This window comes from Hypomesus nipponensis, chromosome 18 (genome assembly GCF_054491055.1).
Source record: "Hypomesus nipponensis isolate SF chromosome 18, ASM5449105v1, whole genome shotgun sequence".
NCBI classification, from domain to species: domain Eukaryota; kingdom Metazoa; phylum Chordata; class Actinopteri; order Osmeriformes; family Osmeridae; genus Hypomesus; species Hypomesus nipponensis.
The window spans coordinates 13650113-13890000 of NC_140378.1; the positions used below are offsets into that span (position 1 = coordinate 13650113).

Sequence of the window (239888 nt, forward strand, 5' to 3'; positions counted from 1 at the left end):
CATCAAAGATTTACACCCTGAGTTAACGGGACGAACCAGAGTAGACAGAGTCATTGATTTATTTTCTGTTCTTCTGCAATACTCATTGTGCCATGTGGTCTTTGATGATTTAATTGTTCCCACATCCAATAAATTCCTTTCTTCTTGCTGAATTATATTGTCGATTTTAAAACATATCCTCTCTCCTTGGCATATTGGGAAGTAATAAATTCCCTTGAGAGTATTGGACTTTACTTTCGGAATAATACATTTGATATCCATAAGACACAAAACGCACAACATTCACAATGGTCACAATAACTTAACATTTAAAGAAATTAATTGAAAAATATAGATGGGCTATTTGCTCAATATGATTAATTCAAAATGAGACAAAGTTTGATATAAGTCAAATGAACCTTAACTATTTCATAGTTACAAGAGACATTTGACATTTTCAAAGAATGACTATAAAAAGGAGCCCCATAAATTATTTCTGGATGTGTTGAGACCACTTCAAAGCATAACATTTCTGGCAGGTTAGACTAGAGATCATCCAGACAGTGCTACACAAGCTAAATACGAAATAGCTTTTATGTTGAGACCATAGATATAAATCTCTATGGCAGTGTCCCAGTTGCAACTTTCTACATTATCAATTAACAATACAACACCTGCAGCAGATTTTTCCTAGCAAGCCTGTTTACCATGACACTTTCCAAACAAACATAAACTAGAACTCCTTTCAGTTCACAATTTATTAGTTTGTGTGTGTGACAGATGATAAGGAACCATGAAACATTTATTTAATCTCCAGACAATGGTAGTTAAAAACTAAAATTCTTAATCTGTTCCACCTATCCAACTGGTATACAAAATTGTGCTAATATGTGGTAATGTGTAGAAATGTAATAACCTACGACCATGTAAAATAACATCAAGTAGGTAAAGCTAATAGTGTATCTTGATATGATTAAACACTAAGGATATTCATACAGTTTGGATAAGTATGATTTTAGCAAAGAAAAAAGGGGAGCATCTATTCAACATGCTAATGTAGTCCTTTGAATCAGACACAACTAATAATATCCTATTAATAGTGTGTCCAGAAGACCATCGTGGGGGTCCAGCTCTGTCAGGCTGGCCAAGCTGCAAAGCATGCATAGTAGTGGCAACTGTAGCATGGTCCTGATTAGCTATGGTTGTAATGGAGAGGCCTATGCATTCCCCCCACTAGCATGGGGGAGGGATGATTGATGAAGGCGCAGGGCTTGGGAAATGATGGTAGGGAGTATGGAGGGCTTTACAAGCTTGAGAGGGTGTTCTACTGTTTTGCTATGTCCCCTTTCTTTAGGATGATCTGTCGTTGCCACGGTGCCAACTTGGTCTCGTCGTAACCTAGGGTCCGTATTCGCTCAAGCTCTGTCTTCTCCTCAGATTCCTTGGCCATTTTCGCTTGCTCCTGTTCTTTTCTGAATGCACAAATATGAAAGAAGCACAAGAAAACAAGAATCATTCAATTTGTATTGAAAGGTAACTGAACACATGGCTTTCCTTATCAGTATTGAATATTTCATTAACAGAACCACCTTAACAAGGTACCACCAATGAGTTGATGTTTCACCTGACATAAGAAGCCTAAAATGGCTGACCAAAAAATTGGAAACCTTGTTCCCAAATTAACATAATTTAATTCAAAATCAAGAAACATGTAATGCCTTTTAGTAAAAAGAATAAACAGTGTTTTGATAGTGTATTCACTTTACAAAGTAAAAAATATATAGAAATACAAAATATAACATGTTTCTCACCTCTTTTGTTCCCTGCCCGACCCGGAGAAGGTAAGCGCAGAAAGAAATTTAGATAATTGTGGATTAATACATGATATTCTACACAAAGCAGATGGGAATAAGTCATACGTCAGGTTCATTTGCTGCAGTCAAAAAAGGAAAAAAAGATATACGTTGACAAAGAAGGTAGCTGTGAATATAAACATACAGCTCAGATTAGAACACAAATATAAGAACAGTAGGCATGGCAGAGGGGAGAAAAAATAAAGCACAACAGCATGAGGTGAAATGAGAGAAAGTGGGGAACAGACACTGTGAGAGGCTGAGGATGGGATGGCTGGCACCGCCTCTCACTCACTTCTCATCATCAAGTTTCTTCTTCATGATGTCCCTCCGCCATGCAGGCATGGATGCCAGTCGGGCCGCCTCCTCATCAACCTGCGGGTGGTGAAAGAGACAGGTACCAATACATCAGTCACCAGCCCATTTAATATGATCCCAATATCATGGCTAAATGTTCAACACCGTCAACACTACATTGTCACACATAGCACCTTACCATCCCCTAAGTTCCAGACATTTAACTCAGGTAATAATAATTTAGGCACACAGTCAAATAATTAATCAATATCTTCATCTACTTTTTAGCCGAGCATTCTCAATTATCTCTTCGTCACACCAGTCATATAGTTTCACATATGACTTTCACATTCACACAGATAAATGAATGACAGAAACATAACTAACTGTCCAGACTTGGACCACAGATGGAATGTTGTATGATTTAGTACATCATCCATGTATAAAAACGACTCCTTAAACACAGTGTCAGGCCATCCCAGACAGGACACACACACACCTGCAACTGGATCCTCTCCTCTCTCTAAGGTTGTAATCAGAGGTGGGTCCAAAAGAGAGAGGGGAGCCATCTTGGATGTCTTATCTTTGCTTCACAGCAGATACATTACCCCCTTCCCAATTCCACCCAGAAAACCATTTCACTAGTCAATAGTATACAGGTAACGTTATCTACACATTGCATGTTTAATGATTCCCCTGGGAATTATAGAGTTGGATGAAAGCAAATCAAAGTGGCAAAAGATATAAAAACAGTCACCAGGAAAGTAAGTCTAAGACATATTTTATAATAGTGATAAAAATAAATGATATCTATTGTTGTTAAATTGTTTATACACAGTTGTTTATCGATCTGTTAGACAACTTTGTGCAGGCCATATTCAGTATATTCTATTGAAAATAAAGCATAAGTTGAATTGCTACTCAAAAAATCCATGTATTTTATGCTATCTGTCATTTGTTAGTTCACTGTCTCTACTATAATTGCACTGTGTCCGTAAACAAGAATAGCATATTTATTCTGAAGAAACTAACATTTCCCTTAAAATGAATACCCACTATTTACATTTGAGTGGTTGGGTCAAGTATTGTTTTCTGGAATGACCAATATCTTTAAGTGTTGACTCTAACCTGTGCTGACGTCTATGTATAGGACAATCTGCCGCCCAAATCTGAATGATAAGCCAAAAGTAGATCAGGATTCAGAGCAACCTTCTTATAGCTCCAGTAAGCCAGCACTAGCATGACAGCTGGCCACACTAAGAGGGTTATTTGGTGTATTCTGGATGTTAGTGAGAGACACTATGAGAAAATGTGTCTGTTCTGTCATGACTGTTGTGGTGGTGGATTACGGTAGAAACATTCATTAAGATGTTGTAATTTAAAAGTGAGGAGGATATAATTTTGTGGAAGTAAACATTTATCTTTAACAAACCCAAGTATTTGCAAGAGTCTGACTTATTAGATTACTACAACGGTTAACACATCTGTTAATTGTGGAGATGTTACCATCGACCTGCGTAAAGAATGTCCCAAACCTTTATTGTTGAACAGATAATCTAAGAAATGCATAAAAACTTCCAGAAACACACTTTGAGATGAAAAAGTTTGATGATAAACAAAAAAAGCATTACTAATAAATCATATATTGTGTTATGTTATGATACAAAAAAGTATATAAATACAACTTCTGAACTATATGGCAGTGGTTCTCAAAGTGGGGCCCTAGGGGTCCACCAACCATAGCCAGGGGGTCCGTGAAATAATTTGCCATAAATTATAAAATGTTACTGTATCATTAAAAAGTGAAAACATATAATAATCTACAGATGGGGACCATTTGCACCAATAAAACAAGACTATAGTGTCCTTTTAAGAGCAAAAAGGTATGCTGAATGGGTGTCACAATTATGGGGGGGTCCTTGGAAAATGTTCTCCCCTGGCCCCAAAAGGTTTGAGAACCCCTGCTATATGGAACACTCAGCAACAAGTCAGTTAACGTTCTGATGGTGTAAATTCAAATTGGATTTGTTGTTGAAAAATCACAATTACAAAGGCATACTGACTTGCACATGACACACTCCACTTAAATCATTACATCTCCGGAAACTAGTCTCAAAGCTAAATATTCTATTTTGATAAGATCACAGAATGTAGAAAGAGCGTGTTAGTCACTAGATAACCTAAAACAGTAGAACCTAATACTGAGGACCTACTTTGTTGCTCGAGGTCATGCAAGTAGCAAATAATGTGTGTTTGTCATATATCAGTCGTAAAATGATGAAATGCATGGCTATCAGGGATTACTGTTATAGTCATATACGATTCATATGTACCTTTACATAATGCAATGTTTTTATGATTTCAGCTTCAATGTACTCAATACAGAAAGACCATGTTGTGTCTAGGGAAAATATACATCAGACAAGAACACCTCAAATGACCTTATCCTTTAAGAAAAACAATGAACTAATATAATACATTAATAGATTCTCACAAGATGCATACATTACCTTTCAAGAAATATCTCCTTATTCTGACACGGAAATGTCCAATATCCACTTTTAAGATATTTTATACTGGCATAATGAATAGAAACATGACTAAGTGAAAGTATATATCTTTATTTAAAAAATACCCTGGCCCAGTTTTTTTTTTGATTGAGAGGTTTTGTTTTGTTTTGTTATTTCCCAATCCAGTGCCTATAATAATAGACATAACCTCATATAATAAATTAAATTCCATCACAACATGGAAATTACAAACCGAAGGCCTAGCGGCCTGTTGCAATGTTCATGGGAACAATCCAATTCCATCTCATGTACGAGTCATCCACTAGTCTGCATTTACTGAGGTGATCTGACAGTCATCTATCTGAGAACATACCAGATACACTTGGTTTACTGATCACATCTCAGTACTCACCACCTTTGGTCCAAAAAAATAACACCAAGATTAAGCTTACCTCCTCTGCATAACCTATTAAGGAAACTGGTTTCCCTAACCTTCAGTGCTTCCATGTCTGCTTAATCCAGTCATAAGCAACATGCTTTGACCCTTTCCCATACGGTATTTGTTAACCATCCACCAATGGTGGTCAGATATCAAAAAGCTCTGCTTCCTTTTCCTTCCAGAAGGCAAAGCTGCGGTCGATGTACCTGATGATCTCTTCGTTACTAAACTCTTTTAGCTCATAGATCAGTTTGATAGAGTCCTCGTTAGGTTCTTCCCTGGGTGCAGGTTTATGCACACATGTCTCTTCGGTGACCTTCACTGTGACAGGTGGACTGACTTCCACCGGTGTCTGGACAGCACTCTGTGTTGAGTCATGGGGTGTAATGACCTGTCCTGTTGAGTTTTGTACACTTTCCTGTGCAGAATGTTGCAGTGTGTCTTTTGTAACAATATCCTGCATTGCACTTTCCCTTTCAGACTGCAAAGGCTTCAGTGGCTCTTCCATCGGATCAGTGGTTTTAAGGTTATCCTGAGCATTTTCTGGCAAGCTGTCCTTCAAAGTGCTGCTCTGTTCAATGCGCTCAACACTTTCCTGCATAGGGTCCTGAGGTGGTGACACGGGAGGTTCTGGTTGAGGTGGAGGAGGGGCAGGGTGTGTGGGTGGTGGAGGGGGTGGAGGATGTGAAGGAGGGGGAGGTGGTTCACGATCTGCAGGTAGTGCTGATGGAGGCTCAGGGGTTGGTTTTATAGGTAAGTCAGGAGACATTGAGAATAGGGAGGCTGTCATCATTCCACCTCCATCAACTGAGTCTCCAAAGTACTTCAGCTTAATGTCTTCAAACCCGTCTGCCCAGTCCCTCTTTCCTCGTTCAATTTCCTCCATGACCTCCCGATGGAACTGGCGAATAACTTCCCATTTATGACTGCCAAGACGGTCAAACATTTCATAGCACAACAAGTGCCGGAACTTGCGCTCACTTCTAGAAATGTTCATCTCAAGGAGCTGGAAATAGCCCAGCATGAAGAGGTCCAAGGTCAAGCTCTCGTAACTGACGGGAGCCCCGTTAATGTGAGGCAGGAAGTGCTCCGGCCAGTAGATCATCTGGGCGCGGCTGAGGCGCCGGATCTGACGAGTCGGCACCTGACTCATGATATTTCTCCAGTGGCCAATCAGATTCCCCACCACCTGTTTTGACTTCATGAAGAGGAGGAGCATGTCATCCTGACTCTGCATGTCTCCTTCCATCTCCGCACTGAATTGGTTAAATTCTTCAAGTCCCACTCCCAGGTGACTTCCTCGTCTACCAATGTACTTCGGCCTGTAAGACTCTGAGAGGGTATACTTACGCCAATGCTCCAGGAACAAAAACACAATCCTCTCCTTCCTCATCTCAATGCATTCCTGGACATAACTTAGGTCTGTCTGCACTTCCAAGCTCCTGGTGAGCTGCTCATGATTTAAAATGGGGTCTGCAGATAATACCTGGCTGAATTCATCTGGCTGAGGGATTATTTCACATGTGTGCGTAAGGTGTGCATGAGATGGCGTAATCAGAGGTTCCTCCACCAGAGGTAAGGGGGACTCTTGCACTGGAGTCAAGATTTCATTGGCAGACGACTGGAGGGCTGTTGGGGAGAATTGGTACTCATCCTCCTGAATAGGTTCAGGGTGGTAGCTAGATTCACTTAGTACAGGGAGAGATCTCTTGCGCATGTATACCCTGTTTGCTTTGTCATCAGCAAACTGAGACTGAGTCTGGATTTCATAGTTGGCTTTGAGGTTCTTAACCGAGACACCACATTGCTTGATCTCTTTCTCCACTTCCTCCCTGGTGGAGAAGGACTGAGATCGCCCCATAACTCCCGATGTAACAGGCCCTGCTGGGATTGTCTGTCCAGTCTTCATGCTTTTCGTTTCTGCTGAGGAATACCCAGGGGATATCATATCCAAGATGTCTATTTCTTTGCCTCCGAGGGTGGCAAGGAGGATAGCCATGCTCTTGAGCAGGGTGGATATCTTGCTGCACCAGGCAGGTAGATCCTCTGCCTGCCCATGGACTTGCTTGGGGTTCACTGAGAAGTGCTCCTGGTTGAGAGCAGCAGACACAGGAAGGAGCTGCTGAAGCTCTCGCTCCAGCTCTTCCAGCTCCTTCTCCACCTCTGTGACTTTGTGCATAACCTGCAAGTTCTCAATTTGTTTCTCAATACGGATGAGGTCATCTTCAGTCATCAGCTCTCCAAAAGGGCCCAGGATGGCATTGTGGACGTGAGAGTAGTGCCACTCTTGTGGCTGGTAGTGTCCACTGGCAGCAAACTAGATCAGAGGTCAAGGGAGACCAAAACACAACAGAAAAGGAGGGAAGGGAGGATTCCTTCAACTTGCAGTTCCTGGTTGTACACACACAATGTATGTGCAATGTTTCCTTGGTACACAGGATTTACATGGATTTAGTGGTGCAATGGCACTGCCTCATCACAAGCTTCAAAACACTTTGATTAGGTGACTCTTTATGAAAGCAGTGTGGAAAATCACCATTAACAGCTTGTTGAATATTACTGGGTGAGGTTTATGTTTATGTGCTCTTAACTCATGGCTGGGTGTTTACCGTAAACTTGTTATTCATTGTTATTAATAGACCAAAAGTCTATTAAAAAGAAAAGCATTAAGCCTAGATGAAACACAGTCTAAGTGTAGTCATGGACAACACATTATCCAAACATTCTTACTAAATCTACCCTTATCACTAACAATGTTTACCTTCAAGTGAAAGTTGATTTATTTCACTATGTCACTTTTTGAATGTAAACCCTACGATAATGGTGACAAATAAAATCAAAGCTATGTCTATTTAAGTATTTTATTAACAAATATGTGAGATGTACTTTATGTTTTTTTTTACAGGCCTTGACTTTTGGATTTTATAAGGAACTTGGTCATTATTTTAAATGGACACCCCAAAAATGCATCTACAGAAACAGAGATGACATGGACTGTGAACACTGAATTGTAGTGTAATGGGCCTAGTATCACACCACTGAATCAGCATGTAAACACTTAGAGTTGCAGAGCTCCATCACCAAGCCCTAGCCCACACTATCAAATGATTAGACTGGTCTTCTTTGCTCAAGGGCTAGTGCTGGGATGAGCACTGTAGCTTGTAAGTATCAGCTTCACAACACTCTCCAGAGCCTGAGTTCACCACACAAGTCAAATCCAAACACACAAAAACATGCACACACAATTCAGAACCGTGGAACAGTTCAAAAGGTAAGTAATCAGATAAGGGGCTACATTAAGTACCTGTAGTGTACACTCAGAGATATGGTTTCTCTACTTCATCGTACCTTTATCAACAACAGCAAGGAGTGGAAATTCACAATCCAGCTCCACACAGCGTACAACATGCTGAGCGGATACAGAATAGTGTATTTTGAGGTTTGATTCATCCAAATTAATCAGTTGCAAAGATTAGATACCAAATTTACGGTAAATTGCAGGTTAATCAGGGATAAGAAAACCATGGTGGACTACAGACTGAATTTGAGCAATACCTAAAATGAATGTCAACAGTGCAGGGAGGGCCCCAACAGCAGAATTTCCTCATGACATTTGCGACTAATATGCATGAACTACTTCCTTAATATTTTTTTTAAGTACACTGTAGTCTTTCAAGTTTTCAATAAGCATTCAAACAAACCACACACAAACACACACACAAGCAAATACAAATTTCAGCCATCCTCTTCATGCTGTAAATTGCCAGATCAGATTTTGGGTGCCAGATCAAATGTTCTCAGGATGCAAAAGCAGCAGCATAAACCGGAGAGCTGAATCCATATCTCACACATCCCCCTCGGCCACACCTACCTTGCGCTTGTGTTCTTCCTCCTCTTGCATCTTGACCTGCAGTTTGCGCACCATCACCTGCCTCTTCCACTCAGGGATTGCTCTCCCCTGTTCATCGTGGGTAGGCACCAGCGCTTCCACATCCACTAGGCTGGTCTTCCGGGGCTGGCCCAGTCCTGCCTCTGCCCCACCGCTTGTCCCATTCAGGACTGCTGACGACGGCAGCTGCTCGTAGCTCATGGAGCTGGAGAGGGTCCTGGGCATGCCAGGGCCCACTGGGCTGGGAGTTTTAGGTGGGGTCGTTATGTCGGTGGTGGATGGAGGGGGTGATGACGGCTTGGTGGAAGGGCTGGCCGTGCGGGTCTCTGGTGGGGATGGAGTGCTACCACCCTGTATGACAGGGAACAAGAGGAAAGAAGATGGGATGTGAAGAAGATGTTAGAGCTGTGGTTTGCCTACTGTCGGTTTAATGTCAAATTGTTTTGCATGAAAACAAACACTAACACTAACACTAACACTTCCAACAAGAACAAGAGCAATGAAAATGGGTTTTTGGTAGAGACAAAGAATAACAACTAAGTAATAAATGCTGTATTTTGAATTTTGATACAATTTTAAATCATATCAAGAGCGATTAAAACAAACCACACATCCTCAGAGTTCATCATTCAGGAGTTGTCTTTAACACTAGCCAGGCTGGAGGTCCTTGTCTAATGAAACGATTGGTTCATCAAGTTTGTTTGATTCTTCTCATGTCAATTAAAAGGACAACGCCTACGCTAACAAAACAGCACTGGTATGAAATGCTTATTAATTTTCAGTTTGTTGAGTGGCAGTTTTGGTCTGACTCAGTGTTATGCAATCAGCCATGAAGGCAAACTGTGCTGCAAGGAGAACAATGGCTGGTGTCAGGTCCTCCGGTTAGCCCTCACTTAGTCCCCACAGTGACAGAGTGCACATTCAACAGCATCTATGCCTCGATCAAGTGACATGTTGATTCAGTCGACATTTCCCCTCCTATGAGTCATCAAGAATAAATGGCTATATTGTCATCTGTTAAAATGGTTGTGGTCATGTTCCCCTGGACAATGGAACACTTTAAAACATATGTATTCAAAGCATGTTTATAATGAGTAATGTAATAGCAGATGTTCCAGATGAGTGTAAAGGTCCTATACCTGTAAGTTTTTCTGGGGGAGAGGTGCTTGCTGACGATTCAGCTGAATGACTGAACAACCATTGTTCATGAATCTGATCTGCTTATGAAGGATATTGGCTACTGACTGCTTCTTATGCAACAAAGATATAAAACTAAATGGAGTCTGTGAATGAACTAGTCAAAGGAGGTATTGTTTCTCAATTAACCAATGAAGGGAACAGTTGTCAAGCCAATCAAAGTATGTTTAAACAGAGTAGCACATCAATTTTAACAGTTTCAGTTCACATAAAGAATCACTTAACCACAAAACTTTCAAAACATGATTTTATCCAGATACCACACTGACAGAAAATGCTTCAAGTATAATGATAAATCTACATCAAGTCAGACTCCTAAATTCCTTTGAATTCTACATTCAACCTACAGTTCAGCTAGTTAGGAAATAGAATGCATGTTATTCCAGGTTTAACACACCTAACACTGGCTGCTTGTTCTGAAGATGTCCAGACACCAAGCTTTAGCTTAAGCAATGTGTGATCCGAAAGAATGAAAAACCTTTAACCAAGCTGGCACAATGTCTTCAGAAGTTGTGCCATCTTGGTTAAAACTATCCAATCTTTTCAGATCTACAGTCTATTTCAGAGTAAACATCCTTCAATACACAATTACCATAAAACTTCAGGAAGTTGGAAGAGGCTAGAAAAGGTGACCTACGTTGTTCCCAGGAGGACCGCTGTTGGAGAAGACAGTGGTGTATCCTTTAGTGTGAGGTGTGGGCTTCAAGCTCTTTCCTGCTTTTATCTCGGCCAGCAGTTCCGAGTTGTCTCCAGTGGGGGACATCATGTTGAAGGACTTTGTGCCTGGGGACAAAAAGTTGAAAGGGAAAAGTGAGACTATGGGGAGAGAGAGATAAAGAGAGAGAGAGAAGGGTGGTGGTGGTGGTGGTGGGGTGGCGAGTGACATTGGGCTACTGGCAGAAGCTTCAGTGTTGAATATTTCATCTTCTGTGTCAGACAACAATACTGACCTCAAGCCTGTATGAAAAGAGAGGCAAGGGAGATGGAACTAATATAGCGTATTGGATATTCCTGTATGTTGAGTAAAATGACATCCTCAATCAAAGAGGCTCTACATCTTTTAAGGTAACTAATGTGAACTGTTTCATATATAAAATATTTCCCCACTGTAAACCAGGCAATGTTCTGTAAAGATGACAAAAATAAAATATATATGAGATATATTATCCTGATAAAAAATTCCAGGATGCTGAGAACGTAGTGCATGTACAGTTGTCTACACACCATTGAACTAAAGCAAACACAACAAGATGCACAGACTATGAAGCTCTTCCAACATATTATGGAGGCTAACTGTATATAATAAACTCCAGATTGGGACTTACAAACTAATCTTTCTTTTACCCAAATCCTAATCTACTTATATGGAATACAGCTTGTAAAGCAGGTTACTTTAATTGCAAACTTCATTGTTAATACTGAAACAAGAGCACTTTGTTTGAAAATTGTGAAGACAGCTGAAAACAAAGGACAGTCCCCATGCGGGAAGAGTTCATCCTGCGCTGCCAAAACAAGACTGGTCTATTGCAGATAATGCAAAAATAGAGCATATTTTAACATTTTAAAATCTACTTCCAAGCCTGAAAAACCTTAACATTTAATTCCACAAAACACATTTAATTAATTAATTAGCATTTTGCTACAAAGCCATAAAAACACAAAATACATACACACATATATACAAATAATCTGCTCATTATACCCTTACTGAACAAAACTAATCATATCCAAATGTATAACCCAATAAATAAAATGATCAATGGATACATCACTTACTTTTTGGATATAATAGTCCTCAGAATTTCACTACCCAGTTTCCTATAAATCATTCATTTCTAACAGGAGATGCAAAAAACCTGTCGCACTCCGAAGCAAAGGCAACAGGCTGACCGTACACAAAGCTTTACCGCCTTCACCCACCCCTTTCTTAACCCCCTCCCTTCTCTCTCTCTGTTCCCTTCTGCACTATACCTCTACCCTCTCTCTGCCATCTCTCTCTTCAGCCAGAGAAAAAGAAAGCAGCTTTCTATATAGGTCCCATCACAGTTGGAGGAAATCGAAAGGAATCAGTGGTAATTGGTGCTGACAAGAAGCTGCGGCCAAACTGGGACTGGATTTAAGATCCACACACTCCTTTACTTCCCCACCCCGGCAACTTACCTCAACAAACACCTCCACCACCAGCAAACACACACACACACACACACATATATATATATATATATATATATATATATATATATATATATATATATAGTCAGTGAGGATAATAGGCTAATGAGTATAGTGTCCTAACCACACACAGACACACAAACAGTGCTTGATCATTGACTCCTCTGAGATGAAGGCACAGACAGATTAATGTAAACGGAATGGAAGGCGTCTGCCCCTATTGGAAGTGACTTGGAGAAGTTAACTTTCAGCCAGAAATTTGTAAGAGAATGTGTATTAAAATCTTGATAATGTACAACATATCCTTATAAATAGTTATACCTTCACAAGACCTACCATCATCCATTTTGTTCAGACAAATCCTCATCGCAGTGTTCCTTCTCTTGTACAGCAGTTTAAAGTAGGAAATTACATCCAGAATTGTACTGGGCAGTTTCATACAGCGGAGTGAAAGATGCAGTAATGGTGTGTGTAACTGCATGTGTGTGTGTGTGTGAGTGTGTGTGGAGTTATGTTTGGACAAAGGGTGTAAACTTTGAACAGAAATGCTATATGAAAGGTGGAACACAAGGAGGAGTGTATTTGGCAAATAACCGTCCACAATGGACCACAAAATAACTAGGTTTAGGATAGATAAACGTTGTCAGGACACAGCAGACAGCATCGGTTACCATCGCTACAATGTTACAGAACATTAACATGAAATAGGTATGTATGGACGAGGTTTAGACTACGTCCACCGAAAATGACAACCCAAATTTTAACCTAAAAGATTCGGAGCTTTAGAGAAAACATTCGGGGCTTAGCCCCCCCCCCCCCCCCCCACCCATGGTCTAGAACAAAGATGATTCTCATTCTTTCGTGGATTAGGTAGATTAGGTGGTTGTAACAATCTATTTTGTTCCAATGAATAGACCACCTGTCTTCTTGACACACCCTAAATACTAGGGTGATAAATATATACCCTTTATCCATTTATCACCCATTTTCCTTTATCTATTCATTTCTGGAGTAGGAAACAAGGTGGTTAGCCTCAGACAAATGCCCTTAGTTGCCAGACTAATTAAACAATCATTGTTACAATCTGTCATCACTATACTTCAATTTAAATGTTGTACACTTCTGTATGAGACGGGTCATATAAGGGGAAGACAAGCGAGAGGTTATTGTTGGTTCAACATGAGGTCTTTAACCCCTACTTACTCTTTATTGGTCTAAGGGCTCCAGCCCCTGAGTGGGAAGGAGATGGAAGAGTCCTGCCTTTGAAGGGCAGCAAGAGTCAATGGGTGAGCAGAGAGAAAGAGGAACAAAAAGGGCAAACAGACAGACATGTGTTGCAAGACAACGACAGGTGTAGAGGATGAAAAAGAATGAGCAGAGTGAGAGAAATGACAGAAAAGGGGGACTGGGGAAGGTGCAACATGAGGACAAGTCACTTCGTTTTGCAGGAGAGGAACAGGTGGAAATGTGTTTGTTAAGGATAAATTAGTATCAAGTTGAGGATTTTTTTGTAATAATGTGTTTAGAATTCAGACCTGATGATAAGTTGAGGCTATGGCAAACCGAATAAAACTGACTGTTCATTTGTTTATTTTCTAACTGTGCTGGAAAATGGGTAGCAGGGAACAGCATCCATGAGAGCCACATAGTGAAGTAGGGTTAAGGAATTAATTAAGGAAATGGCAGAACTCTAAACCCGTTCTCAAGGTAACGGTAGCCCCATGGCATGAATTTGTAATCAGTTATTTAGAACAGTTGGAACAGACTCGTCTCATCTTTACCCAATGAAAAAACTATTATTGAGAACAACTGTAATTTTTATTGCAGTAAGGGGTGTGGCAAACTCAATGCAAAGTGTGATCCAATGGAAATCTTTTGGTGTTTTTTGGCGCTGTAACAAGAACATATTTAGCAATGTAGAATATATCAGGAGAGGGGGATCCAGTGATGGTGCACTTACTTCCTGATGAAGATGACAGTCGTCGCTGATTGGCGTTGTTGTTTGTGGAAGAGTAGTGATGTGTGGTCATTTCCGAGGGTAGTGGAGGGGGAGGAGGGGGTGCTGGGGTTGGATTGCTAGCAGGAAGTGGTGGTGGGGGAGGAGGAGGAGGAGGGACCAACTCCTCTGCAGTACCATTTTCAGGGCTGGGGGCTGGGCTTTCTGCGGGTTCCTCCAATAATAAAGAACCCTATTTTGTTGAGATAAAATTTGAATGATTTCTGCCCTATAGAAAGTATAGTCAAAATACAATACCACAAAAATGTAAAAATAAAAAAAAATCTAAATATAACATGTAAGTATTTTGTATTAATATTATAAATTGTACTGTATAGGTTTCATTTTTATTTTATTATATTTTACAACATATTTATTTAAGTTTATCAATACAGCAAGAACTATAATCAATTCAACAATATCTTTGCATGTGTGCAAAGTCAAAATTGCTCTTACATGGTAATTCTAAAGATGATCACGTTACTGAATTAATGGTGCATACAGCCTGCCTGCAGAGGCATGGCAGCTGAAACTCTAGCAGAGCTTGACTTGGCCCTGATCATTGCACTATGGGTGACAGATGTCTGTTGACAGTCTAATGACAGTCAAATTAGATACTTCCCTTAACTCACACAGACATAATGCCCCATTGGTTATAATGCAGTTAATATGTTCTAATCTGTGTATCTCTGGGGTATTGGGAGGGGGGGAGCCATCTGTTGCTTAGCATGATAGCCCCCCTCCCATATCACCGCCCCCTGTTCCCTCCCCTTGAATGACACACTCCACAAGCGTGCAATGACACAGCTGGTGGGAAATTAATGGACCGTGACATTTAACCCCAAGTCCCCTCCCTTTTTTTTTTGAAGCGTGCTAGTTATTGACACCCCCTCTCTTCAGTCAACCCCCCTTAACATCTGAGTGGAACTGGGTGGAGGAGGGGCAGGGTGGTGTCCAGAAGGGGTCCTATGCGGCACGCGCCCTGCTGACGTTGATTAGCCCGGCTACATGTGGAACCATCTGCCAGGGCTCCTCTGGGACGGGTCGACATCCCGCAGAGGTCCTGATTGGCTCAATGAAGATTACACCAATAGTGGCCTTTAACACCCCACTGCCGATACTCATGAGATTACATGACCAATTCCCTAGAGACAACCACTGACAGACTGACAGCATTTCAGTATAGGTATGTGTCTCTGTGTTCACATTTTGTGGACACAAAAGTTTGAATACCATTTTATTCATAAGAACATATATTTTAAAATGTATTTATAGTTGTATCAGATATTTCTGAAACAATTCACTTTTGGAGGTGAACATTTTCGCACTGTAGAAATTGTAATATAGTGTATCTTTAAACTGAATAAAATACTTTGAGAAGAATACATGTTTATTTACATACAGCCAAGTTAAGGATTTTCTGTCATTGTAGGAGTTCCTGGTTAGCTCCTGCTTTGTGTTTGTAATTGTACCAAGCTACCTTTATTGTGTTTCCTGGTAAGTTTGCACAACAGGGAGGGGTCTACAGTGCCAATGGAAATGAAGGCGCACTCACATAAAGCAGCAAACAAAAGATCAAGGGCACTGGTGGTTATGTAACCTACTAAGAGAGACTGGTAAACACTGCCGTCTACGGTGGCCTAATAGTTAATGCACCACACCCAGGACAAACCAAAGACAAGCGTGTTAGGCTTTGAGTTTTCTAGAAGTCATTTATTATGAACTAGTCTGATCACTACAGGGGGTGGTCATCTTTGTGCCAATTCACCCTTGGGGGCATGGCAACCAACTTAGTTATCAAATGCTTGTCTCCTAATGCTGGACTGCAGGTACAATATGTCCTGTCCCTGTGTGAATAACATTAATAAGTAAAACTGGGAGAAAAAAGATCATAGAATTTGTAGGATCTGATTTCTATTTGTAAGAACTCTGGTCCCTAAAGTAATTGTGTGAATCTTCTAAGAACTAAGATGTGCTGATGCTCACCTCCTCATTGGGTGCCATGCTTCTACTCCCACGGTGTTCCGTGGTGTCACTACCAAGGGCTTTATAGTAGTCCCCAGTGCTGGGCTGTTTGCTGAAGCTTCTGGACTTCCTGTTTGAATCAACCCGGCGCAGTTTGTCTGGGTTCTCACCTGGGATCAGCTGCTGGGTTGAAGACACAAAGAATTACCATTTGGCATGTTTAAATAATTAGATAGGTGGCCAAGTTTGTGGTTTATTGCACGATGATAAACTACAAAAGAGAAAAACTTCTAGGTAAAAAAGGGGTTTCGTAAAGTGTGTAGCTATTCTCAATACTTTTTATTTTAGATGAGAATAGGGAAACAAAGGAATATCACAGTGAAGGGTGCAAAATGAAAACAAAAAAATCCAAAATATATGCACTAAAGATTTTACTAAACCAATCTTTTGGCAGTTACAAAATAGCCTGATCAACCCACCCATGTGATCTGAGCAGAAGCAGCTTTATTTTCACTAACACAGGAACAAAAAGGCTTTTCTTTGTCTACGCTGAAACACAGCATTAATATTGCATCAAAGCCGCTAGGGTCACAGAGCACAAAGTAAGAATTCACATGCAGGTTCTTGTTCGTGGTAAAAGAGACCCTTGCAACCTCACTGCGGGGTCACAGGTTAGTAACATAGCCCCTTTATTCCAACACTGTCACTTTCCTGCTCTGACTACCATGACAGCCACCTGCTGACTAAGCAGAGGATAAAGCCTGTATAATGGAGTACGTGTTCATCAGCCATACAGTTCATACATTTACCAAGTTTCCACAGAGGTTTTCTAGATATAATGAGCCTATAAAATTTCCATTTTTCCTGTGGACAAAGGAAGAGTTCAGTCATTCAGGTTAATTTCCCTAATGCAAAGGTATTATTTACATCGACATGAAAAACCTAATGTCAGATGAGTAAACCAGGTTTTCAATGTATTTTGATATTTTTTATGTTATGGTGTTGTTGGCTATTACACCTCTAACAGCACTTTGTCTATATTTGTCTTTTGCATGTCAAACATTTCATGAAACACATTGCTTGAGCATTGGTAGAGCTAGGTTTGTGGTGGTCATTTTTTGTAATTGTATTTTTTTTACTTTTTACAAACCATTACTCACCACATAAAATACATTTTTGGTAATAAGTAAATAAAGTAAAAAGTCATGACAATTCATGACAAAGTAGATAAAAAGTCAAATCTTCTCAAGAAAATACACTGAAAAAAGTTGTTTGGCATCTTCAATTCAAACACTTGTTTGCCTTTCAAATCTAAACTGGCAGGACCTGCAAATGTAATTATTTACATCCAAGTCCTTTTCTGTTCCTCTCATGGGACAAAGACAAAAGCTTGAGACATCTAGGCATTTGTACCCCCTTCACTAGTATAAATAACTGGCATGTAGTCTATTGCTACTGTGACCTCTTGCCTTTTGCATTGTTATGCTTTATGGTTCGTCTGCCAACATGGTCCCAAGGCACCCATTGAAGCACTGTTTGGTGCATTGGACAACAATATATGGTTTGGATTCATTCTCTAGAGAAGTGGGCGCTAAAATCGGCAGATGGCTATTTTACCAATCTAATCATCTAAACCCCCTCAAACACATTCACACTTATTCATAACCTTCCTCAAACTTTCTCAATCCCACCACACAGATCTAGCTATCTCCCTGTTTAACTTGGGTTTTAAAGTAGTATCAAAGTAACACATTGTAAATTTGCGTATGTGTAAGCTAGATGATTAGAGATTCAAAAAGCCTGAAGCAATTGATTTAAATATACCAGCTTTGAATACACCAGGTCTGAGGTTTGGACTGGATACAGAAAAAACTGGCTTTGATACTCAGATCAACTGAAGTTAAAGTATATGCCACAGAACCATCCAAATGTCAGACACAAGCACTACATTCAAGAAAACCATGAATGGAATGAAGCAACATCACTGAATCCAAGCCACCATCGACCAAACCTGTCCAGTATATCTAGTGTGGCACGATCTACCAGAGGGATCCCATCAACACCTCGGTAGCTCCAAAACAGCCCCATAGACATCCAACTCTTTCACAGTTGCAACTTACCGTCAAAGTTCCCCTTACACAGTCCTCCTGTGTCTTGACAGATCCTCACCAAGAGCCCAGTAGTGCACAGAGAGAGTAACCGTCATCAGATCCCTACGTCCCTGAGCTACTGTGTCACTCTACCTGGCCTCTCACTTTACCCACAGGCTTCATCAATAAAGCACACCTATTGCACTGCAGCAGTGGTGACATCACTGCCAACCAGTTGACCAATCATAGTCCAGTTGAACTAATTTAGGTGCTGTTTATGCAAAGTGCTAAGCAAAGGAGTGAAGCTCTGCCTCACAATGGCTGTCCACACTAAAATCTCTCAGGCTTACGGATTAGAATATTCCTGGTTACTGTTTTGAAATCCTACTGTATAAATGAAGGAGTAAAGGGCTATACTAGTGTTACATGTTGGATTATTTCTGATGATAAGAAATCTACCACAATACAGTAAATGGTAGACCAAAGTTATTTGAATGGCTAGATACAAAAGACATCACCTGCTACAAAACAAACACAGACAAATGAGGTGGGGCAGTAATTCATGCAAACCTGAGAAGTGGACCACCTGTTATGAAGTGCTGCAGAAAGGCACCTTTCAATATTAATACACTTTGATGAAATGCATTTGAATAGCATTTTTAATTTATATTCAACTGTAACCCAGGTATTAAGTTATTCTTGTTATTAATTAAAAAATAACTCAGACTGCAAAAATGACAAGAGCACACATAGACAATATAACCAGTAACCATAATGTATCAACAGACTCAACAGATTGGATATTTTGGTAGATCAGATCAGCAATTTCCAAGGATAAAGTTACTTTGCTTTGCAGTTACTATAGCGCTCATGGAAGATTACTTTTCCCTACAGCTAAAGGACACACCGTTCTTTTTTCTTACGCTTTCTCCTCTCCTCCTTCAAACGCAATTAAGAGGATCTTAGTGTGCATTGTGCAGGGTTGAGGGGGCAGGGATGCGCTAAATTGTTAATGAAGGTGAACCCTGGGATCGTCACCTTGGTGCTGTGACAGGGGCAGGGGCACGAATTAAAATATCCTTTTCTTCCCCTCAAGACACAAGAAACACATATACATTGAATTCATATTGAACTACATTGTGGAAACGAAGTCCAAGTGCAAAGAATGTTGCACGTGAAAATTGTTAACAAAATACACAGCATGATATCCAGTATATGGCCATATAGACTGTTATTGAAACTATTTCAGTGAACATACGCTTATGGGGTCCGCCAACAATATGCATCTAGTAACTTAATCTTGTAATGGTTTTAGGGAATTTACTACATACTACAGTATATGACTGGACTGGAAAAATGTGGACATTAAGTTTCTTTTCAATTTGAGTTGAGTCAGCTTTTGAAGATGTGGCCAAAGCAATTAGTGGAATTAACATTGGGCCCATCAACAACATTAATGAGAGGAGCCAATAGGGAGACCTGTCTTGATAATGAGGATCCTCGTTAGCCTGTTTAGCACAATAACAACATTGTTTGGACAGTATGCTGTGGGGACAGAAAACATTGTTACACTGAGGGACTAGCCAAACTTATTAACGACGCAACAGGGAGCATGGTCCACAACTTGACCAAAACACCCTTATTCCCTAATATGTTTGGATCCCAGTTTGCTAGGAATCTCTTTTTAAGTCTCAAAGTTATGTATCTCCAAAAGGTATCTTCATTGTTGCAAGTTTATGAGACAATCAAACTGTACCATGGGGACGACTGTTTTAGTGCCATCCACATCTTGAGGGTCTAGTTATTCACATAATGTCTAGTTAATTGCCAAACAATTAAGATAATACTAAGACAGAAGACCAGTGTCAAATCCTGACCCTAATCCTTCTCTATTGGGTCCCAATCCAAACACATCATCCTCAGGGCTATTTCAAGATTGTACTGAGTTGGATAGGGATAGATGAGTAAACGTGCCACTGATATCCCACCCTCTGTGAAGGCATGACCATCTGTTCTTGCTAATTCCCAAAACTAAAGCAACATCAGAACAGCTGTGGCACTGAATAATTCACTAAAATTGACAATATCGGTTCTGTAAGAGCATAGTGGACTAAGATAGAGGTCATAGAGGTCATAAAAAGAGTAGGAAATTGGTTATACTGTTTGGAAATGAATGTGAGGCACAGAGCTGTTGGAGTATAGAAATAGTGTGTGACTAATTTAATCAAAACTGCTTGAGGAGAAACTGGGGAAGCCTTACCTCCTTAGCAGCGTCACTCTCCACGTGCCTCAGGTTGCTCTTCACTTTCAGGTAGATGTCAGCGGAAACCTGCTCCTCAGGTGGCTGGGGGGCTGGGTAGCCAGGTGGGGGAGGCAGGATTGGGTGGTCGTCGGGAGGAGGTGGAGGAGGGAAGGATGGAGGGGGAGGAAGCTGTGCCTGGGTGGAGCTAGTCTGTTGCTCCTTTTTAGGAGTGTCTGGGTTTAGCATGTCCATGTAGGTCTGCATATCTGTGATGGCCGATTCTGACTGTCCTGTGACAACAGCATTGTTCTGTTAGGTTATACTATGGACATGTCAGTTATAAGTTGTAATATGTAAACACTCAAGTACGCTGCAAGTACACTTTTTAAATTTGTTTTACACATTGGTCAAGTAAAACTCTAAATGACAGAAAAAAAAACTGTTACTCATTTGGTGATTCAAATTTTCTGTGAAACAACATTTTTTACATATCCTGAATGCTATTGTTCAGTTGGAAATCTGTTTACGTAAGTGTGTACCACGTGTTGACAAATAAACAAGTTCTAACCTAACAGCATTAAGGATATGTAACATGTTTGTTGTGGAATCCAGTGATCTACCACTAGAGAGCAGCACTAGAATGACATGCTATTGTAGTCTTACACAAAGGAATGCAAACTGTTTTATGGAATTTGTTCCATTTCATTGAGTGTGGGGAAGTTCCCACCATTGTTTCTGAGACTGAAGCTTTTCATCACAGAGGTGACGAACAGCGTATACACACGCAAAGTTCAATTTACACATCTCAATTTATTCATATACATTATATATATCTACATGATTTATCTATATGATAATACCCAAACAGTGTATTCTGAGCATTAGGGTAGATTTAGCTAATGAGTAGATCTTGATAAAAGCCTTGTTTGGATGCATGTCCACTGACCTGCAGGGGGTTGTGAGGGGGGCGAGCCACTCCTCTTCTCGCCTGTGCTGGACTGGCTGGAGTTGGCCGAGTCGTAGTTGGACAGAGTGCTAGAGGGTGAGCCGATGTCAAAGTGTGCGGGTTGGACTGAGGGGGGCATGGTGTTATTGGGAGAGGAAAGCCCAGAGTCTGGCTGCTTGTTGTACTCCAGGTCGGCTGAGGGGTCCCTTGACAATACACGATGCTCCACACTCTGTGAGAGCACAAGTAACATTTCTATTAGAAACTGTTCTAGCAGACCATGGAGGACTCTAACCAAACCTGCTCCATCTGATTCAAAAGAACTATTGATATGTTCTACCAAATGTACCAAAAATATCTTCTGAGGGACAACCACAATTTAGATATCAAGGAATCATTAGGAGGATTATGTGAGGTAAATGACACTCATTTGTAAGGATAATTTACATAAAACACTTTCAGTGTAGTTAAATTAGGTTTAAATATAAGGAACTGACTTGACATGAAATGGTACTGATAAATTGACAAAGGGCTGACCCAGAGACTGTAACATGGAAACCCCTTTGAACTATTTGTCTCATTATCTCATGCCTCATCTCATTCCTACAACGGACCAGTTGCATTATGGGCTTCATTACTGAGTTCTTAATTACAGAGCTCACAGCTGATCAACAATCCCTGGGCCTCCTAGCTTCTACAGCAGACCCGTAGTAAATGTACACACTTCTCCCTGGGCAAGGGACCAGAGGGAGGGGAAACTTGTTTCCCACACACCCTGGGGAGTCTCAGTGGAGCTGTTATTATTTCTCAGACACTCATGGGCACCAAAAGGGCCCCAGTGAGAAAGGTGTCAACAACTATAATCATTAGAGGAGAGGAAGTGGTGAGATAGTCAGAAGATGTTGGCTCCCCTACCAGCCCATTGTTACTAGTATCCACATTCATAATGTGTTGTTTTATCATCGGTTTCATGAGCTAGTAAACGGAACATGAAAGCAGAGTGGGGGTCAGCAGTTGCAATACTACAAATACAAATCTCAATACACAATTAGTTTGGGTCTATTTAGAATGTTTGGGATTGTTCAACAGGGTTGACCTTGAAGGAGTATAGAATCAGTAGATCTCGTGTTTCTTACCATGTTCTCCACTGTACGCAGGTACTTGGCACACTGGCCATGGCCGTTGTACTCTGCTAGGTCAGCTGCTGAGAAGCCATCCTGGTCCCTGATGCCCAGGTCCACCCCGTTCACCACTAAGATCTGACAGCACTAGTGGTGTGGAGGGAGGTGACCAATGGTCAGATAAAGCAAGATGGAAAGAGACACAATTAAATGCTTCCTTGTTGCCGTAAAAGTATAGTATTTTATGTTGAAAATATCGTATACATTCCAAAGGGCCAAACCACCGCCAGCCCTCCAGCCACACAATCTGCTGGGAGCTAATACGCGGCACAAACGGACGTCTACCTCCAGTTCCCCGTTCTCAGAAGCATCGTGTAGAGGAGTCCCGCCCCAGCTGTCTGTGATGATCTCTCCCCCGTGCAGCAGCAGCCAGCTGAGCACCTTGGCATGGCCACGGCTGGCAGCAAAGTGCATGGCTGTGGCACCGTCACTGTCCCTGTCTGCCAGGCTGATCTCTGTGAAGCTCATCTATCAGAGGGACAGGATATGACATGACTAAGCCATGGACTTGCTACAGCATCACAGTTTGGGTTGGAAATCACACTTTGCCAGGTGATAGCACAATAAAATAGCAGACATATTACCACAAAAACACATAAATACTTAACTAATTAATGACTGTGTTAAAAAAGTACATTAAGTTGAATGTATTCCGTTCATGATTCAACAGCCTGTATGAGTCAATAGAGGTACAGACTCTGGTGAGACTTTTAAAATGCAATTTAGGGCCGCTATGGCTTTACATTTGGACTTGACGACACACATTATTTAAACTGGCCCTAGGACAAAAAGTTAATGATTCGTAAAGCACATTTGTTATTTGTTGTATGTGTGACCATGTCATTCGTATTTTGTGACTACTTGGAGGAATCCTTTGGTTTATAGACTACAGAACAAAGGGTTCCGCTGAGCTTACCAGCCAGACGATTACTGTGTTATGGCCCATCTGGGCTGCAGCATGTAGAGGTGTCATTCCATCATTGGCTCTTATGCTGGGCTCTGCCCCACAGTCCTTCACCAGGTACTGGACAACCTCAAGGTGCCCCTCCTGGCAGGCCAGGTACAGGGGTGTGGCACCATTCTTTGTTTGGGAGTTGACAACACTATGAGAAAGTGAAAAAAATCTAAAGCAAGCTGGAACTTGGTAAAATCCCTTATTTCTGAACATTATCAATATCTTGACCACCTATTAAAAACATCATCTTTGTTTGAGGCCTTTGATTTTTTTTTACTTTCCAAAATGCTCCAAAAAAAATTTATATTGATGAACACAGACAACAAATTCCACAGAGCCAACTTAATTCCCGTTCATTCCCAAAGACCCAAAGACTTTACCCCTCCTTTTCTGGGAAAGTCTGCCCAATGTAAATTTCCCCGTCGTCCCAGATCCTTCTAGTCACAGCAGGAGGTCAGGGAGTGAACAAGTGCTTCCCTTCTAAATCTCATAAGGCCCTGCTTTATTTGGACACTGACTGACAAGCGAGCAATGAGTCCCCTAAGAGGATTATCTCTCTAGTAGTTCCTCCTGCAGTCTATGGTTAACGAGACATCAATGATGGCCATGGGAGACTTGAGAGAAGAGGGAGGAGGGGAGTTGAAAGTGGGGGGGGGGGGAGGCAGAGGGGGGGGGGGCAGAGATGAGGCCAGCACAGCCAATATAACCACACCTTGCTTAAACTCACAGGATTACAAAGGCAAAGTTAAAACCAAAGCCAAAACCCCATCCTAGTCAATGTCCTATTAAAGCTCAATGTGGATATGCATGTTTTTTTTTACTAATAAGTTGCCAACGGTTTCAAAACCCAGGTACTAGAAAGCTCTTGGTTATGCTGTCTTCAACTCCAGGCTGGTACTCATCTGTCTCAACAATCAACCAATCATACTTTGTTGCCCTGAACACATGGTCTAGTGTAGGGTTTAAGCACAGAATGCAAACATTGTGCCTGTAACACCTATGTTACATTATCTTTCTGACTTCTTGAAAACATGATTAAAACAACTACGTATAGAACATCAGTATCACACATGGGAAACACGTTTTTGGTCAAAACAAGCAAGCCTTAAATATTTCAATATAGGAAGGGGACCTAATCTGCAGTTCTATCATCAGGAAGTGGGTGGACAGCTGAATCATTCATGAGTGTAACCGAAGTGGCCCGGGCTCATCTGCACACTGGGGTCTGTAAAGGGGAGCAACATATTTGTCCCTTTCCATGTTCACATTTACAACACTTAGAAACTCAAGAACACCCAAGCCAACAAAGATGCCTACAACATGAAAGTCGTATCTTCATTGTTATCAATGAGGGCTGTCTTAAACCTCTTGAATAAAAGACTTGGCACTCTCTAATAAAGAAAGTGCATTTGGAGAACAGGTGTAGATTTCACAGGGCTTTAGAAAGAACCTGTCCCTGTGCAACAGTAGAAATACAAAGTGCAACAACAGGTGATATCTCATCCTTGTAAACCAGCACAACCTCAAAACAAGCAAAGCAAGTGGGTTTTCAAATCCATCATTAATTGAGAAATTGTCCTAGCACAGGCTATTGTCTGTTATTCTCCTCCGCTCCCTCCCCTCCCCAGTCGCCACAGCAACAAAAGACCAATCTTATCTTCGTTAGTACAAAAGTAATTGATGCTGTCACACTAATGGGCATCTTGCCTGATAAAAGCTCATTACAGGTTCGATGGTTTTTCCTGTCTAAATAATTAAAATCCCTACTATGGGAAAAGTTTTTCCCATGGTACTGAGCAGCGGAGTAACTAAATTGTATGTTTGAGCACTTTAAGCATGGCCCAAAAAATAAACAGGAAGATGCCTATTCAACCATGACACTGGAAAACTGAAGGGGTCTCCTAAGGGATGGTCATTTTACACGTTTGCTGTAAATACACCTTGAGAACAGGACGTGGGAAAAGGAGTAATGCAAAAATCTAGACCCAGAAGCTTGTGATGAAAGTTCTCCATGAAACCCACCTTCTGGGTAGCATGTCTGGGAATCTTAATGGTGGGAGCAGGACGTCTATCTGTAACGTCTTTCCCCCTAACCTCATGCCACAATTAAGCCCTAGCCAAATCTTTTAATCTGTGCTAATTGATTGCATAACCCCTTTCTTTCTGTGTGTCAAACTCCCAGAATTTATAGCCATTTCAATGGTGGCTTTTTCATAGAACCTTTTGTGTACCAACACTATCGGTAAGAACACAGCACACTGTCCTGTTTACATTGGGTTGACAGGATGAGGGAACAATTCTCCTATTCTGAACCGGCCCATAAATTGGATAGGCATTGTCTAAACATGCATCTGTATAGAACTGCATCTGTCTCTTTCTGTTTTCATCATGAAAGAAAGCACATTGTAGACAGTTAAATACAGTACATGTTAATGGCACATAAATCCTCAGCACTCTTTTTACAAATGGAAGAGACACTTGACCTGACAAAGAGGGATAACATTTCAATTTGGAAATGTTTGTATTAAAATGGCCAATAAAGTTGTATACAGTTGCATAACATTTGTAACCCTTTTATGCAAGTTCAATACTTACACAACATTATTGTGAGTACAACATTGCCATCACAGCTACAAATTAAGTAAATTCACCAGAAGATGATTAATCAAAAACAGAAAAAATGGTTTATTGATTTAGATGCCTACTAATTGATTATATCTGGACTAACTTTCTACTAAAAATTGATTTGGAGGAATCAAGAGCAAGTTGAGCCAGTGTTAAGTACAGTATATAAAGTGACAAGTTGAGCCTGTGTTAAGTAAAGTATGTAAAGTGACAAGTTGAGCCAGTGTTAAGTACAGCATGAAAAGTGACAAGGCACTGGGAGCACCCACCTTTCAACTAGCTTACTTGCTTCACCTAAGACTCATTCCTAGTTGTCTGATTGTCAGATAAGAGATAACGTTTTGTCAACAGCAAATGTATATGAACCTAGTGAGCAGGACAACAGGCTATATGTAAGCTGTTTTTAATCAAGCATTAATAGATTTGCATCCTTTGAAGGTAGTTTTTTTGGTCCTTCTGATATTGTCATTTTATATTTGTCATGTTGTATAACAAACCTTGACATAAGAATAATATCTGCATACAGCTAAGGCCTTGTTTAAACGATGTAGGAAGCAAACTTCAAGAAAGCGGCCCTCAATTCAGCCATATTTATTTCCTTCATTAGCTTATCACTGGTTTGCGCTCTTGTGAGTCGCCTTGGAGACAGTGGTAAATAGCCTGGGTGAGAGGGAGAGAAGGGAGAAGTGAATGGGACAATGCTATCAGAAGCAACCATGTCTCTGAGCCTAATTAAACTTTCAGTAGCTACGCACCTGTCTAGCATGTACCAAGGCAACAGAGGAGCTCCTGCTTGCACATGGCCCAAGGCTAGTTCTTTGACTGGCGCTTTAACCACACAGGTCATCGAACCCAGAGACTGCTGGCAAGCACTTTCCGTAATTAATCTTTAAGGTGGTGTCATAGACCTGTTAGTTATCTATATTGCTTTATGACCCCAATACATTCATATATTTGCTGCTACTTGAAAACATTCATTCTGAATATCCTCAGTTATTTTCTATTTGATCCCTTTACAACCATGGTTGTCAACATTATAGGTCAAATGAAATCTCTGGAATATCTTATGGCTCACCTACACACATTCTAAATGCTATGTTACCATCGTCTACTTTTCTCCCTTCATGTGGAAGTTATTTTTGTAAGCTGAATGATTTTACTATTAGAACAGAGATTTACAGGTTATGAAAGTATCAGACTTGATCACTTTCCTTCATAAATCTTCCTTTACAAGTTGCAATATATCATGTAGTGCTATGATTAGTTGTTGTGGTGATATATTTTCACTCTGAAACTCAAAAATGTTAGTTGACCTCTTTGTTCAGCCTATTCGGTGTTGTTAATGCCCTGGCCTATGTCCATAACAATCATAGGGGCCATATGGCTCAGTGTTATCTCAATGAGGTGCAGGGCCTCTGGCACAGCAGTGATTAGCGCTGACATTCATCTCCTGGTATAAGAACACACACACACAAGGATGACCTCTGGGTGTTTTCCTTCCGGAATCGGCTTAAAAAGTTTTAAATGCATAGTCAAGTTGTTAAACTCAAATTGGCAACTGTACATCAGAATCTGCCTCTTTTAGTCTTTGATGTTTATCAAAGGAAATACATTTATCAAAACTGATTTAGCTCCACACTGTATTCCATAATGGATCTAGCACAGGTGAATGCTGTTGGTGTTAAAACTGGTTCATAACAATGCTGTCTGTGTATAGTGTATCCGTTTTATCCTTGGTCGTTTGCTTACTTTGGGCTGTGTCCCAATAGTAGTCTTAAGGAGGGGAGGTCTCCCTTGGCAGCAGCATAGTGGACAGGGAGGGCCCCAGTGTCCGTGGCAACCCCGGGGTCTGCCTCCCCACTCTTCAGTAGCCAATCAGTGATCTCGTGGTGGCTGAAACGGGATGCAAGATGGAGAACAGTGGCTCCAGAACTGTCCCTATCCTGTAAAGGGAAAAGATAAGACAAATATTAGGGAGATGTGATGAGGCACATACATGGGAAAATGATAAAGGATGAATCCACAGTCACTATTCAACCGCATTAGAACCAACTAAATACATTTAAGTTCACGTAGCAAGCACATACAGAATATAAGATATCTGATTCGAAAAGCACAGTGGAAACCCTAAACAGACCATCCACTGTGACAATCTTATTCATCTAGATACGATTCAATGTGAGCAAATGTCCTTCTGTCAAAGGCATGAAGGGTTCTTTGTTGTGTTGTGCAAAGCATCCCAGCCAATCAACCCAGAGGTTAATGATGAAGATAAGTGATCGTAATGGAGGCTCTTATTACTTCTTAGACCTGTACACTAAGACATGATGCAGTGGTAACCTCCAATATCAACCTCCAATATTAATGAGCAAATGTGTCACTGATGACATCAATAAGACCAGCATTAAGAGGTTACTCATCCCTACTCTCTATTCTTTCTCCCAAGGCCTGAACGGGATCACTTTCTCCTGCTTTGATACAATTTCACAAAGGTAAAGGGGGGTGAGAAAGTAAGAAAGAGCAACAGAGGGGGTGGGAGGATACACTTTCTGTATTTACAAAATGTTCAATCAAAACTTCAAAAGATAATGTGTTGTCAGTACAACTTCTGGAATAGACAAATCCTATTGGAGCATAAAGGTTTTACCAATTTAACGACAAAGAACATATTTTTTTACATTTATTCATTTAGCAGATGCTTTTTTTTTTTTTACCATGCTTTGACTCAAATTATGTATTATCCCTGTCCTAAGGTGATGTCCCTCAGTCCCAAATATGTTGTTAAGCAGCCACCCCTATTGCATACACAAACATAATTTCAACACCAATGTGCTTGACAAAAAGCTAAAACAGACTTGTCATTAGTGCTACTTGTGCAGCCATTAATCAATAAGAACACCGAATAGAAACGTTTTAACGTTTCAATCCCACATCAGCTAATAATATAATCATCTCCATATGTTAAATGTTTAGACCAGACTCTCACATGTTTTCACTGTCATGATGCTACATCTTTTGCTAAAACATGACAACGCACTATATTCTACTTTTCACTGAAATACAGTATTGTTTGACTCCTATAAACTTTCATTTCTCCAGTTCTTAACTTGATCATCCTAACATTTTGTGTAGCAATGAAAGATCTACGTTTATTATTGCAATGTAACCAAGTCAAGGGGCAAAAACATTGCATGGATAAAAGAATGTATTAACAAATGTTGCACCAACGCAAGAGTTTTCAGTGGACTATGATTCTCTTTTATCCTTTCCTTGGCTTGCTCTGCAGAAAGGACTTGTTTGATACCTGAGGAGTAGTACCTCTCAAACCCTGTGAAGATCCAAGACAATCCTGCTATCAAATGACAAGATTCTGAAAAAACTGTTGTAAGTACTGATAACCTTTGGCTTTTTACAAAGTGACTATCAAAATGATGAATATAATTGAAACTTTGCCCTAAAGAACTATAGTTCCTTCACTTTAATGATGTATCCTAAACTTACAATTTAAACCAATGCGTGTCAAAATGCAAGTTTAATATTGCATAAGCTTATGCATAATTTGCCTCATTAAAATAATGTTCGCTTAGTTACAGAGGACTGCAAAGAACTATGAACATACAAGACTGTTTGGCTGTTCTCACTTCATCAAACCATAATGTATTTTTAGGTAAAACTGAATATTTCGGGGTTTCGATGACAGTTTGGCAGACTTCAGATTCAAGACTGACATGAGCAATACAATTCACTGCATGGCGCTCTCAACCTGCCACATAGGTTTATGAACGATCAAGGTGAAAGCTCCAACTCAAAATACTTTTTCATCTAAGTCTTGGCACGTGATAAGCCGACTGGAGGCTACATTACGAACTTAAAACACTCGTAATAACATTCACGTGTTATGTTCAATTTTTGAGGGCGATATAGCCTATAGACAAATTTACCTGTTTCTAACCAGTGGTAGAACAAGCCTTGGGCCTATTAGCCAAGTACATAGATGCAATGTAGCCTTGTTCAAAACGATAGTTTGTTGTGGGTCTAAAGGTCATTGGATTTTAGGCCACTACAGTGACCACAAACCTGCTGACATAAAAATAACATTGGCCAACAGTTTCTAGATTTGCAGCGTAATATCGGACTCACCACGGCACAGCATCCACCTTGTGTTAAAAGCCACTGCAGGCAGGCCAAGTTACCAGTGGCAGCAGCGTCGTGTGCGGGGCTTGCTCCATTATTTGCCAAGCTGTTCCCCGGTAGACCAGCTTCTTCAACCAGGTACCTTACGCATGTCAGTTTCCCAGCCCGGGCAGCATGATGTACGGGTGAGGCACCCAGAAGGTCCTTTACATCACCATTCAGTACATTTTCCGCTAATTGCACTTTCAGAGTTTGTACATCCCCCTGCCTTGCAGCGAGAAGTGTCCGCTCCACCACCATGACTTGGCTACGAGTCGGCAACTCCTTGAAAATATTTAATACCACACCATATAGATGAGTTCACGGTATATCAGTCCAGTGTTGACTTGAACTAGAAATATCCGTCTCTTCTACGTCGATCTTCGTTTGATTGAGATTTGTAGCATGTCATAGCAAAAAAAATACTTTAAAATACTTTTTGAGGACAACAATAACCTAGTTATTTAGAGGAGACGGCCGAGTTTCCGACCATGCATATTCAGTCATTTCACTGCACAAATATAAAAATGGGTTCTACATAAACTATCAACTAAGCTTTCTTTCAAGACATTCTTAGGCTTTTTGAGAAAAGATGGTGCTGTTGTTACTGTTTTCAAATTCTGTACAGCGCCACACCTGACTACATCAACGCCACGTTTCTTTACCCCATACGCATCCAATTGTTTAATAGACATACATCCTCTGGTTAAGAATTTCTTCTTTATTCTCAGATAGTTCAACTGTGTTACAATTATTAGCTGTTAGACAATATATCTCCAAAAAAGTATTCCTGGCAATAGTCCTGGATCCTTTATTCACGGTCCCCGCAGATGGCGACATGGGACTCACTGCTCGTTAAATAATCCATCAGTGGGAGGATCACTTAGGCGATTTGGTCCCTTCCAATCGGCTCAGTTAAAGGGGCAGTACGCCATCATTTTACCAGGTTTGTATCCAATGAATTGCACATCCTGTTGAGAGACACACTATGCTGTATGTGCATATAGGTTACATTCAGTTTGGTAATTCAGTGGTCCAGATCTGGCCTATTTTTATATTTGTGCGTGTACAGACAATAATATATTTGACTGTCTCCAAATGTAAATACAAGTTGTGATAAATTGCAATACGTTTCATTACCAAATGGTGGCAGCATAATGTTACAGGCTGCGTAACATGAGGGTGAATCTGGGACATTTTTTGCATGCATTTTCTCATCGGAGCATCCGGACTGACCAGTGCCCTGACCCTTTCTGTGACACCACACTCACGTTTTGTGATTTCAGTCACATAACATCCATGCTAAACCCGGGGTCAAAATTATGTGGACTAGACATTGTCATAGCAGGGAAGAAAACGCTCTGGAGTTAGGTGTGCCACATAATGTGCAGATTACCCGGCCTACTGAGTGAGTCCCATTGTCGGTCATACGAATCTCTCAGTAAAGTTTAGAAATGTTGAATTTGATTCTACAGGCTAAATAGGCTAGCCTAACCTATTTCAAAATAGGTTCTGCGTTTCTTATCACTTTTAACTTTTTTTTAAAGGTCCATTTCATTGTCTGATATTGACTAAATCTACTTCTGTACAGCTTTCTAGGCTACTTTTTATTTGAGCATTTCATGTAGGCTACCCTGTCTGAGTTTATAAGTCAGGAGTGAGTCAGGAATACGTCAGAAAGGTGTTAATTGAACACTTGGTAGGTTAAGTGTTTATATTGCCAAGGTCCATCTCATGAGTAGCCTAGACCTAAACGAGTAAAATCAAACTCGTAGCTGTGGGCTATGTTTTAGGTTATGTGGACAAATTGTTCATCATTTAATCACCCTGCCCCTCTTTGTTTAGAAGGGAACATCAGTCGCATAGTAATAACCAAGCTTGATAACAAGGTCCCATTATCTGCTTTAGGCTATCACTTTCTGCTTGAGTGCTTTCAGCTGGGTGTTCCCTTGAGAATTGTCTCGTGCCTGACGCGTGCTTGACTGAGCAATCTGTTGCTAGCCCAACTGCCACGGATAGCTCGCGCAGAAGTTGCACAAGGGACTAATTAATTAGGATTCCTCCGTAAGGAGGAAACCTATTGTTATTGGTGGTTTTATTATTTGTAATTCTTGTACCATGGGAGTCAATGGCAGCCCCTAGACCCCATCGACAACTTTTTGTGAAATTTGGCACACTCATTAAGGACAGTTTCTTCTATACCTACACCAAGTTTCATGTCTCCCATTAGACCACTCTAGCGCCACCAATGGGTCAAAGTTGGACTTGTGTTTACACACGCAACTTTTGAACCGTATGACTAATTTTCAAAAATGAGGTACCATTGGATTCCCTGGATCAAGCCGAGTTCAACGCACACCATGGCGTTAATTTCCGGTTATATAGATTTCCCGCCATTTCCGGTTTTATCAAAAACCTTTGAAAGCCTACTCCTCCTACAATTTTTGTCATATATTCTTCAAAATCACCAGAGATGATCTTCAAACCAAGCCTCACAAAAGTTATCAAAGGAATTTTGATCCTCATAACCGTCTGTCCGGTACAGCCAATCAAATTCATCAGAAAAGCCGCCAAACAGGATGTGAAGTCATGTCTCAGCAAATCTTTGAGATATCAACACTAAACTTGGTAGATCGGAGGAAGACACTACAACATATTACCATGTGCAAAGGCAAATTCATATCTCTAAAAATGATTGATATAAATCAAATTGAACTTATTGCTAACGCTAAAATAATGCTTTGCACATCAGCCAGTCAAAAACTGATACTCTGATTCAATCACAAGTTCATATGAAGACTCTTGAGAATGTTCATAACACAAATCTGTGAAAAAGTTGACTGTAAGATGAAAGGTCGATTTTTGGTGAATATTTGAAACATGCTTGCTTGGCTAATTTCTAGGCAAATTTCCAATGAATGTCTCCCCTGCTCCTCCCCGCGCGTGCTCCAAAATCTCACACACACTCAGCCTTCCCTTGACACACGCGCGGCCAAGACGCACACGCAACATTTCAGGAGAGTGTGGGCTGACCAAGCCCCCACTCATTCCTTGGTCTTTAGCAAAGGCCCATGTGGCTCTTGATGGTATTGCATTTCCGATTTTGTATGCAATGGTAAAAAGGTCTCAAATCCTGAAACATTGATAGTATAGACCAAGAGTAAATACCACACCTCAAATGGCCCACCATTACCCATAGGTGGCGCTATAGGCCACGCCCAAAAGCACAAAGATACAAGGCTTTCTGGAATGGATAGGTTCACCAAGCCCCCTCCCTTCACGTATTGGCTTGAAAAAAGGCCCATGTGGATCTTGATGGTATTGCATTTCCGATTTTGTATGCAATGGTAAAAAGGTCTCAAAATCCTGAAACATAGATAGTATAGGCAAAGAAACAGTTTAACAAAAAGCCCATGTGGATCTTGTTGGTATTGCTTTTCCGATTTTGTATACAATGGTAAAAAGTTATAAAAATCCTGAAACATTGATAGTATAGACCAAGAGTAACTACCACACCACAAATGGCCCACTATTACCCATAGGTCTTCCCTTGACACACGCGCGGGCTTGGCAAGACGCACACGCAACATTTCAGGAGAGTGTGGGCTTACCAAGCCCCCACTCATTCCTTGGTCTTTTGCAAAGGCCTTGTGGATCTTGATGGTATTGCATTTCAGATTTTGTTTGCCATGGTAAAAAGTTCTCCAAATCCTGAAACATTGATAGTAAAGGCCAACAGTAACAACAACACTTTAACAAAAGCCCATGTGGATATTGTTGGTATATTTTTCCGATTTTGTATGCAATGGTAAAAAGTTAAAAACATCCTGAAACATTGATAGTATAGGCCAAGAGTAACTACCACACCACAAATGGCCCACCATTACCAATAGGTGTCGCTACAGGCCACGCCTTAAAGCACAAAGCACTTCACTTCTTGTGAAGATTAAAGCACTTCACTTCTTGGCTTGAAATAAAGGCCCTTGTGGATCTTGATGTTATTGCATTTCAGATTTGGTATCCCATTGGAAATTCTGCAGCATTGATTTTTCTATACAGTTACAATTTGTCAAGAATATACATTTTTCAATGGTTCGCAATGCTTTACATGTAAGCCAGTCAAACAAGTTCATATGAAGACTCTTGAGAATGTTTAGTACACAAATCTGAGAAAAAGTTGACTCTAAGATGAAAGGTCGATTTTTGGTGAATCTTTGAAACATGCATGCTTGGCTAATTTCTAGGGAAATTTACAATGAAATGTGTCCCCTGCTCCTCCCCGCGCATGCTCCAAATTCTCACACACTCATTCTTCCCTTGACACGCGCGGGCTTGGCAAGACATACACGCAACATATCAGGACTGTGTGGGCTGACCAAGCCCCAACTCATTCCTTGAATATCAGCATAGGCCCTTGAGGACCTTGGTGTCATTGCATTTCCTACTTTGTATGCAATAGTAAAAAGGTCTCCAAATCCTGACACATTGACAGTACAGGCCAAGAGTAACTACCACACTTTACCCAAAGCCCATGTGGATCCTGTTGGTATTGCACTTTCGATTTTATATGCAGTGGTAAAAAGTTTTTTAAATCCTGAAACATTAATAGTATAGGCCAAGAGTAACTACCACACCACAAATGGCCCACCATTACCCATAGGTGGCGCTACAGGCCACGCCTTAATGCATAAAGATACAAGGCTTTCTGGAATGGATAAGCTCACCAAGCCCCCTTCCTTCACTTACTGGCTTGAAATAAAGGCCCTTGTGGATCTTGATGGTATTGCATTTCAGATTTGGTATGCCATTGGTAATTCTGCAGCATACATTCTTCTATACAGTTACAATTTGTCAAGAATAAACATTGTTCAATGGTTTGCAGTGTTTGGAGGAATCCGCCATTACTGCTTGCAGTTATATTTTTCTTTATCTTTTGAATATCTCGTATTTTAAATGTTGAAACCAATGCACCAATATGTTTTCACAAACCTTTCTAGGTATATTTATTACCGTAGCCTATTTGTAAAACAGCATGACACTTTTATTAAATTGATTTAGATTTATTATTCCCAAAACGTCAGCAACATGTTTTTGTCCATGTAGGCCGTCTGTTCTAGCCACAGACATGATTATTTTGTATTAGTCTACATATTTTGTGGTCGGTAGTTTTTCTCAAAATATTCTGTTGGTAAGACTGCCTTTTGTCTTTATCAAACAAGGCCGAAGCACTTTCAATCAAACTTTATATACCATAAGCCATTATCTTTGGGGCTTTTCCCAGGTCTATTATGCACGCCCTCTTTACTTCCAGCTATTTTAAAATCCCCATTGTATTGAGGGGGGTCTTTCAACGGTTTTTCTTGTTCAACTTAAACGCTAGACGAGCCTGGCCTGGGAAAGGGATATTTCGCTGCACGCGTCCAACGTGTGACAGTTATTCAAATTTCTTGCAATGATGTTCAGAGCATGGGAGGACCAAAGCGCTATTGTTAGCGCCATCTGTTACTGAGCGGGGAAATTCAAATCAGGACAAGGGCTTGGTCTAGCCTACTTATTAGTGGTGTACTAAAATTGGGCTATATTATCTGAGTTTCCCACACAGGAAAACCCTTTTTCCCCCCCCAAGTAAATTCAAGTTTACTTGAATAAAAAGGTGACGTTTAGCAGAGGCTATTTTATCAGTTCCATGGTATAGCATGGTTAAACCCAAAATGTGAAAATTTGTATATAAAACACATTCACTTGGTAACCTACACTCCATTATGGTAACAAAAATATATATATATATATATATATATATATATATATATATATATATATATATATATATATATATATAAACCAAAAACAGTAGACTAGCATACAGCCTTAATAGTTAAGAGCTATCCAAAAGTCAATGTGTTCTGGATTCTCTGGCTAACTTTGCCAGATCTATGCACAAATCATAGCCAACATTTCTGAGTTATTATTATTAAAGTGTGTATGGAACAATATTTTGGATGAAGGCTTGCCTACTCTTTTGAAATTCCTGTACTTATGGCCGTGCCTCCACATTTCTGCGCCCATCTGTCCAACGGCTCTGCAGGTTGGCGCGTGCCATTAATTACCCATGGATGAGCGAGCAGGGACGCGTGCGGTAACTGTAGACAATGAAAACCCGTTTAACTAAACTAATTTTAACAAAATTAGGTGCTAAATAAAATTGGGCTTGGGATATTTCATGTAATTGTATCTTGTTTAATTTTTGAAAACCCCATTAATCCATAACTCTGGCTTTCACATAGGCTATAATAAAATAATACAGATTGCTAATTTTACATAGCCTAACGATTTTTCAAGGAGGCTACGCCTAATGATCTTGTTAGCCATTTTTCTTTGATTTGGTCAAATTTAATAAGCCTATTGAACAGTTTTTGTAGCCTATACCACATTTAACGTAATTGTTGCTCCATAATTGACACATTCAGGTTCCCATATCGTATTGATAAATAATCAGACCAGACACATCAGAATCTTTATTAGGCTTTCTCGGTATATTCTGTTAAATAATGACGTGACACAGAATAATTCGTTTATTTGTTCTTGCTCATACACGCAAACACACACAGACACACGCAGCCATAACAGTGAATAAATCATACCCTTGGCCTTATGTGAATTGAGTTACATTTAGACCTCTGGTTAGCCTATTTGTCTAAGGTGTTTAGGACAGTGGTTGGATCAGGCAAGTTATGCTCTAACGTGAGTGAAGTGGTATTACATGTTATTGTACAGTGTTGTTTCTTAAAAGTTATCAATGTTCTTGATCTAAAAAATGCTGTAGACCTAGCTTTACACACTTAAACAAAACAAGCCTAAAATAAGATAAACCTTGTATGCAATAGTGGAATAGTGGAATCTATCCAATCTATCTATGCAATTTAGATCCACATGAAATGTCACGTGATACATTGACATGTTAAATTCCTTTCTCACTTTAATATAAGACAAAACAGTCAATATTGTCATATTTCAATGGTCTAGACCTAGCCTGCTCTTGATACAGCACTTTTAATTGACCCCCAACTTACAACACTGGCAGCTCTCCCACGGCGATGCAGTCATCCGTGAATTGTTGGTGAGAAGTTTCATGGTCAAACTTTCTCACACTTCTAGGCCTACAGTTTCTGAATCTCATTAGTTGCAGGCATGCAAACCTATTTAATGAACATTCATTGAGACAAGATATAGGCTAATTAGGCTAGTCTACGAAGAGTATGCAGCTAAATATGATTATGATACTGAAGTTTAGATCATTTAGTGCAGGCTATAAACTGTACATGAGCATAAAATGCCGGTAAATCAAGTTGCAAACAATAGTATCAGTTTACAATATGTTTTTTAATGCCCGTGTCATTAACACTACATAGGTGTAAAGGTTTATTATCGCACCCTCATAAATAGTAGCCTTTAAATTCTGAACTCACAGCCTAACACCCGTTCTATCTACCAATAACACACTCGTAGGCTACAAGGAAATCAACATATAGCCCATGTCTTACGGTTCAAATATGAAGTATATCAAGTTGAAATCGGTAGGATGGGCCTACAGCAGAACACCTATAGCAAACAAGTAAAATATTGGGAGATGTAACATACCAAACAAGCTGATCATTTCGATTTGCAGCAATGGAACAGCAGCGTAGATGGTGTCAGTCAGTGGAAGGCTGAGGCATGGAATCAGATGAAACGCCCTTTTGGTACAAGACGCTTCAGCTCAAAGCGTGCCCTCCGATTTGTGGGCGGGGGCGTATGGTCAACGCCTTCAATCAGAAGCTTGGAGACTGCAACGTTTGCAGGCACATACACAAACGAAAACATCGAAAACGCACAGCAAGTAAATATACCTTTATGTTTAGAGGCTAATAAAAAAAGGATATCACTTCCACAAAAAGGCTTCCGTGCTAATATGTTATTCTCTCTCTTGCTATTTTTTCCCCAATAATTAGGTCATAGCTGATTAAATCATTTTGTAACCACCAAAAAGTAACAATCTATAGCTCCTGAAAGCAGAAGGAGTCATACCAAATTGCAAATAGTGTGTACAAAATGTACCTGCTCCGTTTGGTGGGAAATGTCATGGTCTTGACTGCTACCAGCCTCTCTATAATTTATTGGTACTGGATGGCCATCTGCCCTTTTGTTCTTCTGGCTCGTGCCGTTCTCGTGCGTCCCATATATCCAAGGGTTGCACAATGGAGACCCTCAATGCCCACGATAGATTGAACATTCAAAAAACGCGCCAATGCTTTAGAGCAGTGCTCTAAACATGCCCACCGAGTCTATGATGTGAAAGAAGGTAGGCTATGTTGTCCTACACACTGAAGTAGCCTTCATTTCTTTTGATTATGGTAAAGGTCTTGTAATTCAAGTTTTGTTATTTTGTTCAAAGCAGACAAAAATGTCTGTTGAAATAAATGGCATAAATGGCGGTAAAATAGGCCAGAGGTGCTTGTTATGACAACCTTAATCTTATTGGACTATTGCGATTGGCGGAATATCTTCCTCGTGTGACGCTGCTATGCCACAACTCTTCACGTGCTTTGAACAAAAACTTGACACCAGATGTGAGGGCTACCTTGTGGCTTGGGTTTAAGCTTGGGTATTTAGGGTAGCTTTTTGCTTATTGCAAAGTCGTAGACCTAAAATCTGTTCGAGATGAGGGCTTGATGCTTTACATTATTTAGACGATTTATAGAAGCGACGCCATATAGTTGGACACGATTTGTTGACTGCGTGGAGCATTTGCAGACAAAGCAATTAACAGATAATGCTTTTGCAAAATACCACCTCCTTCGAATGCATATTGTGTTTAGAGATTCAGTTTCTGGCCTTAAATAATGTACATTTTAAGTAGGCTTTAGAAGTCCAATGTTTAGGCCTAAACGTGGCTATAGCATATAGTGACATAAATTACAGCAACCTGCGTTTCTGGGAAAGCGTTTATTCCCATTTGCCATTATATCTAAGATCTCTCAGAAACAAAGCACAAGAACGTCAGACAAAATTGTCAAAGGAGGGTCATCTGTTAAGTTACTTTCGATGTCTTTACGAACTATAGCCACCTTTGGTTGGATATATAATGAATCTGGTCCAAACAATCTCCAGATAGCCTACCATGTGTATGGTACAAAAGGCAAAGCGAAGCTTTTCAGCTCAAAACGGTTTAATTAAATGATCACAATGGATGTTTCAATATCTATTTAACGTATAGGCTATATATACACACATTGTAAATCGTTTGTTTATTATTGTTCTTTATATTAATTGGACTTTAATTGCCAGGTGAAATACTGCATCCACTAGACGCCCAACTTAATAACTGACGTCATGTTGACTCCTTTGTTGAAGAGGTTGGAAATGTTACAGCCCTGTTGTTTATCTTCGGTGTGTTTGAGTGGCAGATGTTTGACGAATTTGCGTTGTTTGTGGCTTGGGAAGCTATTTCTGGTTACTGCTTTTTTTTGTTGCTTCAAGCTAACACACTCCTAAAGGCAATGATATTAAACACAGATGGTAGCCTACACCATTTCTGAAACCAAACCCAATCCTAATCATGGTTTATTATTTTCAAACTCTTTAATAATTAAACCTTCTCATGTCCATTCCAGTACCTCTAAATTAACTAATAACAGTTAGGCTACAATATTGAATTTGAAGAGGTAGGAGATACTTACAAGCACAGTAAATAACAGCAAAGGACAATACAAAGCAACAATAAAATAACCACAAGGAAGAAACTAGCAAGCCAATGACTTGACAAAACCTCTTACAATATGATACTTTTGATCACTTTCTTGAACATTTAGACTAAACCTCAGAAAGAAGGGGGCACTCTAGGGTAAGTGGATATGGCTAAAGATCAGCTGAAGGTTGTATTGCCAAACAAAATCAACATCCACTTACCCGTGGAGGGTCCCGTTCAGACGCCTCATATAGTGCTGGAAGTGGGCCGGTACTCACCGGTACACCTCTAAATTTTGCTCTCGTACAAGCACCTTTTCTTGCGTACCGGCACCTTTTCTTGCATGCCGGTACGCTAGATTCAAAAAGTTATCTAGACAACGTCAACTGATGCCTGAGTAAAACAGACTTTTCACTGCTGCTTTCAAAACTAGAAACCAAACGACATTTGTTTGTAAGTAATTATGTTAGCCTGGCTTCAGAGAAGGCACTAAAAGAACGCGTGTGCAAGAGCCAGACACGTCAACAAAAGTCCAAGTCCAAACATCGGATAGGCTAATCATGAGCTTCAAACTTGTTTAAATAAATATATACATTTATGTATGGCTGCGGGAACTAGGAGTGCTGAGGGTGCTGCAGCACCCCCTGACAGCACGAGAATAAAACATTATATTACTTTAAAATCCACCACCGCGGATTAGCCCAGCAGTATAGCGGACTGGCCATCGGGAACACCGGGAGAAGAATAACGATGGAAAACGAGGATATCAAACGTAAGGGTGGGGCTGAAAAATAGAGAGCAAAAAAGACATCACTTTCACTAGACAAGGTTTTACCAATTAAAAACAGCCATTTTTATTTTACACAAGGCTCAAAAAACTATTTTGCGCTCAAATAAAGGCCAAAAAAGTTGGCCTTAAAGTAGCCTACCGAACTCCCGAAGTAGCATCACATCAAACACAGACTATGCATGCATTAGCAGGCAGCTGTGGTGGCGTAGCTATAGGGGGGCCGGTTCTGGTGGGCTGGTCTGGATAAAAGTCCAGGGCCTATTACGCCCAGTCCGTCCCTGCCGCCCCGCAACATTGAGCCACCCCCCTGATGAAATATGTTCCCGAAACTATGCATTTATGTTGTTAATAAATAGGCTAACAATACATTGTTGTCAAGCAATCCAAGTTTTAGTTTAGTTTTTCACTGTAGAAATCTCAAATGTTATATAATGATTTGCCAATGCAAGAGAACACCGGCGCCTTTTTTTCTCCACTTCAAGCATATCAAATGTACTGCTGAACTCTATTACCACTGTCACTACAGCATTTATTGTACAGCTATTCGTAGTTACAAATCGGTTAAAGTAGGCTACACTTAAGGTAAAGTTTTTTCCCATTTTTAAGACAGTCTGTTTAAGTCTAACTATTTAAGCGACTTTAGACTAGCCAACCTTGACACTGCCATATAACTGATTCACTAATACTTGCCATATAACTGATTCACTAATACTGCTCTCAGTAGCCTTTGTCATGTCACTGATTGTCACAGCTGGTAGAACCATGCAGAGAAAACAAGTAAAATACTGTGAAGAATGATTTGGTGTAGTCTAATTGGGATAAACTGTCATCTGAAAGAGCCTGCATGTTTATACCTACAGATTTATAGTGTCTTTGGTCATAAAATCAAGGAAATTTTATGAATCCTTTGCCTTATCTTCAACTGTAGACACAACAAATATCTGCTTTGCAATGTGTAATTAAAGTACATGGGATATCATTTCATATTCTGACAAATGTTTGTCCATGTAACTCAAGACTTTGATTATTAATTCTACCACGTGATCTCTATGATTTAGAAGCTTGTGAAATAGCTGTAACAATCCAGTACCATAATTATGACATACATTTAAAAACTCTCTCATGTCTCAAACATACATACATTTAGTACAGTAAAGATGTATATAGCATACGTGCTATGTTAAGTATAGTTAACTGATGCCTGCTTCACTAACCGTGTTTGAGTATAGGTGCACGATACTGTAAGTGATCCGTGTAAATACAAAATCAGACCCATTAAATATGAATGGCACAACCTCTCGAGCACATAGTCGGGAATGATGCCATATCAATTATGTACTAATGCAGACTCCTTAATACTTGATCTAATCACACCATCACTCTTTCTTTACACTAGCACGTTGATATCCGCAACTTACCGCCCCTACCAGCTGACAACATGCACATACACTGCATTGTGTCACATACACTCATTGACTAGCTACACCTACCTGTCACCACTTATGACTATTTGAAGGGTGTTTTATCATTTTCATTTGGTCCCCGAAATAGGAATCGTGTTTTCCTCTTACTTTTTAAAGCATTTGAACATCGCATTTTGTACTTGTCATTACATCTTGCTGCTCCATGCTATGTCTGATGTCTCATCTCAGGATCAAGTGATCCAATCTCAAGACTACATTTTATGAAACTCTGGGGTGTTTGTATAATCCTTAATGTGCTCTTGTCTTGATAAAACGCATTATAATGTATTTAAACACTTTCAATTGTATTGGCTAATAAAATCTAGGAGTTATACAATGTATTTCACAACTAAATCTCTCGAGGTGGAAAGATGGCAAAACAAAATGTAATTAGGAAAATAATGGAGATTTTTAGTGTGTATCAATTTGGCTTGGCATCAAGCTATCTAGATCTACTATTGGGTAGGATGATCACAGGTGTTGTTGTGCTCGGGCAACGTTTGAGCAACAGTTTGAGCTCTTGTCATTCCAAAGACAATTTAGTTTAGATAGTCACTTCATTTGTATTGTTAACAGCATCTATTCATTGTTATAAACTTTAAAGGCAAGTTGACAAAACTATGGAAGTAAAATCCTCAATATAAGGCGTCAACAAATTGAAGCTCGACGTTTGGCTTTACGCTTCATTAAAGCTATGACCCCATCTGCCTAGAAATATTGGCTCGTGTCGGTCTCATGCCGTTCAGGAGTTCAGTAAGGGGGTAGGCTGCATTGACCCTTAAGCCATTGACGATGCAATATTATACTAGGCATAGGCCTACTGGAGGCATTGAAGCAATGTTTTTGAGAGAAAATAAAGAACTAGAATAATCCCAAAATGTAGACTTACCAGGCCTGTCCCCTGCGTGTTTTGTAGGCCACCTTGTACAATCAAGAAAATATATGATGCATAGCATTATAACACGTAATTTATCAATTAACATTACGTATTGTAAGACTGAATATAACATGAATGTTTCTGGCTACATGACAGCAAGTAGAACTCATGTAGACCTAGTTATGTAAAAGCAGCATGTCCCTGTACAATCATGCCTGAATCTCTAAATATCTATATATTTCAACAAAGGATCACTGTCCATTGAGAAGGGCACAGATGGGACACCCACGCCGAAATGTGGACAAAGAAGGTTCTAACCGTAAGTCCTGTACAATTCTGGTCGGATCTCGAAGAGCCCATCCCTTAGTGGCAGTTAATTGGGGCCCCATGGGCCGACAGGACGCGTGCAAAAACGCTTATCCATGTCGAGTGAGCCTTGTTTCACAAAGAAACTAGCCACAGAATCCACCTGGTCAACGCTATCTTCAATACACAGTAACTCTATTTAAATTTAAAAGTATACATTGTTATAAACTATGCTAAAACAACTTCACACTAGACATTTTCATTCCTTAAACAAAGCCATGCATCGCATCAAGTAGCTTCAATATATCGGACAAAAGATGTATGGAGCGTATTTATTTCATGGCGCGGTTAACAGGTCATGTAAACAAGGTTAGGCTATATCCTTTTTAAAGTGCATGAGCTGTAACTGCATAGCGTCACAGCATCACCATAAAACAACCTTAAACATTGGCATTGTCAGTGTTGTTGTCTTAAAATACACCCCTTCCCCCACTCGGCTTCTGCATATGGAAAAGCCCAACGACGCCAAATCGTTTTTTAAAAGTTGGCCAGCAACACGATGGAGCACAAATCAAGACCAAGGCATGCATTGGTTGGTTAGGGGGTTGGCGGGACATCGAACAAATGCGCGTGCAAAGCTCCGCTGCGAGACCCAGTGGCTGGGCTCACCAGACTACCATCTGTTGATCAGTCGTGGCGCGTGCCGAGCGCGAGTAACCAGCATCTGACGATTCAAAAACAGACAAATAAAACATTTATCGATATCTGTATGTATTTTAAAAAGACATGTACGGGAGTGCAAAATGTAACAGAATATTATTTTGATAGCCGTTGTATGAGACGCAAAAATAAAATCTAATATTTGAACACAATTGGCTTAGCGTCTATAATGACCAATTCTATTTGGGTATAGCCTTCATCCAGTTACAATATAGCCTATGTATGTTCTTTTAACATAATTCCTTGTTTAGTTTAAGCTACACCATAAAGGCTATGGCAAAATGATGAGCCCCCTATTCTTGTCTGACGCTCTTTTCCCCAAAATCAAGAGTCAGTTCCACAAGTAAAGGTCTTGGACGGATAGTGCGTTGAAAACATGTTGATGAGGACTTGCAAGCAGATGTCAATCCATACATAGCGTGGCTTGGGTATCTGTTTGTTAGATGTCCATAGACCTCAGAAAACCATTCACCCCAGTTTACCCATGTATTGGTCCTTGATCAGGATTTGGGTAGTCTAAACAAATATCGAACACAATGAAACGTAGTCTACGTCTCACAATAATAACAATATTATAGTAACTATAACACTTGTCTAGGAATGTAAGGCAGAATACAAGGTCTCATAAAAAACGACATTGTGGATTTTGAAGGAAACAAGTGTGAACGGAAATAGACCTAACGAATGAAAATAAAGCAATGTATTTAGCCACACCGTTGCTTATGTGTAATAGACCTACATATACAGTTTGATTCCTTTTATAATAGGTAGGGTATTCTTTATAGCTGCTGAACCTTTCAGATAAGAGTGAAGCGTTACGCATAGGTTTGAATAAAAAGCCATAGCCCCTGTATTAACAAAGGTTGGCTACTCTAAAAATCCTGGCGGGGAAAAAGCTTGCAACACACAAAAAGTAAAACCAGTGAAATACCAGTGGTGTCTGGTTTATCTCTACACCATGGACCAGATGGTCTAAGGAGCGCCGGTTTGCTGTCCCAAAGGCATACCCCTCCTGCGTTGATATGCGCACAATAGTTGATAGTCCCTCCCCTCTGACGCCCCGGACTCACATAAATAGCTAAATCTCCGGCTGCTGGGCACACTTCAGCTCACAGCCTCGCAAAGAGAACATCTCTGAGAGACAGTACATCACAACGAAAACAACATGACACCAAGCGTCGCGTCTGAGACAAACGAGTCTCTCCCCTCAAGGTCCACCGTGGCACAGAGGAAAGAAGCAAACGAACTGAGAAAGGTAAGCGGAAAATGGAGGCCTATAGATTCCCCATCAATAGCCGGTACTTTCTCTCATCAAATTTCGAAAATTTCCCAGTTACTAATGTTCACTTTGTCTTTTTCCCTAGACTCTCAAGCCCATGTTGGAAAAGAAAAGACGAGCACGCATCAACGACAGCCTTGGACATTTGAAGACCCTTATCCTGCCTCTTGTTGGCAAAGACAACGCTCGTTACTCGAAACTCGAGAAAGCAGATATTCTCGAGATGACCGTACGATTCCTCACAGATCTTCCTTCAACTCCAGTCAAAAGTGAGTTTCATTTCTGAAACTATGTACTACGTATTAATTACTGCATAGTTTCCTAAATGGTAATGTTATGATAAAAAATATTAACTCAACTTTTTTTCAGGTTCAACAGATAGTTTCAAAGAAGGGTATAAAGCATGTCTCCAGCGAGTCTCCGCTTTGCTCCCTAAAACGAACCTGGACAAAGACGCCTGCCAGCGAGTGAATGAGTTCATTCAGCAGTCCATGTCTACGTCTGCCACCCCAGCCTGTCAGAACTGTTGCGCCCAGAGTTCCAAAGCTTTTCCCCAGATTCAACAGAGACTCCGGAGCCTCAAAGCCAACCTGAACTCCAGAGTTGAGAACCACTCACACAGCAGCGGTTCTCTTCCCAACCGACCACAGCCAGTGCCACAAGCTGTAAATGCTAACATGTGGAGACCTTGGTAGATCAGACGTTGTTTGTTTACTTTAATGTGTATTATTTATTACTAAGAAAATGAATGCAGCTAATACTTAGCCTTAGAGATTAACATGAAAACATTGAGTGATATTGGGAATTTAGCATTTAGCTAACAATGTATACTCAATGAAAAGCCAAAAGAGCAGAGATCTGATGAGAAAAGGAACGCTGAGAACTTTGTTAAATGCAATCCTCTTTGGGGTTTCAAAGATATTGGTTGTAGACAACACATTTGTAAACCCCAAGGGTTATTTTGTTTGAGGTTTGCACTATTGACTTGAAGTATTTTGGTCTGTGCAAAAGACTGTCTGTAAACACTATGTGTTGTAGTTGGCATATTATTTTAAAACAAGAAAACAATTGTACTTCAAATGTTTAGTGTTTGACTACTGTCTGAATAAAAAAACATTTCTGAAAAACAGTTGGGCATCTTGTCTTTTAAATGTTTTTGAATTGGGTAAAATAGTTCAAATAAACACATTTCATTAGATGATACGTGTGCCCATTTAGTCTGGTCGAACGCATGCTGAAAGCAGAGGGTTTTCCGCGCAGCTTTGGGCGCCATAGGACAGTTGTGAACATTGAACCTCTCTTCTTCGCGCCCTTTTTTGTATATTATAATAAAAACAATTTAAAAAGGCTTTGTATATAGGAAAACAACATGGTCTTATAAATTTCAAACATTAATTAAGCACATGCATCCAAATAAATGCCATTCAGATTGGTGCAGTTATGTTAGCTACTGCTCGCAAATGTACATCCCAGTAAATCATACAAGCCTAAATTTCAAACATTACACATTTCAAAATCTTTTTAATTTGCCATGCAAAAGGAGTTGCATGTGTGTTATCCAGTGAATCCACACACATTGTAGGCCTACGCTACACGCTGCTGTTTGAAGAGAGAAGACACTCATATCGAGAGGAGTAGACACCATTTCACTTGTTTAACACTGGACAAACAATTGTGTATCAAGCTATCCTTCCACATGAGTACGGCTGTTTTAAAATGAAAAGCTAAAGGTTTTATTTGTATATCTATGCTGAAGTAGCCTATCCTAAAGCCTAGTGTAAATCATTGTAAATCATATTGAAGGTGTCATTACCTTAAATAGAAACACAGTGCAAATGTGCTTTCATATTCATATTTCTTTGCTATTTATCAATGACATAGGTTTGAAAACATAACTGACACTGACTGACCATGGAAATAGCTAACGTAACACACACAGATCCTCGTCTGGTCAATCGTGGAGTTTATCTGAACCTCCCCCATCTCCAACGCGTATAACTTTTAAATCCCACGTATAGGAATATTCTTAGACAATGCCTCCCTGTCCACCCAGCATGCACAGATGGGTTACCCACGCCAAATTCATGAAGAAGACAAAGGGTGACTAACCGTAAGCAGTGGAATGAATAGTTCAGAATTCTCAGAACGTCATGTTAATTGAAGCCTCCTGCTGGGGTGAGAGGGGCGCGTGCAGGAAGTGCGCGTATCAATTTCAGTGCATCGCTTTGTAACACTACAAGCGTTGCTTTGACAGCATACACTCCCCAAAGAATTACATCGATGGTTATCTCAAGGCTCATAATTCAAAATGTTGTTCTGCGATTGTCGTGAGACGATGAATACATTCAGTAGGCTATGCATCCCACCATCACATTTGTTGAACAATCTAGCGCCAGGCTTTTTTATCTATCGTTTTGTAAATAATTATCGATATTAGGATAAGTCTATCATCTTCCTGTCCATATTGGCCTATTATGCTCGTGTAAATTACGTAAATCAGATGTTTGTAGCCTACAATATCTCAGCAATGTCTCAGGGTCTTGAAAGCAGACTGGTCCTGCACAAACATTTAAATAAGATGCATTGCATGTGTGGCTTGGACGCTATTAAGTACGTAAGAGTCACGCTAAAGAAAAAAGACGTCTGGAATATGGCATCTATAGAAAAGGGGGATGGAACTATTTTAACCTCCCCCTTCTTAATTATAAACTGACTACATTGAGCACATCGATGGCTGAGGGATGCAGATGGGCTACCCACGCCAAAGTTGTATGGAAATCTTGTGTCGTAGACATACACTAAATGGAATGAAACGAGAACAAGTAAGGAGGGGGGATTCGTCCTATGGTGGGACTTGGAGAGGGAAGCACTGGAAGGTGGGTTTGAGAGCGGAAAGGGAGGGGTGCGGGGGGGTTATGGGTCGGTAACAGAAGTCCATCTGCTCCCTGTGGCGCGTGCTACACGCGTGGTTCCCATGAGGGACAGTTTTCGGTCGTTAATGCTTAGCACAATGATTGTTAGTAAAACATAAAAACGGTATGTCTCATATAGGCTACACGCAGTACCTTCAGAATTGTACCCATATTACAAAATGGTAAATAATACTCTAGAACGTGCGTCGATAACATGTAGATAACTCAAATTAATAATAAGCTTATATAAATGACGTTGAAACTCATAGAAATGCACAAACATTTAGACATTGTGCTTATTCGTAAACCAAGGTGCTAGCCAACCCCAGATCCTCTTCGTATTGGTCGAGAGTCCAGAGATACTTGCTCCGCCCCCAGTTGGCTACAGGTGAAGACCACGCCACTCCTTCACCATCACTCTAATGAGAAAGATTGTAGGACGTCACAAAAGACCATACTATTGTTTTGTTTTTTTATTTGAAGGCAGATGTCATTTGAAAGTAGCTTGGCTTGGGTTTAGGGTTTTTGTATATGTAATTAGGAATCATAAACTATGTAGGCCTATGTCCGCTTCAGAATATCTAACACTTCCCTCGGTCCCCACACCAATGCTGAAAAAGTGCTGTATTTGATGGTATAACTTTGATGATATATCTACTGGTAAATAAACTATAACAAAACATTCTACCAATGGGATTACGATATAGTTTACATTTTAATAGGATATTATCACTATCCAATAAATCCAACACAGTTGCTCCTAGATGGCTTTCTGCGCAACGTCAGCACAGAGTCCCGCGTAAAACAAGGGGACAGTTAAGCAACATTATATTGACATATTTTGTGCAGCCAAGCTCCAAATAGAGATTATTTCAGCAGTGTTTGTGCATAAGACTGTACCCAAACGCAACAACAACAACAAAAGGACGGATATGCATCTGATTTGTATGCACGCTGATTTTCCTTTGTAACACGTGGCGTCTCTGAGATAGGTATGTAGTTAAATCGGACCAGGATCGCTGGCCACTCGAACATATCTTAAAAGCATCGTTTTTCTGTTTGAATTCTACCCTCCAAATATACAAAAAAACTGTAATAGAAAATATGGGAGAATGCGTAATTACGCATAGAGTCCAGCCCTTCCACAACAACGAAACCTTTAAATGGCATGTGAATATCATAATATTATTGTGTATTCAAGTTTAATAGTGCATTATGTGTAATTCTAACGAAAACCAAGTTATAAGGACACTGTATTCTATATGAAATTGGGAACACTTTCGACAAAATAAACCTGCCCACAAAATGCAGGCATCAAAGGCACGCTTTGTTGTTACGCTCGGATAAAACGAGGACACAGATGGTTATGTTAGCAATGTATACACGTTTGTGTCGTTTTGAAAGCAATGGTCCTCAGTTCAAATTGTACACGGTAGCTTGGGGGCGTGCCAGTGACGCATTAAAAGGACGCTCTAGACCAGCATATATAGCTCTACTCGCTGCCTCTGGGTGCATATCCTCTCCAAGATTCTACTACGCATCTCCCTCTCTTCACATTTAATCTAAAAATGATCTCTGGACAGATCCAACCATTTGTTCCAAGGCTGACTGTTGCCCGGAGAAAGGAGGCGCTGGAACTGAGAAAGGTAAAAAAAAAGAGATTATTAGGCTACATAGGTTGCGCAAACACTTTACATTTCATCTGAATTTGTAATGTTATTTTTTGTGGTTGTATTCTAAACAGATTTAATTCTTCTTTTCAGACTATGAAACCGTTAATGGAAAAGAGAAGGCGCGCACGGATCAACCAGAGCCTCAATCAACTGAAAACTCTCATACTTCCTTTAACCGGCAAAGATGTAAGTTCCAAACAACCACTAAACAACCAATATAGGCTACATTAGAAGAGCAAATCTAAAATATTACAGAAACTGGATTAATTGTGTAGATAAATAAATTAATATGTGCTTTTTTTCTGTCCAGAAATCTCGACACTCAAAGCTTGAAAAAGCTGATATCCTTGAGATGACCGTCGGATTCCTCAGTGATATGCCCGCTCAAACCAAACGTGAGTTTTCTTTCTTGGTTTATTTCCTGAATTTTTTTTTGTTGAGTATTTTTCATTCGCCAACATTTATAAAAAAACTAACATGTGTTCAATTTCGATCCACAGGTTCAACTGACAATTACAAAGAAGGGTATAAAGCATGTCTCCAGCGCGTATCCGCTTTACTCTCCAAAACGAACCTGGACAAAGACGCCTGCCAGCGGGTGAACGAGTTTATTCAGCAGTCCATGTCTACGTCTGTCACCCCAGCATGTCAGAACTGTTGCGCCCAGAACTCCAGAGCTGTCTCCCAGATTCAACAGAGAACCATGAACCTCAAAGCCAATCTTAGTTCCAGAGTTGAGAACCACTCACACATCAGAGGTCCCCTTGCCAACCGACCACAACCTGTGCCACAAGCTGTCAATGCTAACATGTGGAGGCCTTGGTAGAGTGTAGCCGGTCCCTTCCCTAACAAGTCAATGTGAACCGTAAGATATAGCCTACACATGTTAGAAAACGTCCCGTGTACTGTTCTTCATCATATACATAGGGAGAATCGTTGTATTATCTTGATGAACAGTTAGGATTCGTCGTTAAATCACGATAGTTGTTGAGTATTGTATACTTAAGTTATTACGCACTCGTATTCGTTGTCCTTTAAAATGACAAGTTTGAAGACGTATTTCTCGAGATCTGCATGTATGTAATTTTGTTATATTTAATCCTGATTTGGGGTTAGATGATTAAGGGCCATTGAAAAAACGCCCACGTAAAACCCAAAGGGTTGTATTTTTGTTAAGAATTTGCACTGAAGACTTCAGTATTTCTGGGTTCGTGCAGATGAACGACATGTAAGCACGTTGTGTTATTATTCTACCTTTAAACGTGAGTATCTCTATTTTAGGGATGTATTTATTTAACTTATTAAATTGTTAAGGATGTTGGTAATACAATGTAATAAATATATGATTCATTTGTAAATCGTTTCGTATCCTACATGTATTCAGTTTCACAGATGTTTATTGAGTCTATTCAGGCGGCATCCAAGACGCGCAAATTCAGAATGTATACAGTCATGCATGCGCAATGATGTGAAAACGTTGTATCCACATATGGTCTTCCCCAAGCATACAAATGCTACCTTATATGGTAATCAAAAATGTTTTTGGAGGGATAATATTTCAATTTGAAGAATAAGAGACTAAAAATTGTAAAATCGTAAGTTTTCCAGTCAGAATGTTGTGGTCAAATGCGCCTCTGTTGGTGTCAGAACCTCGACGCAGCCAAGCCCACACATTGCATGGTCTCTACTGCCCTCTCACGGAAAATGTTGGTGTTGTCCTTGATCATACGGATCCTTATAAGGATCAAATATATTTGTGATAGTTTTCAGTAGGGATGGGAAGATTCACCGATTCGCATCGGTGCATCGGCATAAAAGTTCACGATGCGATGGCCCGGATCAAAAAAGTGTGCACCGGATACAATGTGGGATGAAATCGCGATGCATCGTTTCTAACATCTTTGCATCGGTATAATCCGATGTATTTATATAGAATGATGTGTATGCGAACACCTTTAGTATTTAGAAATTTGACTAATGATTTGTGACCAATAATTTTATAATTAGTTAGTTTCTTAAGCACGCTCTTATCTCCACTGCTGTCAGTGGCCGATTATCGTGAAGTCTCTCGGCAAAGTTTCGCGCGAGTTGGAGGCGTGTTCGGGCGAGTGTTATCATGGCGGAGGAAGAGTTACACGTTACTACAAATTGCAATAAATCCAAGGTTTGGCAACACTTCGGATTTTACAAGTAAGATGGGCAATTTGACAAGACCCATGCAATTGGCAAGATATATCGTACTGCTATAAAGTACACAGGCAGCACGGCTAATTTAGGTAGTCACCTGAAGAGGCTACATGGTATTTGTGTGGAGACGTCTACCTCCCCCTCAGATTCAACTGGCTACAGTCAGTGGCTAGCTCCACCGACAAAACAAATCCCTGTTGTGTACGACAAAGTAAGACGACAGATAGCTGAGTCATTGAGAAAATGTTTAGGGAAAAAGTAGGACGCATGAGTTCATTTTAATGTGTTGTATTATGACAGTGTTTACAGCAGCTTGTGACTGCCTGTAATAGTTTACCCTTTTTTACATTCAGAGAACACATACAACAGGAAAGAAGGACTGGTTTAAGGCAAGGTCCAGGCCTGATGTTATTTTATCTATTGTCAGAGACTTTTAATATGTGAAATAAAACTTTCACTTGTTTAGTTAATTGATGATTTGCAGTCTGACAAAGAAATAAATCATAGCATAAATGTAAATCAATATGTACCATATTAAATTGCATGGCATCATATTCCCTTTGCATCGCATCTCATTGAATCGCATCGTGTCGAATCGCACTGCATCGCAATAGGGGTGAATCGTATCGTATCGCATTAGTAGTTGCTTTTATGTATCTTTAATGTATCGGATCGTTGGCAGTGCATCGAGATGTGTATCGCATCGTCCTCAGTGATGGAGATGCACATCCCTAGTGTTCAGGTTCTACTTACAGGTCCTAAATTCTTCATTGATCCAATAACTGAACTGCTATTTAGCTGAAAATGAGAATGAAATAAACGCAGTCAAAAGTTACCATACGAGCTTGGTCCACACAAAACGACATCCACCAACAATCTGAATCTGAAATAGCATTCGCGCGCCACCTCATCTTCAGTAGCTATACCGGTCTGGCTACCAGAGCCGCAGCCTGAATGACAGTAGAAGTCTAGAGTAGCCTATTAGTCTACTCACGCAGTCTCGGGCAGAGACGAGTCTTAGATATTGGGCCACAAAGCAAGTCATGTCAGCAACAAAATCGCAAGAGGCATCACCTGGCCTTCAATTATGCAGGTAATCTAACAGTTTTATGCATTTTTCAGTGTATCTAATGCACAAGAACAGATACAACACGATGCGTTTTGAGACCGATCCAATAATCCATTGCTTCAGCTCGAAATAATGCTCACTCTCAGTCGCAGTTATACATACGGAAGACGACTCATCCTGCTATTGTAATTATTTTGCCTAGTTTTTTTCCCTTATTTCAAATAGCGTACGAAATAAAACTGCATATTAACTGAAAATTGTGCACGTCACCATTTCGTAGGCTAGGCTGACTTCAGCAATGATGCTTGAGTGTAGACCGGTTGACGATAGCCTACACTACAGTATTTCACTGCTAACAAGGACAGTGTAAGGTCGTATATCGACCTTAGCATTACTGAGTCTACACCACAACAATAACACACAGTAGCCTACAGGTTTGAAATATCTTCCATGCCTGTTTTTAACGTCAACTGCACGCAGAAAGACTAGTTATATTTTACATTAGCCAACAAGATCTCTTAATATGTCACACAAATTAGTCAAGGAATAAAACATTGTCATAAAAAAACAAACAAACAATCGATTACTCAAAAACAGCATTAACGTGTGTTTATCGTCACAAATATATTATGCACGGGTTTGCCTTTGCTTCTTATTACAATGTAGCCCGACAATGTAGCCTTCTAGCAACTTCCGTAGCCGCAAGCTACTGCACTCAAGATCCCCCTAAAGGTAGAAAGAAGTCTTGCACTTCTTCGCACTAAAGCAAGTTTAAATGCTCTGTAGAGCAGGGGTCTCCAACCATGTTCCTAGGTTTTGTAATTATACTGACTCAACTCGTCTACCATGTTATTAGAAGTAGATGTGCTAGAGTAGGATTGGAGCGAAAATCTACAGGAAGGCAGCTCTCTAGGTACCCGGTTTAGACCTCTGTACTGGAGCAATATAAATGAAGAGAACATCAGAATTCAGAGAACAAGTCATCAAATATAAAATGAAACAATGATCGTATGTGGTATTGTGAAAGGGGTGGAGGTGGGATAAAGTGCTTGTGTGTTTGCACCTGTATTTTTCGTGGATGCCTCAGTCACCAGATAAGGACCACAAGGAACAGATGATGTATTTACATTACTTCAACCTCTAACCCAGTTAGCCCCCTTATGCATCCGCTGCTGCCTTTCACATCTGAAAATCTTTCAACCTACAATGTGGCACTTTTATGGAAAATATTGGATTTTTAAAGGATTGTTTCTGAAGCAAGTGAAGAGTGTATATCCACTCAGGTAACAGTAGTCCTTTGTAGACAGACATGATATTATAATAACCCGTTCAGTGTCAAAAGTAAGGGTTTGCATGCTGTATTTGTCTATGTCAATATCTGTACATTTTGAACTTGACATCTTGTTGGTTGAGCATTTATGCAAAATATTTGATTCAATGACACTTTTAGGAAGTTTAGAGTTTAGAACTTTTGTCAAAGGATTTTGGTGGGTTTGAAATCTCTGTTAGGCTTTCTATTTGTAGCTCATCGTCAATCATTCAATTGGTTTTTAGCACTCTTGCTGAGTTAATGGTTCTTAACTAAAATGGAGACATTAAACCAATGCATTTGCCTTTACGTCTGAACAACACATTTCCACAGAAATTCAATATACAGAACAGAGACACAAAGTGTACCAAATAGAAAGTCAATTCTAGACTTAAAGAGGATTGTCATAGACTACTGGCTGAACCTCTGATTCTAAGCCTTATCAGGTAGTCATATCCTATAGTCTTTAGTTGTTATCAGGATGATCACTCAGTCATGCTTTAAAGACAAAGGATGTTGCTGGGCCTGTTACTCTGGTTATGATTAAGTGTGGAGTGTGTGTGTATGTATAAATGTCTGTCTCAGAGAGGCAAGAGCATTTTCAAACCCATTTATTCAAGCCTTCCTAAACTCACAGAGATTGCGCCTATATTCAGAATTGTACTCTCTTCATCATCACTAATCTTTACTATGAATATTTAAGATACAGCAGGTGACATTATGAAATACATTCCAATATGAGAAACAGCACCCCCAAATCTTGTCTGAACTCCTGCACTTTCTCCAGCTTGAGTTTGATTTGACAGTGGTTTCACAAAATAATGTCAAGAAGGAAATGCAGGTGAGGAACAGGATTGCTGGAACACAATTGGCTGAAAAGTAGCTACAAAATTATAAATTGGCATTCCACCGGCACTGAGCTGTCTGTGTTGTTAAACAACTCTCAGACGGCCTCTTTAGCATACATGTGTAAAGGGGACAAACCTTTTCTATATTAACATATGAATCTTACCTTTTTTTACTTTTAATTCAGATCCCTTACCCCACTATATTTAATACTATTACATGCTGTAAATATATGGGGACATACAGTGGTCTACATTGTGTTTGGGACAAATACTTGACTTTCCTCCATACTCAAGTTTTAGATTTGTAATAAAACATTTACAAGTGGTTAAAGTGCAGGCGGCACATTATTTAAGGACAATTGGGGCTCAACTTTTTCTCCAGGGCTTAAAGGATACCTCGTACAGCGCAGGCAGTGATTCCCAACCTGTGGGCTAAAGCTCAATAGTATGAGGTGCCGTTTAGGAAATATTTCAGACTGTCCTTACACAAACACATATGAAACACAATATACATTCACTTATGAAACGTTCCAACACATTCATACTACTGAAAACTCACATCCACATATGTGAGATGCTCTCATCAGACACGTACCACACAAAAACCTTTGTAGTGAGGGGTCACCAACAAAGAGTAGTAAAACAAAACCGTCAGCAAGTCAAACCCACACACACAACAGCAGACCATAATTTCTGCTCAAACACAGACCCATACAATACTTTACCAGAACAAAAGACACTATCAACATTACAGGTAACAATTTATACATTTTTAGACACCCCGGCTTGTTGTTTTTACTTCTTTTTGGGGGATCCAAGTCTTTATTAGGGGGATCAACCCCCCTGTAATTTGAACCCTTTTAAAGTGTACATTCTCAAGTTTTATTAAAGGTTGTTTTCATACATATTGGTTTCAACATGTAGAAATTAACCCCCCTTTCAGGGCACAATAATGGTTAGGACACAGCAATAATATGTAAATTCATATAGGCACGTATAGTACATTGTTGCATATCCTTGGTATGCAATGACTGCTTGAAGTCTGTGACCCACATCACCAGGTGCTAAGTATCTTCTCTGGTGAGGCTCTGTTAGGGCTTTTCTGTAGTCATCTTCAGCTCCTGCTTTTTTTTGTTTGTTTTTTTTTTGGGGGGGGGAGTCTCTTTCTTCAGCATATAAAAGGTATGCACAATTGGGCTATGGAGTGCACTGTATATTATGCAAACTACTTCAACAAATAGCTCAATTGTCCTCTATTTCCACGCATGAGGATAGAGGAGTGCTCATGTGATGTACAGTGTGTCCCCAAGGGTTGTAAAGTCATGAAGTGATCTATCAATGACAAGAAAGCCGAGAGAGCAATCGTTGTAGAGACAGCTGATGCTTTTCACTCTCGATTTTGGGTTAGTTGATAAAGGAAATGCAGATTCACAACAGGGGAAATGGGATCATAACTCAATAGGTAGTACACACATCCTCTCACAGACACTCACTCCCACTGTGGGAAGTTCAGGAGATGGTGACACCTAAAATACACAGATGCTCTCTGTAGCTCTTTTGTACCCTATGCTACTGAAATGAACATGAAGGGTGTTTGTCCAATGTGTTTATCCTTTTTTTGTTGCAAAGCATTGACTCTGGAAGCCACCCGCCACTCAGAGTCTTGGATTGTATCCTGCCAGCCCAAGATGGCATCAAAACACATTTATATTTATTTCTCGTAATCTGCTCATCCAAACTACTCACTTAACACTGCACGTCCTTGGGCCCTGAGCAACACTGAGCAATGCACCTGCTGGATTTCGATTTTTTAGGTTATTGAGCCACAGACCCACAGAAATTCCTGCCTTTGTAGTTACATACACGAAGTAAAGAGTGTAGCCAAGAACCTGTTAGATTTCACTGGATCTTTGTGTATGGGCGTGTGTGTGCACGTGTGTGTGTGTGCACGTGCGTGTGTCCGTCAGGGTGTCAGCTGTTGGAGCTGATCACTTAATCAAACAACATCCCATTAGTCCTGTGGGGTGTATGATGTAGATGGGCTTTAAGGGGGACTATCCTTCAGTGAGACCTGACAACAGGAAGATGAACTGTCTCATTGTCTGTGTGGATTTAACCTAGCAAGAGACAGAACCCCGAGCTGGATGTTCCGGATAAGAAGGTTTATAATGATTAATAGCTGAGAAAGCCTAACCAATGCTATTAGTACCCAAAAGTGTTTAGGTTTGTGTCAGAGCGTGTATCTCTGTGGTGTCAAGTATCTGTGGCGGTACTAGGTTGGTCTGTAATTCTGACTTTAAACTAAAGTAGACCCTTCAAATATCCTCAGAGCTTTTTAAAGTTTAACTGTATATAGCAGTAGCATTTAGTTACCATTAGCTAAATGCTAATGGTTATAGTTCCAATGGACTGGGGTCAAGACAAGTGTACTTCTTTATAATCCTAACTAAGTATGTACCTGTAAGTACTAGTGTCAATGTTAAGTATGTACCTGAAGTACTAGTGCTAATGCTAAGTGCGTGTCTGTTGGATAGGCTCATGCGCCCGGATGATGCCAACATTGTGGGCAACGTCCATGGTGGCACCATCCTAAAAATGATTGAAGAGGCCGGCTGTATCATTGGCACACGCCACTGCAACACCCAGCCAGGAGTAAGTATGTGTGTGTAGGCCTACTTTTTATGTTGAGTTGCTTTGACATTGTGTATGCAAGCTGGGATGTTGTGTTTGGCAGATTTTAAGTTGAAGGTTGCAGATGTCAGGGCTGTCAGAGAACAGTGTTGCTGACTGGCAGGGATTTATGAAGAACTTTGTTGTAAACAATTTAACAGAAATTATGTACTTTTCCAGTGACTTAAAAGTTGGTTAGAGAATCTTGAAATGTTGAAAATATTTGAATATTATCAAGGAAAATATTGGAACCATTGTATTGTCACTGTGTGTGTGTGTGTTGCATTGTATTCTTCCTCCTTATCTTTAGCCCCATTTTGATGTATATCCTATTACTTTCCAGAACATTCTGATTATGTTACAGTGATGGCAAAATGTTGCATTATGGTACTCTGCATACTGTATGCATTGTTTTTAGCAGAGTACTTTGTGAAAAGAGTCTTCTCAAAAGAAGTGTCATAGAAAACATCTCCCAACTTTTTGAAACCATTTTGGTTGGGTCCACCATAGTGGTCACCTGGTGAGAGAGTGACATCAAATAGTGCTTATAAATACAGTAGATAATTTCAGTGGTAGCCAAAGAATAGTCTGTGTTTTTACCAGACACAGTGCAACAGCCTTAATCAGCTAATCCTAATTAGCGAACCCTCTTTAGGCTAATTATCTAAAGGGATCTGTTAAATAACATAGTTGCATTGTAATCAGATCATTATTACGTTTTTGAGTAGGGTGAACATTTCAATCTATTTGCTGCCTTCCGTTGTTAGGATCGCTGTGTTGCTGCTCTGGCCAGGGTGGAGCGCACAGACTTCCTGTACCCCATGTTCATCGGTGAGGTGGCTCATGTCAGCGCTGAGATCACCTACGCCTCTGAACACTCTGTGGAGGTGCAGGTCAACGTCATGTCTGAGAATATCCTCACAGGTAAGAGCTGAGATACTCTACTTACTACAGTGTCAGTATATTGACATAATGGTTGTATTTACAAAGGTATGTGTAGCCAAACAGCGGGAATTGATGTTGGTGCTGAATGTTTTTTACATTCAGAAAACCTTTCTTGGGATTTTTTCAGCTAGCCTGATCTAAGAAGGTGGTCTTCCAGTCCTGACTGTTTTCAATACTAACTCCTCAAGTGCCTCTCTGTTGGCCTTGAAATGGTTAATAAATGACTTCATGGTGTTATACCTTTAGAAAGTCACAAGGGGGCAGTGTACTACCAGCAACACAATCATTCATGCAGTTGGTGATTGTCAATATGCAGTATTTCTACCAGTAATTTTCAACACCCTAATGTAATAAAGTATATATGTTTACATTCTCCAAATTGTTTTAAAACATAATTATTGTGTGCAAACTTAGTTCATGAAAGTGTGTTCCTTCATGCACACGCCTGCTCTTTCCCTGTCCACCAAAAAGAAACAACATCAAAATGGCCTGACCCAACATGATCCTCTGACCCTGAAATGTCATCTGACAAAACAATGCAGACAATCCATCTGACGTGCATTTTCATCATACCTGTCTGGAGTCAGCACTGATATGATCTGTGACCAGATACACATGCTGAGGTACTATAAGGGCACAAGCCATTGGCTTCACATTGTACATGTAGTATACATACAACGCACATGCTACACATGCGAGAGCTGGGACTATTTAAAGGTAAATATGTAAAGCGGAGTTATGTAAAGAGAGTTAGTGAATATTCCTTTAATCACAGAGGGATTAGGGACATACCTTTACATTCACCTCACACCCTGCCTTGTCTTGTTCGACCGGTCCAATGTCAGTGTGCCAACACACATCAGGACCAATGACAACTCGGGAGTCTGTGAATGAATGAGAGACCAAAAGAGAGAAAAGACAGAATAAGCAAAGAGAGATGGGAAGGGAGGGCGTATTGGAGGGAGGGAGGGAGGAGGAGGGGGGGGGGGTGAGAAGACAAAAGAGGTATACCCCAGGCGGTCGTTGCCACAGCAACAGGGTTTATTCGTTCGGTGGTGTGTCAAGAGCAGGTTGGGAGACGCGGGGGCAGAGCAATGAGATGACAGGTGGAGAGGAGCTAGCTGATGCTCCACACAGGCACATTTAAGGTCCATCCAAATTGGAGAGGCACACCACCAAAAGGGGGTTGGGACCTGGCAACCAGGTCACCGTATCAAAAATAAAGCTCTCACTGAAACAGGTGTCAGTGTTGATGTGTTTGCGCATGTGTGAGCTGCATGCAAAAACCTCGCATTACTGTGAAAGTGTCTCCGCGAAGGTATATGTGTGTGTGTGTGTTTGTGTCTTTTTGCATGTGTGTTTGTGTGTGAATGTGTGTTGTGTGTGTAGACATTTGTAAGTGTGTTTTTGCACTCATCGCAGTGTGTATATGTGTGTGAACGTGTGTGTGTGTGCTGTGTCAGTATTTGCCCCTTTAAAGACTCCTGCGGGGCCTAGGGGAAGAGAAGATAACGGGAGCAGACATTATTTGCTTCTGTCATGTCTACTTAGCATCAGGCATCACAAACATTGACCCAGTCAGCCACAAACACTGAGTGTATATACCTGCACATCCAGCCCTTCTACATCCAAGGCTCTTATTGGGCACATATTCCAAACAGATAGCTCTGTTTATACTCAATTCCCTTAACTTATGTCACAAGAACACTTTTGGTGTTATATGTAGCTTACACATACATAATAATAAACACGTCGTCAGGGGTTTGATCATTGTGCAAATTAATCGAAAACAAACCTTCATGCTATATTTCCTGGGTGGAGGGACGGCAGCAGGGCATTGGAATGGAGGTCATGGATGTGTGTGTGTATGTGTGTTTCTTATATGTGTGTTTATTTATTTGTCTGTTTATGCATTTACATGTATATGTGTGTGTATGTGCATGGGGCACTGGGGCTGTTGGCAATCACATGACCAGGCGTTGAGGTTCCACAGAGCCAGTCAGGCCTCATCTCGTCAGTGTGGTCTCAGTCACGCTCCCCCAGGGGAACTCGAGTTACTGTGTGCACGGGCCGTGATGATTGTTCCCGCTGGGTGGACCGTCCAGACCCACACACACACACACACAGATAGCTGGATATAAATGTGGAATTCACATAATATGCATAGAAATCCACACACAGACAGTATCACATACACACATACACAGACAGGCACACATTGGACCTACAGAGGCACAGACACATACGTGCCCTCATTTACACACATACAGAGATTCCTCCCACAGACACACGCAGCATGTACAGCTGACTGCAGTGCATTGTGGGCCAAAGTTTCAATGAGCTTGGCAGTGCTTGTAGCTCACACATCGCACATGCTTCAGCAGGGGATGGAGTGTGGACAGGGAACATAAACATGTGGTATAGGTGACATACAGTACATTTTTCTTTTTCTGTGGAAAACCAGAGATGCCTGCACATCTTGGTATGTGCTAAGTTTTCATAGTAAAACATACTGCACGGAGATCAAAAAGACTGAACCATGCACCAGAACCTGATCTGGCCTTTACCTGATTATAGAGAGGACGAAATAACACTGATGCAGTATTCACATCCCGACATCTGTAGCTCCAACAGTTTAACCAGAACAAACTCTGACCCCAGTCATCGTACAACAGGATTTTCTAGTCCGGAATGTCTGGCCTTTCAAAGGACCGTCTTTTTTTTTCAATGAACTGTTCTAGAAGCACGAGCTCCATTCTGTTCCGTCTATTTATATGCTATCCTCTGTGTCTGGTTGGCCTGCAGAGAGGATGCTGTATCAAGGCTAGCTTGGCTTACCTCTGTGGAAAATCTGTGGCTTTAATTATGGGATCAAGTTCTAAACTAGCCCTGCTGTACTGTCTTTGTACTGGGAACATGTTGTTCTGAAGGACGAGTGGAACATTAAGTATTTTAAGTGGCCCAGAGACAGAGAGATACTGAATATATACACACACGTATATAGAGAAACAGAGCTGAGGAGTCTGTCTCCTGGGAGTTTGGAGCGTTTAAAGTCAATGGGAAGAGAAGCTGTCCCTCTGAGAATGGCCTCTGGAGAGTAGTAGAGGGACTTGGAACATTGGGACCGGGGAAGTGGTGGGACTCTTGTTTTCACTGTGGCAGATTTGTCCTCATGGAGCCCACTGATGTGTAGCTCCTCCAAGGATAAAATGCTCCAGACTTGATATATTTGAGGAAAAAAACATGACAACGGTATGCTCAAATCCTTTATACATACATAAATAACCTTTTTACTTCACCTTAGCAACCAACTCATTCGTATGCTACTCTAATACAATCCTACACCTCCTCCTCCCTTACAGTGAAGTCAGAAGGTCCAGAGGTTTTCTATTTATAGAGTCATGTCAGTCTTAGTAGAGCCGAGCATATGTAAATATATCCTCCATTTGTGCTGTGTGAAACTTCCTGGATGGTGGGCTAGAGCCAATGAGAAAGAGGCTGCTGTGCAAAGCTGGGTTGGCATGGCAACGCCGCCTCGTCTGCATGGCTTTGACTTGGGTGTAAAATGCTAATGTTATTCCCAAAAGCGGTCTGTCACATGCCCTCTCCCACTTGCAGGGAAGTAGTGCACTAATAGTCCATAGTCTTAGGCTACCCTCATATTTTATGCATTGTGTAAAGGTTACAGGAATATAATAAGGTTTTCTGACTTCAGCCATAAAGGATCAAGGATGCTTTGAACAGGGAATTTTCTACAATGTAAGCTACAGAAGGAATACTACATAATCTCACTGTGCAGTAGCTACAGCATGAAGCCTTCTGTACATGTTTCCATATTTATCAGAGTCCAAGGGTATCTAATAAGAACATATCGTATATACATATATACATATATACATTTACATTTAGTCATTTAGTAGACATTCTTATCCAGAGCGACGTACAGTAAGTACAGGGATATTCCCCCGAGGCACGTAGGGTGAAGTGACTTGCCCAAGGACACAACGTCATTTGGTTGGCATAGCCGGGATTCAAACTAGCAACCTTCTGATGATTACTAGCCCAATTCCCTAACCACTCAGCCATCTGACTCATATACATTAGCTAAACAATATATAAGCTAAAACTTAATGTATTTACCCTGCACATCACCTTTCTTGGCTGTATTGTTCTGTGTGATCAGATTTTACTAGTGTGACTGGAAGTCTTGCTCACACCCAATGTTGTTTTAAGGGGACAAATCCCACTGTGTGCCACAACAGAAATAGCACCTTCTCAGTTTGAATGTGGAGGCTAGAAAAAGCATTATTGCCATGACAACACCACAGCCATTTGATTCCTGCAAAGGTTTGTCTCAAGATGGGTAAGATAAACAATACTTCTTCATTGTTTTCCTCTTAGCATATGGGTTTAAGTAACAACCAATGTTTCTGAAGATTTGAAAGATTCCAGCTTCTCTTTTGAATGGAAGGGGTTAGGGTTGAGATTGTGCTTCTCTCACTCTGAGCTCATTCCACAGTCGTTTTCTTCTACAGAAAGTTTAGCTACTGTATTCAGTTTGGAAGAATTATGTTGGAAATTGTTTTATGTTCACAGGCGCCAAGAAACTGACCAACAAGGCAGCTTTATGGTATGTCCCCTTCTCCATCCAGAACCTGGAGAAGATTATTAAAGTGCCTCCAATCAAGGTAGGTGGACTGAGCGACACATTTGCATGTGACCTTTAAATACTATTTAATGGTTAAGGAATGGATGGGGGCTTAGATGGCTAGCCTCTGTCTGGAGCCCAGGTGAGCTGTGAAGGGTGGAAGTGAGCTCAATGAAGCACACATCTTCGTGAAGAGGACCGAGCCCTGGCCTCTGAACCCTGGGGACACGGCCCAAACCATCTGGTCAACAGAAAGACTAGGGGAGCAGCAGTGGGCAGTAGAATATGACAGTGTGATGGAGTGTATGTGACAACCTGCACACTGAGGCTACCACGGCTCACCTAATGGTCCTTCTTCACTGTTCATCTTAATGTGTCATGTCTGTTTGTGTTTGCGTGTGTCCTCCAGTATGCCAGTGTGGAAGAGGAGGCAGAAGGGAAGAGGCGATATGAGGCCCAGAAGATGGAGAGACTGGAGACCAAGGAGAGAAACGGAGAGTTGAGTCGTCCTGTGCCTGCCCCAGGTAACCAGCAAGAAAGTGTAAACAAAATCATCTACAATGACCGTCAGACAATGATTGCAGAAGACCCAGAATTGTATCAAGAGCACACACGCCGTGCTGGTCGATAACCACAGCAGGGAATTTGTTCTTAAGATTTGATGAAATAAGATAATGGTCATGATTGCGGATAATCTTAAACCATCTGTACTGATGAACTGCCTCAGCCACTGGTTGGTGCCACAGCGAAATAAAAGGAATGCGTTTCGGTCCTAGTCTAATTTTGTCTTTTTCAAATGATCTGCTGCAGATAGAACAACACAAGGTAGGACAATCTAATTGTGTTTGTGTGTGTGTATGTTGGAGAGGGGGTTACATAGAAGTTGGGCAAAATAATAATAACTCTTAAGAGTGGCCAGGAATACACTGGTCATACTACAACTTTCCTCTACTTCTGTGTATGCGTGTATGTGGTTACATATGTGTGTGTGTGTGTGTGTGTAATGCAGAGCCACACACTGTTGGATTCAGCCAGTCAAGCCTGATTCATCTAGTGGGACCCTCTGACTGCACACTGCTAGGATTTGTCCACGGAGGTAAGTGAATCACTATGCACAGAGATGAGCAGAGCGTGTGTGTGTGTGTGTGTGTGTGTGGGAAGCTCTGATCAGCTCATTCCTTAGTGAGTTGATTGTAAATTAACTGCATTTTAACTAAGTACACAGGATGTCCTGGACTGAAATACCACTAAGCTGTTTCATCCAGTACGGTGCTGAACACATACTATACACACATAAACACACATGCTAACAGTCATTCTACCGTGGGCTGGCTCTGTCTAAGGGGGTCCTTAAGTCCAAACTCTTTTCTATCTGCCAGGGGCCAGTCCCGCTGGCCTGCCCATACTGCTCCTTGCTGTGTCCTCCCAAGTCATCCATTCACTTCCACTCAGATCAATACTGATTCATCCTCTGGAAGTAGCCAAGTCATTAAGACTCAGCGATTAGGACACACAAGCTGAATGGGAGAACAGATAGTGGTTTTAGCAGCCAGAGAAAGACAGAGAGAGAGAGAGAGGGGGGGGGGGGAGAGAGAGGTAGAGAGAGAGGAGGGAGAGAGAGAGAGAGGGGGGGGGAGAGAGAGAGAGAGAGAGAGGGAGAGAGAGAGAGAGAGGTAGAGAGAGAGAGAGAGAGAGAGAGGGGGGAGAGAGAGAGAGAGAGAGAGAGAGAGAGAGAGAGAGAGAGAGAGAGAGAGAGAGAGAGAGAGAGAGAGAGAGAGAGAAAGGCTAGCAGGCATTGAAGCCTCCCTAGGACCTGGCTTTCAATTACTGTTTGATTATCAATCATGTGAGTTGCATCAGCTCTCTCTATTTCTCTCGCTAGCTCCTTTACATTTCTTTTCTCACACATTGCTAATGAAGCAATCAGTCAAGACAGTATGCTGTAGGGGCACATTGTCATAGAAAAAACTGACTGGAGGAAGCAGCCTATAGTATTGTCTAAATGTCAAATGGTGACCTGAAGCACATAACCATGCATGTGAAAATGGAGCTCTTTAGCTGTCCTGTCTGCTGACTAAGGTGGTGATGCTAGCTTATCAACACAGTATAATCCTGCTGTGGGCTACTCAGCTGGCCAGTGACACAGCATGCCTCACATACCATATGGATGGTACCATATGCACTCCATTTCTGATTATGTAAAATATGAAAATTAATGAATATTGTGACAATGTAAATATATGTCCGATTAAACCCTGGCACTATGGCTGTTTTCCCACATTTGTTTGAGGTGCATGTACTGCCAGTGGCTGCTATTTTTAATGGTTAGTGGCATTGGCTCTGCAGTTAGTTTAGCTATGCAACAGATATGTTTTAGTCTTCTGAGGTCAGTCTTTAGACACTTGTCATTGTCCTTTACTGAAAAACACCTAAAATAGACATCCTTCATTGAAAGCACATTTGATTCTGGGTAAGTTTAACAAGGGTCTTGTAAACATGTCATGGGGTATGTCACCTTCTTTCACCAGAAGTACCAAGGTAAACTACAAGTACTTTAGATGACTGCGGCATCAGCTTCAAACGTTTCCCTGAGTTCTAACTGATGCCAGCACATTTATCAGATCTGTGCCTCACTCTCCCGTACCTGTCTCTCTGGCCCACAGTACTGTGGAATGTTAAGAAGAAAGGGAAAAGGTAAGAAAAAAGCTGCAGGCAATTGTATCAGTATGCTAGTCAGCGTCCTGCTGGACTATCCCAGGCCTGTCTCCCTTGTGATCCGTGGGGGAGAGATGGATGATGAAAAGAAAAACCTTCAGTGGGTGGAGGAAGGAAGCAAGAAAGAAAGGGTTTGTGAGAGAGTTGGATAGACGGACAGAAAAGAATCAGCTTGGGATGACTGGAGATGTGTCTATGATCGGTGTATTGATTCCCTCCTCCTGCCTGCCAACCTCTAAGCTGGCCTCGTTACTCCACATAAAAAAACAGCTGGTAAACAAGAGCAAGATATATCAGATTCTGAGATCAACCCCTCACCTCACATCCTGGAGCCTGCCTTGCCAGCTAATGAATCATTGATGAGGTTTCATCTAACTTTTAAAACTGCAGGAATCAATCCCCTGCAAAAACTCTTGCGAAAGCAAGAGTTTTGGGGGCTTAGAGAAGTTGTACAATATTACTCTAGGGTATGGGGAATCAGTCTGGAGTTTTATCACAGCCCTTATGTCCTTGAGAGAGTAATTTCATGGGTTTTGTGGAATAGCTTTTTGACTTTCTGTACTTGTAGGAAGTAAATTAAAACTGGACATGGCTATTAAATAAGACATGTGTTTGTGTGTGAATGTGTGTGTATTGTGAGGATGTGTAAGACAAGGTGGGCGAAAAACATTCAGGAATATCGATTGTGAGGACAATTATTGATAGAAAAGAAGTTTGAGAGGGAAACAAACAGAAAGAGGGAAGGAGAGGGGACAAGATGAGACACAGATGTGATGTGTGGGACTTTTTAATGTGTTTGGCACTGAGGAATCAGTCCAATTAACAAGCAAATGGGGAACAAGCGCCATCCATTTAGAATGCATTTTGTGGCCTTCTCTCTGCCTCTCCTCCCTCACATGAGGAGGCTCATTAAGCAGCGCTGCATGAGCCCTGCTGAGGAGGATACTGCTGCTGCTGCTGTGTTTACATAACCCTCAATCAGAGCAACCAACCACGATGCTCTCTCGCTCTTTCTCTCTCTGTCTCTCTCTGTCTCTTTCAAACACACTCTAACATAAACATTGTTACAGACTGCAGTGCATTTTCCATTGCTCACGTGAGTGACAGTGAACGATAATAGCATAGCTCCTGTCCTATTCTGTTTACAGTAAGATGAAACCATACTTTCAGGGAGTTGACTGCATGCGTCAATGGGGCATACTTTACACTGACACTAATGTGCTGTAGATCACATAGTGGCTTTTGGTAGATGTCACACCTCTCCTCATTCCGTAGGGATGTGTCTGTTTTAAGGGTTATAAACGTTTTTGTGTGATATTTAATGCAGCCCTATATTGTCCATCCAGCTATTATCATTTTTAGAAACATCTCCTATCCATTTCTCTTTTCTCTACAAGATGTTGGGGTGGTTGGGTGAGATGAAAGTGTGGAGAAACGGCATGGAAGTGTCTGAATGAGAGAAGAGATCAGAGAGAAGCCAATCTCAGTCCCCCCCCACCCACCCCCTTTAGTCCCCGTGTTCTAAAGAAGCTTTCCACTGTTTCCATGGAAACAGCACTTGATTGCCACAGGCTCGGAGACCATGTCAGTCTTATTAAAACAAATAGACTAATTAATAAAGTATAAATGGTAGTCAGTGGTGGTTTAAAATGTACATCAGTATCCTCTCATGGACCTCTTGTTTTTAAATATCAACTAGATTTTTTGTATAGAAGGGTACCAGCTGCAGAAGGGTACAGTCTGAGGCCATTATCTGTAGGTAATAATTCTCCTCCCAAGTTACTGTAAACGTAGGTTGAATACAAATGAAAGTTTACTTTCCTCTAATATTCTCCTTTATGTTTACATGATGTGTGTGCGTGTGAGAGAGAGTGTGAGAGAGAGTGGGAGAGAGAGAGAGAGTGGGGGAGAGGGAGTGGGAGTGGGAGAGAGAGAGTGGGATAGAGAGAATGGGGGGGAGAGAGAGAGAGAGAGAAAGAGGAACATTTCTTGACGTGATATACGGGTGTGAGAGAGAGCCAGGTTGCCAGGCGCCAGAAGACCGACCCATCACTGAAGGTCTATCTACTCTGCACAGGGCTCAAAAGATATAAAGATGTCACTGTTCTGCATAAACCAACTGAAGGAGACAGGGATCTGTGTCCGCTAAAGCTAGTGCAGGTGACCTTTGGGAGAAGTGTGTGTGAGGGAGAGAGTGTATGTACAGATACGTCTTGACGTGTGTGTGTGTATTGTGGTATCATGAGAGGTTAGACCACAGTGCGGGGTGTAGGGCAGTGCGTCAAAACCGGACAGAGCAGGCAAACAAAGTACTCAATTTTGATTTTGCTTCTGTACTAGGTTTGCATCAGTTTTTTTTCAGTGCATCAGTCGGTTTTCAGAAACATGTTTTTTGTAGGTCCAATCAGCGAACAGAGAGAGTGGCTGAGAACGATGACGTTGATGTTGTGCGCTAGTTTGAGTTGTAGTTTAGTCATGGCGGCGAAGAAAGGTGCGATCAAAGCTATTCCGTCCGTTGTGGCAATGCTGCTGAATATCCATAAAGCCGGAGCAAGAACAATCCTTGTTGAGTTTTGTTGGTGGCCCTCCTTCCCACAGGGTTCGGGAAAAGTTTGATTTTCCAGCTACGGCAGCTAGCTCTGTTACAGTAGTGGTGAAGGAATTGGCTAAGGCAAATGCTAGCGATTGGTTATTGCAGATCAGAGTGACTCTCGGCAGATCCAATAGTTTTAAACTTCCACAGAGTACCCGCCTTTAAGGATGTTAACGCTTGAGAATGGAGCGATCCCAGACCCCCCTGTACAAATGAAATATATGAAGGTCTGGTTAGGACCAGGCTATCGGATCCTACCACTGGATTCTCAACCTTAAGTTCTTCTGGCATCAACCTCTGTTTGTGCCAGGCATGCTCTCTCTCGCTTGGTATCTGTGTCCAGCCTTTTGTCCTCTCTCCCTCCCCCGCCTGAGCTCCCGCCTCAATCAGGGGACTGAGGCATTTGCACCTGTCGGAGTGGTGCATTCTGGGAGGTGTAGTTCTCCCGTCAGCCATCTTGTGGCATGGTAGCCACTCACAGAGGGAAACATACTGCCCCTCTAACACACGCCCTCTCGTGATGCCACAGTATTTTATGGATCATTCATGACTGTTTTGAAAAGTCAGTTTTATGGATATTTCCATTTAGGTTATCAAACCTTTAAATGTGTGTGGAAGTTTTTACCCAAACACTAATGCACTGAAGCAGCCCACACACATTCACATCAAGTTAATAACAAAACCTACATTGGTTATGGATCAGTTTAGGAGAAGAATTGTCAGTGGGATTTGACACTTCATGACTTTAAAGACTGATAACATTGATCACAGGTCTTTGGCTGGTTTGACTAACAGTCCAAATCTATGAAAGTGTAACTAGTGTACTCAAGTCTCAACATAACTTTTAACCTCTCCTATACTTATGCTGGTTCTTTGTATCCTGCTAACTTTGAGTCTGTGTCTATAATTGTGACACTTTTCTCATAGCAGCCGCATGCTGGCACTGAATTTCAACTGTAACCATGACAGCGCCTACGTGCTATTTCTAGAACTGTCCGTGCACAATTACATGAAAGTGCCACAGATATGTTGTTTATGCCGGCCCCACGCCAAGTAAGGCCCTGAACAGCTGGAAAGAGTAAAACAGAGGAAAAATATACGTAAAGTGTATGGCTTACAGGACCTCTGGGCTGCTGTACAAAAATATTAACGGGAGCCGTTTCTATGGAAACACCTCATTAGGAGGCAGTTTGAGCCGTTTGATTATACCGTTCATGATTAAAGCTCTTGCTGGGTAGAGAGAGAAAGAACGTGTGTGGGAGAGAGGGAGTGATGCGGCTTGGGAGAGAGAGAAAGACAGAAAAATACAGGGATTGAGAGAGAGAGAGAGAGAGAGAGAGAGAGAGAGAGAGAGAGAGAGAGAGAGAGAGAGAGAGAGAGAGAGAGAGAGAGACAAAGAGAGAGAGAGAGAGAGAGAGAGAGAGAGAGAGAGAGAGAGAGAGAGAGAGAGAGAGAGAGAGAGAGAGAGAGAGAGAGAGAGAGTGCGAGGACAGAAAAAAGAACATTTTATTTACCAGCAGAGGGCTGTTTTGTGGGTTATAATTAAAGGCCTGAAGTTAGTAGTCAGGGTTGACGGAGACAAGAGCTGCCCAGAAGACTCCTTTTGTTGTTCTAATGCCTGCTCTTGGCTGAGAGCATTGTGCAAGAAGATTTGGGGTAATCGTCACAAGGAATCTAATCACGGAGATATTCTGCCCCGTGGCCAACTGGGTTCCTCTGGGATTTGGTTACTAATTGCTCTTTTTTCCATTGTGCTGTGAGCTCTCCCTCTGCAGCCGCCACCCACCCCCACCCTCTCTCCCTCTGTCCTTCTCTCCCTCGTTTCCTCTTCTCCATCCTAAGGCGTAGTGAGAGTCATAGTGCGCTATGTCACTCTTTGGATGTGCAATGTGCAGCCCGAGGCAGTTGTGGCCTTGCTTGTCCTCATTGCCATCTCATAAGGACCTACGCCAACCTTTCACATTTACAGTAAACGGGAAGGGTTTTACAGAAGGCCTTTTGCCATGTTTATTGAATTTGTGTTTTAAATGTACTATTCTCCAGGTTAAGTTTACTGTTTGCATCCCAGCTAATAAAAGTAATAAAGTACCTAAGCAGGGCAGCATTTTCACCTGACCAGTCCTGCGATAAAAGCCGCAGATTGGACTGAGAGCTGCAGAGGCAATAGTGGGTATACCCTCATCAGAGCAACCTGATAAAATGATGACGATGACCTACGTCACTTAATGTCCTGAGGAGATCCTGGGCCTGATCCCACAAGGAAATCACACAAATCTGTTGGTTGACAAATGCAAGGTCTCCACGGCAAATTCAGCATACTGTTCCTCATTAATGCTGTAGATCCCAGCTTCCCCAGCATGGTGTTGATTAGGAGTTTACTACAGTTGGTCTATCTTACTAAGGTGTGTCAGTCACTACTGGACGGCTCTCTGATATCCCAGCCCTGAACCTGTATTGTGATCAACTAAATGGTCCTGATAGCCAGATGTCTTTCCAAGTCTGAGCCAACTGTTTAGTTACACTGGTGATGGAGACTTGGAAGAACAAAACAGTGTTGGGCAATCCACTTCGTTTTTTGTTTTTTTGAATGCTTATTTTTCTCCTTGAGGCAAACTATTTTCCTCGAGAGCTGACAACAGCAGGAGGTAGTGGAGGGGAATCAATGCAATGGGAACACAGTCTCATTAGAACTCAAACTACTCTACTCTATCTCCGTGTCTACTTTGTCTGGAAACCTGCAATGAAGATATTCTATGCATCAGGCTTTATTAGGAGGTGCAGAATCAACATGTTTGTCTTAGTTTTGATCAATAATTTGGCACGGGCTAAAAACAGCCATTGGGGTCTTACTGTCATAAAAGGATCAGAGAAATCAGGATACATTTTTTCATTTCAGAAAGAGCATCACTTTTTCATCTGTAAAGACTCGACATTCCTGAAAAGTACAGTTAAACTTTCTTAACAATCACCTATCCTAGAACTAAAAGCCCTCCAGTATGTTTTGCACTTGTAAATGCAAAGATATTGAGTGCAAATTATCTTTCAACATTTTGATTAATGATTCCCAAGGGGCCTCTGGAAAGTGCCAGATCATGGGTAGGGTGGCTGCATGCACAGACACGACTTCCCATTGCTCTGAATATAGCAGACGACTTGATGCTCTTGACCCAGGGGAAATTCAGTCCGAAGTGAGATCCCATCAATTTTCACGTAACACATTGTGGGGGGGGACGATGACAAAGCTGTGCTTTGGAAAACGCTTCTCAACAGGCGTTTGGGGTTTAGTGAATAACTTCCCCACCCACACACTGACAACTGCGCCAACTGTAGCCTCCTCTCAGATGTACAGCTGCATCAAATCAACAGAGACACAGGGGAGAGGTGGCCAGACACCTCTTTATCCTGGACAAGACCCTGCTTTCTTCAATGCAAAAGTGACAGTTGACAATCGAATAGCCTCCCATGATGTGGTCAATCTTATTCTAGCCTGTGCATGACACAGAAAAAAACCCATCTCAAATTGGGATCCAATTGATAGTTCCTGAGATTGTACTGTGACAGTGGAACCTATTTTCCTCTCCTTATTCAAGCAACGTGTTAAGTTTCCACTAATCCATAGTGTGGCCTCCGCAGATGTAAACAGTGTCAGCGAAATCCAAACACAGTGACACTTTGGGCATTTGGAATGGAAACAAAATTCTTTGTCAACTCTCCAGGTCACAACAGACAGTACACTTACAGCTGTATCCAAGTGAAAATTGCAGGTTTTGCCTGTGTTCACCCACGGTTTCAGCTTTTCTTAAAAACAAAGCTAGCACAGATGGTGAGAGCCTTCGGAAGTCAAGACAGAATCACCAAGCACACCTATTGATTTTCTGTAAGGCAGGGGAAAAAATACTTGAACATGTAGGTCTCAGTGAATAAATGACTGAGGTGGGCCTATTATCGAAAACTCAGAAACGCATCTTTGCACATGGGTTTGATGAGAAATAGATGACCCCCCCCCCACCACCACCAACTTCTGCCAGACATTCAAGATGCCCCACCATATTGTAGAACTACAGTCCCAAGAAAGTCTCTGTTTTTCTAAATGTAGTCAAAGCCAAAATGCATGCAATCAACAGTAGGTTAGTATACTGTACCCCATAAATTTGTCATATCTCCTGATCATAATGTGTGTCACTTACTGTGCTGTTCCAACAATAGGCGTGACGATGAAGTTAATGGACGAAGTGGCTGGTATTGTGGCAGCTCGACACTGCAAGACCAACATTGTCACTGCCTCTGTGGATGCCATCAACTTCCATCGCAAGATAAAAAAAGGTATATATTCCTACTCAATTACTGCACATATGGTTACCATTCAGTTGTAACCATCTGTAATTTTAGACCCATCCTTATCTTCTCCTGTACTGATGGAGTTTCTAAACCCTAAACCATCTCTCAGAATATCAGCAGAAAGAGGCCCAGCTGCAAGTTCACATTTGCTTGTTAAAGTTTTTGTAAAGACAATGTTGGTTGGTGCTGGTATCCAGTTTTTAGGCTGCAATACAGTCAATAAAATAGACTCAAGGAGGGTTTTATTCAACAGATTTCTCAGTTTGTACAAACAGTGCTAACAGATATTAGCATTAGCTGTGCCAATTAGGTAATTAGCTAACTGCTGCTGCTACTGGCTACAGGAGGAGTGATGTACCTGCCACTTTTATTAGGTTATTTAACTAGTCTACAATAAGCTGAGACGCTAATGAATCCCAGTTCATGAATAGTCCATTACCTGATAATGTGGAAAACCCAACAGGCTATAAATATGGCCTCAGACAGCTAAATATTACACCGGTGAATTAGCTGCAGCTAAGTGGCATCACATTATAGATAATGAAGATCAGCCAACTTATTGGAGCAGTATCATGTCTGGGAAGGTATGTGGTCTTTTCCCCTATTTTCCACAAGAGCCAAGTTTTTTTCATGACACTAGTACCTTTAGTTTTTCTCCAGTTCTATTGCATTTATTTCTATTATGTGATTAGTGGATGCTTATCTTACTGCTGTCAGTGGCAATGGTTCTAAAACAATCATGACAAGAATAGTGCAATAGACCTCTGGTAGGGGCCATTATAATCCAATCTTTGAAAAAGCTCTGTTATAATAATGCTACAGGATTTCATTTAGCAAATTATTATTAGTTGGCATCAGAGTTGTAATTATTTACTAACTAACCACTAATACTTTTAGTTACTTTTTACACTAATAACTTTACTAACCACTAATAATTTTCTGCTGTTTATAGAATAATTATTTTACCTACCAGGTTTTTCATAGCAACTTTCAGACCACCTTAATATCTTGACAGATATGTTACTATTTGTAAAATATTTAGAAACTGTTTGACCTCAGTGTTGTAAACTGTGATTGTGTTATCATTCCTGTGTTTTAGTGGTTACTTGGGACAAGTACACCTTAACCATCGTCATTGTCCCATGCTGGCTTATATGGAAAAAGCCTTCCTATGTTTCTTCAATGGTTTTAGGGTTCTTACAGAAATATTGATATTAGAGTCTATATGTTTAATAAAAGTAGTACGCTCTCTCACCTAGATACAATAAATCCCTGCTTTCTTGTTGAAGTGTTGACTCCCAGAGAAGGTTTGGATTCCTATTTTCACAGGATAAGGGGAAAATAGTACTTTTATAGAGAATCTTTGTGAGGGCTGTGTTAATGTGATACGTTCCAGATATCAAGTGTTGTATTTAACTGACAGTAGTGTTATGGTTTGTCTCGGGCTATGGTGAGTGTCTTGAGTAGTGAAATTACTTCTCTCTGCCAGTAGAATTTTAAAATGCTGCACAAGAAGTTCACCCATATTTAAAATATATATACCATATACTGTAAAGATTGTATAGGATTCATGTAATATAAAACAAAACACGCAGTGTTTAACATCAATTTGTATGTAGTATGAAACATTGACAAACTTCCATAAATATGGAGAATTTCTTTTTTGTGAATACAAAAAGTATAGAAACATATTAGATTCTTGTAATTATTTTTTGTTTTATTTCCATATTTTGTTTAGTGCCTCAACAATGGATTTACGCTATGTCCTTCATTTGTGTAGTCAAACAATAGTGCTTTTTGGCTATCTTCAGCAATAATGAGTGCCAATGCACACAAACAGACAGAGGCTCAGATGAGCACACAATTAGCTGGCAGATACTGTGGGTATGTCTCTTCACAGAATCAGTTTTAGAATCTGTGGAGCTGACACAGATGGTAGCCCATTTAAGTCTAATAAGTTTAAAAGATGATGGTGGTCCCACTTTGTCTTTAGAAAGACCGTATAAGCAGAGTAGTTCACCAAATACATAGTGTGGTGACACAGTCATTTGTGGAGTTGGAGTAAATCATATGTTGTGCACACCCTTAGCCTAATACATTTTCTGGTCCAGTTTCTTGGCCCCAGTTTTTTCTTACTTAATACACACAATGTGTTTACAATTAATCTATTTTACCATTAGTCTACTATGATGTCACCAGAGCCACATAAGTAACACTCAAACACACCTCAAGACTCTAGTAGTTCCATCAGAAAAGTCAGTTGGGTAGTGCAAATTCCTTGGGAACGCATCTCAAGCTAGGATGCAAGTAAATAAAAAAGCTTGTTTAGTCAGTGTAGGTAAAGTCTGGTGTCATCTGGATATGATGTGATTCATCTGGTGCTCCACAGAGCCACAGAGGGGCTGCCCATTTGAGAGACACAAGTTCAATTGTTGTTCCTGTACCTCATCCATCACCCTGATGACAGAGCCACAAGGAGGGAGAGTGAATGAAACCTAAAGAGGCTTTGGAGGTCTCATGTCTGAGGAGATTGAGAGTTTTTATTACTTCTGAGGTGTTCCTGGGCTGAAAGGAAGAACAATGAGGAAGTGAATGTGGCTTGAATTTGAATTGTTTAGAACATGGGACAAAGATCTCTGGTGAGTATTTAAACTTACAAGCAGTAAAAAAAATTGCAAGGCAATGGCACCTGTTGTTTCCATTGAAACCAGGCAGAATTGCAATGTAAAGGACATAAACTGAACGAAGAAATAGAAACCCGATGTCGTCAATAATACCAGTGTGACTGCGCAGTTAACTGAAATATCCATACTGTACACATTCATTCAGTCCTCTGACAATACAATTACAACCATCCAATTTTAAAGTCCTACTTTCAAATCAGGACCTATTCAGGCCTTAGTAATACGTTGGAAGGGATACAATGCTGATTTGACTTCTGCAGTAGTTCTCTTGCCAAATGTGAGCTGTGTCTTTACTGACTACAGTCTTTTTTCTACTTCAGGTATCTTGGTAACAGTGCAGGCATGCTGTCATATATGATCTGTTTCATCTTGCTGATGTGCAATGGAAAAATAAAAGAGCTAAAATTGTGCCCAAGTTCCGGTGTGTTTAGATCAAAGTGAGAAGATTTGAGCTCAAAAGTGGGAGTGTGGAACACTCAGTTTCCTGGCATGGCTCTATCCTAAATGAGCAGTTGGTTTTGGACTTGGATGCCAAATACTCATTATGAGCCATTCAACAATGTGGTGCAAAATTACTTACTTTGAGCATTAAAGTTTATGATCCAGTTTTCAGTTAATTATCCCAATGACAGCAGAGTCGTAGGACACAGCCCATGAATAAGTCTACATTTTGCGTTAAGGAAAGCCATATGCCAGAAAGGACCGAAGAAGATATACATTATCATTTTGTTTTCTGTCTGTGCCTGAGGAAGTGCTGCTTCAAGCGCTTTGTAGTTAAAAACTCTGCTGGCAAAGGTAAACGTGAACATAGAAGGAAAACAAGTTTTTAATTACTCCCTGGTTGGAACATATAAAGAACTGAATTGTTCCCTGCTTCAAGACAAAGACTTTGCCTCTTTTCATGGTCTTTTGCCTGCAGAGGCAGAGTCTTAGAAACTGTGATGCAAGACCTTAGATGGCTTTGAAATCAGCATGAGACTTATGAGACTTCCAGTCATGTAATTGTAGCTGTACTGTGACTGTGTGTATACCTAAGTGTCCATGTATCCAATAGAGGAAGAACTATCCAGGACTCATAACTTATGCAGAGTATATTCTATTATATTTTCCCCAACACATGCCACTTACCCTAATAGAACACATTTTACTTCACAGATGTACTGTACTATGTTTAATACAGCTACTTTAGGACACAATAATTCACTTTTGTATGGGATGTTGATACCGTCAACATATTTGATTACTTTCATATTTTATGGTTTAGTGTTGTGATAATAAGAGATCACTACATGAAAGGTTTTTGTAATGAAATTGTTGTTTTTGTTTTCTTGTCCAAAGGCTGTGTGGTGACTGTGTCTGGTCAGATGACGTTCACCAGCAACAAGTCCATGGAGATTGAGGTATTTGTGGATGCTGATCCTCTGATCGAGACAGAGGAGGGGAAGTATCGCGCTGTCACAGCCTTCTTCACTTACATCTCCCTGGACAAGGAGGGCAAGCCTTTACCCGTTCCCCCACTCAAGGTACGTCACCATGCCACTTAAATGTTGCTCCTGCTTGCAAAACTAGTTATCTCAGGCCTTCTGCATTGTCAACTCTTGAAACAGCCCTTCATAAACCTGCTTTCTACTTGACGATACACACTTACTGACACTCTCTCCACCTCTCTCCACATTTGTGTTCTTCCTAGTGTCTGTTGCCTCTATAGCACCAAACTGCTAGTTTAGCAGAGTTAATGATTTCACCAGTACCCCTTCATTTTGGAAAGACCTCCATTTTGGAGAAAGATATCCAGTTAAGACACTCCTAAAACAGCACAGACACTGTGCCCCATGCTGCAGCTCTGTATTTGAACCTCTAACAGCAGCATTATCCCTATTTCCATTTCAGACAAACCTTGCTTATGTAACCATTGTTTTTAGTCTCTGCATTGTTCACTTCAGTTTCTCTTTCCAACACTGATTACAAGTGCTTGGTTTTTAAGGGAAAGTGAATGAAGGTTGTGGGAATTTTTTGCATTTCTCTCTCTGCCAAGTTGAGAAATGCTTGCGAAAAAATATATAAAATATAAAAACACCTTTTAGAAATGTCTGTGTTTAATAATGAATGTTTCACTATAAATAGAAACTCAAATGGGGCTAAGACTGCCGGTACTGGAATGTTGTGTACCATGGTAGAGAAGAAAGAATCATGCATGTGTGTGTTTTTGTGTTTTTCCGGGCATGCATGAATGGGTTTGTGTCAGTGTGTATCTCTCTATGTGTATTTACACATGTATGTGTGTGTGCGTGTGGAATAATACTCAATCAAGGCTATTTAGGGCTTGACTATGTACTATGGGGTTGAGGAGAGCATGGAGTGTGTAAAGGAGGGAGAGCCCATACACACCATTGATCTGTACATTTCTATTCATAGCAGTTAGTCCCTCAGAGCCATGTAAGCAGGCGTCAAATGCAGGATAAAAAGTGTAACGTGTCACTCCAATCAGCACTGATTAAAATAGGTGCTTACATTTGGTTTTGGTTTGGAAAAAGTGTCTCATCCAAGCTTCGATTTGCACATGAAAATTCCCATGAAATATATCAGCTATTGGCATAAAATGGACATATAGATAGAAGAGATAAGTCAAATTTCGGAAAGCTTATTGTCTTAGGAGGCTGTTTGTGTTTGAGTGTTTGCATTTTCCTGTGATCACTGAGCCATGTACAATTTTTTAAGTAGGAAGACTGAACATTCATCACAATAATATCAAGTTTTCAAAATAGGATTTGCTAGGGGTTTCTGTACTATAAAAATAGCATTAAAAGTGCATGCACAAATTTAAAAATCCCCTCCGTAATGGTTCTTGTCATATTGTGACCAATTACACTCATGTTCTTCCCTAAAAATAGCCTATCGACAGGACTGTGCCTTCTATTTTTTGACCTCAGGTGCTTTTTTTTCTCTCTCAAGTGAAAAATCTCATCTATTTTTAGACGTTCCCGTTTTAGCTCAGCGAAGGGGTGTGTGTGTGTGTGGGGGGGGGGGGGGACAGCACAGGCGATAGAAGAAGGGGGGATTGAGGATGGGCTGGCAGTGACTGCAATGTACTGTGGATGCAGCAGAGGAGGGGGGATGGGCGGGACAATCGGCCTCTTAGAAGCAGTACCCTTGAACATGATCATGGCGATCATGTATATGCAAGGATGACTGTGCCAGGAAAGACTGAAAATATCTGAAAAGTTCTCTGTGTGAGTCTTGCCTGTCTCCACCTTAATGTGTATCATCTTGCAATGCCAGAAGTATGTGGCATTGCATTAGCTTTTGATGAGTGAAGAAGGAATACTTAGATGAGGAAGAGACAGGAAGAAATAAAATGTAAAGTAAGAGCAAGAAAGGTAACTGATGGATTTTTATCCTTAAGCAGCCCCTCTACCTGTCAACTTTTCTCATTTTCATCTCAATCCCTTTCTCCATCCATCCCTGTGTCTCTCTTCTCCCTCCCTCCATCCCTCCCTTTTGCTTTAGAGCTGGCAGAGACTCAGCTGGACCCCTTTGAAATGAAAACAAGCTGGGTTGTCATGGCAACCCCCAGTAGTCCACATGAAGCGTGTGTTTATTTTTAGATGCCTCCCATTGAAGATGATCAGCAATGGGTTAATGTGCTCGTGTTTGGGTTGGAGCTGTGCCTGTTATTCTCTCAGTAACTAAGTCCACTGAATTTAAGATAACAAGTACATGTATTTCTCTTAATTTCATGGGCTAACATAAAATGCACGGTTTATTCCCATTTATGTGATAGTGGATTTATCAGTAAGTCTTAAAACATTATTTTATCTTAATTTTACATCAAGAATAATTATCAGATTTATTTGGGCTGGCTGGAGTTGTTTGACAACAAACCCTTTGCACTTTGGCAAATGTCATGCTTTCTCACACAAGCATACATTGACTAACTCAATTGACCAAACACACGCACTCAGAGACACATCGAGGACATCGTCCAACCTGCAGATGGCTATCATTTTTCCCTTACCGGTTATTTACTGCTTAGTGCCACTGTTGAGAAGGTGGCATTTGGCACTGTCACTGATGCCTGTGCCCACTCCAATAACAGGTCATGCCAACGTAGCGGAGCCCCTCTGGCATTTCTGTGGCTCCCTCTGAGCAGACCCTCCCCACACGCTGTGTCACTGGGCCAATATTATGCCATTCTACCCACTACCCTTTCTGTCTCCAGTGTGCTCTCATCTTCTCTCTGACACACAGGAGAACAGCCAGGGGTTTCTCCTTAACATTTTCCCCAGCGGACCAGACCACAATAACTGAAAGACAAACTCATTATCTTAACAGTTTAATAATTTTACATTGAATAGTCTAATAACAATGCCACCCAACTCTTTCACTCTGTTCTCTGTCTCACTCTCTGTCTCTCTCTCTCTGTGTCTCTCTCTGTCTCTCTCTCTCTCTCTCTGAGTGCGTACTGTATCCTTGAGTAACCTCATAATAATGTACTGTAGCATTATGAAGAGCCTGTGGAGTCCCACTCTGGGCCATTGTAATAGCCCAATGACTAGAGGCCTATAGAGCCATTATGAATTCAACAAGGCCATTTTGTGTCTGACACTTGAAGCTATGACTGTGCTCTTCATTACATTGAAATGCATCTGGAGGAACATAAAGGCTACATCTCACTTGTCAAGTGATTTTATCAAACCTTATGTAAGAACTTCTTCAGACAAAATTGGGGAGTGGTTACATGATGACTTTGAAACCTGTAGGCTTGTCTTTGTGAGTCGTGTTTGCCATAACAGTTTTCAGTGCTTATTGAACAGAGCATATTGATCAGCTTTGGTCATTTGGAGGGAGAGATGGGAAAGGTCCTTCAGTATTCCAGCGCTGGTAAAATGGATGTGCATGACTGAAGCTACATACAGAAGTAGCATGGGTGCAATGAGGCTATTTGAGACTTCATATCCACTCAGCAGCTGCAGTATGTGAGCTGAGTGAAATTGACAAACTAACCTACAGTGCTCAAATAGTACAACATGGAATATTTCTATTTCTATACTAGATCATAATCTACTGGGTACTAGGAACATTTTCTTCTGGCAGTAGCACAAAAAGAGCCTCAGTGAATCCACTTTCATAGTTGAGGCCCAGATAAATGACTATTTCCCATGTCGCAAACAGTTACATCTATATGTGCCAGGATCACCGCTTGGAGATGAGAAACACGAGAAAGAGGTTTCCATGGAACAAAGGGGTTACCGTGGAAATAGCAATGACGTACAGACACCAAAAGGACATTTAGCCAACAGTGGCGTGTCTCATTTAGTTTACAAAGAAAACGTATGCACACACACAAACCACAACGGTCATGTGCCTACATCCACAGCCCCATAAACATAGATATAAACAGATCCACAAACACACACAGACATTTGATTATGGTCTACTCCATTTGGTCCATTCCTATGATTATCATTTACTAAGTAATAAGATAACAGTGGAGAGACACATTACACACAGTTTGGACTTTCATTTGTCATCAGCAGTAGTCAGATGTATATTTTAATTGGCTGTCCCATCAGACAAAGATGCCATATTATTACTGTAACGAGCACAGCTCAAAGAAGTGTGTATGTAATTAAGGATCGGAAACCCCCTGAGAGGCTCAAGAGAGAGAAGGAGGAAGTGAGTTATAGGTACCTTTCTGTGCACTCCAACAAAAATAATTCTGAAGTGTTGAGGAAAGTGTCATTCCAGGGTGGAGTGTGTTTGTGTGTTGGCGTGTGGTGCTAACTGTACAGTACCTGGGAGAGAGAGTTAGCTGTGTGTGAAAGAGTTATTGAGTGTGCAATAAATGTATGTGTGAAAAAAATTAGAAGGTTATAGTCTTAGGTCAAAGATCCGGTTGATATTATTTTGTCTATGAAGATTCTCCTCAATTTAAAATTGAATTATTTGATATTCTATCAAAAATTGCAATTTTATTATGCAAAAATGTATCCTGTATTGCTTTGAATCACTACCGAATCAGTTTGGCTGTGTTTTCTCTGAGTATGTAGCCTCTGCCCTTTGATTAACTCAGTTTGTTCAAGACAAGAACTGTTTGTTATCCTCTGCTCCTCTCCACTCAAAACACACACACACACACACATCTGCCACAGGACAGCTAGTCAACCAGAACAGCGTTCCTTCAAAGTGTCATACAATGGAAGGAAAATCAGATGAGACAATGACAAATATTCATTTCTGCTCTAAACCAGCCAAATGGTTGAAACTGGAGAGGCATGTACCCATTTAGCAGACCATTACATTGGTATCCCTTTTCTATATGGATTCCACTATACCTGTGTATCTTATTTGAGGACTTGTACTTTTTATGTGGTCAAGTTGTTTTTGTGTTTTTGTTTGAAAGACTATGACGTCAACAGTTCCTGTTTTCAACATCTCTCCACTTGTTCAGACCCTTTCAACCACTTAAAATGCTTTTATCATTGAAGCCTGGGATTGCACACAGTCATTGTTGCTAATTTTTCCACTGCTTACTGTTTACTTATTAGGGAACAAAAAACTTAGATGTAGTCAAAGGTCCTTAGTCCATGAAAGAATGTGAACAGTGTAATAACATTATTGGTTGACTGGTGAGATGAGGACAAGAACCAAATACACAGCAACATAATGGAAAATTATGTACAGTAAGACATTAGGCTACATTTTTTCAACGTCAGTGGACAGTTGATGAAGCTACAATGATGGATTCAATCTTGAATAGAATCAAATACAAAATCCCCTTACTGGTTGTAAATTGTTAAAGATAAAAGCATGAATAACATAGCACTACGATTGAAGAACTATCAAGTTTACGTAAGTGATAATGCCAGATGCGTCGTCCATTATTTTATGATGAGGCTTTGACTGCATCCATGTTGATATGATAACTTATTTAGACACAGGCTCACAATCCACTTTATTCCACCTGGACTTCCCTGCACACATATTCTATGCATGCATAGTCATGTACCTCATATTCCATATACCATATATGGTATGATAGTTTATATGGTATGATAGTCTATCATTTTCAATCATCTGTCAAGGGTATAACTTCTCTGTTTGACATAGATAAAACATGTGTCATGCTTGTGACAACTCAGCTCTGTCCGTAAAGGTAAGCCCAGTCACCACTGGGCCCTTGAATAGCATACTGTATGTCCAATATAAAAATAAGCTCCCTATACTGCACACATTGATCAGGACCGTTGTTGTTGATAAAACAACACATCTGGAAACATACTCAGTTAATAATCTGCACTGTAGTTCTACAGATGAATAATTTTCCATGTGTGAGAGAGAGACACTGTAGTGCCAATGTAAGTAATAAAGCAGGTGTCAGGCACTACCATAAAAGTGTGTGTTGACATTGACACTCCAACAACGTTATTGTGTAAGTCATGAGGTTGCCAGGCAGTTTAATTAACACTGTGCTGGCAGTAAAAAGTTATCCCTCAACACTGCCAAGCAGAGCTGTAGACAGAGGTGGGAGACAACCGTATAAGAAATCATTGTGACATGGTTTGTGTGTGTGTGTGTGTGTGCAAATATTTGTAGCTGACAATTACGCTTAAGACATTTGCCAATGGTTTGATGAATGTGAGTTGTGCTAGGAATAGAAAACCATTCAATTAAAAAGTAGTAGTCTTTACAGGGAAATGTGTGGAAAGTTCAAATTTGGGTTAATTGAAAGATGAATCCCTTAGGGTGTACATAGTGATATGGATTGTGTACCCTTTTCTCTTTGCAGCTTGAAGGGGAAGAAGAGCAGAAGAGGTTTGAGGAAGGGAAAGAACGGTATCTTCAGAACAAGACAAAGAGACTGGCAGGCATAGAGAGAAAACAATGACATCACTCTCCACCACAACAGAAACCCAGGAACACAGAAGCACCATGCCATTCGGTTCCTGTCTTAAATAGCAAACCAAGAGAAAAACATGTGACTTGGAAAAAAAGATGAGCTGCTTCTTTTAACTTTTGTTTCAGTGCGTGCAACACACCAAAGTGTCTATACTGTAACTGTATATGAAGGGAAAGTATGAAGTATTATTTTATCCACTAAATATTTATTTTTTAAGAAGGCTAGACATGCATACATATGTGTAAAACGTTCTGTATGTGTGTCTGAAGATAACAAATAAATATATGTGAGTAAAACAATATTCTACAAACAATCATTTCTTGCCTTATGACCTTGGTGTGTTCTCTGATGTCATTGTCTTAGGCCTGCTTTGGTGAAGAGTGCCACCACTATGCATCTGTTCTGAATTTTGTTATTCACAGAGATGTCAGCCCTGGGCGGCATGGTTCTGACTCAACAGTCATCTCTCTCCTCCTCCCCTCTCTCTGTCTGCACCCTTCTCAATCACCCTGTCATTGCCTACTCTGTGTCTGTATTGCATTCTTTACATAGGTTTCAGATGTTTTACTTTCTTCCTTCACCTCTTTATTCCCTTTTTGCATTCTCTATATATGTTGATTGATATAGTACAGGGATTATCCAGTGGCCTGATGAGTTTTTATTTATTCAAGATAACAAGTGTGGCGTTTAACATGTCCCTAGCTAAATTAATAGGAATAAACATAACATAACATCAAAATATTCAAAGCACTGATTTTCTCACCTATTCCTTTATGACACATTGACATCATCTCATGACAATGGTCTATACAAAAATGGCTGGAGAACCCACAAGGTTTATGTGGAGGAGTTGTTTTACTTCAGTAACCATAATGAAAATAGGGGGCTCTGAGATACTCTTGACATAAATAGCTAGTAAGTGAGGGTAAATTATACTTGTGACTGTATATACCAGTTTTTAAATTAAACCCAAATGAATTGTGAATGATCAGTAAATGATGGATAATGACAGAGCTGGAAATGAGCAAGGGGTATTATTTAGCATCTGAGCAATCACTTTCAAATGTGCTAAATGTATTTATCAATGTTACACAGACCTGAGTTTCCCCATTTCACCACACAGAACATATAGTTTTTTTTTTTTTTCTCTAATTAAAATAGAATTATCTCAAGCTACAGCAGTGGGGGAGCTAATTCTATTTTTATCCTCAGCAAAGTCCAGGCATCTCATGGGGAAAGGATAGGGGAGGGGGAGGGGGAAGAATGAAGGGCGACTGAGAAAGGAGTATGAAGAGGAAAGATACAATCTACAGTATGTCTGATAGGAAAGTGGATGGTGGGAAATGTCTTTGGACGTACAAAAAATAGATAAACTGACAGCAACCATTATGTTGCGATAACAGTTATTTTCAATGTTTCATTATAAATAACAGTTAAACAGGAAGAACTAAGCCAAGCTGGACCTGTTTCACAGATTGCTCTTAGATAGAAAAGTATATAACCTGTCTACAACACTATCAATAACACAACAAATCTCAAAGATCATTCAACACTTACATATAGCTTCCAGTGAGAATTGCAGCACTGAGCTGCAACCCAGTGTCGTGACAAACAAGGCCATTTGAAAGACGGATGATGCACACTGTCAGGGAGAACCCCATTAGGGCTCCTGGAAAAGGAATAAATGATCCAGCCAGGAAAGGACAAAAATCTCATGTTTCATTTTCAACCAATATGTTTTGCATTCCCCAACCCTTATGTGTTAATACAGCAAGTTACAATCACTAGGCATTCGATAACAGCGAGGACAGTATTCTTCCATTGAGGACAGGGCCTACAGAAATATATACAAGCTCCCTTCCCTGGAAGGACAGAAAATATCAAACCTAAACACAAATCTGTCCACATTCTGTAGAGAATAAAGCTTGGCTTCACTATTTATGCTTCATAGGCATGGTCGAGCTGTGAAAACAGACATTCAGTGGTAAGTATTCAGTAGTAGTGAACGTCTGCTTCATACAGGAAGTGGGGGCAGCCCTGAGCCAGCAGAGCCGGTGGGCGGGGATGCCTTCTGTTGCTCTTTACTTCCAGGTCACCAAGCACCATACAGGAACAGAACGGTTATTTCTCATCCTCCCATTACTTCCCCATGCAATCCAATACACTGTGGTTTGTGTTCCATGGATGACTACTGAAATATCTTCACACTATGGTCTAATCCCTCTCATCTCTTTATTTGACCAAAGACCATCCATAGTCTGTCCTTTGTTAGCTGCTTGCCTGAGAAGTAAGTCTGTACTGTTTTCACTTAGTCCAGGAGAGAGACTACATTCATAATGACATTAAAGCAGTGTGTTTAGTTCAGCAGACTGGGTTTTACAGTGCTATACGGTATAATGGTATAATACTATTGACAACAGTCACACCACGCTACCCCTCCCCTGCCCTTCCCTCACCCAAACAAACTCCCATACTCACACTGGCTGATAGATTGCACAGATAGAACAGTTTAGGCTTTCAAAAACCTTCTGTCAGAACTACAGCAGCACATAATGGTAACATAATGGTGCACATAAAAGGTCAACATAATGGTGATGTTAGAGGGATGTTTTTAGAAAACATATTTCTTTATACTGACATGACATCAAGTGATTAGGTAGGTAAAGGTGTGTATAAATATTATTCATTATGAATATTGCCACGTGTCTCTCTTTTCCTAGTCTTGTACAGCATATTGCATACTGTATATATTAGCTTTTTATCACTGGGAACATTTTAAGTCCCAAAGGGAAAACTCATTCATGCAGAGTTATCCAGGAAATGAGTCTAAGGTGTTACGTAACAAGCACCCTACAATAACGTGAATGAAAATGGTAGGAAAGGCGCATGGATAAAAGACAGAAACACAGAAGCAGAAAATTATTGAGTTTTAATAAAGACGCGCCTCTGAGCACTTTGACAACGCCTTTCCCGTCGGTGACCATATAAGAAGGCATTAACAATGTAAGAGCCCTTGTTGTAAAATGACAACGTCACCTTGCTCTTTAATTGCTAATTTCTTTTTTTGAAAGACCAAATGTTCCCAATAGCATTGCAAGGCAAGACAATAAGGACCATTGGTTATGTAAATGTGGTCGTTCAAAAAAAATCGTATTTGGAAATGTGTTTTATGGAAAGCTAAAGGTGATGTTGACATTTTAAATCGGGTCTTGCAGGGCTAAGCAGATATGCAAATTCCAGTCATGATTAGTGATTGGGTATGGAAGCATATAACATACCATGTGTAAATTATTAGTTCACCAAACAAAATAATGTAATCTGCGGCTTATACATGCAAAGGTTGTAGGCCTACATAGTTATAATAAAACCAACATAGTCGTAGGCCTAATTGTTTTCTTGTCGATAGGCCTATATTGAATTGTTGATGACAGTGGCTTTACAAATTAAACAAAGTAAAAGAGGAAACCCCTCCTCGGAAAGAGATTGGCTGAAACAGGATTACTGAAGTAATTGTCTGGAAAGTGCTGTGCCGTTCCAAAAAAATCAAATTGACATTCCACTGGCACTGAGCTGTTGATATACACAACCCTAGCCTCATTAGTTTACGCGCCATGTTGATAGGGGAGCAAATAAGTTCCCAAAAAATATACCTATAGGCTACCTTTAATATTGGGATTTTCTCCAACTGCCATTGGTAACCACCTCCATAGTGGGCGCGCATGAGTGCACGACGCATTCATGCCTCACTCACATTTCCCCTCGTAGCAGGACGTCTTCAGTGATGTAGGGAATATTGGCGTTGAATTAGCTTGTTTGGTAATGTTTCACTCTACAATACTCCGTGCGTGACATGTCTTTTAAAGAGATGGCATTTTGTTAATGGGGAGAACGGATCGACAATTAGCCATTTCATCTTCACACGAGACAAAGGAGGCGCGCGCTATAATGGCCAAGTACAGCTGTGGTGACAGGGTTACTGCTAGTAGACTCACCGTTCATTTTCGAAGTCACACCATGGAATTGAGGTTGACATCGCGCATAGCGTTCCTCAATTTGGAATGTAAAGACTGAACTTTTGTGGACTAAGAAGCACAGTTTTTACGAGGGTAATTTGTATTTTTTGGAACAAGCAATCGATCTAAGCACGTTTAAGGAGGTAGTGAGGTAGGACTACTTCATTTTAATTATTCTATTTACCATTACTATATCTCACGACCCCATTATTGGATGCACACCAGATACATTTAACCAAAAACGTGCATCGTGATAGTGTTTCGCTTTTAACCACGGTTTTATGCTATACTGTTACGTTTATCCCGAATTAGAAAATACAATTTGTGGGAAGTTGAGTCAACGACTCAGTTTGCCACTGGTTAATCTACGTTCTAAATAATGTCAAACCCAATAATGTCAAACCAGTTGTATATCTTTTTTTAAATGGAAAACGGATGTCAGTAAGCTTCAAATTTTAGCGCTGCGGTTGGGCAAATAGGTTAAATCAATGTTTGATGAACGAGACGGGAAGGTTCCAAAAAGTCCTTGATTACTGAGTATTGTAAGTAGCTGGATGTATAGTTTGATTGTACAAATTCCTTAGGCTACATTGCCCATGTTAAAATTCCCACATAATGCAGATAAGTGCAGGTCTACGGTTTTACTCATTGTCAACCATATGAAATAGACCTCCAAACTTAAAGCAACCATTTGCAGTCATATTTATTTAAATCAACCTGTTGCAGTTTAAAATAGGTACATGATTAGGTGAGTCATACTCAGGACCCAACTTGTAATCATTTGCAGTTTATTACACATTAATTAGCCTAACTGCACAGCCTACTGTATTGAATGGTAGTCTTTCCTTGGCACATACAAGGGAAAATTTAGAAGACTGGAATGAATAGGCTTCTGAACAACGATATGAGACAACGACTTAATATAATAAACTGATGCATGACTAATGTTAAGTGTGTGATTTAGGTTTGAGGATTTCATTATTTAGTCTAACAGCCAGATGATACAATGACTGGACCAAGTAATTTATTATAGCAACTGGAGATGAAAGGTGCTGCAGATCATTTTGCATCAGAGGTATCATCTCGGGGTGGTCGTTTATCACCGGCTGATCATAATTCACATGGGATGCATCAGGTGAATGAGAATTTGGCTTCTGAAGGACTACCTCATCTCTCACTGTGTGAAAGTGCTTTCACAACATCTGCCTGCTTCATGTGGATGACTACGTGCCACACAAATGTAGTTCCTAACCTGTCTCTGGCTCTCCATTCTGGAGACAAGCTTTTTTTCTCAATGACATGTTACTATTCTCGCTATTCTAAAAGATAGATTAGTTAAGGCCGAGAATAGAATCCACTTTGCTGCTGTTCAGCTAGTCACTCATGTGAACAATGAGCGTGTCAGGTATCTGTCGGTAACAGATCTTGCTGATGGTACAAGCCAAGAGGCCTGTTTGCTGTAAAGGACTCTCAGTAGACAGTAATTTGATAGCACTGTGTGGTTAATGACATGAGTGGAATACAGAATGGAAGTGTGAGGTGATCGAAGCATACGATGATTTGTCCACTTTTCAAAATGTGTGGTGATACATTATGTTGCATTCATTTTTTGGAAAGGAGAATTGAGTCACTGTAATGTTTCAGTTAGATTGAAATCTGACATACATGGTACAGAGTAGACAATGGTTAGGAATAGCGGTTTCAGCAACCACCGAAAAACCACCAAAGATGCATTCTGTCAGGTGTAAGTACTCGTGGTCATGATCTGATCATGAATGATCGGATCATGGGATGCATGCTTTTAGTTCAAATTAATATTCCAGCATGCACTTTATATCGGTAAGGTTTAATCATGGAGTAGGTAAACATTTACATTCTGGAGTCTTGTTGTGCTGTCTTTAGTTGTACAGGAGGACAGTACAACACCGGGTATTTTCATAGCTTGAGAGATCTCTTGAACATACTGTGACCCATGGAGCAGTGTTGGAACATGATTTCTGATTCCTCACATTCTCAGCAGTATAATAGAAATAGATTAATGTTAGCTGATAGCTGCTCCATAACTGTGCAGTGTACTGTATTCCTACCGTAGAAGTATGCTTGTGGGACTTATACGATGGACATCAGTGGCTCCCCTGTAGCTGTTTACACATCATCACCGCCACATTTTGGAACCCCTCTCAAAGCAATTTACTGCACACTCAGGTACACTATTTGGGACCCCCTTTGGAGAAGCGAATAGCTAGACTTAATAAGTGTCCACAGGGGTCAATGCAATGTGCTTGTCAATTTTTGTTGCGAGGGGGCCAAACGGGGGGTGGCACATGGCCTCAGCTGCGGGGGGGTGCAGACTGTGCCTAGAGCTGGTGGATAGAAGCTGCGCTTTGCGCGTTTCTTTCTCCCACAGATTTAGAGAGACCTGCACTATCAGGCAAAGTCCTCACTGTATTGTGTTGATTGGGGGGAATACACAGAGGTTGTATGTGGTTCCTGCTAAGCTTCCCAAACCGATGGTGCAGATATAGGTCAACATCACACATCCACACAGGCAAACACATTCACACACACTTCCTCTGTTCTGTTTCTCTGAACACACTGACCGACATTTTGCTAATAAGAGAGACAGGAGTGATTGAAAGATCTCCGTGTATTTGACTTTTTAAACAAGGTTTCTTTTAGATGTCACATCTCATTTAGTATAATTTAACAGTTATATTTTCAAGGATACGTCTGTCTGCCTGTTTTCTGCCTATTTAAAAGTCTGTGTGTCGATTTCTCTTCCTGTCCTCCAGTCCCATAACCTGTCTTTCCGTATGTTTGTCCAGGCCATATGTCTCTCAGTCTGTTCATCCTGATTTCTGTAATAGTTCTTGATGAAGTGATGCACTGTGTAGTCTCATTCTTTACTAAGCGTTGCTGACAGATTTGCAAAGCAATAAATTACTCATTCAAAGAGTAGGAGGACGTGACTAAATTTAGGTTTCTTATGCAACACTCCATCTAAGGCCTTCATTTAAATTCTTATGGTAGGCTTTCACTTTGTCACTTACAATGCTGGCATTGCATTTGTTTGTTTAATAAAAGAAGCAACCTGTAGGTCAGTACTGAGCATGTTTTACATGACAGATACATCTCATCATTCTGTGTGAAATTTGACTGTCATACAGTGTTAATTTATCCAGTGGCTCACCGGATGAATGTGTGTAGTACATAGGCTAAGGCCTTAGTGTGGTGGCCTGGGTTCAAATCTTGAATGGGCCCTTTGCTGTCACCCCATCAGTATTGCTGTCACTATGAAAATAATAAGACCTTTGGAGGCAGAAATGCCACACAAAAAAAGATGCACTGATGATCCTCACTAAAACATCTTGATCATATAGGCTAGACATAGAATATTTTGCATTTCTTTGCTGTTTATTTTACTTTGTGAAAATAAATATGATGCCATTGTATCCTGTGCAGTTGTTAGGCCTAATGCATGTGATGAAAGTGGGCCATGTATACAGCAACAGGAAGTTGAGAAAATATCGATGAAGCCAGATTGTTATGAGATGATTTATGTGTGAGTTTGTGGACTTTGGCATGGGGGCTTTTGGCCTGAAGACTTGGACTAGCTCTGTGCTGCTTTGGAAATGTCAAAGGTCAAGTATGGATCCAAGAACAATCTGAAAGTATGAAAAAGAGAGTACAGAACAGATTAGAAAGCAAATGAATCCAGTTAAAGACACTAGGTTACCAAATTTACAGCAAAGTGACACTGATCTATGCTTGACAAATCATTTTGGTTTGTTCACAACTGTATGGATGAATGATTATTAGAAGAATGCTAATTGTTTTAAAATACAGAGTTGTTGTGTAAACATGTTGTGAAGGAGCTGCAACCAGAATAGTTTAACAAATTGGGTAGACATCATTATGCCATGGATTCTATTTCCAATGAACCAAAATGCAAACTTTTCATTGTTCTCATTAGGTGACACTGCTTGTCACTTAAATCAAGTTATCCCTGTCCTAAACCTCACAATGCTTTCCATAAAAACACAGCAAATCCCTATAAGCTGGCCCTCTGTCTGTGCCTGAGTTTCATGTTCTAAATTGATATCCACTGCGCTGTCTGAAATACAGGCTGAAATTCAGGGGCATCACTAAAATTCATTATACTGAAAGCAGTTCCTCAAGTTTATCTCACTAGTAAATGTTGTTTTCTAAGTCTGTGTTTTTGTTCACCAACATTGGTCATGCTGTACTGCATTTGGTAGATTTGTATTGTAATGTTTTTTGCCTGGACCCCAGGAAGAATAGTCTCCACTACCCCGTAGACTTTAGACTCTAGAATCCATTAGTCTACACTGTAGACTAATGGAGATCCTTAATAAACATAAACATAGTCCTGATCATACTTTACTGTGAATAATATATGGTATGCTAGTTATTTGTAAGCTTATCTTATTTTAGTAACTTTACTGAATGTGTACCATCAGTCATTCATTTCTACCCTTCTGAAGCCACATAGCCATCACTGTGAGAATTTAAATCATCTTATTTTACACCAATGTTGAGGATTTATGCCCTATTCAAATTACATTCCCAAATAATACTTTCTGTTTTCCCTTGCTTAAACGTAAATATGGCAGTTGTTTTCCAAACAAACGCTCATTATTTGAGAAAATTAGATGTAATTTGGGCTCCTCTCCTGTGATCCACTTTCTTCCTGCCGGGTCAGTTGAATCTCCTGAGTTTATGGTGATTCCAGATGCGATTTCAGTGAGAGAAATAGAGAGGAGAGGGGGCCGGATGATGGCTGTCTATCTTAGAATAATAAAGCTAGTGAAAGAGGCACTGATCCATTCTGATAGGAAGACCTGAATAGGCAATGAGCTGAAACGACTGGGATAGAACACATGCTCACCATTTGGGCTAAAGGGTAAGCCGCAAAGCTAAGCATTGAGTCTGGTATGTAGTGTTGCTAGTAGGGATGCCACAATTCTCATAATAAACCGTTTGGTACAACATCCTCGGTTCAATACGTGCTTGTGAATAGCGTATTACTATGTTTTAATTGTGCTTTTTATGTATCTCAGCTCTGTTTGTGTGTGTCTACCAATGTTACAAAATGCAAGTCATTATTGTCTCTCTGAAAAGTCACAAGGACTTTCTATGACAACACGGAAGTACAATTACAATTATTTTAATGCTGCTCAAAAAACCCCCCAGAGATTTCTGAAGTAGCAGAAAGTCGCCAGATGTGTTGCTAAGGAAGACAAAAAAATACAAAAATTAATCAAATATAGCGACAAAGTTGCTAAATTGGCAACACTGGTGTCTACGTGCTGAGGAATCGCCTCCCGTGAGTCCAATCATTAGGTATGCACTAAGACGTTTCTGTTGTTGCTTTTAAGTAAAAGGGAGAAAGAGTAGTGCATAAAAAAACCCTCACCTCTTACTGTTCCTGTCGCCTAAGCATAGAATAACAAAAAGCACCCTGATGTGCCAAGCCATCAAGCCAAACCAAACCGAAAACCGTGGTTAAAAAACCGAGGCATGTTTTTTAACTGTGGGCTACCTGTATTGTTGCATCCCTAGTTGCTAGTAAACAGTTTGACCAGAGTATGGCCAGGTTAGATTAACACTGCTCTGTAACCTCTTTGTACCACCATGGATCTTAGAGTAGAGTCTGGTTAGTTGACAGAGAAGCCTGGAGAGAGTTGGTCATGTTTGAGAGGCGAGAGCGATGACGTGTCACTGTCATTTCAAGTGTCCCTCCTCGGGGGTGTGGCCCAAAGCACATCTCTCTTCGGACAACCAAACAGACAGGAAATTGAAGTGACAACAGGCTCCAGCTGTGCCAAGCATTTTACACTTCATCATGGGAGAGAACAAGCATTATAGTATTGTGTTGTCTCTTGACAGTGCTACAGTGTGCTACTGTTTCAAGGCCGTACATGACAAATTGAGAGCAGATTTTCTAACTGTATTGGTTTCCAATAGTGCTAAAAGATGATATTTACAAACAATAATACATCAAATGATTCTCCTCAGACATATTGCTATGATTTTTCTACTGTGCCAATTATTGTACCACTTTTCTCTCTCTCTTTCTTTCTCTGTATTTTGTCTCTCCTCTCCCGTTTCCTCCACTCCAGGCTTCTACGTGCACTGGCTCAGCTCAGCGACTCTTCCTGTATTTGCCCCCTTCTTCCTTTCCCCTTTTCTCCCCCCCCTCCTGTCAACACCATGCCGTCCTCCCACTGCGCCCATCCAAAGGAGAACGCCCATCTCCCTGTGTAGGATGCCGGCCTCGTCCTACGCCTTGTATCCCCTCCTGCCCGCCTCCACCACCACCTCCTCCTCGGTTCTACCTTCTCCTCTCGCCGATTACGCAGCGGCCGCCGGCGCCGTCGCCACGCTCCACCATGAAGGATGAGGTGACGATGAAGGATGACATCATCAGCACCAATGCGCTGGCTTGGCTGGTCTGCTCGGGCGTGTCCATCTTGGCCAACACCTGGGGCATCCTGAGCGTCAGCGCCAAGCAGAAGAAGTGGAAGCCCCTGGAGTTCCTCATCTGCACACTGGCCGGCACGCACATCCTGAACATGGCCATCCCGGTCACTATGTACTGTGTCATCACCCTGCGTCGGCGCCACTCCACCTATGAGTGGAACGAGGGGCTGTGCAAGGTGTTTGTGTCCACCTTCTACACCCTCACACTGGTCACCTGCTTCTCCGTCACCTCCCTGTCCTACCATCGCATGTGGATGGTGCGCTGGCCAGTCAATTACAGGTAAGAGGAAGAACTTAAGTTTATTTGGTTGCTTATGTGTGGTTTAAACTAGTCCATTAGTAGTTGCAAAGTAAATGTGGATAGAAATGTGTTGAAAGTTTTAAATCAGATATTTGTTTGACAGTAGAGTAATACTCTTCTTTCTCTTATTTCACTTTATTTTATTGAATACTTTTTGCATAGTACAAGCAATGGTACTCAGTGTTTCCCACAGATTAGAAAGCTGGGGGGGGGGGGGGGGGGTTGTTTCATGTCAGACAGGGGGGGGCTAAATAACTATTTAACTGGTCGGCTCCATGACGCCGGGTAAGTAGCTAGCTCCTGAGACTTCTCACCAAAAGAATGAAGGGGAACCTTCGATTAAGACATGTTCGTAGGTACCTAGTGAAAACTAGCCTCAACTTTCCTAGACCTTTAGCTACGCCACTAATGCTGAAGGCTCGCTGATATAGCTGTCTGTCTTACTAGAACGGCGTGTGTATGTATCGTTGCTAACTTGTGCTGACGTTGTGACTGTGTGTGTATGTGAGAAAGACGCTTGAGTAACAGAGATGGAGGGAGAGCAGGGAAAGGAAATGCAGCTGAACGAATGTGCTGCGTGTTTTAACCTAAATAGTGTTACCAATTTTTACGAAACCAATATGTGGCGGGCGGTCTTGATTCTGTGGCGCACCGCCGTGAATTAGACTGTGTGAGAAACACTGGGTACTATAATACAAAACAGCCTAAAGTTCCCAACCACCACAATATGATATCACTGGGCCGAAATGTCTGTCTCGCAGTACATACACTTTCTGGTCAAAGTTTTCCAATCTGACTTTGTCCAATCCATCCACACTTCAAATCGGATTCCCATTCCATTGACTTAAATTCAGACAGAGAGTCGGCGATGCGTTTCTTGTGAAATCTCTCTGCTCTGGGCACATCTGTCTGTGTGGTTACCTAGGTAATCCCATGTGTGAGTCGCTAGACTGTGAGAGCTTCCACAACTCCAGCTCCATCTGGCCTCCAGTACGAGTGGAAGTATTAGCATCCACATCGGCTCACACTAAACAACACAAGAACAATCAACTAGAGACTAAACTCACCTCTCCAATGTAGGGCTTTATTTATACGCTTGTGGATCTATAGCAACTGTTAAAGAAAGAGTTAAAGGTCCCATGACATGAAAACATCACTTTAGGAGGTTATTTAACATTAACATGAGTTCCCCTAGCCTGCCTTTGGTCCCCCAGTGGCTAGAAATTTCGATTGGTGTAAACCAAGCCCTGGGTATTCTTCTCCGCCTTTGAGAAAATGAGAGCTCAAACGCTCAGTTTTGAAAATCCCCCTATTGTGACGTCACAATAGGGTGTTACCTCCCCTTTCTCTGCTTTGCCCGCACAGAGAATTTGGAACCACCAAAAAATTAGCTACGACCGGGCGAGCGCGACATTGGTATTTCCTCGAGACATCATGGCTTGCAAACTACTGAAACATGGCAGTTAGCCCTGCCTCTTTCTCCCTCATAGCATTTAAAGCTACAGACACAGAAATGGCACGTCCTGAGGAAAGCTCATTGTGGGACTGCTCGTAATGACTGTAATTCTGCACCAAGGCTGAATTTTGGGAAAGAGACTTCAGATACAATATTAGGGGACCACTAAGGCCTCTATAAAAGCATCCAAAAACAGCATGTCATGGGATCTTTAAAGAACAGCTGTAGCAAAGAGTTAAAGAGCAGCTGTCTTCTTTAATGAGATGTTACTTATGAATGTTGTTTATGACTATGCAGACATACAGCATTTTGTATGCAGTTACCAGTTTAATCCCCAATAAACTTCCAACAGATCCCTGATGAGAGTTAACAAGGCCAACCTTTTAGCTTAATTAAATAATATAAACTTTTCCTGTTTGTACAATAAATGCTATATTATCTTTACCCATTTAATTATTATCTCAAGCCCTTTGTTCTGTCTAATATTGACTATATGAATATAATATTTTGCAATCAATATGCAATATGCAAGCCCAGTTAGTCAGATATTAAATTGAAAACAACATATCATGTCTTTATTATCAACATTTTTGGACAATGAACAATTGTCCTTAATTGTCATTGGTCTCATCCTTGTTCATATATTACCTTAATACAGCATGTATTCGGCTTTATATTCTCTATTGAATCTATATTCATCCGAAGTGTGTATGGCTGTTTCCTTACCATACCTTAGCATACACTAAAGGCCTGGATTATGAGTTTTGCCCTTGTATTCGAAACAAATGCTTCAACATCTGTTCTCATCAGCCACTGCTCATAGTCTCTCAGGAGCAGACTCCCTCCCCCCCCCCCCCCTTATCTGGTAATAGATTCAAGCAGCTCTGTGACGTAAATATCTCTCACCTCAGGCAAATTCAGGAAAGGCTAAGGCTCTGACTCGGAGCAACAAAGAGAGCTACTTCTCTGCACAAAGACCAAAATGCAAAAGTGGGGGACAGGGCTGTTACCACCTATTGATTGTTTCTCTAGTCCCTGCCCATGTCATCTGTGTCATTCCTTCCATGTATGTTTTTAATTCAGTGAGCTCTGTCTTATTTTCCATGGAAACAGCTGTCAAGCCAGTTTTTGCTGTCAAGCCAGTTCAGTGTATGTGAAGATGTTAACGAACGGAGGGGGAGAAGGGGGAGGGGTGGCAGGCAAGGATGGCTTAGCTTTGTTGACTTCCTAAGGAAGACAGCTTCGGTTTTCCGTCAGGGCCCTAATGGACAGTCACAAAACACATGTGAGTCTGGTTGTAGGAGGGTCTGGTAGTGGGAGGGTATTACATTTGACCATTTTGATGATCATTGGAAATACCACCACATGCTTTCATACGTACAGTCTAAGGTGATTGTATCTCTGGTTTCTAAATATATTATTGTTATGTGTGAGGAATATCATTTTTGCATTGCAATTGTTAAATTGGTGTAATTGTGAAGCATCTTGGATCAAGTAAAGCTTCTTGTCTACACACAAGTTTCTGAAAAGGAAAACAGTCCTTACGCCTATAGTATTTTTAGATGTGTGTTGTGCATGTAGAAAGCACAACACCGCCAGAGGACACAAACACATTCAGCAAATTGCTTGGCTATAACAATTACTCAAAGGTGAGAGCAACACAGATCTCCTTCACCAAAATAGACCTAAGTGACAAAGAGACCACAGGGCATGAAAGCGATCTAGACAATCTTAAAACCATTGATTTCCTCCTACTCTCGTTCCATCCATTCGAATGATATTAAGATGTTTTTGTTCAATCAGATTCCCAAATTGATTTAGACTGAATATGTTCTCGCTCAGCTCATGGTCTCTTATGTCTGTTTAACACATTCCCTCTGATGCACCATGTCAATTGTGGAGGTTCACGTTTACGGTTTTATTGTTTTCATAATTACGGCAAAATTCACAGTTGCTTTATAACTTTCAGTTTGGCACAGAAAGTCTGAAGACATTTTCTGCCCTTAGAGTCTAACCTCCTTTTTTGCAAAAGTGTGCTCTATTAATATGACGGGAATCCTCTGTCTTTATCTCTCTTGCTCCATACCTCAGGTTGAGTAACACCAAAAAACAGGCAGTCCACACAGTGATGGGCATCTGGATGGTCTCCTTCATCCTGTCTACCCTGCCTGCTGTGGGCTGGCATGACACCAACGACCGCTTCTATGCCAAGGACTGCCACTTCATTGTGACAGAGATCGGCCTGGGCTTCGGCGTGTGCTTCTTGCTGCTGATTGGCGGCAGTGTGGCCATGGGGGTCATTTGCATCGGCATAGCCCTCTTCCAAACTTTTTCCATCCAGGCAGGCCATAATGCAGACAAGAACAAGTTCAATGTGCCAACCATTGTGGTGGAGGACGCCCAAGGGAAGAGGAGGTCATCCATTGATGGCTCGGAGCCCCTCAAGACGTCGTTACAAATCACATACCTGATCAGTGGCATTGTCTTCATCTATGACTTTCTGACTGGGTTCCCCATTTTGGTAAGTTGAAGAGTTATACCTGGCTAAATCCAATGCATGTGTGTATTTTATGAGTGGCAGTTGATTTCTGAGGAAGGTTACTAAAAACCTTGTAGGTAATATTCTAGTAGATGGGCTGTTCTTTAATGTGGTCCCTTGGAAAGACAATATCAAAAACACACAAGGTACATATAAAAGTGTGCTGTGTGCTTTCAAACACACATACTATATGAAGTACTCAAGAGGCTTCCACAGAAACAGCTCATGTCAACTGCAAGAATGAAATATTTATGTATTCAGTTGTGTTCTCATGACTTTAGTTGGCACTGACAAACTAGGCTAAGGCTGTGTCTCATCCCTCAAGCGCATATGTTGAGGCCTGAGGTTCTCCTGCATGCTGCTAAGAATGTTGTGAATCTCCGTAAATGTTTATGCAGTGTACCATAAAATATCTACCCTTCTTTCTTTCCTTAGCCTCCCTCCCTCCCTTATGGTGGTGGGGGCCATGTTGTGTGCCAGCTCTCTCTGCACATTTGTGTTGGAAAGAGAGGATGGGGAATGAGGAGGAAGCTCTTGAGTCAGCAGTGGAGATAATCAGACTCAGAGCATGCTCAGTGTGCGCCACTGTCAAACAAAGGCAAGAAGGGAGGGAGAAAACGTAGTCGTCATTTTTAATTAGTGTGCTAATGTTCCCTGTAGAGGCTCCTATAAAGCTATTTTATTATTTAAATGAACTTGAATGTTTCCCATCTCATCTGGGGCTGTAAGTAGGTCAGGCTGGGAGGACCCTGTGTGCGCTTACAAGATGTGTGAATGTTGAGTGTATCTGTGTGTGTCTCTGTGTGTGTCATCTATGCTCCAGTGCCCTTCAAGAGCTCTTCCCAAACATCACAATGTGTAAAGGGTGTACTGTATGTGTGTGTGTCTCTGTGTTTGTGTGTGCACTGTGTAGCAATATACTTCTCCTCATTCTTTCATTCCTGACTATAGGAAGAATGATGTTGCCATGAAAGCACGGCTGCAGCACTGCCAGGGAAACAGCTGCTTGTAATAATCACTGTCTGCTGACATTAATGTTAATGGAAGGATGTAAAGCACACAACACTTCTTATTGGAAAGTGATATTGTTCACCTAAGGTGTTCCATGTCTAATGTCCCGTGCCATGTCCGCTCCAGGTGCTTTCATCAGAGGAACAACAGGGGACCTGTCAGTGTACTCCTCCTTGCTCTGCAATGACCTTGAATTGTGTCAGAGTGCTTGCTGTTCACACCCTTTAGAACTACTTTATGGAAAGAGTGTCGAACATTCAGACATCCAAGGCCAAGTCAGCCATGAACTAACCTGAATGCACGTTGTGGAGAACAACAGCTGCTGTTCAGATCATTTGATTAGCTGCAGTTGACTTACACTGGATCCATATTCAGAGTTGGTTATTATGGAGGACAGGTGATGCTCCAGATGCTACTGCTCTTTATTTCCACAGTCCATGACTGTATCCAGACTGAGAAATTATACATGGGAACAATATATTAACTGGTTGAGTGAACCGTTTTGCCTGGTTGATTTTAATATGTTTTAGTGGCCAAGAGCACAGCAGAAACCATGGAGCTGCAGATTTACAACCGTGCAGACAGGATGACAAACTATTACCAACAGACCCATAGTCCAATTCCCTTGTGGTTGTGTTGTGAGGTAGTGACCAAAGAGCTAGGTGCTAGTCTGGACTCCAGGAAAGACGTATCTTTAAGAGAGTGGATGGAGGCGTAGGGAGCTATTTTCCCTCTCCTCAGTATTCAGGTTGCCAGCTCCTGTCAGGTTCTCATTCATTTTTCAGTGAATCGTTTCTTGGGGTTGTCATGCAGACATGAGTCGGTGTTGAGCTCTGAGCTCACCTTGCCCAGCTGTGTGCCGACGCTTTCTGGAAGCTGGAAGGTGGTGTCACATGTTAGAGACGAGACCTCGTTCTGACCTGCTTTTGACTGAGTCATTGAATTAGATGGTGTGAGTCTGTTTACCACTACCCACCACCCATGAGACCAATCATTTGAACAGTAATGTAGTTTTTATTTTTACATTACACCGACATATGACAATAAAACCACCACTAAAATATTGTGATATTCTTGTCACCTTAAGCAGCTGTAAGAGTCAAGTGATCATTCAAATTTACCAAGCAATTAGAACAAATTATCAAACTGAGATGTTTTGGATCCATTAGAGTGGTTCCAGTTGGGTGGCATCCTCCAGGATGTCACAGTGCATTGTTGTTAGTGGTTTACTTAGGGTGTTAGATTCACAGATGGAGATCAAAGCGTGTCATTAATCCTGTGCGGTTTTAAGCAGGATTACTAAACCATGACAAACGCTCCTGTCTTGTGGCACAACAGTTGGTACAGGTGAGTTAATCCCATTTTCCATGAACTGACAGATTTGAAATGGTAACTGTTCAGTCTGAATATGAATAGAGAGGAACTCGGATACACTCTAATCTACCATAGTATTGAAGAATGTGTGTATGTGTGTGTGCTTGTGTGTTCATCTTGTGCATGTATACATGTGATTTAACCATTCATCTGAGAATCTTCAATATTTGTGCCTCTCCATTTTTAGACTACTAGAATGATCCCCGTTCAACTTTCCCATTAACTCACTGACTATACCCTGAGGGAGAATGGGTATAGGGACAGAGAGAGAGAGAGAGAGAGAGAGAGAGAGAGAGAGAGAGAGAGAGAGAGAGAGAGAGAGAGAGAGAGAGAGAGAGAGAGAGAGAGAGAGAGAGAGAGAGAGAGAGAGAGAGAGAGAGAGAGAGAGAGAGAGAGAGAGAGAGAGAGAGAGAGAGAGAGAGAGAGAGAGGCAGAGAGAGATAGAGAGAGAGAAGGTAAACCAGCGAGTAAACCTGTTGTTCATGTCCAGCTGTGATAAAATCGATAAGAGACCACTTTCTTAACTTTAACCTATTGATTTATTTCCGTGGGCTGTAGAAAATGTAATGAACACCTTATAACTCAACGGTTTGCTGTGTTGACCTTGAATGCGGCCCACCAGCATTATTCCCCATGACACTGTAGATCCATATATCATACATGGACATCTGTCCTTCCCACATACAGTTTGTGATCATACACACATTGACAGTTTAGTATCAGCCTAAATGCTTTCTGCGTAACCATAATATGTAATTTATCTGTTTGATATATGTATCTCTAGTTATTCAGTGCTTTACTGTGGGTAATTTATTTACCTACATATAGAACCCCTGACTGACTTGAGTGTGTGTGCAAAAAAAAGCATTAAAATGATAAAGGCAAATTATATTTCCAGTTTGGTAACTGAAGCAGGACAAATCTCCTGCCACTGCCTTATGACCTGTAGTAATGAGCTATTTAAATGCATGGGCAGCTATACCACATTCATCCTTTTCACTTAAGAGGATTTGCAGAGTATATTCGTAACCCTGTATGTCATTTTATTCTATAGAATGGTTCAAGGGTACAGTGGTTAATTTTTTCTTTTAGGCATTAAAAAGCCACACTTTCAATTATTCACTCGAGCTCAAACATAACAGCTATTATTACAGACTAGTGTGGTTTGAGAGGTTCATATTGGACTGTATACTGGTTGGCTCTGTAACCAGTGACACAGTGTGATTCACTACATAGGCTTTATCAGACATGTATTTAGACTGGTTGTGCATTGATTACTGATCTATGCCAACATCTATTAAGTCTCCAATAGCCATATTTGATGAAGACATCGTCCTGATCATTTCGTGATGATCCCAGGTGGTCGGACTTGGTGATTCACGGATGCCAATGTATATTACTAAATGTTATTATACTTCATGAAGTATATGAGATTCTACTTAATGACATATCCCTCATGCTGCTCTAACTGAAGTTCACAGGGGAAACCTGGAGAGATGACCTTCTGTCTAGATAATGAGTGGGATCCATCGGTTTGATTGAAGTGTCAGGGCCCAAAGTAGCAAGCACTCACACAGACATTCTAGGATACTTAAGTACTTGTGCCCAAGGTAATGGATTGAGGACATAGCACTTTATTGTTCCTGAAATTGTGTATGTAGACAAACAAACCAATTTAATGTCAATGGGGATTACAGGCGCAGCAGAGTTGGTTGTCAAATAATATATCCAGTTCAATGTTCCAGTTCAAACTGCTGGGAAGGGGGAACCACAATTATTGTCTTCTATAGGTGTTTCATGTAACTACTGTAGTACTGTAGTTTACATGTACAACACATGAACATGCATTTTTACTCCCTAGCATCAGCTGGATATTTATGTTTTGGAGATAGTTGGGAAACACTGAATTGATACCCATAAAAAAATGGCTGAAACTCATTAGAGATTTATTACAGTAATAAATGGGCTCATTAAAATAGAGTGTGTGGATATTCTGATCATGGTAATTGGAGGATGTGTATGGATGTTGGTATTAGATACCAGGGGGATGTGTGGCCCGCATGAGCATCTTTGTACATCCTAAGTTCAATAGCAGTCAGTGTAGTCTTTCAGTGTTAATCATTGATTGAAATGCGTTGTTATTAATACCATGTACGTAATGTTGAAGGAAACATGTATCAATGGGCCTCCCATGAATCATGCATTGCCAACCCTCTCCTCTTCTCCCAGGTGGTGAGTTTTGCCAGTCTGAAGTATGATCACTCCTCCAACTGGATGGTGCTGTGTGTGCTCTGGTGCTCCATCGCCCAGTCCATCCTACTGCCCATGTTCCTGTGGGCTTGTGACCGCTATCGCGCTGATGTGCGCATGGTCTGGGAGAAGTGTGTGGCCATCATGTCCAATGACGACGTGGATGAAGGTAAACGTCCAGGAAGCCATCTGGACCCTCACCCCTGACCTCACACTCATAAAGACATGAGGATGGTTTAGGTTTCAGTAAGGAGGGAGGTTACTGTATGCTTGGGAGTTTGAACATGAATTACAAATGGAAAGGGTAGTGGTCTCCAGCCTTGGTCCTAGAGAGCTGCAGGAACTTGCGGCTTGTGCTGCATCTAGAATGTTATTGATAAAGGTCTGATTTACTACAGTGACAACAATGTATGACATGGTTACACCTTTCCCTGATAGCAACTCAAATTGTAGATTACATATTTTATAGTGGAAATCACTGGATCTAGAGGGTTCTCCAGGAGCAGAGTTTGATACCTTGTTTTGGAAGGTGTCATGCTGTACATACAGTATATAGTGTGTTAGCTATTCACACAGATACTGATTTGTAAATGTATGCTTGAATTGGGGTCCTTTTATGATTGGACAATTTGTCTGACTTATCATGTGACCTATCATGTGACCTTGTAGTAGAGAAGAAAGGAAGTGGTAAAATACAGTATGAGTGTCTGTTGTTTGCACAGGATGATTATACATCCAGTTAGATCTACAATACATTATAAGCTAAACTATAAATTGGTACATCTCATACAGTAAGTGCTTTATTTTACTATGCTACTGAACTGAAGGTAGGACACAAAATAGGATATTGCAGGAAAAGCACATTCTTTCCCTGCAGCCTTTTTACTTTGTTTCACTTCAGTGCATTTAAACTGGGCAATCTTCCTCTAGAATGCCCACAACAAGAGAAGATGTTGAAATAAATAGGAAATACTTAAAAATGTTTTGAGCCAAACTGATACTGTTACAACTGAAGTAGGACAAAAAGGCATTTTAAAGATTACATGATGGTCATATTTCCTTCTAATTACAAAGTTATGTTGCTCAAGTTTCTGTATGCATTCAGTAAATATCCTAAATCTGCAGTTAACATAAAAAGTGTATTATTCCAAATTATGAATTACTTTCTCCCTCAACTAATTTAGAATATGTTCTATGTTGGAATAGTAATATAAACATATAATAATGGAGAAAAAAAGTAGTATACCATATGGTATTTTAACATAATTTACTCATCCGCTTTTAAGAATGCATATCTCCCTAATATTGAATGTAGATTTGTAAAATATATATACATAATCTTCAGAAAGTGATCCAAAATGATATAATAAACAGACATGTCCACACATTTTGGTCCCAAAATTAGGTCACATGATAATGAAATAGCCCCCATTACATGCACATGAATTTGAATAATTTGTATGGCATCAGTTAAATTTCACTCAAGCAAGTAAAGTTTTACTCAATATAATCACTATTTCAAATGTAAGCAATGAGAACCAACTGTGAGTTGAACCTTTTTGTGTTGCCTGTATAAACTCAACCTGGACCCACTCCTCCCCCTGTTCCTAACCTTCCACACCTCTTGATGCGCTCCCTTTTCAATCCATGGGTATTTTCTGCTGTTTAACATAAGCCAAAAACAACCTAAAACATGATATCATCTGTGTGATTTTTAATGTGTCCAGTTCTCTGCTTCTTTCCAGAGGGCTTGCCTTGTATAACACAGCTCAGTTGTATGTATGGGGGTTGTTTCTTGTTTCCAAAGCTACTGACTTGCATGCTAAGCTGCCTGTGCAAATAGCTAATTTCATCCTCCATCCTTCTGGCCAACATTTGCCTTAAGATCAGCATTTTACACCCATCTCCAATTGATCTCTAATTGAAGCCAATATTTTTTATCTGAACTTTACTTATCCAATCTTATGTAAAATGACTCTTGAATTATTTCCATAATGTACTCTATATGGTTCCCACTAAGCCTCAGTAGTTTTAGAGATTCATAACTTTTTGGACTCTGAATTTAGATGCTTCATTACAGTTATTTATTTATTTTGTAGTACGACTGCAATTTTGATAATATCCCAAATTTACTAGTGGACCCCAAAAAACAAAGAGAAAGATTGAATTTGTCTCTCTTATCTTCTCGTCTGTCTGTCTGTCTGTCTGTGTATTTGAGTACGTTGATCTTAATCCTGACGCGTATGCTTTTCTGCGTTTGCAGAAAACAGCCAAGATGGAGGAATTCATGCCGACTTAATATATGACAGACCATATGACTATAGCTCCGTGCCTGAAATCGTGACGGTAGACCGTATTGCCAAGTACGAATTCTCAACTTTAGAAAGGGGGGTCCCGCAAGGGTATCCATTGAGGGAACTACAGGAAGATAAAATGCAGTATTTGCAGGTATATTTTTATTGATTTTTATTTATTACCTAATAAATCTATCTACTTTCAGTGATACTTCATATACGGATGATAATGTGCATGGTGATTTGGCCTCTTAGGCATAATACGGTACAGTATCTAAGCTTGATTAATCTTGCTGGAGTACGTTAACCTTTTTTAACTATGACATTTTATATATTCAGAGATTACATTGGAAAAAGTGGCTCAAACAAACGTCTCAAACTATTATTCTGGCTGACTTATGTTATGGCAAATATGACCATCAGTAGTTTTCACCTTCATTTTAGATGTGCATTATAAATGTTTCAACGTTTACAACAATATGCAGGTCTCACATGGATTATCAACCTATTTAAATTCCAAAACATTTAGTAAATATAATAAATCTTGAACAGAATGAACATACTTTTATGTGAAGTATAATATTTTTGTTTGGTATTCTATATATTGTAATTTTGACTGAAACATTCAGGGAACCCAGGACAAATGTTAACCAGTACGCAAAAACCTATTCGATCCTTCATCCAAGCCTGTCAGTTGTAGAGCTGTGAAATGCTCCTCTTTGATCTTATATTAACCCCAAAGCTTATCTCCTAACATGCAGTTTTCCAGGGCTAATCATTTTGAACAAACTTGGAACACTCATTGAACATATTAAAAGTATGAAAGCAGAAAAATGTGTTGTCGACAATAAGTCCTGGAAGACTGAATGTGGAGACATGACAACCTAAGAATGAACATATCCTCACCAAACACTCTCCTGACTTATGATCACCCCCTGACAAACATCGTACCACTGTTTCATCTTTGTCCCATACTACTGCTTAAGAATGACCCTATTGGATTCAGTCAGTACAGCACATAAAAGAACAGCAAGATAGAATAAACATGGTATACACCACATAATAGAACATGTAGTGGTTACATAAATATTCATAGATTTTCATTTATATAAGAAAGCCCTTAGCTGGACCGTTATACTTATTGGTACATGTATTTGATACATTTTATAATGTGATGTCACATATAGGTTAGGTATTTTTGCGATCTCACATCAGACAAACTCATTAAGCTTTCTTACGTGATCTCAATGCAATTTGATCGTTGAACAGTTTTCGAAACAGAGATGTATACAGTAGCTCATTTCACTACATTGTTTCATTGCTCCATTATGAGTCACATGTGTATTGCATCTGACCTAATGTGTTTTTAGAAAGCAGGTATACTTAAGTGTCAATCCATATTTCATCATGGTGTTAACAAAAAAAATGCATTTGTGGCTACAACTTAAAGCATGCAGAAAATGCATCTATAACTAGCCAATATATAATATGATTTGTTATAGAAAGTACTGATTGTGCAAGAATAGTTCTCAAGTGGCATATCAAAAGAACCACAGCCTCAAGTTTGCCATGTTGTCTTGGATTCCCATCTTCTCCCCTCCATCTGTCATGTCTGATCCTTTTATGCTTTGCTGCCCTCTGCTGTCTGTTTTACCCTTTCACTCAACGCTACTGTATAGTCTGCTGTCTCATTTCTGCTTTTACCTAAAGCCACCACTGGGGGGCACTCTGATATCAGTATTTTACTTGATACTTCGTTGACAAATCCTGTCTCTCTTGCATAGTCCTCAGAACAATGTGGAATGTGAGTATCAATTTGGGGAATATAACCTATGCCAATAATTAATAACTTAGCTGTCATGATAGTCTTACCAAATTACAATAGATTAGTGACTGCGTTCATCTCAAAGTGAGACTGACCAGTGAATTGAAAAGTAAAGAAACATTTTCTTTTAATGTAAATATTGGATGAAAAACGTGTAATTTTGTAATGACAAACTTTGTAATTGTATTGCTTAAAATGTATATTATTTAGGTCTGATGTTGGCTTTATGTTGTAGACCTGTTTTATCATATTCTGTCATTTCATTTTAGTTGAGGGTATATAATTATAAGCCAGTCTTAACTTTTCTAAACGGATGTGTACGATCTTTGTTTTGCACCAGGTGCCCCCTACAAGAAGATACTCCCACGACGAAACCGACATGTGGACCAGCGGCCAGATCCCCTCCTACCTGCACCGCTGGGGCTCCACCGAGGACATCATGGGGAGCCCCCACTACAGCTCCAGCTTGCCGCGCCACGAGAGGCGCAGGAGCAGCCTGGTCTCCTACCACGAGGAGAGCCACCAGCACCGCAAACGCCGGCGCTCCGAGGATAGCGGGCACTCCCTCAAGCACCTCCCACGGGTGGTCACCGGCAGCGGGGAATGCTACGAGGACAACTTGAAGTGTTTCAGCCGCGATGAGGTGATAAATTTCATAGATGAGACGCCGCTGCCCAGCCCCATGAGAAGCCCGCGCCGCACCTCTAGCATCTCACTCATCCCAGACGTTTATGAGCATCACGCGGTCCTGTTTCCTCATTTCCCACTAACAGACTTTGAGCGCGAGCCGCAGGCCCTGCGCCGGTTGTCAGAGCACAGCAGGAGTGGGAGCCGAGGTGGGTCACCTGATGGGTCACCCAGGCGGGACAGAGGAGAGCTTTCTGGGGCATGTGGCACGGGAAAAAGCTGCCGCGAGCATAGGAGGGAAGGGAAGCGTCATAGTGAACTGGTCCCACCTGGACAGATCCAGCAGCCAGGGGAGCCCTCCACTCACAGGCCCAGCAGGACAGGTCATGGGGCTAGGCCTGTGGCTGGAGCTGCCTGGGGGGACCAAAAACACCTGAGTAAAGCAGAGAGTAAAGGAAGCACAAATAGCTTTTTAAGTTCACCTTCTGCATCATCCTCGGGTTATATTACATTTCACTCGGATTCCATAGGCTCCACTACCTAGGAAACATTATTATCATTATTATCAGTACTATTATTATCATTAAAGAATTATGGTACCAAGCAATTAGGGAGGTGGACAGATAAATTAAGACTAACTGTATCATGGTTATTTTGTACTGTACCACTATTCTATTTTACTATATACCACTGTATCCCTAAAATTGAACTTTTATTCTGATACTACTGACCTTGAAGCTTTTGACAGGTGGCCTACTGTGGTTTTAGTAGGTGGGGCTAGTACATGAATCAGCTGTTTTTCAGAGCACAGATCCACTTACAAATCTCTTTTAATGTAATCCATATTTCACTCATGTTTTTGCTGTTTGATGTAGTTTTCTATCTTCACAAAGGAATGAGGGAACATTGATATTTTGTTATTTTTTTGCACTTGATGACTCCAAATCTCTTATTGTAAAAGCAGTGTTTTATCTAATGGGTGAGTGTTTTAACTAATGGGTGCATGTCTTTTAATCACTCTCCATTGCGGAGACATAAACTAGATGAGAGCCAAAACTGCCATGACTCAAGATGCAGCTATGAAGGACAGAACGTATGCCCGATTTTGATCTCCATATAACAGAATATAACAGAATAAATTAAATGTAGTCTTTAACTACTCAGTTCCACAGTTACAAATAAATATAAAGTTCCATAAACACCATGAATATTACCAACATATCCAATACTGAGATGCACAGATATTATGTTTATGTTTGATACATAAAGTCTTTGTGAGGAGATTTCGAACATATCCAATACTGACTATACGGCGATTATTACAACTGTTTGTCTAATTCAAGTGCATAGCCTTAGTTTTGGGGCATTGTTGTCTATCTATGAAACCCCTTTCACACTTATAAAAAGCTAATGCCAGTGCAGGTCATGTATATATGGAAGACAAAGTTACATTGGATGTACGGCTTGGTGTTCTTTAAGTAAAGCATTAACTGGAAAATTCAAAAATGACAGAATTCATTAAACATTTGAAGACTTTCCTCACACTTACAGCCATGCACATTATAAAACATGCATCAGCCATGAACAGTAGCTTATCTCACCAATGGTGCTTGATCTGGGCAGCTGAGCACAGGTTATGTTGAGATGTACATTTAGTTGTGTGAGAGTGTTGCTAAAAGTCAACTCAAAGAGTGCTTCAATAGCCTACATGTTTGCTCTCATCCCTTATCACCACTGAGTACAGGTTGAAGACACATTGTTTATGTTGGTTTATATCAGCCTGCAACCCTCTTGCTAATTCACATAAGAACCGATGAACAGAGGAGACAAGGAAGTTTTAAATGGCTCCATGAGTTCTGAGCTCTATAGGCTACAGTGATTTAAATTGGGCACATGTTTAAAGTTGATTTTGTCACATTGAGATGAACTTGGAATTAAAAAAATGTAACGTCCAGCCTTGAGATTTTTTTGTTTCCTTTCTATGCTTGCAATAATATTGTGAGTAGGAAACACATTTGCTATAGATATAAATAGGTTAAGAGAGGGCAAATGGAAAACCATATAAAAGGCAAATTTGGTATTGGACCATGGTAACCAAGTCTTCCTCATGCTTTATGTTCCACTAACTGTGAGTTAGTGGGAACGTTTTTCCTCTAATTTACTCTATAACTGCCCACTGAATCAAAGGCTACATTGTTGCTAGACCCATAATATGAATGTATTCACACAAAGAACTTTTGCAAATAAATTAAAGTGAGGATAGTAGTCTCATAAATGCAACTTGAAACCTACCCTGCACCTTTGATAAAGCCTTATTTGATATTGTTTAGTGATAGTTCAGTCCATTAAACAATGACTTTACACGTCTTTTTTTGCCAATATATACATTCAATTAAAAAATATATATATTTAACGTATTGGTACACCTTTCATCCTACTTTTCCCTGTTCAATAGCATACCACATTGAAAATATTTTTTATATTTCCCCTGTCGGATTTTGCTACGTCATTGCCTTTTTGGCATTTAGTTTTGTGTTTACAACAAGTCTAAACAGATTCTAATTTTGTAACATATCCTTCTTTGTTCAAACTTATGACAGTCTAAATTATGAACAATGTTTGGTGTTTTTGTTGCTCAGATAATGTTTTTGTTAAAAAGATAAGAACTATTTCAAATAGAATTTGCATTGGATGACAATTCCTTAGTTAAAAGTTGTTAAAAGTGTATTTGCGTTTGTATAAAACAGGACTGATAATATTTCCCCGGCGTGTAGCCTATTAGGTTACCGTTTGAATGGGCACAACTACAGAATTTGATCAATTTGATTATGTTCACACTTTTTTGATCATTTGAAATATGATTATGTAAGGACCAGAAAAAATAAACTGATGTTTCGGGATTTGTGTCTTGAGCTCTGTTATTTAGTTTGACTTTCTCAGAGTCCTCAGTAGCAGACATACAGATGAGATGCATCATTCGTTCTCATACTAGGCAGCCAAGCAGCAGTTTTTATATGATGTAAATTTTCAGCGACCATTTACGCAGGTGTTTTAAACGGTTGAAAGCCTGACTCTGCAGATCCTATAGCCTATTGGATCGGGTTTTGTCTTTTCCGAGAATGTCCACACTTTGTCCGGAGTTACCCGCAGTCAGTGAGCCTCGACATAGCTCTTTATTCCGGTTCTAAAAGTAATTCCACGGTATGGTGTTGCAGTGCAGCGACCTGGATCACATTTAGTCATTTACATTTACATGCCATGGATCACATGGTATATACACCCTTTGAAACAATTATATGCCTGATTATGTGACATTTTTGTTGATAAGTCAAGCGTTTTGCCCCCATAAAAAACATTGTGAAAGTCTGATTTCAGTCAATAGCCTTTGCCTTCAGCAAAAATGCTAAGCGATAGGTTAAAATCCGTTGTTTCAGTCAATGGCCTTCAGCTTCAGTCAGCCTTTATCCATTTCCATTCGGCTACTTTTTACGTATTATTGACAAAACTGTAGCCCGTTTAATTAGCCTAACTTCATTAAACTAAATTGGAAATGTCCCACCTGGAAAAAAAACGATCGGACGGCTCGAATCTCTCTTACAGAAAGCTGAAAGGATCAGTGGACACGGGACTTGCTTCTTCGAAGCCTAAGATACACGGCTTCCTCTTAAGAGCGCTTGACTGGACACAGTCTAATGCAAATTATGTATTATCTCCCTCTCTTAAGTTTTCAGCTCTAATGCACCGCCTTTATGGTGCAAACCAAACTAGCTTACTTTAACAACACTGAGGAGTTCATAGAAATTCTTAAAGAGTTTAAGGCCATTCAATGTACAGGTCACGTGGTTTTCCTTTTCTTCCAAAAACAAACTCAAGAGGTCTGGCAGCTTTCTTGATATTGTGTTCGATTCACTAAAAGAGCAGCTTTGATTTTGTGTTATGTGATAGTGGTAGGGCCTAAGAGACATATGCTTATGGGGTGTCCTCACAGCTTTTACGGATAGCCTGCACACATCTAATAGGCTCCATAAAGTGAACCTTCTGTAAACCGTGAGCTTTGCATTGCACAAATCTCGAACGAAGGGTTGTCTTACATTCCCTTTTTCTCACATATTGCTTGAGAGGCACCCTCTTCCTCTCCATCCCAATGTCTTTACAAGACCCCAGCACGCAACGGGCCGCCAATACCATGTGAAAGAACGGTGGGCGTTTCCACAATTCTCCTCGCTGCAAGGTGCCATCCTCTCCACAGACTCTGCATGAAAAGAGAGCCACTTTATGACACTGATGCCAAACACTGGAAACCCGAGGTAATTTAAGGTAATCTTAAAATAAAAATATCAGACATTCACTTGCACCCTGCTAAAAGCATAAAGTCATTCAAAGTAGCCTAGTCATGCACCACTTTAAGGGTCAATATCCCATTTCATGTAAATATTTGATAGGTCTTAGTTAAAATGTGATTTTGTTAAATCAGTATGCAGTCACCTCTCATTCTGAACAGAAAATTTCGATAATTTCCAAAAAACAAATGTTTAATCTGATCTGTAGAAATGATAGAATCCTCCCAAACCGCTGATATCCAAAAAGTGAACATCTTGTTCGTGTAGGCCTACATAATTAGTACCAGAAAATTACACAGTTGTTTAACAAGAGACTAATTTGCGCGCTGCTGTTTCGGCACTAATGCGTAACCAGAGAAGAATAGGTAGAATAACACGTCAGGACAAGCGCCTGGGGCAGTTGGCAACCCAACAAACGTGGATGTATGGTCTCAACGTTGTCTGTGCAAAATGGCTGATTGTAGCCTACATTACATGCACATGCACATGATTCTCAATATCCAAAAGGCTACAACCGTCAACATTTAGACTTTGTATAGGCCTACCATAAATAGGCTATACCTAACCTGGAATTACGCAAATGATGAAAAGAAACTCAGCCAAGGAGCATCAGAGAGCATTTAGGCTACTGTCCCAGAATAATGATGCATATTGAGACTTGATTAAACAATATGTGTAGGCCACCCATGTTTGCGCTGCTATGTTTTATATTTTATGAACAGACTGGTTTGTCTTTATCTTACACCGTATTGTTCTTGTCAGGAGGAATGAGTCAGATTGTTTACACCCAGATATACCCCCACACCATCCCCTGAAACATGTTCGCTTGACCAAACATTATTTCAAACATTTATTGATAAAATAGAACATATATTTTGTACATCAGGTTAAAAAAAAGTCAAATCTGCAGTGCAACACACATAGCTTAACTGAAACAACGTTGTCTAGCCGACGTTAAACTTTCTACCAAGGACGCCAAATGTTTTGTAAGAGTATTCCAACTACTTCATTACACTGAACGATAGGATGTTCCTTATTATTTGGACATGAACTACAGCTTTTATTGTCTTGGGTAGTTTTTATGTGTGCTGTACCAATTACTTGACTAGCCCCTGAAAATAGGTCTCCAGTTATTCCATTCGATTGAGAGTGAGACACTCGGGACGTCCTACTTAAACTGTTGGATTTCAATGATCGGACACAGCGGGCGAGGGGAACAGTAGACCGTGCCTTGTTCGCTTCAGCTGCATGTTTTTGCGTTGTTGCCTCTGCTGCTGTACGTGTGCTGTAGTCGCTGTCCACGGTGCTGGAGTTGAGCGCCTGTTCCTCGGTGCATAGCAGGTTGCTTGAAAGATGCGCCAGTACGCTCAAACGACTGTTCCCATTAGAGTTGTCTGCCATCAACATGTATTGATTAACGCCCGCTAGACAATTGCGGAAGCCTGCTTGATAGTCAGAGATCTCAGAGTTTGTGGACGAGCCTGAAAAAAATGTACGTAGGACTTATATAAAACTTTGCACCAAACATATATGTGCATAAGATGCGATATGTAAATAGCGTTTTCAGTTCATTGTTGGCTTGTTTTGGTAAAAAATAGGATGTAATGGGTCTACGTCCATTGCCCAGGCCGACTATAAAACAACTTGGACAATATGAAAGTGACGTTAAATAACTTACCATTCTGAATCTTTTGTAGATTTCTCAGATGCCTCACGGTTAGTTCTAAGATGTCTGCTTTCTCCAGCTTGCGTTTTCGAATCTTAAAAATTGTAAGAGATATTTCGTATTTTTTTTACCAGATACCATCATTTTGATGTAGACCAAATTATATTCATGTCATCAAACTTACATTGTTGGTGTAATAGTTCTCCAGTAGATATTTTAATTGGTCTAAGCATTTGTTTATGCGAGCCCTCCTTTTCTTCTCCATAAGAGGTTTGGACACCTGTTGAAATTTAGAGAATATACCTTTTAAAGGCTACATATACTTTCTGGATAGCTAAATATACTGATGCGAGATGTCTAATTTCCCATACCTCACTTATTGCAATGTATATAGGCCTACATACCTTTTTCGCAGTTATTATTTTAGCCTTAATGCAGTCGGATGTCGCCACCATTCTTGAATTGAACCTGAGCTGAGCTTGGTTACCATTCGATCTGCCTCTGACGAGTAATGGCATTCTGGCTTGCGACTGGATTTATATAGCGACACTCACTTAACATCTCAATGGAACAAGTGTAGTGTCAGCCACTTTGCGCTCAAAGAAATAGGCTCACAGCGCCATACATGTCTCCCTTTTTGAAGCAAATAAAGCCATGTGTCTTAGTATGAAGATAATTGTACACATCTCACAGTTCATGAAAATAGAGCTACAGGTAACTGAATTTGGTACAGGCTAATCATGTTCGTGGTACTAATGTAATGTTTACATCCAGAAACTGTTTGGTAAAATATAAAGATATTATATTGGCAAAAGTATATTTGCAACATGGAACATATTTTTTTGGCAAAACAAATTGGTTTAATCAAATTCCGATCATGATTCACATGTTGATTTGGCGTAAGACTGCTGATTTTAACATTTTAAGATAACAACGTGTGAGGTGATTTTTTCCCCCAAAGATGTGTTAAATGTACCACATAAAGACCTAGTTATACTGGTTGTGCGTTGGGGTAGGACTGCCAGTTATTTCCATTCAGTCTTTATATACTAGTTTCACGCCACTAGATCCGTGGAAATTCTTTACATGACTCCACAACATCACAATTTTCTGGTTATGTTTCACCTGTTGAGTTACCTGTTGAACAAACTGTTAGACTGGTCACCACCAACATATTCAAGTAACCCGACATGCAAAGATTGTAGGCAATGTAAAATACACCATTTTAACTTTGGTATGACTTTTTGTTAGGCTATCAGATATAGGCCAAATGTGTCAACACCTTTGTTACACACAAGGCACCGAGGAGAATCGCTGCATGGGCCGCTCCTTGTCTCCCAATTCTCCACACTGCACTGTCAAAAGACACAAGTCTTGGGAAAGTCATGCCAGCAGAGTCAGTGGACACAGAATACCAATGCCTTCTTCTGCACGTCACAACATCTCCAAAATTATAGATGGACACTATTCTATCTTGAAACAATAATCGAACAAGACAACACATTTCAGAAGAACGTTGTATGTCTGGACTTTTGTCAGTGTTTGTCATGGAGTATCTTGAACATTGTAGGCTTACTTTTTATTAATTGGATAGAAACGTGGCAGTGTTGTATTTGGGGGTAGCCAATGTCCACACAGATGTAAAAAAAAAACGTTATAGTATTACAATTAATGTGTGTAACCCAAAGAGAAACTTGAACATGATTTGTTTACTCCATTTGTAAGACACGCGACATCTTATATTGATTTTCAAAGGTTATACTTTCGAAGTTGCTCGAGTCTACTCAAGCTTGATGCCAGACAATGATTACAATTGAGCGCGCAGGAACAAATGGCGGAGAGGGACAGGGGTTGCGCATTAACATCTTAGTTGTGAAGCAAAGCACCAATGAAAAGACTGCATTGGCGAGAGGCCCTTGATCTTTTCTTCTGTCTGTTTTGTGCTCACAAATTAGGTTTGCGTCACCGATTCCCGTAAGACGCAACTCACAAGCCCAAAGTCAGAAAGGCTATTTTGAAATATAAAAATAAAAAGTAACCTAATAGCCTAAGGACGTTTTTATTTAGGCTATTTTTCAAAATAATGAACGAATGAATTGTTGAATGAATTATAGGTAGCCTGTAAACGTTAAATGTTCACAAAGCAGTTTGCTAGGCCTATCAAGTTTGTTTTAATGGTTCTTAGAAATTAGGCTATAGACGTTTATCATTAAAGCTAGAAGCATTTGTTGAGGATTTAACAGTGGAAGATTAAAAACGGCTATTGCCGTTTTTTCATGTTAAAACGTGCAAGGCTATGTAGAGTTCGGCCTATGGCTAATTGCGTAAAATCAACCGAATAATTGGTGCCAGGAATTTTATGTAATGTTCAAAGTGATAATACAGCGTTTAATCAGTATGAAATTCGACCACGATTCACTGGTGAATGAGTGCTGGTTCGTTTCTTTTGTCCTGCATTATCCGTGTTTTCACGCTCAGATTTTACAGAGACACGTAATTTTACCATGGTTGGAAACATAACAAACCGATGTATTTTTGATTCAGGGACAATGTGAAGAGATTTCACGATGATTACATGGCATGGACACGAGGCCTATAATTTCAATTAGCACCCATACTTGGCTTTAGGGGGAGAATAACATTGGCCTACATTATTGTGACACATCGAGGCTTTAAAAGGTTGCTAGCCGAATAGGTTAAACCACATATATACAAGTGCTACTGATATACAAAAGAAGAGACAATCGTGTATCCATAATAATAGCGCAAAGAGACCTGTGTACAAATCGGACATGCTAATAACATGCCATTAAATTACAAGTTAATTGTATCTTTCTAAAAGCACCTCGGGCTTTCCCTTCACGTTCCCTTTTCTCTCTCAGGTAATTCATTAACCCTAATATTCTTTTGTTATGTATGTTTGGCGGTGGGGTTCCTACAAAGAATGATGTAATAATTGGGGACTTTGAGGACTTGTTAACAGCAATTAGTGAAGCAATTATACAATTACCTACAATAAACTTCTTTTTCCATAGAAGAAAACGTGGTTATATTAGCAAGCGAATGGTCAGGGAGGAAAGTGAGGTTAAATGGAATTGAAACGCCATTCAGAAAAGTAAAGGCTGTGAATTCCTCCTTTAGGCCATTAAATCTGTAGGCTAGATATTGGGCTTTTGTATGAAACAAAATAATTTTAAGATTTTATGTGATTTTAATAGTGTAGGATGTGTAACACAATAGTGCACACACTGTAGGATAGTTTACTTAGCCTATTAGGCTACCTTACCTACGTGTATGTAAGGTCTATAGGCCATAAGTAAAAATGTGAACGGCATGATGCAGATTGTTAAAGTCTGACAGAAAGCGCAACTAATTGTGGAAACGCCTTCCGTTCAGGGTTTTCAGCAAAAGTGATGTGGGCAAAGTGTAATCAATTACTGGAGCTCTGTTAAAAAAGTACTGTAGGCCCACACGTGTCTACTGTACTTACCAAAAATGACAGTATATAGGCTGCAGAAAGAAAGGTAGAGGCTGTGCACGCGACGGTCCTTTAGCGAAGCTTTGATCAAACATCAAATATCATGAATTTCTATAGACTGGTCACCAGGTTATTTAAGGGTCTTTACTTTGGAAAGCCTACACAATAGCTGGTGTTTGGCTATGTGAACCGGGGTTACCAGCTGAAAAGAGCAGAGGTGCACATTAACATCGCTTAGGGTTTTCTCAAGAGCTGAAATGAACTAGTGGAAAGTAACTTTATAACTCGACTGAGGATGAGTCCCTTTGTGGAGCGTTTGACTGAAAGACACAAGCGCTTAACAAAAGGAGCCAGTCATTGTTAGTCACTATGGCGCATGGGTATTGAAGTGCCTTGAATTGCTAAACATCTGGCATGACTCTACTTCAGACGGATTAGAATAAGAATAAAGTGCCACTTTTTAAAAAACTATCTTTGCCCATATGTTAGACAACAGAGTTACTAAGCGTATGAATGATTATTTTGGCTATGGAAACTTGGAAAAATACGGAATTAAAATGAGAAGGCTGCATTCGTCAAGATCAACGATGTTGGATTGGAGATTTTATTGTCAAAACCTATTAGGTTCATGACTTGAGCATAAATTCCAAGAACATCATACGATGGGCATCCAGCAACCTTAAAGTACCAGATAAAAATAGACAGACTGGGTGCAATGAGACGAGGGAATTTATTTTGATGATGTGATTAATTTTGACTAGCTGGAGACAATTAGACCCACTCAAATTGTAGCCTAATTTTGTTTTGCCACTGCAATTTTTTTATATTATCTTTGTATTAGCCTATTTGATCAGTAAACCTAAAGCCTAATTGAAAAGCCATGATAAAATGTATAGGCATTGGGCGGGCAACTTTAAACCCAGCCATAACCCCAAATCAGAGACGGTTTTGTCTTTTTAAACATTCAGAAGTTTGGGTGCTTTGCATTTAAGAAAGACGTGATTGTTGTCAATTGCTGCAGCAGGTTTTCCCAGGACATATCCTTTATCTAGAAAAAGTGGAAAATCGGAATGTACAACTGAAAAGCCAGGAGGCGTTCCTCCAATTTTCCTCGCTCCATATTTTGTGGAACAGAAATATGCACTCTCAGCAAAAGCGAAAGTGCCAAATGTGGTTACCGGTGCTTTAGTTAGACAAAGAGATCGTTTTGTGACCAGATGCAAGTTGAATATGGCATACACTACAAATATTTTGGTAAATAATATAGCCTCAAGGAGGATTGGATAATTGTCCCTGTTGCTCTTGCTCCCCTTTACGAGTTGTTTAACTTATTTACACTCTGAGGGCTGAGTTTCCTTAAACTTCGTGTGGGGTGTGGATTATCTCTCTACCCTAAAATTGGTATGAAATTGTCAATTTGTTGGTGTCAGCGTCCAGCTGGCGAACCGCACCATATGCCACGCACACAGGCACCATTTACCGATTCGTTCCTAGTTTCACGGTGCGTCCCCCAAATTCTCCGTGGAAGAGAACTGAATGGTCACAACAAAATAGCAATTTACTCTCTGAAATGGCCACATAGGCTACCCCCCCCCCAGGGTAAGGCCTTTGCGTTGACACAACTATAGGAGCAAACTCAGGGACCCGTATTTCCTTTCAACAGGACGCATATAACGAAGCAGATTTTTGTTCCAAATATCCTTTTTGTAACTCCTATGTCAGGTCCTCTTTTGAATATTAAGATAATTAAAACATTTTTGCCGAAGGACACTGGAAGCTATCAGATATAAGAATGAGTGGTATATATACCTGGATGGAGAGCTTGACAAAAAAGCTATAGAGTGGGTGTGTGAAATTAGTATTCGGTATGAGAGACTGATAAGAGTCTGGAAATTATTATCCCATATAATGATTTATTGGCAAAACATAATAGGTCTACATTTGGTATGCCTACACAACAATGATTCACAAGATAGATTAACTGTTGAACTTAAGTTATTTTCTCACTATAGCCTACGTCAGGTGTGTTGGAGCAGGTAAACATCTAAAACATGCAGGGCAGGGAGGCCCGAGGACCAGGATTGGGAACCCCTGGCCTAGACAATCCTGAAGAGACTGTCAGTGTCAAGGCCTGGTAGCGACACCAAGTGGTTAAGGATCATACAACGCGAACAAATATGTCAGTTAAAATGTCTGTAGTCTATAGAGACCTACTATAGGGTAAAAATAAATCAACTATATTTACTAATGACAAATCCGTTTTTTTGACAGTAGAAAGACATACTTAAATAATTCACTTTACTAAAAGTGAAGTACTTTACTATAAACCTAGTATACAGTCATCACTAAAGTAAAAGTAAAAAATGCTGTTGTACCCCAAACCAAATAAAGATTCATAAAAAGGTATAATATAAATCTATGAAGAGATCAAATATAAGCTAAATATCATCCATGTAACTTTGTATGTTGTGCTCCTATTTGCTGATATTCAGGGTGTAACTTTGAATCAGACCTTGGAAGTGCTGTTGTGTATTTCTTTGAGGCTGAAAAATTATGATATAGGACTTTGGTAGAAAATACCAAAGGAGGATAGAGTACAGACTACAGACCACTGACAATGCATCGAGACCTTGAATGTACTTCCCGTTGTACAGCATGGTGGTTGTGCCAAAGGCCATCCAGGTAAGGATAAGGATAAGCAGGCAAAAAGTGATTGGTTTAGCCTCATTATAGTTTTTGGGCAGATTCTTTCCAATGTATGAGATTATAAAGCATAACATGCACAAGACTGCAAGGAAACAGTTGGACATGACTAGTGGTCCAGAGCTGAAAAAGTCACATTTTATTATAATTAGGTTTTTGCTTGTTGTGTCATTGTATGGTTTAGGTGGTTTGACTACATAAGGTAGAAGCAACAACGCTTGAAAAAGAAAAGTCCCAGCTATGACTAACCACTGTCCGTTATACTTTGTCCACCATTTGTAAAACCCAGGGAACTTAGTCGCCATTTTGAAAATGCTAACTATTTGAAAGGAGCGCACTCCTAAACAAGCTAAGCATATAGTGAATAACAAAACATACAAAATATATAAAAAACAACTAATTTCTGTTGGCTTACCAAGGTAGAAGAACACATTAAAGCTAGCAACACTTATACAGCCCAAGACAAGGGCACACATTGGTCCCCCGGCAGACTTGACAACAGGTGTGTCAAAGTTGCGAGTAAAAATAATGGTAACAGCTAGTGTTAGTCCAAACAATAAACTAGTTAGGACCAGGATAACGATGGCAAAAGGTTCTGTATAAGATATGTACTCCACTGTACGATCAAGACAAGCAATGCTTCCTGGCTCCGACCACTCTGTCTTCAGACAGTTCTTGCACTGGTATAGACTCACTGTTTTACAGGAGAAAATTAGAACACAGACATGCATATTTCTCTATTCTTCACAGATGTGTGTACAAGATGAATGGATAACGCTGCTTTTAAAAACATAAATATAGCTTTCTCCAGAAACAACACATTGCTTATTAAAAAGAGTGTAAGGAGTATATGCATATCTATGGAAGCTCTTACCTGTTCTGTCAATATAGGTATCCCTTGGACAGATTTCACATTTAAAGCAGCATTTGTAGTCTCCATCCTGATTTCTCACAAATCCCTTTTGACAGTCAGGGGAACACTGTGACACAGGCACCTAAGCAGAAATAAGAATCTGTTAATTACTGTGAAGTCAAAGAATGTACTATTTGTGAAAAAATCATGATGAAAAACTCACAGAGCCATTGGTATGCCACTGTATTTTACTGTCGTTAATAAACAACTGAACATTTGGGTATGTTTTGTAAGACCCAAACATTACATGATAGCCATTCTTCCAGAAAAGGATTTCATATGACGCAGATACTGGGTCCCCATGAACATCAAATTGAATATTTTGGTTTAAAAGCGTGAAATTTGACTTCTTTAACTCCCTCAGGAGCTGTGAACATATGAATATAATACTTGCAGAATTAGATGAGTAAGAGATGCATATTACATAAAGTAAAAAAATAATTCAAAAGTAAGCTAGCCTGAATATTGCATTTGAATTAGTACCTAAACAGTACCTTTAAAGTTTTACCTATATGCAATAATTTATCCATAGTGACTAGTCTGTTACAATATAAGAAGATCCACTTGTATTCAAATCTTCAAACAAATGTGCTTAAAAGGGTTGCATTAACTCACCATGAAGGGGTGCACTGTTACATTTTCATTGCATCCCTCATTGCTGCACTCCAACACATTGTGTAATGCATTGGCTAACGCATAGACGGAAGAGTAAACAGCAAAATTGTGGGATACATCTTCAGAAAGGATTTGCTCTGCACCCACAGCAGTGCATTCGTCACAAGTAGGTCTACAGAACATGTCGCCAGAAGAGTCTAGTCCACAGGCTGTACATTGTCCTTGCTCTTTTGAGAAATAGATATACTCTTCGAAACCAGGTAATGGTGGAACTGACAGTGTTACCCCGATGATGGTGCCGATCGTCTCGATTCCCTTCAGTTTGGGGAGTTTTTCGTCTAAGAACCAGACATCACTTGCAATCCATACTTTTTTTGGTATGTTACATGTTATTGCTGTTTGAAAAATTACCTCTGCATCACTCAGCAAAGTAAAAACAACAATAACATTCACCCCAAGATTATCTATTGTTCTAAACATATCTTGGACATTGGATATTTTCTTCACATTAGCTGTATACGCTAAGCATATTTCAGTGTCCTTTATCATTCTTATGAAAAGGTCCAAGCCGTCTTCACTGTAGGCATCCTGGCTGGTGATGAAAGCAACCCAATGCCACTTGTAGTGTTGCAAAATGGAAACAATCAGATGTATATTGTCGTTGTTGCTGGGTACAGTTCGAAAGAAAGATGGATATTTGTTCTTCTCACTTAGAGCTGAACTTGCAGCTCCATAATTGATCTATTAAGACAGATACCGTTTTTTGCATAGGTTTCTAAAGCTCAAATCATCCAGCATCAACATAACATTTAAATTAATCAATATAAGGCTTATACAATTTTACTCTGAATACCATGTCGTGTTCTCAAACAATAATAATGGTTTGTGTTTAGAACTATGAAATTGTTGTTTGAAGATAGAGATAGAAACATAACTTTACCATAGGAATGAGGTGCATCATGAATAAAGGAGCAATAGTTATGGTATCTGCACTTCTGTATGGACCGATGATTCCTATTACTTTGGAGAGGTAGTCAACATCTTTATCCTTGACTTCTATGGATCCATTACTGGACATGAGACTCAAGACAGTTGGAAGTTTGAAGACATTTGAGCAAAAGTCGAATATTTCATAGCCAAGTGACTGATTGGGCAGGATGAGGGTAGAGTTATTGATCTCCTGTACCGCAAACCTCATCACCTGGAGCCTTCGGTAACTTGCCAGTGTCAAGAGCTGTCTGTAGGAGGATTGTGAGAAGTTTTAGTCAATCTAGATATGTCACAACATCCATTCAAAATCGAACAGCATGTGTGCCGCATACTGTATGACTCTAAACAGCACTGTAAACTAAAAATGAGGTCACTGAATGAAAAGAAAGTAAGATACGAGTGCATAGCATTTCAAATAAGGAAATATTAAAAATCCCTTAAAACTGACGGGTGCACTGAATGTATCAAACAGATTGTCAGCATGGGCAGAAAACAAATTTACAAGAAAATAACCTACTCACTTTGAACAATCCAATTCCAAAGGAAGATCACGAACACCGTATGTGGTGGTAGTATGAACATCAAAAAGTCCACCCAACAAATACTTTCCATCTAGGTCAAACTCCATGCAGGAGCAATCAGGCAGCAGATGTTGGAGAAGCCCTGACAGAACCAGCAAAGCTAAGAACTCCCCCATCATTGCTTTGATTTCACAAAACAACATGTACCTTTCATAGCTTATTGTCTTACCTTTGGTCAAGAACAAAATGTCAAGCACCAAGTTCACAATCCCTTTGCATTTGTCAATTTACATACTCTTCTGTATGCATCATTTGCTAAACCATCCTGAAGCAAATGTGCTGTACTTTAGAAAACCAATGAATCAAAATAAAAGCAATTTATCTCTAAGAGAGGATGTGCACCTAAGGATGTGGTCAAAAGAAACAATGAAACCATTTGACTATTCCTGTGAAGCAAATGTTGTGAAGCTGCCTAACTTTGGAAATATTATACCAACCGCGGAAGCCAAAATGTATTTGCTGTCCAAAGGCATGACTCAAATAAACATTGTAACAAACATTGTAACCCATAAATTAAAGTAAGCATGTCCACCAACTCTAATTTCAAAATATGAAGCTGAAACACCAATCCTCTGCTGGAAGGGACACAGTCTCTTTAATAGCATTTGGAGTGAAAAAATTACACTTAGTTATTAAAATCATGTTTTTAACTTCAGCACAAGAGAAACCAAGAACATGCAATGTAGTCCATGGGAAACACAAATCTAGAGTCTAATTACCGGTTTTGTTTAATTTGTTTCAAATAACATGATGGGTTCAACAACTGAAAATAGTCTTGTGATTTGAAAATAAACATGTAAAAATAATCAAACAGTTTGATCTTTTAAAATATATAAATCCTCAAGACAACCCTTTTAAACACAATGAACTTTTTTCTTTTTTTACAGGAAAAAATGTTTTGATCCTTTATTACAGTGCTGATCAAGGTATTCCAAAATGTCTCTGGTTACCAAAAATACTACTGCACACACTTATAAGATCCCCAGCATACTGATAAAAATGCCAAAAACGTTTGGGGTGGAGAAAAAAAAATGTGTTCACAACCCCCTTCATCCATTTGTTACATTAAAATGTCTCAATCTCAATTTTCTTATGTGTCCTCTGCAAAAGAAGAGAAAGAGAGAATATATTTGTTTGGAATGATTTGATTTTTACCATCAGCTTCTTAATAAACACAATGTAAGAATGTACATGCTACTAGATTTCCATGGAAAGTACCCCTAGCTTGAACACACATGGTTTCATTGCAGTGTCAAAGCCTGTGGTCTTAATGTGATCATCTATTATTTATACTAAAAAGAGAATATTGGTATCTTGAATTGGTAAAATGTACATTTGAAAGAAATTTGGTTATAAATTTAACAGGGACCATGATGCAAAATCCTAGGTTAGTTTCCAGGAGTTCTAACAGACAGTTCTCTTTTGGTTGAACAATACAAAACACAAAAGCAGAGGAACTAACACAAACATACTCTAAGCTACTGGAAGCAGTAACGCAACTACTGATGCCACCAACCTTGAACTATGCACCATGTGATAAAATATGATATGAAGCCCATCATAATCACTCTATATCTGAACAATTTCAGGAAAACTATGCAGGAAGGAAGTTGTCTTCTATCCAGAACAGCAAATAACTGTGAATGTGTTTTAATAATTGTTGAAATAATAAATGAATGGTTATGACAGGCAGCCTTCATAGTGTATGCATGTTCACTAAAATTGACAGGATGAAGTACAAAGGACATTTTAGTGGGAGCCTCTCAAGCCAGTGCAACAGTACACTTGATCACAAGAGAAATCATTCATAAATTTACAGTTTTTACTTAAATTTTAATTTACATCTAATTTGGTTATTTCACTCTAAATCTAGGTAATTTCCAATAAATGTGTTACAAACAAGTAGGTACAATGTCAAAAGTTGGCAGATTTATTTCACTTGGAGACAGAGCTTAGTAGTTGAAGGGAATTGTCCACAATAATCCACAACTTTGTTTTACTGCAATCCCATTCAGTGCCAAATCCTCTAGGTGACTTTATACTTACCCTATAGGGTTACAAGGCAAAAGGTGGCACTGCATGTCAGCCAACTAAACAAACACAACTGATCCCAATGGAAGATGACTTACTCAAACCCCCATTTCCTACAAAAAAAGGCAGCGTTTCTTGACTAAACCAATCCTGGACACTACACCCGCCCCCCCCCATCCCCACCCAACACTCTCAACAATGGATCAAAACTCGTTTCCATTCTCTCTTTGTTCTCCTTTCCAAAGAAGCACTGACCCATGTCATCCATCTGACCACCCTTTAAAATTATTATTTTTGGGATCATTTTAATTTCAAAAATATTGGGGGAGGGTGTGTTTTTTGTTTTGTTTTTTAACTAGCAAAAGGTTTCCCTGTGTCTTCCTTGCCTCTGTAAGTCCTCTTCCCGTGTGTGAATGGTAGATATCTGTACTTGACCATATGCTGAAAACAGAGTTGAAAAAACATTAATTGACAAAGACATTAGTAATCTGCAATTAGCATGTGCATATTGAAGCTGTTTAATTCAGTAGACATTACCCTGACAGTTTGAAGCCCTTTAAAATGCCATAAATAAACATATTTAAAAGGGATTATTTCTTTAGCCTGGTATTCAAAAATACAATAATACACAAATTGATGAATCTCTTCAATGAGTCTCTTTACTATCTGCAATTGAATTCAGGTCTTTGTAGCATATTTGTATAATCTTACCTTGATCTGCCTCTTCATGGTAATGCAGAAGAGCATGATGAAGTACATTACAAGTATTGGCCAAAACACTGGCACATTGAAGGCTTCAAAGAATGTGCAAATCATTGCGATGACAATGCCTTTTGTTGCCGAATGCCTGAGGAAAGAAGCACAACACAACATAAATATACAGTCTTTTATAACTACTGGTCAAACAGCATTGCAGTCAAACTGGTTGCCAAACTTGAATTTGTAGTGACACAAATTACTGATTCACATCCAATTATTGTTTTTCATTAAAACATACTAATGAACTCACTTGTTGCAATGAAACCTTAAACTCGTCAACCCACATAGATGATGGCATTCAAAAGCATATATTTTTCTAAATCCTGTGACACAGTTATGGGCTTCAAAATGGCTCAGATCTATCAGCATGCAATACAAATTAGTCTTAATCTATTCAAATCCCCTTTTGCAGCATGGTCACCAGTAATCCTGTCATATGGCATAAGTGTACCATCTGACAAAGTACCAGTGAGTTGCAGGAAAACTAATTTGGGAAAATGGGTTGGCATATGTAATCAGTGGTTACAATGAAAAAAGAAAAGGTAATTTAAATCATCTGTGGAGGGTAGCAATGGATGGTTGAGTTGTTAAGGGCTCTCACCAGAATTTGAATTCAGGCAACCTTCTGATGAAAGGGCGGAACTCCTCATTCTGCTTGGTGGGAAGAGCTGGGCCTTCATCTAGAAATTGGTGGAGAGACTAAATGGTTCACATGTGATAGTGTTCCCAGCTCACAGATGTATTGAAAAACCGTGAACTGTACAAAAATCTAAAATTTGAGGCCGCTGACAGTGGCCAAACAGGAATCATTTCTCACATTACTACATATCTATCTGCACAGAATGGGGGTGCACCAAATTGTTGTCCTGTACACTACTGTACAGGAGTTGTGAAACATCTGGGTTTCAATTGATCATACGCATCCATACAGATACCCAAATGTTGATCTTTCTCAACTTTTGTATCCATAATTAACCACAATACAACCTGCCTTTGGCCATTTTGAAAACAAACATCCCCATACGTAGATATTGTGTCGAGAAGTTATGCCTTTTTACATTCCGTAAAAATATGCAATAGTGTGAAGGTTTAATGAATTAGGCCATGTACCACTTAAAGCAAACCAAAAATCCCAGGTAAATGTCTGGTATTAAGAAGAAAAACTTGCCTGCATCATCAAGCATTGATGGATCCACTTTTGGTGATAGAAAAGCGATGAACAGGTTGAGATGGTAGATTCCCAGAGCATATGTGACTATATACCAACCCTGAAAATAGCAGAGAAATATCTTACATTTAGATAAACCTAAGCCCTAAAATTAAGTACAAGCTATTGTCAAAGTTTGGGTCTGAGATAGCTGCAAAGTTGAAAAAGAATATCCACTGGTACTACATAAACTGTTTGAATATTCATTCAATATTCATTCATTTAATGCATGGGAAATATAAACAACATACTTCATTTTGAATAAGATGCATGCTTCTTTACCTGTAAAATGTACACTCTGATCATGTAAATAGCCGTTAGCAGAAGAGTTACTGCCCATCGTACAATTGAGAACGGTGTTGACTTGTCGAGCCATGACTGATAGACCTGTATGGGAGAGCAGGTAGAAAGTTGATAACAAATCAGTAGTAAGCAGTTCGTAGACAACAATTCCCCAAAATGTCATATTTTTAAATAATTGGTTATTGCAGCACAGTATTTGGTTGGTCATGATAATTGTTTAGGTCTATGCGATCTCTGCTGTAGTCTGTACCTGTCCAAGCCGCGTGAAAAAGCTACCTATTACAGATGGTTTCCCATGGATCGATTCACCAGCACTGTCCCCTTCTGACATTCTGCTTGTGGAGACAAAAAGGCAGACATACATTTTGATCAGACATCATTATAGTCTAACCCAGTCTCGTATTGATTAGGATAAGTGAGCAAAATAGATTGTATACTTGAGGGTCTTGGATTTCCAAGTGAGTCTCAAGAGAAGGGTGATAACAGTTCATTCAAAGACATTTTTCTCTGTTCAGTACAAGGTGAAAGAGGCCATCAACAAAAAAGTAGTTCAAAAATACTCATCTGTGACCATCATCACTAAATTATGGTACATAATGCATTGGTCTGTTTGACTAACTATCTAACGTAATGTCTTGATCTATATCAACTCCTTGAGGTTTTGGATGATAGGAGGATAACTTTGAGCTGCTATAATTAACTAGAGATTATCTAACATTACGAACAGTAATTGTCATTGTATGTCCACGTAGAAAATACACGGGTACTGTATTTTTACAGTACCAGTTAGCCAAAACACGTTAGCTAATGTTACTACTGTAGCTAGGTGGTATGAAGCTAACCACCAGCTAGCGTAACGTTCCTAGGCCTGACAAGGGAAATCTACCAGGCCAGCAAGCAAACCAACACCGATCACCAATACGGGAGCTATTTGATGTAGCTGACAACACGCAACTTAATCAATGTCACCTACCTATCTTGCGAACATGCGGTAGTGAATTAGTTACGGTCGAGCGTTGTCACAAATTTGATTTACAGATAAATAAACCTACCTAGCCATATACGCTAGCTAGCTAACGTTCACCGGCTATAGCCTAGCTACTGAGCCAGCTAACATTCCAAACTAGCTGGCCGGCTAAGTACGCCCCACGGCACTAGCGAGCTAATGAAATGTGAAACTACTGTACAGTGGAGAACAAACAGTCACCCTTTAAAATAGATAAATAACTATCTGTATTTACATTTATTTATTTTTATCAGAGAAGGTTTTCATGTTTAAATTCTGACTGAAGCTAGCTAACATGTTGATCAGCTAGCCGGCGTATGTTACTCATGTCCTGTCTTACAATAATAGGACAAATTATGTATTGTAGATAGCTAGGTGTTGGTTATCTAACCTTGCATACCTAGCTAACTAGAAATTATTGAGAATTAATAGTTATGGTACCTTCCTGGTCCAACTAGAGGCTTCTCTGGGTTTTGTAGTTTTCATCTAAACGATATTCTTTAACATCGGCTGTAAAGCAATGAATGACTCCCTACATTCCCCCCGGTTGACCTGTAGCTTAACCCAAGCATTCCGTAAAAATGACGTGAAGTCCAGTCTGCTAATCTTTTAATTTATATATCGGCGTTAACTGGAAGACGAACTACATCCACCAGCAGTAATGTAATACATTTGACAACTCACTTCCGGAGAAACGGCTAGGCTGTACCACACAGAATTGTCTCTCGGTTGGAAACCAAGCTAGCGTTAAATTGACGGCTAGCTAGCTAAGTAGCTACCACAACTATGTGGTCTCTTGAATTGCTATTGTTAAGAATTCTACAGGAGGTCTTACTTCGGTTTGGGTGACTTAATGGTACTAAAATGATATACCACAGAACTGATTTCGTAAAGAGAGACAAAATGCATAATGACAGACTTACTTCTTACCTGATGCGGCCGCTGTGTCACTCGGCTCTACCTAACTAGCTACCTCTCGTGCAGGCTAGTGAACACGTCAGTACTTCCGCAAAGAATCGCTCAAACTTCAGGCATGGTTAGTAGAATTCCGACAAATCCGAAACCATGATCCATATTACAGACTGAACGAAAAAAAAAGTAAATTCTGCTTGTGTAATGTATTTAAAATGTTTGATGTATTATTGTATACGAAATATTTAAATTAAATATGTTTTAAACAATTTAAAATGATTTATCAAACTTCCATTCACGTGAAATATGTTTGATTAAGCAATTAAAATGTTTTTTTAGCACCTGTATAGTGGCATATTATTTAGGGTGTTCTCAGGAACACCCTCTGGGGGGCACAGTAGGTCCATTTCCTAACTGCATAGTAGCATTTCCAATGAATCTTCCATGACATTTTTTGACAAGGCTTCATTCAAGAAATTGTATGAAAGAAATGCATGGTTTCACAGTTTAAGTAAGAAATATACTATTCATATATAATAGTACTTCTGTAAAGAAACACTTTTTAATATTAATGATTTACAAGAAGAAGAAAACTTTACATATACAACCTCAAATAGGAACATGACACTGATATGAACACTATTACTTTAGAACATTGGTACATCTTGTATATAAAAAGAAACATCAACAGGAAATGTCCTAACAAAATGACACACTACCATTTACAAATGTATATGGGATAACACTGATAATAAGCACATATAACTTGAAATTATTCTGTGTCTCTGTAAAGCAGTAAAGCATTTTATTTTCTTTCCATTTCTGTGTATGAGAAGGTCCCTGTGGCTGTGTATTATAATGTGTTTGGTGCTGTGTAAGTGGATTATTTACAAATGTATCAAGTAGCCAAAGCAACATTTTTTTTCTACAGATAAAATTACGTCATTTTAAAATTTGCTTTTGAGCTGAATAGGAGTGCCTCATCTTACATGGTGTTACAATTGAGATACAACTATTTAACTGAGCTATGTGGAGCAGTGCGCACTGTCCAATATTCAGTTAAAAGTCTGTCACATTTAGGTTGTCTGCACATCTCAGAGCCAAAGCTCCTCTAACTACCATTTAGGAACAGTTGAACACAGAGATAAGCAATGTTCCAATTCTATCTCAAAAACACCATTGAATCAATTAACAAAGACAAGTGCAAGGAAATACAGGATTTGAAGGATACACATACGGCTGTGACCAAAACAAACTGTAATCAAAAGGAAGAGCTTGACCTGCAAGACTCTGAGGATTAAAATAAAACAAAGAGATAAGGCTATAATTTTAGTGACAAGGGTTAGAAAATAAATTCAGGGATTATTTGATTCCCCACATTTCTAAAAGAGCATTGTAAAAACCAGTAAAAAATAAACTGGGTTCAATTTAAAAGTACTTTGTTATTATAACTGTTCCTAATGGATGTCATGTAACACAATCCATAACATCAAAAATATTATCTATCTATTTCTGAGTTTTGTCTGACTGTCTCTTTCATGTTCTCTACTCAACACAAAATGTACCTCTTTGAAATTACAAGGTTAACATTAGGTCAAAAAAGCAATTCTATACAGGGACTCACTTCTCTCTCTTCCATTAATATCTTAACATCTTATAGGATCAGAGTCCAACGGTCCAATCTTTTGTATCTGTAATACTGTTTTTTGGGTTATCGCACAACTTCCGCAAACAATTTAATAAAAACTTACATGGGACTTAGATGTACCTACAATATGTATGCAATTCAGGTGGCGTATTATCCAATGAGACTTTTAATACACTAGGGAGATTAGTTCCTCACAATTATTTTGTGGTGAAAAGATAACTAGGCACAGAGACTTTAAATAAGTGCTCTAACCAAACATATGTTATATACTGGTACCATGTTACTTGCTTGTTTTATCTATAGCTAAATCTTATGGTGTCATCAGATAATGACACCATAAAAAAATATGAAAACACAATAAGTGTTTTCAGTTTGACCACAAATGTAATGTAGATTTTACAGAATGTACATATATTTACAATTACAACAGTAAAAACAATAAATAATTCAACTAAGATCTAATTGTGCACACGGTCACATAATGGTAGCTATATTTCTGTATCCACTCAAGTATGGCCATAAGCATCTTCTTATTGATGATTTCACCAAAATAATTTACACTCCTTGCTGACCTACTTTGGAAATGGGTGAAATACATATTTTCCATAGTAGCCCATAATATTTGTTATTTGTAACTACTTTTCAACAGTTTTATTGCATCAAAAAGGTTTCCAGGATTGTGATTATAAAAATCTTTCCCAATGCAATGTCATTATGTCATAATTTAGTGTCCCTTTGTTCACTAATTTATTGGATACATGTAACATCTTGGAACATCACTGCTTGATAGTTCAAGTACAAAAGATACATCCAGAGAACTGCATAAATGTACAACTATGTCACCCCATAAAAATGGGAAATAAAAATACCTCGGCCACAGCAAAGTATTAACATTTAAAACTCATGCCCAACTATTTTGTCCATGAATTTCTCATTCACTGGATTTCTCTCAGTGGAGATCTCTCTCCATGAACTCCTCTTTGATGGAGTGCTTTCGTGATACTTTACAGTCGGGCATGTCAAAGCCGAAGTCGGGCCACTCGTCAGCGGCTGCCACTGCAGGGGGGCCGGTGCCGGGCCGGTTGGGAATGGTGATGGTGTGCCGCACACGAAAGTGCACAGCCTCCATGACGCGTTGTCGCTGGAGCTCGCCACCGCTGCCAATCGCCATGGCGGTAGCAGCTGCGGACATGTTGCTGCTCGAGCGAATGAGCTGCTGGCCATGATAGTCGTGGTGATGGGGGGGACCACCTTGTTTCATTTCTTGCAGGCCTCGCCAGATGGCCAGACGGAACTGCTCAGGGATCTTCAGAGCACCCAGGTCCTATGGTTGGCAACGATAGAGAGAAAAGTCATGGTGAAGACCAGAAAAGGAGAAGTGGGGAAAAGAGAGCCAAGTAACCGACACACATAGTATTAGTAACATGACCTTGTGCACTTTCTGAAGCCATTACCTCAATGGACAGAGTTTGAAGGTGGTAGATACTCTGGAGGCCCTGGGAGGTGAAGTAATCAATGCAATTCTGGCAGCCCAGACTGGTTAGAAAACTGTATGGAGAGAAAAGCAGTGATATTAAGATTTGGCGTATTTTCAGATTTAATTCATCAAGTATTCCTAAAAGAACGGGACAGGTCAAGCAGAAACAGTGTGGTGGTAGCTCTGCTTTGCACCAGGCTTAGCTTGATGCATTGTTATTTCCATTTACTTGTCTGTAATATGCTCTTAAATCTCCATAGGTGTTTAGGGAAATGACATAAAGTAAAACATTTGAATAGCAAAGTAAACTGATGATTTTTATTTTATTTCACTGATTAAAATGCAATTATGGGAAGAGAAGAGAATACAGTCTTAAATTATATAGTAGGCTACTTTTACACAATTAAATCATTGTAGCCCATGATTAATGTATGTCACAAATGATAACAAACCATCTTTTAACTACAATGTGATTTTAAAGTAAATCATTAAGTGCATGCAACGTATTAATGATTCGTAAAGCCATTTTGATTTAATCAAATCCTTTATTATAAATACATCCATATAAAAGTATTTGCTACATACAATTTTGACAAAACAAAAACAAGACAAGACAATAACCCATTTAGCTATGGGTTCATAATTCAAGACACTGCCAAATCAAAGCTTTAACAGTGGGACACAGTAATGCCTAAATTGTAAACCAATCGCATCAAAACATCTGAAAATGTGCATTCCTTGAACATCCATTCACTGGGCATTTTCAGACCTTGTTCTGATGCAATGTGAAGAGATCAAGAGCTTAAGATTCCACTAAGGGCACAATGTTTTACCTAGTCAGATGGTCAGGTCATGGTCCTACATGTGACAAAGCTGAGATACGATTGGCTTTTTATATTGAATATGCTGCTTTAGAAGGCCATGTGGATTGGATGGATATGAGACTGCAAATAGTACTTTTTATTGGAAAACAGAATCTAAATCTTGAATAAGTTGGCCTGTAATCAAACAAAGGAATATAGACCTTTATATAGGTCTATATTTAACCTTGGTAGGCAAAGTAGGAGGCCCTGTTTAATTTTAACTGCAGTTTCACGCACATTAAAGTTTGCACATGAGGCAACCCAAGTTAATGCTGGAAGCAAAACGCTTCATTAAGGTAACATTGCAGCTGTTATTATATAATTTGGCACTGGTGGACAAACATCGCACCCAACAACAACTTAAATGTCTATTTATGGCTCTTATTGGCTAGTTTTGCTTGTGACAGTAGGATAAAAGAAGTCATTGGAGGGTGAGGTACCTGACAAGGCTGGGGTCAGGGTTATACGGAGGGGGAGGGGTGCAGTGCGATGTGGACACCATGGATTGGCTGCTGTGTCCGCCATTCATGTCACCGTTGGTCTGCATGTGGTGACTGTTGAGCATGTTGGGACCTGTCGAAGGACAGATGTCATAGATAAATGTATAAAGACAATCAATAGTTGTATCACACATGACCTTATGGTACAAGGTGTCCTCAGGTTCATTTAGAAACAAAAGTACTCTTGGAAAGGTAATGTTCGTAACTTACGTACTGTATGTGCACACACACTCACACTCACCCATATGGGTCATGTTGGGGGAGGGTACAGAACTCTGCTGAGACTGGTGTCCCACTAGTTGGTTGACAGAGGGCAGTTTGCTGATGCCTCCATGGACATGCAGCTTGTTCATGTTGGACAGAGGAGAGCCGTAGGAGGATGGAGATGCTACATGGCTCCTGTAGACCAGAAGATGACAAGAGAAGTGTAAGAAACCCTTGAAGAGATAGAAGTTACAATATACTGTACTGTGGAATGTACGGTTGTTTTTGTCTTATGCATTCTTTTAGTGTGTCAGTAGAAAGCACAATGTTTAAATAGTTCTGAAGCAATTTCCAAATAGTTTTCTGCACAAATACATAATTTTCTTTCAAGAAATGTGCACAGTAATGTATGTGTGTGCAGCTAGGATACATGGTAAGTGTCAATGTATCTGAGTGTGTACAAATCAATAAAAAGGATATGCCACGTGATAAATCACAAACAGAATGAGTGGACTTGGAAATGCTAATGGTCACGTATGCAGCCAACTCACTGTCTTTGGAGCATCTGCTGCTGCTGTTGTCTGTAGGAATCCACCAGCTGTTGTGGTACGAGTTCCACTAGCTCTAGACTGTCCTTGATCTTCATCAGGAGATCAAAGTTCTCTCTGCCACGTACCTGCACCACACAGCACAGGCATAAGCACCAACATGAAAAAGCACGACCAGCAGCAATGTCAGGGGAAGTAGAGAGTCAGATGGCTGAGCGGTTAGGGAATTGGTCTATTAATGAGAAAGTTGCAGGTTTGATTCCTGGCCACGACAAATGACGTTGTGTCCTTGAGCTAGGCATTTCACCTTAACTGTACTTACTGCAAGTCGCTCTGGATAAGAGCGTCTGCTAAATGACTAAATGTAAATGTGATGTTTTTCACATTCATACAGTGAGGGTTTATTTGTGGCCGAGTGAAACCAAAACAGGCACTGATGTGGTGCTGCTGAACAGGATTCCTTACAGGAATATAATAAACCTCCTCTTCTCCATGCCGCCTCTTTTTCATGTTGATGTTTGGATTAGGAATGTTTGGAGCTGCCTGTTTGAAATCTGGAAACAAAAACAAAACACCAAGTTGATGTAATGTGTTATGTAAATGAAGGATTGCGGGAAACATTAAAGATATTCAAAACTTTGACCGAAGGGAGACCCACTTCGCTTGTTGTTGTTTCCGTTCTTTGCTACATTCTCGTTCAGGGCTTGCTGCTCTCTGAAATGGTCCTCGTCCGCTTTGCGGTCTCGTCCTGGACAAGCACATATTCGACCTTCAAACGACCTTCGTCCCAGGACCTGACCACTTTAAGAGAAAGGTTGTACAAATTAAACTATTTATCAGAGGACCCGCATGTTCATCATTATACTGGGTTTCAATTATTGTTCAATTTAGCTATGCTCTGTGTGGGTAATTTCCCCCTGCTGGGAAAACATAATGCAATACATTTTACACATATATAGACGTAGACGAGTTATTTGGTAAATAAGTCACTCACTCTCTTGTTTCCAAGGTGATGATAATGAGGATGGGTCTTCTGTTCATTCCGCCAACACAACTGCTGTTGCACATGAAGTTGTACAGGATGGTGGTAAACTCAGTCCCCACCTATCAGAGACAACCACAGGACCCTGTTTAATATTGGTATGGTGACACAGTGCCTTGCACTATCGTCTTACAGCAAAAAGGTCCTGGGTTTGATTCCTGCATGGGACGCTATTGGGTGGGCTATCTTCCAAGTCTCTCTGTGTGGAGTTTGCATGTTATACCCGTGCTCACATACGCTTCCTCAACAAATATAATGTAATCCTTAAACATGAAGAACAGATTTCTCTCCTGCCCATTTCCCTCGCCAAGACATGGATGAGCCTTTGACCGTGGCTCCTGGTTACTGTTGATATGGTGGAGCATTGCTCCTGGCTGCCCTTGGAGGAAGGACAGCCAGATGGGAAAATGGAGAGGAAGCATTTCTTCATTGGACTTCCTGCATGTGTGTGTGTTTCCTGATGTTGCTGCTCCCTGTACACATGTAGGTGTCACACTGTAAAGACGAATACATGTTTCTTCTTCTTCTAATCCTGTTGACTGGAAACCCCAAGGTTGTTATCAACCTGTCTTTAAAAGCTATTTTTCATTGCCCCTAGGTGGCGGTATTGCTGGACATCAACTTAGAGAAAGCTGTTGCAACAATGCAATCTACAGTCATTTGTGTATGTCACATTATTCTTGCTGTCTCTTGCAATGTGATTTTTCACCACCATTCTAGTCTAAAAATGACATATCACTTCTCTCACAAGTCTTTATTTTCATGTTGTATTTTGCGTTACTTTTTCATATTATTATTGTGCTTCTGTATTCATATGTAAACAATTGATTACTATACTTGCTTGCTATAAGGGGGGCATGAATACCTACAAATCACATTATTTCTATCATATCACACCTCCATCAATGTAATAGAATGTTCTCATTATAAGCCTCCTGTTTTAATCTTGGGCATGTCACACCTCACCACACCCTGGGAGCTTGTTAGGAGACACTCACCTGTGGGGACTCATAGGGAACCATGACACTCTGCCTGCCGGTGATTGCATCATCCACATACTGGGATAAGTTGTTCCCCTCTACCCTGATCAGGTGGCTGGCTGGGGCAACCTGGCCTAAAGTGAGAACACATTGAAGAAAAAGGGAGAGTAGGTTCACTTGGCCTCAGGTCTGCTTCGCTAGATCCCTTCCAGTGTACATATAGACGGATGGAAGGATGACCTTTTAAGCATGTAAAGATTAGTAAAAATACCATCATTGAAGTCACGTCCTAGTTCGTGATTGGGGCAGCGTTTGACCACCTCGGTGACATGCTCTGCTTTCTTGTAGACAGGCATGGCCCGGATAACACTGCCATGCGGTGGTGTGGAAGACAGCTTGACCTGGATTGGACAGGTCTTGGCAATCTGACAGTAGAGCTTCTTCAACAGTGGAGAGTACTAGGGAGGCAAAGACATGGGCATTAATGTTTGAGAGAAAAAGGGAAATGTCTGTTATGTTTACAGTACTATGCTCATTTTATATCAAATTTTACTTTAATTTCAGTTTAGGATATACAGAAGACAGATAACTGTGCCTTTACATTGAAATATGAATTCAATAATAATAATAAGGGAATGAAAAGCAGTATTCAACTATGAAAAGTAAGATGAGTAAGTAAGAATACATGATAGACAGGAAGAAGAAGGCATATAAGTGGTCTGTGGATTTCTAGGATAATAGATCTGTTAGGATACCTGACTGAAGGGAAACATGCATCTTTAAAGATCCCTTTGTGCTCTCTGACAGGCACATCTGCCATTACTGATACTGGCAGTCATTCTGACGAAAGCATTCAAAAGCATCCAAAGCCATTGGGGGAGAGAGGGATGTCTCACTTAACAAGCTTCAACATGTCCTAACACTATCAAGAAATCCCAAAAATCCACCTGAGGACATCAAAATGGGACCTTCCATGAAAAAAGTGTGTTTTGTGTGGACTTGCTACTCTGAAGCTGTAGAGAATCTGAATGCACATGCAGCAATGTGCTCAAGGGCAAGTGTAGGGATTGTATGATTGTTTAACTTTTGTACTTTTACTTAATTTAAGATCCGTTTATGTTTTTTGTTTGCACCTTCCTGCCACAGTTTATTCCGTGTTTGTATAACATACATGGCGAATGAACCAAATTCAATGATGTTACATCTTTTCCTCTGTAACAACAAAACCATCAGAGTGAATGCAGTTCTAATCCTTCCATTAGTCTACGGATCACTTCTACGTGTAACAGTAAGATACCTACAAAACAAGACTTACTGTTTATACCTTGTATATGGATTGTGTCTACTGACTAGGCTATCCAATTGCTGAATGTAATTCCCATTTGAATGAGAGTGATCACATCAAAAGCTAAAATCTGCTTGGATTCCTTGTTTTGACAGTGTAATCACATAACAATCCCCTAAAGGCCTTAGGGTGTGTGGGAGAAGCTGAATCAACACATTAAACTATTCTGTAAAACTTACATATTCCTACCTGTGCTGCATGTCCTGACAGCTCATCCATATCATGAATAATCATTTTTAAAATGACAACCTGTACTTTCTCACTGTTGAAGACTAAGGGATTTACCCTAACAATGAATTTATGAAAGAAATTATAGGTTATAATCGTATGTCTGAACGGATGGTAAAATCTTTGCCAAATCATGGAATTACAAATGACAAAAAAAACAATATGTTTGAAAAAAAATTGATTGAGGGTTCATCAACAAATAAGCAGTTATTCTATTATCAATGAATAACATTGAATTGTAAGTTTAGCAATCTGTGCAAACTAGCTGTTGACATGAAGTAGGCAATTGTATGGTCTGAACAGTTGGTAATCTGTTTGAGCACAGTCACACCTGAGTGTACACACGAGTCATAAATCTCTCTCTCTGTTTCTCCCTCTCTATCTGGCTGAAATTGTGTGGGAAATACGTCTCAACCTGTCTTTTCTCCCTTCCTTTAGCTTATATGCATCTGTCATCAATAGGGTGTTAAGATCCTCAGAAGAGTCGTTTGGATGATGCTCTCAGATTAGTGAGCGGAGGGACAACTGATATGAAGTTGATATGATACACAGATGTTTGCCCTGTTTCAAACTACATCTACCATATCAAGACAATATTAGAACAAACAGATGGCTCTGTGCAAGTATGCTCAGTCCAGCATAACAGCCCCAAACAATGGATTACCGATATATGAGGATCTGATGAGGCAAGGTGGGCCAGTGGATTTTCCGATACAGAGAATAGAGTAGACAAAGATGCTGAAGCAAAGAGATGGTGGGTGGGAGCACTTTGAGAGAGCAATGGAGGTAGAGAGGTGAAAAGAAATGAAGAGAGGATGGGAAGAGAAGCTGGGATGGAGAGAAAGAGGTGGAGGAGTAGAAGTGTGAAAGAGAAGGACAGGCTAATTCACCATGAGTAAGCCCTCCCGTCCAGTGGACCAGTAGATACAGGTCCAGACATGTAGCTGGAGACTGAGTGATAATTACCAGACTGTCATCCATGGAGACATGCTCTAGCTTGCCGACCGCAAATTCGGTTAACTGTCCAAAATATGTTAACACACGCAGGAACCGGCAATACCCCGTTAATCACATTGGCGCATCCACAGACAGCAACGCCTCTGCTCTCCCTCTATCAGATGTATATGTCGGAGAGATTCCTCTCAGAAACCCCACGGAAATTCAATATTAAGATGAAAATTACCCACAGTCCTTTGATGTGCTCTAATGGCTGTTTGTAAGAATTTGGAGATTTGGAGAAAGATGTAATCATCTGCCTGTCTGTCTCAGTCTCTTGAGCGCCGTCCTGTTGAATGTGCCTTCTACCGTCTGAATGTTCTGGGTGACCATCAAGTTTCACGTGAATGATTTACTTTCCAGGGGTATGTTTCCCTTCAAATAGTTAACACATTGTTTTTATGATGTTATCTGATTGTACACAAACGATGATCAGATAAACATGATACAGATCGCATAAAAGACAACACTGTGATGGGGTGAGTGGCAGTGCTGCTGGAGATGAAAGCCTTACTCACTGCTCACTGTGTGTGAGGGGTCTCTACAACACTGACGTGGTTCATAGGACATGTACAAGCAAGCTCAGGTCTCAGTAGGACAAGACGTCAAACCATTATGATCAAAGAGATTTATGTTCAGTCAGCAGAATTGGATGTCGGTCTGTCATACAGTATTACTTTGGCTCCAGCCTGGAATGATGATGTGTGTTACTGTGTTCTCCCATATGCAGTCTGTGTGCATGTGAGGACATGCACCAGCACGTGTATGAACAATCCTCATTATCAAGTGTGTTTTCCCAACTCTAATGCAGAGACAGCGGAGAGGATGGAGAGAGGAAGGATGAGTGGTCTGGAGCGTGTTGGGGCCCATGTCCTGACGGAGAGAGGCTAATAGCTGGGAAAGGCAGCTTGGAACATGCTGGGATGCGCAGCATGTTCTGGCCTGCCTAGCCCTCACACACACCCAACCAAGTGTCGTAGTGTCGAGAGGGGTCGTTATTGGAGAAAGCTGAGGTGTTATATCTCATTTCCATCCTTCTTCATCTTGCTCCAGAGCCCCAGGAATGTTTTGTGCTGTCATGCAAAGTCGTCTTTTTGAGGAACTGCATGCTTTGAGCAGTTACCTCTAATAAAGCATAACCATGTGTGGAGAAGACATCTAACTTTGAAAAAAGTCAGCTATGAGATCAGTTGTAATACAGTGGTTTAACATGGGGTGAGGTGGGCTCCTTGTATTAAATATTATAATTATACAAGGCATCATCTTGCAGAAGGTGCTAAATTCTATTTTATTCATTCTTTACTATTCTGTTAAAGCATCAGTGTCAGTTATGACACCACCAATCGTTCAACAAAAGCATGTTACTAAAACCCAGCTATGCTGTAGTCTGTAGTGATGTATTCTGTGTTAAACGTACAAAGCAATTAAAACAGATGTGACTTCAACATTGACCTAACATTGCAAAAGAACCATGACTGTCATGACTGTCAATTCGGCAATTACCTCTATCCCAAACCATTTAAATTGCTAAAATTGTTTAAATTGCTTAAACACAAAGTTGGTTGTTGCATGCACAAGATGCCCAACCTACGGTCTGAGCAAGGGCAGAAAAAAGAGCATGGAAAATGTCACCATGATTAGGGTGATCACGAGAGTGAGGACAGGAATGGCGTTGATGGAGCACTAACAAGCACCTTGTAAGTGATAAAAAGCTTTCTCTGCTGCAGTTTGAGTATTTAATCCCTTAAACCTGCATGCCATCAATGCCAGCTGAGATCAGTGCCCAACCGTAGGTAGGTAGGTAGCTTAGTGCAGTGAGTATGCCCCTATGGCATTCCCCTCTGCCTGAGGCCACACTAAACTACACCCAGCACAGCCTGCTGCTAACCCCCTCATATCTACCACAAAGTGACTCAATCCACCCGAGACAGGTATCTTTGTGTAGATCTATTCATGTAGAGAACAAGCCTTAGACTTAGGAGTAAAGATGTTGCACACAAACGTACACACACACACTGTCACACACTCTCTCTCTGTCTCTCTCTCACACACCTCTCACACACACATACACAAAAGTACAATGTGCAAACACAAACTCACACTTTCACAACTCATTTTGGGAATCCCCTGCATTACAATAGGCTCTTTCATTTGAGATCTTGAACGCAATCTCTTTCATTATTTGAAACTGTGGATTTTGAAAGACAAATATTTTGGAGGTCCTTAAAACGTTAATCAAATGGTCATGGCCTCCATTAGGCACAAATTTAGGACCAGCCTTCTCTCCCTAATCCTAATTTCGACCATAAGGGAAAACTGGTAACACCGACCAAGAAACGATGTTTATGTTTGTATACCTTTACAGGTTTAGGTGCACATTCATTTAAAAACCTGCTCCTTAGCAGTCAAACTGAGGAACATACAGTTTCAATGGACACAATTGAATTGTTTTTTTCACATCATGATCCGCCCTTTTATGATAGAGGATGAATTAAAATAATCACAGGCTTCAACAAATCCTCTTTTTTCTGCTGGCTCACCTTCCCTAAGCAAAAGTACTCTGTCATGTAATAACAGTGTATCTTTTCTCGCCGTGGCACTAAACATTGCTCTAACACTCAGCAACTACTGCCTCCAGGTAACAAAACAATGAAGAGCGCTTTAATTGTTCTGTCAGCCAGACACGCAAAGCATCTTATGATACCTGTCTCACTGTTACACCTTATATAGTATTAATGTGTATGTGGTAAAATAAACATTTTTACACAAAGCGATGCCTAAGCAAATGATTTAAACAAAGTTCAGGTAGTGCATGTGCTATCTTTGTAAGTAGATTTATGTCCATATGGAAAACATTTAAAATGTCCTTGATAGAACAGAATGTAGTCTTAATTGGTAAAGACACAGTTTATACCTTCTCGTCTACACCACAAGAGATACTACAGAAAAACACGACATAAGTGACTTTCGGACACATACTAATTACTCAATCACACATTTTAGTGTAACACTGTAAAGTTAGTGGAGGATTTTTCTGATAACCTGGCATGACCACGAGACAATTCTTACTTTAAAGAGGGAATGGATCAACTATATGCCACTAGATGAGGGTGTTTTTAGATTTCTTAATTAACTTACTTGTTAAAGGCTACTTAATGTTTATCAGTAAGACTACATTCAGACCTGTGTTTGTTTCTTAAAACATTCCAAATACCCTTAAAACATAGCAATTAACTTCTATTATTTGTATTTATGTCTGAAAATGGTTTCCTGAGGCTAATGTTTTCCCAGTGTATCTTTGGTTGCCATGAGGTAGGAGTGTGAGATAAGCCTGAGTCAAAGTGGGGATGAGAGAGCTGGGTTGACAGACACTTGTCATGTAGACCATCAATGAGAGAGCAGAGTGGGGCTCCAGGCACCAGAGGTGACAGCCAGGAGTGTCTTAAGCTCCCTGAAGAAAGAGAGAGGGTCAGAGACCACCACTTCAGTGGCGAGGGGAGGATCCGTTTACAGCATCACCAAGCGAGAACAGAAGACCCCCCATGCATGAGTACTTTTAACAAACAGAACCTAAAAGAAGCCTCTCTAACTCACGCTACACTCCACACACACACACACACAAACACACATGCACACACAGGAAAGGAAATGTGGTATCCCCTTTCACAGAGGTCAACACTCTGACAGACACAGGGTTACACCTTTCCTGGGGTGACTTCTTATTTATCCAAGACAAATCACAGTGCTCCTGTTTTAAGTGTCTTTAGACAAACTCATAGATTCCCTTGTGCTTTGGTCTATAGCTTTAAAGGTGCAACCACCACAACAAAATTTCAGAATAACCTTGCATCGGTTAGTCAAGTATTCACTTTTTCTCAATGTCACTTTATCTACACATCAAAATTACAGAACACAAATACAACTTGTTATACAAGAAAAGGGTTGTTTGTGGTGCCTGATTGCATCAAGCCACTTAAAATGTGTTCAAACTTGTGTTCAATACCCTCCTCTCATGAAGGAGCCAAAACTATCAGAGCCACGAGGGGAATATACAGAGAGAAAAGGAGGCGATGGGTGAGACAAAGAGCACCAGAGACACACATAGAGTGTGTGTGTGACAGAGACACAGACATAAGTACATTTGATCACAACATGACCTTGCTCCTCTGTGCAAGCATGGCTATATGCATGTGTGAGTGAGCGTGTGTACACAATATGTTGCATGGCGCGTGCCGACAAGCACGCTTCCTGCCGATCAAACTCTCGCTCAAATCAATAAAGTCAACTCACCGTCCAGGTGGCCGACTTAGCGGTGCTGGACTGCTGAAAGGTCACCTCGAAGGTGTGAGGCCCCGGGTAGTCGGTGTTGGAGGGGATGGCGGGCGCCGGTGACATGCCGTCGAAGGTGGAGTTGGGCTGCGAGTAGGGCGAGGGAGTGGGCACAGCTGAGGTGTTCTCTGAGCTGTAGGGACTGGTGGACGCCGCGCGGCTCCCCAGACTGGCCTCCATGCTGCTGCTCAGCAGGTTGTACTGGGACTGGAGAACCAGGGAGGGAGGAAGCGGAGGAGGAGGAGGGAGGAAGGTGAGAGGGAGGGGGAGAGGAGGGGAAAGAAAGAAAGGAAGGGAGGATACAGGTAAAAGACCCACCTGGAGAGATACTTAAATTTTGGGACTAGTGAGAAGGGTTCGGGTTACAATTGTGAGGGCTCTGAGACAGCGCATGCAGGAGGATTGGGGGGTGTGTGTGTGCGTGTGTGTGTGCACATATGCCCCCATGCTTACAGATTGTGTATTTGCATTTGTGCCAACAGTATACGCTCTCAAGCCTGTATGAGTGTGTGTGTGTGTGGGTAAGAGGGGTATCTGTTGTTTTGTGTAGTTCCCCGAGGGAGTACATTGGGGTTGTAAAAGACAAGCATAACCCATGCTCTGCCTAATTGCCTGCCATTCCCCACAGCCCTGTCCCCCCTTTTCCCCTCCCACCTCAAACAGACAAGGAGGATTTGTATTACTGTGGTAGGAGCTAACACACCACCACCACCACTGCTCTTTGTAAGGCTGGAGACCAGAATACCCATACACACAGGTTGAGGGAAACCTGGAAGGAAAGGTTTTTTGTTTCTGTCTTTGTCAAGTAGCACACTGTGATCCATTTAGCCATTTTGTGTTCCCAGAGCACTGACTAGAAAAATATAATAGAAAACACCAGAACTAGATCAAAGTCAATAGATATATTTGAAATGTTTAAGGACAACACATCAACTATATTAATGCTACAGTAATAGTGGTGAAAATATGTCTATCAAATGCAGTGGTTTGTTGGGTAAGTGCAGAAGCTCATAACATATTCACATCCAAATGGTCAAGACAAGAGGTGAAAACATCAATGAATAGAAAACTGCTTAGTCAATTGAATATTCACAAAATAAACACACTGATGTCAATAAACCAAAGGTTATACCAACTGCATGGCCTGCAGCCAGGCAGTACAAGCTTTCTCAATAAACTGAACAACACTGAAGACTGAAGCAACATCTAAATACAAGACCATACAATTACAGTACCTTCTTTTTCACGTAGTACATTCTCCAAACAGGTTGATATTTTCTCCTATGCAAAATGTCCTCAATCAGTGGTATCCAAACACAACCAAAGAGGGCAAATGAAAGAGATCATAGCCTAATCGTAGGGGTTCAGTAGAGATGTGCATGAATAAACACACACACTCATACACAGGTACACACCCACAAAAACCCTAAATAACCTTCAAAGGTAGTGAAGGTTAGGAAATCAGACTGGTCTACAGAAAGAGAGGAGATGAACTGAGAAAAGAAGAGGGAGCGAGGGATGGGAACCCAAAACATGGCATAATGTTCTAATTACGGCAAGCCCGGACTTAGACGGCAACATCGGAGCAAGTACACACATGCAGGAAAACACCTTGTGAAGGCCTGCACTAGGTAAATACTGTCTAGTCTGACATGTCTTAAAATGGGGGGGGGGGCATACATAAAAGACTGAGAAGAGTTCAAGGGTCAAACTGGGAAGCGATAGTGGGATTCCATATAAGGAAGATGCAATTGTCTATATTTGACCTCCTCCACATATCAATACTGGTAAGGCTAAAACTTTTAGCATTCCTAAGTTGTACGACGTGTCTATTTGGATTTTCTTCATGACCTGCCCAAATAACTAAATATGTTTTTTTAATACTAAAAGACAAAACTAGTTAGATTGACTCATGTAATGGAGAAAGCCCAACATCTGAAGCTAAATGTTCTATTTTCATTTCACATTTCTGTTCCAAATTATTATTAACTATGTGTGTGAGAGTCAACGCTCAACCTCTAAACTTCCTTTCATCTAATAAGTAAATAGTGAAACTTTCACACCACCAGTATACAAAGCTTCTATGAGCAGGTTTCTGAATGAAAATGTGTAATTTACTGATAGTTTATAGTATTTATTTCATGTCTGATAGCAGCTCAGTAACAACAGAGTATTAATTACCCATATACCATAACAACCATAATCCACAGGCATCTTCCCCCTCAAATGAATATTTTCAAAAATGCAACTGTTGATGCTAAATAGTATATAAGATTTGGTAATCATAAAAGCAGTGAAAAAAAGTCTAATGGCTAGGCGACGCTCAGGGGGTTTCCACTGCTGCCCCCCCACCTGTGCTACAGGTGTGTTCAGACTTAAAGTCTCAGCTTGTGCTGTAACATGTTGAAACAGAACAAAAATCCCTACTGCCACTGTGTGTGTGCAGGTGTGTGTGCATGGTATTGTGAGTGAGTGCATGTGTTAAAGCATACGAGTTTCACACCTCAACAATAGCTAACGTCCCCTTTGGCTGCTACCGAGCATATACCAATCAACTTTCTAATTGAAGCCGGCCACAACAACCCTCACTCATCACAATGAATAAGGCACCAAAGAGGTGAACTCCTGGAGAGACAAGCGCACTTTTGCTGAACTGTGCACTAGGCTATATACCTTTTCTACAGCAGCATCTGGGACTGGTATAAGATGATGTATAGGCTACTATGTGGTTAGCTAATAATGGTGCTGTACACAACATATCTTGAAAAGTAACTTTGTGGAGTTGGCATAGTCTACGAGTTAGCCATCACTGAGGGGGGAAATTGCCACAATGGAAGAAATACCAGAACACTGCTCTCTGTTGGGAGAATGTGAGACTGCATCAAACTTTTTGCCTCCAGTATGTGCATGAGTGCATGGGCGTGTTTACACCATTCCTTGTTTCTAAAGAGGACCATATACCTCATTGGTACAGATGTTCCCTTTATAGGCTTAATGCTATAGATTGATATTGAATTACTTTCAGAAGAATTTGCATATTCAATCATTCACAAATACCTCAAAAACCTTTCCAGTTGCCTTGTATGACCATAAATATCATGACAACCCATGGTGTCATTCATCAGTGCCAATCAGAATTCAAATAATTATAAATTGGCATCGCTTGTTAAGAACAAATCAACAGGTTGGAATTGTCACTATGTATGAATGGAGCGATAATAACATTTATCAGGAACATGGAAGTATATTCCCCAAAAGTTGTTCATAGTGTCATTTTGTTTTTACACCACCAAAGAAAGGCAATATAATTAATATTTGAGAAATACAATACAATTACATTTAATTGAAGGACAATCTATCAAGGTCTACAGTATGCACAAAAAAATTGCATTTGGACTTGACCTTTTGCCGACCTCTTACTACATTTTCCATCCAGACAATCACAAACAAATCAATTTTTCTAAGAGCCAAAAGCCAATCCACCTGTTCAAACTAAGCATGTCATTATTGCAAACAGTCGACACAACAAAACCTGAACTTCCCATACAGAAATGCACCACAACTAACGTCTGTCTATAATTAAAAGGTAAATGACTCTATGAGTTACTTGTCAAAGGTAACGTCCACCTACCGTGCTGAAGCGCTGTGTGGGGTCACTAATGTACAGCATCTTAGGTGTCCTGCAGGGAGGGAGGGGCTGCCAGAGGTGCTCTCCTCATCCGGCAGTCATTACACTAAGAGCTGACTAGTAGTGATGTTTAGTCAGTTTGGTCATTATTCTAGACCACATGCATGGTCAAGGTTTCAGCTGCATATGGTCCTCCCAGTGGATAGATGTGATAGATGGGTTTGAAAAAGTCTGATTCTCTTCCACCAGTTTCAGCCCCTGACTGGGCCCTGTCAACTAGTCCTGCATCTAACAACAAATCTTGGACCTCCCTTCTTTTCTCATGACTATTCATTAACCAGCAAGGCAGGCCCAGGCTTGCCCGATGATATATTGGACTGTACCAATTTTAAAGATCAGAGGGGGACCAGTAAGGTCTGCATTTAATTTTAGTTACATTGACTTCTAGATTGGACATATAACAGATTTTCAGATTTTATTGAAAATATAATGAACAAACAGCAACTGTAGTCCTTAATTAAGTTATCAAAGCAGACATAATTGCAGATATATGTTAACAATCCCTTGTTAATTAAATTAAATGATTGTATATTAATATTACTAGTTTTACACTCCATGGCAAACTTTAAGTAGATCTGTAGAACTGCATCGGATTGACTTATTCTCTCACTCTGTCTCTCTCTCTCTCTCTCTCTCTCTCACACACACACACACACACACACACACACACACACACACACACACACACACTTGTTCTCCACCCGTTCTACAGATGGTGGAGCAGCAGGTTGTGTGTTCTGGGATTTTGGGTCGGTCTCTAATTAAAGTGTTAACCTCCCCCTAATCCCAGACCACTCACCTCCCAGCAGCCAGGGAGGGAAAAAGTCTACGGAGGAGAGGGAAACCAGGAGGGAACCTCTACTACTCTGGAGGGAAAACAGAGCTGTGTCTAACCAGGGATGGAAGAAACATGGATACTTCCTGGCCAATTAATCTTTGTTATACATGCCTATGTTCTAAATTACAATAATTTGCAATAATTACATATGAATGAAATAATGAGTATTAATGTAAATGGATTTTAAAGATGGCATTGAATTAAATACAAATAAATAAAATCAATTTGACATACAACTGGACAATAAAAGTGAGTTGTATTCCTACCATGACATTGTCGTTCATGTCCCTCATATGGTAGACGTCCATGCAGACCTCCGAGCGGTTGTTGGGTACACTGGTGGAAGGGGCCGAGCGGTCCCCTGGGTGACTACCAGGGGGGAGTTCAAAGTAGGTGCTGTCTGGTTCCCTGTAGAGGCGTCAACAATGATACTTTATAATCTGATCAAGCACCAACTTTCAGAAAGCCTCCATCACCCATTGAGGTAAAGAGAGGGACAAAACTCACAAGCTGCTCCACAGGTGCTCAAACGAGCTTCCCTCGTCAGCAGTGGTTGACTGGGACATCTTAACAGAAGGGTAATCCACCGAAGGGTAGATCACTCTGTGGAACACACATATTTATAAATACTTAATTATGCAGAATTTAGTTATCTGACATTTTCTATTTTTTCATCCCCCCCCCACCCGTTTTCTTCTTCTATATCGTAATGTTGTATTCATCTTTGTCTTGGATGAGAAAGGGCACAGAGGGTTATCAACATTATCAATAGTGTACATGCACACACACACTTTGACTTCCAGGTGTGATCACACCGGGTATGAGCGCAGTAAGCTGGCACAGGGGTGTCATGGGCCTGGGCGTGCCTGGACCTGCCCTTTCTTCCTCATCATCCTCTCACCCCAAGAGGGATGTGCAAGCCACGTGGCACACATACTACCTCAAACTGGCTTTCCTTTTACACGAATTTGGTTGCAGTCTGTACTACACACTTGGTGTGGGCTGCAAATCACTTCACAGCTAAACACGCCAGTAGGCTTAATAATTTTAGTTTGACTTTGCACCTCCCTCTTGTGGCATTATGGTTGAAATGAGACGCATTCCTTACCCCGAACACTGCCAGACTAAAAATGATCCTTAGTTCGTTATATTATTTTTTACAATAGGCCTTATCACACATCAGGGGAGCAAACGAAAGATAGGTTATAAGGACAACTAGGATACAAGTGATTAGGCCTAGTTGAACACATCAAAACCACAATGAATAAAACAAAAGTCAAACTTTTACTCAGCAATACAAGACTTGTTTTATGTTTTGTACTGTAAGACCAACTAAAACTGTTAGCATTTTTGCAGCGTCATCAGCAAGTAGGCTATTGATTTTTTTTTTTTTTAAGAATCTGTTTACCATCAGGCCTGCCGTTGGACACCAAATTGCAAAACAAACAGCGAAATGACAAGTTGATAAATAAAAGACCACGAGACAACGTTTTACCGCAATATCTTCCTACAAAGATTTCAGGCTTTTCAATACCGTCTTCAACTCATAGAATAAAAAGTCCTCTGTCATCGGACAGTGCGTCCTGCCACTAAGCTTGTTATGTACCATTGCGCACTATGAAGCGTCACATCTCCTTAGCAACACCATTGTAGGCATGAAAAGAAAACTGTGGCAAAGGTTCGTGGGTTTTTAGAGTTGGAAAGTAGATGTGCTGATGTCTCGAAATACAAGACGACGTTTCTTCAGAATAACACATCAACTTCAAATGGCATGCGTTAGCGAAAGAGCAGGTGAACCTGATGCGACCATATTAGGGTTCCCGCTTCGCTTGTGATAGCTGCCGCCTCGAGAACATAATGAGCCTTTAACTAGGTTACAGTGGCCTACAACCTTGAAGCCATGGTGGGTGGTGGTGGTCGGGCATTCTATCAGCAAAAAATTATATATAAGCCTTGTTTCAGCCAATCATGGAAAGTCTACTCACATTGTCACAGCTTAAAACCCAAGGACAACCTGAATATTTCTGTTCACGGGTAGGCATATCAGCATTAGCCTAGTCTACTATGCATAAATGGCATGAGAAAATAAAAAATAATAGAAAACTGTTGAAAAACTTAGGCCCTAATGATATCATGCGGATCATTTTTAAATGTCAAATTAAATGTAGGCTATTTCTATTATCCTAGCACACTAACATCCTTCAATCAGCTAATCAGAATTGAGATAATGCACCAAAAAACTAAATGATCATTTATCACATGCTATAGGCCTACTTAGTGTCATAGGCGAAGGGGAATAAGTGGGCCTTAACATATATGGGCCCATAGCCCATATAAAATCATCTTAACCTAGATATTGCTTATTGCTTGTTGATAAAGCTACTGATTTGTATTCATATTTCCACGCTCGGGTAGCAACACCCATGACAACGACACACAATTCCTGCGGGTCATCAGTTTCCCTTGAGATTAGAATCGTCCCGTGTTGAGCGAATATCTAAATTAATTTCATGTTGCAAAGTCCCCTGCATATCTCCACAATGAAAATTGATTTAGGAACTTTGACATGTAAATGATGTAAAATCATGGCTAAACACTTCAATGCACTGCACATGCATTTTTTAGAACAATCAGCCGATATTTTCTGAATATCCTAGCCTATAGGTTATATGAGAATATGCTATAGCTCTACTGTTTATTGGCCTATTTGCTATGCAAATAGTTACATAAACGTATTTTTAAAATAACGACAGTAGGTTGCAGTGTGATAATAACATTTCCATTGTATTGTTATTAATAGTCACATCTATTATTCTGATTAGCCTATTAGTTACAGTTAGTTCCCTTTTAAAGGCATATTATTTACCAATAATCAATTGTAATGAGACATTGCAAAACATTTTCTTGCAACTATCACTGTACTCTGACCTGTACCAGACAATTTGGAGTTGAGAATTGATTTATTAGATTATTGACAAAAATAGAGAATAGAGCAGAATTCAAAGAGAACCAGTCGGTTCTTCAGAAAAGGAACTCATTTTAAATCATTACACAGACTCCTTATTTACGAAATATTATCCAGCTCAATTTGAGTTTTTTTCCACAATTGCAGCAATTATTTTCTTAATTTGTATCTTCATTGGGTAGTCACAGGAGAGATAATAAGTATTGTTAACAAAATGTGAAATTCGGCTAAACATATTTTACAAAGCCTCGAATCTTTGCTAGATGGGCCTGTATAATTGAATTAATGGCTGTTTATAGCATATTGAGGCAGCCTAAATCTAACCTATTTCAATTGTTCTCTTATATGTCCGATAGATCAAGATATGAAGTAAAATAGTACTTACCAACCAAAATAATCGTAATCCAGATTGAAATCGTTCCAAATCAGAACCCAATCCTTAAGTATTCCTGCAAACAATTATGTCCATCCAATGCAAATCAGTTATGGCTACTTTATAAAATAATATTGAGGTTAGAAAGGACGTCATCGACTTGTCTATAGGGAAATTATTTACCTTTTGAGGAAAATCACCAGATGATAATGGATTGAGAAACTTTTCGTTTTATTCCAGGGTAGTGCAGTAGCTACCTTTAGGGAGATTGTGTTGAGATAAAAGGTTGGGTTGGGGGAAGCAAGGGTGACAGGAGGAGGCGTTAGCCGCGGTCTGGGCGCACACAAGCGGGAAACATTTCTTCCAACTCACTGGGGGGCTGATGGAAGCAAATAGCTATCTATCTTGACAGTGTAGGATCTATTCTAATATTTGATTTGAGAATAGTTTTTTCTCCGAAATATATTACGATATCCCTGCCCTTTGTGCTAAACCATTTAGCATCTTAATAAACCAACATTATTGAATAACAATTAGTAGGCTACTCTCCATTAATACATTGGTTCTCAAATATGATAAACTAAATAAATCTCTATAGGCCTACTATTTTATACTAGCCTGACACTTATAAAAACCACATTAAGCCTGCCTTACGTTATCGCAAAGGAATATTGAACTACATTTCCCAGCAACTTGTATGCAGATACTGATTGGATGGTGGTCTATCTCATCTGTCCATGCAAACAAAACATCCATTCTGGCTACCAGCTAACTCAATAGCATGTGAGAACGAAAGTTTTCCGAAGAGTGTCTTCGTATTGCTGACAGTGGAGCACATTGCATCGTCTTTGAATGACAGTCTGTTACACTAAGGTAATTAAATGAGTATCAATATTAAACTATCTGCTTGTAACTCCAATTAAAGTCAACTAGACTAGCAACAGTAGGCTAACCGTTCCACACAGGGCAATAAAGCTAGCTATCTGGAAGTGGAACATTTTAGACTTTCAGAGCGTCTAATTGTACTAGTAACGTGCAACTTCCTATTTAGTTTGGATGTATTTATATTTAGCAGTAGTTCGACCTAGTTACTAGCGGATTCAACTAGCTAGATAACTAACGTCGGCTGGGTAACAGGTGAGTCAAATACTAGTCTGTTGCTCCAATGTTTAAAGTTAGGTATCGTACAATCGTACAATTGAAATGTAACATAGGTTAAGTTAGCTTAACTTGTGAAGCGTCTCCATTACGTTATAACATATTCTTATTCAAACTTATTTCCGTTTTGAGTTTATTCATTAATGGCCAGTTGACGCCACCACGTGTTCACATTGTTAAACTACAACGTACACAAAAGATTAGCCGGAAGCGCCGTTGTCAGGGAAGCTGATATTGTAGGCAGTATTGAATTCACAAAGCAAAGCCAACGGCCAGTTTGTACCAGTAGATATAATTTTAAAGGTCCAGTTCAGTGACCACAGCAGCATGATATCTTGTTTTCAGATCAACATTATTAGTTAGTAGTCTTAATCCTGTCGTTTGTGGATATTTTATATTTTCTTTATTATAGTGATTGTGCTGTTGGTGCTTCCAATATGAATTTCTCAGAGGTTTTCAAACAGTCTAACCAACTGTGCAGAGTTTCACCAGATGGAAACTACTTGGTGAGTCACAAAATGTCTCTTAAGTAAACCCAGTGCCAATAAAGATAAATGTGTAATATCGAATAGGCTATACTTACATTCACATTTGCATCCATGCAGACAGGGGACTAACAGTATAGCCTAGTCTACATATTTCCATGCAGTCTATGAATACATTACCCTTCTCTGAATATCTTTAATCTTACAGTATCTATCTGATAGGTCCAGTTTGTTCTTGTGCCTGCCTGACTCTTTCTTCACTGTATTCCAATAGGCCACCTGTGTGCAGTACAGATTGGTTGTCCGAGATGTAAACACATTACAGATCCTTCATCTTTACACCTGCCTTGATCAGATTGTCCATATGGAGTGGTCCTCTGACTCTCTTTTCATTCTCTGCGCCATGTACAAGAGGGGACTGGTACAGGTATGTGTTCATTTATTACAGTTGAGTTGTTCACGTCTTTTAGTTAATAATCAAGTGGCTGAATTGTTGAAAATGTAATTACATGTATTGCACAGTGATTGTACTATTGGCTTACTCAATTTATCACAGGCTGAATAGTTTTGGACATGGCTTTTCATCTTTTGAGATTTTTGTTCTACCTTTGTTTACCATGAGCTGTAAACAAGGTTTTAAATGCAAGTGGAATAGCATGCTCTTTTAAAGTGTGTCTTGAAATCCATTACACTACAAACCCTTGTCTCTACAGGCAGCTTACCTTTGTAGAGGTAACCAGCGCCAGTCCTTCATGTTGCCTAATTCTGTTTTGTTGCAGTTAGCTGTGATTGATGTTGGGCCCAGGGCAGGTATCAAGTCTGGTGCTCTTCCCTTTCTCTCTTCTGTCTCGCTATCTTCAGGTGTGGTCTCTGGAGCAGCCGGACTGGCACTGTAAGATTGACGAGGGCTCAATCGGTCTAGTCTCCTCACGCTGGAGTCCAGACGGACGTCACATTCTCAACACCACAGAGTTCCATGTAAGTGTGGAGTCACCAAGTGTGTGTGTGTGTGTGTTTTATAACTGTATGTATGTCTGTCTGTCTGTCTGGTGTCAACTGTTGCTGGCCCACAAGGAAGGAGACCTGAAAATAGCCAGACACCAGAGCCTTCCTCAACTCCCACCAGCCAAATGTGTCAAGCCCAGTACCATAGTACTGCCTTTTAGTTTTCTATAATTAGGGATGCACCAACATTTACGCCAGCAAAAATGTAATCCGAAAATTGCGTTTTCGGCCAAAAGAGAGAAAAAAAATCAAATTTCCCTCGTTCAATGTAGTAATTATCACGGGACCAAAGTCAAGTTAGTTTCAGGTTAGATTTTCGACAGATAGTCCACAATAGTTTTCCTTACGTTTGCTAACAGGGAATAGTTCGGAAGTTAGGGACCAACAAAGTGACAAGTTGTAAGTATGTCAATAGCTCTTGACTTTATCCATTAGTCCTAAAACTTTCAAAACTGGTTCTAGCTAGTAACCCAGTAACAATGACACATGTAACACACCCATTGGTTTGTCTATTTTCATCTCACATTTTTATATATATTGTTTTAACATTTGTATTGCAATAGCTCCTTGGTCATGTGACTTACTAAGCTCAAACAATCTGTGAATTATCCTTATATAATGCACACCCATGACTGTCCATTTTCATCTCAGGTGATTATGTCATCAGTGTGGAAATACTTAAAAGTTTTTGGATCAAATTTGCATATGCAGTGTTGATTCAGAAGAAATGTCAAGAGAGGGGTACAGTGCCGATTTAAAAAGTCTCATATTTATACAATTACGCCAACAACAAAATTGGTTTTACATTTTCATTTAGATGCATCACTATAATATTAAAAAAATAAAATACAAAATTCACCTTGACATTGGCTTTTAATTCAGTCGTGTATGGTGTGTGTGAAGGCTAGGCCTAGGCCTTATTTTTTGTGATGCAGTATGCTAATAAAATATGCAAAAAAAAAACTGCTGCCATAACACCTAGTTAGAGGTGCAAAGAGTATATTTGCTATACAGCTGCACACTACTTCCTGTCATTCAAAGGGCAGCCGTCTGGCTTGTTGTGGGCATATTTGTCAGTAAGTAGGTATCCGGTTGATGTATGTGTGACCAGTACCCGCCTGTGTGGATTACGACTTGGGCACCGTGCCACAGCAGGCCCTTACTGTCCTGAATCTGACTCCAGGAATCACTGACAGGTGTCAAGGCCCACAGCGTAACTGTGTCTGGCCTGGAGGACGGAGCAGGGAGTGCACATGTCTGTGGCATGTCTGCTTTGTGTCTGCATCTTCAACAAAAACAGGAATAGAATGAAGGCTCCCCCTGTCTGTCTCCTTCCATGGGAGGAATCTGTCTGCATAGTCTACTGTAGCAGGGTATGAGAAAGTGATGTACTGCCTGGGAATGTTCTATGCAATAATGCTCAAGGACATACGAAAGAACTTACTTAATATTGGTTCAAAAAGAGATGAGACAATGTTCAGTGACTTGTCAATATAAGCCAATTATGAAATGTGGCACTGATTGAGAAATTGACCAATTGAGAAAACCATCATTTTGTCATTTTGGGCTGCCATGCCGTTTTATCAGAAATTTGGAAGATGCTCATTCAATATCCAGGGGACCTGCTGACCTTACCTTCACCTTTCCCAAGATTTCATTAAGGCTGTGCCAGACGGGTGTCCATGTCAGGGTTCAGTTTCAGATCCCTCATAAACAGGCTCCTATATTAACTTGTTTTAAGGACAGCTGCCTGTGTGGTGCACCGAGTGTGTGAGTGTGTTTGTGTGTGTTTTCTTTTCTTCCACCATGAACCGAGTATCTACTGACTGTTTTGATACTGGTGTAATTTGTCAGTTCACAGCTGACAGTGCTAGACGACAAGATGGATTTACATTAATCTCCACAGAGAGGCCCGTGCCAACTCATGTTTGAGAGCCAACTCAGGTCCCACTGAGGAGCGAGCCTCAGTATCAGTGTAACTGACACTGCTGCTATGCAGTGTGCTGTAAATCTATGTAAATATTGTCCTCAAGCCTTTCCGAAACAGTTGAATTCATATCATTTGTGACAAAATATTGGTCTTGAACTAGGCTGTTTGCTTGACGGGACTCGCTATCTGAAAAACGCATACATTTCTGAGGTGTTTCCTCTGACCTGTTGAAACAGATTGGGATGTATGGCTTTCATTTCGGTTTATTAGTTAGCTTCTCTCGAAAGTATTTCCAACTGGATTCACAAAAGTCCACGTTTGAATTCCCTCCTGATCCCTAGGCCTAGCACTATGCTGGCCACATCTATGCTAATCCACCTTACCAACTGAGCGACCATGAAATAATGGTGGAAAAAATCCACCCAAGGACGGTGTTGAATGTTATACCTCTCTAATGGTTTTTACATTGTTGGGATCAGGTTGTCGTGCTTGGCTGGTGATGCTGGACCTCACTAACGCCTGGCATTGTTGGCAAGTGGGCATCGAGAACTGACTATAGGAAGCTCCCTTGGGACTTCAGCAAAGAGTCAGTCATGCAGACTGTGTCTGGGGTGCACTGTCCCCATATCCAAGCAAGGATGAAATTGCTGTAACTGGAGAAATGGGCTATATTGGTTTGATATGGCTTTCGATGTGGAATGCTTATGTCCTTTTCGTTTGCTGATAGGGCCGTGTAAACATTGGTTCAGCATAACCAACACTACCTTGCGTAGAGACACTGTTTTGTTGTGATTATTCAGTTCCAGAACCTTTTTATCAGCTGTAACTTCTCAGTGACCAGTGTTGGGAATGTTCCTCCATTTTGTGGCATGTTAATCTTACAAACCACATCATTTGAGCAGCATGAAACTCTAGGCCATGGGTCACTCTGGGACCTCCCCAGCATCATTTGTTTTAGGAAGGAGGCATGGACTTTTCAAACTCTCAAGATTTGTCTGTTGATAACATCCTGACTGTAGATGGTCAAGCATATAGTAGGTCACTTTCGGTAGTAGGCCACTTTTGACAGTTGTTGGCCACAATTGACAGGTCTTGTTTTCTGATAAATAAACAGCAGCTGTTTAGTGCACTCTTGAAACATCCTGTCTCCCCAAGCCAGCCTTAGAGACAACCCCTGTCTGCTACTCCCACTTCTGTGGGGGTTGCAGCTAAGGTGTAGTTTTACCAGCTTCAGAGCCCCCATGCTAACATGCCACCAAGCAAGATGGACTCGCATTTCTCACTTATTTTCCTTAAGGCTCCCTCCACCCAGTTTAAAGTTAGCCCACAATATGACTTGGGGGGCCCTGTTCCCCCATATGGTGGGCACAAGGCATCCAAGAAGTGTGTTTGAGCTCTGTTGACCAGTTACCATGGAGCTGTGGATGAGGGGTCGTGTCTAGGAAGTGTGTTAGTGGGTGCAATTACATGGGGCTCACCACAGGATGTCTAGATACAACAGGAGTGTGGACAGTTGAAACTCCGGGGAAATTATGGATGTTAGGTCAGACATAGTCTAAAATGCCCAATTAGGCATTTTACCATAGCAATATACTGTTGGTTAATTGATAGTTTTATCATTTTATGATGAAGTCTCTGTCTATTGTGATGTATTTGGCTAGTGTGGTTTTGCCATTGCACACCACAAGCCACAATCTTCAAAGCCACACAGTGGCTGATAGTCTCAATTACAGTTCACACTTAGAAGATGTTCATCCCTTAGATTTGTCACGTCTCTGTTAAGCCCAATTTCTTGTGTATGAAGCCATGCAACTGTCCTGGCCAACAGTCAAGACCAGTTTAGTTCAGTATTTTCATAGCCTTAACATTCATAGCATGATAAGACAGGGTAGGGAACACTGTATGCACGCACATTATATTGGCTTACTAGGTTGTAAAAGAAGATATGAAGGCCTCACAGTTAATGCAGTGAACATGGTTGTAGTGGTCCGTGTTGTTATTTGGATCGCTTGCAATAACTACTGTGTTGGACCTTTTTCAAGAGGGTTTAACAGGCTTGCTGTTGAATAGAGGTTTTGGTATCTATATCTAAATTATTCGTATTTACTTTGGGAAGCTGTCAGCCCATTTAGGACACTTAAACCATTCAACACACGCCCTTGTTACAAGTGGTTCAAGTGATTTGGTTTTACAGTACATACTGCAATGCAAACCATGTGGTTCTTGGCAAGAGCTGCAAAGTAGTGTGAAATGGAGCCATGTGGTTCCTCCTCATGTCCTCAGTGTTGTTCAACAGTTTGTGCTCTTTGTTTTCTGAAGGGCAAGATGTAGGTTGTTTTTTATGTTCCTTGGTCATATGTTGGACTGCCTGCTGCCTGTCATACTATGCGTTCAGTTGGAAACATGTTCAGGTGAAGTACATGGGGGACTTGACCGACTGGAAGTGTACACTTGCTGTGGATCTGAAGCCCAGCTGAAGGCCTGGAAACTGCAGCCCCTGCTCTGGAGCAGGGGGCTGGCCAATTTTCCAACATTACCCGTTAACTAATTTAAACTATTAGCTTTTTAAATTGTAAAATGATCATGCTATAAGGAGAGATCCTTATTTCTAATTAAAAGGAGTGTTAATTTCTTATTCTTATACTACCTCGTGGATTCATTCCCTCTGGAGGTATAATGAGACCAATGACACACCACACACACACATAATGCCCTTGCCTGGCATTTCTAGTGATTGGTCATATTAGGGCTTTACACAACAGCCTCTCATCCATCATGATTGTCTCCTCTCAGACATGAACCTCCTTATGATCGAGTCCTGGGGCCTTGATCGGAGCGTAGGGCCCGTGTGGCTGGATGAACCTGAGCTGATGCACCAGCAGAAGGCCTTGAGGAGCTCTCAGCGGCCTCATTAGTTGGCCGGCTGATTGAGATCTTATTAATAGGACGCTGTTGACGCCTAGTCCCGGAGGTTGACACTCATCGCATTAGTATTCCCCTTACAGAGCCCTACCCTGACTGGGAGCCTGTGTCCCCCAGCACAGGGAGAGGAGAAGCGGTTCCATTCAGGAGAGGATGCAGTTGTTATCACACTGTCCCAATGCCCCGTGAAGCATCATGGGTATTAAAAACTGATCAGAGATCAAAGATGACTGTTTGCTATGCCGGTCTTTGATGTATTTATGTCCTGTGCTGGGTGCTTGGCATACAGTCCTCCACTTTCACTCAGAGATGAGTTACAGTTGTTTTTTCTTCCCTTCCTCAACAGCTGAGAGTTACCGTCTGGTCCCTGAGCACCAAAGCTGTGTCTTACATCAAGTACCCAAAGGCATGTCAGAAGGGTGAGTTTGAGATGATGTGTTTATTTTGTGTGTGCACGTATGCAAGTGTGTTGGTAACAGCAAGAGGACGTGGGGTGAGTGCCGTGCCATCTGACACAGAGGATAGTGAATCATGTCCAACTCTGTCCTTTGACCTTAGGGCCGGCCCTGGATTGTCAGCCAAACTATGGCTATTGGCTTGACAGCTGTGTCTCTCTTCAGTAAATGGTGCATGCTGGTCATAACCTACCTGTCATCAAGTGGTGAAATGATTGTCTTTGGCTCCCCAGTCACTCGCCAGCAGATCAGATATAACACTTGCCCCCGTTTGACCTAAACATCATTATAAATAATCAAGTAATGCTAACCACTTGCTCCTAAGTTGATAGGGCTATGGTTGGCTGATAATGACATTGGATTTGGCCTGTCCTAGACCATTGTTGTCTTCACAGCAAGGTTATAAGAGCAGTTCAAACCTTGTCACATGACCACATGATGATGGAAAATTGTCCTAGGTCAGAACCTAAGATCTGTGAGTGTCTGCTGACTGAGAAGAATGCAACAACCTGATGACTTGTTTTGAAGTTCATGTTGAGACCATTGTGGTCATTTCACATTGAATACTCGAGAGGCCCAAGCAGTGCTGTACTTCTTGTGGTTTTTAAAAAGGAATAAAAAGAAAGTCAGTTGAACACGGACAGCCTACAGTTGACCTCCTCTCGCTGTTTATTTATTTTATTGTTTATTTTTTACCATCCATTTGTCTGTCCATTCCAGAGATGGACTTCAGCAGGGACGGCTGTTACATGGCCCTTGCGGAGCGCCGTGACTGTAAAGACTACGTCAGCGTGTTTGTGTGTGATGACTGGCACCTACTCAGGGTGGGTTATAGAGGAACGTGTGACTCATGAAGGGAAGTGGTCCGAGCTGAAAGTTGAGTTTTTCCTGACCAAAATGTCATTGACTGTCTGTTACAGCACTTTGAGACGGAGACCCAGGATCTGGCAGGGGTGGAGTGGTCTCCCAATGGCTGTGTTTTGGCTGTGTGGGACAGCTGTCTCGAGGTAAGCTGTCTCTACAGATCCTGGAGAGGGTTGTGAACCAGGAAGACTGCAGCATATCTTAACATCAGGATTTGCTGTTTTAATCCCTTTGTGTCTCACGTGTGTTACTTTAGTATAAGGTGTTGCTGTATTCGTTGGACGGCCGCCTTCTGTCCACCTACAGTGCGTATGAGTGGTCACTGGGCATCAAGTCTTTGACCTGGAGCCCCAGCAGCCAGTTTCTGGCCATCGGAAGCTATGATGAGAAGGTCAGACCACCTAGATTTACACACCTGTTCAAATTGACAGAATCAATATTCAGATTTGATCAAACATGAGGAATTTAAGATGAGCAACTTGACCACTGATGTGAAGTTTAACAGTGATTTTGGTCATATCTACACAGGTACGCATACTGAATCACATCACCTGGAAGAAAATCACAGAATTTGATCACCCTGCCACCATAAACAACACAAAAGCTGTGAGTACTCTGTGTGCCCTACTGTAGTGAAACCCTAGTTTGAGAAAAGTAAACTTGAGTCACCAGATTCACTTAGTTGACAAATAGGCTAACATTGCACAGTGTTGCTCCATCATGCACAAATGAGAAAATGACTTTGTACTTGTTTTGTTGTCAGGTGGTTTATAAGGAAGTCGAGAGGAGGCCAGTGGTTGGGAATGAAGACATTTCCATCCAACATATCACTGTAGGGAGCACCCTTTTCAACACCCAGAGCAAATGTAAGCCACAAAATGGATCCAGTGGTTTAAGTCAGTTTAATGTAAAGAACTCTGGATGTTTGTATCCACATGCTTCTTATGAACTCCATCGCTCCCCTCTGTCACAGATGAGATTTTTCCACTGCCGGTCCAGATCCCAGTGGTCAAACCGGACCCTGACCGGGCTAATCCTAAAATAGGGATCTCATCCATGGCTTTCAGCTCAGACAACCGCTACCTAGCAACCAAGAATGGTACAGGCTCAACTTCAAAACATTTGAGGAAATCTGCTGTAAGAATGTATGGCAGTATTATTGCCTATGGATTTAGAATGGGATGTCATAAAAGCTCCTATAGGTGAAATGTGTAGGTGTCCCAATACCTTTGTCCATACATGTTAAGTCAGTGTCTGGTACAGGGACGTTAGTGGGAATCTTAACAGATCTTTATTCGATTTTCTTCTCAATGAACCTTGGCCTAAATGTCAACATGGCCACGGACCAGCTTGGTTTTTCAAAACGACAAGATTATGTCAGTCCAGGATACTCTGACAGAAGTTGTATTAAAAAGGAAAGTACATTCCGAAACATTTTCAGTTTAGCTGGGTGCCAAGTGTCCCTTGGCATGTGTTAGAGCAAATACCACACTCACTGTTGATCCCAGGGATTTGCAGGCCAGTCACACATAGCAGCGCACACTTTATTTGTATTTTTTTTACTAGTGTGTTTTCTAAAGATGGCAGTATAGGCTGTGCTTTCTTTGGCATTGAATATGCTTGGATAACATTTATTTCAAAAATGGGTATCTGTTTATTATTATGTGTGTGTGACCTACCTCTGCAGACAGCATGGCCAGTGTGGTCTGGATATGGGACATGCAAAAGCTGAGTCTCCTCGCTGTACTGGAACAGACGTCAGCAGTGCGCTGTTTCCAGTGGGACCCCTGCCGCCCCCGACTGGTGCTCTGCACTGGCAACGCCAAGCTCTACCTCTGGTCCCCTGCAGGGTGTGTCTCTGTACAAGTACCAGCTGAAGGTAACTTGTTATTATACCCAGCTGGTTATGTAACCTAGTCAGTTATCTAGGAATAAATTATGGTTGCCATGCTATTAGGTAAGAGTGAAAATCTTTCTATATGTCATGTGCTGTTCCTAGCCTGTGGCTCAGCAGTTGTAGATATTCAACTCAGCCTGTCTATGTTGGTTTGGTTAACAGGTGGTTTCCAGGTTCAGTCTTTAAGTTGGCACTGCAGTGGCGACTCCTTAATCCTCTTGGGGAAAGAGAACCTGTGTGTGTGCTACATGGAGACAGACGAGGACAAGTGATACACACACATGGAGACAGACGAGGACAAGTGATACACACACACATGGGACCAGAACAGGAACATTACCACTTTGAAGATGTACCCAAATCTGAACGGCAGTCTTCTGCTGGTTACCAAAACACTGTACTGTTTGTGTACTGTTTTATTTTTCTCCTGCTACAGCTAACATCCCATTCTTGTTCACTGTGAAGACCAGAACAAACTGTAGATTAGACTAGTATGTCAAGAAGCTCATTAAGTCACTGATTACATTTTTCAGTATGCTTTCAATGTTAGAAATTATATATTTTCCATGCAAGTATTTTGGCGTTACCTTGTAAATATCTTAAGTCTAGAGATATAATCCATATTTTTCTAAATAAACATTGCATTGACTATTCATTTTAGGACTTACAGCCTGCTGTGTTCTTTTCTGGAGACGAGCTCTGAGTTCTGTGTTGATGACAAACAACCAGCCAAACTCAGAAGGCTCCCTATCAAGATGTTTTAATGTGTTTAATTAGCAATTTACAATATTGTGCAGAATGAAACTTCATTTTGTCAATCTGTAGTCTGAAAATGAACATTGATCTTGATCAAGCCATTAACGAAAGAAAACAAAAATAGTTTAGAATTGCACTTGTTTTTTCTTTTAGCAAACTTTTGAGGAATAATAGTAAAGTGGATACTCCAACAGATAAATGTCAAAAACAAAAGCATTGACACATTTTACAGTAGCTCTTTAAAGTGACTCAAGACTGAAAACACAGGAGTAAATATTTTCTGGCTATTCTTTTATCAAATGTTATTCAGATGTGCATAGAGTCACTGTTACAATATAGGCAAGGAACTAGTAAATTATTGTTACCAGTCCCAAATTTTGTTGAGAAAGAGACTTCATGCAACCTCAATATTTAAAACATGCAGAACAAGTTAAGATCATTAAAAAGGCCTTTTAACAGACAATGTAATTAAGAGGTTAAGCATGATATCCTTTCACCTTTGGTAGCACAAACAGCATACTGTACTGTTGAAGCAGGTGGCACATCACAGTTTAAAACTTCATAATCCAGATGCAACTCTTGTAAACAGATATATGGGTTTGATCGGCCTTTCAGTCTTGCACAAACCTTCCTTATGCCTTCATTTTCATCCATCATAAATTCAAAAGTGTATTCTGTGTCAAAGGTCAAGCTAACCCTGAATATACTTGTCATTGTAATGTTAAATGTGTAAGCGTGAACCCAATCACGCTTCTGAATCATAAGCGCCACCCTATCATAGCATAACCACTAACAGATACGGCTTTGTAACATTTGTTGTTTGAGCAGCAGCAGATGACTGCATTCAACTCAGAGGGCAAAAAGGTAAGCATTACTTGATATCGCAACTCAGAATCTTCTTCATATATTACACTCAAAATATTTGGGACCTTGTCATGCAGAAAACAATATTGGCTTACTCACACAGTCAAATCCTATTGACACATTCAAATCTGCCAAGACATCAGTGCCCTTATGCAGGCTAAAGTTCTAAAACCACCCGCTTGGTTCTATGAGAAATTAAGCAGTTTTAAATGACCCCTTTAGCAAGTTTCCCTCTCCTGCAGGAGCAGACCTGAGCCTAGATGTATTGTAATAATCTAGGTACACGGTCACTCACTGATCAACCTCGAAGCATCAGTCAAGTAAGCTTTGTCCATTTAGCATTCAGTATGGCAAGAAGTGCTTAACGCTGTACACTCAGCAATGTTTCCCAAGCACACAAATACTGAAAGTGACCGTCACAGTACCCCCTGCCTAAAACCAACATCATGGGAAAACATGAAAATAATTCACTATGCAGAGTGGAGACAGACCAGCGGACATGACTTGACAGTGGTGTGTGACACTTTTACGCAAAGGTACCACTCTCTAACACGGTGTGACACGAGCATAAGGAGCAAAGAGGGGTAATGGGCATCACACGAGAGCAACACACAATGAGCCTCATACTGCAGTGAACCCTGAATGTTGTTAAAAGCCAATCTTTCCCCGAGTCATCGAGTAGCCCAGCTTGGCCTCGTTGTTGATAAAGGACATGATGCCCAGGTAGGTCTCAATAAGGAGGGGTCTCTCCAGGATCAGGACACCATTGGCTCGCCCAGGGATGGGGAACTCCTTGTGGGCCTTCTTCACTGCTTGTACCAGCTGGGTGCGGAAGTTATCCAACTGGAATAAAGGAGAGCCTCGTTCCATTAACAACAACACATTGCTCTTTATTGTTCTTGGTAATCATATGCGACAGTACAATTTAAGCTCTGTGTACGTAGCAACGAAGTATCTGGGTTATCCAAACGCTCTATGTCCCCATGATCAGAAGTGTGTACCTGGCAGAGAGAGGCCACCTTCTCATCAGCATGGGCCATGGGGTGCTCAGTGAAGGTACAGTAGGGCATGTCTGTGGACCAGGGGTTCCAGCGGTTCATGAATGAGGGACGTGGACGCTTGTCCCACTGGACACGGATGCCATAGCCCTCTCTCCTGTGGAACCAGGAACATTTACAGGACGGTAAGGCTCACTTTGTTGTGAAGGCAACATGCAAGTCACATGCTACTGTCAAAGTCTGCTTGCCAGTTAAGTAAAGGTTATGTTTCTCAAGCATGTTCATTAGATGCAACAAACTCACCTCCACACACACACTTACACAAGCGAATCTACTTAAGGGTCATTTAAATTGACGCTTTAAGAAAGTCGTTAACCACCCCCAGTTTATTTATCAGGGCCTTACTTGTTGAGGGATTTGGGCGGGAACTCAAACTCTCCCACTGAGATGGTGTCTACAGCATTAAGGGAGATCCTTATGACCTGCTGACACACCAGGTTGATGAAGTCATACTTGCACACCAACAGTGACCTGCAGAGTGAGAACCCAGCAGAACTGATGTCATAACTTTTAAACTTTTAAAAATACAACCTACAAAAAGGCGGTGTTCTAACAGGTTATTTAGCCACGGCCAGCCTTAAGTGGGTGTTAGCAATCTGTAAAGTGCATTCTTCTACTTGACAACATTTGTTAAAGCTACAGTGGTGGATGTGTATGCTAATAGGACACATGGGCCCTGTTCTACTTTAAATGTTGGATTGTAGTAGTAGAAAATCAGGGTTACCTGTCAGTTATAAGAACCAGCCTCTCCTTTTCATTGTTCCAATGATCTACTCTAAAAGAAACAATGACCAACATTTTTGTTGAGGATATTGTATGCATGTAGTTAAGCAAATATTATCACAAATTATTATTATTTTTTTTTCCAACTTTATTTTTGCGCTCAAAATTAAAATAAAAGAGCTTTAACTTGTGCCATCTGATGTCAGAAGAGTCATAAGAGTTAAGTGCATAAAACACGAACCATCTACGAGGTACACAGTCTTAAACTAGAACGCTTTAGGGTGCAACAATGAGATCAGGTAGGAAGATGACAGCGACCAGTCAGTGACTCACTCCGTCAGAAGCCACACGCTCAATACCTCTCCATCCTCTGAAGGCAGCGCCACTGTCCGGATGTCACTCACTGCCTGTTCAATGGTACCAGGCTGCAATAGAAAAAAGCGGGTAGGTTGTTGCAGCATATCATTTGAGTAATCAGATCAACTAATGATTGTTTGATCCAAAACAACTAAGAACTACACACTATATAAGACAAGTGGTTCTCACATAACATGTCTTGATTGCGGCTCGTGCACATCGTTGCAAGCCGCAAGCTAGCAAGACAAGCTATTATAAGCTTTCTTACTGGCTTATTATAACGTATGATAATATTGGCAACGTTGGGGACGAACACTTACCCTAAAGACAAAATAGTCCTTCACTTTCGCTTGCATTGTGGGGTTATGAACATGAAAAGGCGTCAGTGTTTGTAAGGGAGAGCAGCATGCCACGGAGGAACCATATCCAAGGCTTCCTCCGGCCCCCGGTGGCGTGAAAGCAACCTCGACCCCATCCTCAGTCTCCGCTGGGTGCAGAACTGCAGCCCCCGGACTCTCCGGTTCCACTGTGTCGTTCAACTGAAGCATAGTGCAAAGTGGCCTGTAGTAAATATAGCAGAAAATACGTCCTAATACAGTATATCCTGTAAAATAGGATGAAGATTCAGAGAAAGTCGTCACGTTTAGATATCATTGCGCACAATGTTTTGATAGTGGCGTGGACAAGGAAGTACCCCTGCCTCACTTCCCCCTTCTTCGATTTATTTTCTTAAAGGCACAACCTGTTAGATTGTTATGGCCAGAGCCCTTCTGGTAATAGCTAATGTTGATTCAATAATACAAAGCATATTGTAACACGTAACAGTTTAAAGGAATAGAGCCTACGATATCTTGATTGCTGTTGTTTTGGCTATTGTAGCACATTTACTATTTAATTATTAATAGGTTAATGGTAACCAGAAATGGGAAGTAATGAAGTTCAAATACTTTGTTACTGTTCTTAAGTATATCAATACTTTACTTCACAATTTATTTTTCTGACAACTTTTTCTTTCACTCCTTAATTTTTTTACACAAATATCTGTTCTTTCTACTTCTTACACTTTGATTACACTGTTATTACACTGTTGATACACTGTTATTACACCGTTATTATGTTATTCCACTGTAAAAAATTGAATTAGGTCATATAAGAGAAGTGGACTGGGTGTTTCCATTACATGGCTACCATGTGACTATTGAATGCCAATTATTATGAGTAAAGGTAAATGAGGTCCATCATTATTTTAAAAATTCCAAAGGACATGTTATGTAAAAAGCACACAGGTTTTATTGCATATCAATTTCATGTATAAATTCTTCATAGCATTGGAAAGATTACATTTGGTATACATTTCTATTCTACAGAATTAACATCAGAATCATATCTTTTCCATGAAATTTCTCTAAAGTACATCTTCAATAATCACAAGCATCAAAAGAACTGCAATTTAAGAATTGTTCAATATTATTCTACAATCCTTTCATTTTTTTATTATGTCTCTCCCACAAATTTCCTGTATATCAGAACCACCTGCCCAATACATTAGTAAGGCAGTCAAGGACTTGAAGTCAAATCTACTAACCTAACCACATGTACAATAAGTGCATCTATGGATTCATTATTTTTATTTATTTTTTAAATTTAAGATACACGTTTCACAAATGGACCATTATGACTGCTAAACACGTCATGCACAATATCTTTTTTCTTTTTTTGTCTCAATAAACATAACAGAGGCGATATACAACTCAGGTTCAAACTAAACGAGCACCATCCATTTAAACCCATATTTTTTCAATGAATTTTTCAGACATATGCAACATATTTCTTTTTAAAATACTATACAGTTAAAAAGAAACCATATTCTTTTTTTTTTTTTTTTTACTTCATCATGTAACATTGGGGAAAGAACAGCAACCATGTTCTATTATCAGTTTGTGAACTTCTGCCAGCATCCTCTGAAACATTGGTAATGGGATATTTTACTCAAATGTGAATCCAATATTCTACAACCGACAGCGCGCACTTTTACAGTAGTACATGACATGAATTACTCCATACATAGTATACCTAAATATTTAGTAACCCCAGGCTTTGCAGTTAACAATCATGTATTGCAAAACAATGTGTTAATTGTGAGTCCCCATTTAGTAGAGTATAAAAGAGAGACCCCTGGAACAATACAGCAAGACTAGCATAACCCTGCCATCTGCTGTCAAAAATGAAAATTACAGTGCTTCAGTTAATGTTTTTTTTTTTTTTTTCAAAAGTCATTTTGACTGTAAGTTGACCATTCCACCTAAAAGCAGTCTTGAAAATTCCCACCTTGCTTCAGAGACCATACAGAGTTTGATATTTGGACCCATGTGTTTAAGTGCTGGCCTGAACATACATTATAATGTCTTGTCCTGAAAGTAGTAATACACCTAAGCCAAAGCTACAGAACCCATGGCAGGTTACTATCACATGAATATTCATATTATAAGTGCCATCTCTACATTAGGATCCATTTTGTGAAATGGTCCCAAAAAGATGGGGTGACAAGGTGATAGGTAATCATAAAAAATCTGAAATTGAAGAAGATAGATTGAATAAATACACTTCTCAATGCTCTTGGACACATTATCAGACATGTTTTGGGTCTTTCAGGAGCATAGACACTCACCCACGCAATTTAGCCAAAGGTTGATTTGATCTTAGTTGTGTCTGAGTGTCATGATGCTTGGGTTCTGTAAGACCTATACATGATGTGTATTTATCATTTTTCCAAGGATGCTGGGTGTACTGGACTATTGATTTGCTGCTTTCACAGTTCAAGTATTGGGTCTTAAACCCCCTGACAGATACTAAAACCATTCTCTGATCTGAATCAACCATAGTTAAGGCCAAATCCCAGATAAACATTCTAACAATTAAAAAAATGACGAGTTGTCCATTGCTTCTGAGTTAAGATAAAATGTCTTGAGTCAACACTATATACCACTATGCATTTGAATTGATAAAGAATATTTGCATTTAAAAGTAGAATAACTCCTGCAGTAGGATCTGATGCAAAAGGGATTGAGATGTTAATGTAATTTAGTGAGATCTCTATCTTAGTTGTAAGACATCGATTTGCCTACAAAACTTTTGATTAGTAATAAAAAAACAAATACAATGCCCCGGCGGCCAAGTCACCTGACAATTGGGAAGGCTGCCTAAAATTGCAGCTGTAAGACTTCAACCATTTTGAACACAAAACACTAAGCATACTGCTTGAAATGGTTGAACTGAAGCAAGACAAACCAAACCTTACAAAAGACACAACATTTCAAAACATGATTTAAACTACCTTGAACTATACTGTCACTATAAATTAAACAGGTGATTTTGTGGGTTGTTTCCATTTTGGCACACTGCTCTATACACAAACACAGCCAAAACCAAAGATTCAGAATCTCAATCATGTCTTGTTTGATGTTCATTCCTTCAGCAACAAGTAAAGAGGGATAAAATGACTTTTTTTTCATTCATTTGTCACTCTTCTCCAATTAGGACAAAACCAAAATAAATAAATGAATACACACACTCTTGAAATCAAATACATAAGAGGGTAATAACAACAAAACGACTATGACAGCAATTGAAACCCCTTGAAAAAGAAATGATTGTCAGAAAACAAAACATTTTCTATGGGTTATTTGGCACATACCACTCTTGCTATGAACGTCTAGGTTATTTTGTACATCATACAACAATATCATACAATTTGGTCCTTCACTACAAATAATTATATTAACATTTTAGCACAGAAGTGCCTAAAAGAAACAATACTGTTTTAACAAAGAAAAAAAAGGGAAAAAACATGGAAATGGAAAATAAAATTAACAAATAGCATGAACAACCAAGTAAGAAATGTCATTCCAACCTAATTTGTCATCCTATAATTCAATCAAACTGGACAATTTTTTTAAACTGAGAATTTGTCCTCTGCAACAAACATTGTGTAAATGGGTATCATTATAACATTATCATTTAAAATCAGTCATATACATTGTCTGGTACTACGTAACAAAACCCAGAATGTATTGTATTGTGACATAATTTATTCTGTAGTTATAGTTGAAACAGCAATGAAGAGCATGAAGAAATGAGACATAACAAGGGGTTTATGCGACTCACTAGTACACCCCCACTATGTGGCTCCTTCCACCTGTTGAAAGAGCACTACCCCATGAACATGCAGTAAACACATTCCAAATATTTTCTAACTGGGTGTTGTGGTGGTAGACTGTGTGGATTTAGACATAGTCTCTGGGTGAAACACTCATACTTGACCATCCATGTGAATGTGTTCCATTGGGCTCCATAGTGACTGAGTGGGTTTTGTAGATTGGAGTTGGAGAACAGCACAGCTGGTTGACATGTGTGTTCATGTCCTTCACATCTACTGGGGCTGGGCAGTGCTAGCTCTCTACGAGAGTCTGTAAATCTGTGAGGCCCGTCACACACACACAGACATAATCTCACAAACAAACACACACACGCATACACACAAACACAAACACACAAACACACGCTCCCCTGCACAAGTCCTGTCCTCTCGGGCATAAAAGTGTGTAATGTTGAATTCTCTTCCATCTCCCAGCCTCTTTGTCTTTTTTCTCTCAGTCTCTGGTTCTCTTCATTGTGTTACTACTGTCCCCTGCGCCTTGCCTCCTTGCCTCCTTTCCTCCATCTCTCTCTCCTAGATGTGGTTGAGTGGGTGAAAGCTGCTCGTCTCTGACGGACCGCTCCCCATGCCCAGCCATGCGTCCAGAGAGTTCTGGGAGGATGCGTGCAAAGGGTTGTTCTCTGACAGAGACAGCATCATTGCATAAGCCTAGAAGAGACAATCCAGAACAGAACTGTTACCCAAGAAATCCTAACCATCACCTTCATCTAATAGAAGGTGAACCTCAAAAGATCTTCACTCAGAGTTGCTTTTGAAGACTTTGCATGCAAGGCAGCAATGACAAGAACTTGAGCGGCTTGACAACGTTCGTTTCAAAGTTGAATGTTGATTTCAGAGTTGAAAGTTTGAGTTTATATTTCAGTTAGTGGGTAAGTGAAGGGAAAGCATGTTGACAGGTGAACTGCTGACTACCACACAACAGCAGGGACAACACAAGATACATACTTTAGCCCTAACTGGACTCTACTTTGTCAACTCTCTTTCTCAAATAACAAATCTACATAAATTGGACCTAAGAGCCATTTTCCATCTTCTCTTTTTCTCTTTCTGTCCACCTCGCTTACTCTTAGTCTCCATGGTTACTCCAGAGTTGGTCACATACCTGGGTTTTAGCCTGCCTGTACAGCGTTTCTTTCAAAGCCTCCGACTCTAGCGAGGTGTTAAATATGTCTTTAACGTCAAAAGGGGGCTCCTCGCTGGCCTTACGTAGCGCCTCCAGGCCCTTGGGGAAGCTGGGGAGGCCCTCCAGGTCCAACAGGGAGCCCTCCTCCTCTATACACCTGCACACCAGGGGAGGATGGAGGGGTGGCACGGAGGATGGAACAGGGTAAAGGAGAATGGGTAGGATAGGAAGGGAGGAGGGCATCGGGTAGGATATAGGGATGAATGGGGAAGAGTGGAGGATGAGGAGGAGGAAGGGAGAGAGGTGGGAAAGAAAAAGAGCAAATAGAATAGGGGGAGGGAGGGAGTTGACCTCAAGTTAGCCCAGCCAAGTACTCGTCTCATACCTGGATGGATGGAGTATGGTGGCACATGCATGGGAAATGAACGGATGAGTGCGCTGGAGAAGTGGTTTGGAAGGGAGAGCTGGCTTACAGATGTGTGTCATTTTTATCTTGTCCCTCTCTCTATACCACAAACAATAAACCACTGCTTTGTTCTACACATCAAAGTGAACCCTAAAACCACACACTGCTCATCTGTGTGGTACAGACACAGATATGTCATCAGAACATCCAGACCATGCATCATCATTTGCCCTATCATGGATGAATCTGGCTCTCTGCACCAAAGGGAATCAACACCAAAAGGCTTCACTTCTGAAGCTTTGGCAAGAGGGCCATATGCCTGTGACTTTTGACAAACAGATGGAAAGACAGACAGACAGACAGGCAAGCAGACAGACAAGTTTGCTTGTAATATTATATAAAATTAGTTGGGTTAGTTGGAACGGGAAGAAAGCTGGTGTAAGAGGGTCGGCGTGACTGAGCAGGTGTGCTTATAGAGGTGTGGTTGTGATGCTGTGTTGCCACTGGAATGCAGTACTTGTGGTTGGGTGGTTTGGGTTGTGCTCATGTGTTTGTGGTTGCGTAAATGTGGTAGGGGTTGTGACTACAGACCAGGTGTGGTGAGTGATGAGGCTCCCCAGTCGTTTCAGTGCCTACCTGCGGGTGTGTTCGTAGCTCATGGCCAGTGGAGCTGCCTCCTCCTCCTCCTCCTCCTCATACACCCCTGCCGTCATGGCGACCGGGGAGGGGGACTCTGGCACCTCATCTTGAGACTTCTCCGTCAGGCTGCCTTCCTCCTCTTCCTCATCATCGCCCTCTGCCTCCTCCTCTTCGTCCTCCAGCCCCCGGACCCCCAGCTTGGAGTTGGATAGGCTGTGGCTCTGAGGACGCTCCTCTTCCTGAGGGTCTGACCTATAGAAGGGCAGCACAGGGGTCAGACAGAAAGGATACAGTCTCATTACAATGTTTTGGAGAGCATCTGGGAGAAGGCTTTTTTTTTGCTTTACTTGTATCATTTTTTATTTGCGTGTCCTTTCATATTCTTTAGGCCAATGATAATCTCTTTACCATTTTTGGAGGCAGACTAGTCAGTGGGAGACATGGCGTCACTGAAATCTGTTACTTTCAACCCATAAATCACTCGAAACAGAGACAGCAAAATGAAAAAGGTGCCAGGAGTTACAATGACAGCTCACAGAGTTGTAGTTCCACTGTCCAAGCAAACAAACATGGGTGCTGACTGTCGCCCAGAGACATTTCAAAGAGAGCGCGCTGCATGATGAATTGGCTAATTCCTGAGGATGAAGGCACTGGGGCTCTGCTTGGAGGGTTGGTGGATGAGTGATGGAGGTTGATGACTGCTCTGCAAACAGGCTATCAGCACACAACCATTTTGACCTGCAGTCTGCACACTTTCCAATCCACCCTTACCCCCTTCAACCACCCACACCGCTCCTTCTGGCCCATGGCTTTGTGGCTCATGATGTCATTTCCTTAAGGGGGTGGGGGGCATTTATCAAATACGACGGGGTATACCTCCGGGATGGGAGTAGGGACTGGACTGGGTCCCACAGTAGGTGGGTGGGAAGTACATCTGAAAGGAGGATGGGGGACTGAAAAAAGGTCCTTCTCTCTCTCGTTCTCCTCTTTCAATCAAGATTAAATATCCCCATAATCAAATAGCTGGGAAAAAGGCCATGTGTGAGTGAGGAGAGAAGCTGAGTTTTGACATGAGGGGGCCCTGGGTTTTGTCATTTAGTCTAAACACGTCAGAGGGGTGTTTGTGTTAGCGGTCTGGAGGGGCAGGAGGGGGGGGGGGAGGGGGACACCATCAATGTATCTCCCAGATAAATACCCCAACCTGAGTCTCCCTGGGGGGCCATGCTGCCAGCCTACTCCCCAGAACCAGACACCAGACCAAGCTCAGCCCCCAGCCCCTGACACTTAGACTTTCCCCAAATCCAGTTTAAATCCCAGATCTCAGCTCCACTTCCCCATTCTATCCCTACTCTTTCTGCAAGTGTAAGGTCAGGTCCAGCCCAGCCAGATGTACAGCCGGCCAAACAGGGCTCCACGTGGATGCTTGCTCATTGAAACCCAGACTGACCCATGTTCCGATCAGAGATCCTGTTCCAAAAGGTAAAAAGTAAAATGTGACAGGAGGACCGATCCAGACAGACAGACAGACGGAGGGAGGAGGGAAAAAGCGACTCCCACTCTCCCTTTCTGGCCAGAGGGGAACTGAGATCAGGGAGGAACCATTACATGTCACAAAAATAATCGAGCATGTCTCATTTTCTCCTATTGAAGAAGACAGTTTGAATATTCCCTTCTGACAATCCCACTTTGTTAGAGCTAGAAGAAATGTTTTTAAATCCCGCAAGACAAATAGATGCTTTTTTAAGATCTTTGACACTAGCGTGTAAGTTAAGAGGCTATAGACTACAGGCTGTGTTTGATGGTGATGATCTTTGGTGTTTATATCAGCAGAGCTGATGGGCATCCTGGTTGGAGTTGAGCAGCGTTGGGTGGGTGTGAGATGAATCATTGAGTGTTTGCCAGCGATCAGACTTGGGTACGCCGAACGATCTCACCACAGTCACTGAGCCACTAGAGGTCAGTATAGGAGCAGTACGGTACACAGGGTTTAGCGTGTGTGTCTGTGTGTATGTTTGTCTGTGTCCAGCTGTTCAGATGTCCCTTACCTTTTGTCTGTGGAGCTGGACGCCTGGTTTAGCTCGCTGTTGGAAATGAAGTTCCGGATTTCCGAGAAGTAGGAATCCTCCTTCTCATCTAAAAGTGCATGATTGTCTGGCTCGGAGTTGGGGGAGGAGATGTTGGTTCCCAGATTGGAGAGGATCCCAGAGTGTTGACTCACTATTAATGTTGGCACACACACAAACACACACCCTTAGTTTTGTAATAATCAATGTCATGAAGGGGAAACACAATATAATGTTATCTAAATGGGTACATGATACTATATACATGATAGTTGTCACACAGTCGAGTGAAAATATGATCACACGTAACCATATGTGTGTGTGTGTGTGTGTGAACGCACCAGGAATGTTCTCGTGCTCGTGCTTCTTGAGATGGCGGTCCAGGTTGGTCTGCTGGCCAAAGCAACGGTTGCACAGGTGACACTTGAAGGGCTTCTCCTTGTTGTGGATGTTGCGCACGTGTCGCTGGAGGTTGGAGGAGATGCTGAAGGAGCGGTCACAGTACTTACACCTAGAAGAGCAGAGGGAGGAGAGGAAGAGAGGCAGGGGACGTGAGAGTTCAAAATTGTGAGACGCCAAAAAACATGAAAGGGACTGAGGGAAGAAGCAGGAATGAAGACTCGGGGATGAGGGAGATACTGAGGGATTTTGGAGAGAAGTAACAAGTATAAAGTACTGATGTACTGACACAGACAGCAAAAGATAGAGATCAGTATAGATAGAGAGATAGATCAACGAAAGAATGAGAGCGATGGACAAACAGAGCGAGAATTAAAGGTATAGAGGGGTCAAAATGAGTTCTCTGTTCTGGTCCACTGAGTAATCAGTCCTCCTACAGAGCCAGAATGCTTTTGTCTAAACATCGAGGGCACATTGCTGGTCCTCTACTGGGGCTCGTTTCACGACCACATTTGTCACCGTCCATCTGACACACACAGACCTCAGACTGGTTCTTTCAGGAGAGGAATGGTAGCCAACCCTGCTAAAAAACAAGCAGCCATGTTGTGACCTCTTCTGCTTGTTTTCACTGGCCTGCATAACGGAAGAGGTGCGTTTTGTGTGTGTGTGTGTGTTTGTTTACATGTCTGTGCTCAAAATAGCTGAGACAGGAATTCCAGTGAAATAACCACTCTGTGTCGGTACAATATATATACCTTACACTCTGCTCTGGACAGCATATTGATAAATGAATGTAACCCCTCTGGTGGAGGTGGATGTCACCATTGCCATCGTGTGGTTGGTAACTATAACTGCAGAACCCTGGGTTCCCTACTCCAAAGAGCAGCTCGGGGAACTCAACAGTGTTCTGACTGTGGATCACTCACACTCTCACTCTGGGGGAAACTGACCGCAGGACTGCAACACTGGTTGGCATAACAACCATGTAAACAAACATGTTTTGTTGGACATGGTCCTCATCTGAGAGAACATTAGAGGATGCATGTTCACTGACACACGGGAAGGCAGAAATGTGAACCAGAGCAGGGAGGCAGATCTCTGGAGTGCTCTGGGAAACACAGTCCTTTAGTTCTTGATAATGGACAGAGGTGTTAGATATATTACAATCGTCTCATTTGGATATTTGCGTCTAAACGGCTGTTTCAGTTTTTCCAGGGAGCATCTGTCCCTTAGATGGTATAAATGTGGACAACCGTGCTGTTATTCTTGCCATTCTTTCTCTCAATTCCAAAGTAAGCATTTCACTGCTCTAACTGAACACACACACACACACACATCCAGACTCATCCGCACAGCATCCATTTAACCTGCCTGTAAACAGACACTGGCCAGGTCTTGTCAGGAACCCCAGATCACAGACACTGCCTCTTTGTTGGGTGGACCCACAGGGCCTGCAAACCTAGTACATTGTGACCTTCACTAACCCTTAATTACTCCTCCAAATGTGCACACATACACGCACGCAGACATACACACACATAAACACACATGAACTCAGACATCAAGCCCCTGCTGCAAGGCCACTATTCACAACTAATTGCTTTGGTGGGGAAAAATTGCTTGTCATCAAGAACTGGAATCAAGATGCAAGGGGTCTTTTCATGTTCTACCGTGCGTGTGTGTGTGATCTTGTGTGTGCGTGTTTGCATGCTCACTAAAGTCCAGACTTGGCACATCACACTTGATGGAGAATGGTCAAGTGCCAAAACAAATTTTCATCGCTCCCCTTCTCTTTCTTTTTCCCTTTCTGCTTATTTGTATGTGTGTCCAAGGGGACATGAAATTACTTCATCATCTTAACAACACTTTTTTCTCTTTCCCTCCAGCCGACTGTTACACATGGATCGTTACCGGCTGAATGGGGGTTTTGAGTGGTCAGGCTAAAGTGGGCCAATTTCAGAGCAGAAAGCAGCAGCTAGATAGCATCTAAGGGCAAGCAAATGGCCCTGCTACAATGAAGCATGAAGAGCCTGGCTAGGGGGCTCTCCTCTCTAGTCCCTCCCTCGCTCTCTTTCTCTCACCCTTTCTGTCCGTGCCTTTCTTTTCCTAGTCTCTCCTTCTACCCCGAGTCCACGCCTCCTTCTCCCCCACTCTCATACTTCTTATTTGCCTGAAAAGTGGCAGAGATAATGATAATGTCTGCTATTTGTTAGGGTAAATTGTTTCTAAATGAGCTAATCAGTAGACTGTAAAGAGTGGGCCAACTATACTGGCACTCAGTCCACAGAGACCTAGTATGTGTGTGTGTATTCACAAAGTTGGCAACCCACTCAGTCTGTGTCCTGAGGTCAACAGAGATATAATACCAAAAACAATGCCTTTTGTTGAAGAACCTTACATTACAGGAACCTTTTTAAACATGTAATTACATTCCATTATTTATTCTTATGTCACAAAGGACTGATCTGACTTTGTAGCATTTAATGGATAAAGTTGCAATTAATTGATGGTCAGAAATAGTCTGTTATTATCTGGTGTATAATACAATTGTATTTGTTGCAAGCTGCACAAGGCAAACGTATCCCCCACTACTTTTAATAGCAGAGTAATGCACCTGCAATCTGTTATCTGACGGCTGCATATGTTTTCTGAGGCATGGGGAAGGTTCCACAGTATAACGATACTGCCTTTTAATAAAAAACATATCTTACCTTCTCCTAAAGCAGTTAAGACAGAGAGAGAGAGAAGGAGAAAGACAGAGGGGTAGTGAGGGAGACAGAGGCTGGGCAGGAGCCAAATCACTGATAATTAGCTGGTTCTATAAACAGAGCTTGAATCTCTCCAGGGCACCATTACAAGCCTACATTGTCCAGGACACCATCCCGCCAGCTCTACCAACCCTCTCCCACCATCCCAACATCTGGACAGACCGCATCAATCTTCCTTCTCTTTCTCACTCTCTTCCTCCCTCTCTCTTCTCAACTGCCAGACCCTCAAATCTGCACGTTTCCAGGATGCCTATATCACACACTGTGTGTTAAGAAAATCAGCACCCATGATTTGTAAGTGTGTCCAGTGTACAAAAGCTTTATGTGTTAGAAGGAGTATGTGTGAGTAAGGACTGTGCCAAGCATGAGGAGTGTATGTGTTTGTTTTGAGTTGTTCCAAATGAGCGGAGATAAATCATTTGGGCTGAGTGTGATGTCACCAAGGGATGTTTGTGTTGGATGCAAGGCACTAAGGCCCCTGTCAGAGAGGAGAGGAGGGAAGAAGAGAGAAGAGGGGGGGGGGAGGGAGAGGAGGGAAAGGGGATAGGATGAAAGATAACTTACCTATAGGGTTGCTCCCCTGTGTGTGTTCGTAAGTGCCTGGTGAGGTTAGCTGACCTGGGGAAGATCTTCCCACAGTACCTAGGGTTATGATGGAAGAATAAAGACAAAGAAAGGAGATTTGAGAGAAGACCAAGAAAGTACTGTGTTTCAAACCTAGAGTAGAATGCCAGCCTACTGTGTGGAGGGAACCACAGTCCAGGGTCTCACCTGCAGGTGTAGCGCTCCTTGCCCTTGCGGAGGATGGCGTCGGAGAGTGATGGGGGCGGCGAGCGGAAGTTAAAGAGCGGGTGGGCTGAGTGCTGCAGTGAGTTGGGCGGGGCGTCCAGTTTTAGGGCTCCATAGCTTTCTAGCTTCTCGGTCATGTTCTCCATGGCTGACATCTGAGGAGGAGGAGGAGGGTGAGGAGGAGGGTGAGGAGGAGGGTGAGGAGGAGGGGGAGGAGGAGGGGGAGGAGGGGGAGGAGGAGGGGGAGGAGGAGGGGGAGGAGGGGGAGGAGTGGAGGAGCCAGGGGACAGGGTGTAGGATGGGGAGGACAAGCAGAAGCAGGAGGACGGTTAATGTTCAGAATTTAAAAAAAGGAACTACCTCCATACTGGGGATTCGCTTGGTCAAGAGGATCTGTTTTAACTTGGACTCAAAACCCGTTTTTTCAACATGAGAATTGATAAAAGAACAGGGTGCAGCCTGATACTGTAGGTGTGTGTGTGTGTGTGTTTAGGTTTGTGTGTTCTTTTAGCAAAGCGGAAATGAGTTAGAGAAAGAGAGAGAGAGATAGACAAAGAGAGAGAGCGCAAGAGAGAGAGAGAGAGGAGCGAGAGACAAACAAAAAGACACAGAGAGAGGGAGAGAGCAAAAGAAAGGAAGTCAGGAGGAAGCAGTACATCAGAGGTCGAGCTTGTTGATTGTGCTGTTGGGAGTCACCTCCCTGACCTATCGCACGTTCACAGACACTCAAGGGCCCCACTGGGGACCAGCAGCCCAGGCCAGGGACACTTTGTTCCCAGCATCCCCCTTTCTCTGCTGAAGCCACTGCTGCTAGCCAGCGCTCAACAAACCATTCAAGAGCTCCAACGGGAACTATACAATATAGTTTAAGATACCCCTCATTGATAATACTTCCTCTCCTCAGTCCTCAGAACAAAGGCTTTGCTATGTGGGTGTTTTTTTTTGTTGCCAAATACAGTTTACATCCTTCCTTGTTTTGGAATAGGAGGGGAGGCACAGAGACAGACATGGCGTCTCAAATTATTTATTCTCTGTCTGTGAAGGGGGTGTGGGGGGTTGAAAGGGTTGTGGTTCGATCTCGTCATCTGACTGAATAAGCTGCTGCATTGTCTTCCGATAACTGCAACGTTTGAAGGTCAGATGTTCTAGATACGTTTATGGAGGGTTCGATGGAGGGTGGGTGAGGGGGTGAGGGGGTGAGAGGAGGGTTGGGGGGGGCAGTCTTCTCTCATTGAAGAACCAGGTGTACATCTTCTCTGGTTAACTCATGTACTGTATGTGTACGTCTGAGTGCTTCCCTGATCTCATTGTCTTTGTACCACCCAAACCTGGCTTGGACACTGGATTGCATTCCTTGATGTATGTGACGTGGTATGGATTATATGGCATATGTGTGCCCACATACCAACATACTTTGTTTGTGTACATGGATGTATGTGTGGGTGCTTCTTATAGCTTGCTAACTCACAATTGATAGAGGACCTAGATTTCCAGGTCTGATAAAACAAGTTTTCCAACGAGAGCCCCCATTCTCCTGGACACAAACACAGGATGTCCTTGATGGACACGTTGCTATTATCTAGCCAGCCAGGGAGAAAACAGCACTCCAGGGGAAGTTATTAGCTCCCTGTGTGCTTCAAGCCCCGCAGAAACAATGCCATACCTATGTTTAGCAGTGGCAAGTGGTTTGTGGGTAGCTTGATTCAAATTCAAAAGCGTATTCTTTTTATTAATACTGTCATTCCTTGTTATCATGATTTGTGAAGGTGGGGGGTTTGGGGACAACCGAACAATGTGGCTTATTATCAACGGCAAGCAGTACCAGACTCCATGTCTTATAGGCAAGGTGGAGGCGGTGAAATACGGAGGCGCCATTTAGTAAACAAAGGAATAAATTGCATAAAGCTCTTATGAATAACATCAACAATCTGGAATGATGGTGTACTAGTAGTATCAATTCCGCTATGGTCTCAATGGTGTGGGAGTGTGGGTTTTTTACACAATACATTTGATGTCAAAAAAGGTTTTTATTGTATCTGCAACTCTAGTGGCTCTGCCTGAGTATTATACTTCCAGACCAACTCTCATATCTATAGATCTACAGTCATTAACGGCAAATATCAGTGTATTTCATGTATCGAGTATGGTATGTGTTTGTGTTTGTACCTGTGGGTGGAAGAGTAGAGGGGACGGCCTCAGGTATTTCTCTTTCAGAGCTCCTACTGGGTCTAGTAGCTTCCTCTTCTCCACCCTGCTGGACGGACAGCAAGGAAAAGGGTTACGTACCAAAGTCAAAGGCCAACAGTCACACTCAAGGTCAAACTACACTGTAGGAGTTCACAAAGCTGTTGTTCCTTTAGTGTACACACTAAGGTTGCACTCCAGTTGGGTAATGCGGTTCTCTGGGCAACTCGGGTCTGAAATACCTGTATATGGGGTCCATGAAGAAGGGTGAGGGCTTGGCATAGTGCAGGGGGGGCTGCTGGGGCGGCTGGGCCAGGGGTTGCTGGTGCAGGGTAGGCTGGAGCAAGGCCTGGGCGTGCTGGGACTGGTGGTGCAGGTGGCTGCCGAGGTGATCATCCTTGTTAGGACCCCCCTTGCCTGTATAGGCATTGTTCTTGCGGTGATTCTGCTCTGAGGAGACTCCGTTGTGGCTGGACCGACTACGGTTGCTGATGCTGAGGTCCAGTGGCTGCTCCTCCCCACCCGTAGGTGGGTTGGGCCCACTGCCGCTGCTTGGAGGAGCGGGCTTGGTAGGGGTGGGAGGGGTGGTCTTGGCCTCCTTGGACTTTGTGGTGAGGTCGAAGGGTGACTCCCCTGTAGGGGTGGCAGCTGGCCCCTCACTGACTATCTTGTGCAGCTGCTCACGGGGCGACTTGGGCTCGGACTTGAAAAACATGCCAGGGTTGAGGGTTCCTCGGTCTGTAGTGAAGGGGTAGAGGGAGTGGGGGAAGTTGGGCAGGAACTGGAAGGGGAACATGGAATGGTAGGGCAGAGGACCCATCTTCTTCTCTTGCAGGCCCATTAGGCCTGGACCAAAGTACTTCTCAGCGATGGAGGCGATGGCCTTGATGGAGTCGGTGGTGGCTGCGTTTGCACCGGTGGGAGGTAGCGCTTGCTCGTCTGGTGGTGGGAAGAAGGAATGCTGGGATGAGGCGGAGGAGAGGAAGGGGCGGTCGCAGGCCAGGTTGCCTGAGCTGGACACGGCTGAGATGGAACCACTGCTCATGTCGTCTGTACGGCCAGCCTCTTGTCCTGCCGTCGTGCCCGAAGACTTCCTCCTCTTGCCGCTTCGCTCACGCTCGCTCTCACCATCACTGTCCAGATCAGAGCCTGACGCGGTGCCAGTGGTGGTGTCCAGGTCCGTGCCACTCGTGGTGTTAACGTCTTCTAGATCGCTGCCGTCTGAGAGGTCCGCCATCTTGTTCTTGGCTTTCGCCTCCCCATAGGAGGACAGGTCCAGCTTGGCCTCCTTGCTCTCTCCCTGACCTCCACCGAGGCCACTTCCTCCATTGCTACTGTTCATGGAGTTGACCAGGGACAGTGGAGGGATGTCTAAGGGGCTTCTGGGCAGCTTGCCGTCCTGGCTGCCTCCAAGGGGGCTCTTCAGGAGTGGGCTGGGGGGCAGTAATGGAGGCCGGGGGTACAGTGATGGTGGGAAGATGCCCGGGAAGCCGTGTGAGAGGGATGGGAAGCCAGGGTGGCCAGTGGAGAAGTGTAGCCCAGCATGAGGGTGAGGTCGAGAGGGGAAGTAGTCGGCGAAGCCCAGGCCCGAGTGGTTGAGGCCCGGAAGATGGGGATGGTGGGACTTGGACTTGGCCATGATGGGGCTGGAACTCATGGGTATGCCCGTAGTAAACATGCCCCCTGGAGCACCATAATGGTTCTTGCCCTCACAGAACCGCCGGTGCTTGTTGAGGGAGGAGGTAGTGCTGAACATCTGGCCGCAGTCCTTGCACTTGATCTGTGTGCGACAGTCGGCATGCATGCGCTTGTGACGGCAGAGGTTGGAGAACTGTGTGTAGGACTTGTGGCACACCTCGCCTGGGGGAACAGGACACAGCCCACAAGGGCCTGGTTAAGCCCATTTAAACACTGTCACTAACTTTGGGTACCAAATCAACAAGTGACACAAAATGGAGATGTACAAAATTGATGACTTCATTGTGCTACCTGCAACAAACCTGACATTCAGAAACCTCAAGGAATAGTTTCAAGAGTCTAAAAAAGTTGCTTGCATTAAAAATTATATATACCATACACTTTAAATAAACATTTGTACAAAAGGTAAAATGTGTGCAAAGAAAAAAGACAAGAACTGGATAGCATCCTTTCAGTATTTGTCTATGGGGCTGAAGAGCAGATATCCATCCACAGAGAGATCCTTCATCTCATGCATCGTTATGTGATCTACTGCATCTATTGCATCTAGGGCTCTTAGCCATGAAGGCTCACTTACAGATGAAGGGTTTGACACTGCTGTGGATATGCTTGTGCTGCTTGAGGCCTGAGGAGGTGGCGAACGTCTTGCCACACTCAGGGCAGGTGTGGGCACGTGCCCCTACGTGCTGGGAGCGGATGTGGCGCTGCAGGTTGCTAGGATCAGTGAACACCTGAGGAAGGCAGGACGACCATTTTACATAGGTGTATACAAACACTGCATATGCATATACATGTGAATACCCTATCACAAACATGAAAACTGAGGAGACTCGCCTACTAAACACGAAGCACCAAAATGAACATATCTCTTTGGCTTCAAGTTGCTAACGGCCGTTTTTGCTCCCAAACTGAACAACATTACGAAGATACAAATGAGGCCTGTGTGTTGTGTGGACAACTTACGTGGTGTGTGTGCTGTACCTTATCACAGTTTTCACACTCAAAGCGCTTGCCGCTGTCGTGGGACATCTGGTGGCGAATGAGGTTGGACTTCCAGTTGAAGGCCTTGGGACACTGGTCACACTTGTACTCTCTCTCCTCTGTGTGTACGATCATGTGCTGGCCCAGACTGGGAGGAAAGAGTGGGAAAACAGACATCAGTCACCAGGGCAACAACAGATAGATCATCAAGATGAGTGTAATACAATTCATTTTATAGAAAACAATTGTAGGGTTGCAGAAAGGAATTCCCCCCAAAATGGATGTGAGGGCATTGGTGGTGGTACAGTACCTGTACTCATTGGGGAAAATCTTCTCGCAGTCTTTGCACTCGTGGATGGCCTCATCGCTATCCTCACGCTCCTGCTTGAAGTCTTCGCTGAGCGTGTCGAAGATGGAGCCGGCGCTGGAGCATGAGTACTTCTGGTGCCGCCGCAGCTCCAGGGCCGAGGTGAACAACTCGTCGCAGTCCTCGCAGCGGTACATCTGCTCATCTGCACACACACCCGCACGCGCACACACACACACACACGCACGCGCACACACGCAAGAGACGACAGCAAAAATAAACATGCAGCCAGAGAACTTATGTGTACACCCAAGACCAACACTGTTCATTCACAGGGTTATTTCTTCGATGTTTGCTCTTCATTTTTTACAGTATAGGTGTGTTCATTCAAATGGGAGTATTTATATATTGTAAAATCAATCCACTGATTTACGTTGTCCTAAATTGACTAAGTTAATTGTGCTGGTGTTAAACAGTTCTAATAACACTGTTACAATTGGCATTCGCTTTAAACAGAAATCAATTAGCAGTAAAATATAGTAATGACTGCATTAACATGGCTAATTGGTTGTTAGGCCTGTGGGATGCAGATTGGAGATAGTAGAAGTGCACAAAAGGGAATAAACATGTCCGGCTCTTCATTTCCCAAGTTGATAACCTTTGCAATTCTTGTCATGACTCAGGTCAAATGAATTTAACAGAGACCGGCTTTTCAATGTTCGGTTCCTAAATCGGATGCCAAATTCAACAGCTTAGGGAAAGCTCGATGGAGTGTAGGTAGGTGTGTTTGTGTGTGTGTTTTTCAAACCCAATGGGGCACATAGAGAAGGGAGCATGGAGCAGTGGCGCCCACCCCACAGTGATTTACACACCAAGCCCCTCTGGCCACTGTACCATGACCCAAGTGGGCATCGTATTGACTCGCCCCCAATGGCCTCCAACACAATCAATCATTTGAGTCTTTGCTACAAGAGTTTATCCAATATGACTTACAGTTCACGGCTCACTTGGTCTCTACTGTACATAACCATTTTTGACTGAAACATTTCTGACTCACTAAAGAGAAGGGCATAAGAGTACTATAGCAACAGTAGTGTGTCTAAACAGGGGATCTGAACAAATGACCATCTGGCAACCATAGTCCATTACTTCTAACTGAACTTAAAGGCTCTACGATGACTGCAGCTGCCACCATTTGCACATATTTCATAGAGACTAAGAGCTGGTTTTGTTCCACTCCTGCATTAAAACCACCTCGGTGCCCAGATAATTTTATGCATCACCTTTGAAGGCGGCAACATTTCAATGAAAAGGCTTGTAAAGGGCTGATTGAGGCTTTATTACATGTTTTATGACATGTACGTTTTGTCAAATCAAACAACACTTTATTTAAATAAAGAAATGAATTGTGTTCCTAAAACACTGAGACACAGAATGTTGTATGCTGAACTGTTTTACATAGGGGTACCCTTTAGAGAACACTTCACAGTATATGCGAACCAAAGGACAGCTAGATGGCAGTTATAGGCTGTATCCAGGTAAAGGGTGCCAACTCCAAGGTTCAGAAGAACAATTTGGCACACTTATCTATGTGTTCCATCAGTAACACTCAGGACTAAGGGAGGAATGTGTGTGTGAGTGTGTGTGGATATGTCTGGACGTGTGTGTGTGTGTGTGTGTAGGGGGGTGCTCATAAATGGGAGACTAATAGCTCTCTGGGAGAAGAAGGGGAACACAATTATGTGCAGTTTAGCGGCTAATCTGGGAGCATGGGTGAGGTCTCAGGGGACTCCTCAAGCCCCACTCCAAATTCCTGCTTCGATCAGCCAGACGAAGAGGACCGCTACAACACCAGGCTCTCACCGCTCGCTCAAACTCTCCTACACTCTTTCAGACAAACTCACACACTGATTCATTCTTAGGTTCGAGTGCTCCTTTTCAATTTTTTATACTCTTGCAACATGTCACTATTTCTTTTTTTGCTATTTTAAATGGTCTCTCTTTGTTCTTCTTCCACCCTCCTCCAGTATTTTGGCAAAGAGATCTTAGGAAAGCTATCTTTCTGAGAAAACATTTTGGCTTGTGAAACCCTTGTTCTGTCTCTGCCGTTTTTATAGTCCATGACAATTCAAAGTAATCAAGGGATGTTTTTCTCCTTTTTAGAATCCCAAAACACAAGAAAACAATGTTACCTGACAACTCCACTTCATAACAATGAGACCAATATGTTATGAATCAACTGGGTCTTTTTTTGGTTAAGTAACATTCCAAACCTTGATCACAATTGAATCCCTGGATCAGAATTGACTTCTGCAATAGTATTTTCTTTACTCTATAGCAACCATTCTACAGTATTCACCAAAGAGAAGAAAGGCAACGTAAAAACATCAGACATGCGCTTTCCTGGATCATCTGAAAATTCATCAATTCAGTTTGCTAAAGTGATGATGCATTGTTCGATTGTTTGGCGAAACAGCAATTGCACACCAAAGGTGTATCATTCATGCAAAATTCGAACTATTTTGATTGTACATCCAACAGTATGTTAAAGAGATTTTAGGTTTATCTATTCACATAGGCCATTAAAATCGGGCTATAAATGCCACGAATTAGCCTATCATCATAATATGATGCAAAAAATATATGTTTGTATTCATGTGTAGGCTATAGGCTATATTGTGGGCAATTAAGTGAGCAAGAATGAGAGGTTTTAATGTTAATATGGTCATGAAATTCCCTCCGGCTCAATACATCTGCGCGTAGATTACCATTGCTAGAACATTGTTGATTGTAAAAAAAAAAAAAAATCCCCCCCCCCCCCCCCAAAAAAAGGAAAAAAAAGAAGAAGAAAAAAGCTTTGATCCATATAAGTCTAAAGGTGTGAGGATGATGATACTTTTGCACTTTCGCCTGCGGACTTCACTGGCCAACAACACATGATGCTGGTTAGAGTTTGTTTAAAATATGCGCTAATGATGCGCATTCATCTTACCTTCTAGATTCGGTGCCATCGATCCCTCGGGGAAAATTCCGTCCTTCATATAAACCAGAAGCTCCTCCCCGACTTCAATATCCCTAATAGCTTTATAATAAATCTGCAAAACAGAGAGAAGACAGAAAAGCAGTTAGGGTGCACTCTTCCGACCCCAATGGTTAATTATTTTATTTATAGCCTACATAGGTTTCAAGTCGGATCCAAGACATTACTTGCATAAGGCCTACTTTCTGCGATTTTGTTTATCCAAGTTATTGATAACTGCCAATCAAGCCTACCATTTGTCCTCTTACAAATGTTCGTATGAAACAGCAATTTAAGCTATTGCTATGCTACAGAAATTAATATAGTGAATAGTCTATGGTTAACAATAGATATCCAACACCACATTTTCATTCTTAACCCGATTTAGGCCTACTACCGATCTAAAGACTTCAGACTCGCCTATAATTCACGTGGGCTATAGGCTACTGTAAAAAAGTTTTCATATTTAGTAGTGTTTTTTGTCCCCTCTCGCTGAACTGGTAAAACGTGAATTCTACCAACGAATGTATTTCTGGAGATCGAAATGATTTTAGTTAAATAGCTCTACTATACAAAGAGAAAATATAAATTACCTCTCTTCAAACTACAACATTCAAAGCCGTTGTTATCAGGCAGCCTATAAACTATATTGAATCCATCTGTAGGTTACAAGTAACTCTTAGACAAAGCATAAACCTTCACATCGATTTTTTTTTAATCTGATGCAAGTCGGCCTAAAGACTGTGAGACCAGGTGCAATCCTAAAGTAGATGAAAAGCAGACAGAGAAACAAAGTAGCCTATTTCAGTGTCGTTTGTTAAATGCTGAACACGATTAGCCAAATAAACCATTTGGATGATTATTCTAGCCTACATGAAAATCCAAATCCAGAGGATTACAAGAATTTTGATGTTGATAAGATTATTATTACATATCTATATAAAGGGAGATTATTGGTAAATGATCACTTCAGTCTTAAAACCCTTTATGATTATGATTAATATGTGACTCAAACGGTTCGTTATTTATTATAAAATACATTAACTGAAGAGCAAATTCAATATGTCAAAATTGTGAAATAAAACACACAAAACACAATCGATCGATGTATTAAATGAATTTGAACGGAACTTCTAACCACGCAACTTGGATCCTGGATGTGTCTTTTGGGGACACATGGGGGCGCTCACTACTAAATCAGTTAGAGTGGCTGAACACATACACGCACACACGCACACACACACCCGCAGACAGTCAGACAAACAGACAGAGGGCAGATATAGAGACAGAAAGGACCGATAACTCCAATTGAAAAACTCGTACAGACTTTGCGGGTTTTCCGGACTCATCCGAAAACAAGATAATTATTATTTGGCTGTTAATATAACATTATTTTATTTTTGTTATTATTATCAAATGTGTTGTTATTGTTGTTGTTATATTACAAGCCATGCATATATTTAATATGTTATCTGACCTTTCTGTTTTCCGTGAGTTGAAATAGTTGAGAAAGTTGCGCGGCGGATCTTAAAGCGTCCAATTGCAATAGAAGTTCTGTCCCGGTGGAGTTGGCAACACAACCCATAGTATCAGAGAGAAACCGGGGGCTGGGGCGGCAGGGCCGGGGAAAGAGTCGAGGTCGCCGGGTAGGCAGGCAAGCAGTGAGCGGAGTGTCCTCTCTAGCTGGAGCCGATGCTTCCACTCTCTAGTCAGTCTGAGCGCGTCTTTGATGATGAGGTGAGCTCTCATTAGTGATTCCCTATTGCCCCTCGGAGCGCCCGGAGTTAACCGACGGCCACTCCTCCCCTTCTTATCTCAAACGAAAGGATTGACTGATCTGCCGCGGAGACCCCTCCCCGCATCCCCGTCCCTGTTCTGGTCACTAGATTAATCTATTATTGATGGAAATAATGTATATACAGTGGTCAAATACTAAATAATACACACACACATCCGACACACACAAACACGCGATAGCCTAAAAGGTGGGTCCCGCGCTGTTTAGTACGTTTTTTCTAAGGCTTCCCGAACAAATGCTGGGCAATGTGTTTTAGTTAATATTTTTTTACACGTGTGTTTACTTGTTATCTTTCACCAGATGCCTTTCACAGTTTGTGCAAGTGCTTACATCTATTTGTGGGAGTAACGTAAACAATTAAATGAAACAATTGGATACACTCAGAATAATTTGCATCAAATTTAGTACTTCGTTATTACTAGTACAATTTCTGCAGAATTATATAAATTAGGTTATCTTACAGAACGTTCCGACTTGTCTGTATTCTACAGTTTTCCTTTTGCATCAAAGTATCCTATGCTGTTTTTATATTAAATGGAAAGTAATTCGGCCACCAGTGATTATGCTTTTGAGTGCCGTGTCCTGAACAGCCAAATTGTTATTTAACGCACACAATTAATAGGCATATCTTCATTCATGTGAACATTATTTATTTTCAAATTCATCGCCTCCTATAGCCTATATTGTTTTTTAATCTTATTTCTATCTACTATATCCACTATTTTGGATGAAATTATTAAAATAATTCATTACGAATGCTTGCATTTAATATTTGGATACTGCATGAAAATACATTTATTGTAGGAAATGTTGGATAAAATCGAAAACATATTTGGAGGTGTTTACATTAAATAAGCTCTGTCTTCTTTAATAAAAATGGTCTCAATGATAAACAGAGAAGGTTTTGTGTCAGATAGGCTAGCTTTAAAAAGGATCAAACAACATATAAAAGACATTAAACAAAACAAGCATACAAACAAATAAATATAACATTGAAAAAACATTTGCTTCGTAAAATTGAGCAATAATGCAATCAAGACAGTTTCCTTTTCAAAACCATTATTAGCGCTTTTCTCCCTATGGGCTATGCAGCTGGGCCTCATCCTGGGCTGTCTTTTGAAGCTGTCTGTGTGAAGTATTGTGATATGAACAGTCTATCTCTACAGTAAGGGTCTGACAGCACTCAGACATGTCTTGACCTCTTCCTGTCTGTTTTGAGTGTCCGGGGGACAGATGTGTCATCCATCAATGCCAGCTAAGGCCCAGTATAATCTCTCTCTGTCCCTCTCTCTGTCCCTCTCTCTGTCTCTCTCTGTCTCTCTCTGTCTCTCTCTGTCTCTCTCTCTCTCTCTCTCTCTCTCTCTCTCTCTCTCTCTCTCTCTCTCTCTCTCTCTCTCTCTCTCTCTCTCTCTCTCTCTCTCTGACACACACGCAAACACACAACCACACACTGTGTATCCCAACAGTGTGTGATCAATCTGGAAAATGAGATCAAACACTGTTGGGGGGCCTGTCCACTCAAGATACAAAAGACAAAGGCCGTGTGACAAGGGAGTACATGGTGAAGCCAGTCTTAGCTGAAAGACGGACCATTTTAGCCCCCTCTCCTATTGAGACACAACACTGCTCTGTGTCTAAGGACAGGCCTTTAGCTGTGGAGAACCACGTTTCCTGTAATTGGATGTGATCTTGTCTTCATGGATTTGGAAAACGTTACCTAAGATGCTGACGAACAAGCTTCCACAAACTGTTGTTCAAATGTTGATGTTCATTCACACACCCCTCAGGTTAGGAGCTTTCATATTGATTTAGAATTCATTTTGAAATGATGGTTGGTTTGGATGAAGGCTAAAGGTAAAGTAAATGTTTACCACTGTTAGTCTGTGTCCATACGTAAATGTGTGTGTCTGCATATGTGCGTGAGAGATAGTGAGTGTGTTTTTTCTCTCCGGTGAGCAGAAGGAGCTGGCAGGGACTCATTGTGTACTTGTGTTGTTATGACAAACGGCTTAAGAGCATCTTGAGAAATGAGGGATGGTGGGTTCAGAGGTTAATGGTCTGTCTGAATGCACGAGTGTAGATGAAGCCCCATGCTCTCTCACACTCGCACACACACCTCACCTACTCACATTTATTATTTTCTATAAAACAGGTCCAACCAGTCACACAAGATGTGAGTTGTTTTACACCAAGGTCAGTTTCAGACAACCATCAAATAATTTGTCATGAAAGACAAATTGGTGTAAAGGTGAATATAGTTCTAATACTATAATTAGTTGGTCCAATAATCTTTTGATTGAATTGTTCAGGATTATCAATGTATTTCCTTATTCCTGAAAACATTAATGACAAACGAGTAAATAAATGATTTCGTTATGTTTTAAAAGGTTACTGCTTGTATTAGAATGTTCCTGCTGCACACACATTTCCATAAACTCATGCATTGTGCATGCACAAAAAATAAAATACCCGGCAGAGTAAAAAGTTGAATAAATTATGCATTTTAGCATCGTGTGCTTGTGTGTGTGAGGTTTCTAAATAAATGATGGGGTCTCGCCTGTGAGTCACCACACCAAACAAACGGGTCACAAACAAAAGCAAAGTCACCCACTAAAGGACCAAACAAAAACAACAAAAGCCTGCATCTAAAAGCAAGCGAGCACTTGGAGTGAGCACTGGGGCCAGCCTGCACATTTTAGTCGTGATCCGTTGATGTCTTTGACACTGTGTTGCAGTGGCAGGGGGCATTGATGTGAAAATCTTAAAAGGATTAGGGCCGGTGTTGTGAGTCAATTGGTGGTTGTCATTCTGGGAGGCCCAGGCTTGGTCCTCCCTGTCCCCCTTGTCTACGGCTTGGGCTTCACTGTCTACTGGCTCAAGTGTCAGTGGCTGATGCCTGAATGGACACACCAGCAGAGGCTGCCTGAGATCTGGCTCGAAGACAGGTGGCAGACAGGGACATTGGACCGGCTGGAAGAGGCCAGAGGATAGGCCAGAGGACAGGATAAGGGAGAGGCTGGGGGCACCAGCTAGTCTTCATGACAGGTAATAGGATGGGAAATGGAGGTAGCCAATGGGGCGGCCGGAGAGAGGGAGGACAGAGAGAGAGGAGGAGAACAGACTACTCTGACACTATTAACCCAGGCAATAATGAGGCTGAACAAACACTGAGCAGAGTGAGAGAACATGTCCTGCTTCCAGAGAACGGCTGGAGTGATTATATGACTAAGGAGTGTCAATCTATTATTTTACCTCTTGACGTGAGTCACTTCCTCACACTGAGTTGAATAATCCCGGCCTTGGACACACAATGGGGCCATTCTTAACTCATCAATGCACATACACACTCTTTCACAATGACACACACACATGCACACATAAAGCGGGACTCACACACGAACAATAGCAGGCACTTCACTCAAGTCTCCCTGACAATGCCATGTGCTCCCTGCCTTATCTGTCCTCGGGCTCTGCCCACACAATGAGACCTGACAGCTGATTGGAGGAGGGGGACGCCACTCACCTGGTCTCCACTGAGGTGACAGACAGCCAGGTTCTGCTCGTCAAAGGAGGGGGCGGTGCGGACGTACTTGAGCCAGCTGCCACTGGCTGCCTCTGAGCCTGGGTCCACACAAAACTTGACATTGCCCATGTCATCCACCACCTGTTGGATTGAATGAGGAACACATTCAATATTTGACTTAAATAACTTAAAAATAGAGTATATTTTGACCCTAACTTTCTACAGTATTGTAAAACATTCTCCCAAAACGTTGGGCACTTTGCCAAGACAACACATAAAAGGCACCGTCTATAATTTAAGTGTCTCTTCATTCACAGTGCAGTACTTCACCAAAAAACAGCAACAATTTCCAATAGTTCACAACAACTACTAAAACACAACTACTAAAACAGTGTGTGTCCGTGTACCTTTGTTAAAGTGAGAGTAAGTGCATAACATGATTAGGTAATGTCTCCATTTATGTGGTGTGTGATATACATGTATTCAGCCATAGTAGAAAAGTTTGCATGTGTGTATGTGTGTCCCTGTCAGTCAGTAGATTGTGAAGGGCCTCCTAAACTTGTTGCCCCTGCTAGAAGCCAGAGGAAATGGGAAAAGGAGTGGAAGGTCGAGAAACTGCATCTTCTTTCACTTGTCTAAAGACTTTCTCTGGCACATATTGATCACCCTTGGTAACCCCTGGCTGCTTTGGGAGCAAGAGAGTAGGTTTCAAGTTTCCTGTCTGAGAAATAATGAAGGGGAGACGGAAGAGATGGAGGAGGAGAGGGGAAGAGAAGTTTATTGTGGGGAAGAAAGCAGGGGACTGACTGGAGGAGTCCACCACTGCCAGTGCTTTATCTACTGTCGGAGAAAAATGGACCGTGCTCATATTCAAATGTAAACCACAAATACTTCAAAATGTGTGCGCTATCACGGTGGTGGTAAATGCCAAGCTGAGAAAAGGACAGTAGAGAAACAGGTTTGGTTGCGTGAGTGGACTTAGTCTGGTATTAAGGGCCAGAGTGTAAAGACCAAGGCAGTTGTTGTCTGCTAATCTTCGCTTTGGGGTTTTCCAGAGAGTGAGGGGGGTGGGATGACGGGATGAATTAGACCTGAAATCTTACAGCGCTGCTTTTCCACAAAGCTCTGCAGAGCTCTCTTCTCTCCTGCTGCTGGAAGTGATACCAGGTCCTCTGGATCCTCTGGGGGTCCCAGGCGGAGCTGCAGCTCTAATTACAGGTCCTAATCAGCCTGTGCTGGCCTCACCTTTGACCTCCAGCCTGGCTCCCTTGCTCCTAATCACAATACATGTCTGTGGAGGTTTTGGTGGTGTGGCAAGAGGGGAACTAAAGAAACTGTTGTGATGATATCCAGTGGGAAAGATTCAATGACCGGGGGAAAACTACAATTAAAACTACTATTATCAATAATAATATAATATACAAAAGTTAGACCACAATGTTTTATCACTGTGAGCTCTGTTCAGTAAACCCTTTCATCCTTGTGAGTTGTGGTACTAATTAAATTGTAACTCATATATAATGGAGTTAATCAGTACAAATATAGATTCAATTGAATACTTTCCTTTTAGGGCATAGCATCTATCCTTGAAATGGTGTACCATGAAAATATCATAACTCATCATGTACGATAAGTTCCTACTGTCTCCTTATTATCTTGCACTTGAGGCCTCATGTCATATATTTTGAACTGGCCCACATGATGACCTATGACCTTGGGAAGATAGGTGCCAATCATTACTGAAAACTGCCAATTTCATAAACAGTCTAATGTAAAAAATAAAAATAAAACTAAAACTTTTTAATAAAAGTTTGACAACTTCAGTTTTCAGAGGCCTGTGGGTTGTGAAGTGTGAATCATTGAATGGTAGTTTTTTTGGTCATGAGCAGGCGCGTGCAGAAGGTGTGTTGTCGTGAGGGGAGGTGTGGGTGCCATGTTTGGTGAGCAAATATGGAACTGGAGGTCTGGTTGAAGGTGTGAAGGCCAGTTGCACGTGTTCCTGTAAATCTGGTGGCTGAGCTAAGCTAGCGTAAGCTCACTCCGATCTGCAGCTGGGCTTCACACTAGCTTTCTATTCACCCTGTGAGTTGAGAGAAAGTGTTAGGTTAGCCCCCCTCCTGCCTTGTGCCTGTTCTAAAATAGCAAAGCCTGCATTTGCTGGATAGAATATAATGAGAGAAAACCTTCTTTTTTCGTAGCCAATCTGGTTTAACATCTAGAAGACCTGTGGCTACTTTTCTTGTTCACGCAGCGGCATGATTGTGAGAGTGGAGACGGAGATGTTTGCTAATGATGCACCACTTCTTCATCACCTCTCTGGAAATACGGCTTGAGATTTGGATTTGAAATGTTGTGTTATGTATTTGGGCGGAAAAACTGGATGAGGTGGAGATCAATGTACTTCACTCATCCTTGGAGCATACTGAAGTTTACGGAGAGAACGACGACTTTCTCTTCATCTGCAGTAGATAAACATAGTAAAACAGTCAGCTGAACAAGAGCTACTGCTTCCACCACGGTTTATGTGTTAAGCAGTCCAAAATGATGTAGTCCAGGCCTTTATTTTATGTGTGAAAACAGTCACTGAAAACTAACCAGGCATAGAGGCAAAATTATCCTCCCTCTCCCCTCTTTAGAAAAAAAAGCCAATCTCTTGTGCAGGTTGGAGTCAGAGTGCACTTGTCCCAGCGTCTGTAGGGAGCTCAAACAGGTATTGTACATGTTTTATGACCAGATGGAGAACAGCTTCGTCTGAGGGGGAGGGGAGGGGAGGGGCAGGGAGGCTGTGAGATTGCAGTGCTGCTTCTGACTGGCCTTTAAAGCAAACACAAACACACACATGTGCACACACACACACACACACACACACACGCACACACATACACACACCTTGAGAGGTAGCTGAGGATCTGCTTTGGGGCCTAATGAGCTGCAGGCCTGTGTCAGGGGGCCTGCGAACACTCCATGTCCAGGTGGAGCCCTGATTTATAAGGCCTGAAATGAGGTGCAGCGCAGAGAAGAAAAACCAGAAAAACCCTGCGGCTGATTGTTTATTTATTTACCTTTTACACTCTCCCTCTCTCCACCTTTCACGGCACAGGAGGGACACTTTGCCGGGAAAGCAGTTGCTCGCGCTGGAGTCATAAAGATATACCAACATAGGCACTGCCACAGCCTTGCTGGGGTTTGACCTCTTTCTGTCCCTCTTGCTCCCAGTCTTTCTCCCATCTAATCGCAACCTCTCTCTCTCTTTCTCTCCCTTCCTATCTCTCTCCAAGCTAACCTCTCTCTCCCTTTCTCTCTTCTATCTAACCCCAACCACAAACATATTGTTTTTTAAACTAATTTATGGTCTGAATGTCAGGGAACTCTCTGAAGTCTTAACAAGTTAGGGAGGGCCCTTTACATAGTAGAGTCCAATGAAAGTGATCAGGTGTGTGTGGAGAAGGTTTGTCGAAGTGTAAGGGCAGTAGTGAGTCAGTGTTGAGCTGTTCTAGCAATGTGACTTTCCACAAGCCATGAAGTTGCAGCTAACACAGTACACTATGGGAATTGAAAAATGAGGCCACTTTTTAGTTGCTTACCGGACTAAGCAAACACAATAGCTACCACAGTCAAACCCCTTTATCTCTCTCAGTTCCTAACCAAAACCCTGTTAGCATCTAACAGCCTACAATGTATAACCTGATAACCCATCTATGCATGAATTAACAGCTAACCAAAAACATGCCGTATACAAGAAATCTGAGAGTTGGAGAGGAGTTGGGGGTGAGAATGAACGGTGAAGTGTGAACTGCGAGGTTTCGATACATAAGATGTGTGTGTGAGAGAGAGACCTGGGGGTCCCCTAGGATTTGGTGACTGATCCCCACTCTAATCAAGGCCAGCAGGGGGAAGGAGAACAGAGAACTCAGACTTCTCCTTCAGGGCAGACAGGGCCCTTCCCAATCTCCCAGAGTGTGTTCCTGGAGGTTATGTTGAGAGGGGCTCGTGTGTGATAGCACGGATACATGATTCCAAAGTCTGCCCTCGCATAGACACATGGACAGTGTTAACATGTCAACGTTTTGCTCCATTAACTATCCCACCAAACCAATGAGGATGGTTTTAGCAATGAAACCATAAAATCATTACTATTGTAAACAGTACCACTTTAAAAAGGTCAAGCATTGTGCGGGGAGACGTAGCGAAACATAGCCACTGTCATACCTCACTGAGCTAGCTACTCAGTGTCAACCCTGTCCAAGTGGACAGGAAGCAGGGCACTCTCAACAGGAAGCACAGATAAGAGCGCAACGGGCATAAGACTCCTTAGAACACAAAGGGGAACTCTTGACAGCTAGGAACGGTAATGGATGTCTAGCTCTGCCTTTCTGGCCATCACTATTTCAGTCCTAGCTTGACGGATGTGTCGAGCAAAGCTGAATTACCAGTGAAATGTCAGCTGGGAGGTGTTGCCATGGGTGGCAAGTTGAATATAAGATTTTCTTTTCTTCTAATGGTTTCACTTGGTGTGAAAAGGACTACATCTAAGTATTGGAGGGTATCTGGGAGTATCCGACGATGCTTTTATCCATTGTGGTTACCAGCGTAATGCATGCATGAGTTTGCATGAGCATGGCAACAAAGCACAGGTGTACTCATTTATCTGTATGCATGTGTATAACAGTGGATGTGCATGCACTTAAAACGTGTCTGTGTGTGACTGTGTGCGTGTCTTTGTCCGTCTGACCGTTCTGCCCTGTTAAAGGGAGGCCCGCGGTGGTCTCCAAACCTAAAACACATTGTGGAGGGAGATTGGATGAGATTCGCTGGTTGGGGTTGGAGTGGGGGTGTGAAGGGGGGCAGGAGGTTACAAGGAGGTGGGGGGGTCAAGAGGTTGCACAAAGACACAAGCAAAACCGTAACAGGACACCTCCAAAATGGAGATATGGGGGGATGTGTGTATGCATGCGTGCCTGTGTGTGTGAGTGTGTGCATGCAAACGCACAACAAGCAGGCCTCTCAGATGCAAGTATATATGCTGAGTGAGATGTGGGCGTCCAGACACAGATGGCCAGAAAACAAAATGGCTTAGAAAGGACAAACATAGACAAAAATATGGCGTCTGTTTCTGTTTCTCATGACTTGACTCCCCAGCTCTGTGGGCCTGCATGGGACTACCAGTAGGTGGAGCCTTCATTTTCAGAGACCTGTTGAAAGATTTCCTTGTAAAGAGTGTTCGTGGTAGGGGAAAACAGGAAAGCTTGGCTGACACATCTAGGGGTGGGGGGGAGGGAGGGGAGCTACCCGGCAACAATAGTGTTGTGGCAGTTAATGCTCCCCTGCTCTCTCTGGTTTATGTATTCATATCCTGGGGAAGTGGCCCAACAAACGAGGGGCTCTTGCTGCAGCCCAGGAGGAGAGGGGGGGAGGAGAGGGGGGAGGAGAGGGGGGGGGGTGTTCGGATGATAAACCACCTCTCACTCTATCTTTTTCTGTATCTCTCTCTTGTTCTCTTTCTCGTTCTCTGTTTCTCTTTCTCTATCTTTTTCTTTGTCTCTCTCTTTCTCTTTGTCTCTCTCTTTCTCTCATTTATTGTTGTTCTGCTGTGGGATGATTCACAATAAAGACCTCTCTCTACTTTGTCAGAGAACGGTGTGTGTGTACATATTTAAATATCAGTAGTTAGTTTCCATTGTTTCTGTCTATCGATATTGTTTTTGTTGTGTGTGTGTGTTTCAGAGAGAAAGAGTGTGTGTGTCTTCTAAAAGCAGCTAGGGGGCAGCCTAGCATGAGAGCTTTCTGGATGGAGAAGTGGGGTCAAGCACTGGTGGAAATTAGACTTCCTTCTCCAAGCACACACACACACACACATACACACACATACACACACATACACACACAGCTAAGAAACATATACAATAGGCTCAGACAGAAAAGCGAGGCTGCTGACACACACAAATACACTCAGGTCTGGACTGATGGCTGGCTCTGCGGCACACATGTGCCCATTCATTCTCCTTTATCTGGTGCAGAGGGCAACCTGGAGTTCTCACACAGGATTTCCTGCAGGCTTCATTATGCGAGGTACAGGTCATTACTCTCTCCCTACAGACACACACACAGACAGACACACACACATACACACACACACACGGAGATATGTAGACAGGAACAATTCTAATTGGTAAAAAAAAAAAAAAAAAGATTGTGAGAGATTGAGTGGCCGTGAGGTGGATGTAGGCCTGGTCATTTGAGGTGTTGGGAATTAAGTTTCGAGACGACAACGTGAAATAAGTGAGTGTGTGTGAGTGCGTGTGTCTGTTCTGGAGGGGTTCTGTTTCCGTCCCCTCACACACACACTCAGGTCTGCCTAATAAAGCGTCTGACAGAGTGCAGGCCCCTGAAGCTCACTGGCCCAAAATGTGTGTGCGTGTGCATGTGTTTATGTGTATGTATGTGTGCGTGTGTGTCTGATGGATGGATGGAGGCCAGTTGAGATGGCTTGACCCCGCCCCATCGCTCAACAGTGTCTGTGTGTGTGTGTGTGTGTGTGTGTGTGTGTGTGTGTGTGTGTGTGTGTGTGTGTGTGTGTGTGCGGAGGTGGACAGACTAGCGGGGGGTCCTGCCAAGAAGGCCTCTTTCTAAACAGTCTGGTCCGACAGCTTTTGTCTGCTATGAAGATGGGGAAGGAAGGAAAAGAGACAATAATGGAAGAGAGAAGCCAGAGAAAAGGAGTTGAAGAAAGGGGGAGAAAGAGAGAGTGAGAGAGATGCATCATATTTATTAACTTCAAAGAGCTCTTGACCGGGGAGAAGATGATGTGGGAGGTATGAGGAGAGAGGAGAGTTTGAAAAAAGACACAAAAGAGGGCAGAAGAATGCCACACCAGGCATTGTCCTCTAGTTATTCTTGAAAACAATCATAAAAGATGGATTAGGATGCAGCACCTAAGACACACAAATCTACGTAAGAAGAATACAAAAGTATAAGGGTATCATCTATTAATATAGTTATCTATCTTATGAGTTAGATGTCAAATAACACACATGCACATACACACACACCCACCCACACACACACGCACATGCACACCCACACCCACACACACACACACACACACACACACACACACACACACACACACACACACACACACACACACACACACGCACACACACACGCACACACACACACATGCACACAAAGGTGCCAACCAGAGGGGATTCAGTGCATTCCATGGTAAGCCTTCAATTTCCTCTGAAATACAAGGCGGTGCCAAATAATGTCATAAAAACACACCTTGACTATCGTACACACACTTTACAGCCATGATGACGGAACACGCATGGAGTGCAATATGAACAACTGTGTTTGTTGTGCTGTGTCCTATACTACAACAGCCGTCTGCCCCCATACTGTAAACCCTATTCTGTGTTTTGGATTTAATTTCACCCCTCTCTCTCTCTCTCTCTCTCTCTCTCTCTCTCTTTTCTCTCCTCCGTTCTCTTGCTCTCTCTCTCAACATTTTTATGTGGTGTGGTTTGATATGTGTCCGACTTTCTGGAAATGCACTAATGAAGCCCCCCCCCCCCTTCCACCCCTGCGCAACACACACCTTCTAATGCCCTGCATGCGAATGGGTGCAGGGGAGGGTGGGCCTGTGTGGGGATTTACAGCCTGTTTCCTCTCTGGACATCATTTTGCAGGCAGGCAGACAGGCAGGCAGGCTGGCAACACAGGTGTACTGTTACCCATATTAGTGGCCATAAAAACAGGGCCCTTGTCTAACTCCTCCACAGACAACCATACGTCCAGGAAACCAGACAGGGATTGTTACAGTCAAGGAGGGAATGGACCTCCCTTGGTATGTTGAAGTATGTGTATTGAAAGTGGGAGGTATGAATGTGCTGTAGGCAGGATTTGGACAGTGGGCGTAATGTTGTTTCGCTTGTAAGGATGCGTGCTGGTGATCATGTGTGCTTGTGCATATGTGGCCATGTTGAACGAAGGCATGTAAATACTGTGGCTTCTTTTCCCTCATATCCGATCATAATTCTTGTCACTACTTGTCAGAGCGCAGATCTGAATAATTAAAAGCTGGGAAGGCGGGCGGTTGGGCGATCGTGCGGGCGGGCGGTCAGGCAGAATAGGGCCTACAGCTTGTAAAAAGCCATCTGGGATGTGGTGAGACTGGGCTGGAACTGTCAGTGCCTGTCCTGTGGAGGGGCCTAACCAACACACTCCTCTCAAATGAGAGCCCTGACAGCACACACTGTCACCCAGCTTTGCCCCTCTCGTCAAAACGGATAGATCAACACGTACACAAATCAGTGCAACAGTTTGCCGAATCACAGGCTTAAACTATAGTTCACACATAGACACACAACGTACAATTGTGTGCTTTGGATGAGAGCAGCTAGAGGCACAGTGCTGTATTGATAGTTTTGAGGAAAACAACGTTCCCCCCCCCCCTTCTCACTCGTCGCCGTGTCCTTCCCCTCTCCCCCCGCCTGCAGCAGCATCTCTGCCGTCTGGCAGGAATTCCCCGGCCCTGCGGTTCGAGCGAGCCATCTCTCAGCCCGCGCCTCGCTAATGAAATGGCTGTGTGTTATTTACGGTGTCTCGTTAAGGTGGTCTGAGGGGGGTGTGCTGTGTGTTGTGCTATGCCTCTCCGCTTTACTGGAGAGCAGCTTTGGAAGTCGGCCCCTTTTTATGGCCTCACTTTATGATATGTATTTAGGGCAATTAGGGAGGAGATGTATTGGCTCATTATAGCAAAGCAGGTGCAGTGTTAAAGCTAAATATATGAACGCTAGATAGAGGTCAACGTTTGAACACAGAACAGATGAGGAGTGTGTGTGTGTGTGTTTATGTAAAGTTTTTTGTGTTGTCTGTTTCCTGTAAAATAACTCTATTATTCCTCTCCTATCCTGAGCACCAACCGGTCCTACTGCACAAACATTCTAATGCCGGTTTGTCAGTTACTGGTGCAAAGGATTATGGGTGAACCTTTTAATAACATAAAATAAATATGTAAAAAAAAAACATTAAGGGGTATTGCACAATATATACACAAATACAGTATATATCAACAATGTCTGGAAATATTTGGAAAAAGTTGTAAATGAAACAAAGCAGGTAGTGTTGGAGGTGCTTGTCTGCACGAGCACCTGTTGCAAGGAGGATCTGAATGACTAGCAGAGTATCATGACTGTCAGTCACACCCTCTGTAGACAGGCCAGGATGCTAGAGCATAGACTGATAAGACATCGCAGTAAAAATGTGTAGTCAAATGTGTATGTATGGAAGTGTGTATGTGTGTGTGTGTGTGTGTGTCAGCACCCGTGTCTGTGTGTGTGAAAAGGACACAGAGAGAGTGAGACAGTAAAGATAAGGGCTTGGTGGTAAGTAGCTCATAAAAGTGAAATGCAGTTGGAGCTACTGGCCTGCCAGGCGTTGGTGGTGAAACCCAACCCCTGACAAGTGTGGAGACTGGATCCAACACTACTAGCCACCAATAAACATCCAGCTTCATCACAGGCCCTCCGATTGTAATCAATAAACAATCCGCTTTTTGTCTAACTATACCCTTCAAAATTGACAGGTTTTTATGATTCTGAACTCTGATAAATTCAATGTTTGACTTGTCCTGCTGGCAGTCTGATTGAATGGGTTTCTGTGAGGTTACCTGGCCTCTCTCTCTCTCTCTTTCTCCCTCTCTCTCGCTTTCTCCCTGGCAGCCTGGGACACAGCGATGGGAGGGGTCCAAACTGAGAGTGGTTATGTTTATCTGAGCCTTGGTCTAGCGTTGTTTGTGTGTATTATGTGTGTATGTATTGGAATGCAGGTGGTGCTGGACTCTCTCGATCTCTCTCTCTCTCTACATATATATATAAATATTTTATTTTTAAATGATATATGTGTGTGTGTGTGAGTGTAGGTACAAGTGTGTATTTGTGTTTGCATGTGTGCACAGTCCTGAAAGCCTCTATGGGTTGGAGTCTCCAAACCAGGAAACCATAAATTACAACAAGCTGACCTGAAAGACCTTCTTACATTACAACTTCAAATATTTATTTATTGAAACATCAAATAGAATTATACACAAGAGCAAAAGTGGGAGAAAGAGGATGAGGTTTTATATATCCTTATGATTGCACAAAATGGATTTAATTAGAGACTGAGGGTGATGTACACTTTGAACGCAGAAATGTGAATTGAGATGTAAATTGAAAGGTTCTTGGATTAAAACCAAGTACACTAAATCACTCCAACCAGTGTGCTCCTGCCAGGTCCGACGGCATATTAAGCCACCCCTAGGAAGTGTGTAACTAACGTTCAAACAACCCAGCTTCAACTCTATCAGCTTTGACACTGAAGGCCAACTGTGAGGTCAGACAATTTGCGGAACTGGGCAAACATAAATATGGAAGTGACTGCTGATATTAATTTATGGCATATGTAGTGCTATCAAATACTGTATCAACACAGACATTCTTTTGTGTTCTGACTACAATACAATACCTCGAGGGAAAACAGAGACAGGCACGAGAGAAATAAAGCTGACGATATGGATCAAATATTATACGATATGGAATAAATATTTAGCTTGTATTCAAAATGCATTGATCAATACACACAGTGTTGATGGTTTAGCATACTTTGCAATTGAAAGACTTTGACCTTAAGTGGAGGTGAGTGTGTGAGAGTTAGACAGTGTTTGTGGTCTGGATGGTGGGGGCACTTATGCCCACGTTACATGACAGACTGGAGGTCCACTGTGCCCACTGCCACTGTCAGCACAGCCTAGGGCACTCACCTCCAATATCCACTCCACACTTCCACACTGAGGGGTGGGAAGGTGAGAAAGAGAGAGGGGGGGAGAGAGCTGGCACAGGTGAGGAAGGACCGGGAAAGTGCTGATGGCAGCAGTTCCAGCCCACCACTACCACATCCAAGGCCCCCGCTCTCGCTCCTTGTTGCTGTGCCAGTTAGAGAAACATTCCTTCCTCTAGCATGCACAGCAAATGACAAATAAACAGGAACAGGTTTAAAGTGGCACAAGAGAAAAATGAACTGAGGAAAAGAAGGAGGTGGAGAGAGACAGGGAGGACACACAGAGAGGAAGGCTATGTGTGCAAGGGCATGCTCAGGGTAGGGAGGGGGGCTGAAAGAGTGGCAACAGTGTAACTTTAAATGAAGATTTAGTGCAGCTGGTTCCAATAGCCTTAGTCTTCCCTGAGATCTGGTCGCTCCATCAAATCCGTGTGCTGTGTGAAATGCAAATTCATTTTATGGGGCTCCAATTCGTGGCACAACGTTCCTTCTCAGATATGACTTTCAAATTCAAACCTCCTGTGAAACCTGGACCCCGAAAACGCTGCCTTATCCCAAAAACATAGGGGAGTTGGAGGGAAGAGGGTGGGGAAGAAAGACGGAGAGAGGGAGGGAAGCCAGACAGATAGGTAGACAGGATGCTGAGGGGGTAAGAAGGAACAGTAAAAAGAGAGCCGCAGAAAGGGAGGGAAATTAAGTGGTAGAGAGGGGAAGGTAGGTAGGGAATGGTATGTGAAGACAGCAAGACCAGAAAGGAGGTGGCAGACAGATGTGGACCAGGAGAAGTTCTGATGGAGGTCCAGACAGAGGAGTAACAGTAAAGAGCAGGCCAGATTGAAGCCAGATGATTGCGGGGAGATAATGTACTTCTATGTTTGGTAACACTCTGACTCTAACCTCAAAGTAGACCTGACAAAAAAAAACGACCCTCTCCTCTCTCTCTTCCCCCTGTTCGACTTCATGCAACGGTCCTTCAATATCATGTTTGGATTCCAGCTACTTGCACGGGTCTCAAGGTGGATTCAACCTACTTGTGCGAAGCTACGGTTTGATTCCAGCTCCATACTTGCATGGGATCTGAAGTTTGGCTCCAGTCTTTGAGAGCGCTGGAGTTAGGGGAGGGGGGCTCGTGCAGCGCGGTCTGTCCAATGGGATTAGCTTTAGCTTTAAAAGCCAACACAATGTGAGGGGACGTGCAGTACTGTTAAACGAGGATTATGGGAGTATCTGGGCATTCTCACTGCAGCCCGGGGGTGGGTGGTGTGTAAGTGTAAGTGTGTGTGTGTCTTATGTGTGTAAGTGTGTGTGTGTGTCTTGTTGTGAGTGTGTGAAGGGGGACCACCCTTCTGCCTTAGCAGGGGCTGAGAATACACAGGCAGAGAGGGGCTATAAAAGTGGTTCTCGACGAATGTCAGTGCCACACATGCGAACAAGAGGAAAAGGCCTATTTTACTGTTGTGTAAACCATTGTTTAATTTCCCACTTCTTTTCTTTTTTTCCCCCGCTTCGAAATTTCGCAGTACTTTGGCCAAGGTTCAAATGTGAACACAATACAGCCATTGAGCTCCGAAGCAGCACCCTCTTGGCTGGGCTTGATTCAGGCTAAGCGCTAGAGTTAGCGCCTTTAGTGCCTCTCATTCTAGCCTTTCCTCTTTCTTTCTACCTCCACCCTCTCCCTTCCCTTTCTCTCTCTCCCTCCTTACATCTCTCTCATCGCCAACCCCCCCTCCCCCCTCCTTCCAAAAGACCATACATCAGCAGAGCTGTGGTGGTTGTGAACGATGGTTTCCAGTGGCTAGCCGGGGCTGAAGCTGATGTTTACAGCCTGCCCCTGGTCCTGGGAGCCCCGGCCTGCAGCCTTAACCTTCACCCTAACAATGACTCCTGTGGGCCCTGACACGCAGGTAATGGATCCTGGCTGTCCACCTCCACCCAAGAGCCCATATATCCCACTGCCTTTTAATTAAAGGAGCTCATCTCATCTACAGAGGCGGTGTGGCTCAAGACCCCTAAAGCCATCTGGTGTGTGTTAAACATAATATTGAGAGCATGTGAGAGCCGGGGTCTCAGTGATGGGTATCAATCTGCCTTAATGTATGGAGGGATATATCGAGGGATGTAGGCCCCCCTGTGGAGGTGGTAATGGTTAAGCGGGTGCATTAGTGTGATTGCGCTCAGCAAGAGAGGGGGGCCTATGGCAGAGCTGCGCGAGGAGGCTCGCCTTCCTATCTTCCACTGCTTTAGCAGCTATTAAGGACAGCAGGAGGGCTGCTACAGTGATAAATGGGGGAGAGAGAGGGAGAAAGGGAAAGAGGTGACATAGAAAAAACGGAATGGAAGAGGGAAGGGAGGGAGATGGAAAGAGGGTGTAATATGAAGGGTGTTACAAAAAGCGAGTTAAAAAGAAATACCAAAACGTTTAAATAGGGGCAACAGCTACAACAGCTAAGATTCGATGAAAGTCCAACAGAATAGGCTAATACAACCTTGGAACACACAACACACACAAGGGCATCTCAATTGGCACACTTAGTAGAGATCTGAAGAGATACAAAGTGTACAAAGTCTTTTTCACATCATGTTTCTTGATGTATTATATTATTTTAAAACTAAGCAGTAGCCTGAAATGTGCCAATTGCTAATGTCATAGTAATAATGTCATAATATCAACTCATGATGGGAACACAAGCAATGTTCATATCCATCCATGGGAATGTGTGTGTGTGTGCTTGGTGTTGATGATGAAGGACAGTGAGGGCACTGCTATGGGCAGGGACCCAAGCCCTCAAGCCCACCAAGGGCCCGAACATGCAGGGCCAAGACCCCTGGGACACCAAAGCTGCATTGGAGGCAATCTGTCCAATTACAAGGACTTTCAAATGAACCCGTGAAAAATTACTCCATTACTACAAGTTTTACTTTACCTGTAGTTCTGAGGAAGCAAACAACTTTCAGAGTAGTGTATGGCTCCCTGCTGGCCTCTTAAATGCCATGGTATAATTCTACAATTTAAAGACTCTAAGGACTGACTACCTCCAGGAAAATAATCAACCATAATTGCCCAATCAAGATGGTGTACATAACACAAGGAGCCTTGAAAACAAAGCCACAGAGAGAGATTGGGTACACTGTCAAATCTGCACCTTTAAAAAAATAAGGGCAAGGACATGGTCTGACTGAAGAGGAGAGGAGCGACTGAATAGACGTTTGGATGACATGGCTTCTGCGTCTGCAACAGTAACTGAAGCAGGGCTGGGTGAAGGCCCTGATCAATGACTGTCACCTCAGGCACTTAGGAAACAATACTGATTATTGCTTATTGATCATCACATGACCAATTTCTTTGATTGGGAATAAATCTTGGACAATTTCATGCAGGATTAGAGTCTTGATCTATTTGCCTTCATAGTGTGATTGGTCGAACAAAAAATATGATAAAGCAAACTGTCAGAAGAGAGGCACTGTTGACCTATAGAAGCCATTATTTAGCACCGCTCTGAGATTGAAACTAAAATGTTATAATTGATGATAATAACAACATGTGTCCAAGTGAAGTACAGGCTTTAATGTGATGCTAGTGATGTGTGAAACATCAGATTGAAAGTACTATCAGATCTGTTACTTTGCTTTGACCAGGTGTATTTCCAGTGGCAGATGGCTTTTGTTTATCTAAATGACTTCACTGGGTGTGCGCAAGTGTGTGTGTGTGTGTGTGTGTGTGTGGTAGGCTGTACCTGGATGCTCGTGAGCTTGGTAGTTATCATAATTACTCCTCCACAAACAACAAGATATGTCTTTCCATCCAGAGGGGCGTCACTCTCCCTGACCCCGCGGCAGTGGCATGTCTTGAGGGGGTGTTTAGGAGGTAAACACACTCCCGCATCCTCTCTGCTGGGCCACAAGCATTTATTTCCCAGCATGCACAATTAATCAGGTCCCCTTTAATTTGGGCCGAGCGTGCATATATGTAAATGGCAAGGCAAACAAAGGAGCCGGTGATGGATAGGTAGGGTGGGGGGCCAAAAGGGTCCGTGTGGGGCCCTTAGCCACGCAGCGCTAATTAAAAAGCCATATCAGAAGGATGACTTATTAGCAGGGCCTGCCCTAGAGCCACACTGTGCTACCACCACTGAAGCTTAGGCTAGTTAGCCGTGGGAGAGAGAGGGAATGATGGCTGCTTCCTTACTATGGCACTGCCGGGCAGGGGCCCGCGTGACACATTAGCATGCCTAGCCAAATTAGCTTAGCACCATTAGAGCCGTGCCATTAGCCATTAGCCTAACGCTCGGGTGTGCTCGGAGCCCATATGAAAAGGTTACAATGAACATGGCAATTAGGGCTATAATAGGGTAAACAACAACTTTGGTGATCGATGGAGCAAGATGGAATTCTTTTGGAAAAGATCACCGGTGTTAAAAATGGAAAGACAGGGGCGTGTGTCTGGAGCCACATTGATCTGTCACGGTGGGGTTGGAAGGGACAAACACACTCCCGCCGAGTCCTCTTCTATTGAAACACGACACTCTAACGGTGTCCACACCCACGGCACAGTACAGTATGTCCTACACAGAGAGTGTGTGTGTGTGTTTGTCTACCATTCTCTATCAGTGTCTGTTTCCTGGCACGTTCCTCCTATGGCCATTCAATTCATCAGGGGAGATGGAGCTGAGTTCTACCCCGCTGCTCTTTACAAAACACACACATCTCCCCGCAATCTACTAGCATTTACTTCATAATTTAACACCACGCCACCTCCAATATTATTTCCATAGAGGAAGAAGAGAAAGAAAACAATTGCTCAAGGATCGATGGTGCAAAAAATTGGTTTTATCGAGTGCCACCATCTGATATTTCCTCCAGATACAGATAAGAGAATGAGAGCACGCGCCTGCCCTTCTCGAACAGCGAGCGAGAAAGAGAGAGAAAAGAGAGAGGAGAGAATGGAAGAGTGAGGGAGCAGAGAGAAAGAGAGAAAAAGGAGAAAAAATAAATGAGATTATTGATGTTACACGTCAAAAATAATTGCTCAGATTTCAGCTGAGACGAGAAAGGGGAGATGGGGATGCTGATGGGTTCGGTGATCCATGAAACGCTTCGTTTGGGAGAAAGGCCAATGAGTCCTGTGTGTGTGTGTGTGGTGTGTTTGTGTGTGTGTGTTTTTGAGAGCCATGCTTACAGTCAAACGAAAGATCCAGAATGGATTTCGTTTTCGAATACAAGAGGGTTTGATTGTACTGGAGTCAAAAAGCATTGCATTTTTTGATGTTGGACATGGCTTGCACATGCTTTTAACCTTGGAGCCCAAAGGTTCTGCAATACCTCAACTTCCCAAATTCACTTAAGATGTAAAAGAGGGAGCTGTGTGTCCGTGTTTATTTTCCCCAGGGTGAGGCTTTAATCAATGTGAGGGCAAAGATAACTGTGACACCCACTGTACATAGAGAGGGTCTCAGAGTTGAGCAGAGGGGCGGGTGGTGGGGGGTAGGCGAGCGAGACAGAGGGCCGTGTTTTGGACAGCCCAGTAAGGAGGCCCATGGCTTAAGGCTGTGATCCCACTCAATGGAATATTTTGAATTGAGCGTGAAATCAAACATCATCTGCCAGGCCAAACTGACCTCTGGCGAGCTGGATGTGAATGCAGACTCGTGTATGTGTCAGTGTGTGGGAGTGCGTGAGCAGTTGCGTGTGTGTGTGGATGTGCATCAGTGTGTGTTTGCCCCTCCACAAAGACACATTCACAGAGCTGAAGACTCTTGAGAGCAGCTCAGCTTCAAGATGGAGGCAGAAATCTCATCTCATTCGCAAAGTAAACATTCCAACTTTTCAGCGCTTTTAGGCACTTTCCACACATTTTTCCAATTCTTAACATCCATCATCTCTCAAAGGATAGCTCGTACTGTAGTTAAACGCCCCAAACGATATAACCAAAAAAATTACATATCTATGTATTAATATACTGAATCTCAATTTTATTTGAAACAAAAGCAAGACAACGTTCAAAGCATTTTACACGATCTTCACAACCGCAGTCGCCAACTTAATAATAAACAGTATCGCACATTTCCTTCCACTTCCAATCAATCTTTTCACGTCTGAAAGAGTACGTTTAGAGAGGGGAACATCAGTGTTCTGTTCCCAGGGCCATGCATGGCCTGGAGGATAGAGAGGATTCTGGCGTTAGCAGTGTGGGAACGGCTGTCTACGGAGGAGGAGGGGGACTCTGCACCAGTGGCCACAGAGAGAGGGATTGTTTGACAGGGGACACCAGGATCCTGCAGAGAGGAACCACTGTTTCAGGGAGCCACTCGGCTAACCTCGGTCCAGGGGGAGGTGGGGAGGCCGAGGGAGGACTAACCTTACACATCCCAACGTATACATCCCCAACCTGATCACTTCCACCTCTGTCCCGCTCGTACACGTGCGCCCGCACATGGATTCCTGCATGCGCACGCTCTCATCAAAGCACGCGAGGTCTGATGCGCGTAGGCCACAACCGCGCGCACCACTTCAGCTGTCTCCCCGTGTGTCTGATCCTTCTCATGACAGGGGCGCTGCTCCCAGACAGAGAGGCTGACAGTGTGTTATAAGCAAGAAAAAAGAGGGTGTGGGGGAGTCATTTCTGAGTTTTCTCTCCTATCTGTACTCTTGTCTATGTGTGGCGTTGGTGTGTGTGTGTGCGTTGGTGTGTGTGTGTGTGCGTTGGTGTGTGTGTGTGTGCGTTGGTGTGTGTGTGTGTGCGTTGGTGTGTGTGTGCGTTGGTGTGTGTGTGCGTTGCTCCCCTGGGAGCTTCCTGTCCCTCTCTCCTTACATGTGAAAGGGCCGATGAGCAATTGGATCCCAGAGGGGGGCTCTGGGCCCCCCTGCCGGGGCTCTCATATTTTCAAGCTGACCGTTTTACGGTGGAATCCGTTAAATAAGTCCACCCCGTGGTCGAACTTGTAGCCTGGTCAGTAAATTCTGCTGTCATGAAAGTGTCTCAGAGAGGTCGAGCTGGACAGACTGCAGTCCATCTGTATAAAAGGGAGAACTTGCCATGGCATGTCAGCTTTGATCTTTAATATCTTTTATGTTTTTGCTTTTTTTGGGGGGGTGGTCGTTTTTTACTCTATTCGATCCAAATTTTCCTCTTCGTATTTTTCCGACTTCAATCTTCATATCTTATTCAACACTCCAATCACCTTTCCCTCCATTTCACTACTCTTTGTGTATTTTGTCCCTCTTGTTCTCTTGTTCCTCTCTGTCTTTGAGAGTGAGGTTCAGAGCATATCATCAGTAGGGCCCTGTCAGGAAGCCCATACACACACACTGAGAATCAATCCAGAAGCAGTTGCTACCTGATTCTGACCACACTTCATTAGTCACACCCACTCAATACATCAGTGAAAGAATCAACCACGCGTGCTGGTCTCAGACTATTGGCTGTTTTTTCTCCTATAGGATTTTTTCCTCCTCTGTTTCCACCAATTGTGAGTCTGTGTCTAATGGCACCATGTAACATAGTACATCACATCACCTATTCAGACCCCTTGGTGATGAGATGAATGTTTGTTTTATTTTACACTTTCCTCTCTTATTTTATTATATCCCTTTTTCTTTCACACAAAATGTCTCTCCACTGCTAGCATTGTTTTTCCTCTTTCTGTTCCCTTCTTCCTCTCTCTGGGCGGTTATTGACATTTTACCGCTAACCTTCTCTTTTACACTAGCTTTAATGTGCGCCCGCTTATCAGATGCGCCGGCGGTTTGGAGTTTCAGCCGGCCTCCCTCCTCCTCTCCTTCGGGTTATTCATCCCTTCTTCCTGTGTGCTGAAAGTCAAGCTTCCCTTTACAAAACCCCCGTGGTCTTATCTTCAGGACCCCTCGACCCGGGAGTCACCGTGGCAGCACCCGAGAGCCAGGGCGAGCGGAGAGACGGTCGATCCCCCGGGAGAGAGGGGACAGGGTTGTGTGTGTGTGAGCACGCGCGCGTGAGTCACTTCTGAGGAGGGTACAGTATCACTGGTAGAGTAATCTCCCCTGCCACCAGATCCAATGTATTTACAAGTGAACTGTCTCAACACTGCTGATAAGCCCAGTTGACGTGGCAGTGGACTGGAAGATGCCGCAGGGCTGTGGGGCTGCAGGACAGGCTTCGGGGGGAGAGGGGGAGAGCCAGGAGCAAACTGGTAACAGGTAGTCTGGAAGCTCAGCCCTAAGGGTGGACAGCAGGTTTACAGACTGTGTACCGGGCTGGTGCCACATGTAGATGCGGGGGGTGTGCCGGGCGAAGAGGCTGGGGACCGTGTGGGCAGGGTTAGGAGAGCGAGGGCTGGGTGTGCAGGGGGAAGAGGCTGGGGACCGTGTGGGGGTGCTGGAGGGCTCCGAGTGGCTGGGTGGTCAGGCTCAGTAGAGGGGTATCACTCGTCCTCCTCCACTGAGAACTCAATCTGTTTCTGTCTGCACCACTCCTGCACCGTCACTTCACTGATAATGATCCAGCCAGAGGGCTCGAACGGAGTACATACACACACACACACATAACCGAGTTCACAATCCTGCCTGAGTGTACGTGTCTGTGTCGAGTACAATGAGGTGAGGATGTGCTATGGAATGTATTTAGACTGGCGTTTCCTCTTCTCTGTGCAGGTAGTAGTCAGACTGTGCGTGTGTGTGTCAGTGTGTCGGTGTGTATGCGTGTGTTTTTTGGGGCTGTGTTTGTGTGTCTGTGTCCGGCAGGTGCTCCTGAGGGCACATATCCCATATTCATATCCTGATTCTATTCAGATAGCTCCGAGAACTCCCCATGGACAGCACCTGCCGCTCCACACACACGCACACACACACAGCACATTCTTCTCTCTGTCCCCACATTCTTGCCTCCTTCCTTGTCCGGTGTCCATTCAGTGCTGAGTCAATGGGGGCTATAGGATCCTCTCACTCCGTCAGTGCTGTTGTGACACATGAGTGATGGAGATGGTGGGAACACGCCAGGACAATGGAGGACGCACACAGCATCCTGTGCCCTCACTGCTGCAGTCGTCTGGTGGGAGCTTTAAACCGTGTTATGAGCTTCTTTTTTTTATACTTCATTCAAGAGTTACGACTCCTGGAAGAACGCGAGCAAACAAACAGCGTGATAGCGAGATCGACTCCTCAGCCTCTGGGAAACTGGGCCTCTAAACTGGGACACCGGGCCTCTAAACTGGGAAACTGGGCCTCTAAACTGGGAAACTGGGCCTCTAAACTGGGAAACTGGGTCTCAAAACTGATGTCGAAATAGGCAAGGCAGCACATGATACAAAGTACAGCTTTCCAACTGCATTGATACCGGAGTCTTTTAACCCAGCACGCACCTCCTTGTCAGTCAAACCAGTCCAACCTCTGAACCCAGTGAGTGAGTATGACGGGGGGGAGGGGAGAGAGAAGGAGAGACGACAGGGTCTGAAGTAATGAGAGGGTTGAGGGATGCAGCAAATGGCGACCGTTTCGGTCCTGTGTGAATACCCGGGGCTCATCACGTTGTGAGGGTAATGGTGGAGATTAAGTGTCTGCAGGCTAATCTGGGGCTCTCCGCCTTCTCCGAGAGAAGGAAGGAGAGAAAGAGAGTGAGACGGAGGGAGAATCTACAGAGGGACTGGCGGGGAGAGAGGGAGGATAGAGAGAGAGGGAGTGGGAGGGAGGGAGGGAGGAGAGGGAGAGAGGGAAAGAGCAGGCTAGAGGGAGGAGAGAGGAGGGCACAGGGAGAGTGCTCCAACTGAAGGCACGTCCAGGCGAGCGGCTGCTGCTCTGCATGCCATCAGACAGAAATAAGGGACAATTTGGTTGTCAGGAGCCCGTCTATAATCTAGGCCTCAATCTTCAACCTCTCGCAGGTCCGCCTCAACTGCAAGGCCTTTACATGCCTCTGGCGAGAGAGGGTGTGTGTCACTTGGAGTGTGTGTTTGTGACTGCGTATCTGCGCCTGTGTCAGTATGCAAGCATGTGTGCCTATGCCAGTGTGTGTACGTGTGTGTGTGTGTGTGTGTGTGTGTGTGTGTGTGGAGCTAATTGAAAGCTGATTCCTGTCAGGAGCTCCTTTCTCCAGGAGACAGAAGGGACATTGTGTCCCTCTGAGCCTGAGTGTGGCCTCGGCTGCTGCCAGAACCCCACCTTCTTTATCCCCGAGACAAAACAGACCCCCCATCACCCCCTCCTCTCCTCTCCTCTCCTCCCTGATCCCTTCCTCTTCTCCATCACGCCATCCTCCTCTCACACTCTCTACCTCCGCCACGTTGTCCTTTCTCATCCTGCCCTCCTTCTGAGTCTCACCCCTCTCTCGGTCCCCCCCCCCCCCCCCCTCTGTCCTCTCCCTCCCTCCTTCGGTCCAGTCTCCCCCTTGCCTGTCTCTCTCTTTTCCCTCTCGTTCTTTGCTGTCCATCTCCCTCCCTCGGCCGTCTTCGCTCTCTCCCCGCTGAAAGGTGATACTGCAGGCTAGTGAGCTGTGTGGAGCAGATAACAGTACAGCAGAATGAAAAGTGCTGTCTATCTCCCAAGCAGGGGACTCAGCCCATGTCAAAACTACAACTTTAGGACTCAACAGGGCTTGGCAGCCAGAGCCCCTCACACACACACACACACACACACGTACCTTTACCGCACACAGACTGTCCCTAAGCCCCATCCTCTACTGCTAAGAAGAGAGGCTCATGTTACAAAACCGTGTGTGTGTGTGAGTGTGTGTGTGCGTGTGTGTGTCTGGAATAAGAGTAATAGAGGGGGCTAAGTGAGAGACGAGGGGCATTATAATACAAGCAATAAATGGCCACAGTGTTCGAAAATCTTTTAAACAGAGGAGACGCCAACCTAGATTAACGTCAAGTATGTTTTGAGGGGCACCCCATCTTAAAGTTGGTCAATCACCAGTTAATGACATAAGCTCATGGCTGCAGACTGAGGCTCAGGACTTGACACAGGAAAAATGAGTCACGCTGTTCTTAAGGTGATGACCAACATCAGATAATGATTTGTGTAAATGTGTGTGCGCGCGTGTGACTGACTACATTTGTGGGTCACAACGTATTTGAAAGGCGAAGAACAACATATCAAAGAATGACGTGTGTGTGCATGTGTGCGCCCCTGTGTGAGTGCACACACTCCACGCTCTGCACTGAATACCCCTTTTAACCTTACAGTATGCAGTTCACAAACAGACCCGCCTTTCACCCTTCAGATAAAGCCCTCTTCTTTTTCTATAGCTTGGGGGCAAATTTATATTTTCTTAATTTGTAAAATAAATGGTGTTCAAATGAAGGAGGGCTTGTGGCTGGTGTTATCATCCCTAGTGTGGAGGAGAGGGAGACGGCCTAATGCCTTCCAGCTGGAAGGCTGGGGTGGGGGGGGGGGAGGATTGGTGGGTAAAATGACAGATTTACTTGGCCTCTTAAACACAGTAGACAGGCTGAGCTCCACACACTGTCAGTGGAGTGCCTTGTTAGGAGGCCTTGGAGGAGGCGTGCTGGACCAGAGAGATGGAGGGCAGAGGGAAGGAAAGAGGGAGGGTGAAGCTCTCTCTAAGCTCCACATCATCTGTCATGTAGATACACAGTAGATTATTGGTGCAGCAGGCCTCCTCAGTCTGATCCAGTGCGACTACTCTCTCACGTGTCTCTTTCTCCTGAAGGGTTTGCACATGCTCAGTGTGCCACAGGCTTGTCACCCACTCTGTACAGGGACATTCCCCCGTGGCAAGTAGGGCGAATTGCCTTGCCCAAGGACACAGCGTCATTTGGCACGGCGGGGAATCGATCTGGCAACCTTCTGATTTCTAGCCCGACTCCCTCACCGCTCAGCCATCTGACTCACCCACACTGTCTTTGTACAGTATTGTAGTGTTGCAATGTAACAATGTGTAACAACCTACAGTACACGACAACCTGCAGTGCAAAGCCACCCCTCCACATGCTGGCCTGCAGATTCATTGACACAGTGTGATGTAGTTATAGAGGGAGCCCCTCTGTAGCCCACCTTGTGGTGAGGGGACTGTGGGGCGGCTTAATTCACAACCTAACACACAAACACGCTCCCAGCCGCAGCTAAGTGAGCTTCCCAGACCTATAGGTTGCTCTTGGCCCAGACCCACCAATGCATATATGAGTAAGGTTGGCAGCACTTAGACAAGCCACACGTCTGGAAATGGGAGCGGTGGAAGAGAGGTGTGTCCGTAAACGAGAGCTTGAATGAAAAGAAGATGGAAAGAAAAGAGGAGATCCATTGCGAGGATCCAACCACCCCATCGTGTTGCACGAGTTAATGACATTGTCATTGTCGTCATCGTCTTCATTATTGTCATGGTGAGCACCTCAGGTAAAAGATGAAGGCTACAATCATTACTGTGGAAGCCAATCACAAACACACACACACATACACAAGCCAATTTACAGGCCGTCAGAGGGGGAAGGCTCTCTCTATAAAAGCCTATTAGGTCATCGCTGCTTAAACTTGATACCACAGGCATGGAGGACTGGCTGCTTGTAAAGAGCTGCTCACTATGCTGCTCCTCACAGCCTCACTCTGGGCTTTCTAGCATAGATACACACACTCTCACAGATACACACACACACATGCATGCACACACACGTACACACACACACACACACGCCTGTACACATTTTTTCTTTGGCAGATCTTGCAGCAGTGGTTTGGAGCCTCATGCAAAAGCTAACATTAGTCTCTAGTGTGAGTCTGGTCCTCAGAGCACTGGAACTGAAGGCACTCCTGGTCACACTCCCACTGCGCCCCGGAACATCACACACACACACACACACACACAGATCCGGAGCCCCTGTATTTACACAGGCAAATCAAATTTCTCTCAAAAACAGTGTGCATGTGTGACACAGACCAAGAGTTCCACATCCGTCCTGGTTCTGGTTCTGTTCATGACAGGGCTCAGGCCAGCTCGCCTATGTGCTGCTGTGCCATTGGGGAGACCAATGATCAGTTCAATTGAACTAGTCCTTCGCAAACAAATACACATGCATGTATACCTACCAAAAGCCGGTCCCCCAATTCCTCCCTTAAACGAAGTAAAGGGAAAAAAAGAAAACAGAGGGAGGGGAGACGAAAAAGAAGAAAATACAAAGGCTATAATTTACCTCAATCAGCCCCTGCTTGAAACAAGCAATTAGGGGGAGTGTGCAGGGCATCCCCTTGTGTTAGAGCAACCTGTGTGTGTGTGTGTGTGTGTGTGTGTGTGTGTGTGTGTGTAGGGGGGAATCATCTCCTCCTCCTCTGGATCTTTATGGTGGGGAGGGTGAGGGTGGTCTCGACGCAACAAATGGGATAATTCCACTTCCAAATGGACCAGAGCATAGCCTTCTGACAAGGCCTATTGCACACTGCATTTACATGAATTATAGAGGCATACTGTGTTGTTACAGTGCCACATTACCATGCATCACATGGCGTAATACAGTTTATAACTATGCATATTAAATATACAATGTATATTTTCATACATTTCCAATAAATCTTCTTTGAGTTGAAGCATATGTAGTCTAGTGTTGGTGGTGGATGTTTATACGTTGAAAGGATATAAAGCATGCTGGCCACAGCACTCCTCTCTTCTATGTACCTGTTCATCTGACTGTTATGAAACCCAAAGCTACATGTTGAAGAGCCCAGATGTGACCTCAGAACGGTTCCTGGAACCCTGGACGGTCTCCGAACCGTCTCTGCGGGGGGAAACGCAAGACGCCAGAACACCAGAAGCCCCTCCACCACCCCCCCAGGCCCTCTGAGCGGTAATTCCTCAAAATGAAGTGAAAAGCGGGGTCAGTGGTGGAGAACAGAGCGCTGTCTTTTATCTGTGTGGTCCTAAAGCTCGACTTTCTCTCCAACCTGCTCGGCCTTGCTGTCAAAGATGGGGCTTGTTCTCCATCCGTGGGGGGGGGGGTGGAGGCGGGCGGAGGGTGGGGGCAAGGTGAGTGTGTAGTCTGATCCCCCTTCCCTGGAGATGTCATAGGAACACTGCCTTTGGCCCACCTCCACCCCCCTCCTCTGCCACATCCCATTCCACACAGGATCTCTCCTCAACACCTCCAGCCCTCATCTAACGAACACCATGCAGCTACCATTTTTTTTTCTTCCTCCAGCTTTACTTCTCTGTCTCTCTCTTTCCTTCTTTCCCTTCCTCTATCAGTCTGTTAGACCATGTGGTAAGACACTAAGACACCACTGTGCTGCAGTATATCGGTAGGTTCCAGGTGGTTGGGGGGGGCTCAACCCCCTCCAGCCCTCCCCGCCTGGGCACACTGTAGGACTGGAGCAGGAGATCCACTGGATCGTCTGAGAAAACAGGTTATGTCCGGACCCCTATCCCCTTACTCCTCCTCTGCATTCAGAATGGAGCGCAATGTTTTCTCTGACAATAATTCTAAACATTTTCCATTCAGATTCAGAAAAATCCCACTTGGCAAGATTTGACTGTGTTTGAAACATGCTCAGTCGAGGGGGCAAGTTTATTATCCTACCGGGTTGCTCTTGCTTGTGTGTGTGTGTGTGTGCAAATGTGGTAGGTGCAGATGTGAACGTGTGATTCGAGGGTGTGATTTACATAACCTTTTGTGTGTACTGTATATGTGAGAAAGAGAGAGAAAGCGTGTGTGTGTGTTCTGACATGTTGTAAGGACTGTGGGTTAGGACTGTACTCTGAGAAAGAAACACACAAACGGCTGACATGATTCTCCAAAGAGGAACACAGTGTCACACGGACAGAGAGAAAATAAACTCAGCGTTCAGCCAGGCAGAGAAAAGAAAACGGCAGGTGTTTGGGGAGATTTACAAGAGAGCTCCAGAAACTGCAAGCAGGGTGAGGAACACATTATTTCTCTTCGGAGAGAAGACGATGTGTGTGTGTGTGTGTGGTGGTGGCTGTGGCGGGGTAGTGGTGGTGTTTGTGTGTGTGTGTGTGTGTGTGTGTGTGGGGGGGGGGTCCGTGCTACTGTTAAGAGAAGGGCAACACGTCCAGGTTTTTTGGTGTTGTTTTCTTTCATTCCCCCTACCCCGGAAAAAAACATCATGTGATTCAATAAACATTTACCGCTGAAACAACTGGGGCTCCTACACCAGCTCTGGGAGACCTCTCAGTCTTTAAAGGGCCACTTACAAGCCCACGTGGAACGCAGCAATATTATGCAACATGTGCCTCTTCAAAAATGAAGCACTTGTGGTTTGCGTAGGTACCAAGGCTTCTCATATTGGACTTGTTCATTGTAGGTGGGAGGAGAGGGGGTGGAGGTGAGGGCAGCGGCGAAGGTTGGGGGGGGGGGGCAAGGTCTACCCACCCCCTCATTTGGGAAATGACTGTGACAAAGAGCAGGCTGGCCTAGCCGCAGAGCATCCAGAGAGCCACTGAGGAATGCTGCCTCCCCCCCTCCCCAGACACACAAACACACACATAGACGTTGTGGGGGTTCCCACTTGCCTGGTCCCTGACACAATGAGGTGAGATGTAACTGAACTTACGATACTTTGTGTTCAAATGACCTTACTATTTGTATGTCCTATATGAAACAGCCAGGTTTCAATACCAGAATGATCGTTTGACCTGTACTGCATTTGAGCAGGGTGATGAGCTAGTCTCTACTGATGGATATGCTGCTTCACGGGGCACTCAGCAGCGTTTCACTGGTGACACCTCAGACTGGAACAGAGCCCTGAGAGACCCGCTTGGCACGACACAACTTCCCAAATTCTCAAAGAGCAGAAGAAAATGGGGCCACAGGGAAGAGGGAAAAAAAATCCCACACTGTTATTTCCTGCCCTAGAATTTCTCTTGCCCGCGATGGCAACCCACAGACCGAGGGTAGAGCACCAGTACCTGCTTCCCAGCCCTGAAATACAAGTGCTCCCAAAATAAACCCTAAACTTTTGCCACCAGGCAGAAAAGGCTCTAAATGGGGTTTTCAAAACAGAAATGTCTAAAAATACAATTGGAGAGAGTGAGGACCAGCAGCTATGTGTGTGTGGATGTGTCTGAGCAAGCTGGCATGTCTGTGGCCAGCCCCAGAGCCTGAGCCAGGCTTGAGGACCCAAGGCGGCCCTGCCGCTGGAATGCTTTGGCCAACCACCGGCTTCCTTTCAACATTTATTGAAAATTGCGACTGGCACCTGCTAGGGCGCCCAAGGGCTGAGGCCCACTTTTTTGCTTCCGAAGTAGGATGGCAGGATAGCAGGATAATTCACTTTTTTTGTGACGGCTTATCTTCAATGACACACAATGTTATGAATGGTTAATATGCCATTGGTAAATGGTGTGGTAATTGTCATGATATTTCCAGATGGAAATGACTTTATACAACATTACATTTATTTCCAAAATAGGCCGTACAAATCAATAAATCCAAATGTTGATGCAAATGAGGCCCTACAAGCCTCCCTAGACTTGACTGTGTGTGTGTGTTTTCAAAGTGTATTCTTTGCAGGGAGAGACGCAGACATGCTTTTAAAAACAATCTCCCTCTTGTGCATGAAGCTCCCAGAGGATTAGGGCCAGTGGAGACTCTAGCCCCCTGTCACTGTATATGCCCTCGGAACACCTCAACATTTCCATGCCAGCAGACCTGAATGTGTTTGTGTTCTCCAGTGAATTCTCATGCGCATGCGTTTTAAAGGAGACAAGGTAAAAGAGGGGAAGATTTGCAGAAATTGCCAAAACAAATATAAGTAACATTTTCCTCAGCCAAATGGGACAAAGGAATTTTAGTTAGAGATGTGGGGGGGGGGCAATAACTACTGCAGCAAGTCCCAAAGCCTCCGATCACAAGTCACTTACTTTCCCAAGTTTGACTGGCTGAGTGAAATTTGTCCCCCTTCCGCTGTCTCTCACTCTCTCTCTCTCTCTCTCTCTCTCTCTCTCTCTCTCTCTCTCTCTCCCTCTCTCTCTCTCACTCTCTCTCTCTCTCTCCCTCTCTCCCTCTCTCTCTCTCTCTCTCTCTCCCTCTAGTTCTACCTAATTCTCCTTCTTTGTTACTCTATCTCTCTCTGTGTTTCTGTCTCTCTCTCTCTGCCTTCTCCTATCTCTGTGCTCTCAGTGCCGCTGGGCCCAGCTCCAGAGCCAATGTATTACAAGTGTTCCTGCTGTAAGATTATATTTGGATTCTCTAGGCTCGCTTCCAATTATTACTGGCACTTAATGCTTTTCACACCATTCACAGATCCCCTTACTCTCTTCCCGCAGTCTGGAGCTTTTGGCTGGGATCAGCACTTTTCAGCAGTTTAGGGACGGGAGGAATGGAGGGAGGGAAATGGGGAGGAAAGAAAAAGACAAAAAATGTAAGTGAAAAGGGGAATAGGAAATGATTTAGCCCTTTTTGCTGTAGCTCCAATGTTGGGGGAGAGCACAAGACCAGCACCCCCACACACTAACACACACACACACAAAGATTTGCACACACACTTCAACATAAAAAAATTATGCTGTTTGCTAGCAATGCCGCAACGTGGCTAATGAGACCATTAGCATATGGAGCGAGAGGGCAGCCAGGATTTAGTGGTGACCGCAAAGCACTGTCCAAGCTCTCGTTAAAACACACCATTGGCATGGTGAGAAAAGAGAAGCTTTGTCAGGAAAGAGGGGGAAAGTTTGAGCTGAGTTTGAACTTCTCTCTAAAACTGTGCTGAACTTCATTGTCTATCATCACCCGTCTCTCTGAATCCCTCTCTCCAGCCGAGCAGCCCTTGCCTTCTTATTGAGACAAGCAAAGGAAGCAGCCGACCCAGGGGGAGGCCAGGAGTAGAAGACAGAGATAGAAAAAGAGAGAGGTAAAGAAGAGTGTGACAAGCCGTAACAGAACAGGGATTGTTGGAGCGCGGATCTGGTTTTCATTAGAGAGAGAGAGAGAGAGAGAGAGAGAGAGAGAGAGAGGTGGGGGGAGAAAGAGAGAAAGAAATAGATAAAGAGAAAGACATTGAGAAAGAGCTAGGCAGAGTGAGAAAGAAAGAGAGAGACTAAGATGGATACTATTTGTGGACATGCACACAAGCGCACACGCACATGCAAAGGGAGAAATGCTTTGTCTGTGCTTGTGTATGTGTGTGTGCGTATGTTAGTCATTGCCAGGGCTATTACAACAGACAAACAGACTGATTGAGCAGGAGAAGGTCTGGTGACCTCTGGTCAGACAGGTCACCCTGGGGGGCTGTCCATCATCAGCTCTGCTCTGCTCTTATTAAACCCTCTATTGATCCATGTGGAGGAGGCCCAAGCCTCGCGGCCATCTCAACTCACCCCAACTACACACCTCAGCACACCTCGACACAACACACCTCCGCACACCTCCACACAACACACCTCAGCACACCTCCACACACAAGGCTGAAGGTGAAGAAAGTGTGTTCATGTTGTGTAGTATGAAAGGGTTCTGATATAAGATCATTTATCTGAGCACACGACCGTCCTGATTGCATTGCTCCAGTTATAATTAACTACATCAATTCCGTGGAACACTCAGACAGCCAGCAATTGAAATCCTGTACATTCTCCCCATACAAAATCCAACAAAACACAAGCTAGTCAACCAAGCAACAGCAAATAACAGCACACACACCTAGCCGCCCGAAAAATAACAATAGCATTTCCCAACTCAGCGAAAAAAGGCCCATTTCCCCTGTGTGTTTGTGTGTGTGTGGTACAGTATGTGTGTGTAAGTGTCTCCCGGTTCATGGCCCTGCAAAAACACTCTCCTCATCTCCTCTCCTCAGCTGTGAAGAAATAATGGAATTATATTTACCCCTGCGCGCGTGACGCCTCAAAGTTCAGCGTTCTCTACGCGCCCTGATAAGTTGCCTATATACTTAGCCCCTGGCCATACGCTGTTTTCCTATTACCAGCATGTCCTGTTTCATAGATGGATGAACCCCGGGTTGACGTCTGCCTGCCTGCCTGCCACAGCGCAGCTCTCTCGCTGTCTCAAACACACAAACACACACACACACACACATGCATGGACACACAGCCACACACACCCTCCCTTACCCCCTGTGTTATTACTGAAATCAATGTCCATGTCTGCTTAGATTTATTACCACACAGCACACAGGAGTGGAGAGAGAAGCTCTTTGGGATGGAAGTCACACTAAGTGTGTGTGCGTCTGTGTATGTCTATGTGTGTGTGTGTGTGTGTGTTTCTATCTGAGATCAAGGGGATGGATAGATTACTCAAATGGGATGCATTTTCAGGTTGAGTGTTACAGATTGTGTGTGTGTGCTAAATCACAATAGTTATTTTAAGACATGTGTTTGCTGCTGTAAAACGTGCCTTAACCATGCTTCACTTACACCAGGAAGTAGAAGTCTTTTTATTCACAGGAACCCAAAATATCTACATTTTTATGATTTATATTTTTTTACGACAGTGCAATGCCATGTTTATATGATGTACAAATGCTGCTTGTATAATGTGTATCCAGTACTTGAATAGTGCATGCCGCATTTGAATAATGATGTGTGTGTGTGTAGGTGTAGAGTATGTTGAGTATACAGTATGTATACATCTGTATGTGCCCCCAGGTGGCCCATGTGTGTTGGTGTTTGGTGGAAGACCCTTCACAGCTGTGTGTGTGTGTGCGCGTGTTTTTATGTGTGTTTGTGTGCATGTGTGTGTGTGTGAGGGAAGCGACTTGGGAGCCCCCCTGGTGCTACATGGCTCTGTCCTCTCCTCATAACCTCACAAAGACAGCTAATAAGCCCCCCGATGACGGATCCTTATGGATTTCTGCGCCCCTAATTTCCGTAACTATCACTGTTTGAAAGATAGCTGGGGGATTTAGCAGAAGGGCTAGCAGAAGGCTCCCTTGTCTTCTATGGGAACACAAGAGCTGTATTATGTGATATAAAAAAATACGGAACGTCCTTTTTCCCTCCAGCTAAGCCTGCTGATATTTATCTAAGCAGAGTGCTGCACAGTCATATGAAACCTTTGTGTTCAAATTGACCTGTGCTATGGTCCTATGTCCATATGGACAGTCACAGACACCTATCAAGTTGTTTTTACCGTTTACCATGCTGGTTTGGTTTTTCTTGGTAATGTGAAAGCATCATAGTGCTTTAAGCATGAAGCTGTGCCATTAATTAGAGCACATTTGTGAAACACACCTCAGACAGTGTATTTAACATATTGAATGTCTAAAGGCTAAGCTGCATGAAGTTTGACCACATGTTTAAGCCAGGGATACGGAAATACAAAGGCCGTCAAGCAGCCAGCTTTCTCTGCATGAGGAATTTGTCATTCAGAGAACGTAGGTCCCAAAACTCCCTTAATTACATTGTAAAGACAAATGCAGGCGAACTCCTGCAACCTGATCCATTCCAGCTGAGCAGAGCAGTCGCTGGAGCAGATTGGCACCTTCTGATAAAACTCGCGGGCCGAAGGAGAGCGCTCTCAATATGAGCAGAACCCACAAAATGGCCTCTGAGGCCTCAAAGTTGCCAGCTCTGATGGTGGTGTCTGTAGCGGGGCCACCTCCAGGATGCTCTAAGAACAGCGTCCACGTCCATTCAGTCCTCCTGTCTGCCCAGTGCTACCTGCTGTGAATGAGATGGTTTCTTTTAGCATCCCTGTCTTACTTAACAGCGGTGTGGGGTCTATGGGGGAGGCGGGGGCACAGGGGTGTGTCACCACATGCACAGTAGGGTGGATGTACTGTACTGTACTGTGGTGTGTGTGTGTGTGGTGTGGGTGTGTGTGTATCCTTTATCTCCCCTACTCTCTTACACTTGCATTCATTACTTTGTCAGCACCGGGTATCCCCTCCCCCCTCCCCCACAACCTGGGTAGTGTGCCCTCCCTGTCCCAGAATTCTAGAATCAGGGAGGTGGGGGGCCGTACTACCTGGGTCTGGGCAGGGGTGGCTCAGGCCAACTTTCTGTCAGTGAGGAATGTAATTAGGGAGAATTAAGCGACGTGGGGCTACAGGGGAGGTCAGGGAGAGCTGGCGGGGTCGAGCCGGGTCAGTACCAAGCATTCTCTCTCTCCACTGGCCGGGGTGAGGAGGTGTCGTGTTCACCTCAGCGCGCTGTGGGGGGCTGCCGCTCTGGCCCTGGGATCTTCTCTCCTGCTCCTCTCTCCGTCTCGCTGTCTCCGCCTGCTCCTTTTTCCCCTCCCCTCCACTCTCTGTCTCCGCCTGGTCCTCTCTCCTCCCCACTCCACTATCTGTCTCCGCCTGCTCCTCTCTCCCCTCCCCTCCCCTCCACTCTCTGTCTCCGCCTGGTCCTCTCTCCCCTCCCCTCCACTCTCTGTCTCCGCCTGGTCCCCTCTCCTCCCCACTCCACTATCTGTCTCCGCCTGCTCCTCTCTCCCCTCCCCTCCACTCTCTGTCTTCACCTGCTCCTCTCTCCCCTCCCCTCTACTCTCTGTCTCCGCCTGCTCCTCTCTCCCCTCCCCTCCACTCTCTGTCTCCGCCTGGTCCCCTCTCCTCCCCCCTCCACTCTCTGTCTCTGCCTGCTCCTCTCTCCCCTCCCCTCCACTCTCTGTCTCCGCCTGCTCCTCTCTCCCCTCCCCTCCACTCTCTGTCTTCACCTGCTCCTCTCTCCCCTCCACTCTCTGTCTCCGCCTGCTCCTCTCTCCCCTCCCTTACACTCTCTGTCTCCGCCTGCTCCTCTCTCCCCTCCACTCTCTGTCTCCGCCTGCTCCTCTCTCCCCTCCCCTCCACTCTCTGTCTCCGCCTGCTCCTCTCTCCCCTCCACTCTCTGTCTCCGCCTGCTCCTCTTTCCCTTCATCAGGCCCCCTAGAGCACCTCCATCCTTCTCCCCACCCTGCACTCATCAGTTCTTGTCAGAACATTATTGTCTACTGAACAACATCCCAGGACACTGATGAATGTCTTCAGGTGTGAGGGACGTGTTCGACAGCACCAGAACCCTGGATGGGGATTTACAGGGGAGACTGCGGCTCACTATTCTTCTCCAGCATGAGGTCAGGGGCTGGTATGTGCGTCAGAATAGACAGGCTTGTATGATCCTCTGACTGGTGGGCCTCCCCACAAGTGAGTGTCATATATCCCAATGAATGTAGACATCTGCAAACCCTCCCATGGAAGGAGTCCCTGTGGTGTGTGTGTGGGGGTGGAAGGGAGGGGGTGTACAAGTGTGTGCATGCTTGTGTTGGTATGCATGTGTCGATGTAGGAGTGTGTGTGTGTGTTGGCCCACAGGGAGGGTGAGGAGCACTGTCCAGGGATGTTTGGAGTGAGCTTCTCACCAACACACCTATACTGTAACAGGGCCTGGAGCTGAGTGATGGAAGGAGAGGTCTGGAGTTTCACTTTAGACCCTTGCTCTGTTTAGTATGCGTGTCTTTAGTATAATGTGTGTGTGTGTGTGTGCCTGTATGTGTGTCTCAGTTTGTGGGATGTCTCTGTCAATCTCCGTTTGAGTGTGTGAGTGTGTGTCTGTGACCCTCCACGTCTGTAGAAGTGGTTGTGGATGACATAATAAGCCTGTGAGTGCAGGGAGCCTGTGGGCAGACTACACTGTGTCTCACTTTACTGTCTCACTTACAGCACAGTTCTAGTGCAGCTGGCCTTCCACTGAATGTCTGCACAGGGGGAATTCCCCACTGATATCCTCTCTGTCTGTCTGTCTGTCTGTCTGTCTGTCTGTCTGTCTGTCTGTCTGTCTGTCTGTCTGGCTGTCTGTCTGTCTGTCTGTCTGTCTGTCTGTCTGTCTGTCTGTCTGTCTGTCTGGCTGGCTGGCTGGCTGGCTGTCTGTGTACTCCTCATGCCACCTCTCCCGCTTCGCTCTCACTCTCTTTCACAAGTTTCTTAGTCTCTTATTCTCTTTTTCCATCATTTTCTGTCCACTGGCTCCCTCGTCCCTCTTCTCTCTTCTCTTATCACCTCTGCTCGCTCTCTCTCTCTCCCTCTCTCTGAGGAATAGGAAGTTACCGTAAGTGAAAAGAGAGAAGAGGGAAAACACTCTACAAGCCTGTCAATCTCATCATTTTTCAGAGAGAATGAAGGGAGGGAGAGAAAGGAAGGAAAAGAGGTATTTGTTTTCACTGTGCTGTTGTAAATCCCTCATTAGATCACGGCAGCATTCCAGCCTGAGATAATGTTGCCATCCCCTCTTCATTCTGGCTGAGGGAGAGAAAAGGAAAAGAAAGGAGAGGGGAAGAGAGGAGTGGAACAGAGCATAGAGGAGAGGAGAGGGAAGAGGAAAAGGGGGAAGGGGAAGAGAACACTAAGAAGTCGAATATGCAGCGTGGGGTTGGAAACTGGGAGAGAGGAGGACAATAAAAAGACAGACAAAGACAGTGTGGGGAGAGAGGAGAAGACAGACTGGTAGACAGGTGGACATGCGTTGCCCAGAGGAAACCTAGGAATGTTGGGATGTTTGCGAAAGAGACAGAGAAAGATGAGTGACAGATCTGTGGCACTGGGTCACAGTTCCAGTCTGCCACCACAGTGTTGTTTACATCCAGTTCAACCTCCAATGGAGCATGTAAACAAAACGAGGCGGAAAAGGCCGGACCTAACATGAGCCATGTGACTACAGAGACGCACAGACACTGTGTCTGTTTGCGCTTCGAAAGCGTCTGTGGGTCAGACCAGGAACAACACACTACAGTACCACACAGCTAAACTAGCTCCATTCACCACTGAACACAGCCCTACTCTGACTCGGTTCCAGCAGAAGCCATCCACTATCTCAATTCACACCAGATCGCACCAGGGATCGATTACAGCGTAACCATTTTCAAAGTAAACACTGTCACTCACAGAGCCTGACTCGGTATAATGAAACCCATTTACTGCCACAGTAGTAGTAGTATTACTAGTAGCGGTGGTAGTAGTTCTACTACCTCTGTTAATGGATAAAAACACTTCTATCAAGTGCTTGTCTACGCTCCACATTAGTAGTAGCTGAAGTTAAAGCGAAGTTTGTAACTGTAGTAGCTATGTGGTAGTAGCCTAACCTATAGACATGGCTGGGCTGGTACCGTTGGTTTAACCATTACTGCCCTTCAAAGCAACCGCATGGTCCCCATGTTGATGGGCAGCTGGAGGACATTATGTCTGTAGAACAGAGGAGGGACAGACAGACGGATACAGCACAGAGCTCAGGAGTGGAGCTGGACAGAATTACACAGAGCGACTGTGGACACGACGTTGGCTTGAATCTGAATGCTGAAAGCTGAGACACGACTTGAGAGATGCCATTTTTGCATGATGACAATATTCACGTGAAATTTAAATATATACAAAACATGTAATTTATAGACCATTTATAGATCAGATAGACTTGCAAATTCTGGACTGCACTTTACTCACATGCTGATGGGTGCGTGTGTGTGTATTCAGAGTTTTTATGGGATAATGGTGTGGAGATGGCGTTTCCGTAGTGACAGCAGGGGGATATTGGACCCAGACGTGCGGAGCTGGTAGGGATAGTGATAGGGATGGGTGTCAGCCTCCTTCCAGGGGGTTGTAACACACACCTATGCTTGCACACACACCTTCACAAACAGACACACATGTGAGTTGACGCGCTAGCAGATGTAAATGGACACCCCATGTCTTCTAAATGAAGATATATCCTGGGTGGGGGTGGGGGGCCGGGGGGCTGGGGGTGGGGCTCAGGGGGCTGGAGGTCTGACACTGCCCCTTTAAGACACTCTGTTAGCCCACATCTGCTTCATATTATCCATAAGGCTTACCTTTTTAAAGGGAGGGGGCAGTGTGCTGTATTGACTTGATTCAATTACTAGCATCACCGTTCAAGAACATTCCCCTTTTGTGTGTGTTGTAGTGTGTGTGTGTGCACTTGAAAGAGTGTGTGCTTGTGTGTGTGTGTGTATGTGTAGGAATGAATGGGGGGATGATTTACATAAACTCTGCTGAGTCTGACTTGGACTAGAAGAAATCCTATAATTGGCTTTTTGATCATTTACCCTTCAGCTCCTCTTCTCTAAAATGTAAAATGTCCATTGGATGGAAATAGAGTGGTAATAACAAGGCCATAGGTTAGGCAAATATATTGTGTGACCAAACTGTTATTGATTACCTTCCCCGTTCACTTCAGAAAAAAAAACCACAACTTTAAAGATGGCAACGGCTAAGTTTTTTGTTGAAAATCAATTTCTGAAATCAGCATTGATTGTTTTACAACAGTTAAATGTGCCCTCTGTTTCAGAGCCAGGCGAGGAACCCTCTCTCCTCAAAAAGGAGAGGGAAAGAGGCTGTAGGGTGGGAGGGGCTGAACAATGGTCAAACTGTGGGGCTTGGACATGACTTCCTCCTCAACGCAGGGGGACCTAATACTGTGTGACACCATACGTCAGGGGAGATGGAGAGAGAGTGAGAAGAGTGAGACAGAGAGAGAGAGAGAGAGAGAGAGAGAGAGAGAGAGAGAGAGAGAGAGAGAGAGAGAGAGAGAGAGAGAAAAAAAGAGAGAGAGAGAGAGAGAGAGAGAGAGAGAGAGAGAGAGAGAGAGAGAAAAAAAAAAGAAGAGAAAGACTAGAGGACAAATAACGATAAGGTTGAATCAGTATAGTTTTGTTTGGGCAAAAAGGTTATGCTTTAACAGAGTCAAAAAAGCATGCCAAACTCTGGATCTTGTTTTAGGGAATCCAAACTTGAGGCAGAACCTTGACTTGTAAAAAATTGACAATAAAAAGTGAAAGCAGCCTGCGGCCTCTCTCCTGATATGGTGAGGCCGTGGTGGTCATGCACTCCTGGTCTGCTTCATTCCTCCCATATAAAATCGAGGAGCATATTGGAAGCAGTTGTTGGGATTGTAGAATTGGACAAAAATGTAATTCTGTATGTGTATTGTCTGTGTGTGTGTGTTTGTATGTGTATAAGACCAGAGGAGGGGGGCCTGGAAGGTCTTTAAAAGCCTGTTGGAGCCTATCTGCACCACTGTCCCTCCCTACTCCAGTGTGAATGGGTGACAACCACTCATTTCACAGAGTGTGATTTAACAGTGGGAAGAGGGAAGAGAGAAAGAGAGAGAACAACAGGAGAGAAAGAGGGAAACAGAACGGACATCAAAGTGACGTGTAGACCGACAGACACGCGTACATATACAAAACACAATGGGTTGTAAGTCTTCCATCCGCTACACAGATGGGGTCTTCCGTAACCGCAGAGTGGCGATTCGTCCTACCCTATGCAGAGAGCAGATAAATCAACAGTTGAAATGTCTGCCTGTGTAGCGATGCAACAAGCCTTCCCCTCCCTGAGACATCCTCCTGCATCGTATCTGGTTTTACGAGCCAGTCTAACCAGAGACACATGTACAAACGTATGCTGCTGCGGCTGCTAACATCCCACGCTGCATCAATAATGGATGCTGCTGTCACAAAGTGTGTGTCTCAATGGAGCATGGAGAGAGAGAGACGGGGACAGCGACAGGGGGGGGGGGGGGAGAGAGAAAGACCCCTGACAGCATTGGTTGAAGAGGAGAAGATAGAGTCCTTTATCTGGATTTTGAGACACACACACACAAACTCACATAACACATCACAGTCTTGCCTCTAGGTTCAATTGGAATCAATTTGCTCATTTGTGGACACGTGTTGTTGTGGTTAAGGGGTTAACACAAAGGGAAACATTTCCACCACTTCGATAAAAGCTATCCACACAGCTCCACCATCCCACTGCTCCACCAGCACCTCTCTCCTCTCCTATCCCCTGCCTCAGTCTGACTGCTCTGAGCCAACCACAAATTCAGAACATGCCTAACGGTTTCAGCAGCAGTGGAGCTTGCTGGGGCCAGCCTGAGCAAGGCTTCATGTTCTGGAGTGGGTGGGCTTAGACATGAAGCTGCTTGAGAGAGCCTATGGTTGGTAATGGTAGCTTTGGCAGGTAGATTTAAAACATACTATGGCTGTCATTTTAACGTTATGTTTTTTATTTATATTTACACACACACACACACACACACATTCCGAATACATTTTTCCACTTGTTTCCTTAGTAAGAAAATGTCAAATTATGTAAAAAAAATTATTTACCAGATCAAATGAATTTCCCAAGAATTAAAATAACCTAATAATTGTAATTCTTTTTAGAATCTAATTCAAATTAAACAGTTTTGTTAGTGTAAGAATGATGATTCTACAGCATTATTTAACTTGACTTCAACTAAAAAATAGCTGTAAAAATAATAATAATTGCAGAACCATTCAAGAATCGAGCCCTCAGGGCACAATGCTAGCTGAGGTCATCCAACAGCAGCTGTACTCCTAATACACTCCGAATCAGCTGAGCCAGGGGCTGAAAGCTGGGATTTGTAATTCTTTATTCCATAGACCTGACATAAATTGACATGAAATAAATACACTGCCATATTTACTGGAAAGTTCCTACAGTGCTTGGCAATTGACAATAATGCACATCAAGAAAACCCAAAGCAGTTGCAGCATTATCATAAAATGATCATCAGCTTGATCCTATGTGAATGTCAGATACGGAAGAGGTCAGGAGACAAAACAGACCCAGATCCGCCCTCCTCTCTACAACCTCGATGTCCCGACATCCTCAGTCTTCGATGAGGCCTGCTGTGGCCAGGTTGACCAGACAGCTCCAGCTAGGGATAGCACGGCAGCAAGGGACCCAGGGCAGGTTAGCACAGGGTGGGCAGACAAGAGGCTTACAGGAGGGATAAGCGAAAGTGCTTGGGGGTAGAGGAAGGCTAATTTGTAAAAGATACATTCACTGTATCGTTTTCAAGGCGCTATGGGGAAAACAAAACATTCAGCAGTTGTCCAAACAGATTCCTGCCCGGGTCTGTGTGGATGCCGACGGACCTATTATTTCTGCACACACACACTCTTACTCTACGGCCCAGGGATTTATTTTGCTTTGGGTGATTGCTGTGTCTGCAAGTTTTGAAGTCTTGTTAATGAATTTAAAGAGAGGTCACACAGGGATTGACGGTTGATGTGAGTGTTTGTGTTTGTGTGTGTGCATGTGTGTGTGTGCGTGTGTGTGTGTGTGTGTAACCTCATAGCACCCTCTCAGTTGGTCAAATGCCTGCAGAGAAGGAGCAGGCAATAGGGGGCGCCTGCACACAGCAGGACACAAGCGATTGCACAGAACCCTGTCCCACAATATACAGTAGCACACAAACACACACACGCACACATATTTAAATGCATTCTTTACACGGTGAAGCAAGAAAACATAAAAGCTACAGTGCCTCAATTTCTTGTAACCTAGAATCCCCACACACACGAACTCTCAGAGACCATGCTAATACACCGTGAGGTAAAGCAACAGAGGTGGGCTCTCTCACCAGGGGAAGGGACACCAACAGCCAGTCTGAACAGACCTCTAGAGCTCGTCCCCTTTGCTCAATTTGAAAACCCAAAAGAGGGTAGCCTACAGGGCTCTTTTCGTTTTCCATTTTAATTTCCGTCCTTCTCTCACTATTCTCTCTCTATCCCTAGCGCACGCGCTCTCTCTGTATGTTCTCTCTCGCTCGCTCGCTCGCTCTCTTCCCATGTCTATGTCTATGTGTTAGCCCTCTCCGCCCCCACCATCTCTCCATCTTATCATAACACACACACACCTAATGTTAGCCTCCTGTGATTGTGCTAAAGGCTGGTGCTTTTGTCTCTGGGCGAGGACAGGAGGGGAGGAAGAGTGAGTGTGTGTGTGAGAGACAATACCAGGGTGTATTGGGTACTGTAGTGTTCTGTGTGTCTTGTTATTATAGGGACCTAACAAAATAAAGTGTTCCTTTCAGAAGATGACTTGGTGCAAAAAGGTCAGTGTGAGCTAATTCCTCTGCAAAACAATCAACATGTTTTCACACCGGCTGTCGTCTGCTTAACTCCTTGGTCGGCCATTTTGAAGCCTCATCTCTGACACAAAAGTCAGAGGTCAAACAAAAAAGGGGTAAGTTTATTTCGACTATGAATCTCAAAAATCGACAACAGAACCTAGTTCATCTAAAACGTACTGCACAGGTATGTCACAAGATAAAATATGACAATAATGAAATGAACATTTAAGACAGCCAGCGTTGCCATGTTGACTTTGAGTTGCCAAAACTTTGTAGAAGGTTCAAATTTCCCTATCAGTGGCTGTTCCGACCGGCAGTGAAAGCTCTTTCTCACATTCACCCTCCTGGTGCAGTACAAGCTTAACTATAGCACTTGGTGGAAATGGCTCAATATCCAGGTCAGCCAGGATAACCCCCATATCCTGATTGCCGACATAAAGAGCACTCGGTAACGCAGGGCTGCTACAACAAAGGCAATGACCAGCAGAGGTGAAAGTACCACAGGCAGTCTAGCATGGCTGACTTGGGACAGCTGTAGAAAGTTGCGACTGTGCCATGTCAACATGGCTCATTGGGACACATAAAAGATATTTGGTTGTATTGTAATACCTGGGTAGAGAGAGAATGGCTGTGCAATAGACAGCTAGAATGTGTATCCCTACATACATTTCAGCCTCTCTCTCTCTCTCTCTCTCTCTCTCTCTCTCTCTCTCTCTCTCTCTCTCTCTCTCTCTCTCTCTCTCTCTCTCTCTCTCTCTCTCTCTCTCTCTCTCTCTCTCTCTCTCTCTCTCTCTCTCTCTCTCTCTCTCTCTCTCTCTCTCTCTCTCTCTCTCTCTCTCTCTCTCTATCTTTACATGTGCTTGAGACAGGGGGATGAAGGACGACTGGGTTTGCCACCCGGGTCATGCTAGGGCTCTTTGTCTCGACCGCGAGGTCTTCAGAGTAACCGGGCTGGCAGATTGATGGGCCCTCTGGAGAGAGAGGGAGAAAGAGGGGGAGAGAGACTGAGAGAGAGAAGTGTGTGTGTGTGTGTGTGTATAGCTTTTAAATATCCAGCTGATATGCTGGACTGAGAAAGCTCCGCCTATCCCCCACCACTCTTTGACATGTCTATGAATATCTCTTTTATTATTGGTATTGACCCATACGCCATAAAGCTCAGTGGGGGGCCAGCATTTCTCAACCCTCAGGACGCTGCTACTATTGGGGCAATGGAGGGGGGGCTGGGTGGACACACACAAACACACACACACAAATCCAAATCCAAATGAGTGGAATGTCCATCAGCATTTATAGCTACAAGTCTGTAGGCCAAATAGACACACTGCAAGCAAATTCCCAGTTCCCAGTTTAATTCCCAGATTTTCTCAGTTTGTATGAGATTGCGTGCGCTTGTGTTGTGTCTGTTAAGGGGAACATCAAGGCAAGTGATTATTCATTCTGTCTGTTTTGTGCCATCAACCCTAAGCCGAGCAGTAGTCCAGACCTAGAGTTACTGTCTAGCCTTGACGTAGCCTCGTCCTAACACAGGCCTACTCTGGGCCGAGGGTGGGCCTGCCTGAGGGGCTGTGTGACAGTCCTCCCAGGCTGGTCTCTCTACTCGGGGAGTATCTCTGTTTGTGGTCCGAGGGGGACACTTTGATGAATGGCCAGTTTATGGTGCTGTCAGGCCAGGGGTGTCTTTGGGGAAATACCCCGGGGGCGGCACCACGGCCAGCTGATTGCAAACCTGTGGCCTGGCCCATGATCAATCAAACTGATTGGCCGGGGCAAATATGGTTAGTGATAGCGCAGAGAGAGGGAGAAAAAAATAGATTACTACCCTAGTAAGGGAGTCGTAGATGTGCACATGTAGTCTATGTGTGTGTGCGTTTGTGTGTCTATGTTTGTTAGGGGTCGAGGGTCAAATAAATGGAACATGAAAGACTGAACACAACTCTGGTACTGCTGACACAGTTAAGCCCACCTTAATATCTCACAAGAATGCCATTGTGACATAACTAAGCCAAACTTCTTACACACACAAGTGTGTTCCACACTACCTAAATTAAAGTATTACTCTCACCTACCACTCACCTGAGTATACACACACACACACACACACACACACATAGAATGCAAGTTACACTGCTATTGAGCCTATGGAACCTGGTGGAGAGCTTGAGTAATTGGTCCATGCCATGGCAGCTTTGTAAACGCTGACATGCTGCTACATTCCCTTTGTAAGAGGAACAATAGAATGCCATGGCTAAGTTGTCGCCAGTCACAAGGAGGGAGGGGGAAAAGGAACAAGCCGATGGAGCTGTTTCTGTGTGTGGCACCTGGTTTTAGATCAATGCTCTGACACCGAGGTCATTTTTAATATGCTTTGATCTGCCGCCCCAGCTGGGCAGCAGTGTGTGTGCTCCGCTGAGCACATCTTGTTTTGGGACTCGGGACATGGTGTGTGAACTATCAAATTGTCCTTTAATAGCCTCATTCTTCTCCTCTCATTATCTCTCACTCTCTGCCCTGGGGAGATGGAGAGAAAGAGACAGAGACAGACTGCAGGGAGGAAAGAAGAGAGGGAAAAAAGGAAAGGAGAGGAAGGGAGGAGGGTCATATTTGATCAGAGACAGCATCTGTAAGTCGGCGTACAGACTTCCACCTCTGTCATATGTCAAGTACCCTTCATTCCTTCAGCTACTAATAGCCTATGATCATATTCATCAGACTAATAGCTAAACAATTGTGGACGTTGAAAATGGAATCCTTCATTTGAGGAGAGATCCACAATGCAGAACGACAGAAAGCTTTCAAAGGCTTCGAATGAACTGAGTTCCGTTATCTGACAAGGAAAAGGCGCTGGCACATGTATCCCTTGCTATTCTGCACGCAGGGATAGCTGTACTGTATAATTTCCACAAACACAAGAGATGGAATCAAAGTCAATCTCTTTTTTTTCTCTCCCTCTTCCGTCCCGCCCTCGTCAATCATTGGTGGCTGAAAAACAAGTCTTAAGTGCAGAGCCGGGGCACCAGCACGCAGGGGCATCCCTGGAGTCAGAGCATTATTCTGCCAGCCTTGGAGATGCTGAAGGTACAAAGCGCCCATCGCTAGCTCTCTCTCATTAAGGCTGATCCACCCCTTAACCCCGTGGGCAGGTGCGACTGTAATTAACCATTGTTTGACTATCAAAAGTCTGGGAGTTGATTAAATGGCCTAAATGCGGAGCGCCGAGCACTTTCCCTTTCGCCCCGTAATTTCAAAGGCTTTGCGGCCTGCTGGGGGCCCTTTCAGCAGCGAGGCGCCGCTTCCGCCGGCCGCTAAGAGCCTGTTGCCAGCGGTAATCAAAACTGAAAATCTTACAAGGGAGGGAGGGGGGTAGGGGGGAAAAAAAGAGAAAGAAAGCGTTGGGGGCTTTGGGGCTGGGGCTCAAGCAGAGAGGCTTCCATTAGAAATGTATGGCTTTATGAAGGCCGGTGGCCAGCAAGCGGTGAGAAATGTGCCTTCTTAAGGCAAGTGAATGGCATCTCTTTAGTGATTAGAGCGCCAATAATGGGCACCCCTGCTACTCTGGCTAAGTCCATTTTATTGCTAATTCATTTACGTGCTATTTCAGACATACTTGACACGAGTCACCCACTAAGAAGTCATGTTTGTCAAGCAGGTATGCCCATTACAGAGGGATCTTAAATCAGATTCAGAATGCAGCCACTGGGTAGAGAAAGAAAAGCTCATTGTTAGCAGATAACACCATGCAGAGTTATCCTGACCTGGATGGAAAATCTTTTTTTTACACCAAAAACAATTATATTTTGTGCCTGGAGTGATTTTTAATTAACACACTTTTATTAAATGTGAAAATTTAAGCAGCTCTAATCTGCTAGTTTTTTACACAGCAAAAATCCTTGGTGGTTCTAATACAGATTGTGAAACTAAACATCTTGCCTCACAATTGCAGAGACTTCATAAAAATACGACAGTTACCATTTTCATATAATTATATTTTCAAGCATTTTTTTTCAATTCACGGGGTTGTCTCTCAGTGACCAATGCCATCATTATCAAAATAAATATGGTCTTAATTTGAATAGATTTGGTTTGTATTAAAATATATTATGTCATTGGTTTTCATGCCATATTCCCCAAGGTAAATCACAGCAAAATAATCTGTTTGACTCCCTGCCTAATGTACTGTATCATACTCTGTTTTATATGATAATAACCTCAGATTGGGGATATTCTCATCTTAAATGTCACACGTACAAATGTCTTGTTTTACTCAAGTAGAAATGATTCCCCCATAGTATTGTCTTGGTTTTTTTTTAAATGGTCGGTTGAAAATACTTCAATAACAGGCATGAATGACAATGTATGTAAATATAAATATACATACATTAACAGGAGAGGTTTCGGACTAAGGCCTTTTCAATGGATATTTAATTGAAAGGTTTGAAGCTTTGAAGCCAGTTGTATTTCTCTACAAACAGCTCTAGATCAGTGGATACAAAGCTATTCCTCCTGACCCATACGGCTTTGTCATCACCTCTCTCAGGTGTGAAGAGAGCTGTGCTTGTCTGCAGCCTTTACTCTAAAAATCACTACATCTACAGCAGCTGAAGAAAAAGATGATCTGGTATGAATTAACACAACGTCACAAGGAACTTGTCTGTGTGCACGTGTGTGTGTGTGTTTGCGTGGTAACACTTGCTTTCACAAGGGCATGTTTGTAACACAGTGTGTGTGTGTGTGTGTGTGTGTATGAGTGTGTGATTCCTCTTGTATCCTGTCTCTCTTGGGGTCCCCCACTTGGCCTAATCATTGTTTCTCTAACAGATAATTCCCTGTGTCCTCACAGGCGTGGGTTAATTACTGCTGCCAGCACCCTGGCTGCTCTTCCCTCTAATGGCTTAATTAGGGGTGACGGCCTCCGCGCTTGTTTACTCAATTAGGCTTCCTCTTTAATTATCTTAATCATGGGAAGTCAACTGTCCTCATTAGCATGCTTAATGAAGGGGGGAAGATGATAGCATGGTATCTGTGTGCGTGTCAGTGTGTGTGTCAGTGTGTGTGTGCGTGTGTGTGTGTATCTCCATGTTTGAGGAAGAGGTGCTGGGATGTGAGCGTTGTTTATGTGCTGGGGCTGGACTAAGAGCGAGCATGGGTTGACAAAATAAAAACAAATCAATTCACACGCAAACACACACACAGACACACTTGGAGATTAGGTCTGGGTGCAGAAGCCTGCCCCCCCACACACACACACACACTCCCCAGTCCCTTGGGTTCTGTAATTAATGATGAATCTGTAAAAAGAGAAGTCTCTCCCCTGAGTGTGATCGATAGAGGGTGTTAATGGTCAGAAAAGACGTCCCCAGCAGCACCAGCGAAGCTTTGGAGGCCGGGGCTCTGGCTCCAGATTAGGCCCACAGCGCTTATTTAACAGTTCACTTGAGTGAGTCGGGCGGGTGGAAAGGAAGAGATAGGCGATGTGGCAATGAGAAGGTGGCGGGGAGAGGGTGGCGGGGAGAGGGTGGCAAGGAGAGGGTGGCGGGGAGGGTGTCTGTGGCGTGGACGCCTGGGTGCCAGGCTCCATCTGAGGCCCCCGGTGGGGTAACGCCCTGTAATGAAGATTAAGACTCTCAAAGCCCCAGTGTTCCACAGAAAGACAGGGAGAAGCAGGGAAGGGAGGAGGGAGGGAGGTGGGTGAAATGGAGGGGGCTAGGTTCCTTGTTTTATTAACTTGTCTGTGACGAAAGCTTACAGGGATATTGTAGTCGAGGCGTTGTATAACACCCAGGAGACGACGCCAAACACAAACACACACCACCAAACACACAACTGTGTACATACAAATGGTACAATCATAACTCACATCCTTATTTTATGTGCATTGTTGCTGCATTTTGTCGTAATGGTTAATGATTTCGGTTGAAAAACTGCACAGGTAAACGACAGCAGGTTCTGAATTGCTTTAATACAAAACGGAAAAATATCTACCTTGATCAATACTGCACTTTACAGACGCCTCCCCATTCACAAAAACAGCACTGGTATCACAAATAAAGGCATTTTCTGTTGCAGATATTGACCAACATTACCCACTAAAGATCCTCCTGAGATCTCTTTTCCGGATCAATTTCAAAATCAATTGACTGTGTATCAATTTAGAGCAGTTATTTTACTAGTTGATTAGGTGCTTTCAACTGTGACAAGTATTGAGTGACATTTTTTCAAGGTATTTTTGCTGACTGTTGAAATAATACTCCTCCCATAAAAGAATCAATTCTGAACTTAATAACCAAGCCTGGCTAGGTTAAATGAGTGTTTCAAGCAGTCATTTTTTCTCTCTCTCTCTTTTTTTCTCTCAAACATCACTTGCATCATATACTTATTGCACACCGAAACTCATTCTCTTTTCTCACACCCCACACACACGTACACAAACACACACACACAGACACACACACAGACACACACACACACACACAGACACACACACACACACCCACACACACACACACACAGAGCTGTGTCTAGTTGAGAAGCTGTGGAAAACCCTGAAGGTATGTCTAAGAGTGACCTAGGGATTAGACCTACTACTGGCCAATCCTCACCATGTGTGGCACAGATGGGAGCTCTCTCTCTCTATCTCTCTCACTTTCACACTCTCCCTATCTCTCTATCTTTCTCTTGCACAAATACACATGCACGGACCCCCCATGAGTAAGCCGGCACGCACACACACATCTGGACATCGCCACCTTCCTCCCAGAGTTCAGCCACAAAGATATTCACAGGCAGCACTCTGTGTTGTGTGTCCATGTGCGTGTCTCTGCATGTATGTGAACCCCAAAGCTTCACGAGCTGACCGCTCATAAAAAACATGTCAACTACAACATGAATCTATTGGCCATGAGATTATGAGATTCTGTACCTTCAGGTGATCTGATACCTTTTCAGACACTACTGGAGGACGAGGGAGTTGGGTGTCTGTGTTCGAGGAGTGTAAATCAGCCACGTTTCACTCTTTTGGGGCACTAATTAAAACAAAAAAATACTGAACACCACTTTTTAGTTTGGAAACATAAAAAATGCCTCTACCTCGACCTATTTCATAAACTGACTATAGTGGAGTGTTTAACACCTGATAGTTTTGCACACTTCACTTCCCACCCCTCTCCAGCTAAGAGCTCCCCAAAGACTCATCATCGCCCCCTATCCGTACCCCACCACCCTCTCACCCCATCTCCACCTCTCTTCTCCAGTATCCCCCTTTCCCGCCTCAGGTCACATTTTTTCACCCGCAAAGTTTGACTGTTTTGTCTGCCTAACATATTCAAGGGGGTTGTGTGATGGGGGATGGATGGGTGGATGGAGGATTTTCTTTCACATGACCTTGGGTTGGCTAGGCCAGTCTCTCTCTCTCTCTCTCTCTCTCTCTCTCTCTCTCTCTCTCTCTCTCTCTCTCTCTCTGTGTGTCTCTCTCTCTGTGTCTCTCTCTCTCTCTGTGTCTCTCTCTCTCTCTCTCTCTCTCTCTCTCTCTCTCTCTCTCTCTCTCTCTCTCTCTCTCCAGACGGAGTTTGTCTCTGGACTGGCAGCCCGCCTCTCCTGGGCATTTTGGCATTCCTCCACATCCCTGAGAAGGGGGTCTTTCCCCCTGCAGCCCCCTCTCACTCTCTCACTCTCCCCCTGTCCATCTTGCTCTCTTGGTCTGTCTCTTTGTCATTGTCTGCTTGTGTCTAACGGCCTATCTGTGTCTAACTGTCAATCATCATTCACCAGTTTTCTCTCTGTGTGTATATAATAAGAGTCATGGGACAACAAGGCTTGAGTCAGAAACACAGGAGGACCAAAGGTGGGGGGCAGCCTCCCTGTATGTGAATGCGTGGTATTTATTAACTAGCTCATAACAGACAACATTTCAGGGACACATTGTTCACTGTGCAAAGGCATGCTCTGAAACGCACCCCCCCTCAGTCTTCCAACTCTCTTGCTTCATCACGGACCCCTCTATCCAGCCAAGCAGCTGTCTCAACTTCCAGACCAGTCCCCTCCTCAGTCGCGT

At 42.3% G+C, this 239888-nt stretch overlaps 13 protein-coding genes across 26 annotated transcripts; 5 read left to right on the top strand and 8 right to left on the bottom strand.

Annotated features, from left to right (window-relative positions):
- Window positions 1–778: 778 nt before the first annotated feature.
- espn (espin) lies at window positions 779–31442 on the bottom strand. 2 transcript variants are annotated; one of them, XM_084680529.1, is made up of 17 exons: window positions 30477–31442; window positions 28086–28279; window positions 23673–23859; window positions 23042–23224; window positions 22712–22843; window positions 21576–21807; window positions 21188–21192; window positions 20648–20938; window positions 20023–20025; window positions 16319–16480; window positions 14297–14525; window positions 13540–13596; window positions 10802–10947; window positions 8950–9318; window positions 2129–2207; window positions 1791–1812; window positions 779–1451 (listed from the first exon to the last, which is right to left on the bottom strand). In XM_084680529.1, exons 1-17 carry the CDS (start codon window positions 30768–30770, stop codon window positions 1304–1306), a joined length of 2733 nt encoding a protein of 910 aa, XP_084536655.1. In that variant the 5' UTR covers window positions 30771–31442; the 3' UTR covers window positions 779–1303. The 2 variants fall into 2 exon arrangements, with proteins under 2 accessions (XP_084536655.1, XP_084536654.1); XM_084680528.1 differs by lacking the exons at window positions 20023–20025; window positions 21188–21192 and having other exon boundaries at window positions 1791–1811; window positions 2128–2207; window positions 20648–20919.
- On the bottom strand, window positions 5224–7326 carry LOC146252273 (espin-like protein). The gene has a single exon (XM_084680527.1). The coding sequence runs from the start codon at window positions 7309–7311 to the stop codon at window positions 5224–5226; it is 2088 nt and encodes a 695-aa protein (XP_084536653.1). The 5' UTR covers window positions 7312–7326.
- Window positions 31443–45488: 14046 nt separating the features above from the next.
- Window positions 45489–46587, top strand: LOC146252274 (transcription factor HES-2-like). The gene is made up of 3 exons (XM_084680929.1): window positions 45489–45644; window positions 45754–45937; window positions 46038–46587. Exons 1-3 carry the CDS (start codon window positions 45555–45557, stop codon window positions 46361–46363), a joined length of 600 nt encoding a protein of 199 aa, XP_084537055.1. The 5' UTR covers window positions 45489–45554; the 3' UTR covers window positions 46364–46587.
- A 3561-nt stretch (window positions 46588–50148) lies between these two features.
- LOC146252275 (transcription factor HES-2-like) lies at window positions 50149–51079 on the top strand. Its single transcript, XM_084680945.1, has 4 exons — window positions 50149–50226; window positions 50344–50439; window positions 50564–50648; window positions 50754–51079. Exons 1-4 carry the CDS (start codon window positions 50149–50151, stop codon window positions 51077–51079), a joined length of 585 nt encoding a protein of 194 aa, XP_084537071.1.
- Window positions 51080–53368: 2289 nt separating this feature from the next.
- On the top strand, window positions 53369–84458 carry acot7 (acyl-CoA thioesterase 7). 2 transcript variants are annotated; one of them, XM_084680106.1, is made up of 10 exons: window positions 53369–53533; window positions 58201–58318; window positions 59104–59260; window positions 63878–63969; window positions 64339–64453; window positions 64740–64754; window positions 64939–65025; window positions 73444–73560; window positions 77598–77782; window positions 84049–84458. In XM_084680106.1, exons 1-10 carry the CDS (start codon window positions 53484–53486, stop codon window positions 84145–84147), a joined length of 1035 nt encoding a protein of 344 aa, XP_084536232.1. In that variant the 5' UTR covers window positions 53369–53483; the 3' UTR covers window positions 84148–84458. The 2 variants fall into 2 exon arrangements, with proteins under 2 accessions (XP_084536232.1, XP_084536233.1); XM_084680107.1 differs by lacking the exon at window positions 64740–64754 and having other exon boundaries at window positions 53370–53533.
- Window positions 84459–87931: 3473 nt separating this feature from the next.
- gpr153 (G protein-coupled receptor 153) lies at window positions 87932–111253 on the top strand. The gene is made up of 6 exons (XM_084681211.1): window positions 87932–88323; window positions 94316–94956; window positions 98525–98954; window positions 103587–103776; window positions 105871–106055; window positions 108067–111253. Exons 2-6 carry the CDS (start codon window positions 94586–94588, stop codon window positions 108895–108897), a joined length of 2007 nt encoding a protein of 668 aa, XP_084537337.1. The 5' UTR covers window positions 87932–88323; window positions 94316–94585; the 3' UTR covers window positions 108898–111253.
- A 2001-nt stretch (window positions 111254–113254) lies between these two features.
- On the bottom strand, window positions 113255–114814 carry hes3 (hes family bHLH transcription factor 3). Its single transcript, XM_084679016.1, has 5 exons — window positions 114764–114814; window positions 114544–114639; window positions 114372–114453; window positions 113974–114174; window positions 113255–113259 (listed from the first exon to the last, which is right to left on the bottom strand). Exons 1-5 carry the CDS (start codon window positions 114812–114814, stop codon window positions 113255–113257), a joined length of 435 nt encoding a protein of 144 aa, XP_084535142.1.
- Window positions 114815–120311: 5497 nt separating this feature from the next.
- tas1r2.2 (taste receptor, type 1, member 2, tandem duplicate 2) lies at window positions 120312–123677 on the bottom strand. 2 transcript variants are annotated; one of them, XM_084680695.1, is made up of 6 exons: window positions 123580–123677; window positions 123009–123306; window positions 122069–122809; window positions 121617–121820; window positions 121415–121535; window positions 120312–121234 (listed from the first exon to the last, which is right to left on the bottom strand). In XM_084680695.1, exons 2-6 carry the CDS (start codon window positions 123264–123266, stop codon window positions 120312–120314), a joined length of 2247 nt encoding a protein of 748 aa, XP_084536821.1. In that variant the 5' UTR covers window positions 123267–123306; window positions 123580–123677. The 2 variants fall into 2 exon arrangements, with proteins under 2 accessions (XP_084536821.1, XP_084536822.1); XM_084680696.1 differs by lacking the exon at window positions 123580–123677 and having other exon boundaries at window positions 121409–121535; window positions 123009–123284.
- Window positions 123678–124209: 532 nt separating this feature from the next.
- Window positions 124210–129971, bottom strand: rer1 (retention in endoplasmic reticulum sorting receptor 1). 7 transcript variants are annotated; one of them, XM_084681009.1, is made up of 8 exons: window positions 129876–129971; window positions 128190–128271; window positions 127919–128023; window positions 127598–127697; window positions 127031–127109; window positions 126382–126517; window positions 126057–126111; window positions 124210–124740 (listed from the first exon to the last, which is right to left on the bottom strand). In XM_084681009.1, the coding sequence occupies exons 2-8, from the start codon at window positions 128268–128270 to the stop codon at window positions 124730–124732; spliced, it is 567 nt and encodes a 188-aa protein (XP_084537135.1). In that variant the 5' UTR covers window position 128271; window positions 129876–129971; the 3' UTR covers window positions 124210–124729. The 7 variants fall into 7 exon arrangements, with proteins under 7 accessions (XP_084537135.1, XP_084537129.1, XP_084537130.1 ...); XM_084681003.1 differs by having other exon boundaries at window positions 124210–126111; XM_084681004.1 differs by having other exon boundaries at window positions 124210–126111; window positions 129869–129971.
- Window positions 129972–130406: 435 nt separating this feature from the next.
- tp73 (tumor protein p73) lies at window positions 130407–154375 on the bottom strand. Of its 4 annotated transcripts, XM_084679405.1 has the most exons (15): window positions 152065–152202; window positions 151894–151957; window positions 149051–149146; window positions 148810–148951; window positions 143979–144224; window positions 137391–137577; window positions 137138–137253; window positions 136092–136201; window positions 135756–135898; window positions 135563–135651; window positions 135101–135225; window positions 134587–134744; window positions 134286–134418; window positions 132960–133053; window positions 130407–132829 (listed from the first exon to the last, which is right to left on the bottom strand). In XM_084679405.1, the coding sequence occupies exons 3-15, from the start codon at window positions 149107–149109 to the stop codon at window positions 132455–132457; spliced, it is 1977 nt and encodes a 658-aa protein (XP_084535531.1). In that variant the 5' UTR covers window positions 149110–149146; window positions 151894–151957; window positions 152065–152202; the 3' UTR covers window positions 130407–132454. The 4 variants fall into 4 exon arrangements, with proteins under 4 accessions (XP_084535531.1, XP_084535528.1, XP_084535529.1 ...); XM_084679402.1 differs by lacking the exons at window positions 151894–151957; window positions 152065–152202 and adding an exon at window positions 154247–154375; XM_084679403.1 differs by lacking the exons at window positions 151894–151957; window positions 152065–152202 and adding an exon at window positions 150039–150151.
- On the top strand, window positions 152603–163221 carry wrap73 (WD repeat containing, antisense to TP73). Of its 2 annotated transcripts, XM_084679407.1 has the most exons (13): window positions 152605–152754; window positions 153452–153545; window positions 153799–153951; window positions 154386–154502; window positions 159728–159800; window positions 160557–160660; window positions 160757–160843; window positions 160957–161091; window positions 161229–161306; window positions 161464–161566; window positions 161674–161799; window positions 162388–162579; window positions 162760–163221. In XM_084679407.1, the coding sequence occupies exons 2-13, from the start codon at window positions 153477–153479 to the stop codon at window positions 162867–162869; spliced, it is 1347 nt and encodes a 448-aa protein (XP_084535533.1). In that variant the 5' UTR covers window positions 152605–152754; window positions 153452–153476; the 3' UTR covers window positions 162870–163221. The 2 variants fall into 2 exon arrangements, with proteins under 2 accessions (XP_084535534.1, XP_084535533.1); XM_084679408.1 differs by lacking the exons at window positions 162388–162579; window positions 162760–163221 and adding an exon at window positions 162050–162381 and having other exon boundaries at window positions 152603–152754.
- Window positions 163222–163335: 114 nt separating this feature from the next.
- tprg1l (tumor protein p63 regulated 1-like) lies at window positions 163336–167061 on the bottom strand. Its single transcript, XM_084679409.1, has 6 exons — window positions 166676–167061; window positions 166332–166423; window positions 166000–166050; window positions 165621–165746; window positions 165219–165372; window positions 163336–165060 (listed from the first exon to the last, which is right to left on the bottom strand). The coding sequence occupies exons 1-6, from the start codon at window positions 166901–166903 to the stop codon at window positions 164866–164868; spliced, it is 846 nt and encodes a 281-aa protein (XP_084535535.1). The 5' UTR covers window positions 166904–167061; the 3' UTR covers window positions 163336–164865.
- A 2791-nt stretch (window positions 167062–169852) lies between these two features.
- prdm16 (PR domain containing 16) lies at window positions 169853–188695 on the bottom strand. The gene is made up of 14 exons (XM_084680641.1): window positions 188425–188695; window positions 186921–187023; window positions 183932–184133; window positions 183622–183769; window positions 183218–183371; window positions 181185–182802; window positions 180925–181012; window positions 178741–178913; window positions 178534–178611; window positions 175144–175313; window positions 174785–174956; window positions 172737–172991; window positions 171674–171851; window positions 169853–171219 (listed from the first exon to the last, which is right to left on the bottom strand). Exons 1-14 carry the CDS (start codon window positions 188530–188532, stop codon window positions 171085–171087), a joined length of 3582 nt encoding a protein of 1193 aa, XP_084536767.1. The 5' UTR covers window positions 188533–188695; the 3' UTR covers window positions 169853–171084.
- Window positions 188696–239888: the final 51193 nt, after the last annotated feature.

Bases quoted from the DNA above. Each gene is read 5' to 3' on its own strand.
- tp73 (XM_084679402.1), bottom strand. From the start codon at position 154,278: ATGAAGGACTGGCGCTGGTTACCTCTACAAAG. The intron at 148,952-149,050 runs GTGAGTTTTGTC...ACGCCTCTACAG, and splicing joins GAGCACCTGTGGAGCAGCTT to GGAACCAGACAGCACCTACT. The intron at 132,830-132,959 runs GTAATGGCTTCA...TGCCAACCATAG, and splicing joins TTCAAACTCTGTCCATTGAG to GACCTGGGTGCTCTGAAGAT.
- acot7 (XM_084680106.1), top strand. From the start codon at position 53,484: ATGTCAGCAACAAAATCGCAAGAGGCATCACCTGGCCTTCAATTATGC. The intron at 59,261-63,877 runs GTAAGAGCTGAG...TTATGTTCACAG, and splicing joins GTCTGAGAATATCCTCACAG to GCGCCAAGAAACTGACCAAC. The intron at 73,561-77,597 runs GTATATATTCCT...TCTTGTCCAAAG, and splicing joins CCATCGCAAGATAAAAAAAG to GCTGTGTGGTGACTGTGTCT.
- rer1 (XM_084681003.1), bottom strand. From the start codon at position 128,270: ATGTCAGAAGGGGACAGTGCTGGTGAATCGATCCATGGGAAACCATCT. The intron at 128,024-128,189 runs GTACAGACTACA...TCTCCCATACAG, and splicing joins TTTTCACGCGGCTTGGACAG to GTCTATCAGTCATGGCTCGA. The intron at 126,112-126,381 runs GTAAGATTATAC...CTCTGTTTTCAG, and splicing joins CCATGAAGAGGCAGATCAAG to CATATGGTCAAGTACAGATA.
- wrap73 (XM_084679407.1), top strand. From the start codon at position 153,477: ATGAATTTCTCAGAGGTTTTCAAACAGTCTAACCAACTGTGCAGAGTT. The intron at 159,801-160,556 runs GTGAGTTTGAGA...TGTCCATTCCAG, and splicing joins CCCAAAGGCATGTCAGAAGG to AGATGGACTTCAGCAGGGAC. The intron at 161,800-162,387 runs GTACAGGCTCAA...CTACCTCTGCAG, and splicing joins CTACCTAGCAACCAAGAATG to ACAGCATGGCCAGTGTGGTC.
- tas1r2.2 (XM_084680696.1), bottom strand. From the start codon at position 123,266: ATGAGGTTTGCGGTACAGGAGATCAATAACTCTACCCTCATCCTGCCC. The intron at 121,821-122,068 runs GTGAGTTAATGC...ATATGTTCACAG, and splicing joins TAACAGTGCACCCCTTCATG to CTCCTGAGGGAGTTAAAGAA. The intron at 121,235-121,408 runs GCTTCCATAGAT...CCTGTAAAACAG, and splicing joins TATTGACAGAACAGGTAAGA to TGAGTCTATACCAGTGCAAG.
- prdm16 (XM_084680641.1), bottom strand. From the start codon at position 188,532: ATGGGTTGTGTTGCCAACTCCACCGGGACAGAACTTCTATTGCAATTG. The intron at 183,372-183,621 runs GTACAGCACACA...TGCCTTCCTCAG, and splicing joins AGTGTGAAAACTGTGATAAG to GTGTTCACTGATCCTAGCAA. The intron at 171,852-172,736 runs GTAGGCACTGAA...CCTGGTGTGCAG, and splicing joins AGCTACGAACACACCCGCAG to GTGTATAGAGGAGGAGGGCT.
- hes3 (XM_084679016.1), bottom strand. From the start codon at position 114,814: ATGGTGGCGACATCCGACTGCATTAAGGCTAAAATAATAACTGCGAAA. The intron at 114,454-114,543 runs GTAAGTTTGATG...ACAATTTTTAAG, and splicing joins AGAACTATTACACCAACAAT to ATTCGAAAACGCAAGCTGGA. The intron at 114,175-114,371 runs GTAAGTTATTTA...CATTTTTTTCAG, and splicing joins TCTACAAAAGATTCAGAATG to GCTCGTCCACAAACTCTGAG.
- tprg1l (XM_084679409.1), bottom strand. From the start codon at position 166,903: ATGCTTCAGTTGAACGACACAGTGGAACCGGAGAGTCCGGGGGCTGCA. The intron at 166,051-166,331 runs GTGAGTCACTGA...TGTTTCTTTTAG, and splicing joins AGCGTGTGGCTTCTGACGGA to AGTAGATCATTGGAACAATG. The intron at 165,061-165,218 runs GTACACACTTCT...CCTTTATTCCAG, and splicing joins AGGTGGCCTCTCTCTGCCAG to TTGGATAACTTCCGCACCCA.
- LOC146252273 (XM_084680527.1), bottom strand. From the start codon at position 7,311: ATGACTGAAGATGACCTCATCCGTATTGAGAAACAAATTGAGAACTTG.
- LOC146252274 (XM_084680929.1), top strand. From the start codon at position 45,555: ATGACACCAAGCGTCGCGTCTGAGACAAACGAGTCTCTCCCCTCAAGG. The intron at 45,645-45,753 runs GTAAGCGGAAAA...CTTTTTCCCTAG, and splicing joins AAGCAAACGAACTGAGAAAG to ACTCTCAAGCCCATGTTGGA. The intron at 45,938-46,037 runs GTGAGTTTCATT...ACTTTTTTTCAG, and splicing joins TCCTTCAACTCCAGTCAAAA to GTTCAACAGATAGTTTCAAA.
- espn (XM_084680529.1), bottom strand. From the start codon at position 30,770: ATGGTGGTGGAGCGGACACTTCTCGCTGCAAGGCAGGGGGATGTACAA. The intron at 13,597-14,296 runs GTAAGTGCACCA...TGCCCTTCAAAG, and splicing joins ACTGTCATCTTCATCAGGAA to GCAGGACTCTTCCATCTCCT. The intron at 9,319-10,801 runs GTAGGTCACCTT...CCTGTCATACAG, and splicing joins GCGGTCCTCCTGGGAACAAC to GGTGGTAGCACTCCATCCCC.
- gpr153 (XM_084681211.1), top strand. From the start codon at position 94,586: ATGAAGGATGAGGTGACGATGAAGGATGACATCATCAGCACCAATGCG. The intron at 94,957-98,524 runs GTAAGAGGAAGA...TCCATACCTCAG, and splicing joins CGCTGGCCAGTCAATTACAG to GTTGAGTAACACCAAAAAAC. The intron at 98,955-103,586 runs GTAAGTTGAAGA...CTCTTCTCCCAG, and splicing joins TGACTGGGTTCCCCATTTTG to GTGGTGAGTTTTGCCAGTCT.
- LOC146252275 (XM_084680945.1), top strand. From the start codon at position 50,149: ATGATCTCTGGACAGATCCAACCATTTGTTCCAAGGCTGACTGTTGCC. The intron at 50,440-50,563 runs GTAAGTTCCAAA...TTTTCTGTCCAG, and splicing joins TTCCTTTAACCGGCAAAGAT to AAATCTCGACACTCAAAGCT. The intron at 50,649-50,753 runs GTGAGTTTTCTT...TTCGATCCACAG, and splicing joins TATGCCCGCTCAAACCAAAC to GTTCAACTGACAATTACAAA.